Below are 268,041 nucleotides of genomic sequence, written 5' to 3' on the forward strand. Positions count from 1 at the left end.
TTTTCAGTGGTTTGGAATATATTTTGTGGGTTACCCTAATGTGAGTACGTACACACTTGCATAAGTACGCGTAATGCTCATAACTGTTCATATGGCGTAGCTGGCGATATCATTTACCAAAAGAGAAGTTTTTCGCCAAAATGCAAATGCTCGAAAAATAATAACAGCCGTTTTCAACATCCAAATTGTTGTGTGCTCTTCATATACCCAGACCCACATTAGGGTGGGTCAAACAAGTGAATATTTTTCGATTGGTACTACAGACCATTTGCACACTTGTAGGTTTATAGACCGTTCCCACAACAGTCTGCCGCTACAACAACAACAACAACCATTTGTTGAGCAGTATATTTTCTGCAAAACTATGACCTTTTGTTTGTTAATGATTTTCTTGTTCATTAAGTTATAAAATACGAGTATGTAAGAAAAAATTTTGACTTAAAATAATCAAATGTTAACCGTTAATATCTTTCAAACAATTAGGTTTAAGAAAAATTTCCCAAAAATCTATAAAATAGTTTTTTTTCAAATAATTAGAGGCGAGTTTTGAATTTTCCTACCTGATAACAAGCAAAAATAGAAAACTGTAAGGCGGAAGACCTTCCCGTTACAATTAAGAGTACATACTAGGAGAGATTTTCTTGCAGGTGTCTAAGAACTTATTTTTCAGAGCACCAAGCGAAAAAACAATTCGTTTTGAACCACCCTAATCCACTTGCAGAAATATAAATTTTTGTACCGGTTTGCTGGTTGGTTAGCCACACATGTCCTGCGCGCAAAATCGAATCAGTGACGTACAACGCCAAAGTTTTCGACCGCCCAACAAGGGATCGATGCACCCTGCGTTGTAGTGGGTTATTTTGGGATATCGGTAACGCGAGTTGGCGCGGTGTACGTTACTATGAGCTTGTAACTATGAACTATATTAGATTCTGGCAACAAAGCCTCATTTGGCGTGGTATCTGTAATTCATTTCACAGTAATTTGGATGCTACTGCTTTTGTGCTCCACCGAAACGGTTCTATCGTAAATTCGGTGCGTAATTGATACACTGCGCAGTATTCACAAGCCATACATATGTACACATGTGTATATACATATGTATGTACTTACATTTAATGTTAAACTTGCAACTGTATTTAGTATGATGCTGTTGACTTTGCTAAGTATAAAGGGCTTCTTAAGTTCGTCGCAAATAAGTGCGTGAGAGAAAATGGCGTTTCGGCAAAGTTTCGACTGATGATCACAAACTATAAAAATAATCCGCCCATCTGTGGTTGGCAATATTTTCTGACAGCTTATGATGACAACTTTTTCTTTGGTTTTGCTTACTTTTCACGACTTGGGTGCTTTCTTTATGGAGTTTTACCCGAATATGGGAAAACTTTTGCGTTAGTAATCATAAAAGTCGACTCATTAATTGTGCAACACTAAAAAGGTAGCATAGTTTCTCACCATTTACACACTTCGATATCTTACCGCCAAAGATTCAACACAAAAAGCATATTTCTTAGACACGGACTTTTGCAATACATATTTAAATTTTGCTTAAAGGTTGAGGGTTTTACTATTGCCACGCGCCTAATTAATTGTTTACATTGGCGCATTGTTGATTAGTTTCCCACACAAATTTCTGAAAACAATAACAATCGATAAAGAACCAAAGAGTGAAGGGTGAGTTGTAATAACATAGTGCTAAGAGAATTTTAAATATTCTCGCTTAAATTATTTCGACTGAATGCGTTCTTTCGTTGTAATTAAAATGTTGAGCAAGCAAGTTTTGCTCATAATGGATCTCACTCTAGACTGAATTTACGGAACTGAACTTAAAGAATCTTGGGCTATCATTATGTGTATCTGCAACACTCATACGATACGGTCAGTGGTGAGTAAGAAAAGGCAACATTTCTTTGCTGAATTCGTTTGCAAAATCGGCGAAAGCGTTGATAAGCAGGAACCCATTTAATTGGCAAAACTGGGAAACGAAACGACAAAACAATCACCCACAGCGCATCTGAGTCTCATGTGACCTTAAGGGCTTCCAATTTGAAGAACGCCTGATTTTATCTTGCAAATGACAATATGAAATATGCATGTGCATCTGCCAGTTACTGATTATAAACATTATAGTTATTAATTATTATATTACAATTGCCATTTTATACTCTCACAACAATGTTGCTAAGGAGAGTATTATAGTTTTGTTCACATAACGGTTGTTTGTAAGTCCTAAAACTAAAAGAGTCAGATATAGGGTTATATATACCAAAGTGATCAGGGTGGCGAGTAGAGTTGAAATCCGGATGTCTGTCTGTCCGTCCGTCTTGAGTAAAAATTAAGATAACATGATGAAACTTGATAAACGTATTTCTTGGCTCCATAAGAAGGTTAAGTTCGAAGATGGGCAAAATCGGCCTACTGCCACGCCCACAAAATGGCGGAAACCGAAAACCTATAAAGTGTCATAACTAAGCCATAAATAAAGATATTATTGAAATTTAGCACAAGGGATCGCATTAAGGAGGGGCATATTTGGACGTAATTTTTTTGGAAAAGTGGGCGTGGCCCCGCCCCCTACTAATTTTTTTGTACGTATCCCGGAAACTACTATAGCTATGTCAACCAAACTCTACAGAGTCGTTTCCTTCAGGCATTTCCATATACAGTTCAAAAATGGAAGAAATCGGATAATAACCACGGCCACCTCCCATACAAAGGTTATGTTGAAAATCACTAAAAGTGCGTTAACCGACAAACAAAAAACGTCAGAAACACTAAATTTTACGGAAGAAATTGCAAGGAAGCTGCACCCAGGCTTTTTTTAAAAATTGAAAATGGGGATGGCCTCGCACACTTATGGACCAAAACCATATCTCAGGAGCTACTAGACCGATTTCAATGAAATTCGGTATATAATGTTTTCATAACACACTGATGACATGTACGAAATATGGGTGAAATCGGTTCACAACCACGCCTTCTTCCAATATAACGCTATTTTGAATTCCATCTGATGCTTTCTCTGTATAATATATAGTACATTAGGAACCAATGATGATAGCGGAATAAAACTTTACACAAATAAGGTATTTGAAAAATATGTAAATGACGGATAATGAAATCTCGATTATCAAAATGTTCGGTGACACCCGAGCTTAGCCCTTCTTACTTGTTTAGCATACATTTCATTAAATTTTCATGAAAGTGCTAGAATTTCGCTTTTGCTTCCTGTAATTAACGACATAGTACATTTACAAATAAACATTTTGGAACTCTTAACTACACAAATACACACAAATAAATACTGAATTTCACCAAAACAGAAAAAATGTTCATACCCTTTACAGGTGCTTTTCTTTTAACACCCAAAAAGAGTACAAAGAGATCTGGTTTGTGATCGCTTAGTTTGTATGGAGGCTATATGCTATCGTGATCTGATCTGACCAATATGTTTGTATATTGTAGCATTTCCTTGGACAATAATCCATGCTAAATTTTATGTAGATAGTTTGTGAAAAATGTTTCTACACAAGAATTTGATTTGGATCTTTCAATTTGTATGACAGCATGCTATAGTTTGAGAATAAACTACGTATGCCAAATCTCAGATCGATATCTCAAAACTTGAGGAACTAGATCGCATATATACAAACAGATGGACAAGGACCAACTTCTGACCTTTTATATTTACACTTCACTTCTCTCTGATGTTAGAAACATCGTGACAAACATAATATAATCTATTTAGTATATGTTATATACTCACTGATTCAGAAATAATGAAAAATTAATTAGGTACGTACAATCAAGGGATGTGCGAGTATACAGATAATAATAGTTTAATATTTAAATACTACTTTAAATCAAGGAAAACACCTTAAGAGGTGTGCTAAAAAATAACGGGAATTTTAGTTTTTGAAAAAATATTTATTCTTAAAATGTATCCTTAAATGTTGTCGCTTTCAAAATAGTCTCCACTCGATATTCTGTACATTTATGTCAGGCTTTTTGAATTTCTGAGCATTATTGACCATGTCCTTTTGCTGTGCAATAACCAACGATTCTCAAACTTGAATGGATGCATTATTCCAACAGCTTCTGCAAACTATTTTATGATTTTGGATAATGCCGAGAAATTGTTAATTGGATGTAAGTGGATTTGTGGCGCAATTCTGCAAATCGGCTTACTACGTTTAAGGTTGTTAATTTCTATGAAAATTGGAGGTATATCATTTTTTCAGATAACTTTTGAACAGAGGTTACTGAGAAGATTGCCTGTATTAATTGGTGTACACACCTATGTATATTAACTCAATTCTATGTGACAGTTGGATGAACACGCATGCAAATGAATTTCGTTTTGACAACCTTCCACTGTTCTAGTAATTGCATTAATTGACATATTGACCTCTTGCTTTTGTGCAATTTGTAGACATTTGCCTAATTTTTAAGACTGAAAGCATAGTTGATTTTATACTTTCTACGTTTCAATTTCAATTTCGTATTCGACCAATTGGAAAAGGCAATAAGACAAATCAAATAAAAGACAAATGTTATGTGTGCTTGTTTTTCTTAGTTAACTGTCGTTTGTTGCAATAACCTGAATTTGAAATTGAATTGTTGATGTTAGTAGTGCCTTTGGCGATGCTTAAATAAAATTTAAGCAACAATTATTTGAAAGCCTTGCTTAATAAGGCCGCATAAAAAGACAGGAATACATGATGTAGGCGAAAAAATCATATTTTAAAAAGCGTGAAATGTTCATACTCAGAAAAATATATTTATTTTATTTAATTGTTCAACCAATATTTTATTATTGTTGCACTTTTTCTTTTCGGCACCGGAAGTCGTACTTTCTCAGAAGAAAATCAACGAAAACGGAAATTTTTTATGATATTTATATTCCATATATATGAACGCTTTGCTTTTACTGATATGTACATATATACATGTATGTATGTACATGTGGCAATTATATTATCATGCAAATAAAGTAACAGTCCTTTCGAATGAACTCAGCTTTGTGTTCATCATACGACCTGGCGTACACATTTTACGATCGGAAGTGAAATCTGTGCATGAATGCACGTAACCAGTCAATCTTTTACATTATGCCATTCAAATGTGCAGTTATTCAAAAGAAAAAAATCAATCCGATGTCAATAAGGAATTTAAACATATGTATATGTTTCGTGTAGTCATAGCACGATTTTCAGGCAACATAAATTGCAAGTAACCTTGAGTTCAACTCCTAAATTTCCATTCTTACATGCGTAAAGAGCTCGTTTCTTTCCTTTTTGCATGGAGTGAAACATTTGCGCTTATGTGCTTATGCACACACACACACACGAGTATGTAGGATTATTCAAAAGCATAAGCATTTTTCGGTCGGTACTTTTGCGTTTGCCATTGCAGCGATTTGTTTTATTTGCACACAAAATTGTTATTTTCATATTATGCTTAGTAAAACTTCGGTTGCTTTACTTGATTGGCTTAGGATACAAATACAAACGAACCCTACACTTTAGGGTGTTATTTGTGGTACAAAACTGTCTAAATTTAGATTAGTAGCAAAATAATAATATGTGCATATTGCAGCCCACTCTGGGCACTTCAAATAAAAAATAGGTAAACAAGTTTTTTTAGGTTTTGAGGTGAGTTTTTGTAACACTATTACTTATCGCCTAATCGAAATTGGAAGTGAATGATAAAATAAAATGTTTACCCTTTTTTTGAGTATCCAGAACAGGATATATTAAGGGGTTCTTTACAGGTAAAATTTTCAAATAGTCGACTTTTTATTTTATTTTTTTAATGCACTTATATTTTATTTAAGAATATACACAGATTTGAAAAAGCGTTTCAGAGTGCTCAGAAGTCCCTTCCAAACTTTAAACGCGTTTTTCTCAAAATAGTGTTTTCAAAGACGGTGACCGACATTACTAGAAAACGGCTAAGCCGAGTAGTCTCATACTTTAATAAGAGCTTCTTAAATATATTTTAAATAAATTAATATAAACTTTTAAGCAATAATATAAATGTATAAGTATAAGTATAAGTATAAGTATAAGTATAAGTATAAGTATAAGTATAAGTATATAAGTATAAGTATAAGTATAAGTATAAGTATAAGTATAAGTATAGTATAAGTATAAATATAAGCATAAGCATAAGTATAAGTATAAGTATAAGTATAAGTATAAGTATAAGTATAAGTATAAGTATAAGTATAAGTATAAGTATAACAATATAAGTCCGAAATTTTGGTCAAAAATTCGTTTTTTATAAACCGCCATTTATCAAAAAACTTTATTTTGCCTAATTCCTCCAATTATTTACTAGATTTAGTGGTATAGTGATCACCGTCTTTTTTAATAGAAGCTCCTTCCCAAATAAATATTTTTACTAATACTAAGTCATAAAATACCGTTTAAAAAGATTTTCCTCAAAAAAAATTGTGTAAAATTCGCTTTCTTGGGCTTCTTAACTGTATATAAACCTTTAAGTTTGCCATGAACTTTGGACACATCGGAGACTCTGTAAAATATATATGTATATAAATGATTAGTGCGACGAGCTAAGTCGATTTAGGCATATCCGTTCGTCTGTCCGTTCGTCTGCCCATCCGTCTGTATATGGTGTATACGAACTAGTCCCTCAGTTTCTATCGATCTGAAATTTTGCATTTTGCATAGGTTTTTTTTACAAGAAGTTGTTTATTTATAGGAACTGCCATTATCGGACTGTACGATGATTGACAATTCGTTGTCTGGAAAGTTTTTATTTGACCTGAAATCCGCACGAAATTTAACGTAGATTTTGTTCAAGACAAACAAATTGTTCAGATCTGGTCACTATAGCATATAGCAGCCATACAAAGTGATTGATCAAAATCAAGTTTTTGTATGGAAACCTTTTTTATTTCTGAAGCGTTTCAATGCAATCGAAGTTAACGTTTTCTCTTATTTTCTAATTAGCCACCCTAATGTTTGATAATATGTGTGTAATTATTATTCGCGTACATATAAGCTCGCGTATGGCACCCTTCAGCTCTATACGTACATTTTCCACAATCGTTTCGCTCATTTACTTTAACACACTCCATTTAGCCTTGTCTGCTTTCCTTTTGAAATGAATGCATACTTGCACGGTCTTTAATGCTTTTATATAATACATATGTACATGTATATGTACATACGGTGTATATGTACTGGTGTATTTATTTCACGTTTATACTTTTATTTTTCCTGTTGCATTTACAAATTTCAAAAACACGACACCTTTTCATATTCAAACGCTTTTGCTGTCAAAAGGAAACAAAATTAGAGTGAGTTAGTTTGTTTTAACTGTTTCTATTATTAATGTAAATTCTAATATGTACACATACGTAGGTTGCCTTTTATATTTCCAGATTTGGCAACCCTCCTGCAGCAATATGGCAACTCACAATTTTATCGTAAATTTTTGATGCCATACATACTCAGAAAATTTTGACAAACGAGTGCTATTTGAGTTGTTTACAGTAACTTAAAATATTCATCTCGGCCAAAAAATGGAAATAATCGCTTTTTTTTACAACTTTCGACGTGGATTATCTCAATAACAGTTGAAGCTTCATTAAGGACCAGTGTTTATCGATGGTATAGTGAATACAATCACTTATTGCTCCGAAAGTATTGATGTTGTGATCTATCGTGGGATTGAGACAACTATAGACATTAGTGCGAATGGGCATACATTCTATATTGGACGAGCATTTGATTGTAGAAAAAATGTTTCACGTGATCGTTGATCGCTCAAAAACGTCTCCTGTCGATTGGTCGAGGGAAATGTTATAAACAAAGAAACATGTCTATGACAACGTGACAGATGATGAATAATGGCTTTATACGAATTAGTCCAAAATAAAGAGCAGTTGACTGTATGGGTGTTTCAAAATGAGCGGAATCTAACAAAAACTGTTCGACTACGAAGCACTTCCAAGCAAATGGTAACTTGTTTTTTGGGAAAACTGAGCATGTCGCGACCATACCACCAGAACATCGCAGAACAGTGATGTGGTATAAAACCTGGTAAAAACCCATTTGTTTTTCAAGAAATCGAGAAAGCCAATCACCGATGTTGGATCACTCTTCATTACAACAATACGAGCTCTCACACATCGACTGATACAATTGCATTTTTGAGTACTTAAAACATCGATTTGATGATATTTCCATACGGAAAAAAGTAAACTGAGAGGCCAACGTTATTCGATAAATGAAGAGGCGGTAGATGCGGAGATGTGTCGTTCAGAGAGGCGATAATTGTTTCGAATGCATGCAAAAGTCTACAGATCACAAAGGAAGATATTTTGAAAAACAATAAAGCAATTTTCGATGATTAATATTTTTTTTGTACTCTAACTCCGACCAACCTACGTACATATGTATACTATATACATATGTATATAGTATAAAGATATTCATTCGATCGAAAAACAATATGAAAATGGCATGAATAAAGAATATCTCGTGTTTTTATTATTTCCTTTTGGTTTTGACTCATTTCACTCGTTTTAGTAATTTTAATCAGTTTAAGAGTATCAAGATAAAGAAAACAGTATATGTATGGATAATGTAGGGGCAAGGTGTGTGGGTAATTTTATTGTTATTGAATTCTTCTTGCGAAAACTCGTTGCACTTATTCAGTTCGCTAATGTAATGAATTATTTTTGTTTAAGTAGAGCATCCTTACTGTTGGTTCCTTTAAGCTTCACTCATTACACACACATACAGATATACATATACACATATACGGACAAATTGCTTCAGCCATTCGTCGTCATGGCGGCCATAAATTCATTTGATGTCTGTGTATTTTAAATATTTGCACACAAACATATGAAATAGGTATGTATGTATGTAAGTATTTAAAAAAAAATGCTTTCCTTCGTACACCAAACAATTTGCGGACTTCATTTACGAAGTACGAACACGAGTGAACGCACATTCATACCGATGGAAAGTAGGAATAAAATTCTCAATAAACTCATTTTATTCTGTTGTTCTCACTAATCAGATTACCTTCAAAATGACAAAACAAATTGCGAGACAAGTGCAAATAAAAAAACTTCATATTTACTTCTTCGACGTCTATTCACATTTCTTCAAGGACATTTCGCAGATATATCACATAGAAACTGCTAATGTGCGAGTAAAAAAATATGTTTTCCACTAGACCCCATTCTCACCACCCGCTCTGTGGTCCTGTCATAAAATTTGTCTTTAAAACTCATCTTTTTATACGCTGAATAGAGAATAACTAGGTTGCCACGATGTTTGTAGTACCCAAAAGTAAATATTATAATAACATACGTATATTTGTATAAATATATTAGCGTGACCAGCTGACCATCTCTATACAAACGAACTAGTCCCTAAGTTTTCGAGATATCGAACTGACATTTTGCTTACGCCCTTTACTTACCAAGAAGCTGCTGATTTGTCGAAACCACTGATATCGTATCACTATAGCATATAGCTGCCGTACAAACTGAACAATCGGAATCAAATGCTTATATGGGAAACGTTTTTATTTGAGAAGATATTTTGACGAAATTTTGCACTAGCTTTTATCTAAGACAATAATACAATCTTCGAAGAAATGGTTCAGATCAAATCACTATAACGTATAGCTGCCATACACACTGAACCATCAGAATCAAGTGCTTGTATGGGTATCTTCAAAAAATTTGGTATCGATTATTGTTCAAGGCAACGGTGGAATGTTGGAAGAAATTGTTCATATCGAGTCACTATGGTATAGTTCTTGTTATTGTAAAGGGTATTATAACTTCAGTGCAAGCGAAGTTAACATTTTTTCTTCTTTCCATTGAAATTACAACAATGACAGTCAAACCAATTTCTCATCTTATTTTGTCTGGCGTGTAATAGTTTCATACTTCTTTCTTTTCTTTTGGTTCTTCTCTGTGCTATTTCTCTAATAATTTTATTGCCCCTCAGCCATTGAAAGTGTTCATTGTCGTTCATTAAATTCTTTATGTCAGCAGTTTGCTCATTTTTGACAATGCACGCTTTAAAATTAAGGATTTCGCTCACGATTGACACTTAAAATTTAAATAGAGCTTACCGCTCTGCGAATTGAGCGCTGAATTTTATTTAGTTAGTTTGTGAGTGCCAATTTATGCTGTGCTACCACTTGGGACAAGTTCATATGCACACACTTACTTACATACATATATATTTAAATGCCTTACACCCGCGAAATGGTTCGGTCTTTTGTCGAAATGCATTACTTACATTGAACTTTTCCTCGCTTTGCTTCAGACATTTGCTTTGACAGAAAAGTTCGATGAATGAGCTCGTTCACATCGAAACGAAAGGAGATTTTCTGTGTGACTTTATACCGCATATATCGACCAATATGTGAGTTATCTTAATAAAATTGAGAGATCGTGTTTTCTTATACCGGTGCATATTTGTGCTTAGAATAAATAAAATCGGGTGAAAACTCGCCCCAGATCCCATATAATTAACAGTCCTTATGTAACTGAAGGTACTTCCCTTGCCTTAATCGGTTTCGGTTATACCCGAACTAAGCTCTTCCTTACTTGTTATTAATGAGTAACACTGAAAGCAAAACGTTCATGCTGACATATCCTTTGATTGCTGTGCTTTGTTGTAAAAGTAGAAATTGTCAAGCAAAGCGAAGAAAGTTGTATGTGAAACGGCCATAAGAGTTGATTTGGCTGTATTCAGTTATAGAATTTATAAATCGTTTTCTCCAGCACCAATCGCGTCCCTTCGTTTCTGTTCCCAATAAAAAGTATTAAAGAGTATTTTTGAAAATATTTTTATTTTTTAATTTTTTTTTTTGCTTGTGCTTCACTGATCTCTTTAGAATTTTATCTGCTGTTGTGGGCTTCTTTATCATTTACCGCCGCGCGAATATTGCTCTTGAACAGCTCCAAACGCTGATAAGAATCTGGTCATTGTTGCTTTAGGTCTATCCAGAGCTTTCGCATAATGCCCAAATAATCACCATGAAAAGCCATTGTGTAAATGTTTTTATGCTTTCGTTCTGAAAAACAGTCACTTTTGTTGGCTGCTCTCTTTATCATCTTCGATGCTCACAAGGCCTACTCGGAATTAAGAAAATCACTTACGAATTCTTCCCCAGCGCCCATGTAACAACCAGAAAGCCACAACAAATATATTTTCATTCAGGGTTGCATGTATTTCATCGAGCAAAAATTTTTTTCATATAATGAATGAATTATTTCAAAATTTATAACTCCAAAGATGCAGAACTTATTACAGGGCCAACTGAAGTAAAAGGAAAAATGTGTGTTTTAATTAAAACCATGAACTAGCTATTGGGCGAAGGATAAAAAGTGAAAATGTATAGTATTTACTATATATGTATGTATCTCCGAAGCTGAGTTTACTTATGTTAAACAAATAAATTTATATTGCGTTATTATATATTGTATATGTATACGTTAATTATTTGTGCATATTTATGCATATGAAAATCTCCTGATTGCTGAAAACTTTTTGATGCTTAACTTGTTAATCGATGATTGATTGATGCATTGCATACATACATACGTTGTCATTATGAAACGAATTCGGGCGAAATTCTCATTAGTATAAAAGTATAAAATTTACAGCATGTTTTCGACAAATTCTTAAAAATTAAAATGAAGGCATTTATAAATAATAATTCTGGCAGTGACGGGCCAATCATAAACCACAACTAGGGTATGCAGTGGTTCAAAAACTGGGATTAACGTAACTCCATTCGTGCCTATTTCACCAACCGAAGAACTCTCGAATTTCTATTTATTATCAATATCCTCAAAAACACTTACATATATTTAAATTCTAGGCAGCAAACACTTAAATTCATTCATATTTGTTGCTCATACTGATTGTGAGTTAAAAGATCTGGCCGTAATTTCCTCTTCAAGAGTCCATTAAACAAAAGTGTAAAAATCTTACTCCACGAAGGCAGACAAAGGAAAAACGTCTGTGGTCAGTCATTTATAATTTTATGCGCCACATTAGTGCTGTAAAAGTAGAAGTACTTAAGTGCACACATACCAAGCTATTACAGGCTTTAAGTACAAAGAGTAGGTACATATGTATGTATGTAACTATGTTTCCAAAGCGCTTTCCTTTATAGAAGAGGCGATAAAGCAGAACACATAAAATCCGTATAGAGAATTAAAATGCGTTGGCGAAAAAATGGAATAAACAAAGTCATCAGCAGCGATGAAAGAGAAAAGCCAAACTAATGACCATAATCAAGAATGAAATATACCCCATAATAAAGTATGTAGATAGGCTTATTATTCATTAATAAGGACATCTTAGCACTTCATACTCGAATGTCAACTTAATTGTAGCACAAAAATGCTCAGGAGTAACTGCATTGGCGCCAAAAAAAAGAGACACAAATTGCCATGCTTACACAATGTTTTTAGTTATATGAGTTTATGCATATCCTAACTAAATCTTTAGCAAATCTTACTGAATTCAGAACAAACAATATGTCCGTAAGACGTTAAACAGACTTGTAAAGGCATAACAAATTTAGTCATTGAACGACTTTGAGAACAGTGATGGCTAAGAAAATTAGTTTGGTAAACAGCTTTTCCGCAGAAAACAAAATGAAATCAGGAAAAACAACCTGTTAGGGTTTTGAGTAAGTCTCTGTTTTTCTAAGCTAAAATTGAGGAAAATTTACATACATAGTTCATGGTATATGGTTAATAACCACATATAAATCACGAATACTTAGGACTGGTATTATAGTAAACTAGTTTGGTCATCACTTTGATGTTTCAATGCGGAGTATTAGGGTTTACGTATTGGTAAACTTTTTACTTTTCTCCAATTTATGATCAAGTTTTATTTTATATGACTATCGCTGCCATGGAGTTCATTAATTTTCGTCTATTCTATCTATTTTCGACAGGCAAAGTCAAACCATCAGAAGAGGCAACAACAATTCACAAAGATCACAATAAAAGCGCTTGTTAGCTCATAATCAAGGAGAACCATATAAGTAGTTAAGAACATTTCCACGGAACAGCAGCAAAACAGAAACTAAGCAGCTAATACTAAGTGGGGAAGTTGCAAGCAGCAAAGGCGGTAAGAAGAGGGTGGCGCAAATATTTGCAAAGGCCACGGGGAGCACAACGCTTGGCAGCTCAGCATCGGTGAAAATAGCTTTCAACTACAGCAGCGCTGTCGACTTCTTAAAGGCACATTGTCAGCATAGTCTCGTCAATCACAACATAAGCACAAAGCCAACAACAACACAAACTATACATCTATTAACTACTGAGTGAGGCTAGAAACTAAACGCTCTTCTCATAGTTGTCAGCTGTCACCGTTGGCAAACAGAGGAGTCATAACCGTTAACTCGCCGGTCCGCTAACGCCTCTACTCTATAAATTCATTTGGCAGCATTGGCTTAGCCGCACACTACTCTGTTTCATTTCGTTTTTGGCCGTACGAAATATTGCACAAAAATGCCTGTGGGTGGGCGCACAGCCGGCAAATACGGATATTCCGACAGCAGTTACTACAGTGGTAAGTTCATAATTTTATTCAGGGCCAACAGCTCCATCCCACTTACATATGATACAGAGTCGTTTCTGTATAACACTGATGTATACATAAAGAAGAATGAATGTACATATGTATGTAGTTGGTGCTTTGACATATTTCCTTGTCACCGAGAGGCAGTGGGGTACCAGCGTATCGAAACAGGAGTGTGAACATTAAACTCTCAGCAGCATCAAACAAAAGCAGAAAGTACAAACAAAACAAGTAAGCAAGTAAGGAAGGGTAAAGGCTAAGTTTGGGAGTGACCGATCAATTCATATCTCTTGTAACTTGGAAGGATCAAAGCTGAGGAAATACCTTTCAGGTGTTCATTTATATTAAAAAAAAATTAGCACTGTAATATGGAAAGTAATTCTACGTACCAAATTTCTTTGAAATTGGTAAAGTAGGTCCGGAGATATGTGATTTCACATAAAGGTGGGCGACGGCACGTCTATTGTCCAGTTTTGACACTGGCTCTTACCAAGCCCTTTTATATCATCCTCAGTGTGAAATTTCATGTGTCTGGCTTATTTAGTTATTCCTTATCATTCGACTTCCCCTATTTTCACGTGTACGAGGGTTCATTCTCAAGTTTCATATCTCAATTTTTACTCAAGTTACAAATTGTACTTGTTCACAGACGGAAGGACGAGGGAACGAACACATAGTCAACCGAATCCTGATCATACATAAACATATATAACTACATATCTGTCTCCCTTAGTTTTAATTAACAGTTAAGTGAACCAAACTAATATACTCTGCAGCAAAATGTTGCAGTTGTATAAAAAATCAATGACTTCTGCGCAAAAGGGCTAAAATATGGTAGTAAACAAGCATGGAGAAATCTCAGCGCTTTGGGTTTAATACAAATGGCCAACATGCTCCCGCTGCTTATTCATACGCACATACGCCCACATGCTAGGAGAACAAAAGCGCATTGACAGTTGCTCAGTGACCGAATTCAATGAACCGAAAAAGTGCTAATGTTTCACGCTTTCGCCCAGCGCATTCACCATTTGACTTTTGTAGCATAAATTCACGCTCGTACCCACACTTACGATTCACTCTTATTATTCATTTACAATCATCAGTCTTTTCGTTTTCGTTTAACGCTCTCAATGACACGCGACAGATTATTTAATGCTCGCGTTGTTTGGCGAAGTGTGCGTGCAATAAAACCACTTCTGCTTGACCTTCATTACGGCTCCCCCCCCTAGCTATTTTCGACGAATTTCAAGCTTTGAACGCTCATTCATTTTTTGGTGCAAAGAGGACAATAAAAGATTTGACACCGGAATGGGGTCAATGCAAAACGTTTTTTCACTAGTAATGCCCCCACTTAATGGTATTTGAAATCATTATATTATGATATATAGAACTCGCAGATTAAAATAACATCTCAATGGATTTAAGAAATATATACAAATCATTAATTAACATTTCCTATTTTTTTCACGAGTTTTAACAACTTGATTTATTGAATATTTCCGATTTGCATATCGCAGTTTTTGGGATAAACGACGCAACTCCACTCTCTGTGTATTATAATTGAAATAAATTTGGAGCACAACTTTTCTGAAGGTCTGGAAAGTCGAACTCCACGTTCAATCCTCAATTTTCCGCCGAAAGTTAAAAACAAAAATTCCTTTTCTAGGTAGTCAGTGTATGTAAATCATACCCTGTGAGTTCCAAAACACTGTCCCCAATACTTTTTCGACAGATAGGAGTGTTCACTTTGATTTGCCGAGTAAAATGTAGTGTTTCAATTGTTTATTGATCTCAGTTGTGAATCAGAGGCTCCATGTTCTTTCGACAGTGACGAACCGACGCAGAAGCGTAAACCCTGCAGTGAAATGGTTTCACTATTCTTCTAGCTGTACGTACGCAGTAAGCAAATTGGACACCCATCTAGCTGACGACTTTCTCATGCCCAACAAATCCTGCATGAACCACGCAATCTTTTTGAGATGCTTACAGCCACAGATATTTCCTCGCGAACTTTCAATCGCTTTTCATGGCATGGTAGCTATTTTTGGGGACACCTGGGCGTGGCTAATCAAAAATCGACATGCAACCACGTTGAGATTCATTTAACCAATTTCTGATGATTGCCATTGAAGGAAAGAATCACCGTACACATATAGCAGCCATGCGGTCTTCGACTTCAATGAGAGATTTCCCTTTCTACTAGAATCGAATCGCCAAACTAAGTATATTGCTTCTAAACTTTTTTCTAAAATATGAGAACAAGCCGACTTTCGAATTTGATTAAACAAAACTGTGAATCAGTTGCGACTGAAATTTCGATATTATTACACGATAGTTACTTCGCCTTGGATATATTCCATATGTGAACTATACAAGAGAGGTATAACGTGACAGTTGCATCTGCTTGCAGGCATTTATAGTTAGCTTCAGATGTGCAGCACAAATACACGGAGGCGACTTGTACCAATTTATTTTTTTAATTTATTCTTAATGGCTCCCTTGTAAAGACTTTCATTACTCAGTAAATTTGAAAGACATAGTTCTATTGGCTGCGAGAACTTTTCTCTATTGTTTGCGCTCAATTTACAAGTGTCGCTGCATCTAAATGCACTTCATGGTAAATAGGAATGGTATATGCGTAAAAGTTCATATTTTATTTACCCATTTACTTATTTGAATTGTAATCTAAACGACAAAAGTTTAACACTTACATACCAAAATACATGCTGGCATTTCACCGATTACTACTGGTAAAAGAATGCAAGAACAAAGGTTAACGAAGTGACCGAAGTGGCTAAAATGGTCGAAGGTGTTGAAAGCAGATGAAGCGAAATACAAGCGCACTTAAACCCTGATATTGGGTACGTGCTAGTAATTTGCGATGTCGATTGCATGGCTTTGCAGAGTGGACTGAAGAGCGTCGAAACTGACAAGCTGAATGAATTTCAAGGGGAGTTTCGGTGACAGCCTCCAGCGCGCCATTCATTGATGAACGCCACCATGTGCTTTGCAAAAAATTCTTTTTCCCTAATTAATATATCTTGCAGGTGCATATGCATTATGAGTAAATAACGGGAATAAATATAAGTATATATGGAGTACATAATATATTTTAAAATTGAACCACTCATATTCATGGGACCTGAAACCTTATAGACAGACAAATTATTTCCAAAAAAACTGGACAAAAATATTAAGGACTATGATAACAAAGTATAAATAATATCATAGATATTTAGTACATGGTAGCGAATCCTTTGTTGTTCAAACAGCCTTCAAGCGCTTAGGCATGAAACTCACCAAGTTTTCGTATACTTCCAATTCAATAGAGTTCCATGCTTCTAATAACACATTCTTTAGCACATTCAGCGTGTTAAATTTGGTTGGTCGGCACTCTGTGCTGGCGTCCGTATAACTTTGAGGGAGTTATAGACCAACCAAGGTTTAGTAAGGCTCGAAGTGTTCTTGGGATCGTTGAGTTGATAGAAGACAAAGCTGTTTTCAATACCCAATTTTCCACAATTTGCTTCATATTTTCTTTTAAAACGTTAAGGCATCCAAACTTTTTCTGAATTTTATCTACAAAATACAATTACAACACTAGAGTACTGGACACTTAGCCCCAAACAATCACAGGGTTCTGTGAGATATTTCTACTGCGGTTTTGGTGTTTATCGGCTCGAATTTGTCTTTTTTAGGTTTGCGCCATACACATATCTTCCCGTCTTAACCATGTAAATTTAATTTAATAAAAACAAGAGAAAACGTTAATTTCGGCTGCACCGAAGCTAATATACCCTTCACAGGTTCGGAGATTATATTATTACCTTAAGCAGTAATATATGTCCAATTTCGTGAAGATACCACGTCAAATGCGAAAGTTTTCCACACAAGCCCTTGATTTTGATCGTTCGGTTTGTATGATAGCTATATGCTATAGTAAGTCGATCTGAACAATTTCTACCGATATTACATTATTTCTATGAGCAATAACTCATACCAAATTTCATGAAGATATATCGTTAAATGAGGAAGTTTCCCATGCAAGCATTTGATTCCGATCATTCAATTTGTATTGCAGCTATATGCTATAGTTAACCGATCTGAACAATTTCTTCGGAGTTTACACTGTTGTCTTGGAAAATACTATATACCAAATTTCGTGAATATATGTATCTTGTCAAATGTGAAAGTTTTCCCCACATGCATTTGATTCCGATCGTTCAGTTTGTATGACAGCTATATGTTATAGTGGTCCGATATCGGCCGTTCCGACAAATGAGCAGCTTCTTGAAGAGAAAATGAAGTTTGCATAATTTCAAAACGATATCTTAAAAACTGAGGGACTAGTTCGTATATATACAGACAGACAGACGGACGGACAGACAGACGGACATGGCTAAATCGACTCAGCTCGACATACTGATCATTTATATGTATATGTATATACTTTATAGGGTCTCCGACGATTCTTTCTGGGTGTTACAAACTTCGTGACAAACTTAATATACCCTGTTCAGGGTATAATAAATTTTAATAAAATCCAGTAAGAAAAAATAATTCTGCCATGTAATACTTGTATGTGAAGTATTACGTACAATGTTTAAGCAACAAAGGATGGTAAAGATCATTCTGGTTTCGTAAAGCAATTTTCAGTTCTTTTGAAGTTTTGAAGGACCTTGCTTAATGTCTTGTAATACACATCGCCCTTCTCGGTCATTTAACATCTTATTCTGCCTCCCTCTGCTTTTAACGACCAACCTTAACTCATCCACGTAACTTATAAATAATATCAAGAACTGTAAATTTGTTCATTCCGAAAAATTCAGCGATTTCTCTTACAGTTTTGCTTTCAAAATTGAGTTTTGTAATAAAGTGCCGAAGTTCTGAAGAGAATTGCATTGCGGTCGGAGCTTTTTTTGCAGTTTCTAGCTGCAAACTGACGATTTCTGTTCTTGATCTCAAATAAATGCAAGCACTTAATCACGAACGTTCTGTTTGTATGGCAGCTATATATAATATATAAAATTTCAGATCGATATCTCCAAAACTGAGGAGGCTAGTATGTTTGTATAGAAATGGACAGCCGAATATACAAACAGACATGACTAAATCGACTTAGCTAGTAGTCAGCCTAATCAATTAAATATATACTTATAGCGACTCTGATATTTCCTTTTGGATGTTACAAACATTGTGGCAAACTAAATATGCCCTGTACAGTAAAACATATACAAAACGTAATGCAAGAATCCCAACATTTGCAGCACATTCCGACAAAATAACGGTTGTTTACGTTCATATTGGCTTTTTTCCGATATTTGTTATATATGCTTTATATATAGTATATAGATATATTTCAATTTTATTGTCCGTGTGCATGACTTTTATACCCAAAGCGCTTACTGAAACTCCAATGCAAAGCGCTATGTTTGACAAGAGGTGGAAAATGCAATAAAGATTTTCGTGGAAAGCTATTTACAGGCAAATTTACACATGTCGATATACAAAAATATTAACAAAGGTTCGAGGGGTAGGCGCACATTATTTGCCATATTGATTATTATTTCTCCTTATATTACCATTTTTATAAATAAGGTTTTCGAGCTATTAAGTTTCGTATTTCATTAAATTCATGATGGGAGCGTTTGAGATTAAATTCAAGCATACTGTAGTGTCAGCAATTGGACCCGAAGTGGGTGTAAAAATTATCTGATACATATTAAATACTGTACGGAGAAAAGTATTTTAGATTAGTTAATGGAAAAAATATTTTTTGATTACAGAAAAGCTGCAGATAGTTCGGCTGAGCCAAATTTTTTTAAACAAAATGAAACAATCTAATTTTTTCTCATCGCAAATATCTAAAAACAATACTTGATGCTACCTGAAAATTGACGCAGGCGAAGCCGCGTAAGGCACATTGTGAAACATACTATTTAGTTTCTGCTACCAAAATTTTGATGTCAAACAGAGTTGACATGGATTGACAACCTAGATCTTAAACTTTGCTGCGCCTTACTTCATTTTTCTGAAAGTCAAAATTAGTGCGGCTATCATTGACGTACTGTAATCAATGCTTCTCGTTATCCGGATCCTAGACTCCAGATCAAATTTGAACCGAACTGTATAATAAATTTGCCTAAATTTTAACAATCTATTTTATGTTCGTGTGAAGTTTACAACGCCAAAGTTTTTTTCTGGTAAATTTTACCGTGGAAAAGCAGTTAGTAACCAGTTCATTAAAATTTTCTATTTCCAATGGAATAACAGAATTGTTTGAGTGTGTCTACTTTATCACGAACTCAAGTATTTGCGTGACATAAAACATCCTATGAAGATCATAAAGTCATCGAAAACTTGTCTCGTGGAGTCGTCCACAGGTGCGATAACATCGAAAAAATTAAAGAAACTGTGAGATAACAGAGGATCTCAAGATCTCTTATGTAGCAACTCAACCATATTGGTTAATATTTATATATTAATTATTTATTTCCATTCATAGCTTTTGAGGCAGGTGCCAGGTTATATTGACATTATATTTTTTCATATGTATGTATATGTATATAAGAGCGGGTAAAGCTCATCAAGATAGACATAGGGTTATACATATACAAATGAGCAGGTTGGAACAGGAGTTGAAATCCGGGTGACTCTCTGTCTGTCCGTCCGTCCGTGCAAATTGTAACTTGAGTAAAAATTGAGATATCTCGATGAAACTTGGGATGCGTGTTCTTTGCCAAAAAAAAAATATGAGTTCGTAAATGGGCGTATTCCTATCACTGCCACGTTTACAAAACCGCCATTTACCGAAAACCGAAAAAGTTCCATAAAAATCGCTGGCTTGAAACCGGTGTCCCCTAGCCAAAATTGTTCAGAATGATCCGTAGCACATTTCCCGTATACGCGATTTCTTCGTTTTTTTGGCTTTCTGTAAATCGACCCAACTCTATTGTATATACATAATTTAATTTAGGACCTCTATAGACGAGTTTATTTTATGGCTATAGCGGCGAACTTGAAAAAAACTTCCAATTGCTAATTATCCAGAGGTATTAATCTCTGAATATTTGGCATGAATCCTTTTTTCAAGGTGGTGGTATGATATTCGAAGAAATATTCCTAATCGAACTTGAAACTTAACTGAAAGATCAAAATTTCTGGTATGACTTCTTAATTTGTTAAGGGTATTCGAACTTCGTAGCAGCCAAAGTTAACATTTCTGCTTGTTTTATATTGACTTAAATTGGAAGAAATTGTAAAATAATTTCAACGCAATCTGAAAAAAGCATCATGATAGCAATCTTTCTCAAACGTTTCTAGAGCGGGACTAAGTGCGTATCTGCCAGATAATGACACATGGCGAGGAGAATGAGGGTATAGCGTTTCTTTAGTAAATGTAAATGCGTTCCTATCATAAACCGAATAAGAATAAAAACCGAACACACATAAGTGCTTTGAAGCTTGCATTAAATACTCAAATCAGATTATGCCATTTTCAATATTTTTCCACACTTACCTTCCTTTTACAGGCCATTCCTACAAAAGCATCAACGATGAAATTATTTGGGTGAGCATCGGCATGGGCGTCACTATAATTGTTCTAATCACCATAGCGCTGTGCTACATCGCTTACGAGAAATGCCACAAGAAACGTGAATACTACATTAATGCATAACGCGGTACCTTGGAGACGGTGAATTTTAATAGCAACTGGCAGCCAATTATGGAAGCGAACGGCATGCAGTGTCATGTGGCACGCAACACATGCAACGAAAGGCAATTTGCAAAGAAGATAGCCGAAAATTATGCACAACACAAAAGTGCGCGCGATATGGAGGTGCCGCCATAAATGCAGGAGATAAAAGTAGACCGTGCAGTGTAAAGCGAGTGTATCGAAAAAACAAAGTTAAGTTTGCACAAAATTGGCATAAGTAGAAGTGCCACCTACCGCCAACCACCAACCAACGACCGCAAACCGCTTGCTCCGTTGACTGCAATTGCACTTCGCACAACCACCTACACACACAAATACAACGTACACACACACATGCCACATGCACACATACGCATGTAGTAATAATTTGCGGTATATAGAGTTTGTATGATTCGCATTTCGTAATATCTACGCCAAAAAGCGCTAAATCCCCCACAAAATTACATTTTTCACACACACAGTTGCAAAGCGCAGGAAGCATTTGCGCTTGCAACCGGAAGCGCATAATGGCAATGGCTTAGCCATTTGCTTTACGCGGCTACTCTTATTCTGGTCATCATGAATGTATTTCCCCGCTCGTACAGGAACAGCAAGCCAATTCCCGTTGAGTTCGGGCAAAGCGTCCAAATATAGAGGACAACCATATAGCAGTCAACCATATAAAAATATTTACATTGTACTCTGTGCAACAATATTACTTAAGCGTATGTGTTTGCAATGGCAATTTAGAGAATTTATAAAAGAGGGTATGAGCTGCACAAGGTGAGCTTATAAGGAAATATAATACTCCCACATTTTAAAAAGCTTTAAATAAAATAAGGTAAGGCCTTTGAAAATTCGATTGAATTGAAATTACTTAAAATTAAATAAAAAAAAAACACGATGATATTTAAAAGACCTGAATACATTACTTTAAAGCTGAAATATTAGTAAACGAATTTTAATAGGAAATGTAGAAATCAACTTATACATACATATATATGACATTCTGTTTTAAACAAATAAAAAGTATTTACTGCATATAAATGTCAATGAAGTTCCAGCATGCAGGATTATATACTTAGTAATGTATTAAATTCAATATTAAATTTATGTTTCTAAAAACTATAACTATTAACTTGCTCTTAAGCCAACTATACGATTTTTTGGACTATGTGTGTGTATTTATCTTACGTGTAGTTATTTTATGAAAAATACTTTAAAACATTTTAAAAACATGAAGCGTATACTATACAATAATAATTATGAAAAAAAAACTTTAAAAATTATGTATAAGCATATTTTGACAGGACTTTTCCTAACTCATCTGCATAGTGTTATTAAGAAGTTTGTTTGCCTTCAACTATTTCACCTAACTACATAAGTATTTTACTAAAATATGTACAAGTATCAATTAACATAACGGTAAATGGGCTCACTTTCTTAGCTGTCCAAGCATTTAATAGACAGGAAACCAACTTCTTTCTAATTAATTATACAGTCAGAGTCAGTTAATGGTTACCAACAGATTTATTTAGAACAAGTGTGTTAAGGTTAAAACTTCGAAAGCATCTTATAACATTTTTTTCTTAATAATAGACACAAAATATGAAAAAATAGTTGAAATAATATGAAGCCTAACATTTAAAATTAAAAAAAATTAATCGCTCAAAAGATTTATGGTCTACTATAGACCACTACTAGACCAGTTTCAAAAATATGACTCAAGCGCTCAAATAATCCTTTATTATAATAACACTCCTCTACATTGATTCTGTTGCCTTAGATATAAGATCAATTTTGGATATAATGGTGCTTACAATTCATGAAACTATCAGAGATTTTATAAGATTTGCTCTCGTTTAGTTTTAAGTCCTACTTTACAATTTACATTACAAAAATTAAACAAAATAACAGAAATATTAATAATTTCATTTTTTTTTTAAATGACATTACATCGAAGTAAGCAGCGAGAAAAATGTCGAAAACATATGTTAAATTTTTATAAAACGCCTTTTATGAGCATTTCTTTCATAAATTTCCTGTTGACAAGCCAGCAGTAATCTGCCATCAATGGCGTTTCCCTCCTAGATCCTCGTGAAACCGCTTTCTCTGTTCCTCACTATAATTTCATTGATTAACTTGACACATATTTATTGTTCCTAGCGTCGGAAAGTTTGCCAGCATAGTTTTCAAAATTTTTTCATAATTTGGTGATTTATAGTAACCGAGGAAATTTTCGACTACTTGTCGAAACTTTATTTTCCGATACAGTCATAACCTTAATTAATTCTATATCTTTCATTAGGTGCAGTATTTGCTGATCATTAGATATTTCACATTTCAAATTTTCCTTACTAAGCTTCGGAATGTTTCTAAAAATGTACTTAAAACTTCACTGTTTTGAAAAATGGCGTGAACATTTCGAAATTGATTACGTATTAAATTTACTTAGCCCATTTTAAGAAAGTAACTTTTTCGTTAATATTTCATTTATCTGGACACTTGAAGACATCAAAATTGTGCTAAGTTCTTCTTTGTTGAGTTGTGTTATATTGTATATCCAAGAGCAATTATATGCCCATAATATCTAAACTCCAATTATGTATATTTCAATTTAACTTCGGTACTCTGTTTTGAATTTCTGCCCAGCCTATGCATTTCTTGGTGTTGTAACTTTACATCCAACGTTTGTAGCTCTCTAAACACCGAACTAAAAATATTTGGCTTTTAAAATGCCACCCTCGTACTGTGCGCAAAATTTTTATACACTATTTATGGTATATCAAACATGGAAATGTGTATAGAGAGACTAAGAAATTAATACTTTGTAAATTGTGTCAGCGAGTACCCATGAAAATTGGCTGATATTATAAGCATTACTAAAGTACCGTCATGGTGTAGAAGCCAAAAACGTTAAAACGAGAAAATAACAAATATTTAAAGTGATATTATAACCTATAACTACTATGTATTCGGAAATTTGAACTGTACTGTAGATACCTTATACACTAGCGCTGTTAAACTCACTTATAACCTTTTGATGTTTTTCCTGCAAAGGTTCCTCCTTAACACTGCTACTTTATACTTAGTCTCTACTTAAGTCTCAAGAAATGTGAACATAATTAGGCGTGGATATACAAGCATTACAATTTACTACTTGTATTTGTATGTTACAATGTGTGTTCGAGTAGCTGTAGCCATCGACTAGTATTTCATGTTACATACTGTAGATCTAGTATCATATTAATGACTGTCTTAGCTGCCTGCCACAAGCACTTAGAAACTGTAATATCTAGATGGACTATGAACTTCCTTGCATTAACACGCCAGATGAGTTAAACTAAAATCAAATATTCGCCAATAAAAACACTTCATTAGCACACACCAAAGTGGATCAAGAAAGCAAGGTTAGAAGAAGAAACTGTCTGAAGTGGAAAAAGTTAATTTAGTAAATGCAGACATATGTATGTACAAGTTTTAAATATAATATTATAAAGAGTCTACCAATAAGAACGACGTGATGTTGAAATTTTGTTGGCCAAAATGGGTTCATTTGGTTTTTTTTGTTATATTTCTTCTTTTGCTAAGTAGATAATGGTACACCATATATGATTTGAAAATAAAATGTCGACTCCACCTTGTTTACGCCAATTTTTCATGATCCGGTGCAGCACATCGGCTGGAACTCCGGCTATAGTGCGCTTTTCTTTTTCTTTGAGCTCTTCAAGTGTTAATGCTTGCTAAGTGTAAACCCTTGACTTAACATACATCCTGAGAAAATAATCTAGAGGCGTTAAATTGCATGATCTTGGTGGCCCTTTGACTGAGCCATTTCTCGAAGTTAACTAGTCGCCAAATTTTTCACACTATTTGCCCGTGAAACCTGAGGCGCCACAACGCCTTGTTGGAAATAGAGACCGTCCGCGTCGATTTCATCAAATTACTGGAAAAAATAACGCTCGCTATTGTTAGTGATGGCATTTCCTGTTTCATTTCGAAACACATAAGGTGCGATCATGATGTAGCATACCACAATCAACACTAAACAGTCCATTTTTAAGGATGCAATGGTGTTTCCTGAACCACACGCGGATTGGACTCATTTCAATGGCGATAATTTTGTTTGTTCACGAAACCTTTAAGCCAGAAATGTGCCCCAGAAATAGAAATGCATTTTTCGGAGCATAATAATCTTGAACAATTTCCAAGCGTTGGGAAATTCGTCGAAATGAAACATAACATCATGAAAATGCAAATCTTACTGAACAAACTGACAAAATTTGACAAAACCCCGTAAAAAAACATGGCCGTCAGTTGTTGTCGAAACCACGTCATACCCATTGGCAGACGCTGTATATATTAACATACATATATTTAATTTGAACGCATAAGAGCGCGGATGAAATAAACGATATATGTAATACTCGTATAGCGTAGCGTAGTAGAGTACAATCGTCACCGTTGTCCGTTGTCAGGCAGTCCTCTAAGGATGTTAGTAACATTAAACCAAGTCGGAAAGAAGAATGGAACTCAATATAGAAAATGACGTTGAAAGGCAAACGGAAACAATGTTGCTCTTAATGTAATCAGCTTAATATCTAACGGTGGAGCTGCGTGCGTGATTTGGTATATGTAGGCACATATGTTGGTATTAGTATTGTCAAGTACGTAATGAGCTGCGGAAATCAGTATTGACATCATTAGCTACCAACACCAGAAAATGCAAAGCTCACTTTACCCAAAAAAGCCTGTCATACGTTCATAGACGCCTCTTAGATTGACATTTACCAGAGCAAATTGTTTGTTGCCAAGTGCAACCGTTATTTTTTGCATTAAAGTATAGAATTACAACTTTTTATCTCATTTCACTTTTAAAGTGTTTTGTACTCTGTCATTCAGCTTAACTTACTTGTTAACTGGCAACGGCTTCTGGTATGATAATACTTATATATGGAATATCAGAGTTATTTTGAGTCGACTGCTTGATTCTTCTTGTGTTTTCAGTAATTTCTTGTGAAATCTTATTTTAAAAAAGTGTGAATGTCATTTATGCATTTTTGCGAATTAGGCGCAGATTTGAGGAAACTTTTTATCTTAGATAATGCTCACATTCCGAAATACATCGTCAATATTCAAGGAAAATTGTGCAATCGCATGTAAAAAGTACGGTCGGCTTCATCGAAGCTATAATACCTTAAACAGATGCATTTTATGTTTCATAAAGGGTATAAAAGGATCTTCATATTGTTTTTGATCGGTCAGTTTGTATGACAGCTATAGTATATGCCACAGGGGTGCAATCGGAAAAAAATGTTCGAATATTGTAATGTTGCCTATAACAAATATCCGTACAAAATTTTTTGAAGTGGATTTGCAAATAAAAAAGTTTTCCATATAAAGACTGGATTTGTTTGACAGCTATATGCTATAGTACTCCGATCTGAACAATTTATTCGAATATTATTGCGTTGCCTTTGCCAACAATCTATGCCAAGTTTCGTGATGATATCTTGTCAAACAATTTTTTTTTTCATGCAAGAATTTGATTTTGAGCCAACAGTTTGTATGGCAGCTGTATGATATAGTGGTCCGATATCGGAGGTTCCGATAAATCTGTAGCTTCTTGGGAAGAAAAGGGAGCGCAAAAAAAATTCAGATCGATATTTCAAAAACGGAGGCACTAGTTCGCATATATGTAAATCGACTAACAGAGGGATATAGCTCAATCAACGCAGCTCGTCATGCCGATCATTATTGTACAAAGTTTGTCCGGAAAGTAATAGGACTGAGTCGATTTAAAAAAATATTGAACTAACCGTTACAATCCCTTAAAAACTTTCAAAATAGGATCCTTCTGCGCCGATGCAGTGCTGCCAGCACGATTTCCAATCATTGAAGGTGGCACGAGGTGCATGCTGCTTGGATCCCCTCTGTCATCTCAAAATGCTTGCTTTTCATCGGGATCATACTCAAAGATCCATGATTCGTCACCTGTGATTACGTAATTCAAAAATTGGGGGTCATTTTCACACATTTTAAAATTTTCTTGGCACACTTCCACTCGCCGCAGTTTCTGGTCGTCAGTGAGCACTTTTGGGACCAACTTCGCTCACACCTTGTGCATGTTCTAGTACTCCGTCACAATGTCATGAACCGCAGATTTTGATAAATTTAACATCTGGGCAATTAAACGAATACTTAGTCGACGGTCTGAGTTCAAAACTTTGCGCAGACGAGTCACATTGTCAGTGTTTGTCGACGTCGCAGGTCTCCCAGCACGGTCTTCATCAGCGATCTCTTCTCGGTCCTCCAAAAAACAAGCAAAATGACATTGAGACATATGACAAGAAAAAAATGCACGCCATTGGCAGGGCGAGCCATGAGTATCTGCGCTTTCGATGTGCATCTCCGCAGCTCCATTTGGATACATATGGTACATACATATGTGCAAGCTCTTATATTCGATTTATAGCCAAAGAACAATATTTTGCGACAAAGTCAAGCGTTAAAGCACACATCCGCACACATACACACAAGCATATGTGAAGACAATATCGCTGAATCAACCATTATATTGAATGTAAAGTGTGCCACTGTGCGGCATCTCACATATGTATGTACAACTTTACTCTGGTCAATCACGCCGAGCATACTGATATGCCCCGATGATTGCACATATAAACAAACAGACAGTTGACCTGATGTGACTGCACATCCGTATTTTACAGCCCCATCCATGGGTTTGGACATGTGCACACAAATTTACACTCAAATATGGAAACAGTGGGTGGATGCATCAGCAAAAAAATAATAGTAAAATAGTGAAAATTGCAACATCTTATGAGCTTCGAAAAAGCGTCCACAGTAAACTTTCAACGTACGTAATGCTACTGGCGCACTAACACATGCACTCATGCGAGGTGTACACAGTTTAAGAGTTAATATACACTTATGAATTTCAAACATTTTGCATTTATATCAAATGTACATATTTATATTTGAGAACTTTGACCGAAAATTTGAAGTTGGCCTGCAAATTGTTTCGAAAATGCGAGCGTATTTGTAATTACTTTTAATCTTAGTGTAATCGCCTTCCAAAATTTTAAACGCGTTTTTCTCGAAACACTGCTTGCCGAATCGGTGAGCAAAATTTCTCCGAAACGACTGGATCCGATCAACTTGCAATTTGGGGTTTAACCAGAAAAATCTTCCTCGCCGTCAGACACCGCGTATTTCTGCGATATTCTTGGAGATCGGCTACGGTATTAAGGGTATCCAGAATTTTTATAAATAAATCCCCAATTATTAAAGTACATTAAGACGGTATTCTAGTCTAGAAATAAATAAGAAAAATTTGTATTTTTTATATCTTCAAAATTCAACTGTTCAAGATCTGCAAAGGATCAAAATTTCAAATTGTTATCGAATATATAGGAATTTTGAGGACCCATTATCCAAACTGATTCGACTGGGACGCGAAATTTTAAACGCGTTTTACTCAAAACTGTATTTTTCTTAGTCGTCATTTCATGGGAAAATGACTTTTCCGTAGAACCAGATATGGCGAAAATAATCTAGATTAATATTTTTTTTTGGTTTCAGACTGTTAAAATCGGTTCATCAGCTGCTACTTTTTGAAATTTATAGCTTTTTTAAAAAAAATATTTATTGCCTCTTTGTACGACAATTAAAAAATTACCTAAAATTCAACTAGGACTGCAATACCCCCTTAAATATTGTAACTGCACATTTTTTTTTATTTTTTAAATTAAATGTCTTTCCAAAAAAGTCACAAATAATCCGCGCTCTTTTTTCACCTGCAAATGTAAATAACTCCTTAATTTCCTCTAGTAGAGAGCAGTTTCCGTCTTTTCCTACACATTTTGTCTTTGGCTATTTGTCTAAACATTTTTAAGCACCATAACCAACTCTTCGCAGAAGTCCAAATATTTAGAGCTTTTTCGAAGTCAATTTGAGCCAACAAATTAACGGTTTAGGGAGTTTATTAAAAAATCACCGAAAATTTCTTAGACAACTTTAAGCCAGCGTTTACTTATTTACCAAACACATATGTATGTATGTATAATTATTAATAACTGTAATAATTATAACGAATTATATATACATATTAAACTTTGATGTATGTATGTTTCCGTAGCCACCAACACACACATACATACTCGTCTAATTGTAGGCATTTACAAATAAATATCATTGTAAAACAACAAACATAAATACATACAAGTGAAGCTAATAAAAGCGTATTAAAAATGGTAGTTTATATTGTATTATCTTATCGCGCACATACATACATACATATGTGTCGTATACACTTCCATTTGATTGATGAAGAAAACTTAACTAATGTATTACTTTATATACACGTATTATACATATATACTTATATATAAGTATAAGAATTTCGATAGCAGTAATACATAAAAGTCCATAAGCAAACAATCACACGCACACAAATAAAAATATATGTATATTTACTAAATGAAACATAAAAACTATGAAACTATAATATTTCTGTATATTTCCTAAAATATAATATATTGATATAATAAATGTGTTCGCATGAAATTTGTTTATTACAAAATAAAGCCCGTTTGATTTACATTTTATTAAAATTATTTAAGTAAAAAAATTTAAATGTATGCTTCGGCAATATGTTTGACTAGTTTGGCATCCCGTTTCCATGAGAGTCGGGTCTACGTAACCGAAACGGACTCGGGGTTTTTATCCGGTTAAGGACTGTCAACTCGGCAGAACTCTGCCGCTACAACAAAACCGGCAAAGAACTGTCAATTCGGTGGCATTCCTCGAAATTACTGCAGAAATATATCGCTACAACAACAACAACTGCTACTACTACTACTTCTGCATAAAAATCGTTACCAATACCAAATACCTTCCTTAACTCAACATAAGCCTATATAGAATTTTTTATATATAAATATTATTATATGAATTCTATTACAAATTATTTCTTAATTTAATTAACTAATGTAACTCTCAATATATATTTGTATGTTTTTTCTGACAAAGTGTATTCATTTATAACAAATAAAAAAAATCAGAAACACTTTTAACAGATTTAGAGAAGAAGAAAAGTATAAGTTTTCTGACTACCGAGTCTATGCCCTATAATAGTTCCATATACCTGTTCATAAATATCTACATATGTATGTATGTTATTAATCAATTATATACTCGAGTATGTATTTAGTACTAATCTCATTGAACATAATTACGTTTATTACTATATATAAAAAGAATTTTTTAAATATATACATATGTCAATAAAAATAAAAAATATGTTTATGGCAGAGTTAATATGTGTGTATGTATAGTTTTATTATTTCTCTAAATAAAACTAATTAACAAAACAAACCAAGTGTTATTCTTAACACCACTGCAGCGAAATCTAGAAACATCTGTTGCTCCTCCGCCTCCTCCCACCACATTACAAAAGTAGAACTTGAAGCAATTACAATAGCCCGACTAAACTAGTAGGTTCACCTTAACACTTATTTATTATTTTACGGAGTATTTTTTCTAAATTTCCATTTTTAAGAATGAAGAAGGAATTAGCTACATGATTTTTAGTATTTTCAATGTTTATTCAAGGGCTTATATTAAATCAAATAGTCATAAATGCCTACTACATAAATTTTTACAAATATGTCTGAGGTCTAACATTGGTTTTTACATTCAGCACTTTACTAAACAAGTAAATAAAGAGTTGAATTTTATAGGTGCTTATTTAGTTTAAATATAACTTTCCATTTATTGCATAAACGTAATAAAGATCCGGTATATTTATTAAAAATAAAGGTTGGTATTTTATATTTCTAGGATCTGTGTGGTAGCAGTTACTACTTCATGATAATTTTCTAATGTTTCCACTTCTATCGGCTCAATTTTCACTCCAACGCCTTTTCGCTCATGTGTCATTTTGTGATTCCGCAGTTTGTAAGCTTGTTGAAAGCCTTTACCACAAATATCACATCTGCATAAATAAACAATTAAAAACCTGTAGCAAAATATGTACAAATGTAAAACTTACACATGCGGCTTTTCTCCCGTGTGTATCATCTTGTGAAATTTCAAAGTGTTTGTGTATGTAAAGGATTTACCACAAACATCGCACACATATGGCCTTTCATTCGTATGAATTCTATTTATAAAATAAATATACATTATATTAATAATAATTAAGACTACTTAAGAACAATATACCGATGATGTTTATTGCGAGTGGAAAGGTCAGCAAAAGCTGCTGGACAATAACTGCATTTATATGGCCGATTTCCGGTGTGAGTATTCATATGCCGCGTTAATTGCTGTGTCTGTGCGAAGCAGTGTCCACAAATCCTGTAGTAATTTTGTGTTTTATAAATACAACCATAATATTTACTTGAAAATTTTACATATTTATTAATACTTACTCGCACTCATGCGGTTTGATACCCTTATGTAATTTTATATGTTCAGTAAGGCGTCCTTGCGATGGATAGATGTTTCCACAAATATCACAAATATATGATGTAGGTTTGACTTTTTTCGGTTTGGGTCCTCGCTTTGCCGGCGATGTCTTCTCTTTCTTAATTAAATCTCGATTTACTGTTTGTTTGGATGATACTACAGCACCTTTCTTCAAATTCTTTGGCGGTCGTCCTCTACCTCGCTTAGGTGCTGCTTCTTTCATTGGTACATAATCTTCATCCGAATACTGGAATTCATAATTAATATCTTCTAAGTACTCGGCACCGTCAGAAAGCGCTGAGCCTGACCGCTATAAGTATTAAAATCATTATAAATCCTCCACGATTAATTTAGTTTCTACTTACATCAATTGTGTCGAACTCTTCGAAAATCTCCGCATCTTCTTCAATTGGCTCATAAATATCTAGAACTTCAGTTTCCTCCGGATCCGATAGTTCCTGCTTAATGTCAGCAAGATCAGGCTCAACTTTCAAAGCTTCTACTTCCTCCACCTCAATGGGTAAATATTCCGTTACTTCTTCCTCAACCTGAGTATCTACTACAGCTGGTGCTATAAATCTACTAAGGTGTTTATGTGAACGCTGGCAGGTAACACGAAACTTATATGCCACACGCAAATATTTTATACATTTGCAACATATTTTATCCGGATAATGGTCAAAACGTTTAATCTGCATTGAAATATATTTAATTGTAGTATTATCACAAAAAAAAAACAATACGGCAGAGCTATTTAGTAGAAATCACTATGTGCGCGGCAAATACTTACTGGTACTCCGCCACACTCCAAAATCATTTGCGTCATGTCTTTTTCGTCATCCCTATCAAATATAGTCGTCATCACTTCTTCGGGTTGCTTTAAACAAACCCTGCACACAATCCATTTTTCGTTTAAACTAGATTTCATGTTTTGATATTTACTATTTTGATCCTTGGTTGTGCCAATGCACCCAATATATCTTTTGTTTTTAAGAAAATGTTACAATACGAGAACGCTGTGACGCGATGCCAGTCTGCTTGGTCTGCTTTTCCACACTTTGGCTCACGAAGGCTGCAGATGTCAATCTTCGAAACATTTCGGGTACAGTTGGCAGCGCATATACAGGGTTGATTGAGAAGGAAAAGGTATTACAAAAAATTTTACTAAAAAGCCTCAAACTACAGTACTCTATTATAAATGTTATAAAAATTTTATTTGTCGTAATTATTTTTTCGTTCTATTGCATAATACAGGAAATATGTGCCGTTTATACATTCATAATTTTATGTAGGTTGCTACAAAATGCAACTCTGAAACTATTTGCACTTATTCATATAAAAACTCGGTTAAATATGTATGTTTGTCATTTTTAACAATTCGTACAAAGAAATTGTAAAATTAAAAGTAACCAACAAAATTCAAATCGGAAAAACTGAATAATTTGTTGCAATACTAATTCCACTCACAAATATGCATATAAAGTAGTTCCAAATAGATAAAAAGAAAACACATTTGAAAAATAAACATGAATTTATTAATAACATTTCTTTTATCACCAACGATAGGCATAGAAAAAAAACTTAACAAATAATTTTGTTGTATATGTATGTATGTACATGATATTTCTTCCATTAAAAATGGGTGCGCTCATGGGTTCTCCTGTGATGTGATTGAGTAAATTTTTTTCCACAGTATTTACAGCTAAAAAAATTTAATAATTTCAGCGTATACAAAAAATTACTCTAGTGTGCTTACTTGTATGGTTTCTCTCCTGTATGAGACATAACATGAACCTTGAGTACGTTCGAATAAGAAAATGCTTTACCGCAGGTCTCGCAAATGTACGGCCGCTCCTGTGTGTGAATCCTATTTAAAGTATTATATAATATATTTAAAAATTATTTGTATATAAACGTCACTCAACATACCGTTGATGCTTAATACAAGTAGATGGATCCGCAAAACTAGCTTCACAAAACTTGCATTTGAAAGGTCGGTTACCAGTGTGCGAATTCATATGACGAGCCAATTGGGGAGTTTGAGAAAATCGCTTATGACAAATTCTAAAAAACAAATATAAATGTAAGTGCTTAAAATAAGCTAATACATGTATAGGAATGTTTTGTACTTACTCGCATTCATGCGGTTTTTCTTTGGTGTGTATCCTTAGGTGTAATGTTAATTTAGACTTTTCATTATAAACATTACCACAAAAACTACAAATAAAATTATTTGTCGTTTTCTTTGTGGAATTTCTTTCGTTTTCAGTTTTATTTCTCGGCGTAGTTTTCGTTGCATTAGTAATTTTTTTACGGCCTCGTATTACTGGAGTTTTTAAGGAAACAATTTTAGTACTCACTTGAAAATCACATTCAACTGCTTCACTAACTTTATGCTGATATTTTTTAAACTTTTGTGTCGACTCCTCACTTAAGAGATTTTCAATATGATCTTCGGAACTAAGAGTTTCTTCTTCCTTAAATTCTTCGTATTGTGCGTTGGTGTAATATACCAGTTCATCAGAATGTTCTGTATTCCCATCTTCTAAAAAATCCATTCCATCACCTTCAATTTCAACAAACTAAAAAGTAAGAATTGAATACATATATGTATATACATTTTATATAAGTTTATAGCAAAATATTTTACAAAACGCGGTTAAATTTGGCGAAAATATAGAAATGAATATCAATTTCTTAAAATATAAGTAAAAATAACGGTCGATTGGATGATCTTCCTTTAGGAAATTTGGCAACGCTTAATTTTCTATCAATCTCGATGGCAACGCCACGTTTAAATTTGTTTACATGGAATGCTCAGCATATACAAACCTCGGCCTCATTCGAGTCTAATATGTTATCATCAGCTACATCACAATCCTCCGAAAAGCCTTCTATAACTTCAAACACAAAGTTATTATCATCGCCTCCAGCTTGGCTTGGCTCATCAACTACTACCAAAGATTTTTCACATTTTGTTTTTTCAGACCGATGTTTGCTAGAACTATTTTTATTCAAAATCTCCATAAATTCATCGGCCTTATCTCCAGGCTCTTTTAGATTGCGTTCAGTAAATTGATGCAATTCCTGCCATTGTTTGACTGAGTGTTGGCAAAGCTTTCGAAACTTTTCTGCTGCTTTTAGCAATAAAAGGCATCTATTACATATTCGATCTGACCAATGTTTTAATTCATTCATCTAAAATAAAAGATAGTTATATGGGAGTGTTTCTAAACTACTGTCAATAATACACACTGCGATGGAACCATAGTCAGCTATTTGTTCAGCAAGATTAGACTCCCCGTCAAATATAGCACTCATTTCATTTTCCGATGTTTTCAAGCAGATCCGGCAAACGATCCATTTACTTACAGAACGTTCATTCATTGTTTTTACTATTCAAAGAGCTCACAAAATATTTTATTTAAAAGACTCGTTTTTAATAATATAGTTGGCAATGAAGTATGCTGTTTCTTCGTTGCCAAAGTCTGTTTGGCATACTATCACCAAACTGTTCTCAGTTCGAATGAGTTTTTGTAACAAAGTGTTGTATTTTTTGGTATGTTTTCGAAAAATCTAATTTTTTCATTACCACTTATATGGAAAATAAAATTGTCACCAAAATTACAAATCTGTTTGGTAACACTGTCACGCATTCTGACGTTCTCTGTTGTTGGTGTCTCAATGTTTACAATAATTTAATATTAGAAAGAACTTACAATATTTTTTATCACATTAATAGTATATATTAATTGCAATTTATTGAAAATAAGTTATGATGGATGTTAAGTTGGAAGTTGATACATTGTCAATGTGTCGTATATGCCTTCAAAATAGCGAAGAAGGTGAAGAAATGGCGTCTATTTTCGACCAAGATGCCGATTCAATTTGTCTGTACGAAAAAATTGAGAGTTGTGGTGGCATAAAGGCAAATTATAAATATATATGAAATATCTTACATTTTTCAAGATCTTTTTTTAACAGATTCTCACCGAACCGGAACTTCCAACCCGTATTTGCACAAAATGTAATGGCTTCCTTACAATAGCACATAAGTTTCGTATAATATGCAAAAACTCTGACGATTATTTGCGTGAATTTGTTTGCAAATCTTCTGATGATTGCGAAGATGAGGACAATAATTCAGAGTACACCATGGAGTACAGTCCAAAAACATCAGTTACACAAAATCTGCAGCAAACGAGTCAAAATAACGACGAGACGCAAGCTATTGATTATGAAGAAGTAGCAGTGTATTCAGAAATTTGGTTGCAGGATGGAGACAATGAAGACGATCTAATTGTTGAAGATCACGGAGATGGTTCCCAGCATTTCCAAAACCCTCAAAACCAGAATACAAACCCCAGCCCTTCAAGGAAAACATTAGGTATATCGTCGGACGGTGCGGCTGTTATACGTGTAAGAAATGACAGACAAGTAAATAAAGAAAAACAAATTCACATATGTGACATATGTGGTAATGTGTATCCGCGTAAGTATGCGCTAGAGGCGCATATGAGGCGACATCGTAATGAACGACCATATGAATGCGAGTAAGTAAGATTTACCAAACATAACAGTTGTATTTATCGCATAAATTTTTTTAAACGAAAAACATATCTTGATTGGTCGCAGAATCTGTTCGCAATCATTTCATCTAAATTTCCAACTAACGCGGCATATACGCAAACATACTGGTGTGCGGCCGTATGCGTGCCAGTATTGCAAAAGGACTTTTGCTGATCGATCCACAATGCTTAAGCATGAGAGGTACAGTTCCATTTGTTAATTATTTTATCGACAATAAACTTGTAACATATCTGAATAGGATTCATCGCAATGAGAGGCCTTATACATGCGACGTTTGTGGGAAAAGCTTTACCTATTCCAGTGTTCTAAAAGTACATACGCTAACACACACGGGAGAAAAACCTTTTACGTATGTAATTACTCATGACTAATATTTATATGTTAATTAGATACTAAGTATTTAAAGTTTTGTTTTTACTACAATGTATATTATTTACCAAATCTAGATGTGGCATTTGCGGTAAAAGATTTTCTCGTGCTCATCACCTGCGAGCGCATTTGGAAACGCTGTTGCATCAGAGTGATCCTCGTTCAAAAATACTGCTCAAGCAAATCAAGCGTGAAGAAGGTCTGGGAAACGTATGTGAAGATTTATTAAATGCGTAATAAAGACTTGTCATGACATTAACATTGGCTACAAAGTGTAGAGATTATATCCTGTGAAACATTTGATTTTTCGAAGTTAAACCATGGCAAAATGTAAATCTGTCCCATAAGAAGATGTGGGTATAACTTCTGTCTGTTTGTAAAACTAAATTTTTTTTAAATTGTACCATCCGATCATTTTTAAAGTAGCTAGTACGATTGGGTTATACCTGCGAATTTGTTTTTTTACAGTTAAGCTAAATATTAAAATAACAGTAAAAGTGATTATATGAATGTTGGCATAAAAGATCACACTTTTTTCACGTTTTGTGAAATATTTTTCTTAATCATAGTCAACTAGCAGCGAAAATAATTACATTTTTTACATTACACACAGAATATATAATTTTATTGTATCAAATATACAGAAATTCATTGGCGAAACTTTGTGATAGACTTTGTTGTTAAAAGTGCAAAACAGTAATAATTTTCCATTGCGTTATGCTTCTAGAATGTAGAAAAATCAAATGTAATAAACATCCCAATTAAGTTTATTTTTGTTTTAACTAAAAATTAAATAACAGAACATACGCGTTTATTGTCAATAACTTCTATGCAAACGCTTTAATTACATAATAATAAAAATTGATGAATTAAATTGATAGGTCATGGAAGCGTACTGTCTCACTCAGTTTTCTTTTTAATTTGAAACAAACTATCCTAGTGTTTTAATTTGTTATTATAAATTTGCTCCAACTTTTTATTACAATATTGATGTTCATCGCATTTTCTCATTTAATTTCATGTTTTCGTTTTAAAACTTCTTTTTTTATGTTTTCTGTTAAATATTATGTTTGATTTGCACAGCAAAGAAAAACACGGTTGTAAGTCGCAACGACTGTCGTTAGAAATCTACTTGCTCAACATACGCATTTTATCTTTGATTAAATTCCGGAGTTCCGCAACCATAAGCTCATGAGATTCCTTAAATATTGACGCGACATCACCTATGAGAGTTGCTTCTACTTCTGGCTTAAGCGACATATCCGCCATAAAAGAGTTTAGTTCTCGAGCCAAAGTCGGTGTTTTCCAATTAGCTGCAAAGAAAAGAAAGTAACATTTGTTGAAATAAACTTCATAATCCAAATTATCTATCTAAATTTATTTTTTAACCATATACACAATGTACGTACTTATGGCATTTTCGCAACTTTGAAATTGTTTTCTCAGGTGACGCATTAACTCAATCACTAATTGGCTGCGTTCCTTCTCATTTACGATATTCAAATCACTATTGCTTTCCTGAGCGGCCTTCTTTCGGGGTTTGGTCTTGGCAGGTTGTTGTAATTTTTCATATATAACCGATAATACAAAAGCGTATAACGACAATATCTAGAATAAAAATAACAAATTAGTTGAAGGCGCTTTTGTTTATTTTTCGACACACACTAACTTCTAAACACGCAGCCACCTTATTCTGCCATTCGCGTCTACGCCAAAGGCCATCCGCCACTGAGTCACTTTCCGTTATAACCTGTACACATAGTTGTACAATTTTAGACGCACTGTCGCTAACCACTTTACATTGAATTGGCAAATTACTCGCTCCGCTGTATAAATCCAGAACAAGCTGTGCGAGCGAACTGAAGAACTCCTCATATGGCACTTCAAGCAACAGATGCAGTCTAGTTGGTAACAAATTGACTAGAAAACGATTTGACAGTGGCTTATAGTTCATGAGACGCAGACGTTGAAATAATCCAGACCATGAATCGCGCAGCAATTCGATCGTGTCGGTTTCTCTTGCGCTTTCCATATCATTGGAGTTGCTGTTGCTATTTGCGTTAACGGTTTTTTGATTCGTTTTCTTGCTATTAATATTTTTATCGATGTTTTGTTTATCTTCCGTTACATTTGCTATGTCTAAATTTGGTTTTTGGTGGAAAATGTCGACAAACGAAGCTACTAAACGCAACTGAAGTTGGCGTATTTGCAACACTTCCACTTCTTGGTCAAACGATTCTTTGCGTTCCTCGTCAACATTAACCAAATGCACCGGGTCCCAGCGTATCAAGGCGCCTAAATCGCGATTGTCCGATAATTCATTCCATGAAATGCGATCCTCAGCAGGCTCAATGCTCATAGCTGTATATGCTGCTAGGTTTTGTCGCACATTACCATATAACATAACCAAATCACACAATTGCGCCTCTATAGAAGTACTGACATAGTGAATGCTGTTTGTAAGACGTTCTTTAAAATTCATGAACTCTTCAAGTTTAGAGAATGTACAAAACCGATATGTCAATGTAATGTACTCTAAGCGTTCCTTGTAGCTGTTGGTGAAAAATTTCAAAGTCGCATCAAAAACTGTGCGTGCCATAGAGAAACGACCACACAATGGCAATAAATTGCAATGAATGTAACTCATCGAGTCCAGCTGTATTTGCTTGATATCCAAGTAATCGTACATTTCTTGTGCGCCCAACATGCAACCGAACATATGATATATCTTCAGGCTAAGCAATTTTACATGAAAATTGCTGGTGCTATTACGAAGTACATATTGTAACAGACAGAGCGCTTCAAAAATTCGATCCGATCGTTGTTCTCTCAAGCTTACATCATACATTACATTTGCGGCCAGTAGCGCGTACGGATCAGATGGACCCATATCGGTGTGTAGTAAATTCTTACCAAAAGAGCTTAAACCGTGTTCATAGTGCAATTTTAGGGCAGTGTAAAATGCAAGTAAATGTTCCGTTTGCAAGTCTAAATGTGAGCCACAAATGCGTGAAATCTGCAAAGCACAGATGTGCTTTTGCATTTGTTCTTTCTAAAGTTTCACACGAAAAATGGGTTTAAAATATTATTATAGAAACATTTTGTTTATCGTCATATTACTTACATCCTGTGGTAGTGTAGTGGAGCTAATTCCGCTCTCCAATAAAAGCTTACTAGCTAACTGCTGACGACCTTCCATACTAATAGAGGGCAGGAAGAGCGCAATGTCGTGAGTACAACAAGGTTTGTCACCAAAAAGCCGAAAATATTCATTAATCAATACAGAAAAGTCACCAAGTAAAGCTTCTGCATCCATATTTTGTGCACGCATACGCTTATGTAGTTCCAAGCGCGCTAAATATGGTCCACGTACTTTGCGTTCACCGGATTCGATCATCTGTAGCATTAATAAAAGTAAGGAAATTTGAATATAACAAAAAATAGTTAATTAATGATATACTTAGATAACATACCTGACAAAGAAAATCATGGCATTCATCTAGGGTACTTAATTCACTTATGGCTGTTTCATCGTTAGTTTTCTCGGTCAGAGTGTTTTGGGAGACATCTTTCAGCAATTGAAAACAACTTATTAAGTAATCTTGATAATAGTCCCAACGATCTCGACTTTAAAATAATTTAATTAAATTATCTACATGAATCTTATTTCTATTTTATTGCAAATGTAGTTTAATATTTTTTCTATTACCATTTTTATTACAAAAGTTTCAAAATAAAATTACTCACTCATCTTTTAACAAGTCTTTTAGAAGGGTATTTGTCTCTTGCCACATTTTCAACTCTTTTAACAAATCGATTTTCATATAAACGGGGGCGCCAGGATACAGTTTTTCACATAGTTCACCGTTAAGAAATTCCAAAGCATCTTTATACTTTTTCTGTAGTTTTAAAATATGCAAATAAAGAAAAACTTCTTGTTCCGACTCGAGTTTGTTTTCATTGATCATTTTTTCTACCATGCGCTGCGCAAGCGCTAAATAAATTTTGGTCTTTTCCGGAAATTTACTTTCTGGTCCACGTATGCCCTAAAATTATAGTAAAATTGTAAACCACATGCCAAGCGAAAGTCAATTTGAATACCTGAAGAACAACACTCATTACAGCCCAAAAATAATACGCCGTCTTTGGTTGGGCTTTATATAATTGAAGCGCAACAGATTGCTGCGATTTAAAATCCTCCAAGCGCACATGAGATATAAAAAGATGGGCTAATAGTTCCTCATTACCGGGTGATTGTTTTACGGCGTTATTATACAAATATACAATCTTGTCCACTGTAAATTAAAAAATATTTACATATACCGTTGTTATGAATATGATTTATGACTAAAGATTATATATAGCTTATCTCCACCCTCTTAATAATTAAACGTTTTATAAATTAATATTTTTTCTCTAGCATCCGTGGTACTTATGATATGTAGTGCGGTATCACGGTAATAGTGCCTTTGTGAATTTTGTCGCATGCCCAATATGAATAATGTGCATTTGGTGGCAGACAAAAAACTAAAATTATATTTTAATGAGTGCAACCAAATTCCGGTGAATATGTAATTGCTTAGAACGCTACCAACAAAGTATGCGGCTAAATTGTTTTGAGAAACTTTCTAGGCATTGCGAATTGACTGACTGATCCTATAGTTTTATTTTAAATATGTATGTATTGTATAATTAAAAATATTTGGACATCAATTATCCTTTAAGAGTTAGCATTTCAAAAATTTTATACAAATTTTTCCTAAAAACTCTATTTTTTTATAACTCGATATTTTTCATCAATTTATTTAAATTTTATTTTTAAATTTTCTTAATTCATAGTTTTCATAAAACAATAATTAATAATTTTATTTTGTAACCAAAATTCAGATGTTATGCTCCTGCGGTGAATATACATAGTATAAAAATAAAGAATCCATACGTATGTATGTATATCAGAATCAAAAACCATCTACACATTCCATTTGGGTGCTTGACAATTTTTTTGCATACATTTAATGATAATGAATGCATGTGTGCATATACATTAGGGTATACTAAATAAGATAATTAGACGAATATCATTTTAATGGCACCTTACTATAAGTTCATAGCTCTAATGGATATACATATATTATAATAAAATAAGAGTCTAAATGTCGAATGCCCAGACAGCTACTACTCTCTTGTAAATTTTTATATATGAGAATAAAATATTTTCCTTCCAAAAAAATAAAACTTACAAAAAATATTGTTATTACATATTTTTTTTATATATTTTCAAGAGAACATTTACATATGTATATAGGATATACTCTTATAGAAAAATTTATTATTTTATATATACTTACGTTGTTCCAATTCTTTATAGCAAAATGATAACACCTGTAATGTTGGATCATCTACTGGTTTCTCATTGCTCACAGTTTTTAATACAATCTGACTCTCTTCATATCGCCCCAGTCGAAGTAATGCTAACGCTTTCAATGCTCGAGCACACCACATATTTGGATGTTTTTTTAGAAGTTTTTCCGTCTCTTGAAGAGCTTTTCGGTTATTTCCAACCTCCAAACTATCTAAAAGTTTCAATTAAAATGTTTGTTTCGGTTGAAAATTTTGATAAAATTTTTTCCATTTCATATGGAAAATTGCATACAATCATTCGTCCACATGCTATTGTTACTCACACGTGCAATAAATCGCTTACCATATATTGGGCGCAAACGTCTCTCAAAGACGGTAGCGTCATGCACTTGTTGCGACATCTCTCCTTTGTAATCACACTAGGCTTTATATAGCCGTTTTATTTTAAAATTACTTAAAATTCAACAACTTTTTAATTTATCAATCGTAGTTTAATCCTCAACTTCGAACACTTTTTACACAACCTCTGGTCAAAAGTTCTTACAAATGCATGTGACTGTGCTTTTTTGATTATTACGAAAGCCAATGTGGTAATAGTTTCACGGAAACTACCATAAATATTTTTTTAAAAGAAATTTTGTTTAATAATGGCTAAATTATTTTGAGCCTTTTTAATTGCTAATTTTCCCCCGAAAATATTCCAAATACATATGTCAATTTGCTGCTACAAAACATATTTTTCCATCAAATGACGCCTTTTTGTTATTATTATGTGTGTCTCGCGTATTACTTTTACGCGATAATCCTTTGAGAACAATTTTTGAGTTATTACTTAATTTTTATCTATGATATTGATAAAATTAAATCTTTTTAAACGAATCGCACCTAGCCGAAAGTAAAGGAGCATACGGCAAAAGTTGCATGTAAAGCATAAGCAAAAATAAATGTCACAAAAGAACGAACAACTAAAGGCATGCATAATTTATAAATACAGTGAAGGTTATACCATTGAAACTTTGGTGGTTTGGAAAAGCTACTCGGGAAAGGGAAAATCCGATTTTTTAATATTCATAGAAACATTTTTTCACCAATATCTGAAGCATCAGAAAATGTTGCTGCTGTAGTGGAATTTTGTTACTGAATAAATAATATCCACGTTATAAACAATTAATTGCGTTACACATTACTAAATTAAAGTCTTAAATTAAATTCCTAAATTTTTTGAATTATTGAAATTTTTTTCTATTATTTAATAAATTATATATAAAAGTACTGTCGTATATAAAATATATGGAGAATAATTACAATATTTTCATTATTACTTAATTTTTTCTTATTGAACAATGTAAGTCCTTTATTGTAAATGACGAGATAAATTGTCATTTAATTTTATTTTACTTCCATTCGTAAATATTTACGAAGCAGGTGTATAATAAAATATAAGCTTTGGGCTGCCACTCCGTTACAGAAAACCTAAATCAAACAAAAATATAATAGTTTATTAATATTATTTCGTAGACTAAAATTCGTTAGTAAAAAATTATATATTGAAGTTTGCAATAGTTGGTTTAAGCAACTTTATCGTTGGTTTTAATAAATAGAATTTAATTCTTTAGAAATCATTTATCTGGCAACGACAGCTAATTTTATCAATTTCATTTCTGGCACTATTAAATTTTACAAGTAACATTGAAAACAAAAGATGAATGATCCTAATAAAGCTATTAACGTGAATTTATCATCGCTTTTAAGTTTAAAAGCTGAGCTATTACGGAAACAGGCAGAAGTAAGCAAAGCAAAAACTGCCCAAGCTCAAACTCAACCGAGTGAATATACTGCTAAAAAATTGCAAACATTCATTAATAACAACGCTGCCACGGAAGATGCTCAAAGCAGTAAAAAATATAAAAAGTCTCGAACCAAAGAAGTGGAATCAGGTGAGGATGTTACTGTGTACGAGTACGAAGATACCGAGTTGGTGGAAAAGTCAAAACGCGTGCTGGAAGCAAAAAGCAAGTTCTACGAACGCATGACACGCACTGGAGGACAATTAAATTCAGATGATAACTGCTTAGTGTTATTTAATCGCAAGCACCAAGAAGAATGCAAGGACAATAACAATGCCAACAGGTATGATGAGCAATGTATAGAAAACGATGTTAAAAACAGCGATAGCGAAAGTGAGGATGAAGTAGCATCGGATGAAGAAGAGGATTGGGTCGAATATACTGATTGTTTAGGGCGTACTAGAAAATGTCTACGGGAAGATTTAGAAACCATAAAAAAAAGAGATGCTGAATTGGCAGCTACTATGCCGGAACGTTTGGACCAATCTAAAGCTAATTGGATGATAAATACGAAAGACACTGATACAGCAAAACTGGATGAAGATGCACCTTTCGGTCCCATGCCATGTGAGAGTTTATTCGGTGATGGGATTTCCTTAATGTCCAAACATGATGAACAAAGGGCTAACTGGGAGCGCAAAGAGCAAGAAAATCTCGACAAGATAGATGTGCACTACCAGGATGTTTTCTTTGATGAGGCTAGGCAACACGGTGTCGGTTATTATACCTTCTCCACCGATGAAGAAGAACGTAAAAAACAGCAAAAAGAATTGGAAGAAATAAGAAAAGGCACCATTGAAGAGCAGAACCGTCGTGAACAGCTTCGCGCTCAGCGGGAAAAAATCATTGCAGAGCGCGTTTTTGCAGCTAAAAATAGGCAACGAGCTCGTCTTGGGTTGCCTCCACTTGATAAAGTTGAAGAAAAGGAAGAAGATGCAAATACAAAGAAAGAGACTAAGGAGGAGCGTAGAGCTAGAAAAAAAGAAGAAAAAAATAGACGAAAACAAGAAAAATATGAAAAAGAAAGGGAGTTTGAACGTCAGAATCACCTTCGCCCGTGGGATAAGGAAAAATTATTCAAAGAAAGTAGCATTTTAGCTAAAGATGACAGCCAAAATGAGCCAGAACCAAAATGGTCCTATAAGGCAGAAAAATTGCCGATGTCTCAGGAGCAGTGGAATGAGAAGAAAAGATCTGAACGCATAACAGAATTTGCGCCCACTAACAATCCACAAATTCAGAAACAATACCAGCCAAAACGTAGAAATTTCACCAGCATGCCTCCACCAGAAGAGCTTATTTTAGTGAACAGCTCCAACAATGACAAATGTTCTACTCGTACAACTGAAAATTTCGCTAATTACCAGTCATCTAAAAGTGATAAGAGATTTCAGTGTCGCAGCTATTGTGCAGAGACCACAGAACCGGAACGGTTAGGAGTTAACATAGCACCACCTGCTGACTTAGATTATGCTTCGCCACCGCATACTAAAAAGCCGAAATCCAACAGTGAACTAGAGAAATCAATTGAAGCAGGTTTACGATTTCTGCGCAACAATTCTGATAAAGGAAATTTGACTACTAAATCCAGTTGGACAGCAAAGGCAGACTATTAAATAATTTAGACAACCAATTATTTCTAAAACATACAAATATGGCTAATACATTCTTTTTTAAGCAGATAAATTTATTTAATCGTATTTTTGTATATACCGTTTTCATTCACTTGCAGTTGTCGAACAAATAATTTTCTTTTAAATATAAATCTATTCAAGCGACAATATGCAATGTTGCTACAAGTTGTTATTGTCAGTATGAAGTTTTTGGTAATATTGTATATTACAAAATGTTTACCGAAAAAATAAAAGTAAAGCCATTCGTGCGAAATTACAGTGCAATTTTTCCATTACAAATAGGACATTACTCTTTATTTTTGTAATATTGAAAAGTACTTAAACTAAATCGAAATATAGCAATACTTTCACAGAAGTCGCTACGGTACATAGTGTGTGAATGTGTGCGGATTGCGTTCGAAATATTCTTTGGTTTTGGATTACAACTAATATTTTTTCATTTACCCACTTACATACATACATATGAATCTATAAAATATAACTACAGTCGCCTCGCTCAATCTAATCGTCTTACTGTATTAAATTACATTTATAAAATTCTCATGGGAATGAAAATTAATTAGCGCTTCACATATTTGGAACATTTATAGAGAACTGCATAAGTAAAATAAGCTTATATTATATACATACTATGTACGCTTCCTTTTTAACTTATATACCAACATAAATTTAATATATCATTTTATATATGGTTGCGCTATAATCAAAAATCGTTATAAGAAAGCTTATCTGCAGTTGTAACCTTTATATTAAGTTACACGTGCTGCCACCGTTAGCCTTCGTAATCTGGTAATTTAGATTATTAAAGCATGCCACTATCGACCATATCAATGACGATATCAGACATTTTTTCGCGACACAAATCGTTTGGAGGAAAATTCAAGATTGGTGCACCGGCATCTATGTCATCATGGTGCATATTTAAGTACATGTCTGGTGCATTTTCAGACGAACATGTTGACATGGGTATAATATCCATTGCAAGTCCAAGTGCAAAACGTCCATACTCTTTCAATTCAATGCGAAATCTACGAATAACTCATAAAAGGGCATTATTAAAGAAGTTGTTTAATACAAGAAATTGATAATACATACAGTTTTGCAAGTTTTTCCATGGTATCACATACTTCTGGTATGTTTGTGCATAATAATTTGAGCCAACCAAAAACTTCTGATGTATATAGTTTAATAAACCCGTTTAAATGTTCATCGCGCATTGCTTTGGTGGTACAACAAAATAATAAATTGGCTATATCCAGTGCAATAGAACTGTAGCGAATCAGTTGAAAATCTACCAGGCAAACCTAAAGAGAGCGTAATTGCTTAAATATTTGTACGAATACATTGGTAAAAAAACATCTCTCACATCTACGGCTCGTTTTTGTTCTGTATTATCCCCGGCGCATTCATAGCGATAGAGGAAATTGTTGACCCAACAGTCACCGTGACAAATAGCAGAAAGTGTCGACTCCGCACTGACTAAATGAACCATTTGGGAAAAGAACGTTGAAGACCCCGCAAATTTTTTCATTGCTTCCAAATATTTAGAATCATTCGGAAGGATATCAGAAACCTGTTGATAGAGATCGCCAGTAAACATAGATATATGTATGTACATTCGAATAAATAATTAGATTTTCTAATATTTACCATTTTAATGGCATCCTTTGTAAGCCTTTCATAGTAATTTTTGTACCAATTCGCATTTGAGGAACAAAACAGTCCTTCGGTAATATGTTCGCGCAATCGTTCGAAATGAGCAGGATTTTCAAATTTATAAGACAAACTGAGGGCATGAAATTGAGCCATCTCTTTTAGCACCAAGTGTGTCTCTTCTAAAGTTAAACCCTTTTGGCGATCCGGCATTTGGAAGTTGCGCACGCGCAAGTCCTCTGAAAAAGTTTGAAGTTAAGTCAAAAAGTTAATTGTTCATATTTTTTTTAAATTTGCTTATCCATACCCATTATGAGGAGATCATCACGCGCATAGTAACATTTAGGAGTGGCTCCAAAAACTTTGGATGTTTTGTCTTCTTGAAATCTCAACAGTTCTGGCATTATTTCCATATAAAATAACACCTCATTTCTGAAATTCAAGATGGTTATCAAATATATCTTACGTATGTACATATATATACATAGATTTGGAAAATTTCAATTAATATTTAATTTAAAGAAAAATTAAAGGTTATTTAATATCAAAAATAAATTAAGTGTTGATATTGTACATTTTACACCTAGTATAAATAAGCATAGAGACAATAATATAATGGTAGCGTCGGTGGTGTAATGGTTAGCATAGTTGCCTTCCAAGCAGTTGATCCGGGTTCGATTCCCGGCCGACGCACACTTTTTTTTATAATTTTTTTATATAAATTTAATACTTACCTAAAGAGCTTATCGCTTTTATAAGCTTCTCGACGTTGTGCATTCTCCGGTATTCTCTTACAAATTAAATTCTTTTCCCATTTTTGTTTTTTACCATCCGCTGAGCTTTCTCGTTGACCAGTTAGATGTGTACGATATATTGTCGCCGTATAATTGTCACCGCGCCCAGAAGCCTGCTCCTCCTACCGTTCAGAAGCAATTAAAAATAATTATCTAGAACAAGTGCAGCTTAATAAAGCAACACAGAAATATGTTGCATACACATGTCCATAAATACATATGTATGTATACATATATGTACATATGTATGTATATATGTACATATGTAAGTATGTAAATATTCTGACTGCACTGCTTTGAATGCTTCCACAATTTCAGCATCAACCGCAATACAACCGCACACAACAATGTCAAAAGCAATTGAAATCAAAGTATCCAATAGTGAAAGAACTACTTGCTTAAAAAAGATTTAATTTCTCTATCCACAATACTGACTAAGCCAATCAATCGAATGTTTGAAGTGTGTGAGGTTGCAGAGCGGTAACTGTTACCACCTTGTGATGTAACATTGAATTCATATGTGGAATCTTATTATACAAACTGTGCATACAAACACTTTTATTTACTTAGGTACATATGTACATATAAACATTGTACAGATTTATTACACACAAATTTAAATATGTGAATACGTTAATGAAATCGGTTATAATAAACTTGTGCCATACCTCAAATCCATCGATTTCTACTTCCGGCTCTAAACCGCGAAAGATTTCTCGATATGTTTCTAATGTTATTTTAGAACAAGATGCACTGTCTCCCGGAGTCTTATCAGTTACTCCCATAATCTTTAGAACTCTTTCCCGAGTAGGATCAAAGGCTATACAAAACTGGAAGAATATTAGAAGCAGAAGATTATAGAATGCTTTAGACTTCACATTACAATACTTATAGTTGATTTCGGTGTTTTGTACTGCGAATTTTTACCGATTTCGATTCTATATTATTGCAGTTAATTTTGTTCCCAATAATATTATAAAATTCACCTTTAACTAATAAGCAATGAAGACAGTTTGCGTACGAATACTTGCAGTTTTTCGATGCGTTACAATTACAATTCTCCACTTGACGTTCTCAATGCTTTCGCGAATTTCTCGCATCGATTTTCTCTGCTGAAATTTGACAACTGTAGGGGCCGCTTAGGAAGGGATGCTAAGCGGCTGTCAGTTTCAAGAATGAAATATGTATATACATTTCATTTATGTCTTTGGAAATGTCAATTTCCGGTATACTCACAATACTTATCCTTCGTTTTATCCAACGCTGCCATATCGTAGCAAATATTTGAAATTAATGTTGAACTTATGAAAAGGTTTTGCATATTTTTAGGCTTAATGAACGTACGAGTACACAATAATAGAAAATGTGTCTACATACATATGTATGTATGTATGTACATACATATATTTTATTATTTTAATAAAACACAATTATTTCTCATTTAATAAAGATTTATAAATTAGGGTTTCATAACATGAATCACTTGCTTTGAGGTACACATTTTTTCATTTCAATTAATCACTTTTGATTTTTTTTTATAATAATTTGTTCTATACTATACAAGTATGCATATATGTAAATTATTCTGAAATTATTATATATAATGTAATTATAAAAAAATATTAAAAATTACTACAGGAAAAAAGTGTGCGTCGGCCGGGAATCGAACCCGGATCAACTGCTTGGAAGGCAACTATGCTAACCATTACACCACCGACGCTCCTCAAATAATTCTGTCAAATGTTTCATTAAACAGCAACGTTCCTATCCACATGAAGAATTTTGTACCAAAACCTGAGTAATACCTCGTGAGAAAAATTACTGTATTACAAAAAGAAGAATAAAATTAAAAAAAAAATATTTTTAATTTAAAAATATGTAATTAGATTTTTTGTTGTAAGTAAATTTCGATGCAGAATTAGACACGCCAGAGTAAAGCTAGATTTTAAGGAATTGCGAAAAAATACAACTTCTCGTAGCGAGTGAAAAAGTAAAAGCCCTCGGTACAATTTTTTTTATTAAGTAAAATATTGTTTTTTAATTAAATGCATTTGTACAATACTATTACAAAGCATTTTAGAAAATGTTAACAGTGTGTGTTCATTGAACATTGAATGGAAATATTTAGAAAAAGTGTTTTAGGCAAGATAAAATATGACTCCTAAAATCTTTATACAATATAATTGTTGAGGCGCTTACGAATGATATATAAAGCTATTGAAGTGACGCATTATCGCAGCTGATATCATTAGAGCAAATCTTGTCTGCATTCATTAAATTAGCAGGAATCAAATTTAGTTGAGCCAGTTCAGCGCTAAAAGGAAGGGGACGTTGTGGCCATACGCGTCGCTGTAACAATCTCTGTCCTTCCAACAACTGTCTTTGCAAGCTGGCAATCATTGGATAAATATTTTGCTCAACAAATTCGACGACGGTGTACTAAGGAATGCGAGATGTGTATATAAAACATGTACATATTTTCATTTCAACTTTGTATACCTCATCAAACACATCAAACATAACCTCGTATGCTTCTCTAGCCATGGCACTTAACTCATTAATGTAGAGCGGAGTATTGTGAGTCACTTCGTATACACGTGAGGGCGAGGAGAAATTATGACGCACGTTATATTCGGACATCCAGGCACTACGGTCCTGTGTATGCAACAAATAATTCTGCAACTCCGATAACTTTTCAAATAGACGCAACGCAAATTTATAGACCATGCTGCCAGGATATGAACAGGCAGAGAATAGCTGACTATGGTGTGAGTTCGGGTGGAGCTCTATCCACGGATGTCCAGACCGCCTAAAATTTAAACGTAAACTTCATTGAAAAGAAGAACAAAAATTATTGTAGCATATGTTAATTTTACCCACCGACTATCCGGATGGAACGCACACTCCAGTACGCGCAATATATCGTTCTCCTTTGGATTTGTAACGAAATAACCTTTCGATACAGTAGACAGCGAGGTGATTAAGCTGGGTATACCAACTGGAAACAATTCGCATAACACTGCGAAGTGGTCGTAACGCTGCCATCCTGTTAATGCTAGACCGCGAATACCTTTAGAGAAACTGTACACAGCAGACATAAAACAGTTTTACATAAAAAATATTTTGCGTTTACCGTCCACTCTCTTTCGCAATGACCGCTAACCATCTCAGATTATTTTCTAAATGACGTTGCAGTGGCGGTATCATTAAACTCTCGCCAAATGCGCCTTTAAAAGCAGATGCCGTCCAAATAGTTGGAAACACTTTTGCGTACATGTCCCATAATTGAGGCTGAATGAATCTGTAAATATCATTGGCATATACCCAAACCATCGGCTCGACGTAGCTACCAATGTGAGCATGCTGCATTTCGCTTAGCATCATGTCGCGTAGCATATCATCCCAGATAACCACCTGGAGTTGAGGCCATCGAGTTCTTACGAAATTAGAAATAGTGGTGACATGGGTGAGAAAAATTTCGTGGCGGCTATGTTGTCGACAACGCATACACTCGCCCATACGCAACACTTCATCACAGCCAATATGGATATGTGTAAACGCGGTGGAGTGTGGTGATGCTTCACCAGCTGATGTACTGCTACTGTTCTTGACCGCATCGGCTATACTTAGATGAAACTCTATAATTTGAGTCAACATATTCTGTATAAATATGATAGAATCATCTTGACTTGGGCATAAAGACTGTGGGATTTCGCGTATTTCACGCAAGTTTTCGAACTCTTGCAGTTTCAAAGCGAACTCAATATGTCCAAATGTTTGTACCAGAGGCATAATAGATAAGCCATGCAGTACAACGCTTGTCAGAAAGTCCTTTAATTTAAAAAATAACAATCAAGGTACTGAACTTACCAACACATAAACAAATACGTTGAAGAATTGTAAATCACCTTCAATTCTTCCACCTTATAAGCATTTTTAGCTGGTAAAGCCTGTAAAATTCCAGTGTACGGAAACATATCTTCGTACTCAATTAGCAGCCCAGTAGCACCTAATGTTTTCAGCATCGGCAACAGTCGTTTTAAAAAACAAAGCTAAAACAACAAAAATGAGTAATGCACTTCTACGTTTTTATTTGGAGAAAGGTAAACCTTTGGCGGCGCACCCTTCAAATCTAGATGCACGAGGCGCTCATTAGGTGGGCGAGGTCCACTCGGTCCGATGCCCGCAATAGTTGGCACGCCCAATCGTAACAATTCATGCTCATATTGTGTCTGTCGCTCAGCTGATGTAAGCAGGCGTTCATAGTCCATGCTGTTCTGTATCTCCGCCATACCGGCGTTACGCACACGTTGCTGGTTCTCAAGTATTTTGAGACGTTCGTCTTCGAAGAGATAGTTGGCACCAAACACGGCAATTTTTTTGTGACGCGACCCCAATAAAAGTGGCTGATCTGTGGTCTCTAGCAGGCCAATTGAAGGCGGACTTTTAGTTGGTTTGACGAAGCGAACTATGCCGGAGTTTTTGCCGGTATGCGCTGCTGCTGGCACAGGTATGCCACCAGTTGGGCGGCGTGCTTGCAGCAACTTGTGATTGACACTAGACGAAGTGTTCTGCTGCTTTTGTTGATAGCGTAAAATACGATTGGCTTGCGAGATTAATTTTTGCAGAAAATACACGTGCTTTTGTGGATTATCAGTTTGTATAAGATGCTAAACAAAGTTAAATATTAACTGATGTTAATAACGATATCAGCAATCTAACATTAATTTCACCATCTATTTGAACATCTCTGCTGTTATAAATGAAAAATACCCAAGTCCAAAGGGCAAACAGCACTAGACTTGAAACGATTAGAATGCCACTGAGTTTACGACGCCAGAGCAAAATAAGGCAATTGGATTGCATCTAGAAATATAATATGTACAAATATATTATATATTTACTATATACAAGGTGCGTTCCAAAGTAAACAGGACTTAAAAAAAACAGAACAAATGGTTTTTACGGCAAAATCAATTTATTTTATTCAAAATGCTTCAATACAGCTTTTTGCAAGGTCCAAAATCATGTCGAACGAGTATTTTAGCTCGTTGGCCGGTATGGCAGCTAGTATGCCGGTGCAAGCCTTTTGAATGGCCTCTGAGCATAACTCTTTCCTTTCAGCGGCAAATGCATTTTTCCGAAAAGAAAGAAGTCGCACGGTTCCATATCAGGTGAATACGGGGGGTGGTTAATGGTTAAAATATGATTTTTGGTCAAACAATCGGTCACAAGCGTCGATCGATCTGAGCAATTTTTGGTCGGCAGTTAATTTGTGCGGAACAAACCGTGCACACACCTTTCGTAAGCCCCATGTTCGGTCAAAATGCGATAAATCGATGTTTTGGAGATGTTCAATACCATTTCCATGAATTTCAATGATGATTTCGGCTGATTTTTGATGAATTCACGCACAGTTTCGATGGAATTTCAGGTGATCACGGATTTTGATTGGCCCACATGTTGATCGTCATTTATGTCCTCACGACCACTTTGAAAACGTTGAAACCACTCGTGCACTCTGCTACGGAATAGGCAATCATCGCCATAAATCATTTGAAACGTTTCGGTAAAAGTTTTACCAATTTTAAAGCAAAATTTAATGTTGGCCCTTTGTTCGAAGCTCATTTTCGCACCAATAACACAAACATACGGACACTTAAAACGCAATAACTTCACTTCCAATCAATGAAATGTCATGAAATTCAAATCACTGGACAATCGATAAAGATAGCAGATTCTAACGCACCATCGACATATAGATGGCGCCACCAGGGGGCGCTAGATTTAAAAAGTCTTGTTTACTTTGGAACCCACCTTGTATTATCTAAATTACCTGTTGCATAACTTATTTCTAAATTCGTGCATTAGTTTAAATACATTTACTTTTGTTTTATTTAATATTTGCTCATTTCTATATTTTTTTATAGAAAATAGTATTGTATATATATACCTAACTACAAGTAATTAATTTGTTTACGTAATTGCTTCCTACTTGTACAAACTAAATAAATCCTCTGCCAGCTTAACGACCTTGACTACACCTAGCTCAATAATCATATTTATAAGTGTTTAACTTGGTTTATTTTCGCGCTTAATAACCTTATTACTGCTTTTTTATGCCTCTCTGTCCTCGGTACGGTTGTTTACCCCGCGGTGTAGTTTTAGGCTACCAAGAGTACCAAATGAGGTAATGGTGTTCGCTCTGTTTCCCCTCACAAGTGGTAGCTGCTGCCACAAGCAGTCGCAGGAAGCTGCGTTTTATAAAGCATGTTAAAAAGAACCTGCCCCAACACGGCATTGAGGCCAACAAGTAGCCTCAAGGGTCTGCACAGCTTGTGAGCACTGGAAACTATATACCTACATACTATATGCATGTATATACATACTTATTACATACGTATATATAGGTACTAATATATATGTAAAGAAAGAAAAATTCATGCAGCCGGTCGACAGAAAGCGCGGAGTTCTGGCATCCAGCAAAATAGCAAAATATAGAGGTGTAGGTGTAGAGTGTTGTTCGATAAGAACGAATCACACGTTCGTGCATGAAGCACACCTATTTATAAAAATGATTTATCTTCCTCAAAAACTGAAATTACATTGGTTTGTTGGTTTATAAACTTCAAGTAACTCAGTTCAAGCTGTTTCGGTGGCAAACCAGAAATATACATTTACATTTAAATATATTTCTTATAAATACTAACTATTTCAATTATACATATTTCGTGTGATGAACAGTTATTCCTTGCTACATGTAAGTTTATATTTTTTTAACGGCTGCACAATTTTACTACAGACTCAAGGTACTTAGTTTCATTTCCTTGAAGCTCTTGCCAATTTATACGAGTACTACTGTATATTCAGCGCGTCAGATGAAACCACTTGAGCTTAGTGTTTTGTTTAAATACAAGTATATCTGGCGGCGCTATGTAATGAATATACGCCTGTACATTAGGGTGGTGATTTACTAGAAATTTTACAATTCAGTAAAAAAATAATTTTCCCATAGCGGATAATATACAGCTTTATATATTGGAAGAGTTCACGGCATGTTTAAGATATCATCAATATTTACTGAATAGAGCATAATTCGCTACAGAGAAACATCTGAAATCGTAAATTTTATCGTATGTTTTAGTGATTACAGTCTGAAATGCCCTCTTTCACAGAAAATGCACACACATATGTATACCATTTGATCAAATTTGACTCGAATTTATATCAATAAGCTGTTTGTTTCCGACACGAAGAGTATGTAGAAAAAGTTAAAGAAATTGTACTTGACAAACATCGTGAAAATATAATTAAATACCTTGTTTGGCTACCCTAATTATACACAGGCATATGTAAGGGGTGCGTAAAAATGTACGCGTGTAGTAAAGTGTTGACAACCTAAAACAAAATCAAATCGACAGCTGACAGTTTAGGCTTAGTAAAAATGGAGCATTCCACGATAGAACAACGTGTCTTCATTACTGAATAATTTCTAGAAATTAATGAAAACTTGGCGGCCGCAGTTCGAAATGCATCCATAACGTCACTGTTTGGCGTGAATTTAATTTAACACCACTAGATTTCTTTGTAAGCAGTTCACGACTTCCGGTCTTAGACCAAGTATCCTCTGGGTGGCCTAAAAACATTCGTTTGAAGTCGAGCTAAAGTGAGGAGGCATCTCTCCTCAGGGCTATGCGCTAGGTTTGGAACCCGCCACGAAAACTACACCTCCAATGAATAAGGTCACACCAGCATCGGATAAGAGACGCCCTTTTCATGAGGATCACTGCAAACGTGTTAAGAATTACGATTTAAGGGCATGCACCTGGAATCTCCGGTCGCTTAATTGGGAAGTTACCGCTGCCCAGGACCAGGACCGCTGAAGGACCGCCGTCCAAGAAGTGCGATGGGCGGGACAAGGACTGACGTATTTACAGCGATGCCCATATAAAGTAGCGCAAATGCGGTGTGGGATTCGTGGTGGGAGAGAGACTCCGTCGCCGAGTCCGGGCATTTACCCCAGTGGATGAAAGTCTAGCCACAATCCGCATCAAAGCGAAGTTCCTGAACATATCGCTCATTTGCGCCCACGCCCCGCGTCGTCGTCCTTGGCGACTTTAACGTCAGGGTGGGCAAAGAAGGTATCTTCGGCACAATGGTCGATAAATTCCGCCTACATATGGGTTGGAGCTGATCGACGTGTCCCGAAATATGGTTATCCTATCTCCAGCATAAGAAAATTAATAACAACGAGCCGTTAGTTCTGCTTTCTTCAAGTTGGACAAAGAAGCGAAGAAATTATGCAGAATAGTCATGGAAAATACCGACAAACGAGTGAGTACATGTACGCAAAGTCGTTGGAGCCATTTGCCCGACACACATACATAAATAACCCTATACTTTATGATTTAATAAAACAAATTGCAATGAAAAGACTAAAAACTCTCTATTTAATACCAATCTTGCGTTTATTTTGGGACACCCTTTACATCTACATAAAGTCATGTGCATATGCTTGTGAAGTTTTTGAGTAAATGTTGAGATGATGACGAATAGCTTGGGTGGCTTTCACCATTGTTTACTTTGCCCCTGATGTGGAGCAGAGACAACGGCGGATGCTTGTTGTTGCAGCGCCTGTTACCAATGTAAAACCACAATGCCACATTCCTATATAAATACGATGGATGCCGTCATCACATGGTTAATAAAATGTGTGTATAGCACCATAATGCACTCGCAAGTATGTGTATGTGTACATGTACTGAGGTATGCTGCATCATGCACAACGCGGTGCGTGAAATGTGAACCGACACCATCGCATTCCGTACATCCATGTTTGAAAAGTTACGTTAGGCTGTAGATTCTTGTGTACTTTTTATCATTTTATGCGCTGGAAACGTGTATAATGAGTGGTAAATGCACTTCGTCTTTAGTCGCGTCGCACAAATTGTTGCAACAAAGAATAAAGACTTTTTTCATAAGTAAAAGGGGCGTATATTCTATGGCGAATAAATGAGAATACTTCTAAGCCAAAAGCTGGGCCTTTGAAAAAAATATAGAAGCAAAGTGAAGTGACAACATTGAAGTATTACTGAAGATAGTCAAATGACAGTATGAAAAGAATCAAACCTTCTAAAAGGAATTTCTGATACAGAACATTTTGCTGTCCAATAATAATTAAAGCTTACCCTAATGAAAATAAAAAGCAGAGAAGAAAGCACTACATATGTCCGAAGAATAAAATTCATTTATTTGACACTTGAAATGTTTGCAGCTTCATGGAATGTATACCATAACCATTTCGCCTCAGCATCTCAACGTTCAGTTGGATAATGAATAGGACATAAATACGCATGCAATTGAATCCTCGCAAATTTGTTGTAATGGAACGAGCACAAAGTAAAACGTGTATAACGCGAGCGAGCAAATGTCACTCTCCATTGAAACTGATTGCTTATGTCAAATCCATTTAGCCGAGCAAACAGATAATCCGCGTACAGGTTTGAAGCTGGTGCATCAACACGCTCCAATAAACAGCCACTACATTAACGAATGCAAAATTTAAGGCATTTAAACTGTGTTTATACTGGGAAAATTTGGTGGCTCTTTATCAGAAATATCTCTTTAGGTAGTGTATTCCATTGAGCAACTCAGTTCGAGAATTGTCTGATATTCCATTTTATTGCTTGACGAAGTAAATTTCTTGCACGCTTGCTTTAGGAATTGAACAGATTACTAATTTTGTTGCAGTAAACTGCCCAAATAAGAATACAAAGCTGGCTTTACAAACGTAATAATAATAAATATTATAACAATCCAAATCAGACCTGATTTGCTGTACTTATAGTATGTCTTAAGTTACCGCGCCTAATGGTGCCTTGTCGTCTGATTGAGTTGCCAACTCTGCAGCTGTCAAGTGAGTTTGGTGCAGATGTATATTAAATACAGTAGTCCATATCCTTCAGTATGCATCCTTAGAAATGGTTTGTAAGTCACTATTCGTTGCAAAGTAACACAATAAAAATGTAACATTGATTTGTAAGACATTCATTCATAGTATCCCTAGCTCAACACATCTTCGTTACGCTCAGACAGTTTTGCAATTGCACATACGAGTATTGGTACAACAATGCGTATAAGTAATCTTTGCCAACCAAGTAGTGTAGTGCTAACTTTTTTGCTGAAACGGAGCTATATTGTGGGAAGCCATGTCAAGACATTTATTTATATCGCATTCCTAACTTTTTATCCATAACCGAACATAACATAACATATAATAATAGAGACTTTTACATATAAGCACATGTAAAGGCATGAGTACCCAGGTATATAAAAAGAAGAATAAAATTAACTACTGCTGCACCGAAGCAAAAATAGTAAGACTGTTCATAATTTTAAAATTCATAATTTATTCTTCAAAATCCATATCGTCCCCCTCAAAGTAATCCCATTTGGCCACAATCCAATTGCTAAAGTCAATTTCCGGAATAGCCTTCAATGCGCGTGGCGATCACGCTAATGTCTTCAATTGACTCAAGACGGTTTCCCCGGAGCATTCGTTTGAGTTGACTGAATAGCCGGAAGTCACACGGAACTTCGGCTCACCTTTGCCACGATATTCGGTCGATTAATCGCATGTTTTGGTGTTGTAAGCATAGATCCAAGACTCATCGCCAGTAATAGTACGTTTCTTGACACCGTGGTAGTCGGGAAGCATTGTTTCACAGACGTTAACACGACGCTGTTTTTCAAAAAAATTTTGTGATTTTGGAACCAATCGAGCTTTCCGATATTCCAAAGATGCCAGTAAGGTCTCGGACTGTTATTCGTCGATTCTCAAGCAGCATTTTCTTTATTTTATTGAAGTGTTGGTCAGCTTTTGATGTTGATGGCCGTTCTGGTTCGTTGCCAACGCGATCTCGACCTTTGAATAATTTGTACCAATAAAAAACACTTGCTCGAGACAAACAATTATCACCGAAGCCTTTTTCCAACACTCTGAACGTTTCGGCAACAGAAATTTCATTAAAGTTTAATGAAACTTCTTTGTTGAATAATTTTACAGTAAACACGGATAATTATTTTGATGTGACATTTGGCATAGTACTGACAGTCATACCAACATATGTAGAAAAAAAAAATTTCCGCGGAAAATTTAAATTAAAGTCTTATTTTTCGCCCATAGTAGTATTTTATTAATAAAAATTGCAGCAATCACTGAAATTTCAAGGGAAATTCTGGCCGAGTAGTTATTAAAATATGCGAATTCAATTGTCTAATTTTTATACCGTTTGTAAGATAGGTCTCTGTATTAATAGTATACTCCTGTCACATGTTGCTACAAAGTTTAATAGTTTTGTTCACCTAAAGGTTATTTGTATTACCTCAAACTAATCGAGATAAATATAGGATTATATAAATAAATGATGGAGATGAAGAGGCAAGTTGAAATCCCGGTGACTGTCGGTCTGTCCGTCTGTTCAAGCGATAACTTGAGTAAGAATTGAGATATCCTAATGAAACTTGATACACGTGTTCCTTGGCAAACCATAAAAAGGAGTTCTTAGACGGGCGTGGCCTCGCCTTCTAAAAGGTTTAATGCACACAACTCCTAAACCACTAAAGATGCAATAACTAGATTTAGTCAAGACATATCCTTTAAGCACCCCTACTAACAATGTAAAAATGAATGAAATCGGATTATAATCTCGCTCACTCCTCATATAACCACTAAAAGCGTGATAAATCAATAAATTTTGCACCCGAGATAGTACGAGAGGGCTTTATAGGATGAGGAGTCAAAATAAGACGATAGGCATTTTGCCGCCCATATTTAGGTAAAATCCAACCGAATTTGCATTCTTTCGACATTCCTATTTTACAGTGCGAAAATGGACGAAATCGAACTACAACCACGCCTACTTCCCATATAACACAATTTTTAACAAAAAAGGTAAATCAAGTTATGCAGCTCATTTGCGTCCTATGCAGGCACTATGCAGACGAAATTATGTAGAATTTTAAAATAAGCCCAAAGGATAAGTATAATGGAGCATATGTGTAAAAGATTGTATTAATAGTTAGAAGCGTAAGGAGGGGAATCACTTAAAAATTTACGAATTGAATCAACCACTCTTGCCCGCCACAAAATTACGGAACTGTAGTACACAGAACATCCGTTCGGTCTACGCTTCGCTTACGCGCATGTTCGCCCACTTTCGTAAGCAACGCCATCACGCTTAAGTAGCAGCGTTTACTATTATATGGCTCAGGACCGAATGCGGAGAGTAGATGCTGTTTTCCATGACGTAGCATGTGTGGCATCAACCACCTTTACCTTTACTTTTGTCTCTCGCATTCGAAATTTCGGTCACTCGCAAATTTGCGACGTTGTTGTTATAATTACTTGCAATTATCGCTGAAAATATTTTAATATGAATTATGATTATAATTTCGTTGGAGCATTATCATTTTGGAGAATGCATCTAGCAATGTAAATCATAAATATAATATATTTACAGTTAAAAGTCAAATTTAACTCACGAATTTTTAGTATTATTTAATTGGTATAACATTATTAATAAAAGTTACTATGAATTATTTCATTTTAAAGAATTTTTTTGTTACTTTTAGAAGGTAGCGAGGGACAATTTTCCAGACCAAGAACTGAAAATTGAAGAGAAATATATTCTTACAGTTTTCTCGCCAATATTCTCCCCTTGTTGTCTTTTATTTATGACCTAGTTGTGGAAAGAAAAGCTTCTGCATTTGAAAAATGCTGCAAAATGCAGTGTTGACCTACAAAATCATGATTTATATGACTGTAAAGCGTTTACCCTCCTCCCAACAACAAACCGATTGCCAATTTGTGTGCCAGCTTGTTAAAGTGACAATTTATGATTTGCATATAATTTATATTTGCAACGATTGTCTTCTTTATTGGTGTTTGCTTACAATTTATTTGCTATTACAATTTGGATTTCATGATCCATCCATGGTTTATCCATCAGCTCATCGGTAGATTTTCTCTATTAGTTATTTTTTACTTAAATACATGTTTAGACTTTCCTCACATCTTGCAAAATCTTCAAGGAGCACACTTAGTATCAAATTAAAATAAAATATTTTTCTCATCCTTTGATAGGTTATACCTTTAAAATACCATACCTAATACGCCATTTTGTCAATTTTTGATTCTTTTCGACTTTAGGGCATTGTACGGACTAGATCTTTCAGTGAAATTTTGTTAGAAGTTTTATCCACGAAGCAGACCGGAATTACTACAGCGGTGGAGGATCGCCACAGATAATGTGTAAATGGAAAAACATTTAATTGTGTCTTCAAAAATTTTTCCGTGTATTATTAAAATGCACAAATATTATCAAAAATTTTTGAAATTTTTTTTATTTCCTAAAAATCGCTATCACACTAGAAAACTATGAATTTTCTAACAGGCTAACGGTATAAATTATATACATAAACGGGAAGTGTCGCTGTCATTGAAATATTTATAAATAGATATATCATACGCCCTGGTGCACAATAATATTGACTATACCACTGTCAATCACGTTTTTATATATTCCAGATAGTAATGTAACTTACATTATATTACCTAAATCATTTTATATATTACAATAACTATTGTCTTCATTCTACGAGAGGAGCTGGAGTTTTATTCAAATATTTTTTTTTTTTTTTTGCAATAACAAATTAACCAATTTTTTAGCAAAAAGTATTATAAAAACTAAAAAAAATTAAATTTTGAAAAACTTTATCGGACTTTACTAAGGAAAACTAATATATAACGAATGGATAATTGAATTTTTGATTTAGGATGATATATCACCAGGTTAAGAGAGGCACCGCAACTCTACTTTTTTCAAGATACATTCGAATAATTTCTGTCATTTCCGTACTTTTATACACCCAACAGGCCACAAATTTGTAACACCCAGAGGGAAACGAAATATCGCAGACCCTATTAAGTATACATATATGTACATATACAAAGTCGGTTTGCCCGTCTGTCCATCTGTGTATACGTGAACAAGTTCCTCAGTTTTTGAGATATCGATCTGAAATTTTGCACACGTCTTTTTCTCACCAAGATGCTGTTCATTTGTCGGAACCGCTTATATCAGATAACTATAATATATAGCTGACATACAAACGGACCGATCAAACTTAAGTCCTTGTATGGGACAACTTTTAATTTGACAAGGTATTTTTACGAAATCGGGCTTTTTTATAATTTCCGAACATATTATTCAGATCAGACCACTATAGCACATAAATTTACCGATCAAAATCAAGATTGTTTATGTTATAAAAAAGCACCCGTGAAGGGTAGTATAGTTTCTGTGCAAACCTTGTTAACGTTTTTTTTGTTTGATATTTCTTCATAAAAATTTTTAACTGTGCCATCACAAAAAATTCACCAAATAAGCATTAAATTAAAGAAATAAGTATATAAATTGGCTCCAACACACATCTAAGTAAATTTTTATATTATAAGTGCCACAAAAGCTTTGTTTACCGTTATTTATTGAAGTGCATCCGTTGACGTATTATTTGTCTTTCACTAAGAATTTTGCTTTAAATTATCACATTTTTAAGCGCCGATTATTATATTTCATTATTATTAAAACATAAATACGAGTGCAAACATACTTCTTCTGAAAACAAACATGTATGTATGAATTCACGCACAAAAACTGAACTCGGTCACAGGTTCTCACTTACCAACTTCGCTGTTAACTGATTGCTACTAATTTGCAGGTCCACTAACAGCATAACAACTACCATCACACATCCTTTTAAAAGCAAAAAAAAAGTAGTAGCTTTGAATAAACAGTGTTGCTTTTTACGTAAGACACAATACTAAACGGGTATTCTCACTGCATTAGGATATTTTGATAATTTAATAAAATTATATTTGAAAAGTCGTAATGTAAATACACAATATGAGAAATACATATGTAAATATATTTGGGGAATTAATTGGAAATTTAAATTTAAAACTAAAGATTAATTTTGATCTTTTATCTTTCATTGTACAATGTACGTTCCAAAGTGAACAGGACTTTAAAAAAAAACAGAACAAATGGTTTTTTTGGCAAAATCAAATTATTTTATTCAAAACAGTCTCCTTCTGCTTCAATACAGCTTTTTGAACGGTCCAAAAGCATGTCAAACGAGTGTTTTAGCTCGTATGCTTATTTAGCCAGTATGCCGGTGCAAGCCTTTTGAATGACTTCTACGTGGCAAATGTATTTTTTCGAAAAGGAAGAAGTCGCACGGTGCCATATCAGGTGAATACGGGGAGTGGTTAATGTTAAAATGTGATTTTTGGTCTAATAATCGGTCACAAGGGTCAATCGTTGAGACGGCGCATTATCGTGCAACAAACGCCAACTTTCATCTTCGCGGAACAAACCGTGCACACAACTTTCGTAACCCCAAATGTTCAGTCAAAATGCGATAAATCGATGTTTTGGAGATGTTCAATTCCATTTCCATGAATTTCAATGATGATTTCGGCTGATTTTTGATGAATTCACGCACAGTTTCGATGGAATTTCCGGTGATCACGGATTTTGATTGGCCCACATGTTGATCGTTATTTATGTCCTCACGACCACTTTGAAAACATTGAAACACTCGTGAACTCTGCTTGGCTTTTTGTTCGAAGCTCATTTTCGCACCGATAACACAAACATACTGACACTTAAAACGCAATAACTTCACCTCCAATCGATGAAATATCATGAAATTCTCACTGGACAATCGATAAAGATAGCAGATTCTAACGCACCAGTCGACACCAGGGGCGCTAGAATCAAAAAGTCCTGTTTACTTTGGAAAGCACCTTGCAGTAGTCGAAGTTCCCACGACAGTCGGGTCCGGAACAGGAACAGACACGGATTTTTGTCAGGCAAGGACTGTCAACTCGGCAGCGTTACTCGAAATTACTTCAATAATGTTTTCTGCTGCAACAACAACAAAGCTATTAGTAACTTTGAAATTATTAAACCTTTACTGACTAACTTCAAAATATTTGTTTTCTTTTTTAAATTTTATTTTGGATATTTTATTTTACAGGGTTTCAGCCTGAACTTTTTAGTGATTCGGATATTGTAAATATTTAACTTTCATAATCACCACATTCTATAGATATGTATTTACCCACAGTTTATAGATTTGCCTATGGAAATGAAAAAAACTTCATTTTCGTAGAAATAAATATTTTTTTATTTCTAATTTATTCGAAAGATAAAAAAAAAACTAATACAAACAATAAAGGATAGAAATAATAAGAAATAAATAAATAAAACGCCGAAATACAATACTAAATGTTGGTAACCGTCAGTTACAAAAATTTTTACAACAGAGTAAAATGCAAATGTTCTCATGAGATAAACTCCATAGCGTACGATATGTAGCGGTTACATATCTCTACATAGAAATATTTTTTTATGCAGGATTCCAATCTGTTCATTCCAGTTGATAAACCTAATATACCTAACCCAGTCAACTGTAAAAGTTGGGTAGATGATTTTGGGAATTCACTCTGAACTCTTGGTACGTTTTGCGGCAGATACTACGCGGCAGATACTACGCGGGTATGTTCAACCCACCATGCATAAGCACTTTTTCACCACGAGTTAAATGGTATACTCGAACAAAAAATATACATTTTTTTACATAGGCAGGCGGGTTAAATCGGGTGCATAGACGGCTTTAAAGTTGAACGTCAAGTCAGCTGATTTTAGAAACTGACTCAAACAGCGCTCCCGTATTGCTAATTTTTTTCCAAAAATATCACTATTTACCAAAATCTATTATATATACGTTTACAATCTAATTTTTCAGCTAATTAAAAGATGTGAACGTGAATCAAATAAATATAAAATAAGTGTACTATAATATGTAGCTACTGTTTGTTAATATTGAAAACATATAGAAACGAAAACAGTTTCGTTTGGAAGCCCTCAAATTAACTGCATGCAGAATAAACCTCGAGTGGAATATTTGCCGTTTATGTCTATAGGCTTTACCCTAGTAGGATATAAACGAGTAAAAATGAAGAATTTTACTATGTATTTACTCTGACAGAAAATTTCTATGAATGCTTTTGTATGAGCACGGTCAAATCGAAGCGAAACGAAGCAAGGTGAAGCACAATGTTGGTGAACTCTCACTTTTTACGCTTTGCCAAGCAACGGTTTGCTTTTTATTACAGATAAACACTAAAAACAAAGCGTTCATTTTGGCATACCTTCTGCTTTGTTGTTGAAAGTATGAATTGTCAAGCAAAGCGAGCAAAGTTGTATGTGAATGGTCCATTACGCTCTCAATTTTCCCTTCTATTTATAAAAAGGGCACATAATGAAAGAGCTAACAAATGGAAAGAAGTTTCTAATCCTTTTTTTACTTTTATTCGAAAGCTCCGAATTTATGTTGAAAACGTTTTCTAACAGTTGTGAGGAAACAAAGCACACATTTTAAAGAAGATTTGGTGCAATCTTAATAGTATTGAATAAATTTTTGATTTCTGACAAAATATTTGATACCGAACATTTATGGCATCCGTGAAATACTTGTAAACGCATTACTTTGGAGTTTTTTTTTTAAGACAAATCTTAAACTTCAAGCAGTGCACTGGTAATTATTCTGCCGGCTATTTATTTCGTAAATATTACTTGACAACCCTGCAACATGAGCTTTTAAATGAGGCGTCAGACACACTTTGATTTTATTGATTTTATGCGAAACTATTTCATGCACATTTTTATTATTGTGCAATGCATGCTTACAAGAAGAGTACCAAAATTAATTTCATTGATTAATATTAATTTTCATTAAAAATAAAACCACTCACCTAAAAAACACCTCACATGAAATTAACGATTAAAACAAACTATCGAAAATGCAGCACTTGTTATGAGAGAGCGTGAGAAAAACACTCTCAAGTAAAACGGAGAGAAGTTCGTAAAACCATAAACTCGGAAGAGGGAATTGAATATTTATTATTTGGACGAAGAAATGAAAGCGGCGGGAGCATCTGAAAAGCAAAGCGGAGTATCTTGCATAAAAAAATGGATGAAAAGGATGAAATTGTAATTCAAGTGTGAACTGTTCAGAATAATAAGAGTTAGAGAGAGATGACACCTATATACAAAGAGGGGAGTAATATGGTTCCTATTGAAATGTAAAGGAAAAGATGCCTGGTGCTAAGGTAAAAGTTTAGTGTCAAAGCAACTGAGTTGCCAAAAGTTTCTGAGTTAAAATTATAAATGGCGTAATTATCATAATGTTTACAACTCAAAAAACTTTTTTTGCACCAAAATTTTCGCAATTTTTATCCGTAATTGTACTAAAAGTAACATTAAACTGCTTTTATTAACAGATCTATCCACATTTTTTGACATACATAAATGTGTTTCCATTTATGATCATCTCTAAAGTCTGTCTTTAGCATTTTATTAACTTAAATTTAAAGCCCATCTTTGAATATAATATTTTAGCACAGGGTTTTAAGCTGTACCGTAAACGCTGTAATCAGTTTTTTGAAATTGGTTCTAAATTTTTTAAAAAGTAAATTGCACATTAATATTTTATGTTTGATATTTGGATAGTTATACAACGCGTTATAGGGGTATCAACATAATCATTAGGATTTATTTAATATTGGCAACTCTGAATATGTGTGTCGTATTGCAGTATATAATAGCCATTTAATAACGCGAGACACACTTGTAATGAGAAGTTGGAATTGAATTTATTAGTTTTTGACGGTGAAAAACGTAATATTTTGTATTAAATTATAATTAATAAAATTCGAATAGTAATACAACAATTTGAGCTTAAAATGGAAGTGAACGAAGATGCAATTGTGTCTGAAAATTACTTGTGAAAATCTACGGGAAAATTTTCAAGTAAAGCGAATAGAATTTTATGGAAATAGAGCAATAACGATAGAAGTAAAGAAGAAGAGGCGATTTAAGAAAGAAGCGGTGACAGAGACAGCAGCTAGAGTGAGAGAAAGGTGATTGCGAAAAATCGAAAAGAAGAAAAAACAGAAACAGTGAACACACAAACAACAAAAAGTCAGCAACAAAAATGACAATTCGGCAGAGACGTCGACAGTGTTGATTGCAAAGTCGGCGACGACGACAAAATGTTTGGTCGGCGTACGTGTGTGAATGAAGAACAGCGTAAAATATAAGAAACACCATTCATTTAAAAGCAGTGTTATAAAGTTTTGATTAAATATAATTCATTCAAAGAAAAACAAACTTCATAAAAAGATAAAATCGTAAAAGTGTATTGAATAAAATTTTTAATATTGGAAAATACATAAAATCTAAAGTAGTAATTAAAACAGAAAGAAGAAGCAACAAAGTGTATTAAGGAAAAGAAACAACAAATTACCGAAAGCTAGTGGATCCTCTCACACACAGTTTTATCACGTAAAAACGAACTTGGAGCGTAAAGCAAACGTGAAACATTAAAAATCTGGGTACAGCAGCCAGATTCGGTGTGTATATTTCCAGTGGTGTTGTGCAAAGCAAAGCAAATAGTAAGTGTATAACAAAACGTTTCTTGATAGGTGGACGTAACATCAACAATGTAACGTGATGGAATATCGCTTCCATTTATGCGTGTCTTAAGTCCTTTATTGTTTTGCTTTTCTCTTATGTGTTTATATATGCATTTAGCTGGAGATCCTATTAATTTATTACAACTTATGATTTGATCATCATAACCATTAAACAGCTGGAATGGAAGTTAGAGAATTCACAAATGCAGAAATAAATATGGCAAAAATAAATGTTTTTAACTCATTATTCTGTTGAGAATAGAGTAAATTGAAATTTTACTGTTACATTTGGGGTACGAACTTTCAAAATATAGCACATAATTATAATTCAAATTGTTTAATATTATCGAATCTTGATATTTTTATTTCGGACGATCCAGCACCAAGTTATGAGGAGCACCGAGAAACCTACTTTTTCCAAACGTTTTAAAGTAATTGCTGCCATTGGCGTATTTTTTAATATATCTCCATGAAAACAACACACAATTTTTCAAATGTCACTATTAGTGTGCAATTAGTTTTTAAAAATAGATTTTAACTGTTTCGAAAAATGTGCCATTTTACAAGAATTAACCCTACTCTCCTGCCAAAAATATTATCAATAAAAATTATATGATTTAACAGAAATGTTCTGAAAGTAATGGCTCATTGTGCAGAGAGAGAAGGTGGCAATGGGAATTTGTTGGCGGATTCTAGACTTGAAATGAGTAAATTATTATTGTTTGAATCAATTTCAAACAGAGTTCAGGCATATCTTGGTGAAAGCGGAGTTCCAAGCTTATTAAATTTAATGTTTATATACACATATTAATTATATGGTAAAATTTTAATCGAACGGATCTATAAATTTCTTCTCTTTTCAATTAATCATTAGTATTCTCGTTTGCAGGTTAATAAGTTCTTTATTTTGTTAATATTTCCGATTAGTAGACCGATTGTGGTATTTATGTCGGTTGGTATGAAAAAAAATTAAGCCAATTTTATTTACCACATTGCCACAAATCCGCGCCAAGAAGGTACATACGGACATCCGTATGTTTTAAAATTATTAAAAAACAATTTTTGAAACGCTCAATTTCATTCTTGAAATATTAGTTTATAAACAGTTTTGGTATCACAGTATGAAGCTGGTGTTGCTCCTTTAGGCAATCTAGTACAGCTAATTTAATGTTTTGTAAGCTTTATTTCTTTTTCTTGCATAAATGTACCTAAATATGTTCGAACACATTAAATATGCCTGAATTGCGATTGCAATTGTGGTAGTGCACCGAAGCGCATCTTTAGTAATAAAACGAAAATCGATTACTCTTCAAGTGCAAATCTGCTCATCAAGTCTCGGATTCGCGCATACGACAGAAGGTTGCAGCCTCAGCTTTATTATAGCGGCGTTAGCATCAACGTAAGCGCAAGTCCTCGGATTCTCGCCACCTTCTACTTGTCCTCATGGTTTTTGCGCCCGTTCGACATGGCAAAGTGTTTGTTGATCGCGATGAAGGTACAACGGGTAGCGTAAACGCACCTTGCGTTGTCCCATCCTCCGCCCCTTCACGTTCTCATGTCATGCGCTCTTTTATTGTAGTTTCTCATTCTGCTACAACAGTATGCGACGGCGGCATCGTCATCACAACCATCATCACTAACTTCGCCGTCATCGCATGCTGAACAGTTTGTCAATTCCTTCATTATACTGTTTTTACATTTCAATTTTTATTTTTATTTTTGACTTACTATCTCCTTTTTCTTTTTTGGCTATGTGTTTCAGGTTGTGTGCTGGTTTCTGTGTTATTTGTATTTTGAACGTATCAGCAGCAGAGGCAACAATACAAAAACAGCATAGGTACAATAGCGGCAACGGTAGCAGCGCAGTCACAGCAACATTTATAATAATTGTGCACGAGTGTATCAACGACTGCGACGACGACGACTGCTGTTTCAGAGATTCAAACATACGCGAGCACAATTATTAGCGCAACGACGTTTATTTAGTGAAGTGGTTGGAAAAGCAGAAGAAGCGGCAGAAGTAGCAACAAAAGCATACAAAATAAAGAAAAAACGGTAAAAAGAAGAAGCAAGCATGGCAAACATGAACTAAATTTTGCATAAGACGAGAAACGAGCATTTTGATTCTAAAAAGTTCACTTCGATATGTGTTTTTGCAAATAATAGTAAAATAAAAAAAAGAAGCTAATATAAAATATAGTTTGTGCGGAGCATAGAAAATAGTAAAAAAGGAATCAAATTAATACCAGTAATAGTAACATCAGCAACAGTATTGAATTTACTGACATGGTATTGTGGAAGAAGAAGCAGATGTGACTACAGAAAAGCAAAAACACGAATACAGGAGGACGAGCGAAACGCACAAATTACCCACGAAAGCAACTGATACAACAGAAAGTACATTAAATATGCTGAAAGTCAAAAAAGAAAAGAGAATGACTGCGTGAGCTTCGCAGTGGCGGCGAGCGCCTATTAAATTTGTACGGTGGCCTCAAAACTTAAAGAAATAGAAAAAAGTAAATGGAAACAGATTAAGAATATTATATGTAATAGTGAAAAAAGTGAGAAAAAAAATAATATATATATACTCTATATATATATATAATAATCTAAGAGACACTAAATTTGGAAATTAGAGAGTCGAATACCGGTAAGCAGTGTTTTAAATTTTAAACCACTGCGAGGGAAAAAACAAGGCTCTGATCGAATTCCGACAATATTTATAAGATTAGTTAAAGTAACTGATCCAAAAATACTAAACAAGAGTTGAAAGTAAGAAAAAACCGCGCAACACATCACAACAGAGAATGTATGGAAAGGCGAAGACATCGTCAGTGCCATCAGATGCACAGGCACGTGAAAAATTGGCACTATATGTTTATGAATACCTGTTACACGTTGGCGCCCAGAAAGCAGCTCAAACATTTTTATCTGAAATTCGGTGGGAGAAAAACATTACGTTAGGTGAGCCACCTGGGTTCCTACACACGTGGTGGTGTGTGTTTTGGGATCTCTATTGCGCCGCGCCAGAACGGCGAGATCAATGTGACCATTCATCAGAGGCTAAGGCCTTCCATGACTATGGTTTTGTTAGTTCCGGCTATGGAGTAAATGGAATTGGTCCCGGTGGACCGCATAGTGCTGGTGGTCCAGCTCCTAGTCCACTGGGTCAAATGCCACCAGGTAGTGAAGGTCCGATGGGGCCAGGTGGTCCAATGGGTCCTAATTTCTTTCCAAATTCTACAATGCGACCCTCACCACCCACTCATGCGTCGAGTCCACAACCGCCACCATCACAAATGATGCCGGGACAACCGCCATTTATGGGCGGTCCGCGATATCCTGGAGGACCACGTCCTGGTGTGCGCATGCAAGGCATGGGTAATGAATTTAACGGTCCTCCTGGTCAACCCATGATGCCGAATAGTATGGATCCAACGAGACCTGGAGGTATGGGCCCCATGAATCCGCGTATGAATCCTCCTCGTGGACCAGGTGGAATGGGTCCTATGGGGTACGGTGGGCCTGGAGGCATGCGAGGCCCTGCTCCAGGACCGGGTGGAATGCCACCTGGTATGGGTATGGGAGCGGGTGGACGACCGCCTCAGTGGCAACCAAACGCTACAGCACCAATGAACGCTTATTCATCATCTTCGCCAGGGAACTATGGCCCTGGACCTGGTTCGAATGGACCACCTGGTCCAGGAACGCCGATTATGCCATCACCCCAAGATAATACCCAAGCTGGTCCAGGCGGTCCTGGCGATAATATGTACTCGATAATGAAACCTGAATTTCCAATGGGTGGTGGACCCGATGGTGGTGGAGGAGGTCCGGGTGGTATGGGTCCTATGGGCGGGGGACCTAATTCAATGGGTCCTGTACTTAATGGTGGAGGTGGAGACGGTACTGGATTAGATGGCATGAAAAATTCGCCAGCAAATGGAGGTCCGGGAACGCCTCGTGAAGATTCTGGAAGTGGAATGGGAGATTACAATTTGGGCGGATTCGGTGGTCCGGGGGAAAATGATCAAAATGAATCAGCAGCTATACTAAAGATAAAGGAGAGTATGCATGAAGAGGCCAAAAGGTTTGAAAAAGACTCGGAACACCCGGACTATTTTATGCAATAACAACATAGTAGCAACACGGCCACGACGCACACGACAGCGGCAGTAGCTGCAGCGGCGGCAGCTTTAGGAGCAAATATATTGAGCGGTCAAGCTGCAGCCGTTTCTCAAAATCTTAGCACCAGTAACATTAGCAACACTAGTGGCAACAACAATCTCATCAACAATGCCAACAATAGTAGTCCCCCAGCATTAACGCCGCATTTCCATAAGGAACTTAATTTTTAAAGAAATAATTTTCGATTACCATTAACATCAGAAAGAGAAAGATCATACAAATTTATATATATATACAGTTATGAGTAAAACGCACTTTTTACTTATCAAAAACAGTTTATAAATAATCCAAATTCAGATCCAAGAAATGTAATTTATCCGGGATCTTTAATCGATGGGTCTGTCTTCTTCCGCAGACAACGCGCCAATAACGCGGAAAAATCTTAAATTAAGGGAGCTACCCAAATTGATCCTCGAGTAACTTTTACTTTGAAAAATTTGCATAAAGTATTAAGATTGTACAAAATAAAAGCGCAATTAAATATATCAATAGATACCGTGGACAGTTGATTTTACAAATCAAATAAAAGATAATTCATTTCGAATGTGGAATTTAAGGTGGTCAAGATATCGAAATTATACAAATATGCAACAAGAATCCTACATCCCTGTCTTTGATTCATTGCTAAGCATGAAGCAAATATAAAACAACATGAATAGAAAAAGATCAGTAAAGACATGTTTTTTTTTTGTAAAAAAATATACATACATTTACCAATAATTGTTAATCCTAAAATGATATGGTACTTATTAAAGCGAACTTAAACTGTATAATATTTAACATAAACGACTACATATTACTAAATGCTAAACGCAGATATGTTAAAATATAAAAACTTATAGCTATTAAAAGATTGCACCTATGAGGAAATACTTTAATGGAAAAATCGTGCATATGTAATAGTATTTAGAGTAAACGCGGTAAATGCAGCATTACAGTTGTAGATGCTGCATAAGCTGCTCACCCATAAATATACGTGTATAATATACTAAAATATGGAATATGTAAAATATATATAAATAAAAGGTGTATAACAATTATTTGTCAGAAGCAGCACTCGAATTTTATAAAGTCTCTGTTTTTTGGTTGCATTAAGTATATAACAAGTGATCAAACGTCGAAAGAGGAGAGAAGCGTGGACACCACCTAACAAATATCGAAATTTCACAAATTGAATGCAATGCTGCGTAAAACGAATAAGTTCTCCTGTAATAGTAATACAATTATTTTTTTTTTCGTTCAATAAAATAATTAAGCTTTTATAAATCAAAACTAGTGCTCAGCACATATTCAAATTAATTGGGCACAACTGTACACCCAAAGTAAATTTTTATTTTAATTTTTTTTTGGGTAGTAATTGATACAATTTTAAATGATTTTTATATGAACATATGGGCATATTTTAATAAGTGTGGCAGGAATAATTATATGGTTTAAATGTGAACTTATGTTCTATATTTATTTATTTTTGCTTTCATTGAAAGTTTTTATTTAGCTTAACTTTCGCTTTCATCTAAAATTTTTAATTAGCTTAACTAGAAAAATTGCAGTCAAAGTTTTTATGTAGAAAAAGTAAATTTGCTGGTTAATTGGTAGATTTTTAAAATAAAAATAGTCTCGCCTTTTACTTTAAATGAAATATGCGTTTTTTGCGGAGAAACGAAATATACGAAGTTCCATTCTTTTTTTATATGTCTTTATATATTAAGTTTGATAAATTCAATATTCCAGATTCTGAAGAGTTTCAATAACTTTAAATATTTAAATTTCAATCAATTTTAAAGTAGTGCATTCATGACAAAACATCACGTGCTTTTCATAAATTTGTTTTTAGAATCATAGATACATATGACTTTACCCTAATTGATACATTATTCAAAGTAATTCATAATTTGAAACAAATTACTGTTGAAGGTGTCACAAAAGATCTTACAAGTGCTATCAATAGTGGTGGTGTGCCAGCGAAAAATATGCAATTAGACAAAAATCTTTCTTTAGTTCGCATATAAAAATATGTAAAATATATGTTTAAATCTATTCAAATGCTATATTATATATGCGTAAATGCAGATTTAGTATTGAATGAGTGATTTTATGCGGCTGAGGGGAAAATAGAATCATCCCATATACACGTACATATGTAGACATAAATATACAAATATTTCTATAACTATGCTTATATAGCGATAAATATACATATAAGCTGCATGTGTATATATACCAATATATAACGCATTATTGTACAAAAATTCAAATTATATACACAGCATATGTAATTAAATAAAATATTTACTTATATATAAAAAAATAATTATTATTTCAAAAGATAGCACATTACAACTTAAAAGTCTTTATAGTTATCATTAGAAGAAGGGAAAGCAAAGAATAAATAAAATATATAAAAAAAAATATAAAAAGCGAAAAACACTTAAAAACAAAAAATGGTTGAATAAATTAGTTAATAAGTACAATGTAAGTAATGAAATATGAATATCTATTATGTAGGCATGTATTGTACAATATTTATACATGGATTATTGATCATTGTTCTTACATGTATGTATGTAGTATTTTCATCACGTTTCTTTTTTTTTTTTACTTCTGTGTCCTTAGAGCGGTTTAGTCTTAATTTTAATGTTTTTCATATCCCAAAAATTAGGGTTAGTCCTATTTGATGTATTAATTTTATTTTATGAATCAAAACAGATAAATCAAAACACATGCATTACAATGGTATTAAAAAGAGTGTTTCGTTAATTGCATCACTTTTGAAATACATATACACATTTTGTATTTATAAAGGTAAAGTTGATTGAAATTTTATTAGTATCTGAAATTAATTTGTAGTTGCATATTTCAACAAATATTTAATCGAAAACCACTAAAATCGTTTTCGACAAATGCAAAATAATGAAAATATTAATTTCTAAATTTTATATTATAAGCTTAAGATAAAAAATAAAATACCTATATAATCATATATGAAATAAAAATTTGCATATGACAAAATTGTGTGAAAGAAGGAATGTACAATGAATGCACACTTTTATGCGATTAATGTCATTGTAATTGACGATGATGAATGTGATCATCGTGGTAATATTTCGTGATGAGTATATGAATTTTGATGCAGTTTGTATGAAACGATAAATAAAACCGCAGTTGCAAATATTAAAAAAAAACAACAATTAACAATAAATTATGAGTAAAAACGAATTATTGAAATGTGGTGGTGAATTATGCAAATATGTTTAAAATAAGTATTTTAGTGTTAATTATATACAATTTGCAAATGGCATAATAACATAACATATGAAAAACTATAAAAACGTGAAAATGATGAATAAAGTTTTAAAACAAAAGTATTTGTAAAAAGTAAAAAGAAGCATAATTTTGTTTTATTACCTATGAGCTGTTGTAGCACTGCAACACTACTTTGATTTTATGATAACACAATTTAATTTTGAACACAACGTGTGCAAAAATTAAAGTTTTATTTACAAATTTCGTCGTAATATACAAATATAAGAAATAAAATATGTTTTATAGAACATTCTACTTTTTACTACTTTCGATAAATACTTAATGTACCCCGAAACGTTCAAAAGTACTTTGAATACTTGTGCTTCGTTGGCGGACGTTTCTATGTGGCATTAATAGGGCGTGCCGGCTGCCGCTCGGTACACAAAATATGCTTCCACTGCGTTGAATTTTATTGGTAAAAATATTGTTATTATTCGCCGGCAGTTCAATTAGATCGGGCAAACTATCGTTGTGTCGCGTCACTATGAACGTATCCTCCAGGCAGATAGTGTTGGCACGATTTGTACTCTTAAAAAAAACGCAGTATAAACATAAAATCACATAGTTATACTTTTACACACAAGTATGTATTTATAAATACGTATCTAACAACTTTTTTTACTCACCCAACGCTCCAAATCACAAAAACTTATTTCGTCGCCACTAGTGGAGGGCAATGATAAGTCAAACCGACCATAAGTTGGCAAAGTGGCATCTGTTATGTCGGTTGTTGGAGTACCAGTTGCATTTTCGTGTAAACATTCATTGTTATTGGCTACACACGATTTAGACATGGACTTAGGAACACGTAAATACAATCCCCGATTAGTGGAAAATAGAACAGGTGTTGTAGATTTTGTTTCCTTTATTTGTTGATTTTGATTACTGCTGTTGTCGGTGTTAGTTTGAGCGCATCCAGATTTTTCAATATTTTTAGTTCGAAAAGCACTTATGAAGTTTTCATTTTTTGCAAGTTTTCGAGTAGAGGGTGGTGTTTGTGAAGATTCATCACTGTCGGATACTGCTGATGTACAAGGGTTTCTCCAATTCCAAGGTGCCATCCAATAAAATTATTTGTATTTATTTTATATAATATTATTTCTTCCTTGCATACTTTTTATTTTATATTGATTTATCTACTTGTCTTTTGGCGTTCAGTGTGTGGTAAAAGTATAAAATATTGCCAAAAATTTGTTAGTTAGCAGCGTGAGTGATTTTGCTAATGGTTATTCACTGTGCGAAGACCGAAATGTTTGTTATGCGAAAATGAAGTTAAGAAAAATATGTATGTGTGCATATACGCTTAACAGCGCTTACCCCTTGAACTTTGTTGATATTCTGATGTATAACTGCTAACATATAAGCTATCCTGAGTACTTTCGGAAACTCCTATAGCAGTATTATTACAAAAAAAAGCATATTTGTGTGGGTGTAGTGAATTATTTGTTTGCCTTGGTAACGTACAATGTTTGTCCATATTAGCAAAATTTTTTTATAATGGAAAATATTGTACATATTTTCTTTCCAATTATTCTACTGTTAATCTTAATAAAAATATGATTTTCATAAATATTCAATGGAATTTATTTTATTTTACGTTCAAACTTTAACTAGTCCCTTTTTACAATACTCTACAAACTGTTTTAGACTGAATTACTAGTAAGAGCTGCCATTAAAAACTCCATTTTATTGAGGAAACTTTTGCCTTCGATTTTATCAAAGCGGACCTAAGTAAATGGTTAAAAAATATCACTTATATACAATCTACAATATGTAAAATGAATAACTTACTTCTTTAAAATGTCCACCCAAATTTTCCCAGAATTTTTCTGGTACCAGAGGATTGGGTATAAAATCTGGACGTGGACTACGAGCAATATAAACTTTAACATCGATTTGCGGGTCGCAACGTATTTGAACCGCAATCATGCGATCTCCATTTGGTGACGCCAACAAACATGAGCTGGCATTGCCTAGTGGTTCAACCTTACCAATTCCGAGATTGTTACTGTTCGATAATACCGTCCAAGCCATACATCGAGCCAAATTCAGGAGACACGATATTTGATGTGAATTGATCTGACACAAGATGAGATCGCGCAACTCTTGCGGTTCATATGAAAGATGCATTACACGGCCATCACGGCAAATGCATTTGAGAGATCGCTCTTTGACGTGTATTACTAACGACGTCCGATTTATTGTGTCGTATCTGTGAAAAATTTTATTGTATATATACGTTTTTATCAAAATTAGGCAAATTATTATTTACCCATGTGTTACAATATTAATTTTCACACACGACATTATAGGACTGTTCATCGCATTCCAATGCGACACGATCTGAGGGTCCTTCACATCTCTAGCCAAAGTGTCCAAAACGTATTGTGTGCGCTTCCGCATAAATATATGCTGAGCTTGGGCAATTATTTGTTCTAGTATTGTCTGCGATTTTGTCATCTCTAGTAAACTTTCACGGTCTGCCGCTTTCGGGCCAGCAAGCATACGCTTCTTACTGGGCCCCAATGGTCCGCTGGTAGGGTGAGGAAAGGGATGATGTGAATTCTTGTGATGCACTTCACGTAAAAGTTGATGTAATGAGTGTTCAAGTACATGATCATGATCGTTAATAGGTCCAGGTTGACTCGAATCGAAAGTTGTAGAATGACAAAGGGAAATAATAAGCTGAATGCCCGGCAATAAAGTTGCACGGATTTGATTACCAATAACAACATGTGGTATTGGAGCCTGTAATTGAATTGCTTCTCGAGCAAGTTGACTGAAAAGTTCCTTACAAAAAAGTACATTCTGTGCGAATTCCAAGGTCTTCTGCCAAACACCGGCCTAATAATTATTTTTTTTAACGAAGCATGCAAATAACGAAATTTTTTCAAAAGTAAACAAAATTGTGATTCGAAATCTTACCTGTTGTGTTATATTGGGTCCATGACCCATTAAATTAACATTGGCCGTGCATAAATCTTCCTGGTCTTTCTGAGTTATAACTTTTATATATGCTACTCCTTGTAACTCTGCTGGTACGATCACGCGCAATGAGGATGTAGTTTTCGGCGATTGGGTTGGTAAGCCATTATTTCCACTACCAGCGGTACCTGATGCCGCTTCCTCGTCAGCTAAATCTTCCGCCTTAGTCACTTCAAATGTACCACTCATTCCATATTTCGATCCAGCTGTGCGATAACTTAAGTCACCAATAATCGCATTTGAAACTTTTTTTAGTCGCCAATTCTGTCGTAATCGTAATAATTCGATATGAAAGTCTGTCACATTACGGTTACGTTGTTCGCTGTGCGAGTTCCTCAGTCTTTCTGCACCACTCAAAAGAACCTGTGCTGCTTGACCCAAAGCTTTTTTTCGACTATAAACTTGCACTATAGGTTTTATCTCATCAGGATCTTCTGGTACTGGGTCCAAAACTAAATAACGTTTATCCTTAGCTATTGAAATTACGTCAGAAAGTACGCAAATTTCTGTTAAAGCATCATTGAGCTTATTGCGTACCGAGTCCCATGGCCACAGACTTGGTTGAAACTGAGATGAATCTTTAACGTCATCTTCAACGGATTTATCCTCCTTCTTTAGGTCATCTAAAGATGTTTTACTAAAATCTATTCGAGCAGCACAGCGGGTTAGTGTTTCGGATAAAGTTGGAGGTCTATTGAAAAAAATAATAGTTATTACATTTTGTTAAGATTTTTGAACGCACTCACGGTTGGTAGATTTCCGTGCCATCGTATGTTATTTCCTGAATTTGATTTTCACATGTTGTTTCCACAGAAACGTTTACGCCGTTTGTTATATTCATTGCAAATATAACTTTTCTATCCACAAAATACAAAAAATAGCGTCCTGATATAAATACCAAAGAACTTTTCTTCTTTAATATTAGACAGTTCACAATCGCTGTCGTCAGAGAAGTTACCATGTAATGAAGAGCTTAAAATTAATCGTAAATTTTAACTGAAGACTATATAATCGATTGGTGCAGTTAAAACAATAGTTTATAAGATTATTTCAAAACTTACCTTTTTTTAATTTTTTGTTTTTCAAAATATGAGTGAAAATTAAAAAAATTTATCAATGTGATATACAGAATTGCAAGTAATTTGCTTTTCAAGACTATCGATAATTTTTGAAAATTACATTACTGATATTGCTATTGACTGTTCTACAACACTGTTCTGTACTGCATGTACAGAACGTATATCTTATAATTTGCGTTCTCTGCTGCATGGTTATGCTAGTTCAAGTTTGCATTATTATTTGCTCAGTGTACTAGCTGTCAATTATTTTGTTGATATAGAGGAGTTATATGATTTTATAAAAGTAATTTGTTTTTTTCTGTAAACAATTAACAAAATGGCTACGAAACGTAGATATATTGAGGATGAGCTTTCGCGATTTGAGGCGGAAATATCTAAACAAACTTCTCAGCCTGCAAGAAATTTATTCGTTCCTTCCCAAGTAAGGCCCATAATTGCAGCAAACACGTACAACCAGGTTCAGCAAAAGTTGCAACAGCACCCGCAAGCGACAACAATATCTTCGACGGTGCAAGTTACTCCACGTGTAACTGTAGCCCCGCCAGTGATTCCACCACCAACATTTATGTCCACTTTTGTACCTACTCAAGTGAATAATACTGGTGGGCAATTGAAAGCTGTAGCACCGTCACCTACTGCTATTACAGCGACGCCTGTTGTGGTTAGTAGTGCTCCAAAATTATACCAAAGTAGACAATCGGTGAATGTTCCTGCTACACCGCATATCGACATAAATGCCATACAATTTGATGTTACTCAAAAATTAAAAAAGCTAAAAGCTGAGAAATCTGGTCCAAATCCTATTGCAGAGGAAGCAATTAAAGCTGCAAGAGCCTCATCAGCTTTGCAATCATTTCAAACAACAGAGAGGAAAAAGAAGGATCGTAAGACTATACGAGTAGCGGGCGGAACAGTCTGGGAGGACTCCTCATTAGCAGATTGGCCTGATGATGATTTTCGCATATTTTGTGGTGATTTGGGTAATGATGTAAATGACGAAGTTTTAACTCGAACATTTAATAAGTATCCGTCTTTTCAACGAGCACGTGTTATCCGTGATAAACGAACTGGAAAAAGCAAGGGTTTCGGCTTTGTAAGTTTTCGAGAGCCAGCAGATTTTATACGTGCGATGAAAGAAATGGATGGTCGTTATGTCGGAAGTAGACCAATAAAACTACGTAAAAGTACATGGAAGCAACGCAGTTTGGACATAGTCAAAAAGAAGGAACGTGAAAAACAGCAGCTGTTACAATCCTTCAATTCATAATTTTTTCAAGTATAATGATACGCTTATGTGAATAAATTATGTTTATTTAAATTTTAAATACAAAACGCGTTCATTTGAAAACTTTGACACAAAAATGTCAATCAAATAATAGTAAACTTCCTGGAATTACCGCAGTGTAAAAGGATATTTAGATTAAGAATCATTAATCTAAAAGCAGCTTAAAACTTGAAAGACATTTTGCTTTTGTTTTTAACAACAGAAAAAGTTTGACCAAACATCCACTAATAAATATGTGTGACTTAAATTTTGTATAACAATAATTAAAATTATTTAAGTTAAAACATTGAATATAATTAAAACATTTGCTAAATTAAAATACACATTTTCGGAATATCTAGCACATATTTCCTATTGAAATAAATAAATATTTACATATACGTATTTTCATACATTTACGAGATTTATATTGTTAATTGTTCTATTCGTAACTAAAATTGCTACTGTTAGATTCAAATAAGTGGGCGGCGTTCATCATCGGCACGATCGTTCACTTCGCTGATATTTTCATTTGAAGATAAATACTCAGGTGTCTTTGATTGTGGATTCAACTGATTATAATTATGTGTTAGTCTTTCACATGTTCGTAAATAGGGGCGATGACAATGAATTGAGTATACCGAAGGATAATATTGTCTATAAACTGTATAAGTACAAAATAATCCAATTAAACTACCGGCAACAACATCCTCCCAATGGTGATGATAATCGCAAGTTCTACTAACTGCTATCAAAGCTGCTAAAATCAACGGCAAAATTGAAACGCATAAACGCCAGGATTGACCGCGACCACGAGCACTCATTGCATGTAATTTGGCGGCTACATAAATAGCGATGAAGCCTAAACCAACAAAAGAAACTGTAATAATAAAAAAGATACGTTAGAGAAATGTGTACATGCGCTTAGAAAGGATTTGCAGGTTAACACTGACATGAAGCATGACCGCTGGGGAAACTCTTACGACCCTCACTTATTTCGCGTAAGTCACCTGTGCAATTATAATAGTCCAGCGAACCATTTGAATCGGTGACGTTGTTGATTACTACAATGCCATTAGGAAAGCAGCGGTAAAAGAAATCAGGTCTATGACGCCCGACTGTTATTTTCAACAGACTTGTTGCAAAACCGTTTAATCCAAGCGCTAAAGTCCAAACCCAGCTTGCTGCGCGAAAATCACGCCGATCTCCCGTCAGCCACAAATGGAACATGGTTACAAATAATGGACCAAATATCACAGATAATATTAGTGTCTGAGCTGAAACTATATCTGGGGTGCGAGGATTTTTGTACAACCACATCTCTTCAGGATGAACTCTTCGTTTGAATGGCTTTGTTGTTTCCAGCGTTCTTAAAGAGAAATATTTAGCTAATAGATTGTTTGTGTTTTGGGAAAAAACTTCTAAATCAATAAGTGGTACTAAAAAATCATATTTTGATTATTTTTCATGAGAATAGTACTTACATAAAAATAAATACTAGCATAACACGTATTCCGATATCGATAGCGTCACTTAAGCGTTTTTTTCCCTTGCCCCCATCAAAACAACAACAGCCCACCCCATCATCATCGTCATTGTTAGAGAATCGCGGACATTTTCCTCTATTATAGAGCTGAGCATTGGCGTTATTAGTATTATCCAAATTCTTATAGTCCATGATTTTATTTAAAGTAGCTCGCTTAGTTGATTTTTCGCTTCTGTGCAATTCATCTGCAGAACTTTCACTGAAACGGCGATTCATAGTGATACCAACATTCAGATTTGAGTTCATTAATACTTCGGCTATTTTACTTGTCGTTTCTGCTGACGTAATTGTGGTTGGTGTTTTTATCGGAGGCGTTGGAGTAAGCTGATAAGATGTTTTATGGGCAGAAGGGAACTGAAACAGGTGGTTAATAATAAAGTTAAAAAAATGAAGAAAATTTAACCTTACATGTATTATTAGTAGAGAGATAAAAAATATTTGAGCAGCATGATTTGTGCTGTGATATGCCAATATTAATATTCGAAATTATTACGAATTAATACGTATGTACATATTTGTATTTGACAATTGTTCTTATTGATCTTTGGCGTAAGGTGAAAGTGAAAGATCAATGGTTATTGTTACATCTACTACTATTACAATTGCTCTCATTGATCTTTGGCATAAGGTGAAAGTGAAAGATCAATTGTTATTTTTACATGTACTATCATTATAATTTAAAGTTAAAATTTAGTAAATCAATTTTATGTGAAATATATATAAAGGGTACCACATACCATCAGATAAAATTCGTTTTCCTTGCGACCATTTCGTTGTTGATAATGTCTTTCCTTGTATTCAATAGTATCTGTCTTAAGATGAAAATGTTTAGACTGATTTGCCAGCGTTTGAGTACGTTTGCGCAACTCGGTTTCTGAAGAGGAACTCGAACGTAAGTCAGGACTTTTTATTTCGCTATCCATTTTCAAACACTTTTGACTGTCAAATAAAATCATTTATGAATATATAGACCCCACTTAATATTCAGTTAAGTCACTCAGTTTATAATATCTAATCTTTACTGACACAAACTGCTCCATCACCATTACTTTTACTTTACAGCCAGCTCTCTAAATTTGACGAGCACTATTGCTATTATTTATGACGAATACTTAAATAATTATAGTATCAGTATAATTAAATAATACTACTACTATACTTCAGTAATAATTTTATATCTCCTATTCAAGTTATCAAATCATACATCAAATGTACGTATTTAGCATCGATTCCTACCTTCTCCTATAACTTTAAAATTTCCATTGTACCAACAAACAAACTGTAAATAACGGGCGTAATATCTCTTTTTACTTTTAATATTCTTTTCTATATAAACATTGTCCACTCAAAAAGTTCTAATGTCAACAAATTGGGCTTCAACTGCTTAACGTAAGTATTTAATAAATATATACCATTGTACATAATTGTTATCAACACATGGGCAGGAATAAAATAACCAGGTCACAATAGAGTGTTATTTATCGGTAAATGGTAGAAAAATCGATAGCAACTTGCAGTCATATGATTTTCTGATAAATAGGAATATTTTCATTAGAAATAAAAGTCTGATTGCTAAGTTTTTCGAATCAACAAATTAAATTCGTCTTAATAAATAATTAACTAAAAAATGTCTTCGAAGAAAGAAGAAATTGGAAATTTACTTGACCTGCTATACTTGGAAATGTTGGATTTGGTAGAGCAATACGCAACGAGCAGAGTGAATATTGAAAGATTAATGAACAGTGGACAGTTGATGTTAGCCAAAACACGGTACCTTCAAGGATCCCAAACTATTAGTTCGGCACAAATTCCGACCGAAAATAGTAATACATTTAATGCACTTTGTGTATCGGAGGAGCAAAAAAATGACACAAAAATATCAAGTGTGGAGTACATTCTGATGTAAGTTTCCAATACCAAGTACCCTGAATGTGGCATATTAAGTTTGCCACGAAGTTTGTTACACTTAGAAGGGTGTCTATTCGATATCTCAGAGAAACTTATAGATTAATTTGCGTATACAAGGACATACAGACGTTGCGAAATTACCATCACGCTGATCGTGAATATATATATATTTGAGATATGGATCGAAAGTTTTGAAAACGTCCCCCCAAAAAGCTGCTCATTTGTCGAACCCGCCGATATCGGAACACTATGGCATATAGCTGTCATACAAACTGAATGATCAAAATCAAGTTCATGTATAATTTGCGTTGAATTATTGTCCACACCAACAGTACAATCTTCGAACAAATTATGCAGATCGGCCTAATAAACTATCATAACCATTACAGTCGTGTCTATGTAACCAGAGTACACCCGGACTTTTACCCGAACAATAACAACAACTGAACAAAATTAAGTTCTTATATGGAAACTACGATATTTTAGTTTTAAATCTCAATATAGCTTGGTTGCAACCGAAGTTAACATATTTTCTAATTTTTTTTTCAAAATATTTTACCTGAAAAATAATATTAGATTCAATAATTATATTTTATTTTAACTTACAGGAGACGTATCGTCGATAAGGATAAAGAATACGTCGATCCAATGCATTGGTTCACTTTACTACCACCCAGTAGTTTGCGAACCGCATCTGATCACTTCAAAAAATGTTTAGAATTAGTAATGGAAAGCGCGAATGTGCAACGAGAACTTCTTGCAGTAATGGAACATATTGATAGACTTAAACAGCATTGCAAAGCAATATGAATTTTAATTCCCCTAACAACTTACTTATAATAACATAAAATGATAAGCTAATCAAATATATTCCTTTAAATTAGAGTGTATGTTGTTATGTTTTTTGTATAGATTTGGTTATAAATTTCTTACTAGCGATAACGTGATTTCTAAACTTCGTCTTTAACCTCAAACATAATCCTTAAGTTATCACCAATACCAGCCTCAATTACGTCACCAGCTTTTACAGGCAACGCACCGTCTGGTGTGCCGGTGAGAATAAGATCGTTTGGTTCAAGCGTCATATACTTTGAAGAGTAAGCTATAAGATCGTCTACTTTAAAAATTAGATCTTCAGTATTGCCTTGCTGACGTAGCTGTCCATTCACTTTTAACCATAGTGAAACCTTATGAGGATTTTTGATGTCGTTCGCAGATATAAATCCTGAAACAGGAGTTGAAGTGTCAAAACCTTTACCTAAGCTCCATGGATGACCATTTTGTCGTGCTAATCCTAAATTACATTGCGCAGTCATATCAAGTGCTAGGCAATAACCACTTATGTAGTTGAACGCTTCTTCTTTTTTGACATTTTTACATTGTTTTCCAATTATGACGCCTAACTCAACCTCATGTGCGACTTTTGTAAACACTTTGGGAATCTGAAAGGAATATTTATTATATACAAAATATACACCACTAGAAATATATTGGACATACAACAATTGGATTGCCTTCGGTTATGTAGGATGTTGTTGGTTTAAGGAATAAAAGTGGTTCTGCTGGCACCGCAACGTTTCGGGAGCGTACAATATCCCTGAAAAGAATTCAATTAGTATTATCTACATACATATGTATGTAGTATAAATATATTTCACGCACATATAATTAAGTGCTGCACCAAGAATTTTTCTACCTTTCCTAACAAAGTCATAATTTTCGGATGCGCTTGAAGATAATGCCATTTTTTGATATGCTATACCAGCGATAACACGAAATGAACTAACTAAATTCATCTTTCAATGATCTAATTAATATATGTTGCGTCAATTCAATGTTGAATTCAATTAATATACTTAAGTTTTGTGCGCACAAAACTTTGTGTTGGGAGCAGCAAGCAGCGCAAATGTTATGAGACAATCTCTGGAACTAAGCGAGAGCCAACATTCGCTCTTTTGCTTGATAATAATAGTCACTTGTGACCTAAGTTAAGAGTTGAGGAAGACAATGTACATACATTGATATTTATAAATAATCACTTATTTAATCTCTTGATAATGATTTTGAGAAAGTAACAGTACTAACAGCTGTTTTCGTTTATTAGCAGTGATAACAAACATCTGTTTGTATTATGCTCTCTACGTGATAAGTGGCGAAACGGACTTTAAACGTTCTTTTACCATGACGTATACCACATTGGTTTTTACGTGCTCCCTATGACAGTCAGATGAGAACTGTGATAAACCTAAATCATTAGCATATAGTTGTATATGAGAATACAATAAAACGGATTTACACTTCCAACTATATTTGCGGCAAAATAACATCCTTATCAACAACTAGTCTTCATATATTGTGTCACCAAAATGTTTAGCTTTGCTAAAATATTGTGCTTAAGGTCCAATATTGTATTTCAGATGACGAAATACGTTCATGTGATTTGTTGCAGTATGAAGAAGAAGAACTGTTAGTAAAATGTCAATAAAAGTTATAAGAATCTGGCAATTGTAGTGAAAAACAACTGGAAATACGCAATTTATTCATTGTGGATATATTTAGTATTACAAAAATCGAAAAACTTTAATTTAAATAGATTGAGGATGAAATATTAGTGCGTTAAAACGAATAGAGCAAATTGAATTTCATTTGATATGTTTACGTAGTAAGACCTTTCAGCGTTTTGGTTGTTATACATAAGCATCCAAATATGTGTAAAGATTTTGGTACTGGAAATTTTTGAGGGCATTGTCGAGCTGCTGGATGGATGATTGAGGGTTTAATGAGGTGTGGAAGTTCTTTAATTCTGCTGAAATTTTAGTTTTAAAGTTGAAATTTATGTGTTGAATATATTTGTTGGTCGCTTGTTGGATTTCTGTTTTTTTTTTTACTTATTGGAATAGTAGCAGCGCAACTGTCAGTAGTAAAGAAATTTAACACCAAAACAAGACCAACTGTCAATGTGACAATGGAGTGTATGGACGGAATAAGAGCAGCGGTGAAAATAACAATATAACGCACCAGAATGCACAGAACGCATCTCGCAGAAGAGGTAGCGTCGAACTTTATAAAATAAATGACTTGGCAAAGTTTCTAGTATTTGGAGTAGGGCGGGCAACAGTAAAGGCGAAACCAAATTGCATAGTCATACTCCAATTAGACATAATAAATTTATAGGAATAGCCAGTAATTTTTTCAGCTATTGCTTTAACAAATGTGTTTTAAAAGATGTAAATAATTACATAAAATTAAGTTTAATTAGTGATATAAAGTGTTTGCAGTTTCGTTTTCATGTCTCCTTCCAAAATATAGCAAAAGAGAAATCGAGAGGCCTAAATTATGCATATGTAATAAAAAACTTCAGTGCTCACACATCAAGTTAAAATTAACGTGTACACAGTGCTTTATATTGTTTGTTGTTTTATTTGTATGCAGCAAATTACAAAAATTCGAAAGGCTGAGAAATGAGAAAGTTAAATCAAATTAAAATTCAAAGAATTATAATAAACAAAATAAAACGTTTGCAACATTATTAAAAAAATTAAGATAGTCTGTATATATGATTGGTTGTTTACTGAATGCTAAAAATGCAAATTGGAACAAAGAGTAAAGAGTGTAACTTTGAAAATAAAAAGATAATTCGCACATTACAAGTTGATCAATAAAACAATTAACACAACTGAGTACCAAAAATAATAACAATAACTTACTAAATAGTGATTAAAAATACTCAAGTCTTTTAAATTGCCATATAAAATATATACATACATAATTTTAATATTACGAATTGTGAAAATTAATAAAACTTGAAACAAAGACCGTAATGCTAATGGTTCTTGACCAATAAATTTGAAGATTTTTAATAACAATATCATTTAAGTTAAGATGGACACATCTTTGACACAGCAGCGAAATCGTTTAAAACCAGCACCAACTACAACGACCACATCCGCAGCCAATGCTTCGCCATTGAGTAGTAGTATCAGTGGTGGAACCAGCGCGATTTTAACCAATCATAACAATATCAGCAATAATGCCGGAATTGTAAATGCAAATAGAAGTGTTGGTAGTGCTAGTGTTGCAATTATGGCAAGTTCTGGTGCGGTAATACCAATTAATACATTAACACAGTTATCAACTCAATCTTCATCATTGGAACGGATAACCACAACATCATCATTAGCGAATCTATTAGATGGATTTACTTCACGTGTATCGGGCGATCGTACTCAGAACACTGTTAGCACCCCTAGTAGTATAAGTTCTCTGGGTAACACCGCAAATGCCTTCTACTCTTCTTTAGGACTTGCTTTCAACTCCCTGACATCGCCAATTTCTACGGTTGCTGCTGCAGCTCAAGCGACTACTGCTGAAGCTGCAGCTGTTGTTGTAGCTGCTGCATCAGCCCTTTCAAATCATCTTAGCTCACCAACAAGCGGAACGCCTCCTAACATGGAGGGCTTATATGATGATGATGATTGTGAGGATGACGACGAAGATGATGACCGTCATGTACCGGCGCCAACACCTAAAAAGACATGGTCAGAGATTAAATCCATTGTTAATGATATGCGCAAACAGTTAGTCAATTTATCCAGCATGATGCCATCTAATATACAGTTCCGTACCTTATCTGACGGTCGGGTGCGATGCTACTTTCTGAGTACACCACCTAACGCCTGGGAGCCAACACTCCTTTATGCAGATATTAATATGAATGCAGCAGAAGAAACTATTTTGCAAAGTAGTCCACCCCTAACTGATATAAATGATAGTATTGATAGCGTTAAAGCTTGTAACAACATTGCATCAGTTACAGATGGTGGATCAGATAACGTATCTGATTCCCTTGGGAATGTTGTAACAAATCGCTTGCCGTCACCAACTTCTTCACACGCTTCGTCTCCCATATTGAATTCTTCTTTCCTCAGATATAGTTCAAACAAAAGGTTTGCCAAAGCTTCATATGTACATATATACATATATTTCTTTATATGATTGATACCATATTTTTTAATATATTTATATTAGACTTCAATGGAAGGTAGTATTACAACAGCCAATGTCAAGTGTCGCTGCTACGGCTGCTAGCGGAGGAGTTAATCTATGGTCAAGAGAATTTCAGCTACTGCAGGAACGGAAACGACTCTCAACGTGGGGCATTACTTCGTACGAGTTACACAAACCAAGCGGAAAAATAGTTTTTCCTTGCTTTAGTGATCTATATCAATGCCTCGATACTGGATATAATGTAAGTACAAATACCACTTTTAAAATAAATCTGAAATTGAATGTAAAAGTCTTCTGTGTAAAATAATTATTTTATGAAATGTAATAATTTTTTTTCTTTCTTTGGATAATATTATTTCTCTATAGTATTTAATTAGGCAGATTCCAGCGTATCATCCTATAAATGTTAAAATAAGGCCAATTTTTATTATTACAATGACAGCAATTACTCTAAGCGTCTCGGGGAAAAAATTAAATTGCGGTACAGCTTATAATTTGGAATTTAAATTTTTGACTTTTTGGGAACACTGAAGGAAAAAACTCGATATTTACGAAAAAATCTATTAATTTGTTATTGAAAAGTAATAATATTTAGGAATAAGTCTACAGCGTTGCCGCGTAAATTATGTGTAGAAATAGTATTCAAAATTTCAAAACGACCTGTGCGGTAATTTTGAAGTTATGAATGACATCAGACTTAGAAAACCTGAGATTCGAAATCTGATGTAAAATTTGATAAGACAGGTTCAATTAAGTATAGGTTGTAAATATTTACATTTAATTATTATTTTTGCAATTAAAGGTTAACTTTGATTTTAGTTTGAATTAATGCTTTCAATTTAAATCAATAAAATTGCAATTAAGTGTTCAGAAATGTGATTTGTTCATAAAATTTAATTTTATGATTATTTTTATATTATGATAATTCATTTTTCAAATGAGTAAGAATGAGAATGGAAGATAATAGTTACTTCTAAGTGAGAAGATAAGAAGTTAGTTCAAAGTGTTTGAATTTTTTAGAACGGAATAGTAAAACTTAATAGTAAAAAATATGTGTGCTTTTCATAACAAATGCCTGAAAATGATGCTTTATTTTTTCCATTTTTCTAAGGAGAATGAATGGGTAAAATGTAAAAGGGATTAGTTTTATTACTGACTTTTAATTTTGATCACACTGCTTCATAATGCAATTTGTTTTTTCTTTTTTTTTTGTTATTATTATTATATTTGTGAGGGGGCAATTAAAATTAGCAATTATTATTATCTTAATTTTAATTGTTATTGGTCAATGGCCTTTAGCTTGATGTGATAAGACGACACATATTTTTCGTTCGGTTGTGGTGTAAATCCTATAGAGCTCTAATTTTGCCGGTTTTTTGTATGCATGTATAACAAAAATATGTACATACATACATGTATATAAGAGAGTAAAACATGGTTTCACATTAAATAAATCTAATCTCTGAATAAAAACAAAAAAAATGTTAAGTTTTGTTGCACCGAAGCTAAAATACCATTCACACATAAATAATTCGTACTTGATCTTAATCGATCAGTTTGTATGGCAGCTAAAGACATACCTACATATGTATATACTTAGTGGTTCGATATCAGCAGAAAGAAAATGCGAAATTTTTCAAATTGTTGAAAATGTACAATATGACGCTGAAAAAAATTCTAAATTGGACTTACATACTACATATGTATGTATATTTTATAATTTCTGACTATAAAAGTAAACTAAATATGTACATACAAGGATTAGATTGAGGATTAGAATAATTCTATCAAATGGATTTCTATATATGTATTTTTTTTACAGACCAGCCCGCTTTTCCCTACACAATTGCGAACATGTCCCCAGTGGGCAGCGTTAGATCCACAAATCTGCCCACAAAATTCGGATTTAATAGCATACATTAGCGGTAGCGACATATGGGTGACACATACGGTTAGTGGACATGAAGAGCGCTTGACATTTGTGCACGATGGACGCCGTTCTATTGCAGATGATCCTCTTAGCGCTGGTGTGCCGTCATATATAATGCTTGAGGAGTTTAGCCGCTTCCAGGGTTATTGGTGGCAACCACACTCGAATGGTAATAAAGTAATCCAATAATAAAAAACTCATTTTTGTGTATATGCTTTATATGTTTGTGAACACGTCGTATTTTCAAGATGGTGTATATCGCATTGTTTACGAGGAAGTGGATGAATCGGACGTATGCTTGTATACGTTTCCATCATCGCAAGCAACGCCTGGAGAAATAGAAGAATATCGTTTTCCACGGGCCGGCACAGCCAATGCAAAATCCAAATTAAAATTAGTGCAATTCGTGCTCAATGAGTCGCTGCAAATTAGTGACGTTTGTATAAAGGATTTACCGTATTCACTTTCTGTGGTGTTTCCTTGGCTGGAATATATAGTGCGCATTGGGTGGACGCCCGATTCAAATTAGTGAGTATCATTTTAATCGTTGCACAATATGCATAATCAGGGTTGCGAATTTTTCACTTCAAAATTTATGTTAATTCAAATATTTTTTAATTAATTTTTTACAACCCTTTGTTTAATGAAATTTGACCCGAGAATTAGGAAATAACATAAGTATGTAAACTTATATCATAGTTGGTTGGGCTCCCTCCTTGATGGCTTGGTTTATTATTACTTGTTAAATCAGCTCTCCGGTGCACATATGGTACATATAATAAAATTTTGTCTTTATAGCGTTTGGATGCAGGGATTGAACCGTAAACAACAACGTTTGGATTTGGTACTTATACCGTTGGATAATTTTTGCGAAACCTATACCAGCACGGCGTCGTCGCCCTCAGGTTCAGCAGACCACAGCTGGAAGAGTCCATATTGTAGAGCTGTGTCACCTCTACAGGTATAATCCCTGATATATGATAATCCATAGAATACTTGAGGGAACTTTAATGTTCGATTACTTATTCTTTGTAGGTTATTTACTCTCAAACATCAGATACATGGGTGAATGTGCACGATTTGCTTTATTTTCTGGAAATAACCGATACAACGGTGACTTTTTTGTGGGCCTCTGAGGAGACTGGTTTTAGACATTTATATCTTGTCACATCTAGTCTGAATACATGCCCACTGAATGGGTATAAAGATGCGCATAGCAATACGAACAATTTTGAAATGAATAGTCGAACAAATTCAACGTCTTCTACCACATCAGCCAACATGGATATTCATACGGATTTCAGCGATAGTGTGACGTTGCATGCAAGAATTATTAATAAAGTAATTATAGCGGATTATTTAATGGGGAAAATGTTTACGTATTCCATTTTTAGGTAGCCCTTACCTCCGGCGAATGGGAGGTTTTGCATCGAAACATTTGGGTGGACAAAGCGCAACAGTTGGTATATTTCATTGGATTACGTGATACTCCACTGGAAAAACACTTGTATGTGGTGAGTTTGCAACGTCCCGAACACATACGTTTGCTAACCGAACCGGGCTATTCATATCAGGTGGAATTTGATGAGGTAATAATGATATTCATCATACAATATCAAGTTAATAATTCATACATTCTTATTATTGGTATTTTGTAGTCATGTCAATTGATGTTGCAAGTCTATTGCAACATACAGCGCTTGCCTTCCTGCAAAGTGATGCGTGTTGCACAAACCTGCCAAAATGGTGGAGTTAACGGCATACAATTATCACTGATGGGCTATCTTCATGAGGGTGGCAAACCTGAACCACAATATTGTCCGCAAATGTTCCGCCCGCAATTACCGTCGGGTGAAATCGTGTATGCAATGGTATTTAAACCACATAATTTCCACTTGGGCATTAAATATCCAACAGTGCTCAATGTATATGGCGGTCCTGAGGTGCAAACTGTCAATAACACATTCAAAGTTGGTATCTTAAATTCTAGTTTTGGTTGTTTTAATGAGTCATATTCGCCATTTTAGGGTAAACATCAATTGCGTATGCATATGTTGGCGGCGCAAGGGTATTGTGTCATTTGCATCGACTCGCGTGGGTCACGACATCGTGGACTTAAATTTGAAACTCACATACGTTGTCGCATGGGCCAAGTGGAGCTGAACGATCAAGTGGCTGCATTACGAATATTGGCAGATCAGTTAGGCTACATTGATATGAATCGTGTAGCTATACACGGCTGGTCCTATGGTGCGTAATTAATATTAAAAAACGTTGTAATTTTATAATATAATATTATAAAAAAAATTTTATAGGTGGTTATCTTAGCTTAATGGGTCTAGTGCAGTATCCAGAAGTCTTCAAGGTTGCAATTGCTGGAGCGCCAGTTACAAATTGGGAATATTATGACACGGGCTATACGGAACGCTATATGGATTTGCCGCAGAATAATAAACGCGGCTATTCAGGGGGCTCAGTGCTTAATTACGTAGACGCTTTCCCCGAAGAGTAAGTTCTAATGAATGAAGATGCAAATTATTCTTAAAAATCCATTTACACAATCATATATTACCTTCATTGTGCAGAGAAAATCGTCTTCTTCTCATACACGGCCTCATCGATGAGAATGTTCACTTCTATCATACCTCACAGCTCATATCAGCCTTGAATCGTGCAAACAAACCATACGATCTACACATATTCCCTGAAGAGAGACACTCATTGCGCAACTTGGAATCCAACAAAAATTATGAGACGAAACTATTGGCATTCCTGCAAAACTTATGAAATTGCCAACACCATGCTACCTAGCAATTAGCTATGCATATAATAATAACGACAACGATGACGATAGCAATGCTACTTATAATTTTTGTGTTGCAAGAGTTGCCACTGGCTTGTAGCGATAATCTCGATAAAAAAAAAAACGAAATACGAATCCACATCCGTAAACACCATGTGGAGGTATAATCGCTACAATATAGTAAAAAACAGCGCTAAAAAGGCAATATCGGATGATTGGCAGCAAATGATAGTAATGCATGTTTGTTGCCATCCTCCACTTTTGGAAATCGTTAAGCGCATGCAGTGTATTTTATTTCAACTGACCTCTAGCAAACTATTTAGATTTTAAATTTTATTTTTTACTATCTTTTATCACTAAATAACTAGATTTGTACAGCCAGAAATTAATAGTAGCTTCTATAGCATCAGCGACACTAAATTAAAATCGGCAGAAAATGCATTCGCGCAGTATATAATCGCTTGGCGTTTCGAGAAGCGTGCAACGTAAATGTCATGTGTGCAGAAATGAATATTAGTAATAATTAAATTAATGAACAATATATATATATATATACTTAAGCTAAATTATAAAAAGGCAAATATAAGCGTTTACTTAAAATAATTGTAGTCAGCTGCAAGAATTTGAATAATCTTATCACAATAGCAAAATGAGTGATGTAAAAATTAATAGAACCCATGGCTGCCAATAAAAAGTGCTGCGAACTATAGATTTGTAAACTCTTCATATACCTTCAAATGTTTCATACGTGCTCAAATCACGTTGGCATAAGTTGGTCAAATATAATTATTATTATTATTTATTTTTGTCTTTGGTTTACGTAAAGCATAAAGTCATCTATTGCTAATATTTATTGCTTACATATTGTGTATTAATTTTTATTTTTGTGATTTTATGTGTTGCAGTAGATCGTATAAAACCTAAAAACAATTCTTGTACCTTTAGTGCAGCTAGGTCTACTGAAACGCGTTCAATTGCATTGAAATAAACGTGAAATTTCGAAATTAGGCGTCACGCCTTAAACTGAGTAACTCATAGCAGTATATACCGTTTTGTACCGTTAAATGTAAGATTAAGAAGGTCTAATCAGTTCATTTTGTGCTCATAAATAAGAATAAGTAAAAAGCAATTTCAAAAACTGTGTTGTTTGCGTTGAAATGATTTTTAAATTGATGACAATTTCCAACGCAGAACTTGCCTGTTTATAGCCCGCAATGATTAATGTTAAAGTCCTAAACGTGTCGTTGTCCTCAATATTTAAATGTAATGTATGTAAATATAAAATGTTGCAATATTAAATATAAATTAAATACCAATTAACTTTATTTACTAATTCATAAATTCATTATTAATTATGTTCACTGTTATATTACGAAATTTTTGAAAAATAGTCGCTAGTTTATAATAAACGCAAAATAATGTATTTATTAAAAGAGACGAAACGTTGAATAATTAAATTAAAATAATAATAATAACAATAATAAAGAAGTGTATATTTAAAATTTCGTGATTATTACAACAATTGTATTGCTTATGCATATAAATAAACTTCTACAAAGGCTATTTCGTGTATTGAATGCCTAAAGTTGGTGAAAAAGTATGTTTTTATTTAACGTATTCGCATGGCTGACTAATTGTTGGTGAATATTAGAGCCGGTCGATTTGTTTCTCTTTATGAAAAAATTTCGTTAAGAGACTATGGGTCTGAAGCCGGTTTTGCACCAGCGATGTTTAAGGCGATAGTAGGTCGCCAACACTTGACTAGTTTACTTACGTAATATAGGTTTTACTAGCGGAGTTTTAACGAACGCTTTTTGTAAGAATGCCAGCAGAAAGAAGAGAGCTTTTCCAGGGCAGTCCTTCAACTACCGCGCAAATCATTATTGAGAGTGCCAAATATTGGGTTGTCGAAAAAGTCTTTTCGTATTTCTAATCAAACTTCAACTTATTTTTTTATATTTATAGTATACTTATAAATAAATAAACAAATATGTATCATTTTGGTGGACCACTTTTTGGCATTTTACCGCTAGAGACATTATTCCATCAGTGTAAAACTTTTATCAGTGAAAATCGAAATTTAGAAATTTTTAGAACGGAAGCGAGCGAACCATTGTTGTGCTACACGAACTGAAATTTTATTGGTGGCTTGCATGGCATTCCACCCTTTTTTGTACATAAATTTTAAAATAGAGCGAATTTCTTCATTATTTATACCCATTTTCGAACAGCTGTAACTTTTTTCAACTTCCCCGAACTCCAGTTTTTTTGTTAAATGAAACTTTAAATCTCAACTTTTTAAGATATAGTATTGTTGGTATGACACAATGTGATTGGTAGTACTGGAAATATACGGCTGCAACAACATCTAGGGACAAATTACGAAATGACTTTTTCGATTAACAATATTGTTGCACATATTATAAAGTGTATAAAGAAATAGTACTCGAATATTGGTAATTATACTTTTCTTTATTTTTTTTTCATTTATATATAATTTATTGATAATTACAATTTAGTAGTGTACATTAATTTTCCTTACTTAAAGTTACTTCAGAAGACGGTATATTCCAAGCGGGGGTATTGTATGCACATTTGTAATTATGTTTGTTATTCATTTTATTTGATTAGTAATTATGTAAATATAAAAAATCGAATGCTAATTTGTTTTACTTATCAAAAATTATACTAACTTTTGGATTTCTTTAGCACATACTTTGTAGCATTTCCCTTCAAGCAACCTATTAATAAACATACATATATATATGTATAGGTACATATACATACGTATGCATATAATTAGTTATTTCTGCAGATAATATCTATGCATACATACATTATTTATAATTAACCTACTTGGCTAATTCTTATAAAAAATTAAGCTTTAACAATTTGCGTGATATTTGGTTGCTTAAAATAATAAATTTAAAAAAATATATATTCCCAAAGCAGTACATAATGAAGACGTTCGTATGTAATGAAACTTTAACAAATGCCTGAGCACTTTTTGAAAAAATTAGTTTTTTAGCGTTGCATACATATGTATGTATGTGCGTATTTATTTTTGTAATTTGTAATTTTTCTTACAAAGCATACTATGCTATATGTATGCTGTGCCGGGCTGTTTGCTGATTTTTGTCTATTATAATGGTTGAAGGTTGTATTTGGATTAATTTTCCACTTTGCTTTTACTATATTATATGTAGTCATCACTTTCTGTTTTCTAAGCTGGAATAATTAATTTTTTCATTATACAATAAAAACAAAGGAACTATGTATATATTTCAGTCTTTTAGGTGCTTCTTTTCAAACGTCTATTGTTTTATTGTTTATGCTTTAGATTTTTGCATTTTTTTACTGTTACAGTTACTGTTGCTTTAGCTATTTACTATTTTTTGTAAAAATTACAATCCATTACTTTATTTAAATTAAGCTATTCATCTTAGCATTCCAATTTTAAACTATAGATATTTTATTTAACACTTTTAATGTGTGTGTGTGTAGGTGCCTATTCATTATACTTAATTATAAATTATTATATACATATACATATGTACATACATGTAAATGTGTTGCAGATTACACTTCATTCAGTTTTGTCCTTTGTAAATTGGCGATAAATGAACACTTGGAATTTGCAACAGCTGGTGTGCACGGCTCAAAGCATGAAAAAACACTTTTTTACAGAACTGCTTAAAATATTAGCGAGTTCAGCTAGGATAAATAATTGACAAATAAAAAAAAATCGAAAAGTAAAACAATGGTCTTGAAAACTTGTTGGCGTATAGATGTATGCTTTGGACTAATAAACAAAGCTTTATATTAGAGTATTTAAAGTATTATATTTATTGCTTATATTTTATTCATGTACATCTGTATATATAGTACATACTTGTATGACAAAACTAAGCTTCACTAAACGTACTTTTCATGGCTATAGTCAGCATTATGGGTTAATTGTGGGCCGTAGTTTATTGAGAGTTTAAAATCAGTTTGTAGGTAAAGTTAATTTTACAGGAACACAACAATAAAAACGTGATTACAACTGCAGTCAAATAGTTTTATAACAGCACCCTTGTATATATTTTTATACATCGTCTACATACAAACACTTTTTAGAGCAATTGCAACTTAATATTGGAAACTACAGCCTTTGCGTCGCCCATCTTAAAAAACCAATACTTTTAACAGCAGCTCCACTGTGACTAGATTATTTACGCTGCATGCGAGCTCAAATATTTAGACCAACCGCGAAGTGCCAACTTTATTATGAAATTCAATTACTATGACTTTTTCATGATTCCTCCTTTTTACTCCCGCATACTTTGATATCTTTGTCAGATATTAGCAATTCGTATAGTTTATTTGTATGTATGTATATTATACAGTGTTGGACATACATATATACATACATGTACATTATAGCATATATTAAGAAATATTGTACGAATTATTGCAGTACCATTGGTTATATATATGTATGTATGTTTTGCATTTCTACGTTTTTCTCTGTTGTTGTTCTTCATACAAATGTTTTATGAAATGCGCAGAAAGGTGCTTTATGAGTTTTCATTAAACTGAATGTGTTATTTGACGAATATATCCTTCCAAATATATATAAAGCATAAGTTGCATGTTTTTTATTGTAGCGTAAATTGTTTTAAAAATTGTTTGTTTCGAAATATCAATTATGAATAATAATTTAAAATTCTTTTCGAAATCTCAATTATATATAATATCATTTAAACTAATACAAACCAAGTGTAAAATGTGAGAAATTCTGCACGTCATTAACTATCAGTACTGCACAATCATTATTCGTTTTGCATTATATATGCATGTATTTTCTAGGTTCTAAGTAGTATTTATTAGGCGAAAAACGAGTTCGTTTCCTATATGCAGATTCTGTAAAAACTGTAAAAAGGGCTGTGGAACAATGTATTAAAGCGAATGCGAAACTTTTGTTTAAATAAAATATATATTTTTATTATGTTTACTTTCAAAAGTTGCACATAGATAAATTCAAAAATTTTGCACAAACGCCAATTCGTTTGCTGTAAATTTAATGGCGACTTGTTGCGACTTGTTGCGACTCTTAATTTCTTAGCTTCATCAATCTTATTTAGTTATTGAGTGTTTATTTTGAAACAAAATGAAATTTAATTATTATTTTTTTTTCCGTTAATGTTTTTCAATTTTACGGTCAACTGTACAAACTATTGTTCATAATTTATTATAACGTCTTCTTTTGCTTATGTACATACATATTTTTCGATTAACACTTTTGTTATGCTTACAATATAAACCTATTACTATTAATTATGCTATTATATTGAAATCGTTAAGTATTTACGATTTGCCAAGAGACATTATTTCAATATAAATCCCTCAGTTACTTCACTTATTTTATTTCGTGTCGCGCTTACATTTAATTTGTACTTTATGTGTTTATTTTATTTATAATATTATAAATAAATTTTTTATAATATATGTATATCGTGGGTGTGTGAATCCTGTATCGTTATTCGTGCATAAATCAGTGTGTAAAATCAAAAATTTCTATAGAAGCATGAAATTATCTTTAATTTGGAAAACATTTTTCACAAGTTATGCCATTGTACATTTTTAGCCACGTTTCTCCAATGTATTGCCAGTTCAATATACATTTGGTATATGTATGTATGTGGTTAATTCTCTTATGTTATATTTAGATATATTTTAACCAAATTTTTCAATGCATTCAAAAATAGTATTTTATGTTGTTTAACATTTGTATATATGTAGTAATGAAATTGCATACATCTTGTCTACTTGCCTTAAATAAATATTCATAAACAAGTGTAACTTTTATATGTAAATAATTGTTTAGTATGAGTAGAAAAAAACTTGTGTGCTAAATGTTTCCTGGCTGAACACATACATTTATAATTATCTGAATTAGAATATGTTTTTTAAATAATTTCTTTGTAATTATTTACTAAAACTGCGAATGTGTGTATATTAAAATTTCCAACTCTTCGTGTAGTTAATCATTTACATTAGTACTTTTCCTAGCATGATTTATTAAATTTTCTAATAATTTAAATTTTTTGTATTATTTCGCCATACTTATGTATGTATTTTAATTTGGTTGAATTTATTTTTTTTTCTTTTTGATTTTTGTGTTTTGAATTTTTTTTAAGCCGAAAGCATCATAAGTACATTACATTAATTTCTATTACACATAGACTACAGTGTGAAACGTTATATGCATAATAATTTATAAAAAATTAAATTTTGACTAAATATAATTTTTATAAAATAATTAAATTTGTTTTAATCAAATGGTTGCTAAATGAAACTTGCATGCAATTCTTTGTTGTTGTTATTGTTGTAATTGTTGTAACAACATGATATTATTTGTTTTTGTTGTTGTTGTAACAATATTCTTTATTACTGTTGTTATTGTTGCTGCTGCAGAAACAACATGATATTTGTTATTGTTGTTGTTATAACAACATACTTCTTTGTTCTTGTTGTTGTTGTAACAACATGCAATTCTTTGTCAAGTCACTCGCTTCTAATTTGCAATGCATTTGTATGTAATGTGATGTCTGCAATCAAACTCAATATTTTGGCGAGTCTAACAAAATTAGGAATCTTTAGTGAAACAAAACTCGTTATGTGCGCATACAACAAAAGATTGCGGATTTATCATTTTCGAAAATACAAAAACTGTAAAAAATATCTTATATGCCGAAAACTTTAAGAAATGTCTTATTTGCAGGAAATGCCATTTCATCGTATTATTTTGGTTTCAAAATTGCCATAAACAAGTCATTAAAGACATCACATTATAGTCATTACACCACTGACGAGATAATGTTTAGGGCGCAATATTATTTAAATTAGCGCGCTTTGTATTCTCTATTCAACCTTGAGTGCTTTTATTTTACATACTACTTTAATATAATTAATTTATAGTGAATGCATTGTAGCGTTGGAAAACTCTTTAGTTGTTAACACATTGCTTATCTTTCTTTAACATTGTTATAACCAATCATTCACGCACTTTTTACTAAAGCTCGCTACTTTCTGTCAAAATAAATGCATATATGCAGACGCTAGCTACTTATAAGCTTCTTTTAATTGTTGTTTCGTCAATAATTTAAATAATTTTCTTCTCTACACATTCGTTTCAGCGAGCACATATACATTTTGTTATCATTTAATATTTTAATTACAATTTTCTGTGTTAAATGAAGCACCTCTTTCTCATGCATCCAATTCACGCAAGCCTGCGAATGTCTCAACGATTTTGGTTTGTTATTTCATCATTATACTAAATGATGCTTGGCATATCGTATATAAATATATATGGATATATCTGCATATATATATGCACACATACATACATATAGAATAGTTTTTTTTTTAAATTTATTTTACTTTTTTGTCTTAAAAATATTAGTAGGAAAAAACGAAAATTTGCACTCAGCATGTGTCATCTACTTTGTATGTACATCTATCAAACAAATTACATATATGTGTATACTTATTGCCACCGCGTAGAATTTATAATATTTTGAAATTTTGTTTTGGAGCCAATATATTCGCCACTTGTCCTACATAATGAACTTTCTTAAGATTCGTCGTTTTGTTTTATTTTGGCAGTGTGTGCTTCCTTGTCTTTTTCGTTCTATGCTATTCCTTCGATTCCTGTTACTACGTCTCACGCCCGATGAAACCATTTGGTGGCGGTTGTTGTGGCTGCTGTGATTGCTGCCGTAACCACTTCTCTTTGAGTGAGTAAGTGGTAGAAGGTTTAGACTGCGTAGCTGGCGAAGATGTAGTCGCTGTTGTTGATGCAGGTGTTAAGCTTACATAGCTACTGCCACCTTCAGCGGGGGTTGTGTAGCAGCTGGTAGGAGTTGTTCCGGGTGAGTTTCCGATTTTTTGTGTAGTCTTTTCGTCCAATTTGTTTTGACTTTCGCTGCGGCTTCGTTTTCCACGCGACTTGCGATGTTGTTGCGCTTTATCGCTACCACGTCGATGACCACCGAGCAGTTCCATTCTTATATGTTCGGTCGGCTCATCATCTTCATCATCATTATCTTCATCGTCATCATCATGAGCCACCACTTTGGGGTCGTCGTCAAGCGATGATGTTGATGATATATGAGTGCTTGGTTCATATGGCGTAGGTCCCATCATTGTATAAGCGGCATCGTCACTTCTTTGCGCAAATGCAATTGGACTTGTAGTGGCTGTTTGCGACAGTTTTGAAGGCGGTTGGGAGAGTGCTGATGGTTGATTCATTACAACGTAATTGGGATTATCAGTGGTACGCAGTGTAGAATCTGACCCCGCGGCACCCATCAGAGTATAGGGGGCGTTATCAATAGATTTTGCAAACGGTCGAGGTGTGAACGAAGCAATGTTACTAGATGGCGTACCGACGGGCTTGCCAGGTGTTAATGTGGCGTTTAATGATTCGTCAAGGCGTTTGTAATTCCTGTTACCACTTGTTGGGAAATCACTCGCGTCACCTGCGCCGGAAAGACACGATGTGTTTGCAGTTTCATCTAACAAACGGTAGTTAGGATTGCTGCTCGCATTTAGTACATCGGAGGAAGGAGTGAAAAAACGAGGTGTTACATAGCTGCTAGCACTACCACTGCCACCACTCTCAATTGTACCCAAATTCTGACCGCTTACACTCTTTTCGCGACCAACGCTTCCCCCCGCTGCTATATTAGAAGTGCTGCTCGAAGACGTGGTGGTGTTCGGATTAGAACTCGTACTTCTATGGCTAGCATTACTACCCGTACGCTTGTGATTAAAAATGCGTCGATTAATGTTTTTAAAGCGCATTTTGTCGGCCACGGCTTTCAGACCCGAATAGCGTCCCGTTGTCGTATTGGTTGATGAGGCATTTGACGAAGCGGCCGATGCCGTAGATGGATGCAGCGATGAAGCAATAGGTGTACCCGTCATTTCATCGGGCATTGAACTAGACATTGGCATTATGGTGGGCATGCGATGTCGCGGCTTATTTCGTGGCAATAGTTGTTGTCCGCCGCTTCCGATTCTGGAGCTATGACCAGTCGTTGGTAAACCATCAAAATCGTCCTCGTCTACAGCTGCGTCATACGGTCCATGTTCACGGTAATTCGGACTTGGATCGTACATCTCATAACCGCGCTCATCAGTTTCCATCCTAGCACCGCTCAAGGCACTTTGTCGTTCATTCTTACCATTAAATTCTGTACGAGGATCATAGTCTGGTAGTACGTAATTGGCTGCCGCCTCTTCAGTTGGAAACTGACTGTAGCGCGTTTGTCGTAGTTGTGCACCCGGTTGATGTAGCTGATGAGAATGTGAGTGAGAACCACCGCTAACAATACCTGCCGATGTCGATGGCACCGAACTAAGCAGAGTTTGATTGTTGTGCGACATTTGCGAGAAATTGTAGCTATTTTTGGACTGGCCGTCAGGCGTGCTGCTGATAATGTTGGCTGAGCCAAGGCTGTGGCTGTGTTTCGAATTAAATTAAATATGGAGTTTGTTGTAAAGAATTAAAATTTATTGTGTAATTTCAAAGACAGTGTGATTGTACAAAAAATGTATGAGTTGAAGTATGTAGCTCACATTACATATAAGATTATTAAGGTGTCCGCTGTTTCTCAAATTGATTCGTGTTTTTGCACGTATACTGTAGTTTTAGTTCGTGCCTTAAAAATTAGGATCCGTCGTATACAAGCTCTACATTTTCAATTCAAACCGTGCCTAAATCATATTTCTTCATCAAAGTATGTAACATCGCATATTTTGGTATTTTGCTTCAAAAAAGTAAATTTAAGAAATTATATGCTAATTAAAAAATTAAAAATTTCCCGCTCCACAAAAAAGGTCTTAAAGATTTTTTTTCATAAAAACATGCCTTTAAAAGCTAAACGAAGTTAAAGTTATACTCTAAATGACTCAGGCAAGTGATTCCATATATAGTACTTTCTGTGTTGCCCATACCACATACGTATAACTTTTAAAGGAGTCTTTTTATGAACCATTTAACATTTTTGGTAGAGCGGAAAATTTGATATTAGAAAATCACATTTTCAAAGTTATTGATGAATTTGCTTTGCAGACAAAATTACAACAAATCAAAAAACCATTTAAAGTACTGTATATGGGGAAAGTAAAACGACGCGGATTAAATTTAAAATAAAAAGTTTTTTTCGATTGGATCCTTATTTTTACTACAGAAACTGAAACTGAGAAAATTCAAGGGCCGTTTGCAAAAGGAAAATCAACTTTCGTAATAACGGACACCCTAATGATTATATACATACTATGTATGCTTAATAGAAATCAGTGATAAGCAATATGTGTCCATATGAGTGTGTTGATATATGAGGAATGCATTTAGTTAGATTACGAACACGATTGACTGCCAATTCATATATGTTTTCCATTAATGAAAAATAGACAAATAATGTACATGTATGTAAAGTACATTGTTGTAATAAATAAACTCATATCATATTGTTTCATATCCTACGAGCTTATTTATAAAACTTTTTTTTTGATATATTTTTTAATGTTCTTGTTGTAATTTTTGGGCTATGACCGAACAATTTCCAATTGGTTAAGACTGTAAGTTTTAATTTTGTTAGAAGTTTAATATAATTCTTTAATTTTTTTCTTTATACAAAACAAAATATTTTTACTTTCACCAATATATCGAAATGGGGCATTATTATAATATATATCTATAACTATGGAATGCTTTCGCTTAGTTTTTGCTCCAGTCTTTAAATCGATTTGTTACAAAGTAAAGATTTGAATTTCGCTCATGTCTTTGGATCTCTGATATTTACGCATTAGAAATTTGTTCTGATAGCCTAAAAATTACCTAAGTTATTGAATGTTGCTTGGCTTGCTCTCACCTATATGGAGAGTGAGGATGGTCATCGTCGATGGCCATTGGACTTTCGCCTTCATGCTCTACAGAGGAAGTGTTAGCCAAATTGAGTTTATATTCATTGAATTCGTCGGTACGTAACGGAGTGGTAGCGTCATCGATTTCATTCTCCTCACTGAATATATCGCCAGAGGGATGCATACTCTCTGAAAATTGTAAATGTTCAAAAAATGTTAGAATTTCTATATATATGGGATATATATGTTTGTATGTGTGTAATGTAATTAAGTAGCGTAAGTAATTTTAGTTTATATAACTGGTATAAAGTGCACATACCGGTTCGTTCTTTTTCACGCTCCTGCGTACCCTCATTTGAGAAGTAGTAGGATACTTCACGAAAGCGCGAAAGATAACCCTCGGAATCGGTGTGCACATGTTCCAATAGTACGCGTATAATTTTAAAGAACGATGGTCGTTTTGAGGGGCGATGTTCCCAGCATTGCTGCATAATTTCATAAATTTTGTCTGGACAATTATCTGGGCGCTCCATAACTCCGCCCTCGATGACGAAACGCAATACTTGATCATTAGAATAACCCTGAAATATATAAGTGTTAGGCATTTCAAAACAGTTGTTTATATATACTTACGGGATATGGCTGTGAAGCGAGTGTTACAATCTCCCAAAGTACTACACCATAACTGAAGACATCACTGGCAGTGGAATAGATGCCATCACGTAAACTTTCTGGCGGCATCCAACGTACTGGTAACAAACCTGTTAGAAGTTGTTTTAATTTATCAATTTTCTTTATTCTTCTTCTATTGTTTTCTTTCTATGCTAAAAGTTCTTGCAAACATACCCTTATCGCCTTTTCGATAGTAATCTGTTTCATAAACGTCGCGAGTCATGCCGAAATCACCAATTTTCACTGTTAAATCAGCACCCACCATACAATTACGAGCTGCTAAATCGCGATGTACAAACTTTTTGGCTGATAGATAAGCCATACCATCTGCAATTTCTATGGCCATCTGTAGGAAACAAAGGTCAAATTTGTTTGCTTTGAAAAAAAATTAAAGAACTCACCTGGAAAACACGACTCAGGGGTGGTGGTTGCACGCCAGTTTCACGGTACCTGAAGGGCATTTCATCGCTTTGTACGCTATCAGGACGGTGTGCACGTAAGTATGATTTTAAGTCACCGAACTTCATCAACTCCATTACGACTAATGCAGGTTGGCCGACTGAGCAAACGCCGAGTAGCCGCACTACGTGATATGTATCGAATTGCTTCATAACACTGGCTTCGCTCAAGAAATTAATCCGTTCGCGATCGGTGGCATTTTCATTGACCGTCTTAATGGCACATGGTGTATCCTCGGTACCGTTTAAGCCTTTAAGTATACCTTCGTATACCATACCAAAAGAGCCTTGACCAAGTGGACTTAATTGTATAACGCGTTCTCGTTCTACCTCCCAGCCGTCCTGCACATATTGCAGGCTTATATAGTAAGGATTGACGGTGGGAATGATTTTGATGTCGTTTGGAGGCGCGTATTTTCGCCGAACATACCAATATACACCACCCATCAGAAAGATAATACCAATGACTCCAACACAAATGCCGGCAATCAAAGCTCCAGACCATTTTTCAGGCTACGATTTATTGTAAGAAGTTCAAGAGTTTTGAAATACAGTTATCGACGAAAGTTGTGCATTTTTACTTACCGGAATGTCAATATAGACGATTTCTGAATAAACACCATCGCCTGCCAATGAATTTGCGCGCACTCTAATACTGTAATTTCCGGTCGGTAATGGCATCGTGTAGCCATTTGTCAAATTGCGATAATTTACTTCAGTGATGCAACGTTTCTCCTCCACAGCATCCTGTTCGGATTTCTTGTAGGAAATCGTGTAAGACACCACATCGCCATTTGGATTCGCTGGTGGATCCCAATTTATGCGCACTTCACTTCGCGTTGTATTTGTTTGTACTAAAGCAACGCGCAAATTTTCGACCTTGTCCACACCCTCTGTAAGCAAAATAGTTACGTGTTATGGAAATAAATAATTCCATTATATAAATTTGGTTGTAAATATGTATATACGTACCCATTTTTTTAGTACGCACAAACCTCATGCGTATATCACTACATTCCTTCTCGGTGGCGCCCTCTTCGGGCTCACGACACGCTTCGACACCGATCGTATAGAAAGAGAAATGCTTAAGGTTTGTGAATTCATATTTAACAGTGTTGACGGACACATTTTGTACGAAGGTCTCATAAAATTGACCAGTTGCATCCATACGGTTGTCGCTATTGCCCGATGCATTTCTATTACCAAGTGTGGTTCGCTCAATTGGCGCCACCGTGGTTATAATGGTCGCATCCTCTTTGCTACCATCTTCAGATGTTGTCTTAAGTATAATATTTTCGAAATTATCGGGCGTAGCACGCATGTGGCGTACAAGAAAACTATCCTCGGGATCGCCCTCACTGCGTCGGCGTCGTCGTTTAGCATCCATTTCAGTGAGAGATATTTTGTTTTGTTCAACATTTTTCGGTTTAGGCTTTTTGGTATCGTTTGTGTGTCTGTAAAATTTAAAAATATGAATTAGCAGAGCGTTAGTTTGGGATTTTTCGTCTAAAAGTTACTTACTTTACATAAATGAAATTCTGCAGTGTATTCTCGAAATCAATGCCAGCCACAATTGTTGCCTCACTAGTATCTATATCGCTGTGATTTGGCGATTTCTCACCATCACATTTGCAATTGGCAGCGTTTGGCGGTTCCGTCACCCCACCAGGGCTATTCCGTGTAGGATCCTTTGTATCATCGTCTTTGTCTATTTGTGCAGCTATTTAATAAAGCATATTAAATTCGTATTATATATTATATAACACCAGTATATTGTTTAAAAGGCATATAAAATGTAAATATGTATAATTAACTTACGATCTTTGCAGTAGTTACGTGAATCCAAGACTTGACTACGTTTATCAAGAGTAGCATGTACGCGATAGACCGTTAGATTGCCTTGAGGATTCGCGGGTGGTGTCCATGTAATAGCCTGAGGAGAATTCGTTACAGTATTATTTAGTTGTTGGATTTACTTAATATGTGTTTTACGACACATGTGGTTCTACTCAATGTTTACGATATTACTTACGATTTTAGAGCTTGATATTGCGTAGGCGTTTAGGCTTTGTACGAATTTGGGTTGCGCAGATTTGGTTTTAAAATGATGTATATTACTTTGTGCGTTACGCTTCTCCGAAGATATGGTCCAAGTTTTAACATAATACGCGTACTGCGTGTATGGTTGCAGATTTACGAAGATATATTGGTTATCCTTGGTGGGATCACTTACAATCCAGCTATAATTACATATAATACAAAAAAAAAACAACCATCAATATCTGCATGCCTAATGTACTTTGTAAACAACGTCTACAAGATGATGTCATAATAGCAATTCATTGCAAATTGGAGAATAACAACAGCAAACAGTAATTTCTAATTATTTCTTTGTATACAGGCGCTTTCTTAGTCTTACCCGTCGTCACAGATGCGCTGTGAATATTTGGTGGCATTTTTGTACTTATCCTCCATTAGAAAATACTGATAACCAATGAAGGTGCGATTATCATCAAATACCAGTGGATTCTCGATTTCCGCAACCGCCACACGACTCGACACCTTTGACACAGTAACATTCAACAATTCTGTGTTACCTAAAAATCAGATAAGCAGCTACTTAGTATAAGTAAGTATAGTTTTATTTTCGACAGATTAAAGTAGCTATCATTTAGTTTGTTATATAAGCACTCACATGACCCCTTATGTCCGTTGGAATCTGTGGCCACTTCATTTTTATCGAACGTTGCGTTTTCTCTCATCATCGGCAGCAATTTCTCAATCTCATTGTAACATAGCTTTGGATTGAAATGGAAGAAGACGCGTCCCCTCTCAATATGTACGGTACGATTATCGCCCCAAACTGATTCGAGATCATTATTCTCAAGCGCATAAATTGCAAATCTACATAAGATCACAATGAATGAATTCATATACAAAATATTTTTAAAGTTTGCCTGTGTACTTACTTGTTTTCACTGAGCTCAGTGCCATTAATACGCTTTAGGTGTTTGAAAAACGACAATGATGTCAACCCGTATGTACCTTGTACCTTTAGAAATGTGCTAATTTCTTGAATGGATGACAGACCGGATTCCAACTCTTCCATTAAGTGTTCTGGTAAGGAATTTATAACATTAATATGGTTTAAATGCAGGGATTTACGTGGGCGACTTACTTCCGCCACGCTTAATGCTTATGGTGAGGCCATTTTTAACAATATGCGTGCAACCAGTAAAGTCCTTCGCGCGTTCCACACTATCGATGTGCGCCCCATCACACTTGTTCACGCAGTTGTCGCCACATGCCTGGCACGTCGAGCCGATTTTGTTATATCCATTTGGGCAGCGAGTTGAGCACTTTCCGTCATAAGGCACAATAATCTGTGGTTTATTGTTTTCGAATTTCGTACCGATTCCAATACATTCCTCGGCTGTGAGGCAGCGACGATCCAAGTACTAAAGAATTTGGTGGCATGAAAGATGTCAGCATTAGCATTATTTAACTTATATTTCAACTGAGTAATTTGAACTTACGCTAAAGTAATTAGGGGGACATTTCTCGATGCAGGTGTTGTTGTAGATGGAGAAATCGCGGCAGCTGATACATTCGTCTAAGTTGTTGGGCGAACATCCGCCAAGGCAGTTCTCATTGCAGCAAGTGTTCTCGTCCACGCAATTATTTTTACAGCGATCCGGGCAGACTGTAAGGTAAAATGTAAAGTGTTTTTCATTTATACTGACTACAAATAAATGACTTACTCTTTTGGCACTTCTTATTGCTCCAACAACGTCTTTGTCCATCGAATTCCTTGCAGGCCAATTCTGTATCGACGCCATCTTCTCTGCCAGGCTTTGTGTCTCCCGGACATTTGGGACATTCAATCAGTTTGCTATTGTTCTGTCGCAGCAAATTAAACATTTAACAAACATTTTCGAAAAACCACCTCTATCATTAAATTCAAACTAACCTCGATTGTTATTTCTGCGTCACGGTTTACAATGCGCTTCCAAGCAATTGTCTTCACATAACAAAGTACGATATTGTTCTCAAGTCGGACACCACCACGTGATATGGTTGTTAGTTTGGAGAGGCCCAAGTCCTCCAGATGCGGATTGTAGTAGACAATGAGAGCATAACCTTCAAATAGTGTTGTACCACGTATGATGCTTAAATTCGGGAAGATTTGTGACAGCGATCGTAGATAGTGAACCCGATAAATGATGATGAATTCCGTGACTTCAGTTAGCAAAGGAAAGGTTTGTGTGAACTCCTGCGGATTGTGCTGATTCATGAGTGTTATGAGTAGGAAACCTTCTATGACCGTGCAATTGCGCAACTGATTCAATTCGCTGGGAGAGTTACGTATATCTAAGGAGCGGCATACTGTAAATATTAATGAAGATAAATGTTAATATTTTTTTGTTTAAATAAAATTTTGCAGCATACCTTAAACCTAAGAACCTAATATATTACATCGAAAAGGAAGCAGAGTATAGACTAGTGGTAGTATTAGTAGATTCATGAGTTTAATCCATTGAAATCAAACTCAGTTTCACTGCAGCCATGTTATCATACTCGAGCTTATTAATAAATTCGGACTAAATTGGCAATGTAACTGAAAAAAGGAGATCCATGAAGAATTAATAAAGAATTAAACACACTCCGCGGCCTCTCTGTCGATCCATCAGTGTATCATTGCGTACTATAGATGCTTACAGCGTAGTCTTGCAATAGTGTACAAGAGATGCTCCAAGCTCCAGTCATTTGGAATGTAAGGAAACGAAAAGACAGATGAGTTAGCACACTCGGGGACAGCTGGGAACAAAATTTTCCAAAGCTGCCTCAGACTATTCAGCTCCTTCAAGGTTTAAAGCAATGGATCCTAGAGGAACACCTGAGATCTGGGAAAATTAGCAACACAGTGCACACCGCAAAGTTACTTTGGGGTAGTGTTGATGGTGGACACAACAAAAAGCTTCTACTTCTAGGTAGAAGGGAACTAGGGAAGGCAATATTGAAGGGGTCATCACAGTCATTATCTTTATAAAATTGGAAAAATAGTTTCGGCGAAATGCAGAGTATGCGCTGAGGATGATGAAATATGTTAAGGTTTACCAGCAGGGAGAACAATGGGCCTAATGATGGCTTAAGTGCTGTCGCATGCGCGCTTCCCTTTTCCAGCCACTAACCAACCAAAGAACGCAAGTTTCGTGAGAGCTGCTAAAATTTCAATTTTGCTCAGCCAAATGAGCATGCTCTCTTTACTTCTTAAATTTATTTCTAAAATATTTATGCACCACACGTGCTAAGCCCCTGATTAAATATGAGGTTCTCGAGGCGGCCGCCAAAAGTGCGTTTATTTAAAGCAACTTCGTACGTATGACATTTGCATACGTTATGAATTTGTGGGAAAGGTGCTCATCGCAGTCTAGCCAGTTACCCACTCCAAACAATTAACCGGTATTTGCGTTGTAATAGCTTTGGCTGTATGTATAGTGTATGCGGAGCTCTGAGACTCTACTTGCACATCACGTTTGTGTTTGCATGTTTGACAATTGAAAACACTTGTCGTAAGTTTGTAACTTTTGCGAAGTATGCATTTTTTACAACGAATCTTATATTTTTATAAAAAAAACAGAAAGCTCAAAATTTCTCAATGGAGATTTTTCAACTGGGAAAGAAGGTTCAAAGTAAGTATAGAAGAGATGTCTGGCGCAACACTCTAAACATCTATACGACGGATGGCTTGAAAATGGATGATTGAGTTGGTGCTGGAATATACTGTAAGCATAAGGCAACCCTTTAAGTTGCAGGAACACTGCAGTAATTTTCAAGCTGAGGTCTTTGCTATTGCGAAAGCTGCGCAGTCAACATCTACGTGAACAGCCAAGCAGCAATCAAGGCAGTAACCTCGTATCACATATCGGCCAGAAGTGCCTTGGGAAGCAGGGTGGCAGTGGAAAGTGTTGCCAGAAGCAAGCAACTTCATTTCTACAAATACCATAGAGGGCAATGAAATAGTGGCCGACATCACCAAAAATGATGTACGGCTAACATCCGAAAACGTGATCAACATTGGGAAACCCATGCATTGTCTATACGACGAACTTGACAAAAGCATGACAAAGAAAATCAAAACCCGTTGAAACGAGCTACAAGGGTGGAAAACTGTAAAAGTCATGTGCAAATTGGTAGATAAGAAATATACAAAATTCCTATTGGCACTCGATAGAAGAGATTGTAGGAATATGATGGTAATACTAACTGGTTACAGTTTGGAGGCGACACACGTCCGCAGGTTGGGGCTGACCGAACGAGAAGACTACAGGAAATACCTGGAGCAGGGCACCAGGTAAACAATAGATCATCTCTTTTGCACTTCTCCCGCATTGGCAAGTCTACGCTGTAAGCATGTGAGGTCCCCACGGTATGATACACTGGAGGAGGTATCGATAGTGAGGCCGCAGAAATTCGCGTCAAACCACGGGCATACTAAAAGATGACAACTCCTCTTGGACTTAGCGCTTGAACTCCTTCTAGTATTGTAAATTACCAAACTGGTTTATGCTTGGCTTATTAGCCTACCATGTTAACCTAACCTATAAAAAAAAACAATCTATCGTATAGCATACTAAACTGGTTTATGCTTGGCTTATTGGCCTATCATGTTAACCTAACCTATAAAAAAAAACAATCTATCGTATAGCCACCATCGGCCTACCTTTTTCCAGTACTAATAAGCTACTTGCTAACAAATGTAAATGCAGCGAACGTTCCATAAAAACCAAATAAAAATCATTGAATCGGAAATTTCGATTTCCATAATTGATAAACAGACACGCATTAAAATTCACACTTGCATACATACTTATGTATAAGTGATTGACAAAAGTACTACTTTTTCATTGTAATTTTAACGAATGAATGAATTAATACGTTGAAGAATTTGAGGAATTTCGATAATTGACGGCGATTTTGGCCACACGGCGCTTACCAATTAATAGTTGGGAATTCTCAGTAATAAAGGAAGTGACGTGAATACGTGAGTGGCATAAAAAAAATTAAACAGTCATAATTCATTTTAAAGGTGTAGCAATCATAGTTGCGGTCATCGTCAACACTTTTTTTTTTATAAATTTTTACACGAGTTTAATTTAATTGGCAAACATACTGGATTGCCGTTTTATTTGACTATTTCTCAGCGTCCTTACATCAATGTGCACACATTCACCGCTGATAGCTGCATTTACTGTCATCAATAGCTATCGCTGCAGCAGAAATGCCACCGGCTCCGACCAGCAGATGTGTGATTCAATCAAATCAAGTGTAAGTAATCAAAATGCAAGCAGGTGACGAGTTCTCATGAGTTCGCTGGCCAGCTAATGCGTTTGCTCTGTTGCTTTTATATTTTCGAAATGTTGCAACAACAATTGAAATGCCGTTTTGTACGCCAATTGCAGTGCTGTCGACTCGTCTGGCAAACTGTAGCTTTTCGAAAAGTTATGGCTTTTGGCTAGTTGATTGGTTCTGCTACTGTGCAGAAGCACTTTTTTGCGGTGCACACAGCGAAAGCCGCAGGATTTTGCAAATTTCATCGCTTATGAGCATGTTTATGCTCGCAGTTAATTATTGAAAGCAGAGGGTGTGCTCTTCCGAAGCACTTTTCGAGTGTCCACTGCAGTTGCTGTCGCGTTTATTGTCACAAATTACGCGAAGTGTGCAAAAAATTTAACCTGTTAAAGATAGCGTTTCTTCCAATCATCGAAACATCGAATCGAGTTTGAAAGGTTTTTGGGATAGGTCTTAACTCTTTCAGTAATTTTCATCTACATTGTAAAATGACGGCCTTTTAAGGCTCTTTACCATATATATTTGGAAAATCAAAAAGTCACACCGAGCGATGTCTTGTGAATATATTGCTTTTGGTCCAGAATTCACGAACAAGCAACGAAGTGTTAGCTTTTAACAAATGAAAATTATCATACAAACACAATTAGCTCTGAAAAAAATATTTGAGATTGATAAAAGAAGTTCGAGCTGAAGCAAGAAACTTTTCTACTTTCCTTTAGATTAATTTTTCTGTTATAGGGTTACATGGTTTTCCTCGGGTAAAAAATAGGCTTTTTTTAACAATTTTTTCTCATATAAAAAATTAAATATTTTATTAGAATTTTTTATTGTTACAAACATACACTATTAACAAAGAAATTTTGAAGTTTTTGGGAAAAAAAATTTAACTTGGCCATTGCGACGCCATTTCCGGTGCCCCTTGGAAAAACGATGCGACCGCATCACAACTCCTTACAGGATCATCTAAAGTGAAAACATATGTGCTTTAGTTAACCTTAACATTAACTTAGTACTTGGACGAAGGAAAAAAACTGAAAATTGGAGTTTTGGCAGACATGTTTACAAATTTCACAACTTTTTTTTCAAATAGTTGTAATCGAAAAAAATCCTTCGTCCAACTCTTTAAGAATTGTATCTCAAAAACCTGTGTAAAATTTCATGTTTAGTTCTCGAGAAATCTTGTCAACCGACTTCGAAAACACAGTTTACAGTAAAACGCGTTTAAAGGCGGCGCACTTAGCCCTAGCTGACCTCGAGCGCACAGGTTATCAAGGCTGTATCTTTGAAATTTTTACTCGGATCAACTTGAAAATTTAAGCCAATATTCTAGTGGTGTTGTAGAACTTAATAAGATAATAAAAAAAATAGATTTTTTAAAGCCCGTAAATCCATTTAACCCCTTAAGAAAGTCTCTCCAAGTATGTGCTCTTAATTTGAACGGGGAGGCCTTTCGTTCGTCATACAGTTTTCGTAGCGAACTTAATATAAGTACTATGTTCAGGCTATAAAACATGTATTCTAGATATCATTGTAACCGTTGAGTAACGCTTTACATCACTCTATGGAAGTGTTCATATTTGCATCTAAATTCCATTCGATTACTTTTACTTTTTGTGCTTTGAGAAACGTTCTTTTTAATCATACAAAGAGGCCAAATGGCGAGATAAAAAATAAATAAATAAATCATTAGAAGTGAGTTTTACATATAGAGGCCTTCTGCCTATATATTTCTAACAATAATACACCGTGGCGGATGAGTGATGTCATGAACAGTAATCAGTACAAAGTAACAAAGCATATGTGGACTTATGAAACTTAAGCCGTACTAAGTATTAGTTGCTTTTACCACTAATTATGAAAACAGTTGAGTTTAAGATATCTAAGATAAACGATATAGGTAAATAAGTGCGTAGCATGGTTTTCATTTAGACTCGGCATTCATCATAGAAATATGTACTATGTAATGATCAATTTGCTTTCATGGCCAACATTTTCAAATTATTAATGATTTTTGTTTCTGAAATACATGCAATGTATGCGTATGTCCGCTAAGCTCTGCATGGTTTTCTGGTGTTAGCTATTTTGTTTTTAATTTTCGTCATTGCCCCGATGTCGACGATCGCGTTTGTTTATTTTTTACTGCCGCTTTTGCTATTTTTATGCGGATTTGTGTTGATTTATAAATAGAAATATCTCGTAATAGAAACGAGAGCAACAACAAACACAATTGTATATTAACAACACCATAAAAAAGTAAATTTAAAAACAAAAGTTTATTTACGCACACGCAGCTTGTGCCTACACACACACACACACACACACACACACAAATTCGCACGTATGGCGCAAGGAAAATCGTTATTAAATAGTTGAATTTGCGCACTTAGAAAGTGTGTACTATGTAGACATATGTAAGTATGCCGATAAAGTGTACTACACATGTCGATGAATATTGGATATTTTCGAAGAAAAAAATTGAACAACTTTGTTTTGGAAAAAATAACAAAAAAAAGTAGGTGTGAGAAACATGTGTGAGCGCGTAAGCGGAATACCAACTCTAGAAGAGCTTGAAACCATAAAGTTTTGAAAATGTTACAAAAGAGTAAATGATTTTTTTCTTTGAGATAATGCCGCTAACAGATATTTCTTGGACATTTCTGAACAAATTTGAACAAGATTGACCTAAAAAAATATCCCTTTTTTCACAAATTTAAAAAAAACATCATTATTATTGCTTTCAAAATAGACGACTTCTAAGCCAATACAAGCATGCCAATGCTTAATTCAATTTCACTTCTTAACTACCTCGCCTAGAATGGCCTTTAATGCCATTAGAGCCTTCAGCGAATTTGTTTCGGCTCTTCTTTGGAGCGTTGGACAGTTTCGACGTCATTACCCCACTTCTCGTCATCAGTAATGTTGTGTTCTCAGCTACGTTGTCAAGCATCTCTTTTGCGATCTCTACACGACGTTGTTTTCCCAAAAGCTTCAGGTCTTTTGGTACAATTCTAGCAATGACACGCTTCAAACTCAAAACAATAACCAAAATATGCTGAGTCGAACTATAAGATATGCTTAGATCTTCTGCTATCTTCTCTCTTGTGCCAACACAACAATTTTCAAGTACTGTTTTTTTAACTTTTTCGATGTCATAATCATCATAAACAGAGATTAGCGCATCTTTAGAATAGAACACCAATATTCAGAAATATTTGTGTTATAAGTACATATGGTCACCTAAAATGTAAAATAAATTAACATCACTTTTCATAAGTTACCAATCATATTGAAATAAATTTGAGTTTTTGTTATAAAACGGTTACATATTGGTTATATATTGGTTATATATTAGTTGTATCTGACAGCGGAAGCTGAAAATTTTATGCTACATATTTCTTTTAATAATACGTTGTTTTGCATTTTAGGTGACGATATGTATTTATGTATGTGTGTATGTATGTATGAATGCATATTCGTCATTAAAGGCGGAGAGTATTTGCTGACAAATTACCTGTTGAGTGGTGTAGTACTTGCATTCAAACGTTGACAATTATTTATTTTGATTTTCTGTTTACATTTGTAAGCATCTAAAACGCTATCGATTACTATGAAAAAATCTTGAAATATTTATAAAAATCTAGTACAATATTTTCTTAAATGATTATCTCAAGAGTCACGAGCTATTTCATAATGATTGACGCACAGGTCCTTGAAGTCACATTTATATTCATTTATTTATTCTCTGATATAGATTTGTAAATGTATTTATGAAATTTATGACATCCCTCCTCGACTCATCGGTTGAAGGGAAAACAAATATTTACAATTATTTTTGAATGAATAATAATAAATGGCTCACAAAGCAGAAGTCAATGTTCGAGTGAGTAATCGTGAAACAATTGCAAATATATACGAATACATACATACACATGTATGTACGTAGTACATACATACGAGCATGTGCTTATAAGGTATAAAGTGTTTAGTTCATTCATCAATTGCATGCCTCTTGTAGTAATCTTACTCATATAAATATATTTACGATAAGTGTTTATTTATAACTATTCGATGGAAATCACAAATATTTCTTCACTGGCGCCATTAGCTAAGTTAGGTGTTTAATATAAACAGAAAAAGTAATTTTTTAATTAAAAAGTCCAAATTCTCATCACCTAGTAGATGCGTACTTCCACTTGTCTTGCGGTGTAATGCGGTTAACTTCGCGCACTATCTTTATGACGGGACTTGATTTTTTTAAACTTTGCGACTAGTCGACCACTTGTAAATACAAACATTTAATGGAGTTATGACGCCAACGGCATAATGGCATACTTATATACATATAAATTAGGGTGAGTCAGAAAAAATAACATCGCTACAAAAATTACTCACAGTATGAGCGCTTTATTGTAACAGAAAAGTCCTCCGTCTTTTTGCTATCTATTCCTTTCTTAAAATCAAAAAATTCACATCTCATACCAACTACGAGTACTTGAAAATACATGTTTCATATACTATAAGAACTATAAGAAAAACTTTACCAAAGAACTTTTTCAAAAAAGATTAACGGTTAAAGTTTGATTAATTTAAGAAATTTTTTTATTCTTATGAACCTATAATTCACAGAAAAAATCATTAGAAATCGGAAATATCATTGTTTTGTAGGAATTTTGCTGCTCTACAAGACGAAGGGTTTTCTCGTTACAATCAAGAGCTCATATGTACGTGGAGAGACTTTCTTAATGTTGTCGAAGAACATATTTTTAAGAGTACAGAGTGAAAAATAAAATTTCTATTTTTTTGGCCCACCTTAATATACATATATATGTACATGCATATGACTGAATACCCTCTAGTCGTTTGGAATTATACTTATCAGTTTAAAAATAAACATTGTTGTTTGAAATCCAACTAGAGAGGAAAACCTCTGCTATCTTTCGCATTAGTTCTAAAGTAGTTTATAACTAATTGATTTGAAGCATGAATACTAGCAATCGCAGTATGGAACACTTTTCCCGTTTACAACTTGAAGGTTTTGGCAAATTGTCGACATACGCTTTTGCGGTGAACTCTTTGGAAGAGGATACTGAGAGGAGATCACGGTCTGCAAATTATAAGCTTTCCAGAGTACGATCAACTCGCTGCTTTTTCCTTTTCCTCGCCGATTGCTAAATTACGAGTTGCCTTAACAAAAACTTCCATAACTAAAGGCATGAAATATATTCAGAGCTATGTACATATGTATATACAATGTTTGCACATATTTATATAGAGAGTGCGCAATGAAAAAATCTCTGTATGGAGAGCAAAGCAGACTAAAACGAGAGAGTATTTGCAATGACAATGCAAACGCGAATATACGTGGAATGTTTATTCGCTGCAATATGATGCACCAGTCGCAATGTTTTATTGTTTCCGGTTGAATGTCTCAACGACTGAGCTCAGCAATATTACTTGGCGAATGTTTTTTGTAAATACAAATACTATACTCGTATTGTACTCACAATTATTGTATTAAATGACAATTATAATAATAACAACATGGTGTTGTAAAAAATGCCGCTTGGCGCCACACCATGAAAGTCACATAAACAACAACAAAATTACCATAGTCATCACAACAAAGCTTAAGCAATAAGTGATTATTTTCAGTAACTAGATATACTAGATGGAGTCATGTGTATAAGTTCACGCAAGTGAAGAAAGTTCTCTGATCGCCATTCACTTGGGAGTGGCCAGAAACGATTCTTTTACATATGGCTCAAGCAGCTCACGACTTCCGGTCTTTGACCAAGTATCCTCTGGATAGCCTAAGAACATCCGTTTGAAGGCGAGCTAAAGTAAGAAGGAGAAACTTCCCCTACATAGGGTTGTGCGCTGGGTTTGGGACCGGCCACGTAAAAAAACACCCCCAATAAAAATTAGCAATCAGCCTCGGAGGAGAGACCCCCCTTTTGATAAGAGAAATGTGGGACGGCATTTCAAACTCCTTACGTACACCTGCAACCGAAACCATTTGTTTTCGGAAAGTGCAAAAGAACAGCTGGTACGACGAGGAGTGCTGTGTCGCAGCGGATAGGAAACAGGCTGCCAACCTCGCAACGTTACGATCGACCACAACACGTGAGGGAGGGATAGATACCGAGAGTTGAAGAGAGAAGCGAGAGGCATTTGCAGAAAGAAAAAGAAAGAGGCCGAAATGCGTGAGTACGAAGAGATTGATATGCTGGCCGACAGGGGTAATGCTCGAAAATTCAAATCAAGAATCGACCAGATATTCACCATGCGCCAAATATTGGATAAGACCCGTGAAAGGAGAATCGACACACACCACCTCTTCGTCGATTTCAAAACTGCTTTCGACAGCACGAAAAGGAGCTGCCTTTATGCCGCGATGTCTGAATTTGGTATCCCCGCAAAACTAATACGGCTGTGTAAACTGACGTTGAGCAACACCAAAAGCTTCGTCAGGATCGGGAAGGACCTCTCCGAGCCGTTCGATACCAAACGAGGTTTCTGACAAGGCGACTCCCTATCGTGCGACTTCTTCAACCTGCTGCTGGAGAAAAAAATTCGAGCTGCAGAATTTAATCGAGCAGGTACAATATTTTATAAGAGTGTACAGCTGCTGGCGTATGCCGTTGATATTGATATCATCGGCCTCAATACCTGCGCTGTTAGTTCTGCTTTCTTCAGACAGGACAAGGAAGCAAAGCAAATGGGTCTGGCAATGAACGAGGGCAAGACGAAATATCTCCTGTCATCAAACAAACAGTCGTCGCACTCGCGACTTGGCTCTCACGTCACTGTTGACAGTCATAACTTTGAAGTCGTAGATAATTTCGTCTATCTTGAAACCAGCGTAAACACCACCAACAATGTCAGCCTGGAAATCCAACGCAGGATAACTCTTGCTTCTCGAGGAGAGTTTTCGAGAGAAAAGTTCTGCGAAAGATTTATGGTCCTTTGCGCGTTGGCCACGGCGAATATCGCATTCGATGGAACGATGAGCTGTATGAGAACAAACAGTCAACAAGACGACATTGACATACATAGTTCAGCGAATTAAAAGACAGCGGCTACGCTGGCTAGGTCATGTTGTCCGAATGGACGAAAACACTCCAGCTCTGAAAGTATTCGACGCAGTACCCGCCGGGGGAAGCAGAGGAAGACCTCCACTCCGTTGGAAGGACCAAGTGGAGCAGGATCTGGCTTCGCTTGGAATATCCAATTGGCGCCACGTGGGGAAAAGAAGAAACGACTGGCGCGCTGTTGTTAACTCGGCTATAATCGCGTAAGCGGTGTCTACGCCAGTAAAGAAGAAGAAGATATACTTATATATTTATGTATGTAAATTTTCTCTCACAATTGACTTTTTTGCATGCCTCTATCGCACTTTACTACGCTCCAATATTGCCGGGGAGTTTTTACGAACGCTCTGTATAGTAACTCGACAGACTCCATGTAAAGGTAAGGAATTTCGGACTGCTACTGACGAGCGAAATAAAGCGTGTTTTTATGCGGATAGTTCCAATAAATTTCAGCCGTTAAACCCAATTTTTGAGCACTTATTGCAGCGTATGTATGTCAGCAATCACACGCCGCATATTCTCTTCCCTGCACTTTCTTCGGATATTATTTTCTGAAATATTTCAATAAAAAGAAGTCATTTGGTCCCAAGTCAGAACTATGCGGTGGAAGACTTATCAAATCGAAGTTTTGAGTGCTCAAAAATGCAGTTGTTTCAGTCTATGTGTGAGAGCTCGCATTGTTGTGGTGAAGAGTGACCTGTCTTCGGCAGTTGTTTTTCTTGAGTTCTTAAAAGACAACTGACAAGCAAATGGTTGTTTACCCCCTTAGAATTTACTGTGCTGTATTCTTCTAGTGGTATGGTTGCGATATGTCCAGATTTTCTGAAAAATAGAGAACTGCGAACAACTTTTGTTGGATTTGGGTTACCTGGAAACACCTATCTAGTCGACCCCTGTTCTGTTTTTAACATTTCTCTCAACTAATCAACACAAGCCTTTTTTGGAGCTATTGCGAATTGTATGGGATCCAACGTGAACAAATTTTTCTTACAGCAAAATGTTCATATAATAGTTGTGATTGTGGACGACCTTCCAAAAGGTCAGATTGCCAGATTACACCATTAGGGTAGTCAAATCCCGAAATATAAACGACAATCTACGTTATGCGCTCACCAAAAATTTCCTTCAATAAATTGATTGCTTCGTTCTTGATTATATCAAAAATCTATCATATCAGCAGCCTTCAATTCAGACACGAAAAAGTCACTAGGTTTGGATCTTCGAAAAAACAAAATGGAAAACAAAAATGGTCGCGCGACTCGAACCATTATTTTGATAATAGATTTGCACGATTAACAACTGTTGTTCCGATGTAAGCCTGCTTATTATGAAAAGGCAAACCAAACTTAAATCAAATAACAACTGTCAAAAAGACCAACTGCAAAAAAGCAATGCTTCATTGAAAACCACAAATCCAAAAACACACGATACATAAAGTATATCGATCCCAATTGCCATATTTGAGCTGTTGCGGGCTATTGGATGACAATGCGGAATTCAGTCTTGTTCCGTATTTCGGATGGGGAATTTGCACTTTCTTCGGATATTATTTTCTGGAATATTTCAAATTTCCTTTGATTTCGTATCCCTCTCATAATTTTTTGTATTAGTGACATGCACATACGCAATAATTTCATTCACTGATGTTAACCTGATGTCCATATTTGTATGTATCATACTCATATAAATGTATATAGTCTGTATGTATCTTTGTAAATGCTTTCACACTTGTGCTTTTGTTGTATTCGCATGAATAAAATTGTCTCTTTGCAGCAGCAGTGGAGCAGTGGTGCAGGGGATCTGTGCTGCTTTTGTTTAAAATATGCAAAATGCATTGCAATAACAACAAAGACGAAATCAATTGCTTACAACTTACTTACACTTAACAATCAATTGTCTCTCCGTACTTACACATGTATTTACGTATATGCATAGACATACACACACACATTCATTTGTTGCTGCGATGGAGCATCAGAATAAGTGTGACACAGGGAAGTGGAATACTTAAGAACGTACATTTAGTACTTTGATTAAATTGTTTGTTTGCTTGACATTATTTCCCACAATTGACTGTTTGTGTGTGATTTGTATCTATGAAAACGGTCATGTGAGTGCAAATATCCGCAGAGAATAACTAGCAGACTAACTGACGGGCTATACGAATATGTACGAATAATATTTATTGAATATAATTTGATTTCATATATTTATTTTAGTAATACAAGGTGGGTTCCAAAGTAAACAAGATTTTTTAAATCTAGCGCAACCTGGTGTCGCTATCTATATGTCGACTGATGTCTTAGAATCTACTATCTAATTGTCCAGTGAGAATTTCATGACATTTCATTGATTGGAAGTGAAGTTATTGCATTTTAAGTGTCAGTACGTTTGTGTTATCGGTGCCAAAATGAGCATCGAACAAAGAGCCAACATTCAATTTTGTGTTAAAATTGGTAAAACTTTTACCGAAACGTTTCAATTGATGAAACAAATTTATGGCGATGAGTGCCTATCCCGTAGCAGAGTGCACAAGTGGTTTCAACGTTTTCAAAGTGGTCGTGAGGACATAAATGACGATCAACATGTGGGCAAATCAAAATCCGTGATCACCGGAAATTCCATCGAAACTGTGCGTGAATTCATCAAAAATCAGCCGGAGTCATCATTGAAATTCATGGAAATGGAATTGAACATCTCCAAAACATCGATTTATCGCATTTTGACCAAACATTTGGGCTTACGAAAGGTGTGTGCACGGTTTGTTCGGCACAAAATGACTGACGACCAAAACTTGCTCAGATCGATCGACGCTTGTGACCAATTGTTAGACCAAAAATCACATTTTAACCATTAACCACTCCCCGCATTCACCTGATATGGCACCGTGCGACTTCTTCTTTTTCGAAAAAATACATTTGCCCAAGAAAGGAAAGCGTTCTGCAGACTTAGAGGCCATTCAAAAGGCTTGCACCGGCATACTGGCGGCCATACCGGAAAACGAGCTAAAACACTCGTTTGACATGCTTTTGGACCGTGCAAAAAGCTGTATTGAAGCAGAAGGAGACTATTTTTTTTAAAGTCCTGTTTACTTTGGAACGCACCTTGTAACTACTTAAGCTCCCGGTTAATACTACAGACCTATTTTCTGTAAGCATTTGAAATCATCCGTCGACTTAAAATCTAAACTGGCCTCGATAAAGTAACTGGTTCTGAAAGATCCTAGTGAAAAATTTCGTGAGCAAATTTGTCAAAATGATAAAATTTTGTTAAAATTTTTTGTCAAATAAAAAAGTGTTTCCTACAAGAACTTTATTTTGATCGGTCCGTTTGTATGAAAGCTATGAATATGCTACGTAGGTTACCTTTTAGAAGTATGTTGGGTTCCAAAAAAAAAACAAATTTTAATCATCGAAAATTGCTATATTGTTTTTCAAAATATTCTCCATTAAGATCTATACACTTTAGCATCGGCTCTTCAGATTTCGAAAAGCGTTGACCTCTTAATGTATTTCTTACGAAGTGGAAGAAAAAGAAGTCATTTGGCCAAGTCAGGACCATAAGGTGGATGTTTGATGTTTTGAGTGTAGTTTTTTCTGTCGATGAGATTTCACGTATCGCACATTGTTGTGATGAAGAGTGATACGTCGTGGCGGTTGGTGTTCCGGATTTCAATTGATTTTGAACGACCTTCACCAAATTCGTTTGGCAGTGATCTAGTACCTCGATTGAATTCACCACACCATCGATAAACGTTCGTCTGTGATGGAGATTTGTCGCCAAAAGTTGAATTAAGTTCATTGATGCACTGTTGCTGAGTTAATCAAGGTCGAAAGTTGTAAAAAATCTGTTCGAAAATAAATTTCATTTTTTTTTTGTTGAGATGAATATTTTAAGTTACTGTACTGTTACAACACAAATAGGGTTCATATGTCAAAACATTCTGAGTATACATAACATAGTAGTGTGTTGCCAGATTGGAACACTACAATTACCAAATCCCGCATTATAAAAGGCTAGCAACGTATATTGACTCAATTTGAATAACTTCTTTAGAGATTGCACCGTTGCCTTGGATAATAACCCATGCCTATTTTTGTGAAGATATTTTGTCAAATAAAAAATGTTTTCCATACAAGAACTTAATTTTGTTCTATCGGTTTGTATTAAAACTATATACTATGGTAGTCCGATCTGAACAATATATTCAGAGATTGTAGCATTGCCATGGGCAGTAATCTATATTAAATTTTGAGAAGATATTTTGCCAAATAAAAAAGTGTTCCAGTTTCGACAAATGTGCTTCTTGGGGAGAAAAGGACGTGTGCAAAATTTTAGATAGGTATAAGAAACACTGAGTGACTGGTTCTCGTATATACAGATATATAGATGGGCAGATGAACATGGCAAAATCGACTTAGTTCGTCATGTAGCTTGCCGCCGACGTTTCCTTCTGGGTGCAAACTTAATAGACGCTGTTCAGGGTTGGTGCTCTTTTCATCCGTGACCTATCCTCGAACGGAGCTTTTATTGGGCGTATATAAATTAGTTAATTACATCTAGGGGAGACAAGTTGCAGTAGTTTGGACAGGTCGATTTTTTTTTCTGCAATGTATGAAAACTACAATATTCCTAAGTATTCTTACTTCAAGTTTTACCAGCATACATATATACATATATGTATATACGCAATTAAAAATTAACTTCCTAGACGTCGCCAAGAAACCCTCGATTGATCTTTTCCTATATAGTGCCTTAAAATCGCATAGAAAATGTTTAATTATCTGTTTTTTAATAAAACTATGAAACCTTTGGAGTTTACCGATCGCCTTATTTTAGAATAATGCCCATCATTATTCAGATTATTTATTTGTTATTTTGTGATTAGTTTTTGGCTATAAGGTAAGCAAATACATAAAAGCTGTCATAAAAGAACATACTCAAATGACCCAATATGACCCACTTGAGTCATTTGTTTCCATAAAAAAATGTATACACAGATATATGTATGTATGTACGTCTTTTACATATAAATCTATCGTTTCATTCTTTGAAAATAAATGTTCTAAATACTTCATCAAATTTAGAACAACAACAAGTGCTAAGAATAGATCTTATAAATATAAATTATGCGAGTATGTGAAGAATCATTTAGCGAATCGTTTCTAAGTTAAATCCGCTTCACTTTGTCGGCGCAAAATAGATTTCTGCAAACAAATTTATAGCTGCAATAATAGAAAAGAATTTTAGATGTCATAAAAAATATTTTATTACTTTTTCAACAACACGTTTTCGTGGGTTGAAAATGCGGTAAATTCTCATGTCAACTGTCAAGATTTGTGTAGATTAAATGTTGGACATATAGTACTAAAGAAGAGCCGCATTAAAATCTGCAACGCTATGATATAAAAGCGCTTGTTATTCTCCTTGCTGCTTTAAATTGAGTATTCGACAAACTTAAATTATACCTGCTACAAATGCATCGAAACATTAACTGTCAAAATACGAAGGAGCAATGGCAAACATACATAGATACATACATACCATACATATGTGTTACGTGGAGAAATAAATAAGACAAGTCAAAAACGCTTTTTCTTATGATAATGAAGTTGGCGTTGGTGATAAGTCTTAAATTAGGTTTTAAGGTTTTAAAAACCAGAAATGATTATTATATCGGGCCTACAAAAGCCCGATAGGGACAGCAAACGACGCTATATTTTTTTCGCTCTTTTGACATTTCTTTTCAGTCAGGTTTGTCGTTTCATCATGGAAAAATATACATACAATCCAACAACTAGTCGAAATTATTAAAATTTACTATCAAAATTCGGAGTCAGTGGCCTCAACTTCGTCTCCAATTTAAGGTCGTTATAATCGTCCTGTAAGATGAACAATTGAGCGTCTAGTGGAAAAATTTAAATCCAAAATGTTACCGTGCCAGTGAGACTAAGATGTGCCCGTAATGTCGAGAATATTGGTGCCGCTAGCGCATGAATTGAGGAAGATCAAAATCAGTCTCCCACAAGTCGTTCTCAAACGTTGGGCATCGCTGTTACGTCGTGTGTGATCAAATTGACACAAGAACTGAAGCCGCTTGACCATCAGAATCGTCGTATGTTCGTGAATTAGGCTGAGAACAACAATTTGAAAATGATCCGGATTTTCACCGAAAAAATCATCTTTAGCTATGAGGCTCATTTCTGGCTGAATAATAATTGTTAATAATCAAAATATGCGTTTTTGGTCAGGCAGCAACCCACAAGTACTCCATTTCTCTCTAAACTTCTTGTCAGCTGCATTTGTTCACACTTGAAAAATGTTGCAGTTGTTTTTATTTTGCTGTCAAGCGTATTTGTCACATTGACATCATAATTCTTAAATAAGCAGTTGTGAAAAAAATGTTCGCAATTTTTTTATGATTCTTTATGATTTTTGAAACTGTTATTTTTGAGTTTGCAGAAATTGGCAAACTTGTGTGGAAATTCAGTTTGACATTGACAGATGTTTCTAAATTCACACACATCGGTATCATGACTTATTTTTAAAAATGCCACGATTTGCGAAAATACTGTCAAAGCATTGTTGTTGGCATTTATGTATTTTAGTGTCATAGGTGAGTGTATGTGCATGTTTTTTGCAAAATTACAAATATTTCTTCAACGAAATGTTTATTGAGCAACAATTATGTGGTCAACGACTTGCCGCCGGTGAGTGACGATATCACTTTCAGTACTACATATTTTGAGATATTATACATTTCATTGTTTATTTTTTATTTTTTTATTATTTTTTTCTCATATATTTCTAGTTTATGTGACATTGACAAGTGGTTTGCTGCCGCCTTAACTGCACTAATAACGGATTTGTTTTGCGCCGCTGCTTTAGTATTGCATTCATGTGTGTATGCTTCAAGTTTTTTGTTGTATGGAATTAATTGATTTGCCCACTTTTGGTAAACGAACAATAAATTTGTATAATTCATAAGAAAACCGTGTTTTTTAAGTATTTTTTATTTTGCCAATTGAAATATTGAGCAGTAAATTGTGTTAATTTTGGCAAATAGTACATAGGAGTAATCAATACACGATTTTGAATATTTTTCTCAGTTGGCTTGGTGAACACTTATTGATGAGAAGAAAAGTGATATTTCTAAAAACTTTAGTCCATTGATATTTGTTGCGATTATCTAGAAAGACCCGTTCCGTCAAAACAGCACCTTTAATAGTTTTTTCCTTGAATTAAATATTTGCATAGGAATATTGTTGTAGGATTTTATATTTACTCTCTTACTACTATTTTAGTCTTTAATACAGATAACTATTGAAGGACCATAATGAAAACGACAATAATGTGAATCATAAAAATCGAAAGAAAATACTACGCATGCATTCATATATACCATATATGTATGTAGTACATATATATATGAACATAAGGCATATGAAGGCAGAGAAGTAGTCGTTCCCTGAGTAATGCATCGCAATTGACCCAATTCACAATGGATTCCAGCCGGCCGCAGAAGGCTAAGACAAGTATAGTATAGGACCTGCCACAGCAACGAGTTGATTAAGCAACGCCACATGTCGTCCAGTCTAATCGAGTACACAGCAGGTGATTCAATAATTATTAATCGGAACGTGACAAGTAAGCAGAGCACTACTTAATAATGCCATAGTGTGATAAAAGTAGCTGTTAATGCCTAATTAAGCAGAACAGGGAGCTCTTCCCAGCACTCAAATATGGAATTTATTTACATTTTTAAAAAATATTCTATCTTTGCTGGTGCATTTAGCTTTTATTTTTAAAACTACTCTCACTCGAAAAAGAAAAACTCTTGAAAATAACACAACTTATGTACCGATCTGAAAAATTGTTCGAAGTTGTACCGATAATCCATGCAAAATTTCATGAAGATATCTTGTCAAATAAAATAGTTTTCCATACAAGGACTTGAATCCGATCGCTAAGTTTTTATGGCTTGGATCATTGAGTCGCCAAACCGAACTCTCTGCTCATATACAGGTAAAGGAGTTGTGGGTAGGAAAAGGCCGTTGGAGGAGGGGGGCAATGAGCTTCTTAACGGAGGGGTCAAAGCTTGAGGAAAAGGTAGGTGCAAGGATTTACTGTCAAGAGCTCTCTATCAACTTTAGCTTCAGACTTCCTGACTATTGAACCAATTGAATTATTGAACCAAGGTTGCAACTCTTAAGGTAGCAGTACATTTACTGCTCCGGAGTGCAGCCTCATTCAGATAAGTGACCATCCACTCAGATAACAGAGGGGCGATCCTAGCCTTGCACTCATTAACAGTGCGTTCAGGGTTGGTCAAGGTGTGCCTAATCTCATCGAGTTTCTTTGTGATAAGACCATCCGTACATGTGCTGCCTTTTGACCCAAGATGGATTGCAAGAGATCTAGTGATCTATTTGCCCTGAGTAAAGCTAGCTATTTCTTAGTTGAGAGGCTTTTAACAGGTCGTTGTCCTATTGGAATTTTGTCTATGCTTTAAAGCTGGCAAGAAGATGAGGTGGAAACATAGCATGCTTTCAGGCATCCCACCGAACTGGCGGGAACGGAAATTAAACGCCTACTAAGCGTTTCGCTAATTTATATGATCAAACATAAGAGTTTTTCTTTTCTATATGTCTCTAGATCAGCAATCTATCTAACCTAATCTAGCCTAACCCTATCTATAAGTTATAGTAGTAGATATCGGTGGTACAAATGATCAGATTCTTGGTCTGAAAAGCACATATGCAAAGCTTCAGTAGATTTCTCAAAAACTGAGGGACTAGATAGTTCGCGCATTTATTGACTGATGGATGGGCAGACGGGCAGGATTAAACAGACTCATCTGTTTAAGCCGATCATATTTTATATGTTCTCCGACGTTTCCTTCTGTGTGTTAGAAATTTCGTGGTATAAAAATATACTTCTACTCCTGAATGTCTTTTATGTTGGATTTCCGAGAGGAATTTTTATTTGAAAACTAATATAATTCCCCTAATAGGCGCGGAAAAAATGGGAAGACATTTACATAGTTATGTGTATGTAGACATTAACTACTTATGAAAATACACGCATATATTTTGCCTATTACATATGCGAATCAAATATGGCGTACTATTTATAGTAGACCTTAACACTTCACATGGCTGTAATGCAAACTAGTCCGACGGTGCTCTTATTATCTGCTCTAGGGAGGCAAATGGCTGAAGTCTATGCGACGCCTCGTGAGAAGCGACAAAACAAAACTACAAATACAAACCCAGCAAACAGTTTGCCATAACGGCTGTAATGTTCGAAATCTTGACGGATACCAGCAATAGAAGCGGTTTGGAAGAAGACGAGGTGAAAAATTGCAACACATCATTTTTTGTTTTTTGTCTTGGAAGCTCATCCTTTAGCTATGCCACTACTTGGTGTAAGTGGAAATTAAACGCCTTATCAAATTTGTATTGGCCTCAAGTCGCTTTGTCGTGTGAGGGTGTCTGCAGAGTGGACGCTAAAAGCCGAGCCGTGCGAATTTTTCGATTCATAAAACAGCATTTACATTATTTACTCAGCATTATCAGATCGGATTTATGAGTTCTACATATCTAGATATAGTAGTTCAAGTGCGATCAGTATCTTGAGGATCAACCGTCAAATCTAACCTAACCTTACAAACACAATCACAAATTTAGAGAATTTTTGAACATTACATTAGAATTGAGTTGGTGCAATCGGCCTCTATTGTTTCTTCAGTCATTCTATACTATATAGGTTAGTGCGAACGACTAGTTTCCTAATAATTTTTTTATTTTTATATACGATATCAAAATTTTTTGCTTGCTGGGCAGAAACAAAATCTATTATAAAACAAAAATGCTGATATAACAACAAACAATCACAACTGTTACAATCAAGTGTTTGTTAGTATGTGTGTGCTGAGTATATTGAAGAAGTAGTGGTACTGCTTCTTATCAAGTGATACGCATTCAGTCTTGGACAACAATAAAAAAAATTCTTTCTAACAACAACATGGCAGTGAATAGTTGATAAGAACGACAAATAGCGCGAGTAAATACGTTAGCTGACCACCGATCGCATACTGGCAAACTCGAATCTGTGAATGCATATATACAAACGCATATATGTATGCACACAAATAGCAGTTTAGTTAACGCCGGCAATTGACCAATCAGCGTGGTCCGCCGAGGGCTCCACCGCAACATATTAATATATTGCATACATATGTACGTACATACATATATAAATATGAATTTGAAATTTATACAAAGGAAAGTTCTACCAACCAGTTACCTTTCAACAACGTAAATTTAAATAATGTGCTGATGAAAAAAATTATATTTGTAGAATCTTGAAGTCGATATTCTTAGTTTGATATGCGATTGCGCAAATGGAGTTTGAATTTTGACTACAGATACGAAACCACCGTGGTGTGACCTTATGTTTTGAACTTTATGGTTAACCTATTTTATGCTGAAGCAAATATTTTGTCGCCTGCGTAAGTGAAGAATCGCACAAGAAGAAGATCTTCTCTATGATTATTGCAGAAGTTTCCTATTACCCCAATTCATGCGGTTTTATTTAAGAAATTTTGTTTTAGTGAAACCATCTAGTGTGAAATATAAAAATTCTAAGTTTTTATATACTGAGAGGTTATAACTTTAAACATAACATACTAATATTTTGAATGAAAATCTCTTAAGTAATTTATGAGTTAAGTTCAGTCAGCTCTCTTACTTTATTTTCTCGAAATCGTATTTTGGGAATTTGCTGAAGTGATTACTCGAAGACATTCGATCATTTTGAGGTTTTCTGCATGGTATATACGTCGATTTCCAGGGGAACGTTTCCCCGAAAATTGTGTGACGAGAACGGTTAAGCATCCTGAAAGCCAAATGGTAGGGGCATGCTTTTCTTTTTATATTCGGGGTTCTTTACTTTTTATTGATGGGAAGATGAACGCTCAGAAGTATAGAGAAGTTGTTTCTCATTTTATCGTACCGGTCGTAGAAGAACAATATGGGCATATTTCTGAGACCATCTCCCAGGACGACTCAGCACAGTGTCATCGGACTAAATCGGTAAGTTTTTTATGCTATTTATTCAACGATATTGGAGGAATATCATTTGTCTACATTTTCCTTTTTTTGCAAGTTCAGAAAATTTTTGCAGACCTTGGCATATGGCATGGTCGAAAATTCTCCCGTTTTGAAAGCGATTGAGAATCTTTGAAAAAGAAAGTAGTTCAAAGACAGAACTGAAAAAAATACTTAATAAGGTGTGGGAGCAGGAATTTTCAACCGAATGCCTTGAAAACCTCGTTGTTTCAAATCCTACTTGGATCCAAGCAGTTATAGCCGCCAAGGTGATTGAACAGCATATCAAAACATTTAATTAAATATTTATTAATTTATCATATAAAAAAAAATCAGAATACTAAAAGAAAATCTTTATTTAAATATAAGAGAAAAATTATTTTCAGAGTTTTATTATTACAAATAGTATAAAAATTAAAATTATTTCCTCACAAACTATTCATTAATTGAGTATTACATCCTAATCTGTAGTTATTTTAGTTTTTCGTTCTCGTGAAGGCCGTTGGTATAAAGCATTTATAAAACCGTATTTTACTGAAACTGAAACTATTTTTACAACTTTGGTTAGGCCTATATCGGAAGATGGCTTTGTGGTATGGAACCACTAACTAGTGTTCGGGGTCTAGTTAGAGTTTGTTCAAAAACAGTTTTTATTTTTCGTCTTAGGGCCTTTCCGATGGGATTCCAGGTTGACTCTACCTACACATAATAGTCGTTTAAAACTCATATATCTACCTACACTTAGTAGTCGTAGCAAAATGCTTGGCATTATATTGTTAGCAAAAATCCTGAATGGAACAGCTTACAGCTTTTTTATCCTATCTGCAGTTAAATTTAATAACACCGTTCGTCTTTTAAAGCAGTTTAGATCCATACTGTTAAAATCTTGCAGATCAAATTTGGGACTAAACGAACCTTTCCATCGGATATGTCATGATTATAATTCTCATGCCTACACATTTGATCTGACTTTTCAAAATTGAAAGAGCTATATTGCTTTCTCTTATAAAAAAAATCTTAACAATTCATTTTGCGTAATGTTAAATCTGAGCTTTTGAAATTTTTGTTTCTATATCTGAGCAGTTTTAGACCTCGACGCTCAACAAAACCTTCTTGCCTTGCTTGATTCCGCCAATTTCGGATGTATACGAATTTAGGGTCGTTTGGGTGTGGGGAGGGTAATCATTGGATTGTTATTATTATGACTGCAGCAGTAGAGGACAGTTTTTTAGCGTAGACCGTAGTCGCGTGTAACTCAAAAAATACATTTAACAAATGAACTAGGGAGGTTCGGAGACAACAGCAAGTTTTAAATCGCCACCTGCTGAGTTGCAGGTCCATAATTTCGGCCTCTTTTTACGAACAGCTTCGCGCAATCGACGCATAAAGCATTAATAGTATTCTTTGTTGACAGTTTAGGCGGTCGAAAGTTATTCGGATTGCACCACATCTAGATAATAGAAGAAAACTGTCAACATAACCTTGATTTTTGACCTGCTTTGACGTGATTTTTTCGACTTTTGGCCCGATGTATATATTTAAATGTAGAAGTGGGTGGGTTTTTTTTTTGATACTTACCAGTCTCGTTGCGGCCCAAAGCCACCGGTGATGTGCGGATAGCGTTGCGGCTAGGCGCCGACGCCGACGCCGCTGACGATGTCGCAATCGCGTGTGATGTCTGTGCATTTATCGATGGCAGAAATAGTGATAGGAACGACAGAATAAGTAGTAACTTATACAAAATTGTTAGATTTGGCATTTTGAAGTAACGCAAATGTTGTAATTGCAATTGTAGTGATGATGAGGGGGCGATATTGCTCGCTTTGTGGTGACTGTGCTGCTGTTGCAAAACATTTTGTCGATGTGATGTTGGTGGTGTTGTTGGCGATGGTAATATTAAATTATAGTGATGTACATGTTGTTGTTGTTGTAATATCTGTGATTTTTGTTGTACTGTACGGTAGCTAATGTGATGTTGCGGTTGCGAGCATATATCGTTACTTAAATATCTATTATTACAGCTAGTCTTGTTGGCGTTAGCATTGGCGTATTGTTGTTGTTGCTCGGTTCGTGATGTATTAAATATATTTGCATAACTATTGTTACTATTGACTATATCCATTATATTATTATTTGTATTATCATTATTATTATTATTATTGTAGTAGGAATTACAGCGAATTTGTTGCATCAGTCTTGAGAGTGGAGGACGTTGTTGTTGTTGTTGTTTTTGTTGCGGCTGCTCTTGCCACGCGAGCATTTGCAGTTGTGCTTTATCATTTGCATGTCTTTTATTGGATTTCGTATTCGTATTACAATTTCTACTGTGTCTACTGCTAATATTACTATTTGTCGTATATTCTTTGTTGTTGTTGCTGCTATTGCTATTACTATTGTTTTTGTTTTTGTAAAGAAAACTATGGATTTTTTCGTGCACAGGATGCAAAAGTTGTACCTGAATGCACAATAATAAAATCTGAAAAGTGCGCAGAGCTTTATCGATGAGCGCAGGCGCAGGCGAATTTATACTTGTGGTTGTTGCTGTTGCAGCAACCGGGTTTTTTTGATGTTGCTCGTTGCAATTTGTACAGGTGGTATGAACTAATGATGATGAAGATGATGGTGGTGAAAAAGTGAACGCTGCAGTTGTTGTTGTCAACTCTAAATCAGTTGTGCTTGTTGTTGTATTTAGCATTGACGCTGCATGTAATGGTGTTGAACGTGGTGGCGTCGTTTTCGTTGTTACTGCCAATAAATCAGCTACCCCGAAAGGTGTACCCAAAGCAGTTGCTGGTGCAGGTGACACATCGTTGATGTGCAAGAAATTGTTGCTGCTTCCTTGTCGCTTTTGCCGTCGACAGTTGCAGCACACAAACGTCAACGCCACTGTGGCCTCCTTAGTAGGTTGCGCCGATTGCTGCTGCACTGTTTGCTGTGCCAGTGATTTTGACGTATTGCCATCACCGTTAACTAGCTTTGTTGTTTGTGCTGTTGCAGGCGGCAGTTGCACTGAGCGAGGTCTGCAACAGTCTACGCGTTTGCCATCGCATGCACAAGTATTGTCCTGCACAAAGAGCAACTGATGATCGTTGTAATCGGGTTTAGCTGCGTGTGTTGTTGCACTGGTTGTTATTGTTGTTGTTGATGATGTTGATGAGTTAATCGTTGTGTATCTGCTGTGTGAACTTTTATGCTGCGTCACTTGTCGCACACTGCTGCCATTAAAATTGGCTATTGTTGCAGGTGAGTAATTGCTACAACAACGCGCGCAACACTCCTCCACTCGTTGACGGCAGATGATACAAATGCTGCAACAGTGGGTCTCGCTTTCGCGCATTACCAACGTCATGTTGTCATCAGCAGCTCGCCACTCCTGCACTCCCCCTCCCGTATCGGTGGAGTTTTGTGTACGCTGCGCCGCTGCTGCCGCCGCCGACCAACGCCGGCCGCGTTCTGCACGCAGCGCATTGTTGTCAAGCCGTTGCCTCGGCATATCCACGCGACCGCGACTCTGATTGTGATCGTGTGCGGCGCTCAAGATCAATCGCTCACAATTAACATCCATTCTTGCTAATTACTTTTGGACTAACTTTTGACATTGACTTAGATTTCCCCTTTTTGGCGCATTAAATTCTAGGGGAATTCCGTTTAGTAGTATTTTTACTTTGCTTAATTCAGTGATTTAATGTTGCCTGGGTTCTGTGTGTTCTAAAATAGTCTGTATTCTCGTTAAATAACAAATTTTGAGGTTGGTTTTCACTTTTTGCCATACATCAAGTTCCATTCAATGGCATCATCGTATTCGTCACTTCGTTTTTCCGTATGGATTTCGGCATTTTTTGCACAAACACCGAGGTCAACTATAAAAAAAGAAAGAATTTTAAAGAAAACATTAGTTAGGCGAAACAAAATCTCAAAATCAAAAAAAAATACTATGTATATAATAAATATATAGCTGACAGTCACGATTTTCTTCGAAATTTTGTGTTTCCAATTGCATCTCGACTACGAAATCGTTAAAAATATGGCAGTAATGTTTTGGGACAACAAGTATTTGAGTAGCACAAAGCATGCAGTGAAGGTCGTGTGGTCGACTATCTATCTCTGAAGTCGGCTAACCAGATGCATAGAGGCTTTACTGCGTAGAATGAGATTCCTCTTGGTACTACAAGGGGCTGCCCACTGGGTGGAGTTCTATCCCCCTCTGCTATTGAGCCAAGTAGTAGATGAGTTCCTTGAGTTGCTCACTAGCAATGGGATTCGATGCCAGGGGTACGACGATGACATTGTCATAATGGCGCGAGGTAAGTTGTGACCTGTGACATAGTTCATAGGGCTTAAGTTGTTCCTTTTACAAAGCGAAGATCTAATCCGGGCTTCAGGCCCCTAACACTCGGTGGCAGGGAGTTGGAGGTGTCTAAAGGGTCAAATTCCTTGGCTTCACATTAGACTTAACCTTACAGTGGAGTAGGCATGTGAATTTAATACTGTCCAAAGCCACTAAGGCACTCATGATATGCAGACGCCTAGCCGGCAGATCCTGGTGCTGTAAGCCAGGTATCATAAGATGACTGTATATCAATTGCCCTCGCAACTATCGCAACCATCGTATCGCCATATTAGCGACAGTCAATCGGTACTAAAAGCATTATCACCGTATGAGGCTAAAACGCATTTAGTGGAGAAGTATATAGGAAAGCTGAACCGCCTATCAGTGTGCAACCGGGTGCACCTAATCTAGGTGTCGGGGTATAAAGGGATAGCAATGAGTTGGCCGACGAATTACCCTCTTTGCGGCAACTTCCAGGATGACGAGGCCAGAACCATGCATTGCAGGAGGTCAGACACCATAAGGGAGCAGCTCCTATGCCAAGCTACTTCTGGGAGGATACAACCTTTCAAAGTTTAAGGAAATGATCAACACCGAGACAAATTCCGCCTCCTTTTCGCATGGGCATAGTCTCTTGCCCAAGCTGTCAGTTCTGCGACATGGAACAGGAAACTTCAGAACACCTGATTGAATCTCAACATCTCTTATGGGTCGACTCAACACAGTGTATATACCGAACTCATAGCAAGACAGACGTCTATAAGCGGTTGCAAACGAGATCCTTGACAAGGTAGCTGAGAATTCTACATGCAACAACGCATAATTACTCGTGACGAGACGTGGGTTTATGAATATGATGTCGAAATTGTGCAATAATTTAGTGAATGGCGTTCCGAAATGAACCGAAACCGAAAAAAAAAATCGCCAGATGTTATACACCAACTGTTTTTCCAGTCTCCGAAACATTTTTCATAAGCAATTTTGTTTTATCTCTTTGATCGACTGAAAACAGGTTCTCCATGGTGCAACAATTTCAGGTTGGGAACAGGAAAAAATCACACGAGGCCAAATTTGGTGAATACGGTGGTTCATTGATGGTATTCATTGCGGTTTTGGCTTTAAATTCGGTCATATTCGTACTCTTTTTGAAAAGAGTTCAGCTTTATCGGCTTGTCAGCGCGTATATTGAAAAATACTCTCTTGGTTATAGAGAGCATAAGTAATTGTAATCATCGGTGATTGTATTCCCAATTTTACTACATGTCTTACATATAGGGTCTTACAATATATCGGTGGAAGCCTTAATCAATGATATGACATTGTGACTTTTATGTAGAACTATTTGAGGAACTATCGGGGGCCGCAGGAATCAGTGCTTACAGTGCAAAGTAGTAGCAAAGATACGATGAAGGAGAAAGAGATACAAAGATTTATGCGTAAAAGTCTAGAGCGACTTATTAAAAAGATTATGTGAACAATATTAATATCAATAAAAAAACTAAGTACGGCGTTAACAAATAGTGTAAACACTAACAACAACTAACCGTAGTGGATTGCAAATAAAAAAATATTTATACCGCAACTAATTTTCATAGAGGGAGATTGATACCACGAATGAGTACGGATTCTAGGCTGTGCTCCGCTCAATGCACAAAGTAGAATTTCTAATTGCAATGCTGTTTTTTCCCGAGGAAATGCACACAACCCCTTAAATTTAAACGCAATTCTTTCAAAGCATAGCTTTGCTAAAATCTGAAAATATTTCCTTGCATTTTATCTTTGCGAATTGCAATTAAATAAAATTTTCGGTTGCACCCGTAATAAGCGCGTCCTTACTGCTTTGTTTGTGTGCTAGTTATATACACATTTCTCGTCGTTCTCCATGTCTGTGCTTCGGGTTTCATTCATGCTTTGCCAACAGCGGAGTTGTAATAGTGCACAGTACGTATGTAAATATATGTATATGTATGTATGTTGGTATGTTGGTATGTTGGCGAATAAAAATGAAGTGGAAAATAAGTTACAGCGAAAAACAACCTACAAAACGTCACCAATGACGCGATCGGCTGTGTGTTTGTGCCAGGCTTTTTAGGTAACTAACAGGGTAACAGGACAAGCTGTAGATATCTTAAAATCGTTTTTGAACTTGGACTTCAAAAATTATCGAAGCAATAAAAAATAGATAGATTCAAAAGGAATGCGGATTGTGTACCAGCGATACATATGTTACGAAGACAAAGTTTGCCAACCGACTACGAGCGGCACGATCCCTTAGTTTTTCCTGGTCGTTCTCTAGCTTACAAAAACCGGTTCGGGCGACAAAAAGGGTCGTGTTTTGAACATAGCCTTTTATGTGCATATACTTAGTTTATACATAGAGAAGTATAGCTCACTCTCAATTACGTTGACATAAATGCTGCCACATATGGAGCACGACTGTTGCTATTACTATTTGTCCATCCGTCGTTTCTACCGCATCGCATATGCTCAATAACAACAATGTCATCAGTCACTCGTAATATCGCGTCAACTGTCAATACACACTGTGATACAGATTTTATTTACATATGTACATGTATTATAATTACATCAAATTAACTGCAACAATGGCGCCTATGACGTTTCTTGAGGCCGAAGTAACGAAAAACGTAAACAACAATCATTTATGCGTTATATATAGTACATAAGGGTACCAGCAGAGTGGACGCTTAAAGCCGAGCCGAGCTTATATGCTCGTCCACTCTGCGGAAAAGTCGCAAATGGTTGAAATAGTATTCCACGGATCACGCTGAACAACTTCGGCGAATTTCATTCCGATATCTCAAAAACTGTCGAAGAAGTTTTGTATAAGCCGTAAAAGCTAAAATTTGCCTTAAAAATCGCCAGCTCGAAACCGATTTTAGACCCATAGTCTCTTAGGCAAAGTTGTACAGAATGATCCGCAGAACATTTACCCGCACACGCGACTTCATAGATAAAAATCAACCTGCTCTAATGTTCATAAATACAAACGACAATGTGTAAACAAGAAAAAAGAGCTAGAGATTGTCATTTCCGATTGAGTGTTTCTGTTTGAGTGCTCGGGAGTTCACGTTCGCGCACGGACTGAGGCTGGCTGCACATGCCGTTATATTGGTTTAGCTATTGAGAGGTGCAGACATCGAAAACAACATAATACCAAAGGCTAATCAGAGTGCCAAGAAAGTAAATCCACTTGTAATATGTTTCGTCAAGTGCTGTTCCTTAGGTATTTTGTATGTGTTTTCCGCTTTGCAAAAATTTGCATTCAGTAATGTTATCAGGCCAATAACAACTGAGCCTCGAATGCCGACAACAACAGAAAATCAAAGTAAAAAGACTGAAAACAATGGCAACAATTATCTGCGACATTTCGAGACAGTGTCTGCTCTGAAGCTATTGTTCTATTGTTTGCTCTAGTCGTTATTATGCGACCGACACTGTGCTGACACAGTTTCGCTGTGCTGCCCCCCGAAATCCATTCCAGCGTTTCGATGGCGCCGACTTGCTTCCAGGGCTATGGCTTGTTGTGTATTGGCATGTTAGTGCCGCGTCTGTGTGAATCTCTCTCCATCGCATCACATTGTACTACATACACAGTCGGTTTTTTATCCGTCAAATCTTTATGGTTGCAGTTGTTGCTTACTACCCACAAATATACAAACTGTATGTTTTTGTTGCGATTACAGGGTTGATTTCAGCTGAGTGCAGAAGCTTGCGGTGCTGTTGACGCCTTGCGACATCCGACACCTTCGCGCAATGCGAGTATGTAGCAATAGCAGCAACAACAAAAACTTGAGATGACATGCTTTAACGCCTCTGGCAACAACCATATGTAATTGCATTGGTGAATAAAATCGATATATTGTGGTCAGCTGTGGAGCATGCGGCGTCACTACGGCACACCACCATCACCTGTGGTTTTGTTGGTGTATATTATATGCGTAAGTTAACTGATTTTTGTGTAAAATAATTCTTTTAAGGGCAATAAATATCTCCTCGCCCGCCCCAACTGGTTCGTACGTATGCCTCCTGATGCAATTCGAACGCTTTCTGCGCAAGAGATCTACAAATAGTACACTTTTGTGCATACGAGTACATTGCTGCCTGTGTAAGTACATATTCGTCAATTGCGTAGCTTCATCACTGGCAGCAGCAGCAAAGAAATCGTACGCAGACAAAGTGGCCTACTCTTCTGCAGGTGAGTGGTGGTCTTCAATCTTAATCTTGATCGATCTACAACTAGGTATTCTCGGTGATTTTGACGCTGACTTCGACATTAATCGGTTCTAAATTTAATGAAGATATCATTTGAACAAGTTTTCCATATAAGAACCTGATTTTAATAATTTTGTACGGCAACTATCTCTTATATTAGTCCGATATCGGCAGCTTCTTGGTGAAAAAAGAGGTATCCAAAATTTCATATCGCTAGCTGAAACACTAGGGATGTAGTTCGCGTGTTTACAGATATACGCTCGTGGCTAAATCGACTGATCCCAAATATACTACATATGTACATATACTTTTCTAGCATCTCTGACGTTTCCTTCTAGTGTTACTAACTTTGTGCCAAACTTAATATACCCTGTTCAGGATATAAAATACTGTGTTAGAAAATATTGACATTTCGCAGGACTTTACTGGTTCGCAGGTGAGTTCACAACTATGCCGTTTCACTGCTGGGTACATGGACACCTATGCATTTGTTGCGAGTGTAACGTGACGCGTCGATTTCAATGACCTAAATTCAGCTGCTTTGCCCCAGACATGGCAAAATTACATTACAGATGACATACATATGCACTTACATTGTATCTGCCATCACAGCCGATAGCAGCAACAGCACACTTTACATACATACACTTAAACAAATTTTTAACATATATTCACACACATGGCTGTGTAGACAATCGAAAATTGATAATTATCAAAAATCATTGTCCTCTCTGCGAAGTCCTTTCAATATCTGACCAAAATATATTTCACCGTCTTAATTAATAAGATCGGTAATTAACTAAATCTCGGATAATGTCGTATACAATAAATACGTGTTCTTAACCCTGAACGTGCTTTGTTAGTCAATTCGCCTAACAATCATCGTGTTTTGCAAACAGATGCAAAATTACGATGCCCGTCCAGGGATCATCGCTTAGGCTGATATATGTAACTAAGGTACACCTCCTTTATAATCGCCAAATTACCTAAAAAAATACGAATACGTCCTTTTCATCCCACCTTGTCTACAAACTGTGCAACAAAAGTTTTCGTGTGTGAACCAGCGCTTATGGTTTGTTGTAAACTGGTGGTCATTGACATGCCACATTGAGTTCCAGATATACATAAGTACATACTTACAACAGCGGTATAGCTGGCGCCAACCACTCTCTGTTGACGTTGGATGAAAAATGAGAGAAGCACACTGCTAATTGTGGTGGCGGCTGAAAAGAACATACAATTACGAAACGAATAATAAGACACACATTCACAATTATGCAAGTATCTATGTATATACATACTATGTACATAAGTATGTATGTTCATCTTGCCGGGTTATACCTAGAGAAAGAAAAAATTGCGATTCTTGAATCTACAACTATGACAAAGTACTTTTATTAACATTTCTCTTTTAATTAGGCGAATTAAATTCTATCAAATTTATGGATTTAGTGAGCACACACCACTTCGTAGTCTCTAAATATCAGGCATGGGATCGTGAAAACGTCTAAAGACGTCATGTGAAGGTTGTTGTTGTTGTTGTTGTAGCTGGAGAATTCTGAGCTAACAGTACGGGTTCGTTCCGGTTACGTAGACCTGACTATCGATGGAACGGTCGTCTTTGATACTTGGCGCCGATATTGGAAGATCTTTTCTGGATTTACGCAGAACAAGTTTGGTGCAAAAATAAGTTTGAGAAATGAAGTGGTTTGCTGATACGCACATTTTCTTTACTTGCAATGACTGTGCGAGAATGCAGGAGTGTTGCTTTGGATTTTGATAAGCTCTTGGACTGAAAGTGTTAAGACCCATAAATCTTCATTTAATCATCATTCTTAGACATTCTTGTAAAATAAACAAATATCAGCTTTAGTCTCTTTTGAATTAATACCGAAGCATTCAATGCGCAACGGTGTAAATAATAGCAAAACGAAATACATATGTACATATGTACATACATATATAAAAACAACCAGACAATGTAAGCACTTTACTGCTTTTGAAGAAATACGTAAACAGTACATTTAAATGAAAACTACGCAAAAAACGACTGCGCATGCGCGGGCAATTCTACTACGTAATACTACAAGGCAGTAATGGGACACTTTTCGAGGCAGGCAGAAGTAATTGGCAAAATCCATAGAACATGAATGGAAGGAAAGAGAAGTACAACATTTTCGCATCACCGCTTCTCCACACCTCTATTACGACTACATATTCAAACGGTACAATGCGTAGATTTATACGAGTATACATATAGCCATGGTGCAGATGGGCTCCTTTTGTCTAGGACACTCTTATATAAAGAATTGGCGTATTTTGTAAAATATAAGAGAAGCGCATGATTATCTATTGGCTGGTAGATATTAAATTGAAGTACAGTTAAGCAAGTATATAAGTATGTTTTTATGTACATACTTATGTATGTAAGTGTAACCTGTCTTGTTTTACTTTTGAAGGACTAATGGATGGAGACATGTATGTACACACTTATGTGTATGCATAAATTTGTTTTTTGCATCGAAAGCCTGTACCCCAAGTGTGTGTCAGTGTGCAACTTTAATTCGAACTAAACCTCCTACCGTCACTTACCGATCCCTCCGATACCACCATCAAGTATTACGTCTAGATGACGTTGGAGCAATGCTCATACATACATATGTTTATAATAGTCTGAATGCATCCAGTTACAAGCCCTGTGCAATGTTTGTCGCCAAATCCTTCCCTTATAATTTAGTTGTTATACTCTCGCAACAATGTTGCTAACGAGAGTATTATAGCTTTGTTCACATAACGGTTGTTTGTAAGTCCTAAAACTAAAAGAGTCAGATATAGGGTTATATATACCAAAGAGATCAGGGTGACGAGTAGAGTTGAAATCCGGATGTCTGTCTGTCCGTTCGTCCGTCTGTCCGTCCGTCCGTCTGTGCAAGCTGTAACTTGAGTAAAAATTGAGATATCATGATGAAACTTGGTATTCCTTGGCTCCATAAGAAGGTTAAGTTCGAAGATGGGCAAAATCGGCCCACTGCCACGCCCACAAAATGGCGGAAACCGAAAACATATAAAGTGTCATAACTAAGCCATAAATAAAGATATTAAAGTGAAATTTGGCGCAAAGGATCGCATTAGGGAGGGGCATATTTGGACGCAATTGTTTTGGAAAAGTGGGCGTGGCCCCGCCCCCTACTAAGTTTTTTCTACATATCTCGGAAACTACTATAGCTATGTCAACCAAAGTGTACAGAGTCGTTTTCTTTAGGTATTTCCATATACAGTTCAAAAATGGAAGAAATCGGATAATAACCACGCCCACCTCCCATACAAAGGTTATGTTCAAAATCACTAAAAGTGCGTTAACCGACTAACAAAAAACATCAGAAACACTAAATTTTACGGAAGAAGTGGCAGAAGGAAGCTGCATCCAGGCTTTTTTAAAAATTGAAAATGGGCGTGGCCGCGCCCACTTATGGACCAAAAAAACCATATCTCAGGAGCTACTAGACCGATTTCAATGAAATTCGGTATATAATATTTTCTTAACACCCTGATGACATGTACGAAATATGGGTGAAATCGGTTCACAACCACGCCTTCTTCCAATATAACGCTATTTTGAATTCCATCTGATGCCTTCTCTGTATAATACGAGTATAAACATTAGGAACCAATGATGATAGCGGAATAAAACTTTAAAATATGTGAATGACGTATTATGAAATCTCGATTATCACTTTACCATGCGAGAGTATAAAATGTTCGGCGACACCCGAACTTAGCCCTTCCTTACTTGTTTTAGTATGCGTTTATTTGGTCCGCGTTCTAGTGGTCCACTTAGTTTTGAAGTTCTGTCGTTATTGTTGTTGAGTTTGATTTCGGCGGATATTTCGCACAACGCATTCCACTTTTCTATTGATTCAACCATTTGGTCTACTACGTTTTCAGGGGTTGGGTCCATACCGAACACATTCTTGAGGTATTGCCTCTAGCTTGTATTGAGTACAATGGAACAACGTATGATCTACGTTCGCAGTTGTCTCATCTCCCCAATTATCGCATATAACATTATTTTCATGTCCTGTAAGAATATATCGGAATTGTGGAAGTACAATTTATGAATTTTGTGACTGAATTTAAAGCCAACAAGTAAGGAAGGGCTAAGTTCGCTACTCTCGCATGATAAAGTGGTAATCGAGATTTCATTATCCGTCATTTACATATTTTTCAAATGCCGTATTTTTGTAAAGTTTTATTCCGCTATCATCATTGGTTCCTAATGTACATATGTATATACTCGTATTATACAGAAAAGGCATCAGATGGAATTCAAAATAGCGTTATATTGGAAGAAGGCGTGGTTGCGAATCGATTTCACCCATATTTTGTACATGTCATCAGGATGTTAAGAAAATATTACATACCGAATTTCATTGAAATCGGTGGAGTAGCTCCTGAGATATGGGTTTTGGTCCATAAGTGGGCGAGGCCACGCCCATTTTCAATTTTTAAAAAAGCCTGGATGCAGCTTCCTTCTGCCACTTCTTCCGTAAAATTTAGTGTTTCTGATGCTTTTTGTTAGTCGGTTAAAGCACTTTTAGTGATTTTGAACATAACCTTTGTATGGGAGGTGGGCGTGGTTATTATCCGATTTCTTCCATTTTTGAACTGTATATGGAAATGCCTGAAGGAAACGACTCTGCAGAATTTGGTTGACATAGCTATAGTAGTTTCCGAGATATGTAGAAAAAACTTAGTAGGGGGCGGGGCCACGCCCACTTTTCCAAAAAAATTACATCAAAATATGCCCCTCCTTAATGCGATCCTTTGTGCCAAATTTCACTTTAATATATTTATTTATGTCTTAGTTATGACACTTTATAGGTTTTCGGTTTCCGCCATTTTGTGGGCGTGGCAGTGGGCCTATTTTGCCCAATTTCGAACTTGACCTTCTTATGGAGCCAAAAAATACGTGTACCAAGTTTCATTATGATATCTCAATTTTTACTCAGGTTACAGCTTGCACGGTCGGACGGACGGACGGACAGACAGACATTCGGATTTCAACTCTACTCGTCACCCTGATCTCTTTGGTATATATAACCCTATATCTGACTCTTTTAGTTTTAGGACTTACAAACAACCGTTATGTGAACAAACCTATAATACTCTCCTTAGCAACTTTGTTGCGAGAGTATAAAAATGCAATGAGTACCATCAATCAACCACGGTATTCATCAGATTTGGCTCCGTGTGATTTTTTTGTTTTCCAAACAGAAGTTGCCGCTAAGTGGTACCCGCTCTCAGTCGATCGCAGAGATAAAATAAAACTCGCCGAAGGAGATGAAAACCATCCCAAAAAGTGCTTATGAAATGTGTTTCGAGGACAAAATAAATATTGATGAATAATTTTGCGTGTTATTTACAATATCAGGGTACTTTTTTGTCACAATGTATGTATGTGTAGCATACTGTCTGCGGCTTTTCACATCCGCATCCGCTTAAAAATGTAATGTACTGACATACATACATTATATACATATGTGCATACACACATACCGAAAGAACGCTTAACAGTATGGATACTTGAATATGTTAATGAGTTAAGGGAGTTTGTATTTATTTGGGTTAGAGCAGTGTAACCTTGAATTGGTTGTTAACCATCACATGCTAATGCTGTTGTCGAAATACTGTGGCGATCAGTTATTATACGGTTATTAGTGTTTTTTATCTGTGGTAAAATGAGTTAAATGCAAATATGTACATACATACATACATAAGTATGTATGTATATCGAACGACTGTTTTAGCTCGTTGGCCGGTATGGCCGCCAGTATGCCGGTGCAAGCCTTTTGAATAGCCTCCACGTCTGCATAACGCTTTCCTTTCATGGGCAAATACATTTTTCCGAAAAGGAAGAAGTCGCACGGTGCCATATCAGGTGAATGCGGGGAGTGGTTAATGGTTAAAATGTGATTTTTGGTCAAACAATCGGTCACAAGCTGACACTTAAAACGCAATAACTTCACTTCCAATCAATGTCATAAAATTCTCACTAGATAATCGATGAAGATAGCAGATTCTAACGCACCAGTCGACATACTTATAGGTGGCGCCACCAGGGCGCGCTAGATTCGAAAAGTACCTGTTTACTTTGGAACGCACCTTGTATTGCGGACAAGAGTCAGGTTCGTTCATAACATGCTTGAAATTGTGGGATCATTTAAGAGATAGCTTTAGGTTTTGTTAGTTGCGTCGTTAGATGGGGGCTGCGCTACTGCACTAACCCAAGTTTATATCCTTCAGATGAGACCCATTTTCGGCTTAATGACTTCGTGAATAAACAAAATTGTTTGTTGATCAAGGAAAGCAATTGCATTCGCAAAAATTGGCTGTTTTTTTGTGATTTGGCGGCATCATTCATCGGGCCTTATTTCTTTCCAAATGAGACACTCTATGTGAACACCTTAGGTGTAAAGTTTGGCGACTCGTTAATTGTTCAATAAATGGCCCAGTCAAATAGCCGCCAAGATCATGGGACTTTATGTACATACTTATGTCTCTACATTATTTTCTTTGATGTGATGATATACATACTACATATATACTTATGTTAATCAAAGGTTAAAGCCAACCGACCAGCAACGCTCGAGGATCAACGTGTTATAGCCGAAACGCTCTTCCATCGGGGTAAATGGGTGAAGATATGCAAACGGAGCCGTCGGCCATTTGGACGACATTTTGCCCAAATCATAAATGGCATAAAAAAACAGAATCCACTTTGACAAATTTAAATGTTTTATTTCATTTTAACATCACGTCGCTCTTAGCGGTTAACCCGTCTCTTCACATGCATTACTTCCGATGATGATTCTCCATAGAACAAGTTAAGAGGTTGTTCCTACTAGACTATGGGTGTTTTATTGCTACGGATGCTTGGAAAAACCAAAACCCTTTTGTGGGCACTTACATTTTTTGAATGCAATAAGTATGTACAATACATACATGCATATGTACATCCTATATGTGACTGGGCTTTGTTGTCTTTTTACTTTACAAATGCGCAAATTGTGCGTTAAAGGTGTTAAGCAAAGTATTTATGTAAGCCACTGTGCATACATATGTATATATGTATATATATATGTTCATATATATGTATGTATATATACATATATGTATATATGAATGTTTATGTAATTCTTTGTACCAGGAAGTTCGCACTTAACTTCAGCGCCACTGTGGCGTCATCACCTTGCAACTTACAACAAAATCAAAAACAAAAAATAAGCAAGTACATACTTATGTATTTAAATATGTTTTCTCGAATGTTGTACTGAGAACATAAAAGAGAGCAGCAACCGACAACATCAAAGTATGCGCATACTATTTTGCTCGCTACCCTTAAACGCCAACCACCCAAGGGAGTTGCGAAAATGTGAAGCGATATCTCACCAGCGGCAGTGCTGTTGAAGAGCTCAATACCAAAATAAAAGAGAAATCTGAAATGAATGTTGGCGGCGATATAATTCTGAGATATATTTATGTATGTAGAGTGTTTGCATGCTTCTGTCCAAAGAGCTGTCGCGGCAATCAAATCATACTCCTTCATACATAAAGATTGTTTTCGTTAGAGTATGTTCACACGTTGGACATTTTTTGACGACTTCACCTGTTCAGATCTCAAGTGAACAAATACTTAAGTATATAAACAAGGTCGCTTCGCCTCTTCTTGTCGTTCTCTCGTTTATAAAGCAGATAATGTAGATTATAGAGAAATTTCAATTGCGGACTAGCGTGTGAACTGTCAAAATCTAATAAAATACGATGAGTGGATTTCACCATGGCTAGCTCGGAAGGTGAAATTTTTACACTCCCGCGTGGGCATTGAATGAAAAATATGCTCGCGAATATACATTTCTATTACAGACTTACATATTTTGTATAAATTGACATATTTTGTATACATACATCTGTATAAAGTTCCAGCTTGAACAACAAAATAGTCCGCGTGTGAATACGTTCTTCGATAATTTGCGCACCTTAAAAGAATTTCAAAATTAAAAGGAGATATTACGAACAAGAACACAACGCGCAACTTGATGCGATTCGTCTTTTCTCGGCGCCCGCTCGCCAACAAATTCGAGTTGTGGGCAACAAAAGTTTCCTTGTATGAACCAGCTAAAAGTGTAAACATCAAAAGGCAGCAATTCAAGAGAGCACACGAGAGGAAAGAGCGAGCTGTTGTGGCTGATAGGCAACCGAACCACCTTTTGCTTAATTCACCTGTCGCGTCCCCCTGGAACTCGTAATACGTATTTACGTTATTGACATGCCGAACATTCTTTAAGATGGAGATATACATACGCAATATATGTACGTACATGCTTACATATGTACATATATTTCATTAAATTTGTTAAAATTTCGGTTGCTCGTTTAAACGCTTCCACCAAAGCCAACTTTAAGTAAACATCATATACTACGCACATTTTTGCATGTGTTTCTACATAAATATGTATGTAAATCACTTACATACATACATACTTATATACGCTGGAGTGGGTTGTCGCCGGTCCACAGGTTTGATATGCTTTTGGGTGGGATGCCGAGCACTTTGCAGGGTATGCTTGCCTGTGTGTTTGAATCGGCTGACATAATAACGCTTGAGCATATGTAAATAAATGTATGTATATTTATGTATATACATATGTATGTACATATAAATATGTATATCACCAACGGTCGCAACTGGAGAATGCTGGCGATAAAAGTATTGAGCGAAAAGACATTTTGCGCATTTAAAAAATTAAATCAGCTAGAAAGCAAAGAAAGAGCATTCAAATACATGCTGTACGTACATACATACATACATATGTGTGTATGTACATATGTATGTATGTATATGTATGTATGTGGAGTGAAGTATATGTACAAACATACATAAGTATGTATTTTGTTTCAGCAGCTATTGATGATGTGATCCCAATGAGGCCGCTTGCACACAAGAGCTCGCAGCAGCAGCATTCTCTGCAATAGGTGCCACACATTCTTAGAAAAGCTTTTTTGCACTGTTGTTTTCTGCTGAAGAATTTCATTTGCAAATGTTTACATATGTATATGCAAGTGTGATTAACATTTACTATATACATACATAAATACATATACAGTAACAAGCATATTTGTAAAACTAGTTAGTTACTAGCTTTTAGAAAGGTGATTTGTGGCAGCAAGACATACCAACACACACATACACCTCATATACACAAAAACAAATGGATAATACAAATATGTATATTTATACATACTATATATTTTCAGCGATATATACCATACATACTTATGTACATACATAAGTACCTGGGGTCTGTATAAAAGTACAAGCATACATATATGTACATACATAAGTATGTTTTTTTCGTCAGCAGCGTATGTGTACAGCTGCTCAGCTGTGAGCGTAAAGCGATTTTCAGTGTATAACGTATACGCACCGCCTCTCTAAACACATATGCAAACACATGCACATATGTACATATTTACATATGTACATGTATGTAGCATAGAAAAGTAAATGCGCAAATAAAAACGTTGTTGTTGTTGTGGCAGTTGTTTTTCTCCAATTTATGCGCATAGTTGTCGTTCTTGCTATTGTTGTTGTTGCACAGTATTTATATTATTCATATTATTAGTTTTTTGTTTTATTTTATTATTCTTCTTCTGTATTGGCTGAAGTCGCTGCGCTGGACTACAACTGCGCAGCAAATATAATCAGCGAGAATCGTTAAGAATACTCGTACATAGTATGAAGCTATGAAGCATAGGCGCTGGCATACTAGCGAACAGACAAACGAACGTTTGGGCAGAAATCGGCAACATCATTCAGCAAACTGGTGATGGGTGGCGCCACCGTTGTAAGGAGCAGAGGGATGGTGTAAAATAGACATTTATAGTATATAGCGCATGTAAATATGTACATACATATGTATGTATGTGTGTAGATATTAGAACAATCGAAAAAATTAATGCTAATTCATTAATTGTGTAATGTTGTTGTTTTCCCTTCTCTACAAACCTACAAGATGCAAAAAAAGTGAGCGAGACATAAGCGAAGGGGTGAGTTTTCTATGCCAAAGGTCTATTTAATTTCGCTTTTTTGCGATACAGTAAATGGAAATGAATATAATACTACAACATAAGAATCGGAAAAACATTGAGCCTAAGCAAGTTAACGCCTTTGCTACTCTCATAGTAATCTTACAAGGGTTTCAAAGTCCGGTGGAAGCAGAGGACTCGAAATGAAAGAGAGAGAGAGCTTATTGCAAGAACTGAAACCGCTCGACTTTCCCAAGCGACATCGCTTCGTTCTTTGGGCTCTTGAAAAGTTCCAAGAAGATCCGACGTTTTCGAGCCAAATTTTGTTCAGCGATGAGGCCTCTTTCTGGCTCAATGTGTAAGTTTGAACACCCAACTCTTTTTTTACACGGTAGATATGTACGTTCCTCAGAAATCCGTGTAAAAAAAACCGTGTAAAAAAAGAGGCGTTTCCTATAGAAAAACAGGGATACGTTCCATGTCATCTGAAACCCGTGTAAGATTAAATAAAGAACAATATTTACTTCCAAAAACCGTGTAAAAAATGTTGAAAACTATAAAAATTCAGATATGCATACAAATTGTATGTTCATACGGCAATTTATTGAGCATTAAAACTTAAAATACATAATTCATACAGGTGAAAAATTGGTATATTAAGCAAAAAACAAAAGAAATCTGTTAATCCAGAACTAAGAACAGAAAAAATAAGGAAAAAATATTTACACTGTACATTCGTCGCTACTTGAAAACAAGCGCAATATTGTTTGTGACGAACTGTACCAAAGTCGGTATCATCGCTGGAGATATCCATTTCAGCAATGTAAATATCATGCGAACAAAATGTGTAGGTAAGGGTTATCGAATAAAGGGATTTCCCAGTTACTACCATGTATGTTCATTTCAGCAATGGTGCTAAGTGTGGTAAAAATAAATATAATTACAAGACAGTGATATAAAAACCGGAGTAGATTAAAAATTAAAAAAAAAAATTTCTCAACCGTGTAACTTCAAATCCGTGTAAAAAGAAACCGTGTAAAAAAAGAGTTGGGTGTATATGTATAAATAAGCACAATTGCTGCATTTGGTACGAAGAGGAACATGAAGAGAAGAGCAGTGATTTTATTCCGAAAAAAACAGCCGTTTAGAGTGGTTTGAGGGCCGGTGGAATATTCAATCAATATTTCTTCAAAAATGATGCCGGTGAGAACGTAACCGTCAACCGGCGACCGTTATCGCGACATGATAACCGACTATTTGATGCCTGAAATTAAAGCACGTGAACTTGACGACATTTGGTTTCAACGAGACGGCGCTATTTCGCACATATCGCATAAAACAATGGATTTATTGAAAGAACACTTCCGTGAGTAGCTAATTTCCCATTTTGGGCCGGTCAATTGACCATTAAGATCGTGTGATATCACACTGTTCGACTTTTTTTTCTGTGGGGATATGTAAAGTCTTAAGTCTATGCGGATCCCGCTTCGATTCAGATCTCGGAGCAAAACATCACGCGTGTCTTTCGTCAGTTGCCAGTCGCAATGTTTGAACGAGTCAACGAAAATTGGACTCTGCGGATGTACCATTTGAAACATTTTCTTTCGTGTGTTACAAACTTCGGGCCAAACTTATTATCCCCTGTTCAGGGTATAAAAAAACCAATATAATAATAAAACATTGCCAAAAGTCGAACGTACGTATGCATACACATGTATGTATTCTATGTGCATGTTTAAATGCACTTGGGACATTCTACAATAATTAATATTTGCAGTTTCGTCAACAATTACTTCCACAATGCATTGGTGCTGGAAACTGTATACACAGAGTTATACATGTACTTACATTTATAAACATATAACATATACATATGTACAACATATAATGATTTTCGGCATTTGTTGCTTTGTTTTGGTTTTAGGCGCCCTTCATACATACATACATATGCACAACTGGCATGTAATATATATACTTCCAACCGAATGCTCGTATCGTATTTCGTGTGTGTTGGAGCTGGTCGCACTGTCTCTTAACTGGTGGTGGTGTTGTTGTTGTTGATATGATAATGAAGTGTGAACGGTGAACAAAATTGTGGCTTTTGGAAGCTTTATTTAATGCTTAATTGCTGAGTTTCTTTATTTGCTGTAAAACATATCGTGACCTAAATAGTTTGGGCTCGTTTTAGAGAGAAATTCAAAGTGACTTTTTTCTTAGTAAATACTATAAATATAGGTTACACTACACGAAATATGCGAGGTATTTGCTTACAACTGAGTGCGCGAGTGTCAAAGGTGACTCGTACGGGCCGAAATGATGAGGCAGCATATTGTTAAAACACTGTCCCGCTGCAAGCACTATAAACCGCCGCGCAATTTGCTTTAAGAAGAACAAAAACATAGGAAACTGAAATGCGAGCCTCTGTTACGGTTTCCAATTCAATTGCATTTTGCTTGAAGTTTTGAAACAAAAAATTCGTTATCACCGTAATCAAACATGAAAACACGTTAACTTCGGCTTCGGAAGCTATAATGCCTTTCACAGTTGTGTCTAAATTTTAATCGGCCAGTTTGCATGAAAGTTATATGATTGTACCGTTATTTTAGACAATAATTTGTGGCAAATTTCGTGAAGACAACGAGTCAAATAAAAAAGTTTTCTATATAAGGGCATGTATTTAATAGTTTAGTTGGTATGCCAGCTGTATGCTATAGTGATATGATCTGAAACATTTCTTCGGAGATTGTAAAATTACCTCAGGTAATGATCTATGCCGAATTTCTTGAAAATATCTCGTCGAATTAAAAAGATTTCCATACAAGCACTTGATTCCGGTTCCGACAAATGAGCAGCTTTTTAAAGAGCAAACGACGTGTGCACAATTTCAGCTCAACAGACAGGGCTAAATCGACTCAGCTCATGATGCTGATGATTTTGGTATCGGTGAGGGAATTTTCTGCTAAATGGCTGGATGATTTGGATCTTCCAGCGGAATCTTCCAACATGATAAAGATCCAAAGCATAAGGATAAAATTTTTGAGGGTTGACTGCTTTATTATGGTCACAGACAATTAATCTAAAGAGCTAAAATTCAATAATACCTAGAATTAAGTAAAATTTTTGTAATAAAATATGTTATTTTTGTTCTGTTTGTAGACTTTTGTCAACGTGATTTTTTTGTTTTTTTTTTCATATCATATTTGCTTTGATATATGACGAATACTAAGAGCCCCGTTAAGATCGGGAAGGAGATTTCCGAGCCATTCTATATCAAACAACATCGGCCTCAACAACTGCGCCGTTAGTTCTGCTTTCTTCAGACTGGAAAAGGAAGCGAAGCAAATGGGTCTGGTAGTGATTTAGGGGAAGACCTGTCATCAAACAAACAGTAGTCGCACTCGTCACTTGACTCCCACGTCAGTGTTGACGGTCATAACTTTGAAGTCATAGGATCTAGGAACTAATATTAACACCAGCAGCCTCGAAATCCAACCCAGAATAACTCTGTATAGTCCTCTCTACACGACGAACAAAGAGCAAACTTTATAAATCACTCATTATTCCCGTCCTGCTATATGGTGTAGAGGAATGGATGATGACAATATCTAATAAGTTGACGTTACAAGTTTTCGAGAGAAAGGCTCTGCGGAAGATTTAAGATACTTTGCGCAATGGCAACGGCGAATATCGCATTCGATGGACCAATAAGCTGTACGAATTATACGACGACGTTGACATAGTTCAGCGAATTAAGAGACAGTGACTACGCTGGCTAGGTCATGTCGTCCGATTAAATTAAAACGTTTCAGCTTTGAGAATATCCGCGGGGTGAAGCAGAGGAAGAGGAAGACCTCCACTCCGATGGAAAGACCAGGTGGAGAAGGACCTGACTACAGTTGGAATCTCCAATTGGCTCAGAGCAGCGAAGAGGAAGAGCGCCCAGTGCGCTGTTATAAACTTGGCTATAACCGCGTAAGCTTTGTCCACGCCAATAAGAAAGAAGAAGAAAATGTGAAAATTATATTTTCGGCAGAAGATTTTATAAACAAAAAAAACATATTTGTTTTATTTTTAAAAATTTGTAATTGAACAAAATAATCCTTCAAGAGCTTGTAAGTTACTATATCTCGAAGAGCTTTGTAAAATTTCAATGAGTTCGCGAGAAATCTTGACAACCGACTTTGAAAACACAATTTCAGGAAAAACGCGTTTACAGTTTTAGGTACCTATTAAGCTGACCTTGAGCACGCAACTTTTCGAAGCTATATCTAAAAAAACTATTATTCAGATCAACTTGAGTATTTAGGACAACATTGTAGAGATGTTATAGAATTAGATAAGACAACAAAAAAAAATTGTTTGAAGCCGTGAAGCTCATGCAACCACTTAAGAGAGCGCCATATTGATAAAGAGAACTATTTGAATCTGTAAGCAGGTCTAAAATATAACCACAACTACTATAAAAAATAATAACTTAATTAGTAATTATATAATTTACATAGTTATGCAAGTTAATAAATAAATAAAAAAATAAGCAAAGTACATGCCTATTCTGCGAATTCGATAAAGCACTTAGAATTCAATAATAATAATAATTCGCGGAAATGCCACAGTCATTGCTTAATCCAGAAATTTCAAAACAAGTAAACACATTTGTTGACGAATCAAAAGTCCAAACGTACATATGTATGTATCTAGTATATACGTACTTATACATACAACCAAGCATAGGAATATACATACATACATACAGAAATGTATATGCATATGTTTACATATGTATGTATATGTAAAGAAATGTTTGTGAACTACTGAACAGCGCCAATAGCACAACGCAGCAATGAGTCATTGATCACAAAGTTGTAAGCGCCGGATACGGATGTGGAAAAACATTACTGCATTACATACTTATGTATGTACATATATAGAAGTTGTATTGCGAAGTTGCGTCATTACCTTTCTTTTTGCACTGGTGAAATCCGCCTTGAAGTTATTGCTTCGAGTATATTTTTCTACATGTAGCTTTGTTAGCCCACTTAAATTACGCAATCTTTTCCGAGAATTTCGCGTCTTTGTCGTTGAGTAGCAAACAAATTTATGGCGATTTACACTGAAACGAATTCACAAATATACATATGTACATATTTATGTATATGCGTGTATACAAACTTACGCTTCATTAATAGAAAATAAAAAAAATCACAGTTATTTGTATTTATGTACATATTTGCATTACTTGCAAGATCTACACAAACATACAGACAACCACACTATGTGCTTCTGTGACATGTGAGTCTGGAATACATGAATTCACATACACGTGCAAAGTGACGGGCGACGAATGAAAATAATTTTCGCCTGATATTAAGCACTTTGTTGATGCAATAATTTTCACGCGCGTAAATTTTCCACGGACATACGCGCACACTCACGCACACACATATAGTATAATCTACAAACGGCGCATACACAAATTGAAACGCTGTGGCACAGATAGAGATGCTGCTGCTCATTATCATATGATTGATATGCTATTAGCATATGCAGATCGAACTGCCCATCTGACGCTGGAGGCTAAGCGCCCGGCGGCTGCGAGCACAGATGCTTGGTTCGAGCGGTCGCACGTTAGCGCGACCACAACTTCCGGTCGCGGAGCGCTGCCCGCTGCATAGTGAATAGCCTTGATCGCATCAACAGATTGAAAAATTTAAAAAAAAATAACAAATTCGTAAAGTACTTTTAGAGAGAACACTAAGCGATGATTTGTGGATTTTTAAATAGATTTTAGATTTGCTACAGCTAGCAATGCTTTGCGCAGCTGCGCTTGTGGTGTAATTACAAGCTGGTATTTCACTAATTCTCTTACATTCTTCACACACACGCATACACACTCGCGCATACGCACACAAGTATGGCGCTGCGTTAAACGCCGTAAATACCAAAATACCGCCAAAACGCGTTTTATGAGTTACAGCTACACAGCCCGTCTGTGTGTGTGTGTATATTAAGGCGGCTTGCTGTTGTTGTCTATTTACGACGTGTGACTCTTCGTTGCGGTTTGTTTGTTTTTAATCGTATTATGATAATTTATTTTGTCTTTCACTTAGTTTCACTGTTGCTTGTTTTATTTTTTATTTTTTATTTCAAATTGGCTCTCTTCAATAATATAGAAATACGAAGAATTGTAAAGCACGCATAACCGAACCGACGTTGAAATACGTATGCGATTCCCGAACTCTAAAATGCGGCTATGCGAAGAATTTTTCGTTTGCGTTATAACAATATTATGCGCAGGTTGCTTTTGAATTACACGAAGCACTCGTAAACGCCAGAATCGTTTAGAAAAATCGCACTAAACAAAAGGAAGACGAAGCTTTTGCGAAAACGGTGGGTTTACCCAAAAACGACTGCACAAGCACAAGCGCTGCTATAAACAAAACATGCGGCTTTCCGACCACCGATCGCATGCTCCGATCAACGACTGAGCAAATGTTGTGCCGAAACAATGCGTAGTGGCGCAGCCGACCGACCTACCGTACATACATACATACATACATGTCTACATATATTCGAACATACTTGGTGCTTGAGCAGCGAGCGAGCGAATGATCAGCGCGGATATGAATATAATGAAAGAATACAATGTAGTAGTTGCCCGAATCAAAATGCGAGCGCGCGGGGTAGTAACGCGTATGCAAACGCTACTTCATATCATAGGAAACTATTAAAACACACCATCGCCGCCAGCGACATTCAAGTCGTCATCAAAACAACAGCGGCGCTCGTAATGGTATCCAACAACATGTATTTTTATGTAGTTGCATATGTGAGTGAACGGCCGAGCGCCACACGTAAGAGAGCGTCGTGAGCGTGCGAAGCGTGAGCGCATGAATGAACAACCAACCGACTGAACAGACAGGCGATTCGAAATCGCGCCGCATCGACGCGCGCTGTTCGTGACGCGTTGGAGAGCGCACGCGGTCAGATGCGCGCACGAATCGCAACGTTGTGACGTTTTTTAAATCATGAATGAAAAACATTTCCAGCTATCAGCGGTTTGAAACAACCACAATAATATTAATACATATGTATGCATATACTAAGGCAAAGGCACATATTATGAAAAAAGTAAATAAAGCAATAAAAATAAGTGAAAAGGTTAGCGCAGCTACACACACTCCGCCAACTATGTAGCCATATAAGCATATAAACAAATCTTGATATGAGCCTAAGCATGGGCATAACCAAGTAATAGACGGTAGTACTGTGATTGTATGCTGTGTTGATGATCAGCGCTGCTGGCGCCTCAACAGCAGAGAGCGATAGGCGCGCTGATTGGAAGTGCTAAGAGTATGATAAACACTTTCGTTGGCAGAGAGCGCTGAGAGTGATCAGTAGGTAGCAGATTTCGATGTTGAGCACGCATGTGTGCTGTTTAGTCCTTTTTCGAAGTTCATTATCCTTTGGTTCTTGTGTTACGAATGTCTTATCTTTTCACCTTTTTTTTGTAGTTGCTAATCTGAAATATTCAATAGAACTTGTATGTACCTGGTTTTTACGTGTAACCAGTCGCTATATCATGTAGATTAATGTGTGTGGCTAAGTGGTGCGTACTCGTATACTTTCTAGATAATGTGTTGAGTTGATATTTTTGTTTTCACTTTTAGACAAGGTTGCATTTCCAGGCATTATTGCTTTCTATACACATACAAATGTAAGTAGTTATAACATATGTAAGTAGTTATAACATATGTATGTATACATAGGTATATGCTTTTATCGCTTTTATCTTGTTGTTATTCTTAGGCAGAAGGGTTCAAAATACTATACTTACTTGTTTTGAACTGGTACAATCAATTGATTGAAAACCTAAGAAAGTCTGTAATACCCATCACAGGAGCATTTCTTATAAAAAATATAGGTATGTACGTATTCTAAAAGCGTAATAGAACAATAATAATAATTCTTTCCGAATTTCGAGAACATATCTTGTAAAATAAAAACAACTTTTTTTTGATCAATCAGTTTGTATGACAACTGTGCCGACAAATGAGCACCAGCTTCTTGGGAAGAAAGAGACTCAAAAAATTTCTGATCGATATCTCAAAAACTGAGAAACTAGATGGCGCATATACAGATGGACCTTTTTAGGGTAGAAAAACCAATTATTGAAAATAGAAAGCTGATCTACGACATCAACGAAGGCACCAAGAACTACCCTATTCCAAGTGGAGTACCACAAGGTTCAGTGGTAGGACATCTTTTATGGAATCTCCTGTATGATGACCTCCAAAATAAATGTAATGAATGCATAAATGGCTGAGCACTAAACAGAATTATTGCTCATAAGCACCAGGAAAATTGAGGAACAAATAACTCTCGCTATAGGAGAGTGTGCGATTACTTCACACCCACACTTGAAGAATTTAAGGGTAAGGACTCCAAACTGAAATTCAAGGAGCACTTGGCATATACATCAAATAAAGCTAAGAAGATTTACAGTGCCTTATCAAGAATGATGACAAATGGAGGCTGTGTGCGCTCCAGCCATCGACTGTTAATCGCAAAAGCGATGCGCTCAGTAATGCTGCTCCAGTATGGATATTGGCACTAGACATAAAAGCGTATACAAGACCAATAAATGCGATACATAGACTCACAGAAATGAGAGTAACAAGTGCTTTACGAGCTACTTATATCTAGCGAAGCAGATGAAGTACTTGCTAGTATGCCGCCAATAGACATGCAGGGAGACGAATTCACGAGATTATTTGAGCTATCAGCGCCAATTACAGAAATCAAAAAAAGAGAGGAAAGAGAGAGCCTAATTATATGGTGGACCCAGAGACTTATACCTGAGATCCATGTGTAGATAACTAGACAACATGGGGACCTGAATTTCCACCTGACCCAAATATTAAGCGGGCATGGTTGCGTCAAAGGCTACCTATAAACATTTCAAAAAGACGTCAGCCCGTATTGTTTTATGTTCGGAGTCCATAGAAGACTTTGAACACGTGTTTTTGCATAGTCCTCGGTTTTTAAACATAAGGGAAAAGTTAGAAACTGCACTAGGTGGTAGTTTAACGGTGGAAAATTTGACTGCATTTATGTGTCAGTCCTCTGACAACTGGCAAGCTGTTCGTGAAGCGGCAACTTCCATCATGACTAAAATAAAACAGTTACAGCAGAACAGACATCAGTCCGTCCGTGCTATAGAGGAGATATAAAATGACTTGTTACTGCTACGAAATAATATCTTATCTGGTGGTTCCGTGGAAGAGTCTTGAGTTGGGAGTAGGTTGGGTTTAGCGGATTAAAGTTCCGCACTCCGGATTTCGATGCTCCTCTCCCCTAATAAAAAAAGGGTATAAAATTCATCTAAAACACAGAATCAAAATCAAGTCACTCGGTAGGAATATATGTTTGTTCATACATATCTACATAACTAAACTATATCTTCGGAGATTGCGCCATTGATTCTTGGTGAGAAAAGGACATATGCAAAATTTCAGATCAAAAGCTGATGGCCGAGTTCGCATATAGTACATATACCAAACAGACGGACGGACGACCGACAGACGGACAGACAGACATGTCATACTGTTCTATGAAAAATTGTGTGAAAATATCTTTTGAAATGAAACAGTTTTTCATCTAAGCGCTTGATTCCGAACTTTCAGTTTGTATGGCAACTAAATGCCATGGTGGTACGATATCGGCCGTTCCGACGAATAAGCAACTTCTAAGGGAGAAAGACACATGTGTAAAATTTCTGAACGGTATCTCAAAAGCGGAGGTACTAGTTCGCATATACATATACCGACGGACAGACGGACATTGCTAAATATACTCAGCTCGTGACGCTGATCGTTCATACATATGTACATACGAGTATACATACATATATACTTTTTATACTGACGTCTTCTTTTGAGTGTTACAAACATCGTGATAAATAATAAATAGCACATACAGACATTTCAATTATATGTATGTCTACGTCTGCATGTATGCACGTAGACAAGCGTCTACATATGTATGTGTGGCTATTTCGAGGCGAATGCCAATTGCCGCTGTTGATGCACAGACTGTAGTTGTCGTCACTTTTGGTGTTTGTGATGGGCCGATGATTCCATTGCCGTTATTATTGTTTACGATGACGGTACAACAACTACTATGGTTACACACATACATATACATCCATGCATACACTTGCAGTTTGATTTGAGTGTGAGTGCGCGCCGACGATTAAGTTGTTTACGATTTTTACGCTGCAATGGAGTGCGCGACTTGGGTGGGGAAAGACCGGCACGTTGTTGATGATGCAGTCCGGGCTGCGTTATTGCAAATATTGTTGTTGTGTTTGTTGTTGGTGCGGTGCCACTCATTGGCGGCACGCTCGCACCTCTGCATATTTTCATTGTTTGATCGGCGGGGGAGGTTTATTTGCATTTGCTCGTGCAGTTCATTTGTTGGATGACGACTACGATTTCATACTATACTGATATTTTGGCGCGAGAATGACGTCCAGAGGCTAAGTTTGCATCGATGACGCTAATTGTTTTCCAGCAACAATCGAAAAATAGCAGTGAATACAATTCGTTTGCTTACTCTGTGCAAAAGAACACACAATACGCTATAGCTTTTGGATTTTCGTTTGTTAAAAGCTCACACTTTGTTGCTTGTGCGCGGCTAAAACAAGACTATAACGATGCCCCAGTCTCCATATACGCCAGACCTGGCGCTTGGTGTGTCTTTTGCCTAATTCCAAGTAATCTTAAAGGGCCGTCGTTTTAAAAAAACATGCTGAAAGAGCAAAAGGCTTTGCCAAAATTCGGGTTTGAAAAGTGTTTCGACAATTGAAAGAAGCGCCGGCATAAGTGTATAATATCGAATGGAGACTATTTTAAAGGCGACAACATTAATGTAGACAAATGCATAAATAATCAAAAAGCGAAAACTCCAGTAAATGTTTGAACACACCTCGTACAACGTCCGGTGTGTTTAACGTGGGCGCCTACTGACGACAGCCTTACCCCACGGCGCTCAAAAGCACAGCGGATCAAATCAAATGCGTACATCAGCGCCTGAAAAATGCCAGGTATTTTTAGTACCAAATGGCAGCGTGAAATGGACACAACAACCATCTTGGTAGGGTTCGATGCCCATCTAAAATCTCTGCCGTACTTTGGTTCCGGCAATCGCTTGCAATGCAACTCCACATTCAACTAGCAAAGTGTCAGTTCTTCCCGCATTTGGGTTTTAACCACAACCACCACGATACTCCCCGAAAAGCCAGCCCGCATGAGCAGGTTAGAGCGAACTCCAGGGGCTCCTGCTCCCCGTGATACCAGAATTAGGTCTCCGGTCAGACCTCTTAGCCGAAAATACTACCAGTTGAGCTTCCAAACAGCTCTGGACTGGTGGCCAGAGGTTGGAGCCCATACAGACATCACATATACACACCACTCATACATGCCCCGTGAACCGAAAACCCAGACTCAGACAAAATCTTAAGTCTGGGTTATCCTCAAAAAACCCAACGTCCCGAATGTACTTATAAGTCGTCACTTTATTGCCACCTACACCTAACCTTATCGTCTAGAAGCCTGCTGCTCCATAGATATCCCTCGCTTTCCTCATCATCATCGGAAATCCAGTCATTCCGCAGCAATGATATACTCAAGCCTCTTCTTAATCTGAACGCTGTATGACAATCAGGTCAAGAGTAGGTGCACCCCCTCTGCATAGCATCCATTGAGAGTGAGTCGTAGTATAGAAAAATACGCGAAAAGGTAGTTCGATATGAGGAGAGCAAACATACTGAAAATTTAAATTAAAAAAATTTTCTTTGTTCGGAAAATTACAAGCTCCTTGTGATGGAACAGTGAGTTAATGTAAATGACGGCATATTGAGTTCTTAAAGTGGCGACTACAAAACCACCCACATTTCGCAATAGATAGTTTCCTTCACAAGTGACGACTCATAAGAGAAGAAACTTAAACTAAAATACAGAAAATCACAATTTAAATCGCAAAACTAACGCATTATAGAATATGTACTCTTTTATTAAGAATGGTTTTCAAGTGCCTCGCACGCTTACAAATACTTCTCCCGCTGTTAAGTGCTTTAAATCAATCAAGCGCTGCAAGCGCTAATATTTTACCGGTTTAGATAACGAAACGCCGTTCAAATTCCAAGGAATTTCTTAGCCGCCAATCGATCGAGTGCATCGGCGCTGCAGCATTGTTTTGTCAATTGCTGTCACGTCATAGTAGGCCTGCTGACAAATCGCAAACACAATAGGATTATGACACCTACATGCATACTTGTATGTGTGTGTGTACGTGTACACGCGTAAGAAAGGCATGTTGAGGAATGAAAATTGTTGGCGAATGACTTCACGTAATAAAAATTGTCAACATACACGTAATGGGCTTAAAATGCTTGTAGTAATCTGCGCACACAGACAACGGTACATGCATACGCATACACACCCTGTAGGAAATCTGTTGTTGAAAAAGTGGGACAACAGTGCCGCCTCAAAATGCATTGAAAGTAAAAAGCACGCGCTTGCGACAAGAAATCTTTCCATTCGCGAGAGTTACTGCTATTAGGGGGTCATTCTAAGTGTTGGGCCCAAAAATCGATTTTTGTTCATAAATTACTTTCTTGCCAAGTCGAAAATATGGTAGACATTTTGTTTTTTTAATATGAAGTCTTTAAAAGATACAGCAGTTAGAAGAAGCTCAAAAAAGAAGCCTGTCCGACTTTCATGACAAATTTAAACAAGACGCCGGAGCTCAAACGTTTACCTGTCAAACACACATCTCTTGGCTTTAATTAATAGATATTACCGAAGCAAATTCCCGCAGGATGTCCTTGTAAGTAAGTATGTGTGCGTGTTAATAGAGTAATCAACTATTATTCTCTGATTGTACAATTTTTTTTATTGTTTTTCAACTTTTACTCAAATGCATGAGGAATGCTATAAAAATGCCTAAGATTTTTTCCGTATTAAGTAAACTTGTCCAATTGTAACATAAAGACGGCTACGAAGATATGGAGCACTAAAAACGAATGTATGCTATCGTCGGCGATCACGAGTTTTCATATTGTACATATGGTATGTACATAGTACGACTGTTCAATTCTATAGATGACCTAATTTATATTATTTCCTAGTTTAAAGCGGATAGATTTGTAGGTTCACAAATATGGCACCTGATAACGGATAAGACGGCTTTGACGAAAAACTGAATGATCAAGAAAAATTTGCCTGGAAATGTTTTGTGAACGTTGTCCAAAATCAGAAAATTACTAAGGCTTAGTAAATGAACTTATAACATCATATAAAGTTTAGGAGTATAATATGTACATACTTAAAAATACATATGCTGGACTCTCATCTGGATTACTTTCCGGCAAGTTTGGCTGCTGCGGACATTTACTTAATGGAAAAGCGCTAACAGGGGATAAGGAGCTTAGGAATGCTTGCAAATTATTGTTGGAGACTTAAAAAGATCTTCCGGAAGCCAAATATTTACGAAAATCATAATTATTGATTCTGTATAAAACACTAGTTTCTCCAAATGTACTTGATGTTTGAACGAGGGTAATACGAAATATCTCCTTTCATCAAACAAACAGTCGTCGCACTTGCGACTTGGCTTCCACCTCAATGTTGACAGTTATAACTTCGAAGTCGTAGATAATTTCGTCTATCTTGCAACCAGCAACAACAATGGCAGCCTCGGAATTCAATGCAGAATAACCTTGCCAACAGGTGATACTTCGAACCGAGTAGTCAATCGAGAAGTAAAGTCCTCTCTCGACGAGCATAGACTAAACTCTATAAGTCACTCATTATTCCTGATCTGCTATATGATGCAGAGGCATGGACGATTACTACATCTGATGAGTCGGCGTTAGGAATTTTGGAGAGAAAGGTTCTGCGGAAGATAAATGGTCCTTTGCGCATTGACCACGGCCAATATTGCAGTCGATGGAACGATAAGTTGTATAAGATATACCCATGACGACATTGACTTAGTTCAGCGAATTAAAAGACAGCGGCTACGCTGTCTAGGTCATGTTGTCCGAATGGACGAAAACACTCCAGTTCTGAAAGTAATCGACGCAGTATCCGCCGGGGGAAGCAGAAGAAGAAGACCTCCACTCCGTTGGAAAGACCAGGTGGAGAAGGACCAGGTGGAGAAGGACCAGGCTTCGCTTGGAATCTCCAATTGGAATTGGAATTGCGAAAAGAAGAAACGACTGGCGCGTAAAGAAGGAAATATAGGATTTCGGTAACTCAAAAATCATGTTTCTTCAAACGGCATGACTACCGTTATACATTAGATGGAATACACGTTATTTTGGTGTGTTGCATATTTGAATGTATAGTTTTTTGATGCAACAGTAGGTTCTTAAAATACAGTCTTACCAAGCATGGAGTTTTTGTAGCAATTTTTACCTGCAATGAAAAAAAAAAACATTAAACTTAAATATATGACTTTCAATGATATTAAAAAACTTGTTAAACGATTTTTGAAAATTTTAAGTTAAGTGTAGAGCTATAATTATGTACAGACATAACGCAAGTAAAAGTATACCAGCTGTGCTTGGTTGAATACTCGTGTACGTAAGTGTGTTTATACAATCTATTGAAGAGAAAAAGCCCACGAAGCGCCAATAGCAAAGCCTGCAAAGTAAAAGCTGAAGCCGCGCTAAAGAATGGAGGCCAATATTGACGAATGAACGTGAAGTTGACCCAATGCATTCCAGCACGTTTTTGGGGGCAAAAATGTTTGACAGCACAAACCGACAAACAAATATTTGCGCCCATTAATTCACAGAATATTTGTTATTCGACGCATATGCATGCATACATACATACGCGTATGTATGTTTATAAGTTTCGGGTAATATAGCGAGTATTCCATCTATGCATGAAAAAGTGCTGTACGAGTTCGGTTGCAACCGGTTTTACAATACAGTTAAAAGATTCGGAAATATTTTCAAGTGTGGACAAAATTTTATTTTCTGCATTTCATTGAAATAACTGACATATTGTCCGATATACACGAAAATCTTTCTATCATATAAATTGGGGATTATTGAACATTTCTTATTCAAGGACACATTAAGAAAATTATATTATTTTATCTGAATTTCAATAAAACTTCTCTCAGTTGTTCCAATATTTTCTCTGAAATGGCAGCCATAAGGTGCACATATTCGCTATATAGGAAATTGATTTATTACAATGAGATAAAATACCTTTGCAGAGTTATATTCCGATACACAAAGGAATTTTCGAAAGAGCTCACAGACGGATCAAGGCGGGATGGAATGTCTTAAAGACATGCTAGAGCGACAACATCATGCGTTAGATCATCGAATAATACATTTTACTCACATGGTCTCGAAAGGACTTCAGCGCCGTTGTGGGTCTAATGGCAGATCACAACCTACTGGCATCACAAAAAAGCCGGATGGTTATAAGTAACGTATAACTACGTAATACAATACTTGTGTACAGAAATTGCAGAGAATTAGGGATTAGAGAGACGCTTGAACAGCTCCTATGCTTGTGTCCAGAACTCCTTATATAGAAGTCGTCTTAGACGTCTAGGAACTTCGCAGTTCAAGGGACTAGATAAAGTTTCAAATTTATTTATATATTTCGCGAAAAAAGTTTACGTCATTTAAGAGAAGAATACTGCAGATCAAATGAAACTGAACCTCCATCTGCCATCACTAAAGACAATGAACGGCGTGACAGCCGGCCAGTATAACCTAACTTATTCCGTTATCTTCATTAGCACTCGATTTATGTATATATAGTAAAGTGAATGAATCAAATCAGACCAAGAAAGGTTCAAACAACCAGCCGGAATTCAACTCTTGTCTTCTCGTCTTATCATCCTCATCAATCGTATATGTATATTACTCTACATCTATCTCGATAACTTTTATGCAATGGATTAAATAATTATGAGGTTCACAAATCCACTTCGCCTTGTGGCAACATGTTGCAAAAGGTATAAATGAATAGAATGTACGAGAAATTCTTGGAGTATTTCATTTCCGCTGCCTGTCAGTAACCCATGTTGCAAAAGCATTTGTATGTAGCTTCAAGGCAAATATATTGTCGAAACATCGCTGGCATAACATACTTGATTCAAAATAAGTTTTATGAATTGTAGTATTGCCTTGGAAAAAAATTTCAAAAAAAAATCTTGTCAGATGAAAGAGTTTTCCATACAAGAACTTGATTCTGGCCGATCGATTTGTATGACAGCTATATTCTATGTATAATTATCCAATATCGGTTCTAACAAATGAATAACTTCTTCGGAAGAAAATTACATGTGAAAAATTTCAGATCGATATCGCTAAAAATGATGGAGATTGATGGACCACCAGTTCACGTACACATATACAGGAAGAAACAAATGATTTAATCGCCTCAGCTTGTCAAGCTGATCACTTTAAAGCACTTCGAATGCTTTCTTCTGGGTTTTACCAATTTCGTGATAAATTTAAGGGGTTACATCAGATCGAGAAAACTGAAGGAAATGTCTAGAGCAGGGCACCAGAGCGCATCTCTTGCCTCGCATTGGCAAGACTACGCTGTAAGCATCTGTTGTCGCCACGATATGATATATGGGAGGAGGTATCGTTACTGAGGCCATAGAGTCTGTTCTCAAAATATGACTACTCCCATTGGACTAAGCAACTGAGTTCCATCTAGTATCGCAAAGAACCAAAACTGATCTATGCGTGGGTTATTGGCCTAACAGATTAACCTAATTTCACCTAAGGGATTACATGGGTTGCTTCGAGCAGGAAAGGACCGATTTTCAATATTTTTTTTTTCATATAACCCATGTTACCCCTTAATAAACCTTGTTCGGGGTATTAAAATAAGTTATTTACTTGCTATTTCACGCAGTGCGTAGCTCTTTAGGGCATAAGACGACTTCACATAAAGGCATCGCATTAAACTAGACACAGTAAAAGTGAAGTTATTGTTTGTGGAAGATAAAAAGAGTGGTTGGCACCATTTTTACACACGCACCTTTACCGTCGTCGCGCCACATATTTTGTGCCTCCATGAATTTCATATTTACTCACTTGACTATTTACTCTGCTTTATTTGTTGAACGAAATTTTTGTGAATGAATGCACATTTTCTAGCGATGCCCACCGACACACACGCACACACACAAACACTTGTACATGCTGATAAAGGTGCAAGCGTATTTAATGCGTTGCTCTCATTAATACGTCGCGTACTTGTTGTACAGAGCTTTGCTGCCCTGCATAGTGGATCCATGAATGGATGAGTGCGGCGGCACAAGCGGCCGAAATTTTGAAAGGAAATTTATTACTATTGACTTATTGATTAAAACACACACACACATGCACAGCACGTACTTAAGTTAAACGCATCGCAAATATAGTACGCAGTATCTGTGTGTGTGTGCATGTGTGTATGTACTTAAATATATAGACTGATGTACTGATAAGGCGTAAAGTGTAATAAATAATATTAAAGGAAAAGCGTATAAGTAACATTAAAATATAAATAACCGAAATTATAAATAATCAGATATGAATAATATGAAATCGCTTAGCGGTTGGCATTAAATGTGCATTTGCACAGACGCAGTGTTGGTTGTTGTTGTTGTTGCATACGCAACCGAAATTCCATCAATGGCGTATTTGTGTAATAATATAATTTTTAATGTTTGTTCCGGTGCGATTTGATAGTAAATATTGACGCAAGCGCCTCAGCGAGGGCAGCAAACACACTCGTTGGTGTTATAAAAACACAATACCAATAATCAGTGATATAGTAAGCGCCGAACATGAAGATATATGTACATATGTGTATGTTGTATATGTATGTAAGTATGCGCACTAAATACATAATGCATTCATAAATAACTACATAAGTATGTACGTTGTTATGTACATATTTATCAAATGAGGAGTATAGTGAGGGTCTAATTTACTAGAGCACAGGTGCGCTGCTCCTACCGATGTACAAATCGTCACCTAAGATGCGAAATAACGTAACACCACTTTTCATAAGTTTACAGGCGAAGGAAAAACGATGTAATAGAAACGTTAGTACGATATGCACATGTGTATGTACATACATATATCGGTTTAACGTTCATTGTAGTAAAGTCTAGGCGATATTACATTTAGTCGGGAATGCGCAAGACGGCGAAGATTTGATTAGAATGCATACACCCATTAAGGTGGTTGTTGATAATCGAGAATTTTTAAATTTTTTAACAGCATCTCAACATCTTCGAATATTCTCATGAAATTTGTAAAACACTTATCATTTTGGTAAACAAATTCGAGTTTCGAATTGGATTTGCACGAATGTGCTTATCAGGAATAGAAACTGTTCGTACATAACAGGTCCCCCGGCTTATCATGGTGAAACACATTTTTTTTTTGGCGAAGTTCCTTTTCTTATTCATAGTTCATGCACTGATTACAGCGACCCTCCAACTTTTCGATAACATTTTTGCAGTACGATTTGTTCTTTGCTTCAAAATAGACCTCGGTTTCGCCGATCACCTATTCGTTTGATGAAAATATCTTTCCAGCGAGCATTCTTTTTAGATTTGAGTAAAAATAATAGTCGCTGAGGGCCAGATCTGAAGGATACGGTGGATACTGAAGCAATTCGAAGCCAAAGTCATGTAATTGCCATTGTTTTCACTGACTTTTGACACGGTGCATTGATTGCTGAAGCAGCACTTTCTGGTTCTTCAAATGTGGGCGTTTTTCGGCGATTTCGTCTTCAAACGTTTCACTAACACTATGTAGGTCTTTCCTTTTTCAATATAGTCAATAAAAATTATTCCATTCGCCTTCCAAACTACAGAGGATACAACCTTGCCAGCCGACTATTACGTTTCACCACGCTTTGGAGCGGGTTCAATATGTGCAGTCCACTCGGATGTCTGTCGATTGGAATTGGGAGTAAAATGATGGAGCCAGGTTTCATCCATTGTCACATATCGATGCAAAAACTCGAGTTATTACGCTTGAACATCTCCAAATACCGCTCCGAGTCATCAATGATAGTCGTTGCTTTTGGTCAAAAGTGAGTTCGCGGCACGCGACTTCGCACAGAGCTTTCTCATAATGAAATATTAGTGAATGATATGATCTATATGTTCAGTTAATATCTTTAGATTGCCTGCTATGTCGAAGAACTTCACTTTACGGTCATTATTATGTCGACTTTTTTGCTGTTTTTGTCGTTAACAACCCCATTAGGCGTCCACACTACTGCCTTCATCGTTCTCATCGCTAATGTCGCCTATTTAAAACTTAGCAAACCACTTTTCAACGGTTCATTTCTCTGATTCAAATAATGTTGATCAATCCAAACTTTGGCTTCCACTGTAATTTTTACCTTCAAAAACAATATTTGATCTACACGCGAAATTCCTTTTAATAAATTTTTTTTCACAAAAACAAAGGTAGCTTTGCTCAAAATGATATACTTCACAAACCTATGATCAATCAGACAGCTGTCAAATTTATATACGCGCCTTTTGAAGGTCAGGACTAGCTAAAAATGAGATGGATTTAATTCCTTCCAAGTATTTGTCAAGCAGCGAACTTTTCCAGAGAGGATTATGTTTTTCCGAGCTTGTTTGATCCTTTCCATAATTCTTGCAGTAATTGGTTTGGTGCTTCTTTTCACCTTTTCCATATGCATCCATAGGTATTCGATACGAATAAGGGCGGGAACAACTTTTACCAATCCACTTAATTAATATTTTTGCTCTGAAACCACTACTTAGATCCTTTCGAGGTATATCTTGGCTCACTATCTTGTTGGTAGATCGATCACATTGGCATATCATCTTCAAGGTAAGTTAGAACAAGGTCTTTCATATTGTTAATAACATAAGAAATGGTGTCCATAATTTCTGAGATCTATACTAGAGACCCAACACCAAGAAAAATATACCCTTAAATTCAGCTGGAAACCTCAAGTGAACCGTGGCACAATGAAATGGCAAAATTTGATACAACTCTTTGAATAAACATGGCCGCCACGAGCTCAAAATTGCGTCGTTCCTATTGATAGACGCTATACATATTTTGTTGTAGCCCAGAGTGCAAAGGAACTCCGATAGCTGCTAGTGAGGGAGGTTAAACTAGCTCTACTTTACATTAAATTAAATAACAAATTACGAGATTTCTGTGCTGCTCAGTACTCACGATCTGCAGGCAACATATTTCGGTTTAAAGACGAGCAAATATTCAGCTAAACAAACTTTGGCTAATACAATTCAATTAGTGAACGGTATTAGTTTGTGCTTGACATTGGGTCTTTCCTAAGGAGGGGTGACCTAATCGGAAGTGTTGTTATTAAATTTTTTTTGAATATCAAATGACTAAAGAGCTTAACAATAACTTCAAATAAAATACTTCTATATACTTGAGTCCGAGATTACGAGTATCAGAGACTTCAGAGCAAAATGAGTATTACATGGAGATTTCAATAACTGTAGAAGTGGACAAAGCACGATATATATACATACATACATACATATATCAACATTTACATATTTTTTTTTAATATCGTTAGGAGAAGGAAGGAGGAAGGTACACTTATCCATATTAACCACATTGATTGGGAGATTTATGCATATTTTAATACTATTAATTGGAATACATACATACATACATATGTACATAAGAAAATAAAATCTCCATGGCAACTTCAACACAAAAGTCAATTAGGTGAATTGCGCATGGATTAGCGAATGTGTGCAAAATAGCGCTGAAAGCTTAGGATAGTGTAATGCCGGAGAGAGGCGTCAGAGTATGCAGTTATCATTAAATTTATAAATATATGTATGTATGATGTATGCGTGTATATGTACATTTCTATGTATAAATGCATGTAAGTATTGTGAAATTTTGATTTAATATTTGCCAATGTTGTTGTGGTGCCTAGCTTGTACTTATGTGTTCTCCGGTTGTGCCAGGGTGGCGCCTCATTTTCTGCTCCAACACTTTACAAACATTTTCATGGATTTTTCCACTGCAGTCACCAAAGTTATTCGAAGAGAGGCCAGCTGCATCGCTTACACATCCTCCAATGCAGGACTTTGTCCTTTATACAGACGACAGCTCTTACAAGAGGTCACTGCGTCTGTTGCTTGTGCGCCGCTGCTCTCTCCTGTAAGCATTTACTCTTTATTTGCGAGTTTCGAACTCTGCTGTGCTCTTTTGCATTGTTGTGTTGTGTTGTTGATATTTCCGCTAATTTCATATCTTTCTGTTTGCCGTTGTTTGCTGTATTATTTCACTTTGTTATTGTTTTAGGTCGGTTTTACTCGTTTGTTTACAGCCCCTTCGCTTGGCGTTTAACATTTGCCGTTTGCTGTTCGCTGTTTGCCGCTGGCTCGGCTCCAAATGATGCGGTGTGGCGCTTGGTTGCATTCGCGTCGATTCGACAAGGTCAATGACACTGCTGGGGCGGCTTGGAGCGGACGCGCTGTTCATTGGTGGAGGCGACCGAGACAGAATGCAGTACTTGCTGTCTTTTTGTTATTTTATTTTTTGCTTTTTGTTTTGCCTTTTTGCTAATGTCGCCGTTGCTGTTATTGTAGAGTCGTACGAGTGGTTGTTGGCGCGCTTACTTTTGTGCTAACCGTAATTGCATTTTCGTTTGCTTTGTGTATTTTTCGTATGAGCATAACTTTGTTTGTAAGCATTTATTTTAATTTCAATTCTTTTTTTTTTGTTCTTTGGTTTGTTGGTCGATTGTTTTCCATTCTACCTATTTTCGCTACTTTTGAAGCTTTAGCGAGGAATTTGCCAGAATATTCTATTTTTACACTTCTGCAGCCACCGATTTCGACTTTAGAAACGGTACATTTAGTTATACGATTATTTTTGAAGAGAGATGCTCACAAACCGAAAGGACTTCGAGATGTACAAAATTAAGCTGAGACTTTCTTGAAAACTATATTTGATTGTTGTTTGATTTGCAATACTTCCATTCTATATTGTATGGGAGATATGTGATCTAGTTGTCCGATCTGACCGATTGCGTGAAATGATCAATTAATATCAAAACGCACCTGTGTATCAAATTTCATTTGGATGTCTTAAAATCTGACGAAAAATTGTTTATGATCCCTAAAAAAGTTCGCCCTAAAAATCGCTGACTGAAGCCGGTTTTAGATTCATAGTCTCTTAGGTAAAGTTGTTCAGAATGACCACATTTCCCATATATGTATAATATATATGCTCTCTGTGAATAAACCTATACTAATATACACGCTCTATTTATTGCTTCTTCCTGGTAGTAGCTGTTAATGTTAGACGTGTTTTGTATGAGTTTGGCGATCTTCGTTTTTAGAAGCTTATACAACGTTGCTTGTTCGTATTTACAATACTGAACCGATGTCTAGCCTCCATATTCAACAGATATACCCGATACCAGATGTAGGTCGGTGTTTTTTTTTCAAAATTGAAAGGAATTTCAAAGGAAAAAGAGAAAGTTTTAAAAGATGAATGCAAATGGAATTTGAGCAGTGTTTCGACGATTGGAAGAAGCGCTGGAATAAGTTAATAATATAAAAAAGGGACTATTTTAAAGACGTCAACATTAATGTAGATAAATGAACAGATATTCAAAAAACAAAAATTCCTGTTAGTTTTGAAAACATAATTTTTTTATTCTCGACCCTCAACAATCTGAGGAAATCTCACAGCCCTCTGACACTTGTTATCCAGCATTCTGATCAGAATTTTCCTCGAATGCTCTTATTTTAGATATTGAAAGTTTATATATACTTCTTTTAAGAAAGACCTTTTCAATGACTGGCACTAAATGTCGTAACTTATCTCAAGTTGCTTATTACTCGTAAAGGAAAGGAAATAACAAGATGATTCAATCCTATTATATTGACGAGGGTTATACACATACATACATACATGAATCATTACGTGCCATATTCTGTGAGCCATGCATATCCCTTAGTTCGCTTTGAGTAACTCCAATTGAGGCAAATCGAAATATAAAAGAGCTAATAAATAGCTTCATAACATTCATTGTATAGCGTGGTATAGAGAGAAAGGCGTCAGCAGTAAGTAGGGGAAACCACGTGACCCAGTCATTTTGCTAAACATGCAAATATGTATGTACATACTTAAATATATACATATGTATGTATATATCTACTTATTATAATTATTGAGTAAGAACTTTCAAAACAAAATTTGATTGGAAAGTAAGAAGGTAGATCATAGAAGGTTGTAGCACCAGAGCTCCTAAGTTTGTTGCATTCACGGATTTGCTGTGTATATTTTGGGATTCTTACTTACATTGCATGAATGAATTATTCTTGTTTACCATACCATCACCTTGGAGCCATTCGCCTACGCCAATATACCTTGTAGGTATATTGTCATGATCTTTTTCTAAGTTAATATCGTAAGCGAAAATTATTCGGACAAGCGGTCTATATGCGGGGAATTGGAATTGTTCACAAAAGGCACCATAACCTCGCGATTATTTCCTCGACTGCGAGCCAGAAATGTGGAAAAATGTTTTGAGGGTACTTAGAAAGAAAATTTTAGGAGTTAGGAGTGCATGTTGCGCGCCCCAGGCTGAAAGTAAAATTGCTCGGCTTATCAGAGTACAGCCCAAATATGTGAAGAATATTCCTACAGTGAAACATGGAGGCGACAGCGTTTTAGTTTGGAGTGCTTGACTTCATCTAGAGTTGGATGTTTGCCTTTTATTGCGGGTGCTATGGACTGCAATGTTCATAAATACATATATGTTGGAATACAAAAATGGTCAAGCGTAATAAAGTCGACTTTGATTTGTGATAATGGATGAAACATGGCTCCACCATTTCACTTCGAAGTTCAATTGACAGTCATCCGAGTGGACTGCACATGTTGAACCCGCTCCAAAGCGTGGAAAAACACAACAGTCGGTTGGAAATGTTACTATTGAGGCCTCTGTATTTTGTGATGCGCTTGGGGTAACTTTTATTAAATACTTTGAAAAAGTAAGTAATATCACCAACGACTATTAAATAGCATTAGTGGATCGTTTGAAGGATGAATACGCCGAAAAGGGCCACATTTAAAGAAAAAGAAAGTGCACCGTGTCATAAGTCAGTGAAAACGTTAGCAAAAATCCTTGAATTGGGCTTCTAATTGCTTCCGCATTCATCGTGTTCTACAGATCTGGCCCCAGCGACTATCACCTATTCTAAGATCTCAATAGAATGTTCGTTGGGAAGAAACTTTCGTCGAATGAAGAGGTAATCGCCGAAACTAAGGCCTATTTTGAAGCAAAGAACCATTAACCAATCTATAATTTTTGAAGGGAACTATGTTGAATAAAATTTAGATTTCGGATTTTACCAAAAAAATGTGTTATACTAGGGTAGGCAGGTAACTTTTCAAATGAACTGTTATTTATAAAATAGGATTAAAACCACAATTTCATAATCAAATAAAATTTCATTCAAATTCAATTAATTTTAAATTAAGGTTTTAACTAAAAAAAAAATTAAAATAGAATACACTAAAATAGAAACTGACACTGACATAAAAAGTGGAAAATTCTCTGTTTAATAAAAACTCTCGTTTATTTTTTAAATCGACAATGTGAAGCTTGAAGTAAATTTCATGCAACTTAAGGGTGTCACTGCGGCAATAGCTTAGAGCGCAATCAGCGAATTTCGCAAAACCGCAGCCCGAATCAGCTGATGCGATTATCTTATGAGAGCGCAATGTAAATGATCAGCCAACACCGCTTCTACCGCCCGCTTTACCGTAGGATACCGTAGATTTCCACGGTATTTGGATTTTTCCCATAGAAACGTGTCAGCTGATTGCTCTCTCACAACGCAGAGTTGCCAGTCTCGATATACTGTAGTAATTATAAAAATTGTTTTCAATAAGTTTGACATTTTCTTAAACTAACTCAAAATCAGAGACGAATGCTATTATTTATAAATATGTATAGTATACTATATTTAATACTTTGTTTTCAGTTTTGATATTTTATATTATGAAAAATTGTAATTGAAAACTTAGATGTGTACAAAACTATATATGCGTATTGAGCAATGGCAACATTGTTCAAATGAAAACAAAACAAGATGGCTGATTTCTACGGGCTCAACTTTTGATACATTTTGCTCACTACGGTCGGCAACTGAGGAAGGGAGGAGCGGAATTCGCTGATCCAGCTATTAGTCCTTTTGATCGTTTTGAATAAGCGCAGAAGTTGCAACCATGATATATGTATGTATGTATGTATATGAATATATGTTAAAAACGCTAATTGCTTCATATTAATAAATAAAATATAGAGATATGAAAGCATGAACATGTAGTATGTGGTACTTATATTTAGAGAATATGCAAATTGGAAGCCTAAACTCTTTGTTGCATTAAATTGCCTCCAACTGGAATCAAGTTTTATAATGTTTATGCATTTTTATTAATTTCATACACCTTCAATAATACTTGACCACCCACCTACCGAAGAAAAGGAGTCAATCACAGTACTATGTCTTCAACACTTGTTTTCATATCTTTATGGCGCCTGTTCACACTTCGTAAATCCTATGTCAGAGTTGAAATGCAATTAAGACACCAATTAATATATCCATGAGCGTGTAAATAATATGTTTGTATTTTATAACAACTCGTTAAAATTTTATTGCTGCAAACAGAAAAACGGAGGCTGTTTACTGTTTTTCAAGCGACCACGACGAACCACGAACAAATTTTATTGGCAGGCATAAAAGTATTATAACTAAAGCGAAAACAAGCTATTGGCATTAAATGCTCATAAAAATTCAATATGTATTCTTAGATTGGTGTGTAAATGCAACAAAAATCAAAGTGCAACCACCGAAGGCCATTCGCCCATGCTGCCATCTGGTGATCTGGTGGCTTTTAAACCTTTGAGGGCGTGGATTTTGCAATGGCATAAAATCACACTTGATACCAGTAGACCGACAGACTGTGGAGCAAGTCAAGAGGACAGATGGCGAAGCAGCAGAAACAAACCCTTACGCCGTATTGATGGCGGTGCCCGAGTGACGGTATGCAATGCTACAAATGTGATTCCATATTAAGCGCCTAAGTGCCTATTAAAGTATATATGTGTATGTGCACACACACGCAAACATATGTATGTATATTATAAAGGCACATGTGCCGGCGCTTAGGTGCAGAACTGTTTCGTTTTGCTTCGCAGTGTTTGCCGATGTTTGGCGCTGCATGAAGGCATGATTGGCGTGGTAAAGTGTTGATGTGGCGTGGTGGCACTGTGTCACGCCGCCACTGTTTAACGCCACTTTATTGCATTTTAATAGCTGCACATTATTTTCAACAACCTGCAACAAGCAATAAATCCGTCAACGAGCCTTGCCGAACGAACGAACGCTACAAGGCGCTATAACCAGCGATCGAAGCTCACAACAGTCGGCGTTGCTAATGGAGGAAACCACAAACAGCTAATGGTAGTAAAGTAACCAAAGGGTATTCCATACATAACACGTACATACATATGTACATCTTATATGATTTTGAATGGTTGTTTAGTCCATTGGGCAGTATATTGGAGAACATCTTTTTTGTAACAAACGTTTTGAAGGGCATTATGTTTGAAGTTAAACTGTAGTCGCTTTACCAATTTTTCTTAAAAAAGGTGGTAGAATTATTTTAAGATAAGTTGTTACACATAACAGTTCAATTAATGGGTTACATGGGGTTACGGGTTTCAAAACATCGATGTTTTTATTCTCCACCTCTAGCATATTGTCTAAATTTTCAAGTTGATCTGAGTAATAGTTTCGAAGATACAGCCTTGAGAAATTCTGCGCTCGTGGTTAGCTGGGCTAAGAGAAACATGGCTCCATCATTTCACTCCCAAGTCCAATCGACAGTCATTCGAGTGGACTGCACACGATGAACCCGCTCCAAAGCGTGGAAAAACACAACAGTCGTTTGGAAAGGTTATGGCGTCTGTATTTTGGAATGAGAATGGAAGAATTTTTATTAACTACGTTGGAAAAGGAAGAACCATCACCAGCGACTATTATATGGCGTTAGTGGAACGTTTGAAGGACAAAATCGCCGAAAAACGGCCACATTTGAAGAAAGGGAAATTGCTGTTACACTAAGGCAATGCACCGTGTTGCAAGTCAGTGAAAACGTTGGAAAAAATGCATGAATTGTGTTTCGAAATGCTTTTCCATCCACCGTATTCCGCTGATTCGGTCCCCTACGACTATTTCCATTTCAAATATCAAAATAATGTTTGCTGGGATGAAATTGTCTTCGAATGATTCTTCTTAATTTTTGTTTGCCATCTTTATGCCTGAAAATTGCCGCATAACTGCCAAAGGTATAAGTGACAAAAAACTTAATTTCGCCTGCACCGAGGCTATAATACCCTTGACATGTGCATTTCATGGACATATGTACATATGTATATAGTGTGCCTAATTTTGTCAAGGTATCTTAGAAAAAGTAAAAGTTTTCCACACAATGAATTTATTTTGAACGATCTGTTGGGAGATTGTACCGTTGACTTCAGCAACAGTGTACGCAAAATGTCCTGAATCGATCATTTGCAAAATCCCCGCTGATCATTTGTATATGTATGTGTATAATTTCTAGGGTCTTCTAAGTTAAAAACTCCGTGACAAACGTAATAGACCCTTTCAAGCTATCAAGATCGACTATAAGCCGCATTTCTTTAAAAAAAATTCTTTAAAAATTACTAATTGATTTTAAAATACCAATTGCCGTTTGTTTACGGCGAAGATGTTCGCCTGTTATGGTGCTCCCACAAAACACGAAAGACCGTCGAGGCGGGGAGGCTGAGATTGGTAAGTTTTATAAAGTGAATACATTCATACCTACATAAGTGAGAAGTGGGAACGATATTCCACACATGCACACCAGCTTTTTCGCTTTGTATTATCTCATTGTACTGAATAAGGTCATAAAATTCTGTGAGAACAGCAGTTTTAAATGTAAATATTATTATATATACAATAACAGAAAGCGTCAAATTAAGCAGAAACGAGATCTGAGAATGAGAGGCAAAAATATAACAATAAACAAGCCAACAAACACACATATTATTCTAAACGAAAACAAAAAGGTTGAACATCTATTTCAAGGTGAATTTTACGCAAGTGTGTGGTGAAGTTTCGTACTATTTGGTTTTGGGGTAATCAACACATTTATGCTTCCCTTTGCTGATGTCGCTCTTTTTATGCCGTTTGCTTGTGATTTCAATAATGTGTTGTTTAGTTATTTATTGTGGTTATATACATATTTGCTTTTACTTAAAGTTATCAGCGGTCACGAAATGCTGCTAAAAGCTGATTAAAACATAGAAAATAGAGAAAAAGCATAATCACTTAGATATGTAAATAGTTGGTAATCGAAAAAAATACATATATATTTTTCAATGAAATGCGTTAAAAATTTCTGTTTAAACAATGCCACACACAATGATAGATATCCAGATTTGGCAACGCAATCAAATGTTACGCTGCTGTGTACGAAGTTAGTTTCGGAACTGTGATAGCACAACAATCATACAACTCGAAATCACAGTAAAATTTTCAATTAACATGAATGTACATAAGGTTTGTAATAGTAAGAAGCCCGAAAGGGCTTGTTCTGGAAAGGTTCGGTTCGGTTCGAGTTTTAGTCAAAATTACGTTGCTTTTGTTGTTGCGGCAAAATTCTGCCATGTGGACATTCGCGGGATAAAATCCCGGGTCCGTTCCGGTTTCGTAAACACGACTGTGTTTGTATAAACTTCATACCCAAAACTATTGGTAGTCGAAAAAAAGTTTTCGTATTTTGTCAATAGATGTCGTTGCGGTCGTATATCTCCAGTGCTACCGACAACCACATTGTGCCACACCATATAGTGTTGGAAAGGTGAGATTTTAAGCTTAATTTTAAATATTAAATTAGGGGAAGTTGAAAAAAAAAGTTACAGTTGTTCAAAAATGAGTGAAAATAATGAAAAAATCAGCTATATTTTGAATTTTTTGTATAAAAAAGGGGAGAATGCCACGCAAGTCATCAATGAAATTTGTGAAGTTCACGGAAACGATGCAGTATCAGTTCGTGTAGCACAACAATGGTTTGCTCGCTTCTGTTCTGGAAATTTCGAAACTTTGATTTACACTGATGAAAGCTTCACACTGATGGAATAATGTCTCTAGCGGAAAAATGGCAAAAAATGGTCCATCAAAATATAACATATTTGTTTATTTATTTATTATTCCAAATAAAAGAAAATAAGTTGAATTTTGATTAGAAATACAAAAAGACTTTTTCGACTACCAATTTAACCAAAATGATTGAGTCAACCCATATGAGTTGTATGTTGCCGTAGCAACGATTTTCTAGCACTGTTCCTAAAATTTTTCTATGTTATGGTCATTAACAGAGAAGCAAGTTCTTGAAGTCTGCCGACCTGTATCTATTGCTTTGAATGACATTCAAATACTTTTACTTGTGATAAAGTGGACTAATCAGCAACATTTTCAATGATTTACTAGCGAGATTCCATTGGAAACATAAGAGACTAAAATGTTCGGTTATACACAAACTTAGCTTGTTACTTGTTTACAATCATTTTGCTTATTTTTTTGCTGTGGTACACCATATATACAGAGAATAAATAACCCTACAAGAACACAGTGACTGTAATCAAAATTAGCTTTTGGAATAACATTGACAGTCACCTGACTGTTCATTTGACTGTCAGTGCTGACAGCGCTAAAGAGTTCAGCTATTTCATTCCTACATATGCAATTCAATAGTAAGGATTATAAGTTGTAGGTGTTTCTTTTCGGAGAAAACAGTGACGGTCAGCTGACCAGCAAACTGCCCGTCATACTGACAAAGAAAATGTACATGTATTAGTGAAGTCATCAGTAGTTTCTTGTAGGGTAATGCGGGCATATCGCATGCGTAAGTGTGCGAATATTGTTAGAAGTCTCTCTCCAGTCAAGGGCCAAATTAACGTCAGCAGCACGCCGCGTCATCATGAAACTAATGAAGAAATTATGCGTAAAATTGACAGTTTGGACTACTCAGCAATAAATAAATAATTTGAGTGGCTGTGCGTAAGTATTTGGTTGGGTATAGCTAAGTATGTGTGAGTACAAGAGATACCTTTTGCCGAATGCGGGCAGAATATACAAAAAGTGAGAAATGTATGGACAACAAATTGTTATTCCTCGAAACTGTAACATAGAAAGGAGGGCTATGCCGTCAAGGTTATTGAACTAAGAATCCGAAACACAAATTAATTTCAAGGTCTTAGTAGAGTGAAGCGAAGCATGGGAATTACCAATGAGTACGAATAAAGTATGTACATACTTATGTACATCAATATGTATGCCTCGAAAAATAACAACACAGTATTGAGAAATTACGCATGAATATAAGTAAGTAGCAATTCTCATGAAATCAAGTGGTCGAATTTGATTAATATTAAAATGAATTTAATATCTGCAGACCTAATGCTCGTTACGTTAATGGAAATAATTGTTATAGAGACTATCTTATCACCGTTTTTTATGAAATATTCACATTTACCGTGCGATTCTGTATTGTGATACAGTATCAAGTCTATAAATTTGAGATTTTAAGTTAGACATAATTTTTGAGACTTGAGATGATTTTGCTATTCTGTAAGTGTCAGTGACAAAATCTATTACATTTCATTATTCAGAGATGTTTTTACACTTGAATGAAAATAAATATGTCGATAACAAATATTAAGTTTTCTATAACATGGTCAAAAAACATAATTATCAATAAAAATAAAAATATATGTTGACTTTGTTTCATAATATTTACGAAATTTATGTAAAATTGATTTATTTTTAACCTTTTTGTGTTTGAGTTGCTTACAAAATATAAAAAAAAACAACAATCGATTAATATCTATGATGATCTCTATTCAGTATATTCAAAATGGCAGGCAAAAGTTCTTTTTAATTTTGTGACCTGCTAGCTATCAGGTCTCAAATTTGAGGCAATATTTTGAGACTAACGCTAGAGACTGTTTAGTGAATAGTAACTAGTCACAAATTGAGACTTTACCTCAAAATGTCTCAAATAGAGACTAGAGACTGGTTACAGAATCCCGCTATTAAACTGTTTCCGATCGGTTGGCTGTTGATGGCATTCGTTTCGTTACTCGTCTTATCGTGTGATCTTGTCTTTTGTAAAACAGATCGTTTAGAAATGTCAAATTTCCATTCATCTAAAATACAAATGACTTGCAAACTTGCGCTTTTGATACTTGTAAGTTATCAAATGATTGCAACACGCAACGTCATATACTGCTGTGGGCAAAAAATAGTCAGACTTATTAATTTAAATATCGCGCGAATTCCCATTCGTCGAAGTGTTTTCTTTTTCCCAGGTTGGTATGACTGTTAGTGACATCTGTGCCAAATGCCACATCAAAATAATCATAATATGGTCTTTCTGAGGAACATAAAGAGAATTCGGCGGTTCTTACGATGAGTGAAATTATTCAACAAAGAAGTTCCATTCAATTTTATGTGTGGCTTTAAATTTCTGATGCCGGAACGTTCAGAATGTTGGAAAAGAGCTTCGGTGATAAGTGCAAGTGTTTCTGACTCGTATAAATTATTTAAAGAGGGTCGAGAACGCGTTGACGACGAACCACGTCCCGGACGGCTATCAACATCAACTGATGATCAACGTGTCAATAAAATAAAGGAATTGGTGCTTGAGAATCGGCGATTGACAGTCAGAGATCTTACTGGACTCGTTGAAATATCGAATGGATCAGTGGAAACCATTTTGAAAGTTCATTCGGGCCTAGAAAAGTGAAAGCACAATTGGTTCCAAAATCACCCGACGTCTGTGAAACAATGTTTTCCGACTACTAGAATGTCACGAAACGTATTATTACTGGCGATGAGTCTTGGATCTATGCTTACGAGCTGGTAACGGACGATCAGTCGTAAAAACAGATCAAAAGTCAAGGTCATGTTGACAGTTTTATTATGGAAGTGTGGCGCACTACGAATTTCTTATGACCGGTGAAACTGTCAAGAAGGAATACTATTTATGGGTCATTTGTGTGAACCTATTCGTAGAAAGAGATTGGAATTATGGGACGACAACTCTTGGTTTGTGCACCATGAAAATGCACAGACGCATACGGCACAGATTCTTCGAGAGTTTTTCGCCAAATTTTCAACCCATATCAAAACCACGGTATTAGCCAGCAAACTCAACCGCTCCGGGGAAGCCGTTTTGAGTCAATTGAAGACATTAAACGGGAATCATTGCTTCAAGGATTGGAAAAAACTTGGCCTCCAATACTTTGACGACATAGATTTCCTAGAAAAAATTAAGAATTTTAAAATTATGAACGAAGTCCTACTATTTTTCGCTCATGGTAGTGCGCACTAACATAGTAAGGCTAAACGAAGTGTTTCTCTCATTTCATTCATGACGTCACGCACCTATGTATTTGCCTGTCAGCCATATGTCAAAAATCCTCCACACGCTAATTTGTTGTCGTAATCTGTGTTTCTAACATTTTTGTTGTACACTTCGCATTTCCTCTAAATAACAACATCCACACATGTACATATATGTACATATTTATGTAAGAGTATTGTGTTGTGTAGGTGACCGCTTAATAAGCAGCAAATAAATATAGTCGATGATCGCAGAGTTTTGTTGTTTATTCGCAAATTGTTGTTAATTTTCATGTCAACACTATTCACTGATGCCTAATCGCTGTTTATTTGTATAAATAGTTGCTGTTGTGATTGTCGTTGGTATTATTTATGATTGCTGTTGGTGCTGAGGCTGCATGTGCTGTTAGTTTTGGGCTGCTGAATCATCAACTCCCACAAATTCCACGGCGATGAATACATTTGAGATGGAATAGAAAAAAAATAGATCGGAATGGCCATCATGAGCTCTTATGAACACTCAAAGTGTGTTCAGAAAATAACGGGCATTTTGAAATTTAAAATGTGCCGGATTTGGAGAGTCCAATTGTCAACTTTTTTATGCATAAAAACGATTGTGGCCAATTTTGAAGGCCTCAATATTGATGTACATATGTATGTATGTAGATGGATGAATAAATATTTTGTTCAAATAACGAAAACTCCCGTTATATTTTGAGCGCACCTCATATTGACATGTCTTCAGCAAGTTTTCCAATAAATATGGATAGTATGGATAGTATGGATAAGACCTCCTACATAGTATATTGCACAATCTGCCAGACTAGCAGTAGCTAAGTTTTTGAAGTGTAACTACTGACTATTGAACTGTAAGTGTAACTGTAACTATTGAACTCTACATCAAATATGAACTTTTTTCTCATAGTCAGGAGGATAGCGCTATGTGGAGAAGTTCACGCAAGTGAGGAAAGTTCTCTCAGCGCCATTCACTTAAGAGTGGCCAGAAATGATTCTTTTACATATGGCTCAAGCAGCTCACGCCTTCCGGCCTTAAACTCCAGGGCTGTGTGCTGGATTTAGGAGGCGTCACGTAAAAATTATGACTAATGAAAAGAACAAAACGTCCTCAGTTGAGAGAGCTCCCTTCTAATGATGACCCCTGCAAACGTGTTAGGGATTTTTATTTAAGCGCATGTACCTGGAAGGTCCGGTCCCTTAATATATGGAACCAGTATCAATTTTAGCAATAATCTAAGCCTGGAGATCAAAGACAGAATAACAAGTGCTACTTTGGATAGAATTGAGAGGGGTCTCAGAAAGAAGCAGATCGAACATAAGTCTCTTATTATTCCCGTCCTATTTACGGCGCAGAAACATTAATAATGACGAACTGAGTTAAGAGCAAGCGAGAGAACTGTTTTCGCAAGGTCTTTGCAAGCGAACTTTATTATCTCTACGGTGACATATGTATGTAGATATAGTTAAGCACATTAAAGTCCAACGAATGCACTGGTTGTGCCACGTCGTTCGCATGGAAAATGATGCCTAAGTGAAAAGCTCATTCGATATTCGATTCCATGCCCATGGCTGGGCAACGGAAGCAAGGGCGATTCCAATGAAAGGACCAAGTGGATAGCGACCTGTCTGCACTTTAGATGTGCAATTGGCGTGACATTGAAAAGGATGCCCCTATCCTGGAGAAATTTTATGTTTGCGGCCCAAGTTTGCAGGAAAAAGAAGAAGGTAAGAGATAGAAAAACTAGTAGGACCTCCAAAGTGAACCGCTCAAGCAATAAAACTACTGCACGGTCATTTAGAGCCTACTTACTAAAATGACAAAAATCTATGTCAAATTTGTAATCAGTACACAACCTCAAATACCCCACAGACCTCTTAGCACATCAGTCGCAAATTTTTCCTTCACAATTGTTGAGTAGTGTAATTAGTAATTAATGAAGAATATACAAAGCAAACGAGGTGTGCTCGACCGTCTAGGCTCTTATTACGAGCCAAGCGTAAAATTTAGGAAGGTATTCAGCCAAACTCTCGGGTTTCGGCTATTAAAATTGAAAACTCCAGTATTTTTGCCGGAAGGGTTTATTTTCTTCTTTCAGTCAAAGAAATCACCGGCTGAAGCACAACGGAAACTCCAAAAAGTTTACCGAGGTGCCGCCTCTAGTTAAAACACTTGCCGTGATTGGTTTCGCCGCTGCAAAGACGGCGATTTCGAAATTAACGAGCGTCCGCGTGAAGGAAGGCCATAAATCAACGAATACCATGAATTAGAGCCGTAGCTGGATAAGGAACCAAGCCAAATTGCTTCTGCTTTGGTAGCCACCCGCCAAGCCATTTCAAAGCGACTATATACATATGTACATATGTATGTGGAAATGATTCAGAAATAAAAAATTTGGATTCCTTATGACTTCAACATCAAGATAAGCACGAAAAAGTGATTCTCTTGCGTGCCAACTCTTTAAAACCCGCCTGGGAACGCTTAAATGGGAAATCCTACCTCACCATCCATATTGCGCAGATATTGCCTCGTTAGATTATTATACATATGTATGTACGTTCGATGGCACATGGTCTGGTTCAGAAGCAGTACCACTTACAAGGCGACACCGTCAAATAGCTTGATTCTTGGATAGCATCACAAGGTGAACAGTTTTACCGTAATGGTATTCGAGCTTTTCCAGGGAGTTGGGAAGTTGCGACTAGCGATGGGCAGTTCTTTGAATAATTCCTTTGTAATAATTTTCTTGCAATAAAATTGAATTTTTATTGAAAACAAAAACGGCAAGAACTTAGTTGTTCACTTAATATATTAATTAATCTATTATATATATGTATGTACATACGTGTTTGCATAAAAATAATTGGTACATTTTTATTGTATGAATCATATCTTTCATTATTTTAAGCGGAATTTTTTGCAGCCGCTCGGCTAGTAGCGAGCAACGTCAAAAAGCCACCGACAGCTGCAAATAACACCGGGAATTCGCAATATGCAACGCAATGAGCTGCATGTGACAGTCGCGACAACGCCAAAAGTGTTTACCATCAAATACCAAATACACAAATAGCGCGACAGCCATCTGCTGCCCAGACAGTCGAGCGACACCTACTATCTGCTGCACAAACAACAACAGCAGCCGTATCAAGTTAAAATTAAAATCATACCAAGTACTTACATGAAGCTATGTATGTGACTGTGTGTGAGCGCCGGTTGTTTATTTACATTGTCAGCATGTGATTTGTTGTTGCTGTTTACAATTTTTCACAAAATTTTCCTTGCAATTTCAATTGTTGCCGTCATTTGTTGGTTGCAGTTGCAAATTGTTCGCATATCACTTGTCACAGCTAAGCATGTGTGTATAAGTGTGCAGCACGACTGCCATGGTGTTGTGTGTAATGTATGCGCATGCTGTACATATTGTTGTTTTTGTTGTGGATGACGTTGTTATTTTTGCACAGCGAAAACATATAGGCTATAGTGGGTTTCAGTGTTAGAACCCGGTGAGAAAAAGTACGCGTTAAACTGGAATGTATTGTCTTCGTTTGATTTGTGGCGGCTAACCACTCAGAATTGAATGAATTACATTTCAGCTATTGTAATATGGAAGTGTGCTCCATTCAGGGGTTACATGGGTTTATGAGTTTCAAAAACCGATTTTATAGTTTCGGAGATACAGCCTTGAGAACTTGTGCGCTTGAGGCTAGGTAGGCTAAGTGTGCCGTCTTTAAACGCTTTTTTCTCGAAACTGTGCAGACGGTTGACAAGATTTCTCGAGAACTACTAAACCGATGTTCACCTGAGAGAGACAATTCTATAGACTTCGACAAAAAATTTTTTTTAATTACAACAATTTGAAAAAAATGTATATTTTTGTTTTGTAAAAATGTCTGCCAAAAATCCAATTTTCAGTTTTTTTTTCTTCGTCCATGTTCTAAGGTAAGATTTTACCTAAAACACGTATTTTTTCACTTTAGATGATACTGTAAAGAGTTATCCTACCAACGCTGCGCACCTTTTTTACGAAGGGTCAGCGGAAATGCCGTTGCAATGGCCGAGCTTAAATATTTCTTTTCAAAAATTTCAGAATTTCTTTGTTAAAAGTGTATGTTTGTAACAATAAAAAAATTGAATAAAGTATTTCATTTTTTATATGAGAAAAAATCCGTGAAAAATGGCATTTTTTTACCCGAGGAAGAACTTAAGATTTTTTGATTGAAAGTTTTGGTTTTTTCCGTTATTAAGTCAATATAAAGAGAAAACAAGATATTTTGAAAAACAAATACGGTGTAGTTGGGATATAAGAAGCTAAATTTGCAATACATTTCTTGAAATAAAAGAATTTTTTTGTACAAAAAAAAATAATAAAGCCAAAATTTGGGTGATGTGCATTTTTCACGTGAATTTTGAGGTTATGTGAAAAAGTCTTTATACAAAAGTTGCAGAGCTTTTCATTATCTACAACTTTGGCATATAACTTTTCTCTTTAGGACTCATTGTTTTACCGGAAAACTAGAAAACCGGGTTTTAACACTTAAAAATTTAACCACGCCCACCGTTTTTTCTAACCGATCTCAGATCGCCTGTAAATAATATTTCAATTAATTTTTTATTTTTTTTCTTTCGTTAAAATCGGTTTGAACCTACTATGATTTTGCTTGCTTTCAAAACTTATCTATCCTGGTTTACAAACTATAAATGTTTATAGGAAATTTAGGGCATGGATATTGTTCGAAACTGAATGGTTATCAAAATGCTTTATTGTATGTTCCATTAAAGCAAGAAGCGCCGCACCTTTGCGCAAATGTCAGAGAAGTCTCAGATTGTAGCACAAGCGCTGCCAGTTTGTTTGAACAACTGGTATAGTGTGTACGATTCGCTATTCTTCAACTCGTGGTGAATATCGAAGACGCCTTTTTGTAGAAAAAAAATCAACAGATAAGAACTGTTAAAATTGTATTACGCTTTGTATGGCAAATCTGCATATACATACATACATATATAATCAATCGATTTTCCTATAAGGCAAATTTTAATTTTAATTTATTTTGGTGGCAACGCAGTGGGATTTCTTCTCTTCGTTTGTGCGCATCAGTTTTCGCTTTGCTGCTATTTATATATGCATATGTACATATGTATACATTCTGCATGTTCTAAAATATCTAAGCACGAGAATTCTATTTAAAGCATCCAACACATTGGGGTCGTCAAGCAACACAATAACAAACAAGTAGGGAAAGACTAAGTTCGGGTGCAAACGAATATTTTATATTTTGCAACTTGCAGGAATCAAAGCCAGGGAAATACTATAAGGTGTAAAACGCCTAACAGAAGATGGTTGGATTTAGGATTTTTTTTATCATAAGGCAGCATACTTTAAAGGAGTTATTAGTGTAAAGTTTTATTCCGTTATATTCATTACTAATTGATTTCTTTACTGGAAAAATAAATAATCAAATGGAATTTAAAATTGTGCATGGAAAGTAGGCGTGGTTGTAGTCTGAATTCGCCCATTTTCTCGTCTCTTCTCGTTATCCGGATCATTTAATATACATATGTATAATAATAAGATTTATATATATAGTATATACAAGTATAACTCTTTATCTATCTAGTTTTTGTGATACGTACAACCGTTAGGTGAACACAACTATTATACCACGTGGCAACATGTCGCAAGAGTATAAAGAGCATAAGCTAAGCAAAATGAGAACATCAGCAATGATTTTTCATGGGGCCACCCTGACCAGACGGTTATAAGTCGGTTTTGGCGTCTGCGGCTGAGGATGAAATGTAAATGGAAGATATGCTCCTTAAATCACGGTAGCGCCTAATGTATAGTTACATATGTATATAGAATTTAATATCAGTTGTATATAGTAAAACGCTGAAATGGATTTCAATGTTGTGTTAGTTGCGGGAAATAAAAAATAAAAATTGAGATATCGCAATAACACTTGGTACAAATGTTCCTTGGTTAAAAAGTAAGGACTGATATCATGATTTTTTCAATATATTTTTTTTCATATACAAAATGAAAGACTTACTTCAAACTTTTTATTTTTCTTAAGAGACATATTTTGAAAAATATTTATGAATTTAAAGGAAAATATGCCAAACTCGGCTCTTACAACATCATTTTCGGCAATCACTCGGAAAAAGGTGCCGTCATGTTGACAGCGGAGTTTCTTACTGTATCTGGAACTACATACATAAGTATTTATCGATGGAAAACAAAAAAAGAGAAAATTGTATTTTCGGCCGACAAAAATTAAAAAGAAAAATGCAATTTACAACTATATAATATTACAATATTGAGCAAAAAAAACAATATTTTATTAAATAATAAAAAATAATCTGACTTTCAAGTAAGTTATGTCTCAAAGATCTGTGTAAAATTTCATTATGATCGGTTGTGATGTGAAATATTTCCCGAGATAAACAGACCATTTCGAGACAATTTGCAAAACACTAGAGATAAATAAACTAAGCTACGAGGATTGACAATAGCGTAGACATTTTTAATACTTAGAAATATATTAGGATCTTAGTGTTCTTTTTTAAATAGGCAGATTATGTTTGGCATTATCCGCTTTTGCTTACGACATTCACATGATTCATTCGGCATACAGCGCCTATGGAGGGCGAGACTGAAACACGGGCACTTTGTACCAACAGTTGCCATGACATTAAGCGTCACACAATTGCCGTCGCTCACACTGCGTCATTTGGTCATTCAGAGGTGTCAAAATACTATAAATATCAGATGTTTGGGGTTTAGTGATACGATCACGTCAAATCGGCAGTCAGCTTTCGTCATATGCTGAGAGCGACATCTCCTTGACTGGTAAAATATATTTTTAAATTTACTTCAGTATAATAACTGTAATATATCTTATTTAGCACAGGACGTCGGGATACATACCTGAAAATAGAAAAAAAATATTGATTAATACTTTTAAGTTTCATATATATGTATACATATTTATTTTAAGCAGTTAATGAGAGAAAGTAAGCCAGGCTATGACTATGAGCCAAAATAGTAATAAGACTTTGTTAAAGATTTTAATTTTTTTAATTTATTCTTCAAAATATATGCCGCCCTCCTCAAAGTAATCCCCCTTGGCGCCAATACATTTTTTCCAATCCTCGAAACAGTTGTTAAAGTCAATTTCCGGAATAGCCTTCAATGTGCGCAGCGATTCACGTTTAATGTCTTCAATTTACCGAAAACAGTTTCCCTGTAGCGTTCGTTTGAGTTTGTTGAATAGCCAGAAGTCACACGGAGTTATCGGTTCATATTTTAGGCCTCATTTTACAAATAGCTTCGCGTAAACAACGAATAAAGCATAAATAGTATTCCGTGTTGACAGTTTGGCCGGCCAGAAGGAGTACGGAGTGCTCCACATCTCGATAATCGAAGAACACTGTCAACATAACCTCGATTTTCGACCTGCTTTGATGTGGTTTTTTGATATTCGGCTGGCTGATCGTCTGTTTCTGGGTCGTAAGGATAGAACCAACACTCATCCCCAGTAATAATCCGTTTTATTGACATCCTGTTAGTCAGAAAGCATTGTTTCACAGATGTTAACGAGACGCTGTTTTTCGAAAAATTTTATTTATTTTGGAATCAATTTTGCTTTCACTTTTCTTAGACCCAAATGTTCTTTCAAAATGGTTTTCACTAATCCTTCCGGTATACCAACGATGCCAGTAAGAGCTCTGACTGTTAAACTTCACCTATTTTTATTGACGTGCTGATCATCAGTTAAAGTTGATTTCGGCTCTGGGCGTGATTCATCGTCAACACGTTCGATCCCTTTGAATAATTTGTATCAATCAAAACACTTGCTCCCGACAAACAATTATCACTGAAGGCCTTTTCCAACATTCTGAACGTTTCGACAGCATTTAAATCCGCACACAAAATTTAACGGAACTTCTTTGTTGAAAATTTTCACTCATCGTTAACTTTGCCGAATGTACTTGATGTTCCTCAGAAAGAAAATATTATGATTATTTTGATGTGACATTTGGCCCAGATGTCATTGATAGTCATAGCAAAATAGAAAAAAAAGTATTTCGATGAATGGGTGTTTGTGCGAAATTTAAATTTAAAGGTCTTATTATTTTTTGCTCACAGTAGTACAGTAAAGGCCTTGTCTGCTATTTTTATTTGTTTGTAATGACTATACTAATGTCATAAATGTACGAATCAGAATAAAAATATAAAATTTTGACGAACATTTTTTCTTCATAACTCTCAAAAGAAATCACTGAAAATGTGTTGGTATTAACTGTGCTAGTTACGTCATCCTACAGTTATATATCCATAATTCCGATTCGTAAAACTTGAAAGTTCGACACGTTTATTGCTTTCCCTTGAGCCTGTTTGCTTCAAAAGCAGCTTACGGCCTGAAACGTCTTCTCATTTTACGGACTGTGACGTGGACAATTTGCTTATCACAAAATAAATAAGTATTGGAGAATTAATTTCAATTAATGTAGATGTTTATAGCTTTAACGTTTCAAAAATATCAATATTTACGCCACTATGCTAATTCATTGTGTTCACGAAATTTTATGGCTTCATTAAATGCATTAGAAAAACGAGAAATGCACAGCTACTTATACTAACCAACTTGAAGTGCTGAGGAAAGAAACCAAAACGTAAAAAAATTGGTAATAGGTCTCATCCGAGCTCATGTTTAACAAATATTTAAAATATGCTTTCAATTGAGTTACTCTCTCTCGCTCGTTATCACTCTCAATAATGCTTCAATGCCACTAATTTGCTGAACAGTTAGTCTAGTTTGTATAATTTTTCCAATCCAATCACATTAGTGTAATTATACCAAATCAAATCAGCTTTTCAAAAGTCGCAAAACGATACACGATCGAATTCAACTTCCCGAATGCACATACACACCCACACACATATAGTACATGCGATAGAGTTGCTGCAAATCAGAAGCTTTGCCATTAGATACGTAAAAAATGGACCTCAACCATACTGTACATGCTTTTCATGCCCCAACCAAATGGCTAGCCAACAATGCCATTCATATAGAAAGCAAGCCAACAACACAAGCATAAAATACACAACACCGCCGTTGCCGAATCACCTGTCGACCCACTTTCAAATGAGTACGTTAGCATGTCACTTCCATTAAATTTACGAGCTTACGTCGACAGTTTTCATTCGCTTCACAACGCTTTTGCATTCTTCCGTAGCCAAGCGACTTTGAGCCACCGCCGTCGGTTAAAGGAGGTAAATAAAGCGCTTGGTATGAACCTTGCAATCGCTACGTCCTTGCCCTAGGAAAGGGAACGGTTTGTGGGTGCTCGGCAGCGCAGTGTTTGCGAAAAGTCAAAACTTCATGCAAAATAATATTTTTCCTTATATTTAACACGAGCTGTGGATTCTACAAAAAATATGTATTTTTTATGCCGGAAAGCATCCTAACCTTTTATACGGATGGCTTGTAAATTGAAGTTGGTGCGGGAATATACTGCCCAGAGTTAGGCATAAGGCAACCTTTTATGTTGTCGAACCACCACAGTATATTTCAATCTAAAGTCTTTGCTATTGGGAAAGCCGCGGAGCTAACCTGCAGGCAACATCTAAGTAGACAGCCAAGCAGCAATCAAGGTGGGAAGCAGAGGGCAGTGGATAGTGTTGCCAGAAGCAAGCAACTGCACCAGGCATCAAACCCCGATAGAACGAGCGACCTGGGCGCAAAAGTCATGTGCAAAACGGTAGATCGGAAGTACACAAAATTACCATTGACATTCGATAGAATAGACTCTAAGAACTTGATGCGAATTTACGCTCGCAAGGTGGGCGTGACAGATCAAGCAGACAGCAGGAAATGTTTAGAGCAGAGCACCAGGGAAACAATTTAGCATCTCTTCTGCACGTATGATACACTGGAGGAAGTCTCGATAGTGAGTTAATATTTGAGAGGTGGAATATTGAATGATTCTCAAATACGGAAATGAAAGCTGCAGATTTTATCGAGGTTATGACTGTTCCGGAAATTAAAGCTTGGAAAAGTTTTGTGTTGATAGTCGAAAATCTAATCGGTAGCCAAAATTTAGACTAACTTCACAATCAAATGAATGAATTTTCGAATAATCTACGAAATTATAGTAAGGCACAGAGTGAACGGTTTCATCAGGATCTGAAAGTGAGGGAAAAAAGGTGTCAAAATCGATGGGATCACCACATGCGGGCAGATTTCTGCTAGTCCTTAAGAAGAAATTGTCAAATGGAAAATTATAAAAGATATGTCAATAAAATACGTTTTCTTAAAATACAACGTATGTAGCGTAAAATGATAAGGAATAGAAAAATATACAAAAGCAAATCTTACAAAATCATTACAAATCATTCATAGTTTCATGAAAACGAGTGCTGGAATTTTCCACGTATTTCGCTTCACTGGAGCCACTGTCATCTGAGGAGTTGTTGAAGTAGTCAGTGCAATTATGTTAATTAGGTGTTGAACGTCAACTAGCCCACATAAACGCGCATACGCATGCACATTTCTACATACAAAAATAACTTGGCTTACCGAACAGACTGCCTTTGATGCCGATTTCGCTGCCGCTTATACACCATTCCCCCCGTTTGTGTGGGGTGCGTTGTAGTTCTACTGCGTTTCTAAATACGTAATCAGATTGTGAGTAACCCTTTACTATTCTGCCAACATTTCGCCGGCCCGCGGGTAATTTTTGCATTGAATCGCTATAATTTGCCGACGCTGTCTAGTGCATTTCCGATTTTCATACCATAATATTAGAGTCGAGCTTGCATATAACATATACGAGTAGTATGTATGCGTAAGTTTGTGCGCGCCATTTAGCTGTTTATTCAGGAACCCTTTTCTTAAAGTAGACTTGCCCAATAAAGTTGCATTTTAATTTACCCTCGACCCAGACGCATAGATCTATTTAGGCCGGCAGTCAAAGGTAATTGGCTATTTGCATCCACAAGACACCAATTACATACATAGAAATGTGAGACGGTGTTAAGGTGTAAAAAAAAGTAAAGAAATTTTGATTGATTTTAGACTTAGAAGAGTGCCATTGCTGTCTCCGTGGAAGGGGTTTTGTAATAGTGCGCTAACATTAGGATGAAAAAAATAACCTTTTTTCACTGTGTACTGTGATGAAGAAGTTAATTTTTCGATTAAGTTAAGCGTTTGCGAGGGATTCATTGTCAAAAATCAACAAAAGAAAAATAATTGTACAAAGAAATGATAAAATATGAGACAATTTTTTTAGAAGAGTAATTTTCCTATAAAGCTATGAAATGAGATAATGTAGTTGGAAGCGAGTTATGAATTTTTCTATCCGATAAAAATCAAATAAGAGCTCATACTTGGACAGATTTTCGCAGATGTGTCTAAAAAGATACTTTTCAGAGAACCAAAAGAAAAAAATATTCGTTCTTTTACTCATCGTTTACGTTCAATGGAGTCTTTATGTTGTGTAGGGCTGTAGAAAAGACCACACTTGCAAAGAAACTCGACTGCGTTCAACGGGCGGCGCTTATCAGCATGTATGGTGCATTAAGGTTCACTCCAATTATGGCACGTAATGCCGTTTTAAACATAGACATTGCCGGAAGGTGTATGGCCCCTGAAGTGGCTATTAGGCCCAGAGAATCGGGGTTCTTACAAGAATTCGTATCTCAACACTCGGATATCTTCACACACTTTGACTGCATAGCGGATCATCTAGATCATAAATTCGCTAAACCGAACACTGGCGGCTCCGTCTCTGCCCATATACCTACGAGGGAGCTACGGGTGAGAAGAAGTCGTTGAAGGAAAGGGGTGGCATCTTTACGGATGGGTCGAAGCTTGGGGGAAGGTTGGTGGAGGGTTTTACTGCTGGGAGCTCTCTATCAACTCCAGTTTCAGACTTCTTGACAATTGCAGTGTCTTCCAAGCCGAAATTTCAGCCAACAAGGTAGCAGTAGATCTGCTGCTCCAGAGTGCGGCTTCTTTTAGAGAAGTGACCATTCACTCAGATAGCGAAGTGGCGATTCTAGTCTTGAACTCATTTGTAGTGCGTTCAGAGTTGGACGAGGAGTACCTAACCTCGTCATCAACAGCATCGAGTGACTTTGTGATAAGACTGGTATGGGTGCCGGGACATAGCGGAATCGCAGAAAATTGTAAAGCTGATGAGCTAGCAAGGCAAGCCACCTTATATCTGCTGTCGGTAGAATGGGAGCGGGTCAGTGCTCCCGTTTTCTATTGTGTTCTACAACTGGATAGCTGAGCTTCGCGGAAGCTTGGCCACCATCGGTATTTGCGCACTCGCAAAAGCCTTTTTGGCTCAGGATTGATCGCAGGAGATATATTAATCTCTTTGTCCTCAGTAAGGTTAGCACGTCCCTAGTTGTGGGGCTTTTAATAGGCCATTGTCCTATTGACATCCTCGCTGTAAGATTGGGAATCTTACCAGACGCCGTTGCAGAAGCTGAGGTAGCGGGAGTTGAAATTAAGCGCCTTTGCAAATTTGTATTGGCAAAAGTCAGTCGTTATTTTGTAGGCCACAAGGAACCAAAGTCTGCCAGGCCAGCCGCGAAGTCACTTAACAATTTTGCTTATTTCAGGTTTATAATTCGATATTATCGGCGTGAATTCATATGTGTGGTTGTGTGAGGTAAAGCCAAAAGTCACATCCGCATACAAAAACACTCCGAACGTAGTTTGGCTGCCCGAAAAGATACGACTACTCCATGAATGCTTGAATAATGTACTCCACGTGGGTGAGAAATTACTCCAAAATTAGCCACATTTGGGATATTCTGTGGTAAGAGTACATGAATAATATCGGAGTACTCTATAGAGGTTCTGTGGGAAATTATTTTTGTTGTTGAAAAGAAACAAAAAAAAACATATATAATATGTAATTTTCATAAGAGTTTCCATTTTCCCACAACACGTCTGTCGATTTTACATCGCACCGAGATGACGATCTTTGAGACACGAGCGTTGATCGCGAAGTAGTGAGCTGGCTGGTGTAAAAGCTTTACTTGGTTCCGTACTGCATTAAAGCGGAACATTTTATGCACTACTTTAATATCCTTCAAATGGAACATATGTTCTGATAATTTTTGCAGCGAATACAACCCTGCTTCTCTGTTGTCTGTGTATTTCTAATTAAAAAGGAGCCGTCAAAACAGCAATAAATTCGTCTTTGAATGTAATAACTCACCGAAAACGGAAATTAAAGAAAATGTAGAGTGTCATATAATGTGAGGGTACGAGCTCGAAAAATCAATGTTTTGTTAGCAACTCATTTTTTCACTGAGAAAATCAATTAAGGAGACAAAAAAAAAGCATGAGCTCGAACTTTGCCTGACTTTGCAAAACCGCGTAAGGGCTAGAGCAAAACAAAGGCGCCAAGTCTGATTGTAAGGAAAATGGGCCGTGAAATATTACACCTTACAGCAAAACAAGGCAGTGCGCCTACATACATATGTACATAGTACAATCAATGCAGGCAAGTCGACCAACACGGTTCGCTGAAATGAGGCGCGTCAACATAAAATTTGTCTGCGCGGCGCACAGAGCTTTTATGCGCACACGAGCGTCACACACCCACACAACCAGAGGCGTTCACAGAACATACGTGATATTGTTGCAATAAGCCAACTGGCATTAACAGAAAAAAAAATTTAAAAAAATCACGAAAAAGGCCGCACACGTGCCAAAAACAACAGTAACAACAGCTAGCACCGGTGTTGATAATAAATGCTCGCCTTTTAAAAATAGCTGCAGTAAAACAATTTTTAGAAAATTTGAATGCCCATAAATGCACGGAAACCGCAAAACATGTAATGACCGCAATAAAAACTACGTCTCAGCTGAAATGTCTGGCGTTACTTCTCAGTGGACGTAACGCCGCCGCCGCTTGTCGGTAGGCCTTCACATACATACACATGTATGTAGGTATGTACATACATATGTATGTAATGGTATGCTTGTACTTATATATGCGCATAATTTGCAGTGATTTGGGTAGGTGTACCGACGGATATACAAATTTAGTGCAGGGTTAATGAAAATTGTGGAGGAAGAGTTTTCGGCAAAATTTTACTTATTTTTTCTTTTGTTTTGAAATCGGCTACTCAAGTAAGTGGTAAATGGAATTCAAATCTTCAGTAAATTATTTATTTGGATATAAGTCCGCTATTTCGCAAGTTTTTTTTTGCAAATACCCCGTGTGGTTTAATTTTCTTCCTTAAAAAAGGCTATAACTTATATAATATCATTTAAATTTGAACCATGTCTAAATCATTTTACTCTTCCCAAGTTTTTAAATTGGGGGTTTTCGACCTTTTAAATTATTTTATTTTTTTAATTTTTTTAAATTATTTCAATTAATTTTTTTACTCCGATTAGGGTATTTTAAGTTTGTCACGAAGTTTCTTACACTCAGAAGGATACATATAAAATATATGTATAAGCATGACGAGTTTAGTTGATTTAGCCGTGACCGTCCATCGGTATGCATATGTATGTATATGCGTGCTAGTTCCTCAGTTTTTGAGATATCAATCTGAAATTTTACACACGTTCTTTTCGCCCGAAGAAGCTGCTCAGTTGTCGGAATCGTCGATATCGAACCACTATAACATATAGCGGCCATACAAACAGAACGATCGGAAGCAAGTGTTTGTATGGAAAAATTTTTCATTATACGAGATATCCTCACGAAATTTGGCACAGTTTATTACGCAAGGCACTGCTATAATCTCCGAATATATCATTCAGATCGGACCACTATAGCATATAGCTGCCATATAAACTTCAATTTGTTTTTATACTCTCGCAACAAAGTTGCTAAGGAGAGTATTATAGTTTTGTTCACATAACGGTTGTTTGTAAGTCCTAAAACTAAAAGAGTCAGATATAGGGTTATATATACCAAAGTGATCAGGGTGACGAGTAGAGTTGAAATCCGGATGTCTCTCTGTCCGTCCGTCCGTCCGTGCAAGCTGTAACTTGAGTAAAAATTGAGATATCATGATGAAACTTGGTACACGTATTTCTTGGCTCCATAAGAAGGTTAAGTACGCAGATAAGCAAAATCGGCCCACTGCCACGCCCACAAAATAGCGGAAACCGAAAACCTATAAAGTGTCATAACTAAGCCATAAATAAAGATATTAAAGTGAGATTTGACACAAAGTGTCGTATTAGGGAGGGGCATATTTGGACGTAATGTTTTTGGAAAAGCGGGCGTGGCCCCGTCCCTTACTAGGTTTTTTGTACATATCTCGGAAACTACCATAGCTATGTCAACCAAACTCTATGGAGTCGTTTCATTCAGGCATTTCCATATACGATTCAAAAATGGAAGAAATCAGATAATAACCACGCCCACCTCCCATACAAAGGTTATGTTGAAAATCACTAAAAGTGCGTTAACCGACAAACAAAAAACGTCAGAAACACTAAATTTTACCGGTGAAATGGCAGGAGGAAGCTGCATCCAAACTTTTTTTAAAAATCGAAAATGGGCGTGGCGTCGCCCACTTATGGACCAAAAACCATATCTCGGGAACTACTAGACCGATTTCAATGAAATTCGGTATATAATATTTTCTTAACACCCTGATGACATGTACGAAATATGGGTGAAATCGGTTTACAACCACGCCTTCTTCCAATATAACGCTATTTTGAATTCCATCTGATGCCCCTTCTCTGTATAATATATGTATATATTAGGAACCAATGATGATAGCGGAATAAAACTTTACACAAATACGGTATTTGAAAAATATGTAAATGACGTATAATGAAATCTCGATTATCACTTTACCATGCGAGAGTATAAAATGTTCGGTGACACCCGAACTTAGCCCTTCCTTACTTGTTAATTAATGATATATTCTTCATAGAACGGAAAATTTGATATTGGAATGCTATTTTTTGTAAGTTTTAGATTTACTTGCTTAAAGTAAAATATCAATTTAGGCTCGTTCTGAATTGAAAATGAAGAACTTGTTTATATTGGACCCTTTGTTTAGAACAAAATATGAATAGCACCCTAATGTATCTACATGTACATACATATATGTATACCATGGTCCACAGAGCGAACATTTGATCACAATGGTATTTTCAGAAGGTGACAGGTATCCAGAGAGCATTTACATAGAAATAAAAATTTTTATATAATTCGTAGATGTATGAGGAACTTTTTTTTTTTTGTAGAGAAAAGTGCTATAAGAGGTTTGGATGACCATTTGTTCGCAAATTAATCTTAACTGAAACGTATATTTATGAATCTAAAAGGTCAATTGAGAAGTTCTCGACCTATCATAGTAAAACCTATTTTTTTTGTAAAATTCAATTTTTTATTCAACATAATTCCATTTAAGAGTGATACACAGATTATACCGATTTTTGTAGTACGATGTGTCCTATTTCGAGCTGCAGAACTAAATAGGGAAGGTACTATCTTCTTTAAGATTTAACAACTGCTGGCGTGCGCCGATAGCACCTCAACAACCGCGCCGTTAGTTCTGCTTTCTCCAGAATAGATAAGGCAGCACAGCAAATGGGTCTGGTGGTGAACGAGGGCAAGACGAAATATCTGTCATCAAACAAACAGTCGCGAGTACGAGGCGACTAGGCTCCCACGTCACTGTTAACAGTCATAACTTCGAAGTCGTAGATAATTCCGTCTATCTTGGTATCAGTATTAACAGCAACAACAATATCAGCCTTGAAATCCAAACCCAGAATAACTCTTGCCAACAGGTGCTACTTCGGCCTGAGTAGGCAATTGAGAAGTAAAGTCCTCTCTCGACGAACAAAAATCAAATTCTGTAAGTCACTCATTATTTCCGTTCTGCTATATGGTGCAGAAGCATGGATGATGACAACATCTGATGAGTTGACGTTACGAGTTTTCGAGAGAAAGGTTCTGCGAAAGATTTATGGTCCTTGGCCACGGCGAATACCACATTCGACGAAACGATGAGGTCATGTCGTCTTAATGGGTGAAGACACTCCAGCTCTCAAAGTTTTGTATGCAGTACTCGCCGGGGGAAGCAGATGCAGAGGAAGATCTCCACTCCGTTGGAAAGACCAGGTGGAGAAGGACTTGGCTTCGTTTGGAATCTTCAATCTGTTGTTAGCTCGGCTTTAACGGCGTAAGCGGTGTCTACGCCATTAAAGAAGAAGAAGAAGATGTGTCCTTTGTTTTAAAATAGAAGATAATTTCGTCCCAGCAAGCATTATTTTGTTGTCTGAGAAAAGAAAATCTGGATAATACGGTAGATGCAGAAGCAATTCTAAGTCCAATTCATGGATTTCTGCCATAGCTTTCACTAACTTGTGACTGGATGCATTGTCTTCGTGAAACAGCTAACTAAAATTTTTATGTTTCTAATTCTGTAGTGCTATCTATGTGTCCGGAGATTTTTGCATTGACTTGTCATGTACATTCTTATACTATGTATATGTATTTCCATTTTTTCTGGGCCATCTCTTCATGGCAGTCTATTTACTACTACTATTAGATAGAGCCTTGAGTCGCTTCGGATTCTGTGGGTACATTTAGCTTATTCTCATTTTACGAACTTGTAACTGCGTTGTATTTTGTCGGTATATTCCGGTACATTGCATTTTGTGGTGTTGCCTGCAACAATGGGTCAAGCCGAAAGGATATTTCGCTTGACTGCTCCTTTTCATTACGGTTTCTGGCTGTAGATGCAATCGAGCATATTGCCGTGCTCTAGTTGGTGTTGTGTTCATAAGCAAATACCTGCAAACATAATAACAAAGCAAATCTTGCCAAGCAAATACTTAACGCAATAACCAATGTAAGTTAACATGTTGAGGTATGGTTATACATTCCAAAAGATATTCACAAATGCCAATAGTTCACATTGGTATTTCATATTGAAAGATTATTACTTAAACTGATTGATTTGAAGCATTCATATGAAGGAATCATAGAGTGATTTGTGATGCCCATTTAAGTGTGATTTTATTGTTTGAGACCCACACACCCACAAGACGAAAACACTGCCGATAATATCACTATTTTTAAATCATTATATGCTACCATCCATTCAAATTTATAGTAGTTGTAAACAAACTATTAATAAATGTGTGGAGAGCGCCACCTTTGGTGTTGAAAAATATACGCCTACGAACTTCGAACACACAGCGACCGCCGGTTACGGCACGATAGCGTCAGCATGAGATAATGAGGCATGTGAATAAATTAAACTCGTGACATACCAATGGACATCCAACAAATCCGAATATTTGCGATTGTCCAAAATAGATACATACATAAATACGCAAATAAATATATTGCAGAATATTGATATAAAGGGTGATCCAATTAGATTTACTTTTTTAATAGGATTTTTTTTTTACAGACCATGCGTGAGTCGTGTTAAGCTGTCGTGTTATTTTTGTTCAGTATCGTTTGGCTTTTCATCTTGGAAAGTCTTACGTGTCTCAACTTATCGTCAAGATAATCGGCCTATAGAGCATATTATTCGCATCACCATCACCCAACTTTAGACCCAACATGAATTATTGGATAATATTCGACCGAATAGACCACGTCCGTACTAGACTGGCAGTGAAGAAAATATAGCAGCCGTAGCTGAGAGTATACACGAAGACCGTGAAGAGTCGATTAGGCGCCGTTAGCAGTAGCTCGGACTGACGTATGGAACGATTTGGAATTGAAAACGTACAAAATTCAGCTGTAACTAAGCCCGACTTTTACAAGCGATATAGCTTCGCTTTATTGGCTCGCGAAAAGTTACACGAGAATCCGACGTTTTCGTGTAAAATTTTGTTCAGTGATGAAGCCCATTTCTGGCTCAATGAGTATGTAAACAAGTAAATTTGCCGCATTTGGGACGAAATGCAAGCTGAAGAGATTCAAGAGCTGCCATTTCATCAAGAAAAAATAACGGTTTGATGCGATTTGTCAGTCGGTGGAATCATAGGTCCATATTTCTTCTAAAATGATGCCGGTGAGTACGCAACCGTCAATGACGACCGTTAACGCGCCATGATAACCGACTATTTGATGTTTGAAATTGAAGCGCGTGAGATTTGGTTTCACCAAGACGGCGCCACTTCCCATCAATCAGTGGATTTATTAAGAGAACATTTCGCTGACCAGATAATTTCCCGTGTTGGGCCGGTCAATTGACCATTAAGATCGTGTGACTTTTGACTTTTGTTAGACTTTTTCCTGTGGGGATATGTAAAGTCTTAAGTCTAGACGGACAATTTCGAATCAGGTCTTGGAGCCAAACATCCGTCACGGCATTCGCAAGTTACCATTTTGACAGGGTTATCGAGAGATGGACTCAATATATAGATCATCTGAGTCGTAGCTGTGGCCAACATTTGAAAGAGATAAACTTCAAAAAATATATGCCAAAGAATATGATAACAAATATTCCAACTCATGGATCAAATCGAAACAAAATGGAAGTCGCTTATCATCCCATTAACTATCAGTTTATACTAGTTTGGGCTCAAAACTTGCTGTAGGTGAACATATTAAGTTCGATGTTGACATAATATCCACTAACATAGTTTGGTGCATAGAAATACAACGGTTTGTGTTTGGTACAGATTCCTAAAATTTTTTGTCTGCTTGTGGAGAGCTTGTCATCAAATACTATACATATATACATATGTTGTTTTGTTTTAGATATGAAATCTATTGTAGTTGCTTTTGTTGTAGTCACAAATGTCAACACGAATTGTAATATTTTGAGATTTTCATCAATTAATTAGTGAATGAATGCTACTTATTTTTTTTGTTGCTGTGTTAGTGTGTGTGGGCGCACTAAATGCCAAGCAGGCCATGCCGTATACGCAACTTTTTCAATGTGTTTTCTAACTGCTCGACAACGGAAAGCAAGAGTAACGCTCTAACGCCTTTTTTGACTTACTTCAAACGCCGCTTAACATCTATAGATATGTGTGTGTGTGTGTGTTTGTGTTTTTGCTTTGCTCATTCATACACTTAATTGCTGGAAGTTTGTTTGGCTTGCGCAGTGCGTAGGCGGAAGTAGTAATCATATTTATAAATGCTTTGACGTTAACCACCATATGCTGTTGCGGCTGATTAGTACGCTCATTGAACTAGTTGGCATATTTTGTTAAACGCCCTGCGCTGTCGTTTTGTTTACACCGGAAGTGGAATACTTGCGCGACCGGCGAGCTTCATATTTGGTATCATTTTTGTTTTTGTACACACAGTACTAACACTCGTGAAGCGCAGGCAAATTTGCTGGCGTTATTTTTTTATTAGTGTTCCATGTTGTTGTTAGCCGGCGCTGGTTGAAGACTTTTACGTCTGTCTTTCCATGATATTTCGCTGCATTGCCATTTTTAGCGGCTCTTTGCGTTATGTCTAAGTGCTTGCCCACACATGCCGCAACACTGGGTTTTTTGCACGTCTGAATTTCTGCCATAATTGCAGTTTGTCTACACATCTATTAGCTCATTTCGAGACACACAAGCGCGCACACTCATTTGAATTTGTAGTCAAAGTTGACGCTCTTAAGTCTGTAGTCAGCTCATGCATTCAGTACGTCCACATACGCCTGCCTAAATACTTATGTGTATTTGTTACATAGTGATTCACTGAATCAGAATTTGTTTGTTTCATTCATTAATTTCGCCATTCATGTGACTGCTCAAATATGGTGCTGCGTTTTAAACTCGTCTCCGTTCTTAGAGCTCGCATTATGCCATTCATTTATTTATGGTGAGTTTCGTCTTATTGACTTCAAATTGGTGTGAGCACAAGCGATTAATCGCCAGCTTCATTGTGTGCAGTTAATTTGTCGGCATGTGATTTATTTTATAGCTGTAAACATTTCTCACGCCGTTGTAATATGTGCTTAGCTATATACTATATCTAAATATGTAACTCCTTAGTGAAATTGTTGTTTGTTCGAGTTCACTCTTCCAATTCAGGGTTGTTTGTACGGGTATTGCACCAAATGAGTTTGGATTTTTATGCGAATTTTTCGCATATCAAAATTAAACTCGAAAGTTTTGAACTTAGTTTTGGTGTCAATGCTCATACTATACATACATACATTATTATTCTGCGCAAGGTTCTTGCGCTGCTTGAAAGTGTTTATAAATTGGTGCGTGTATTTTTTCAACTCATTTACACAATGTACCCAACAGTTCTCCACTTGATTTTCGACACAATCCACAACGCGAAATATGAATATTTTTACTTTGATATTCGATTCGGCTTATCGGGCATACTTTCGTCCGACCATATTCTACAAAGAAGCTGCTGCTTGCTCTTTGTCAATTCGTCACCGCCATGTTTGAATAGCCCGGTCGGCAATCCATTGGCTCCCGCCGCTTTGTTGTTCTTCAGACAGTTAATTGTTATTCGAACTTCTGCATGGTCGTGCAATGGAACGTCTGCTCCTTCGTCATCGATTGGGGAATTTGGTTTGCCTTCTCGTGATGTTATGCTTTCACTGCCACTCAGCAGGCTGGAGGAGTGTTCCCTCCATAATTTTAGTATGTCCATTATATCATTATAGTTATTAAATTTATCCCATTCTGTCGAATTTATAGCTCATATGTACTATAATCTACCTTTCCTACTTATTCTTGGTGTTTTCTCACAAAACTATCTGAAACGCCGTGATATTACGTTTTTATTGGGCTATTTAGTGGACTTGTATGGTATTTTCACACAGAAGAGACACTCTGACCATTCAAATGCTTTACGCTTACTATTAGAGTACTTCTCATTGCACAAGTCTCTGGCATGTTTTTGTTGCTTCTATTTTGTTTTCACTTTTTAAATAAGTTAGAAACACAAAACCAACCACGCACACATATATAATTGGATTTTTGATAGCAGCTCAGCTCGTTGGTAACGCATTAGAGGCGCTAAGGAATTTCAATGGAATTTAGAAAATTATCACATTTCCATTGAACGAAATATTTTCAGGTGTTATTTAGCTATTTAATGCCGTTGGCGGTAACTGTAACGCACGTGACAGTGAAAGCGCTAAACTATACTAACACACACAGGTTTTTCATGTACAACTGCATATGCATGTGTATGTATGTATGTATATGTAGATGTATATACCTATAGATGCCTAAGCGATAAACAAAAGCCCCTAGATGACAGGTGAACCACACAAATGCTGTCGAGTTATTTCGAGCAATTGTTTTGCACAAACACACGCACATACCAAACTTCTGACGTGTTTTCCTACTTATCACTGATATGAGGGTAATGCGATTGTGTTGAGCTTGAAACATGAACACGCCGGCAGCGATAAAAGCACACCTCACTGACATATGGTACACCAAATATAATAAAGAGAAGAAAGAAGTTTTCTTATCATGCGGAGTGCAAACTACAAATGTGATTATTTGTGGTACTGACTCCAATTATGCTACAAACGAATTTGAAATATGTTGCAAAGCATTAGATATGTATTTTAAAGATACCAACAAATTAAGTGTTAGCTACGCTCCAATTCACTGACAAAACTTTTGATAAAAGTTCCGAAGAGCCGGAGAAAATATAGCTACCAAGTATCTTTTCATCACCAAGCTTTGTTTTGTTAGCAATGATGTCGATGAATTATGGGTGACGTGCTGAGATCGAGATAATTATCCACATGCGATACAGAATTATTGCCCCATTACGCTTCAGTAGATCAAATTTGACCCGCACTAACAAACAAACACAACATTTTCACATAATTTTATACAAGTCTTTATTATCGCTTTCGAAAATATATTCGTTTTTTATACACTTTTTATAGGCTCGGCTTGGATGGTCGTCTTCGGATTTTATGTTTCAGTTCATTATTGGAGCGGTACTAGCTAGATTGTTCAAGATTTTCCCCAAGCAATTCATAAACCTACGTTTTATCTGTTATTTGATGATCAATTTGAATATCAGCTACGTTACCAGGTATCTCTTTTGTGACCTCTATTTGTTGTCGGCGGAAAAGATTCACATTTCCACATACTAGTCTATCATTGACATTATTTGTACCACAGTAAAAATCTTAAGCGAAACCTTTCGCAACGTAACGAACATAGGAAAAGATTGTGCCAAACTAAAAAAACAATGTTCCCGATTCGGTTTGTTCATGCATGCAGAAAGCGCACCAGTCCGAATCCAATTTTTATACTCTCGCAACAAAGTTGCTAAGGAGAGTATTATAGTTTTGTTCACATATCGGTTGTTTGTAAGTCCTAAAACTAAAAGAGTCAGATATAGGGTTATACATATATATATACCAAAGTGATCAGGGTGACGAGTAGAGTTGAAATCCGGATGTCTGTCTGTCCGTCCGTCCGTCCGTGCAAGCTGTAACTTGAGTAAAAATTGAGATATCATGATGAAACTTGGTACACGTATTTCTTGGCTCCATAAGAAGGTTAAGTTCGAAGATGGGCAAAATCGGCCCACTGCCACGCCCACAAAATTGCGAAAACCGAAAACCTATAAAGTGTCATAACTAAGCCATCAATAAAGATATTAAAGAGAAATTTGGCACAAAGGATCGCATTAGGGAGGGACATATTTGGACGTAATTTTTTTGGAAAAGTGGGCTTGGCCCCCTACTAAGTTTTTTGTACGTATCTCGGAAACTACTATAGCTATGTCAACCAAACTCTACAGAGTCGTTTCCTTTAAGCATTTCCATATACAGTTCAAAAATGGAAGAAATCGGATAATAACCACGCCCACCTCCCACACAAAGGTTATGTTGAAAATCACTAAAAGTGCGTTAACCGACTAACAAAAATCGTCAGAAACACTAAATTTTACGGAAGAAATGGCACAAGGAAGCTGACCCAGGCTTTTTTTAAAAATTGAAAATGGGCGTGGCGTCGCCTACTTATGGACCAAAAGCCATATTTCAGGAACTACTAATCTAATTAATTTTACAGCAAAATAAAAAAATATGTAAATGACGGATAATGAAATTTCGATTATCACTTTATCATGCGAGAGTATAAATGTTCGGGGACACCCGAACTTAGCCCTTCTTTACTTGGTTTAGATGTACTATAAGTATATTGAGTTTGGTAAATTGCCCTAATTACAACACACATACATACGACGTCTCCGAATTCGTCCATTCCATTCTCTTCGCCAAAATTCTTTTTTCTAGGTTGGTATGGCTGTCAGTGTCCAGTATACGCTTGTCTTTCTGCATTATTCAGTAAAGAGGCTCCATTAAATTTTGTGTGCGGAATCAAATTTCTGGTGCCAAAACGTTCAGAATGTTGGAAAAGGCTTTCAATGACAATTGTTTGTCAGGAGCAAGTGGTTTTGATTGGTACAAATTATTCGAAGAGGATCGAGGACGAGTTGCCGACGAACCACATTCAGGTCGGCCATCAACATCAACTGATGATCAACACGTCAAAGAAATTTGTGCTTGAAAATCGACGATTAAGAGGCAGAGATTGTTTTTATATTGGAGAGATCAGTGAGAACCATTTTGAAAGATCATTTGGGCTTAAGAAAAATTAAAACACGATTCGTTCCAAAATCACTAAATTTTTTCGTAAAAGAGCGTCGCGCTAACGTCTGTGAAACAATGTTTTCCGACTACCAGGTTGTCACGAAACGTGTTATTACTGGCGATGAGTCTTTGATCTATGCTTACTACCTGGAAACAGACGATCAATCGGCCATATCGTGGCAAAGGTGAGCCGAAGTCGAAAAAAACTCGTCAAAGCAGGTCAAAAATCAAGGTTATGTTGACAGTTTTCCTCGATTATCACACGGAGCTTCTTCCGACCTGCGTCGTTTGCGCGAAGCTATTCGTAAAAAGAGACCGTAATTATGAATGAGATTATCGGTTGGCCATTGCAGTCAAATTGTTAGTAATATCCTACCTATCATGTGCACTTAACTTTCTCTCACAAAAACATAGAAATTTTGTTCATTAAGATGCTTCCTGAATTCGCTAACTTTTATTAATACTATGTGTTTCTAGTTTCGATTTTATACTTAGTACTTCCACACACTACATAAGCATGTACGTTCATACTTGTATATATGTGAGTACCATAGAAATATGTAGCTTCCATCCCATAATTATTCAATTCGATTTGTTTGCAATTATGTTGCCGTCTGGTGTTGGTGTGTTTTGGTTTGCTATGTTCGCTTTGACATTAAATTTATTGTCGTTCTATATGCATTTATTCACACATTCATTGAGCAATTTTATGTTCGAAATTCGACTTTTTAATGCGTTTCGGACCATTTCTTTGTTATTGATGATAATCTGTTTCTGTTCTCGCCAAGTTGAACAGCATTCCTTTGATGAACAACACCACGAACCCGGTATTTTGTTTGGCATACTCAGAAAGAAAACTTGTAAGCCATATGAAGTATATACATACATAAACAGTGATCAACGTGTCGAGCTAAGTCGATTCAACTGCCTCCGCCTGTTCCTGCCTGTTTGAATACACGCGATCCAGTCCCTCAGTTTTTGAGATATCGATTTGAAATTGTATGAAAAACATGTTTATATTAGAAGTTATCTTCACAAAATTTTGCATGATTTATTGCCCAAAACAGTGCTACAACACATATTGTTCAGATGGGACCACTGCCAGCTGCCGTATAATTGAATGATCAAAATCAAGTTCTTGAATTGAAAGCCGTTTTAGTTGGCAAGTTGACTTCACAAAATTTGGCATCCTAACATATTGTTCCAAATCCTTAGCAATCGTTCAGATCGTACTACAATAGCATATGGCTGCCGTAAAAAGTAACCTTTAGAAATTTAGTTCTTGTATGGAATTTTTTATACCCTGAACAGTGTATATTAATTTTGTCACGAAGTTTGTAACACCCAGTAGGAAGCGTCGGAGACCCTATAAAGTATATACATATATAAATAATCAGTATGTTGAGCTGAGTCGATTTAGCCATGTCCGTCTGTCCGTCCGTCCGTTTGTATGTCTGTATATATACGAACTAGTCCCTCAGTTTTTAAGATATCGTTTTGAAATTTTGTAAACGTCATTTTCTCTTCAAGAAGCTGCACATTTCTCGAAACTGGCGATATCGAGTCACTATAATATATAGCTGTCATACAAACTGAACGATCGTAATCAAATGCATGTGTGGAAAACTTTCACATTTGACAAGATATATTCACGAAATTTGGTATATAGTATTTTCCAAGACAACAATGTAAACTCCGAAGAAATTGTTCAGACCGGTTAACTGTAGCATATAGCTGCCATACAAACTGAACGAACGGAATCAAGGGCTTGTATGGAAAACTTTCGCATTTGACGTGGTATCTTCACGAAATTTGCCATGGCTTACTGCTTAAAAAAATAACATAATCTCCGAAAAAATTGTTCAGATCGGATTACTATAGCATATAGTTTCCATACAAACTGGACACATAGGTACTAAACGAAATGCACCTGTGAAGGGTATTATAGCTTCGCTGCAGTCGAAGTGGGCGTTCGTTCGTTTCGATTTTTCATTATTTATGTTAAATCAAATTTAATTAGCAATGGCTGGTGCATTAGTACACACATTTTGTTTGTTATCAAAAACAGTGTTCATACACATACATACACATACTTGTATGCATGCAAAAACACATTTAATTGTCATTGGTGAATTTTTTTACGAAGTAATCAGAAAAAAGTCGGAAAGCTATGCTAAAAATTAGGAATTATACTAATAAAGTGCCAAATTTCAACAAGTAAATGACAATTGACTGATTACCTCAGAGGTCAAATCCCCACAAGTCCCGTTTTTATTTCCTCATTTACACGTTAAATAATCATAAGTCATCTTTCGTCATATTTGTCATATTTCGACTATCTGTACATATATATACATATCTACATATTGATGGTATACGTAAGGAAGCGCTAAGTTCGAGTGCAACCGAACATTTTATACTCTTGCAACTTGCAGGAACCAAAGCCAGGGAAATTTCTTAAGGTACGTCAACCAGGCGATAGGAATCCAAGCAATTTTCTATGAATATATACTATATACATATAACTCTTTTACTGACAGCCACATAAGGTTTGTTAAAAAAATGAAAATCATTATATGTTGGGGTAGTATCGACTCAATTTTATCTATTAAATATTGTTATGTCATATACTACCAAAATGTTCTCTGGGTTTCATTAAGATACCTCACATACCATCTTCAGTCATACGGAGTAAATTCACACGAATGTTCGAAAATTTTTATATTGGTTATATGGGGGCTAGGCCAATTTTTTTAGGCACAAAGGCACACTGTCATCAGATATTCTGCAATTTTCATTGGGAGAACTTAACTATTGGCCGATATATCCAGTATTAAGTCATTCGGAAGTTTTAAAATCTATATGGAGGCTAAGTGAAGTATTGACCCGATTCAACTATCTTTTTATACACAGAGTTACAATTGTCAGAAAAGGGTTCTCCCTAAATTTCTATTGTACATCCCATACCTTGACCGATATTTTCGATCAAAAGTCAAATATAGGTACTGGGGGTCCATATTCGATACGTAGGGGCATAAACAGTTTTGGTTGGATTTGGGCAATTTTTGGTCATAAGGTGGCATATATTTAAGGAAATCATAGTGAAAAATTGAATCCTCTTATATTAATTACTGATTGATTTGTTTACTGGAGGGTGAAAGAATCAAATGGAATTTAAAAATGTGCTCTATGGGAAATAAGGATGGTTGCAGTTCGATTTCGCCCATTTTGCACTGTGATATACATATATGAGAGGAAAAATAGCTTGCTAGCGTTTAATATCCTCATGACATCTTTTCTAATTTTTCTAAATAAATAGAACCGATATGCCATATGTCATGCTATTTCCCTTCCTCTTCTGCTGTTGTAAAACCAAAATGCTGAATTTCGTTCTCCGCTGTCGTTTAGAAATTTAAATGAGCTCTTCATTTTTGCCAAATTCTATTTTCAATAATCCTTTTAGAATGTAAATAAATTTAAAAGCTACCATTGAAAGCGTATACGTATGACGCAACGAGCGGATAGCAACAACTGGATCGGTATCGCTACCGTCCGTCTATCATTGCAGATACACAAGCAGTTGTAGTCCAGCGACTGTGACTGTTATTAAGCATATTTACATGCACTCAGCATAATAAATCTACATACATATGTATGTATGTTCTTTGCGCATTGCTAATTTAAACAAACACGTGGCACGCTGTGATCCAGAATTGGAATGCGGCTTCAGCTGATGAGAACCTAACACATAAAAGAACAAGAAAAAAGCTTAAATTCGATTCTATCGTAGTGGTTTACATACATAAACTAGATTTTGATTGGTCAGTATGCATGGCGGCTATGGGCTATAGTGGTCCGATAGATAAAGTTTGTGCGAGGATTATACCGTTGTCTTGGAGAAGTATTCATGCCAAATTTTGTGATGATATGTTGTGAAATAAAAAGTTTTCCATACAAGGAGTTAAACTATGTATGCTACAGTGGAACGATATCGGCGGTTCCGACAAATGAGCAGCGTCTTAGGAAAACGCACAGGTGCAAAATTTCAGATCGAAGCTAAGACAAACAGCCAGCCACTCAGCCATGGCTAAATCAGTTCAGCTCGTCATGCTGATCATTTATGTAAGTAAGTGTATATTTTATAGGGTCTCCAACGTTTGCTTCTGGGTATTACAAACTTTGTGACAAACTGCGTTTAGGGTATAAAAACAGATGAACTACAATAAAGTCAACAAAAATCACTGACGGACATTGTTTCAAGAAGCGAAAGCACGTCAAACAACACATTTTGTGATTTTCGTAGCAAATAAGATTAAAATAGACATAATGGAACATAGGTTTTATTGATAGTCAGACTCCAGTCAGTATTCTCTTGGCAATACAAAACTTTTTCTATATAAATACATATCTAATGCTTTTATGTTTTGAAGTATTAAATTTGTCGTAGATTCGGAATATAATTTCGGCCTTCTTCGATATAATTATCAAATATGATAGAATGAGGATGAAGCCATTTGTAGAAGTTCGCGCAAGTGAGGAATGTTCTCTGAGTGCTATTCACTTGAGAGTGGCTAAAAATGAGTCTTTTACACATGGCTCAAGCAGCTCACGACTTCCGGCCTTTGACCAAGTATTCTCTGGGTAGTCAAAGAACATCCGTTTGAAGGCGAGCTAAAGTGAGAAGGCGAACCGCCGTGTAAAAAAAGCTCTAATGAAAACTAATCAACAGCCTCGGGTAAGAGAGCCTCCTTTTAATGACGACCATGGCAAACGCATTAAGAATTACGATTTGAGGGAATAATTGTTAATGTGCCGCTGCCCAGCTGGTTGATTTCCTCTAACATCACCGACGTCCAAGGAATGCCATATTACTCTTAATCATTCCGGCGACGGAGTACCTATCTCTGTAGTCTCATTATTTTACGTCAGCGTGATTTCACTTGCATGTCTTTGCGATAATTTGCTGAGAAAATATCGGCAATGCCATGCCACAAATATGCTCACTCATTGAGTACGTGAAATCGTTGTCAGTGGCCAGTGACAAAATCGATATTCAAGATATCACAATACGAACTTATGCACGAAGTACTTGTACAATACATAATTTCATGCGGTAGTGGCGCATAAATATTAAAGAGTCCATAGGAAAGACCGATAATAATAACCATAAAAATCGAGATTTTTTAAACTGATTGCATCGGTGTTTCCGCTGTGGCGCTGACTTTATTGACACCAAAGTGGCAGGATATAAATGCAATAAACGGCCATACATATGTTGCACTCTGCAGTCAGTAAATTTGGTGGCTGTTATTGCCAATGTAACTTACCAACGCGTAGCCAGACAAAAACCTAGTATGCAGTGCGCTACAATTTCAAATATCGATATGTGCGTGTGTGTATATAATTTTACAGCCATTTAGGCGCCAATATGGTCGCCAACAACGGAGATCTAGTATGAGTCTGCTAAGCAAGCCGGCGTATTCTACATAGTCTATATCTATATAGTTAAGGTAATTTATATAACATATTGTTGGAAGCGGCAACGTGAAAAGGCATGACGACATTATTTTTATGATGTTGTGGTTGGTTATGGTAATTGCCACACGTCGAAAGTCTGTGTGTGTCGAAGCTGTGCATGGCTATCGTTTCCTTAGCTTAACTAGCATATGCTAAAACTACCACTCTACTGAGCAATATGACAAAGGGGGGAATCTGTCCAACATAAACTTACTCCTAACAGCTAGACGGACGAAAGAGCAGAAAAAAGCGGTGCTAATCTCAGGACTATCAGCTTTAACGAGTCACCAAACTTTACACAAAATGTGTCTGTGTTAAGTTCGGAAATATAAGCGGCGAATTTTCTTGTTGGAAATATAGATCATCCGCGTTTTTAGGTTTTGGGAATGCAATTGCGTTTCCTGAACTACGCGGGAATTTCACTCTGACCAATAGTGAGAATTCTGTTTGTTGATGAGATCATTAGGCCAGAATTGGGCATAATCTGAAAATATGACTTTTCGATGAAAATCGTCGTTGACTTCCATCATTTCCAGTGCCAATCGACAAAGTTACTCAGCTTCAAATGATCTGTCTGCTTAAGTTTTTGTGCCAACACGATCTCACTTATATATGGATGCAGAGATTAATCTAACCGCAAAATCCGCCATGCCGTCATAGGCCATCAACAATGGTCTGAACCTTAGCGACATTTTCGTCACTACGGGATTTTCTGTGACGTGTTTTCTGTGACTATCGTACAGATTATAATCATTTTTAAATTCTACAGTTATACGGTGAATAGCTTGCTTAGAAGGAGCATTAGACGACGGTGTTTTGCGCGAAGAACTTCAACAGTAGCCACTGGAGAATTTGCAAAAAAATCTTAGACAATTTCCAAGCGTTGTACCAAAGTAAAACGTCTCATGAGAAATGGCTAACCTAGCCGAATACACGGACAAAATTTGACACAAATCCGTAAGAACAAACGATTCCACGAGCTGTCAAAATCATTGCTCATATTGGTGGACGCTCTATCTATGAAAATATGTCATCAACTAGTAATACTGGTTGTTGTAAATCTTGAAGTCCTGCATAGGCGACTGTAAATATCAATTAAATATGTCTACATGCTTACAAGCATACAAAGACTTGTGCTATAACCGCTTTCTATCGCTCTTGTGCCTTCCTTAAGTAGGTTGAGTTGTATTTATCTCTTTAAGATTTGTATTTGTCGTTTTCCATATTGGATCGCTTGTACTTTGGACGCCATCAGGCCGGTTCGTGCTCTATTCTCGCTGGAATTTCACGATCCCCTCAACACTTTATACACTGTAACTATGTGACTTCAAACCAATTCAGCGCTTGATGGCATTCATACATACAATTTTACTGGTCTCGGAGGCGCACAGCTTTAAAAATAATTCCACATCATTTTTGTTAATCTCATGCAATTTCTTGTCGTTTGCCTTACCCTAGGCAAGCGTGCTTTTCGCATTCCCACAATCTGTGAGCATTCGTAGTTCGAGTTTGTGTAGAGTTTACTCTTCGCGAGCGCTCACATATACATACATATGTACATACATACATACCAGTGCACCACACCCAAAGCAAGCGGCGTGGACCAGCATAGCATTTCGAGGTGTCGCAGCAGCGAAAATAGCACAGCAGTAGCAACAACAATGGCCACAGCAATGCAGAAATGCAACCGAAATTATTCGCAACCATATCGATGCAGTTGCCAGCTTCCCTCACTGTGTATTCGCTTAGTACTGTGGGAAATTCTATGGACATTTTTGGCAGAATGGCAGCGCCATGAGTATATTGCATGATTTACATATTGTCCGTGCGCTCTGTGGAGTTGGTCACGGACAGTGCTGGACGAGCGAAGAGATATGCACGGTACTGTTGAAATTTGCATTGGACATAAACGCCACTCAGCAACGAAATCGGTTAATATCAACGAAGACTAATGGAAGTATCAGCGGACGTATTGTGTGAGAATGAGGTTCTCTGTTGCATACACGTGTTTTGGAGTGATTACCAAACACGAAGCAAATACCCCGGATTCTCTAATGTATTCCCGGACTCTCTAATATACTCCCGAATGTATTCGGGGTTTGCTGGGTGAAGGCTAAGGAATTGTAGTTCACAATTCTGTCTCTTTCAAAGCACTTTAATAAAATATGATTCGATTTTGGATTAAATTTCGGAGCACAACGATGAGTCGACGTTACGAGTTTTCGAGAGAAAAATTCTGCGAAAGATTTATGGTCCTTTGCGCATTGGCCACGGCGAATATCGCATTCGATGGAACGATGAGCTGTACGAGATATACGACGACATTGACATAGTTCAGCGAATTAAGAGACAGCGGCTACGCTGGCTAGGTCATGTTGTCCGGATGGATGAAAACACTCCAGCTCTGAAAGTATTCGATGCAGTACCCGCCGGGGGAAGCAGAGGAAGAGGTAGACCTGGCTTCGCTTGGAATATCCAATTGGCGCCACGTAGCGAAAAGAAGAAACGACTGGCGCGCTGTTGTTAACTCGGCTATAATCGCGTAAGCGGTCACTACGCCAATTAAGAAGAAGAAGAAGAACTTGGGATCGAACAATGTAAATAAATGCTACTGAGTAGGCAATTGAGAAGTAAAGTCCTCTCTCGACGAACAAGAACAAGGCTCTATAAGTACACATTATTCCCCGCTGCTATATTGTGCAGAGGCATGGACGATGACAGCATCTGTTGAGTCGACGTTACGAGTTTTCGAGAGAAAAGTTCTGCGAAAGATTTATGGTTCTTTGCGCGTTGGCCAAGGCATATATTGCATTCGATGGAATGATGAGCTGTTTGAGATATACGACGACATTGACATAGTTCAGCGATTTAAAAGACAGCGGCTACGTTGGCTAGGTCATGTCGTCTGAATGGATGAAAACACTCCAGCTCTGAAAGTATTCGACGCAGTAATCGCCGGGGAAAGCAGAGGAACAGAAAGACCTCAACTCCGTTGGAAGGACCAGGTGGAGAAGGACCAGGCTTCGCTTGGAATGTCCAATTGGTGTCACCTAGCGAAAAGAAGAAACGACGGGCTGTTGTTAACTCGGCTATAACCACGTAAGCGGTATTTATGCCAGTAAAGAAGAAGATGAAGTACTACCATAGATTTATAAAATAAGAGAAATATCTATACCGCGAGTTCTTTATCAATCCAATTACAAAAGTTCCCTGGGTTTCCACCAGCGCACTTAATATTGAAAAGAACGTGAGACAAAAAATGTTTTGTTTCTCATTCGTCTGTGCAATTGAGTCTTGTTGAGTGGAGCAAATCCATAAATCGCACGAGGCGGCTCATGGAAATCATCTCTTCCATATGTTCCACCTTGTTGACTAAGCATTAACGGAAGTAGAAAAAAAAAAGGAAAGCAACAATTGTCGATATTGCTCACTTGGCACTGCGTTCACGCCGCGGCGATACACATACCATATAAGTATGTATGTACTTGGAGTCTACTCTTCTAATGTAAGTGCACTACAACGGTGTGCTAAGAGCACGCGGCTGCGCATGCGCCAGACAGCTTATCGCTTTTTTGGCTTTGTTAGCCGCAACCGTACGACAACAGTCATATTCGTAAAAGCTGTTTATCATCTTTGTGGCTTGTTTACTACACCATTTTTTGGTTGATATGGTTGTTTATAGTATGATGCTTACTTCACGGTTGCAATTTTATTTAAATATAGTTTAGGGTTATTGTTCGCTCTCACACTCAGGCAAAGTTGCTGCCTATAATTGTATTGCTGTTAGTGGACTGTTGGTTGGTTGGCGGCTAAATCAAATAGTTGAGGTTGCGGTCGTTATTGTTATTATTGTTTTATGTTACTTATGCGTTTATTGATATTATTGTTGTGGATTTTGAAGTTGAAGTCGTCCTATTTCGTATTGCTTGATTGCTGAATGCTCTTCGGCAAATGCTTTTCGTAGTACCCGTGCGCCCGAAGTGCCCGAAGTACACGTAAACTTAATCCAATTTCCTTTGGGTTAATGTATTTTATTTCGAGTTGGCTAGAGACTCGATAGCTTCGTCAGAAAACGGATCTAGGAATATAGATTAGGCGAGTTATCTTAAGAAGATCTGCTAAAGAATTCAGTTAAGACCTTATAATTTAAATTTTATTTTCAAATCTTTGGATGGCGATATGATAAAGTTAACGAAGATATATACATATATATATGAAATTAGTGTCATTCCTTGGTAAATATATCTGAAATGCCAATCTTTACTATAAATTGTTGAGTCATATTGATGCGATTTGAAATTTAGAGTTTGCGTACAGCAGTATTAGTACGAGTTAGAGTGATCGAACCAGACTTTATGGCTACAACTTTATTCCGCTCATACTTCCACCTGTCACAGCACCCCACGTGGCTTTGTCTTGGATGAAACTAGTTAAAATGTAAATTAAACAAACTGAAGAATGCCGACAATAGAAGAATTATAAAAGATAAAATAATAATCGGCAGATTAAACAATTTTTAGACGCATTCTCGTACCATTGTCGACATACTTATATGTATCTATCTATGTGTGCATATAAAAGGTGATCCATTTCGAGATTCCCTACTTTTTTAGATTATTTCTTTCAAATGTTAGCTATGTCTCAGTTGGTATATCCGGTGAGTTCAATTTTCGATGACTAATTCGAACATTTCGACTGGTAACTGGCCAATGACTCGCCGGATGTTTTGCTCCAATACCTGAATCGAAGTTAGATTGTCCGCATAGACTTTAAACTTTACATTTCCCCACGGTAAAAAGTCTAACGGTGTGATATCATAAGATCTTGGTGGCCAATCGACCGGCCAAAATGTGAAATTATCAGCTCACCGAAGTGTTCTCTCAATAAATCTATTGATTGATGCGATGTGAGAGAAGTGGCGCTGGCTTGTTAAAACCAAATGAAACCATTGTGCTAGAACAAAATTTGGCTTGAAAACGTCGCATCTTCTTGGAACTTTTCAAGAGCCCCTAGAGCGAAGCGAAGTCGCTTAGGATAATCAAGCGGCTTCAGTTCTTGCTCGACATAAAATGCGCTAAGTCGTTCCATACGTCAGGCTTAGTTGCTGCGAACGGCGGCTAATCGACTCTTCACTGTCTTCGTGTACACTCTCAGCTACGGCTGCTATATTTTCTTTACTGCATGCTGGACGTGGTTTAATCGGTCGAATATTAACCAATAATTAATGTTGGGTCCCAAGTTGGATGATGGATGATGTTGTGAATAGTACGCTCAGAAGCCCGCGAATCACATTCTTAACAGAACGTGAATTTTCGTAATAAAATTTAACGGTTTGTAAACGTTGTTCAGACGTATGTAAGTCTTTTCATGATGAAAGGCTAAACAATACTGAACAAAAATAACATGACAGCTTGACACGACTCACGCGTGATCTGTCAAAAAAAAAAAGGCTATTGAAAAAAGTATCTCTACTTGGATCACCCGTTCTAAGCTAGTGCAACAACTAATTGAATGAAATCAGCAAAAGTCAACCGATGGTTCGAAGTGCTCGAGCGAAACCGTCTCAGCTAGTCAATAAAGAACTTCGAAGGGGCTAAACTAGTATTTCGTTCGTTTGTTTAGTCGGTAAGATTCAGTGATTGTTATGACTGCTGTTGTTGTATTACTTGTTTGTGATCAATGCTGTTGCGGTTGCTGTTCGATTTGGTAGCAGTGTTAGTGACCCAGCCGCATTCCAAGCCACAGCAGCGGTAGCGACGACAAAACATTATTTGTGAATTTCACAAAGCTCCCCAAATACATGACGCACACTCACTCTCTCACAGCTGAGAGACGGCGCGATCCGTTGGAGTATTAAGCATTGTGAACGAAATATGAGCATTTTCAATGCTATGTGCTGTACGAGCATGCCTCTTCACCTTTGCTCATTCATTAGCAGCAACGACAAAATGCGGTTGTCGTGGATTATTATTATTAAAATTCCGAGAATATTCTGCGATCACGAAATGGTGGTATGAGAAGCAGAAAAAAGGGCCGCTAACTATGATTAAAAAAAAAATTGAGTGGATTGTAAAATTATGTACTCATACATATGTAAGTATTTATGTACGGACAATGGTTGGAGATTATCAGTGGTGTTAAGGTAAAACTAAAAATATCATCCATAGTAGTAACGTATTTCGATCTGTGAAAATGAAGGTAGCTTTCGATTTGTGCGCGCACATGTATTTCTCTTCTCTTGTATTTATATTTTGTTTAAAAAGCTGCTAAGCGCCTCGCTGAATGATCAACTCATAAAATCAACTTTACGGCTTCATGCTAAAGGCACTTACTTAAATGGTATTTTTCAAATTTCTGAATAAACAGAAACTCACCTATGCATAAGTACATATCATAGCAGTTAATTTATAGTTACAAGGCTTGCCGTACTTCACAAAATTAGTAATAGCATAAATATTTTCAACTACTTTTGTATTAAGTTTACATTGCTGGACTTAAGGGTTGAGGCCACTGACTTCGAATTTCGGTAGTAAATTTTAATAATTTCGACTCGTTGTTGGATCGTATATCTTTCCATGATGAAATGTCAAAACTTACTGAAGAGAAATGTTGAAAGAGTGGGAAAACATGGCGTCATTTACTGTCTCTATCGGTCTACTATTGAAAACCCCTATAAAAACTACTTTATGATCTATGATTATGTTAGGACATTTGTGTGGCAGCTATATGCTATAGTGGTCCAATCTGAGCTTTCTTCGAATATTGTAGTTATGGCTTTGGCAAGAATCCGTGTCAAATTTCGAGAAGATAACATTTCAAACAAAAACATTTTTCAGATACGGACTTTAGTTTAATCGGTCAGTTTGTATGACAACTGTATGCCATAGTTGTCCGCTATAAGTATTTCCGTCAAATGAGCAGATTCTTGCTGATCGATATCACGAAAACTGAGGGACTAGTTCTCATATATATTATATAGACGGATGAACAGAGACGCGGACATTGCTAAATCGACTCCGGTCGTCACGCTGATCACTTATTTATATTTTTTCAATGGTCTTTGATGTTTCTTCTAGTATGTTAGCAACATCCTTAATATACTCTGTTCAAGGTATAAAAAGTTGAAAAAGAACCCAACACCTAAGGTCTATCCTTAAAAACATGTTTTATTAAATCGAAATTAATAAAAGATATCGATAATTTGTACAGTTAGAAACAAACTTGCGGCCAGCTTACACACAGTGGCAAAATTCGAAAATTCGGTGTAGTCTTCGCTCTAAATATTGGAGCACAACAGCAAAAGAATCAGCTTTTGGCTGTAAAATGTCTACGAAAATCGCGTGCTATTTTTAGACTGCCTATTCCTGGAACTCCATCCGGTTAGCCAACTCTCATGCTTGCACATACATACGAATACAAATGTACATATGTACATATGTGTGTCCGGTTGTGCACGCTGTGTGCTCGTAAATTCATGCTAAATAATAGAATATGTGAAGGAAGCAATATGAAAATTGCGGCAACCAAAGCAAATACCTAGCTGCTTATGTAAATCTTCATTAGCTGAATTGGTTACATTTATATGCTGTTGATCTGCGCCTCGACAAAACCTACACAACAATAATATGCAGCGCAGAGAGTGTGAGTGAATGAGCTAGCGCGAGAAGCTGAGGCAAATAATGATTGCAGTCAATGCTTTTATAGCTGCGGTTGAGTTGTCTTACGGCTTTTACCGGTCATAACTTACAGTCGTTTGTATGTCTGCCAGAAAAATACTTACGAGAACGGCGTGCAACGCTTTTGTGGATTTTGTTGTGTCCACAATCATGTAAAGCCGCTTGCATGCGATTTCTTTCCACTGAGTAAGCACTTAAAAGTTGCTGTGCATTAGGCGCCGGCGTGAAAGGGTGGAGATGCGTGTGGTTGCCATCAAAACAAAAATTATTTTAAAACTCAAAAACGTGCAAAATGTGGCTGGTGGAAAGTGTGACGAACGGCGAGCAGGTAGAGCAGCCTAAATGGATTCGCGGAGCAGCAAGCAGATGTTGGATACACTGGTTCACTGGTGGCGAATATGTGACATTGTGGCATTTAAGACAGCGCAGATTTACAGTGCAGATTGTGAATTAGCCGACACTTGGTATTGTGTTGAAGTTCTGTTGTATCTCCATGAGAGTACTAGGCATAAGTAACCATGGATAATTCTAATATACCGCTCCAAATGTTATGGAAATATGAAAACTCTCTTTTTGATAATCTTCAACATGGTGATGGATCACTCGTTCCAGTGACCTTACGAACAGCTCGGCTAATATATTAGGAACAAGTCGCTTCCGCTATTGCTCTATGGAGCTATGGAGACGGAAGATCACGGCTAATCTAAGTAATCTGCAGATGAATATATTAGCAACAACATATGAAATTATTTCACAAATAAAGTGGCTTAGTATAAATAACCAGAACATGCAATAAACAAGTAAATTTTGCACATAATTAACCAGGTACATACATATGTACAAGTAGGAGACCAATGCTAAAGCCACGAAACAAACACAAAGAGTTTCTTGTTCTTATGTGAATGGTTTTAATGAAGTAAACTTAGTCTGTCTGAAGTAAACTTAGACTGTAATTCATAGTCTGCTTGTCACGGTGGAGAGAGAGCGAAAGAGAGGGCTCGAGCTCAGCACTTAAAAGTTACTGCGAAACGGGAGCCGCGTGTGTGCGCTGCCGCTTACGAATTTCATCGTTTAAGTTTATGTAAGTTTTATTGCCAATTACCGCGATCATTAAAGTGTACCCGCCTATACTAATGGCACTACAATCTAGCAAAATGAGAGACATACACTCGTACCACTTGCTTCGCACTTTTACTGCAAGCGTTCGTGGAGAGCGAACGATATTTGCGCTAAACGTGTTTTCAACATTTTACGCAATACTATGCTTCCACTTATGGATACCTCACACTTGTTGCAATATAAAAGTGATCGCCGGCAGTTAGAGGTTGAGACGGTCTGATTGCTGACAACGACGGCGACATGCTCGTTAGTGAGGGCAGGTAACGCAGATCGGTCTACCGAACTGCCAACAGGTCGACACCCCGCCCAAATGACCAACAGCCCATTTCTAAAAGCTTGGAATGTTTGGTATGCATTTAATTGCTGCAACGGCCCGACTTTCCCATTTCACAAACGCAACGACCGAGCGCACAACGGAAACGCCAGACATACCATAACATTGGAAATGGCCAATAAAATGTAGAACTGCAACAACTGCGTTTGGTTGTCTAGCAGCACTTAGCTCGTCTATCAAGCCGAGTTCATGGCTACTTAACGAAAACCGTTAGTCCGTGCAATAAGCAGTTGTATTACTTGTTTGTGTTCATATTACTTACATTACGTGTGCTATTTATGTGGTTTTAATGTAATTTATTAATAAATGTGGTGTCTGCTGTTTGCTTTGCTTCTACTCTCTGTGAGCGCCTTTGTGGTATGCCACTTTAGTTGCAAAATATGCAGTTATTGCCAACATTTCTTACTTTCGCTTCTGATACCTGAAAGTACTCATTGGAATTTTCACAAACAAATGAGGCAATGAGACATGTCCCAGCCGGGTAAGCGGCGACCGGATCGAATAATTCGCTAGAGCTTTGGCCAGATGGCTTGGATGGCTTTTAGTGTTTTGATTACCCACATTCCCTGGTGTATTATTTGCGTTGACTGGCTTACCTGTAAAAGAAGATAATATGTTAATACAAACGTAAATTATTAAAGAATTCAAATATTTAAAGAAATATATACTAAAAAATTATTTTTTTTCTTTTATAATCTTAACTATATTAGAAAATAGCTGGAACCTTGGCCAGCGCTGGGACACAATCGGTACAAGCGCTGTCGCAAGAGCTTTTTGGCCCAAGATCGATCGCAAGAGATCTTGTGATCTCTTTGCCCTCAAAAAGGCTAGCCTCTCCACGGCCATTGCCCTATTGGTGTCCAGGCAGTAAGGCTGGGAATCCTACCAGACGCCATTTGCAGAAGCTGTACGGAAGAAGATGTGGTGGAAACAACTTCATACTTTCTTCTTGTCTGCCCCGCGTTTGGGTGGTCAAGACTTAAACACTTAGGTTCGCATACCTTCAGACATTCCACCGAGCTGGCGGGAATGAGGGAAGCGTTTTGCTAACTTATAGTTCGAACACATGAGTTCTTCTCATGTACAACATACAGTAGTCAATGTGCGATCTTTGATTAGCCATCTAACTTAACCTATATGAGGCTATAAGGTCAAATCCAAACATTACCTGTACTGGTTGTGGGTATGAGAATCGACCATTCAACTAAATACAGTTGAACTTCCATAACTCGAAATTCTAGAACTCGAAGTTCTCCATGAGTCGAACTCTTGAATTGGCAATAGAAGTCAAATTTTCTCTCAAAACTCGAAGTTTTTTGTGGATTATGTGATCCGACCTGAACAATTTCTTCAAGGATTTTACAGTTGGTAAGCAACAATTCATGCCAAATTTCCTGATGATATCTTGTCAAATGAAAATTTTTTCAGTTTGAATGGCAGCTATTTGTGTGATGGTGATTCGATAGCGGCGGCTTTAACAAATTAACGGCTTTCTAGGGCGAAAAAAGGACATCGAAAAATTGCAGTTCGATATCACAAAAGCTGAGAGACTAGTTTGCGTATCTACAGACAAACGGACAGACAGTCAGGCATGCTGATCATTTAATTATATATTTTATATCGTCTCCGATGTTTTGTGGAGTTGGAAAACCTGTTCAGGGTATGCTTCTAGTATTACGCAATAGATAACATAACTTATGGTAATGATTTTCTTTGCATAGGAAAGAAATAAATTGTCTAGCAACTATGTATGTATGTTAAATTTTCCGAATCGTAAATAGATCTAAATTCTTTATACGTTTCATGGTACATTATCTACGGTACAACAGCTTACACCACATGTGCGAGATATGCATACAATATGATTTTTGAGAATTCATTCATTTCTTTTACCAACACCGGCGATATTTTTATAATGGAGGGAAAAACTAAGAACCTAACCCCCCGTTTGCTGGAAGCGTTGATGTTCCAAGATAGATTTTCTCAAAAACTATGAGTGCACTTAAGCGCTAAAACACTTATGTTGTATGGATGGACACATACCCAGTAACGAAAATATGACTTAACTATAATTAATGAAGAGCTAATGATTTGAATAGCATATTTTAAAATAATTTCTTTCTCAATGTAAAAATGTTCAAATAAAATAGTATATAGTTCTTTTAAATATCCAAGTTATTCCGATTTTTTTCTTTCCACTCTTGTTGTAGAAACATAATTTGTCCAATGCTGTAATGTTTTCGTGCTTATTTGTTCCGCCAGGGCGTCTGGCTGGTACATACTTGCACATATACATACTGTGTGTGGCGCGATCTGTAACACATTTGGGGTGATCGACTTCACGCGTGTGGTGCTCATTAATAGTTCCGGCACGCATCCGGAACCATTTCAAAATTTCTTTCAACTAATTTTAGTGGGCCCCCCGTAGTGAGTGCGGGCACGAGTGAATGATGGACGGGTGTGTGGCGTTAGTTAAAAATAGCGATGACAACATGTCTGCATCTTATTGCAGCAGCAACAGTTGCTGCTGTCATTTCGGATCCTCGACGTACGCACAGAGCCACTATAGCATCATAAATATATATTTGTAAGTACATATATAGGCTTGTGCATTTCCCCCCCATTCTTAGAGTAGGCATTGTCGTTTCAATTGCGCATTCCAACGAATTCTGTTAGATTTTCATTAGAGGTGTAAAAGGGCGCCTGGTAATCAGTGGGTATGTGGCATGTGTTTTGTTATGTGGTATGGTATTATTATTTAATTTTTTATTTCGCCCTGCTCTTAAGCAAATGTGTAGGTGTTGGAAATGCTTTGTTGTTATTTTTGAAAATGCTTTTTATTTACTCCCGAAGAATGTGGAAATGTTAACTTCAAATACCATCAGCGTTCGAAACATCGTGGGTCGGCCTTAGGCCGCCTGTTGCTGCTTCATCAAAAATTGGCGTTGGGGTTTATCAGACATTTTCAACGGAGCGCACTATATTACACAACTAAGAAGATATTTTTAAATACGAGTATTACCCGGGGTTTACTGGCGTTATCGAGAATTTTTAGTTCGTAATACGACATGCGAAGTTTTCACAACAGAGCTAGCTATTTTTAGGTTATAGCAAAACATTTGGGTAAACAAACTTTGCTAGCACTAGATATAATCAGCTTAACACTTGTAGCATAACGACTTCTGATCTACATACTATAAACTAGAAGATGAAATTTTGAAAATAGTTTCACAGAAAAAATTAGTAGTTTAACACGCCTACCCAATTATAGGAAAAGACATTTTAAAGAGGGAGAAATAGCAGCGCCATTTTATAATTATCGACTGCTTCGTGCCACGCACGAGACGCCGCGCTGATGAAACGAAAACAGCTGCCAAGGAGGATAATGTGACGAAAGTTTACGTTTATCAGCTTGAAGCTACGCGAGACAGCCAATGGTAGGCATTTTAAAACAAAGGCGTGTGTCATACACTGAATAAAGCATTGATCATAAGAAGGTTACCGACGATAAGGTGCCGTTTATTCTTTCGGATCTGACGTAGTTTCTACTTGGTCTAGTAACCATTGCCGAAACATTCAACTCTTGCTACAAACCAGAGACCAAGTGAGCGCCCAAAAAGGGCACTTCATCCCACGAAACTGCTTCGAAAACGGTGAAAACTTTCATCAGTCAGGCATTTTGTATGTATTGAAACGACATGTCATAATTTTCACTTATTTACACTTACAGCAAGGTGCGCATAATTCGTTGGACCCCTCCATATCATAGTTTCTCATTTTATGTCGTTAAAACATACAAGTATTTCGTATATAAAATTGTCTACAAATTAATTAAGACCCATTTAAAAGCAGTAAAATGGGAAGCCAACTAAAATGCAACGAGTAGAGTAATAAAAGTGCCAGATGTCAAATGTGGAGACGAAGAAAGAATGCAGTCACATGCAATAAACAATGGAAGCAGACATTGAAGCGAGGGGAGACTAACGAATTTATACAAAGATGTGATAAACTGCCATAAAAAAATTAAATTTGTAGCGCATATAAGCGAGACAAACTTCATATTAGTATGAGTTTTATGTACGTACAGGACCAAACTTTGTAAATTTTTTAGGTTAGGTTAGGTAGGGTTACGTTATACTGGCTGGCAGTCACGCCATATATAGACTTACTGGTCCTTTTCGATATCAAATGGATTTTCAGTTTAATACCAAAGACGACTTGATATCTCATTGATATATTGATTAATTGATATCTCATTTTGATTTGTGATCGAGTCCCTTGAACTGCGAAGTCCTAGATATAGACGAGTCCTACTCAAGGGTTGGTATGATAAGTTTAGACGCGGTGAAATGTCACGGTATGCGGTCGCAGTGGACGCCCAAAAAAGGTTGTTACCGAGGAAAACATCAAGAAATTTAACGAATATTTGGGTATGAGAAAACTCTGTGAAAAGGGGATGCCGCGAGCACTTACTTTTGACCAGAAAAAACGTTAAGGTCATGATTCGGAGGTGTTCAAGGCAATAAACTCGATTTTTCTTGCCGATTTGTGGCAATGGATGAAACATGGCGCGAACATTTCACTCCGTGTTCCGATGACTGTCATCCGAGTGAATTGCATACGATGTACCCGCTCCATAGAGTAGAAAAACGCAACAGTCGGCTGGCAATGTTATGGCGTCTGTATTTTTGGATACGCATGGAATCATTTTTATTGACTACCTTGAAAAAGAAAAGGCCATCAACAGCGACTATTACATATCGTTATTGGACCGCAGAAAAACGGCCGCATTTGAAGAAAAATAAATAATAAATAATCCAAAACAATGCACCGTGTCGCATGTCAGTGAAAACAATAGCAAACGTCCATGAATTGGGCCTCGAATTGCTACGGCGTCCACTGCATACTCCAGATCTGGCCCTCAGCGAATAGCCTCTGAGCAGAAGTTTTCGTTGCAGGATTGTGACCTTAAAAGCAAACTAGGTTGAATATAAAAGAACGACTTTTGTCGAAAAAACTGTGTATTACTATGGCAGGCCGGTGACTTTTCAATTGACCTGCTATTTAGGAATCTTCAATTCACAGATGCTTGATGGTAATTCTATTGTACTTGCATGTCATTGGGCTCGTTGAAGCTTATGCAAGCCACTCGTAACACAGCTTTCCAAGTCACGATAGTTAATTTATAAAGTCATAAAGATGGAGTGCTTTAAAGTTGACTGCGTTCCACGAATTAGTGTTTGATTTAGGAAGTTTTTTCTAAAATAAAAGACTAAAGCAGTTCGTATTGCCAATCAACCGGCGCAGTATTTTAATTCTCTCCATTATTACAGTTAATTAAATAAACACGAGAGTGCTTTGAAATACCATACAATTTTGCTTTCCGGCAGAACCCTTTTTATTGCATACGCTTGGAAGTAATGACCTCATAAAACGTGACATTTCGTTACAAAGTGTGGAACATTATGTACAATATATTATATTTATGTATGAGAGGAGAGCAAATTTTTTTATATACTCCGATGGATGAATGGGTTATAAGACACAAAAAGTCTAGAGCTTGGTTTCTCTCAGGCTTGTTCTACGATGAAAATCTCTAAATGATAAAGACAGGAATTAATGTATATAAAAGGGCTTGTGAAAAAAAAACATAACTTTCAATAAAATTGCGCATATTTCTGTGTCTCTGACAGTTTGGTTTCGTAATCGTGCATGCTCGCTGTGGTTGAGAATTAGTTGTGGAGATCAATAAGAAAAAACGAAAAGAAAAAGTTTCGGTTATCGATTTGGCAATTACTCAGAGTTTATATACTACGTAAAACATCAATAATATTTAAGCATATTTTGCTTAAGCGCTCATAAAACGATTGGTATTTGCTTGCTTCCAGCTAAGTTCGCACAGCATTTCGAAGTGGCCTTTGGGGTCGCCACACTGTCTGTAAGGAATTTTAATGATCACAACACAATTAATAGCCAAAGTAAATTATATACGCGGCTTATTTTAGTGGCCTACAAAACCAGTTAATTTGTTCAATGCTACGTTGCGGTAGGCAAACCGGAGGAAATGCCGTAGGCTTTAGGAAAACAAAGCCCATCTGTGCTCATGCTCGTACGCATGGCCTACCATTTCGCAGTAGTGTGAAAATATTCGTTAAGTGGATGGAAAATTTTAAAATAAAAATTGTGCAATCATTAATGAGCCTAACTAATGGGTATTATTTCTTTTGCTGAACTTTGTTTTTGTTTGTATTATTTGTTTTAAGTATTGCCTATGCCATGCACTTGGTAACACGGTATACATTGCGGCATATGACTGCATTTTTAACACTTAATAAATTGGTTAAAATTCGAAACGATTGAATTGTTGTATATTTCGAAAGTTAGTGCCTGGGGTTAGGTGAAGCGTGTTATGGTTCACTTCACATCGTTTCTGTGCTAAGGTCCACTAAGTGCACGCATCGGAAGATATTTTCAGGTCTTTACCATTTTTTATTAAATTTAAGGGGTTATAAACAGTTAGAATTTTCAAAAAAAATTTTAGGAATACACACAGAAATTTCATATTGTACCGGATTTTCGAAATTACACGCAAATTTGAAAAGACGTTTCAGAGTGCTTGGAAGTACAAGGCAACATTAAGGGGTTACACTTGGGTTTACGGGTTTCCAAAAATCGATTTTTATTAAATTTTACAACAACACCTTTAGAATATTGTCCTAAATTTTCAAGTTGATCCGAGTAATAGTTTCGGAGTTACAGCCTTGAGAACTTGTGCGCTCGAGGCTAATTGGGCTTAGTGCGCCGTCCTTATACGCGTTTTTCTCGAAACTGTGTTTATGAAGTAGGTTGGTAAGATTTCTCTAGAACTATTCAAACGATCTTCATTTTACACAGGTAAAGACGTGAGAGATACAATTCTTAAAGACTTGGACGAATAAGTTTTTTTCGACAACAACTATTTAACAAAAAAAAAAATGTTGCGAAATTCTCACTGAAATTTTAATTTTTTTGTAAAATTGTCTGCCAAAAATCTATTTTTAAGGTTTTAAGTTAAGGTTTTAGCTAAAACACGTACACACACATTTTTCACTTTAGATGATCCTGTAAGGAGTTAACTTGCCAACGCGTGCGTATCTTTTTTTCGAGGGGTCATCGGAAATGGCGTCGCAATGGCCGAGTTTAAAATATTTTTTTTCAAAATGTATACGCAAATTTGTGGAACAATAAATTTAAAAGTTTTCTCAGAAAAAAAATCTGGAAAATTCGCTTTTTTTCGGTCTTCTAACTGTATACTCGTACAACCCTTTAAGGAAAGTCCAAGTTTGCTATATTGGCTATTAAAGTATAGGCCCGCCCATTCTACACGATGTTTGAAATAAAGTACCAAAGTCTTTCAGTTTTTGCGATATCTCGTCAAAATTTTTGTACATATCCAAGAAGCAGTTTCTTTGTCGGATTGCATCACTATAACATATTGCTGAACAATCAAAAGGAAGCCCTTGTATGGAAAACTTTTTCATTTGATGCGTATACTTGACGAAAGATTATTGTCTGAAACAAAGCTACAAATTTTGAACAAATTGTTCAGATCGGACCATTATATCGTATACGTAGCTACTACACAACAGGAAACCTTTATATTTTTAAAGGTTATTGTAAGCATTTTAATTAAATATTTCTAGCGTAGTCTGAAACGCAAGCAGACATTTTTTAAACATTAGATCATTTGCCAAACAAGTAGGCAGAAACATATACATACAGACATTTATTTAGTTTGTACTAACAAGCAAAACCAGAGCGACTAAAAGCGAGTAGCTTTGTTTATTATACTTTAGAAGCAGGTGTTTGCTCAGAACTCGCTTGTAACTTTAGGCTGTGGAATGTCAAATGCAGAAAGCGGAATGTTATTCACTATAACCGCATATTTCTAAAGCGTTTCGACGAACTAGCGATTATAAGCAAAATGCCTTCAAAGCATCTAAATTAGTTGAAAAGAAAGTTGCAAATATACATAATTATTTTTTATTGCTTTTATGTTTATGAGGAAAAATAAACGTTTTGGCTTAGTTTTATGGCTTTGATTATCAGTCTTAATAATTAATTTGTTTAATTTTCGTAAATTTTATTGCACCAAGAACTCTTTGAAGCCAGGTATTCATTTTCTCATTTTCATGTTTATGCCTTGACTACGTAATGATGCTTTTTCCTACTTTCTTTAAGCCCTCATACACGCTAAGTGCAGAAATCCATTAGCCACCGTTTTAAAAAATAGAATTATAATAGTACTCGTATACAACCACGTGCATTGTTTCTAAGAAATCAGAAATTGTATAACATTTCAAAATTTATATATACATATAATTTCCAGTATTAATTTGTGTAGCAGAAGAAGAATTTGTGCAGCTTTTGCGACCCTTGACTGATGCACGCGCTGGTCCTGAAGAAGACACCTGTCCGCCTGTTCGTTGTTTTCTTTACGAGTTTCTGAGAAGCGATCTTTTGTTGCAGTGGCGTGCTTGCAATGATCGTCAGGTGGCCAATTGCTGCAACAACTCCATTACGATTTCGTTGATGACTGCTAAATTATATGTATGTATGTATATGCACCTAACTACGACTTGTTTGCAACTCAACATTCATACATATATATGTATATAAGGCTAATAATTTATTATTATGCTCTTACCATATTAAGATCAAGAGAGAAGCAAATATGTTCTTTAGAGAGTAACAGAAATTGAAAAGTCACCGGCCTCATAGATGACGCTACTAGAACTAAATCCATTTGATTTTTAGTTAGCCCTAATATATAAATTTAAAGCTTTCGAATCATAAATTTGTGGTTTATGTTATTTTGTGAAAAAACTGAATCAAAAGGATTTTCGCGTGCTGATAAAATACTGCTTCTTGAAGGGAAAAAATACAGTTGAAGCAAAAACGTGGCTTGATGACGAGTTTTCGGACACTGCTTTATAAAGATCAATCATTAAAGACTGGTGTGCTAAGTTTATTCATGGTGAAATGAGGACCGAAAACGGTGAACGCAGTGGACGCCCAAAGGAGGTTGTCATCCACGAAAATATTTAAAAAGTTGACAAAATAATTTTGGATGACCCTAAAGGTGAAGTTTTTCGAGATAGCAGGCACTCTAAGGACATAAACTGAACGTGTACTTCATATCATTCAAGCATATTTGGGTATGAGAAAACTCTGTGCGATGTGGGTGCAGCGCGAGCTCACTTTCGACCAAAACCAACGACGAGTGAATGGTTCAAGCGTAATTTCTTGTTCTTATATGTCACAATAGATGAAACATGGCTTCACCGTTTCACTCCGAAGTCCAATCGACAGTAATCTGTGTGGACTCCACACGTTGAACACGCTCCAAGATCCAGATCTGACCCTCAGCGACCAACTCAGATCTCAAAAGAATGCTCGCTGGGATGAAATTTTCGTCAAATGAAGAGGTGATCGCCGAAACTGTACTTCAAAAGAGGATACCGATATTTTGCTAAGGACCAAAGTAACAATCGAAAGAGTTAAACAAGTAACGAAGTTAAATACTCTCAAAAGGATCAAAGCCCAAGGAAATACTTCCAGGTTTGGCAAGAATCGTAATTCAACTAGGGGACGTATTGCTCTTTCTCAATTTGATTAAGATTTTTTCATATTGACTGATAGATGCGGTATAAAGTCAACGGGAAGTTCGAAAATACTTAAGTTGGGTATATGAAAGAAGTATTGACTCAACTTTACACATTTTTAAACCAATATAATTCTAATCTATCTCGATATTTTTGGGTGATACAGTCTGGCAACAACACACGCCCTCAGGCGAAAGAAACAATCCATGACCGAGCGTCTAACTGAAATTAATGCGCATAGTTGAAATCACATTTCATTATTGGCTTTCACGTCGGTGTCTGATCGCAACTACTCGTATAATTGTAGCATTGAGACCCCTCTACGAAATGCTCTCTAGCTTCTAAACATTCTTAGTATGTTTTCATCTGTCTGCGTTAATGCAAAATTTATTATTTACACCTAACACATTCGTTATGTTTTAGCGTGTTGCCAATTATACTTGCATTATAATTGTATTTTAATTTAATTTAATTTTTGCACTCTGCTTCTTGGCTGCAACAACGGCAATTAGCAACGCCTCTAATAATATCTGTTTGGTTAAAATAGAGCTTATTTGTAATTTAGATTAGTTTACGTGTTTGCTTGTGTATGCGTGTGTGTGTATAGACCTAGATATAACCACTTGTTCTTACATATGTGGCTTTTAGAAGCACTTTCCTTCCTGCTTGGACTCGGACGACTTGTGCAGCATTAGCTGTCTTCTTCAAATTATACCAGCTACCCAACCGGACTGGCAATACTTGCGATGCTACCTTAACAAAACGAAGTTATAGCCTTGAATGACATACAATATTCACATATTCTCTTCTATCACATGCGTCAGAAGACTTGGTAGCGTAGGATTGCAGCGCAAATATTGTCAGTTTGTTCGATTCGCTGGAGAGTAACGCTTGGCGAATCGAAGATAGCTAGTATGTTGGCGATTCGGTGTGGCTTTGTATTTAGAAATAAATTTTTATTTTTTTTAAATAATTTTAATAACAGAAAAATAAATAAGATTCATTGTTAATATACCTTTTTAGACAGTACTATTAGTTCATGCTGCGGATGTGTTGACTCATGTTTGGTTGTGTCTTTTAGTTTTGTGGTTGTCGTTGAACAATTTTCTATTAGGAACAATTTTTTATAACGCTTTTAACACACAATTCGAAGCTATTCGATTTTTCCTTATATTAATTACAGGCAGAACTTTATCAAACCACTGAATTATGTGTTTAAATTTCACTTCGCAATATTCATATCCACCTTTTGAGTATTTTTGTATATTTTAATTAATTTCCATATAACGAGCTTCAAATTATAAAATATTTTGCCACTTCTCATGTAAAAACTTGTATATCATTTTTTAATACTATGCACAAACGAAGCACTACACAAGGATATTGGTCTGAAAAGAAGAAAGAAAATAGAATGTTAAATATTTATTATCATTTATACATCGTATTTATAAATATTATATCATGCGAAATAATTGTTAATTCACTCAGAGACAGCTAAGTTCCGGTGTAGACAAAGAGTACATTTGCTCATGCACTCTCTTAGCTCATTGCAAAAACTTCGTATAGGGTCGAAATATTTATTTCAATCTCTACCAGAAATTACCGTATTCATCATATTTGCGCTGGGGAGAGTAAGCGCAATATTTACGTTTTCTCTAATAAAACTGTTTGCTGTCTTTACTTTTGGATTCTTTGGTAGTCTTCAACCTAAAAACTAATATTTTTAAATTAGCAGACAAAATTTTCGGTAGTTTAACTGTGATTATAAAGGTTATATAACCGGCTAAAATCTCGTAAGCGGTGTATTCGCCAATAAAGAAGAAGAAGCATACGATTATAAAGGCTTAAACTCTTTGCAAATACTCGTATATAAAATATTTTAAATTCAAACACTTTCCTTTTTTGTTAAATGATACTGTGGAAAAGTATGAGCTCAGAAAACTCATCTTGAACCTTTAAAACTTTGCTAAACATTTATAAGTGCCGGTTCATACGTGGAATCTTTTATTGCCGTTACTTGTAGCTTGTAGAAGCGATGGGGTAAGGCGCAGTTGCCCGTGTTCGGATCACACTTGTGTTCTTATTCGTAACAGTAACAGGTCAATTGAAAAGGCCTGACACATAGATGACGCTACAATAATTAAATCCATATAATTTTTAGTAAGCTCTAACCTTCAAAATACCCTGTCGGATTATTAGTTTGTGATTTATATTCTTTTGAGTCAAGAAACTCTGGTTATTGAGAAAAAATTAATTAAAAGGAGTTTCGCGTCTTGAAAAACTATATCTTCTAGGAGGGATAAAATATAGTTGAAGCAAAATTTTGACTTCATGACTAGTTTTCGAACACTGCTCCAGGAAAATCAGTCATCAAGGAATGGTATGTTAAGTTTAGACGTAGTGAAATGAGCTCCGAAGACGCTGAACGCAACAGCCAAAAGAGATTGTTACTGACGAAAATATTTAAAAAGCTGGCAAAATAATTTTGAATGACAGTAAAATAAAGTACTTCGAAATAGCAGGCACTATAAAGATATCAATTCAACGTGTACATGATATCATTCACGAATACTTGGGTATGAGAAATCCCTGTGCAAAGTGAATCCCACGCAAGCTCACTTTTGACCAAAAACAAGATGAGTTCATGATTCCGAGCTGTGTTGGGAGATGTTCAAGCGTAATTAACTCGATTTTTTGTGTCGATAAGTGGCAATAGATGAAACTTGGCTCCACCGTTTCACTCCGAAGTCCAATCGACAGGCAGTCGAGTGGGTCACACACGATGAAAACGCTCCAAAGCGTGGAAAAACGCAACAGTCGGCTGGCAAAATTGTCATGTCAGTATTTTGGGACGCGCATGGAATCGTTTTTATTGACTGCCCTGAAAAAAGGAAGGACTATCAATAACGGACCGTTTGAAGGATGAAATTGCCAGTATTTGAAGAAAAAGAACTTGTTGTTTTACCAAGACAATACACTATGTCGCAAGTCAGTGAAAGCGATGGCAAAATCTTTGAATTGGGCTCCGGCGACTATGTTCTAAGAAGAAATTTTCGCCGAATGAAGAGGTGATCGCCGAAACGGAGGGCTATTTTGAAGCAAAGGAAAAATCATAGGCCAAAAGTGGTATTGAAAAGTTGGAGGATCGCTATAATCACCCTTGAAGGGAACTATGTTGAAAAAAAAAGAATTTTGCCAAAAAAATTAATTTCACTAAGGTATGCACGAGACTTTTCAATTGAACTGTTAGTTCGTCATACCATTTCATTTCGAAATTCTTTCCATTGTTGCAATAACGCTCGGTGAAATTTATCATATATTTTTGTATTAATTTATAAGTATAAAAATATGCATATGTGAGAGAAATATTTCAGTAAATCGTGAATGCAGCGTACAAATATTTGAGAGATGCAGTTGTGCGACTCAAATTGATCGTGTGAAGCGTATTGGCAACACCAAAACAGAAATTGCCGATACAATTCGCACAACAGCAGGTTCTACGTACCGGATTTTATCCTGCTAAGGGCTGTTATATCGGTGAACTAACCCCGTTAAGGTAAGTCTTAAGTTTAAAAAATTGTCAAAAATGAGAAACAAAAGCTTTCGTGTATGAAAAGGCGCTTAGTGGTTGAAGCCAATAATTGGATTGGTGTAATAAAGGTAGGTGTGAAGAGTTTATTAGCCTATCAAAATCTTGTCTACAGAACCGGAACGAACCACGTTTTATAAACGGCTCTGAACGTTTAACGCGTTAGTATTAATCCAAAATTATTTGGTATAAAGTAAAGTGTCAGTGCTTTCCTAATAAAAACGCAATGTAACTTCAGTAATTTTCACATAATTGTACTAACAGTACCTTCCGATTCTTTATTACAAATAGTTTGGTGTTGCAATTTTTATCTCCAAGTGGACAGTTTTTTTTACTGTTATATAGCCGTTATGACATTACAACAATTTGACATATGCATAACAAGCGGTCAAATAGCTTCACTTTTTGCACAACTTTTTTATTTTTTTTTTGTAATTTTCCGATGCTACACAATTTTGCTCGGTTTCAACTTTATTATATGTATTTATTTGCGTATGTGTGAATATGTCGGCTTGTATGTGTGCGTATTTCGCCACTTGTCGCTTTTAATGCCTCGAATCGAACTACATACATAAATATGTACATACATATGTATATATGTATGTACATACATATATTGCCTTTGTCGTGTTTTGCTTTGTAAAATTTTTAGTATTTTTCTTATTTTATCTCCAAGACATCGTTTCCGTCGTCGTCTTGGCGTTTTTTTCGGACTTCGTGCGGTATTTTCGGTGTTTTATTGTTGTTTGTCACACGCGCTTCAATTGTGTCGACGGCGAACCGTTGAAAAAAAAGCAATAAACAAGTGACGTCACATGAACGAAGTCGTCAGAAGTGATGTCGAAGGAACGAGCAACCGTTTAAAATAATTTCTTTCGTTTTAGGCACTTATGCTTTTTAGTATCGAAAGCACAACGAATTGAGCACAAGAAATGAAAAAACATAAATATTAATTACGCTAATTAACGCTTACAGATTTATGTATATTTGCATATATGTACATACATACATATATATAATTTTTTTCTTTTGCTTTAATTTTATTTGTTGTTTTGATTTTTCACTGTGCGATTGCCATTGCTTTGATAAATAATTTTGAACATCGAATTTGCGCAGATCAAAATCAAGAGGTACAAGCCGCAGATAAAATATGTGCGAGTACGTATGTACGAGTATGTATGCACGTCAATATGTATATATTCGCATGAAACGAAAGCGCAGGCGCATTATAGACACTCATAAAATTATTCGCTTTGATCAACACACAGACGCGACGAAAGTGAAGTAACGACTAAATTCATATACTTAAAGCTAAAAGCTGCGAGGGCCCCCCTCGCTGGCGTTGGCGTTGGTGCTGGCACTGGGGCTGGCGCTCACTCGCAATGCTGGCAAATATCTCCGCAATCAGCAATACAGCAAATTGAGAGTTGAAATAAAAATCGCAAAGCGCCAAACAAACACATATGTAGAAAGTGCGGCTAGTATCGGGCTCGTAGGCACATGTACCTACATACATACAAACAAGAAGGAACCACCACATATAATTGAAATTGTATTAATGTGTTTATACATGTGTATGTACATATGTATGTGTGGACGTTAATATCACATGCTCATGCAGCGCCGATCGAGAGAGATTGCCCGCTCATGCCAGGTGCCTACTTATACCAATATTTTATGTAACTCATAAGAGCAGACAATTTCACACCGTGTACTCGGCAGCAGCAAAGAAATATCGCCTTGCAAAAGCAACATTAATGAGATAGACAAAGCGAGAACAATCATCACCAACAACGGAGTTGTCAGTTTTGCTATTTTACAGCTTGTTTTGACTTGAAGAAGCTTTAATATGAAAGCAAGTGCATCGATTGTGTCTGCGACGTTCACCCTGATCTAAAACTATAAAAAAAAACAAAAATGTTTGGATAAATTCTAGACGGTTACCGCAAATTGTAAACAGTCCGGCTAAGGTGTCAGCAGTAATTACATACTTACATATTTACATTTATACATAATTACGTACGGTATTTATATACTATAAATGCATTATTGTACATCCCTACATATACTGTAATGTGGGCAAAAAGACTTTTTAATTTATTATTCCGACGAACAGGATGGTGTGAAATTTATTATTACTGGCGATGATATCTTGGATAAATGTACATAAGTATGTATGTTGACGACCCGGAAACAGTCGATCAATCGGCCGTATACGTCAAAGCGGATTAAACATCACAGTTATGTTGACAGTGTTCTTCGATTATCGAGGTGCGGGACACTCCGAACGCCTTCTGACCGGCCAAACTGTCAACATGGAATACTATTTGAGTGTTATGCGTCGTTTGCGCGAAGCTATTCGTTAAAAGAGGCCAGACTTATGGGACGACTTCTGGTTATTCAGTAAACTGAAATGACGGCTGGACAAAATAAAAAAAATTGCTTCCCGATTCCATTGTTTCAGCTCCCCCTAAAGGTTTTTAATTTGATTCAAGTCGGGGTACTAACTTGGTCAATTAAGAGACCCAGACCGTTGTCCTGGAACCGATCTCTTACCAACTTCAAAAATCAGATATTTAGGAACGTTAAGCTGCTGATGTCCATATAATTGGCATAATTTCCTTAGCCTATGGCAGCATCGTGTTCTCCAAAATATCTTTATGTTGGAATCTGTTTATGGTGTGCGTAATATGATGTGTCGACCATACACCATGCCATTAAAAGCAGCACCAGACCATTATGTTGCCGCAACCATGTTCAACGGACTTTTTTGTTAACCGTGAATGCAACTTTTTGACTTTCGGACGACGAAAATTGCGTCTGGCAACAGAACGAACAAATTAATATTTCTTTCATCCCTCCACAAGGTATTGCGCCACTATTTTCCGTCACATGGGACACATCAATTTCAATGGTTTTTCGCGAATTGTAGTTTTATTCTAAAAGCTAGTTTTCTTGCTACGAACGACGAGGAGTGTGCCGTACGCCCAAGCACGTCAAAAAAAAACCGAAAACATTAATGAAGTGAAGAAAATAGCATTGGCATATCATCGAATCATCTCTAGAGAACATATCGATTGGCTCGTGCCATTTGATTTTAACCAATGATTACGGTATGAGTCTGCTCGCCGCAAAAATTTCGACCAAAAACTGTGTCATTCCTAAGGAGATGTTAAACTCAGTCCGCCACGACCTATATTTGCTCTGCAGGGTCATATCTGGTGACAAATCATGGATTTATGATGTGGAAAACAAAGCTCAAAGGAAGCTCCCGCATTAGTCAAGACTGAAAAAACGCGCCAAATGAGGTCGAATCTGAAGGTTTTGCTAAAATTTTTCTTTACCGATGCGTCGTGCATCATGAGTTCTTGCCAAAGGGTCGTACGGTCACCTGCAGGTTACTTGTTCCGTTAAGGATAGGTCAGACTACCAGATCACAACTATGTTTCTAAGGTAATGAGCTGGATTGCGTTGCGCTGCAATTATGTCTTATGTTGCCTTATATGATCTTTAATCTTTCATTAGATTGCAATGCTGCAGATCTATTGAACTATTCGCCTTCAACAAGCTTCAACTAGCCGCAATTTTAAGAGTTGTTACTGGACATTGTCCAATACGAATGTATGCATGGTTTGTCTTTTCATAATTGTAAGAGTTCTTATTAGACAATAAGACTGCTAGCCATAGGACTAAAAATCTCTCTCCTCAAGACTCGGGTTAAAACAACTCGGCAGTCATAGAGGAGTTTTAGTTACCAGAACAAACCGACGTTTTGAGCTGTCCAAGTAAGATCCTTGTTAAGAACCCAAACTAAACTGTCCCAATTATAACTCGCTGGGTCCGTTGTCGTCTTGTTTTCTAACGCTAGATCTATGGACTTGCGAGGGCTTAGCAAACAAGTAAACAATTAGATCTTGTGTGACTCGAAAATGCTTTCCTAGAACGCTGGATATCCAATAAACTACTTGCTATCAGCCTTCTTACTACCCACCCTTCTTAGAACACTGGATATCCAATGAACTTGCTATCCGCAAGGTTCATCCCGTCGCAATTGTAAGAGCTTTAACTGTGCATTTTCCAAAAGGAATATATGGAAATGAAGCACTCAAAGATCGATCCTTAGCGCGTTTGTTCTAACGATAAACCTTTTAACTTAACGTAACCTAGGTTGACCTAAAGCCAACACCAATTTTCAGAGCGTTAGGAAAACTAAGTGCCCACACCCACTGCAGGTGGTTACGTCAATAGCATGCACATGCAACTGAAGAAATAATCAAATAATATACAATAAATTATTTTAAGAATAGAAACTCGGAATAACAACGAACTAGTATGTATGTACATACATATGTATGTCGCCGAAGTAGGCGATGATATGCGCCCGGAAAAGTCAACAACTTGCTAATCACACGCTTCATGGCTATATTCACGCTTTTGGAGGTCTGAATATTTATTACTCACTACTCAGCCAAACAGTCACACATACACACATATGAATACGAATGCATGAAAGCATGTCCAAGTGAAGCGATGTGGGGCACGGTGTAGACGGCGCTTAGCTTGTTTGCAAAGTGCACGCCTATTACTGTACATATATGTACCGTTGTACATATCTACATATAAATAAGTTACATAAGTATCTTCTAATATCCATGTCACCGCAGTCACCGGCGCATTATTACAACATGTAATACAAAAACAAAAGTAACAAAAAGAATTTTGCAAAATCCATAATTTCTCCACACATGTACATACGGTTATAGTGAAATATCCCTGCAGTTAAATCAACTAGTTCGAACGTAATACATAGGAATAAGACATTCCGGCCAAACTAGTCAGCAGACGACCTTTTCAGCCTTTACTTGTAATACTGTTATTTGCCAGGAGATGACAATTGTCAGAATTAGAAGCCTCACTAGTCTTACACTAGTTCAAAGATAGAATAAGTGCCGTTTCCTCAATCTCTGGTTAGCTGTCAAGTGTTGGTGAAGTTCTGGTTAAAAAAGAGGTGAAGTTGTTTTCTCAATATCTGGTTAGCAACCATCTGTCAGTGAATTTCTGGTTAATTTAACCTCAACTAAAGCAGAACGGCACTGACAGATGTCTGCTAACTAGACATTAAAAAACGGCCCTAAATATTATAGATTATGGGGCTAAACCGTGGCAAAATAAAATACCCGTTAGAAAATCATTTTATAATTTGTATGTTTTTTTTTTATCTAATAAGAATTCAGTCAGGTATTTCTATGGGCATAATTCCTAACTAGTTTGAACTTGCGATCTTTCGCGCCATAACTATTTACCGTATTTTATGAACTTTTCACAGCGTGGTAATCTTACGGTATATGTAATATAGTAATGGTAAAGTGCCATACAGGGTTTGTCCGGAAAGTAATAGGACTGAATCGATTTAAAAAAATTTATCGAACCAATCGTTACAATTCTTTAAAAACTTTCACAATAGGCTCCTTCTGAGTCGATGTCAACTGCTACTACTACTACTACTTGCGCGATTTCCAAGCATTGCAGGCATCATGGAAGACATTCTCTGGAATAGCCTTGAGAGCCGACATGCATGCTGCTTGGATCCCCTCTGTCGTCTGAAAATGCTTGCATTTTCATCGGCCTTTTCAGATATGAAAACAAAAAAAGTCCAGAGGGGTCACATCTGGGCTTACGAATCGGCTGTGATGTCTTATCGGACCCAATTGACCATTCCACGGTTTGTCCAGGAAGAACAAATTCATGGCGGGCGATGCCTTTGATATCTAAGAAAAGACAATGAGCATCGTTTTCACTTTGGATTTGCTCATTCTTCCCTTTTTTGGACGAGGAGAGGCTGGCTTGCAGCACTCACAGAAACATGTCGCGCGAAAATGTTTGTCCTGACTTTCCAGGTGTTCGGAGACAACTGACCAGCCGTTCGTTCGTTAGCTAGAAATGCCCTCTACCGAATTCAGTCAGTGCGCGCATGCTCCGAGTTACAGTCGCGGCGGAAGAAAATCATCCTACTACTTTCCGCACAAACCCTGTATTGGCGCTCTTGGGGCGTCAGTAACAAGATTGCCTTTGGTGGATTTTTGACGCCAACTTAATGCGGCTTGGCATCATTGGCGCCACTCAGCGTGCTTTTGCTGTTTATTTGGCTACTGTCACTGCCAACTACCACTGTTCGACGCTGTCCGCCTGTCTGTCCGTTTACTAGAGTCGCTTGAGCTGTTGTTACTATTACGGTTTCGTTTCGAATTGCAATTTGTTAAATGTACATATTTACCATATGTGTGAAATATAACAACACACATACATATGCATATGGGCATTTGGATTCATATGTATTTTATATGTATGTCATATGTGACGCAAGAAAGTCCACTAGTTCCAATGTTGGTTCGACAGTTGCGGTATCAAAAGTTTGGTTATCTCTACACTCAACTAAAGAAGATATTATACATATACCCCATCAACGTTTTGAAGTGTGGCAGCTCAGAAGTGGAGCTCATAGCTGTGCAGTCGGCGGTACCATTTGGTCATCGCGTAGTTATGACTGATTCATATAAAATTTCTGCTTCGTCTTGCTTCAGGCTTTTGCTATGGCTGATGAGTTCGATGTACATATGTATGTATGTATGTATGTATGTATGTATGCCATCTTCATAAACCCATGTTCAATGTAATGACGAAAGTACTTGTATGTGTCCTCAGTTTCGTGTTAAGCATCTATTTTGCGATCTCTTCTCGACGTCGCTTTTGCGTAAAATTCAGGTCTAGCATTGACATCCTTCATACCAAAAACATTAAATGCAATGTGTTGTGACGATCCATAAGAAATGTTGAGATACTCTGCTATCTCTGTATTACTAACACAACCGTTTTCAAATATGGTTACCTTAACTTTTTAGGAGTTAAAGTCATTAACAAAGATGGATGGGAATGAGGCAAGTTTTCGATGACTTCACGACTTTCACTGAATACTTGACAAAACTACCTACTAATTGATAACTGGATATCGAGAGAACATTCTTTATCGAAAAAAGGCAAAAAAAAAAGTTCCTGCATGAAGCCCAAAAAGGAGGATCTGTTTCAGTCGTAAAAGTTTAGGCAATACTGGTTTGTAAAGAAAACTCGGGAAAATTTGTTTATGTATATTTTCTATTTTTCTTCTTCTCTTTTCTTTGGTACCACAACGATGGGTCGGTCTTGGTCGAGAAAACTAAACTATTTGAGTAGCTTTAGTGGGGCATAACTATGTACATACCATATGTACATATGTAAGTATATCCAACCGGTATTTTAACTTTGTAAAGAAATCTATAATAACAAGAAGCCCCAGTTTTAACATTAAATAAATAAATAAAGCGTTTTGAGAGAGATTGTGAAAGAAATTTACCAGAGAACGTCTGGGAGCGCGTTTTTCAGCCATGACATTATAAAAAATTTTAAAAAAGAATATGTACAAATACATACTATGTATTTATTACGGTATACGTATACTCATATGTATGTATAGTATACATATGTACTTAGGTTTATGTTATTGTTTGTATATACAGCCCAACCTACAGCCGACACTGACCTACCCCAGAAAATGCAACGCTCATACATACTTATATGTACTTACGTAGACAAGTTGTACGAATATTTTGGTGTGGCTGACTGTCTAAATTGTGGTTTACGAGGTCCTTATATATACATATACATATATATGTATATATGTATGTATTAATGTATGTACTTATGAGTGCACGAGTGTATGGCTTGCACCTACTGTACTCGCATCTTCGTGTGAGTGCGCGGTTTGTTGTGAAGATTGCAAAAAGGATGCTAACTACGGAGAGTAATAGGATGGTACACACGCATTCACATATATATGTATGTATGTATGTATACTTATAAATATATTCGTAAATGCGTTTTAGATTACCAAAAATAGATTAAAGTCTGAAGGTTATGTCAAAGCAATAGTAATATTAAAATTCGATTTGAGAACAAACATTCGATTATTTACAGATTGAGGTCTCTTCTCTTTTTCAACTCCTTTTCTCATTTCAACGGTTATTTTTGCAATTTCTCTGGTTGTTTTTTTTTTATACGGTTTTCCATATTCTGTGAAAATTTTAATTTTTGTCAAAATCCAATTCTATTTTCGTTTGGTTTTCCTATTGCTTTATGGTTTAAGTTTCTTTCTCTAAATTTTTTTGTTCTGAGTCGATATTGATCGCTACTATACATTCATTATACATGTAGTCTCCGACGATTCCTGTATAAGCGTATTAAGATATACATATACATACATATGTATGTACATACTTATGTACATACATACATACATATGTACGTATGTACATACACTAGATATTGAAGGAATTTCATCAAATCGCCTATATCTCTGAAACAGCGCTCTTTTGTGAGATGTTCGTTCAGACCGAAATTTCATTTTTTATAACTTTTTCTTAGAAAGTTCTTCGATAAGACCAACTGTTCTCTACATTTTTCAAAAATGTGTGAAAACTCGGAAAGGAAGTACTTAACTGGTAACCCCAGGATTTCCGCGGGCAAAAAAAGCCTTTTTTCTAAAATTTTTTTCCATATAAAAAACGAAATATATTTTTAGAATTTTTAATTGTTACAAACATACACTTTTAACAAGGAAATTCTGAAATTTTTGGGAAAAAAATATTTAAACTCGGCCATTGCGACGCCATTTCCGGTGACCCTCGGAAAAAAGATGCACCCGTTTGATCATCTAAAGTGAACAAAGCATAGAAAAAAAATCGGCATTTTGGCAGACACTTTTACAAAAAATTTCAGTAATTTTTTTTTTTCAAATAGTTGTAATCGAAAAAATCCTTCGTCCAAGTCTTTAATAATTGTATCTCAAAGACCCATGTAAAATTTCATGAAGATTCGCAAAGAAATAAAAACGTTAAGACCCTAATGTAAATACAACAGTGTTGTCCAATGTACTGCAAACTAATGTTTGTACGCCCGGTGTTAGGCTTCAAATGAAGGCCGAAAAGGCTAAACTCGAAAAACACTCATACATACATACATAAATATGTACATATATACCCGAACTAATATACATAAATACAATGTATTCCTAAACATATATACATAAGTATGTACATACATATTTCCATATGCAGACAGAAGAGCGACTGGCTTGACATTTTCAAATCTAGAACAGTTAACCGAACTCCAACGAAGTAATGAGAAATGCCCAAATTAAAAATGCATCAAAACTAAACATACACAAAAGAAAGCACATAAAATGTGTGGAAACACGGAGAAAGAATGCGGACAGACAGCCAGCAAATGAATGCCGCAACGAAGATGGAATGCACACCATGCCGATACCCGCTTACAAACCAACACACACACGCGCAAACATTGCCATAAACAAGTTTTGAATGCAGACGACGTTGGCAGTGTTGTTTCCCCGAAAAACACCGAAAACCTACAATACCAACCAACCAAAGGGCCGAACTGCGCAACGCGAAGCGAAGCCTACAGCGCGCGGCACACAACAAAAAAAAAACACTCCAAGCATTTCCATAGCGTAGAGAGCGAAACATGAACGGAAACAACCCTCAAGATGACGTTGACCCCAAAAGGCGGACAAAAACATAAACACAGTGAAAAAAGCGTTTTTCAACAACTGCGGAAAAAAATCGAGCAAATCGAACTGATGGCGAGACTGATGTGCCTGATAAATGAGAGCAAAGAGCAGTAAGGTGAGGTTTTGACTCTTACAAAATAATGTGAACCGATACACAACGGAGTAAATATTACGAAAAAAATCAGAAAATGCATGAAGATGAATGAAGGAGGATGGCGGCAATGGCACAACCGGCAGCGGAATTTTTTCGTACTCACACATACACACATACATACGATATATGTGTATTTATGTATGAATGTACAGAATACAACTGCGTACTAATTAATTGGGCTGTGAAGTGAATAATCAATATGTTCGTAGCATGAAAATGAAATGGTAAATAAATGCAAGCGGAAAGGGATAAATAAAGTACCAATGACAACATAAAAACAGTAAAACTCCCATAAATTAAAGAAGAGCGCGATGATGAACTAAAGAGCTAAAAATTAAGAGAAGAGCAGACAAATGCCTGTTAAAAACATACATATGTATGTACGTATGCCTCACTTATGAGCAATTGCGGGGGCAAAGTACAGCAACAGTAAATTCGAGAACCGCACCAGTTAGCGGTGGTGTCTGTCTAGCGCAAAAGTCGCTTTAGTAGCTACGAAATTGTATACCTAACCTAAAATATGGGCGAGAACCTAGGTCGCGATTTTTATACATACTTACATACGTATGTTAATTAGTATTATTTATATACTCTTCAGCCGTTTCTTAGCAAAACACATTCTCTACATTCGTTCGGTTGAAATGCTTTAGTTTTTAATAGCTTCAAATGCAGCCGCTACAGCGAACGGGAAAGGCATAAAAACATACATAAGTATGTGTATACTTATGTATATTTATGTGTGTATAGAGAGGATCGTCGATAAAAAAAAACCAAAAACAATATAAAACAAAACAACCAACTGCAAAATGCTGATAAACAAATAGCCGCACAAAAGAAAATACAATTAAGAAGCTACTAAGCGAGCGGCGGCGGCGGGCCGTTTAACGTAAAAATGCGAAATGCGAACCAGCTTCATAAAGCGGAAATGATAAAATAAGAAAAACAAATGACGATGTGAGACAAAATACCGGAAAATAATAACAAGTCGAGCATTGTACGAGCCTACACCACACCACCTTTTCGAATTTCGAATTGTCGCACACTAACACACGTGTATGCCGACAATCCGCTCGCGCTCTTTCTCGCTCTCTCTCTCTCTCTCTCTCTTCAATTGAGTTGAGTTGAGCAGCAGCAGCCGAAAAGTAAACGAGTGCTATACACTCCCGCTGACCCACTACCAATACAATGACAAGCAAAGCACGATGACAACGTGTGTCTGTCTTATATGCGCTTGTTTTGGCATCATTCTGCGTCGGTTATTCGAATTCATCGAAACCGGCTTTCTTGCACCTCGTAAATCAAGATTTCGGTCTGGCACCGTACAACAAACACCACACAATATCGCTTACTGCTTTGTTGTATCTTTTATATTTATAGCTGCATATGTGTGTATACTACATGCATATGTGCATGTATATTTGTTGCATGAATGCATGTTTTGTGGAATGTGCGCCAAGGCATAACAGCAAGAGGCAACATAAACAACACCGACGGCCAAACGAATACGAAGCGTTGCAATTGAATGGAAATTCCCGTGGTGTGTACTCGTCGAGTGGCGGCAAAAATTTCAGCAGAGTGATCAAAACAAAATGGTAATGGCCTGCAATGCCGCATTGTCTAAGAATTTGGGAGAGGTTGTAGCCTTTTTTATAATATTTGTTGGCGTACATGGTGTGGTTGAAGTATGCAAGTTAAATCCGGAATATGTATTTTAATTTAGAGTACATATTTTTGGACATACATACATATCTATATGTATTTATATACAAGGTGCATTCCAAAGTAAACAGGACTTTTTGAATCTAAGTATGTAGTTCTCCCTGGTGGCGCCATTTATATGTCGATAGATGGTGCGTTAGAATCTGCTATCTTTATCCATTGTCCAGTGAGAACTTCATGACATTTCATTGATTGGAAGTGAAGTTATGTGTTTTAAGTGTGAGTATGTTTGTGTTATCGGTGCGAAAACGGGCTTCGAACAAAGAGCCAACATTAAATTTTGTTTTAAAATTGGTGAAACTTTTACCGAAACGTTTCAATTGATGAAATAAGTTTATGGCGATGATTGCCTCTTCCGTAGCAGAGTGCACGAGTGGTTTCAACGTTTTCAAAGTGGTCGTCAGGACACAATTGACGATCAACATGCGGGCCAATCAAAATCCGTGATCACCGGAAATTCCATCGAAACTGTGCGTGAATTCATCAAAAATCAGCCGAAATCAACATTGATATTCATGGAAATGGAATTGAACATCTCCAAAACATCGATTTATCGCATTTTGACAGAACATTTGGGGCATACAAATTGACTGACGACCAAAAATTGCTCAGAATCCATCATACGAAGGACATCTTGTGACCGATTATTTGACTAAAAATCACATTTTAACCATTAACTACTCTCCGTATTCACCTGATATGGCACCGAGCGACTTCTTGCTTTTCGGAAAAATACATTTGCCCATGAAAGGAAAGCGTTATGCAGACGTAGAGGCCATTCAAAAGGCTTGCACCGGCATACTGCAAAAAAAATTTGTTCTGTTTGTTTTAAGTCCTGTTTACTTTGGAACGCACCTTGTATGTGCATACTAGAGCGGTTCGATTCATAGGACGCCAAAAAAACGGAAAAAATTTGGCTGAGAATTTATGGGTCAACAGCCATTTTCGAGCCAGCGATTTTTAAAACGAAGTTACTTAGAAATTTTAAAAATTTGTTCCGCAGTTTTTGAGACATCCGCATGAAATTTAATACTTAGTTGCATTCTGATATTCTATTGATCGTTTGGCAGAATCAGCCAGATCGAGCAACCACAGTTAGTAACAAAAGTGGGTACACAGTTATGCAACATTTAGCAAATACATTTAAATTTTCTTGAAGGCAACTATAAATCAACGTAAATTAACTTTTTTTTGTTTTGATTTGGTTTCAACAAGACAACGATTCAAAACGTACAGCGATGATAGTGAAAGAATGGTTCTTTATAATGCTCTAAATCAGCTTAAGACTTCCCCACAATCTCCCGATATGAACCCAATAGAACATTTATTATTCAGATTTTTTAATTGCCGCCTTAAAAATAGCTGGTTCGAAACCAGTGGTAGACTCTCTTAATCAAAGCTTTTCCGAATGATCTGTAGAACATTTCCCGGATAAGTTGCTTTTTAGAAAAAAATCGACCCGATCTAATATTACATATGTACATATGTACATGCCGGCTGTCTTGAAATATTTGATTTTACATGCATTTGTGGAAAAATTGGTTTTTAAGGTTATGCGATCTTAGCGTAAATTTACAAAACTACATCAATTATATACATACATGCACATATACATATATGTATATTCATATGTACATAAGTATATGTAAAATAAGTTATTTATCGCTCTACAAACTTGAATTCGTAAAACATAAAAACATTCTACTGAACTTGGTCATACCGTTTCCAAAGTGATAGTTTGCGGTATTTATACCCAGAAAAGTATATTCTTTGGACAGTTTACCACGAAGTGCGTAATACTCGGAAGAAAACGTCGGATCGGACCGCCGATATCGGAAAACTATAGAATATTGACAAGGGCGGATCCACGAGAGGTGAACATCGAACACATGACATAAACATGAATCTACCTTTGTATTTCTATATTCAGATTTGGGAGGTTGAGATAAGAGACTTAATCGAGTAAATTGGACGTATGCGATTAGATATCTTCTGTAAACTTGCAATTTTGTGGTATTATGGAATGCCTAACGTTTCGACTTATTTGTACGTCTTTTAAATAAAAAGTTTAATTTCATCGATTTGGCAACCCTGCAACAAATTGTGAAGAGAGGACACTTATTTATGTAGCGACTGCACAGTAGAGCCTGGATAACTTGCGTTACTAATTTATACAAATATCGCGACAATGGGAGCAAATCGAGTTGTGTTTAGTGCGCAAGAATTCAAAATGTACAGGAATATGTATGTAGATATATACACTCAAACACATATACATACACATGTACGTATATGTAGTAGTATGTCTGGTGTACGTATGTGTATGTGAAACGACGCGCATATTAACAGCGCAAATCGAGAGCCAGCAAGAATAAACACAAACAGTAGAAGCTATAAAGGCAACAACATCGTCTTTGCTATACAAAAGCCAATACAGATCCATGCGCACACAAACATTCATATGTATGTATGTGTGCACACAAAAACATATGCATGTACGTATGCACACACACAATCGTGTGTGTGTGTGTTCGTGTATTTTTAATCATTTTATTGCTTGTGCGCCGTCACTGCCATTCAACGCCATTCAACGCAAAATGGTGGCGCTGACTCTTGGGACCGTCATATTAAATTTTTGTAATTTTGTTGTTATTGTTGCCAACAAGCTTGCTTGATTGCGCACTATTGTTGTGTTCGAGGAACCAATGAAAAATGGGAATTGTAATAGACTTGTACAATTGTTTATTTACACATTCGTCGGACACTATGAATGCATGCGGCCACAGTCGTATTAATGGGTAAAAAAAAAAATTGAATTCCAATGAAACCTTTCATACGCAGTTAAAAATACTTATTATGTGATTTTATTTACAATTTACTTTTAATTGAAAAACAAGTAAATTTTTATTCTATTTTTATTAAATAATTTTTGTTTTGACGTCAGAAATTTTTCTTTTAAATTTTCATAATTTTTAATAAGCATGACGCCAGAAATTCACTCAACCTACTCTAACTCTACTTTTAATGAAGGTAAATCAACTTTCCGTTGAAAAGATAAACTTGGAAATTGAAGAAGGAAATTTTCGGGTCCATCACTCAATAATTTTACGCCGCAATTGGTTCCAATCCATATTTTCAATTATTTTTTATTTTTTAATTAATTGTAAATTGCACTAACGGACCAGTGCCGAAGCCTTTTAAAATGGTAGTAGTGAAAAAATAATCATAATTAGATGAAACCCATTCGAAAAGCAAGAAAAATTAACGAAAATCAATGAAAAAAGTTATAGCGGGTATTTCAGTAGAGACGCTACTACAGTAGACCGATAGAGACAGCAAACGACGCCATATTTTCTCCCGCTCTTTTGACATTTCTCTTAAGTAAGGTTTGCCATTTCATCATGGAAAGACATACATATGTACGATCCAACAACGGGTTGAAATTATTAAAATTTACTACCAAAATCCGGAGTCGGTGGACTCAACTTTAAGAACGCTACGTCCAATTTATGGTCGTCTTAATCGTCCTGTCAGATCGACATCTGAGCGTCTAGAGGAAAAATGTTAATCCATAGATACAATACAAAATGTTCCCATGCATCTCTGTGACGTCGTTGTGGCGAATTTTGCAAATAGATCGTCGTATGTTCGTGAATTGGACTGAGCAACAACTTGAAAATTATCCGGATTTTCATCGAAAATCAGCTTCAGTGATGAGGCTCATTTCTGGCTGAATGGCTTCATCAATAAGCAAAATATGCGCTATCAGGCAGAAATCCACACGTACTCCTTCAGTCACCATTGAATCACGAAAAATTTACGGTTTGGTGCGGTTTATGGGCCGGCGGCGTCTTTGGGCCCTACGTCTTCCGTGATGATCAAGACCGGCACTTTACCGTGAATGGGAATTGCCATTGCTTAGTGAGAACCGAATATTTTTGGCTCGAACTGGATGATATGGATTTGGACAATGTGTGGTTCCAACAGGAAGGCGCCGCAAGCAACACCTCGAATGTCACAATCGATTTATTGAAAACCAGGTTTAGTGAACGTGTTGACATAAGTACATACAATAGGGGGATTCTCTTGCTCTTGCAAGATTGCAGATTGCAAAAATACTATACCGAAATATACAAGAACACGAGAGCACCCATTGCAGAATCTAGTGATATTTGAACGGTTGATTCGGTCAATTTATTGTAAATGACTATTGCGCATGGCTATTGTGAATTGGCGCACCTTCTGCATTCATTCTTAACAGAAAAACTGTAACAAATCTTTACAATTTAAACAGAAATTATAAAATCTATTTAAAATTTACCTTCCTCAACAATTTAAGGTCAAAATACATATTTAAGTAAAATTACAGCTAGCGCAGGGTTGCAATTATTTTTTTACATGTCATTGCACGAGAATAAACATGGGTTTTGGTCTGACATATTTCACAGCCATTGCAAATAATTTTCTGCGTGTGTTTGTTGTTGTGCCGGCGCACCAAGAGGAAATATCTGCAATTCGTGCACCGTGTTTTTGGGTTTTGAGTTTTGCAAGAGCAAGAGAATACCCCTAATATTTTAATAGTTGGATCTGATTATCTATTCTTATTTTGCATGCTGTGTGACTCTCTTACTTTCTTCTGCGCATCTCAACTGTACTCTTGCCAAAATACAAATGTTCTTGCTCTTTACGACTTTCACTAAACATTCCTAAGTCATCCCTCCAACAGTTGCTCTCTATTTGTCTACTCGTAAATTGACGGCTGTTTCACCAAAAATAGCATTACTTGTACGCGTATTCTCACTTCAACTGCAATCCTTTGGCCCGACCAAATCCGAAGCGCCATCCCATTTGCGACATCATACTACGATTTCTGTTTTCACTCGTTTCAGGTTGCGTTGTCAAAGTTAGAAAAGGTGTGCGGCGAGCGGCAAAAATGTGTAAAATTTGTAAAATATGGAAAATATATGAATGAATGAAGCTGAGACGCCTCGTAAAACAGTTGTAAATGCCACAGTTTTTGTTGTGTCTGGGCTGTCATTTACCACTCGGAATGAGCATTTATGCGCACACTATACCATATACATACGTAGTTATATACCGTGTTCAGCTTCTTTTAAGTATTGTACAACACCGGCACACTGCAGTAAACCAACGGCTCAGCTTTTCCACGCCCTTACACTTGTTGACACGGGTTTTTGTTCAAGGAAGTGAAGGGTAGTGCTATTCCAGCCATTCTACTGTTGTTGTTCACACCGCTCGGGCGTTCGCCTCGGTTGGTTCATTCAACTATCAGACGGAAGCTCAATCTCAGCAACCCCAATAAACTTGCATGCTGGCGAAACGGATCAACGCTGACAGTTAGGGTTCGTATATACGTTTAGCAAAAACAATCCTCAATGACAGTGTAGAAACGTCGGCGTATAACGCCTTAATGTCTTTCAACAGAGAATGCAGAAGTAGAAGAGAACTAGTGGTAAGACCGTGTAACTACTTCTTGTTATATATTGTTTTGATCTGTTAGTCATCCAAATTTTAAACATATCCACACCATAAGGAAGCTGTTCCCTAAACAACTATCCATTGTTCAGGTGAGGCATACAGGGGTTTTCCATTCCTCTAAAGACTCTGCAAAACTAAAGTTACCCTCCAAACAAATTTATTCTGTTTTCCAGTAACCCTAGTTGTTTTCGAACTGACGACAATACCAGAGTCAGTCTGTTTGAAATATGAATGCTGTTTTCGATTTAAAGCGATTTCCACGCTTCAGTACGACTTTATGCAAAGTTTCTATACCCTGAACTCTCACATGTCGGAACCGTCGAGATGGAATGACAGGGTTTTAATAGAGCCGGGTTAAATATGAACGATAGGCGCGGCACCGCTCTCTTTTGGGTGAAAACACCTGATCGACCTCAACCAAATTCGGGCATTTCTATGTCAGTGAGGATAATCGGACTGCTGCCTTATGTACTTGAAGGTACTCCCTCGCTTGAATCCTTGAAAGTGGCAAGAGTATAAAATGTTCGGCTATACCCGAACTTAATTCCCCCTTACTTGTTATTTATACCCTTGTTTTGAAATTAAACAAGGAGCATAGATCATAACAGAGAATCAACAAATTGCTCATTAAACAATTACATTTTATTGCGACGAAAACACTCGAGCGATGTACGAGTACAAGCCTAGACAGTAGCTACCACAAAAGACAGCTCGCGATAGGCTGTTTATAAGCGCTCATCCCTCAAATTTACGGATGTATACATATGTATGTATCTAAAAATGAACACTAGGTAAGTTGGACATCCAAATATCTTGAGGTTAACGCACCAAAACAAGGCAAATGCTTCGCAGTGAGAGTTCTGCTACACAGCGGCAAGTTGGGAGAAAAAAGTTGCCCATATTTCGAGTTTCAGTGTGACCCACGTTACGCACTTTCCCAGATAAATGCCTATTTGTGTTTGGGGTGCCGTTAAACAGGGTTGTTTCAACTATGGGTAATGAACACGTGGCATCTGGCAAGCCGCTGGCAGCGCAAGCGGGTGAACAGGCTGCGAAATTCAGGTCACCAGACAGCAGCGCCGCCTTACATACACATTTACACACAAGCAGACGCACATTGCGTGCGGTGGCTGGTAGACCGGAGCTTGACGCCCAGCAGAATTATGGCAAAACCGGCAATGAGAGGATAATCTACTTCAAAAGGGAGATGCAGACATCTGAATGCGTGTGCCCATACAGAGATGTTGGGATACGCACGTACGCTTGACGTTAGACGGTCGTCAAATGGGGCCAGTCGTTAGCGGGCACGCACATTGCTTGTTAACTTCGGCTGTTGGCAGTAAGGACTTTAGATTTTTTCTGCTTTCGACAATGCACCGCAGCTTGCTTTTGCAGCATTCGATACAAAGTAAAGTTACTGAACTACAATACTTATACATATAACAACAAGAGCGTTATTCAGGCTGCGCATCTGTCTGACGTGTCGCAACATTTGCTTCTTTGTAGACGCACAACCGCACGCCGTTTATTCTTCCCTCCCCGGCCCACCGATTGTCCGGCACTTGCGCATGCAAAACATATACATCGTTTTTTTTGTTGTTTAGGGGTTGTTGGCCTTTATTTTATAGTTAGGAGTAAGCGGACAGTGCGTAATATGCTTTTAGGCGTTAGCCCATACCTCATTACTGCCCTTAGGTGCTAGCAGTGCTTGGGTAGCCACTTTAGAGACAAGCGAGGATATTTTTACAACTTTCTGCTAGGAGTTGCTGTGTTTTGAAGAATAATTCTTTAAAATACAATATTATGTCAGCAAGTGTGTACCTTTAAATTCCATTTCGCTTAAGAGCCCTGTTTACTAGCCGTAGCGCTATGTATGCATGCGTCCTTGCTGAATGTTTGATAAGGCTGTAGAAATGGAACGTCTCATGAACAATAAAAATCTAGCTTCGCTTGGTATGAACTAGTGAATTTCACTAGAAGAATTTACGCACAAAAATTTAACCACAAGGTTAGGTTTGTTCATAGAGTTGATCCGAAATCGATAGATCTCACTTGGATAGATATTCGCGCTTCGTGTTACCCATAAACTCATAAAAGTTTATTACCATAGATCGGCGAAACGTTTTGAGCTTCTTCTTCTTTCTTGGACTCCGTGGACTCCGATTATGCGGTCACAGCCGAGTTTACAACAGCGCGTCAGTCGTCCTTTCTTTTCACTGTTTGGCGCCAACTGGAGATTTGAAGTGTGGTTAGGTCTTTCTCCACATGGTCTTCCTCTTCTTCTGCTTCACAAGTTTTAAGCTAACCACAAATATACTATCGCATTTGATATCAATTGCAGCAACTTTGCCAGATGCGTCAAAGGTCAGCCTAAATCCATCAAAAGCCGGATAAGAGAGGAGGATGTGACAAGATACCCATTTCGTTTTCCTCCACGCAGCTTTGCCAAAGAGTGTCCGATAGAATATTGAGCAAGTGGTTCGGAGGATCTCCAACGGTTCATTCTGGGCAGAAGGATCTTATATTCGCACAAGTTCTCGTTCGAAGTTTCAACGCTAGAACGCAAGATGTCAACGGAAAACCGACCCGCATCCAATCGGATGAAATTGTGGAAAAGGTGCTCTGCCAAGCAAGCTCATCGGCTTTGCAGTTTCCAATGATTTCGCTGTGACCAGGCATACATACAAGTTTAATATGGAAAACCTTGAAGCTGTTGGTATTGAGGTCATATACTCCTTGATTTGTTTTGAGCGCACAGTCAGCAACCTCAAAGCCAGTATAGCCACTCGGCTATCGGATTGAGTGTATACCTTTCGGAAGGAAGCTGCCCTTCGAAACAGTACATCTTTTGCTACCTTGATGGCAGCCAGCTCTGCTTAAAAGATGCCACAGTGGTCTGGTAGTCTGAAACTAGTGTTCATGTAGAGCGCTTGATAGAAGTCTACACCACTTACTCTCCTTCGTAACGTCGAAACATCCGTGAAAAAAGTTCACTGTACCCTTACACCAACGGTTTCGTTTGCGCCAAAATTTTAGTTTTGGCTATAGAACGGTTATATATTGGTTATCAAACACTCATATTGAAGCAAAATTTGAGTTTTGGCTACAAAATGGTTATATATTGGTTATTATCTGACAGCGATTTTTTTTTTTGTTTAATGATACAATGTTTTGGATTTTAGGTGATGATATGTGTGTCTGTATGTAACTAGTGTCGCGCGACTCGGTTCGAAATACACACAAATAGTAATTTTGAAATAACCACTAAAACCAAAGTGCATTGACTCGGCAATAAAAAGTGAAAAAAGCAATAAAAGCAAAAACCTCCTCAAATCGTTTGAGTATATTTTCCACGATTTCATTTATCGCTGTTTATTGATTGTCAAACAATTTTCCCCCTCATGCACATACTTATGTCTAAGGAGGGAACGTGGCTGTAATATACACACGCACACTAACAAATGTGTTTTTACTTGACGTCAGACTGACTATGAATGAAATTTATATTTACGTATGGTTTGTTGGCTATTTGGGAGCGTGTGAAAGCAGTGACATGAAATTCATCACAATTCCACGGATAAGCCGTTCAGCACGCTGTTCACACCGCTGGCACATAGCGAGCGAGCGTGGTCTAGTCAATCAAGATCAAGTGTGAACGCACAAGCCTTTATTTTCGTTGCGGTTTGAGTGACCTTATTGCGGTATACAACAACAACATACAGACATGTACATACATATACATAGGAAAGTATGTATGTATGTGCATTTTAGTTGCTGGTTTTACTTCTCGCTGTTGTCTGATGTATCCTCCGATTTGTGTTTTGTTGTTTTATGGCGTTGTGGCCACGGGTCAATGGATCAAATAAAGTCAAACGATTGCGTAGGCTTGGAAAAGCGCACTTACTCTCAGCTGTACCATGCTATTATAGATATTATTATTGTGGCAGGAGAAAAGGAAATCGAAAATTAGAAATCAAAAATTCACCAATCCACTCGCTTGGTCTTTCTTAATTTGTAATTATGATGTGTGAGACTACGAGTACTTTAGATGGCTTTCTGCAAGAAATTACTGATTCCTTTATGAGTTATTTTATTAAAGTCTATCGGCTTTAGATAATTTTTTAAACAACACGTCCGGGATGGGATAGATACCGAGAGCTGAAGGAAGCAAGCGAGACGCATTTGCAGACAAAAAAAGAGAGAGGCCGAAATCCGTGAGTACGAAGAGCTTGACAAGCTGGTTGACAGGGTGATGCTCGAAAATTCTTCGAAAAGATTCGGCGACTAACAGAATGTTTCAAGACCGGAGTATACTTTTGAAGAACCCCCAGAGGTGATCTTGTGACTGATCCCCAGAGCATACTAAAATTATGGGGGGAACACTTCTACAGCAGATGGGTGGATAGAGCAGACGTAAAGTCTGAAGGAAGCATGGACAATGATTAAGTGCGCTCTGTTCAATCCACAAATCGGGAGACCCCACAATCTGCGCCAACTACCGTATAGGTCTCCTCAACTGCGCAAATGAGGTTCTATCGAGCGTATTGTATGAAAAATTAAAGATTTCCTTTTGTCCTTACAAACTTTAATATAACTTCTTCAGGTTACAATTATTCCTTATGGATATTATATTGATATAAACTCGCGGCTTTTTCGTGTTATACGCTCTTGTTTTCGCTCTCTTTTGCAAGTATTATGAATTATAAAACGCTGCTCTAGTTAGATTACTACTTGCTCTAGTAAAAACTAGTAAACGGAACATTTTTTTTTATTATTGAACCTCTTATTTGCATTTGCTGCTCTTAAGGCAGATAACCTCAATAAGAATCTCATAACTACACGATAGCTAGACTATTGATCAATTAATAAGAGGAATTGTTTTAAGTGTTGTGATAGTATTGTTTCTCAGCTAACCGCTGCATTATTGTTGTTCAGGCTCTTGAAGTCACCAGGTGCGTTCCAGGAAATATATACAGCATGCGGTCTATGAGAGTCTGCTAATGATGTATGTATATTCAGTTATTTATACATACATATGTACATACATATGTATATGTCTAGCAGGTATGCGATATTGTTTAGCATTTCAATGCAAGATACCGCAAGGAACCTTGTTCAAAGAGGCCCTGCAGTGAATCATCAAACTGGTTGGGAAAAATATTGTTTCACAACTAGAACATACTTCGAGATTGCAATAGTTGATAAATGCAAAACAGAAACATAAAGAAAAACAATTAAGGGACTCAATGGAAATCCCTTTGTTGTTTGTGAGATTTGTTGGTTAGGTTATTCTGAGAAAACTAGATAGTTGTAAAATTTTCTCTAGAAATTTCCTACTTAAGAATTTTGTCGCTATTGTCGCTGTTTGGAAACAAAATGGGACGATCAAAAACCGTCTACTATAATAAAGGATATTTAATGGTCTCACTAAAATTCATATACTTATATATGTATGTTTAGACACATATGTATGTATACTTTTGCTTCTCACTCTCTTTCTGTGCACTTTTCTTTGAAGTTACACCCGTCTTGGGCAATTTACAAGGAAATTATCACTGTATGAAGTCACTTGTCGGCAGACTACAAATTTCACGCTCATTATCAACTGTTTACTGCCAATTAGGCATAAAACCGGGAAAAGGCGATAAAGAAGCCCCTTAAGAACTAACGCGGGGTTCGTTATGATGGCGCACATGTGAGCGCACCCAATACCGTTCCATATCTGTTCATGCGGGCATCATAAACAGCAGCGGACGAGCTCTGTTTTGGGCTTTGGTATTTGCTTCATCATTCCACGTTTTCAATGTTCATAAAATTATCGTGAAAAAATGTTCATTCTAAATACGTATGCACTTATGAAGGTACGCAGTTGTATGCAAATGCTTTTAATTTCAAAAAGTGTCATTCTGTTGCTCGTAACTATTTTTACGACTATTTAAGTACGCGCATGCACGGCATTTGTGAAATAAGAGTGAAAAGCCTTGATGTAATTTCAAAAATAAAGAAAACAAAAAAAGAAAACGGAATTTGAAAAAATGATATGAAGTGATATAGCCGCTCGTTGGAGCTCATCGATAGTCAGGATTTAAGATAAGGCCTTCATTATGGGTAACAAATCAACGAAGCGTGTTGTTTGCTAAGACTAGTAAATATGTTAATTTTGTAAAATGATATAATCTTCAAAGCCTATAAATATTTTGTACCACCCGATAGTGTAGATTTTAAACAGAAGATTCCTAAAAAGAACTTGATTTTCAATTGTCATTTTGTATGGCAGCTGTGGTTTATAGTGATATGATTTGAACAATTTCTCTGGGGACTACAAAGTTTTCTTGGAAAATAGTTCATGCCAAATTTCGTGAAGATAACTACTCAAATGAAAAAGTTTTTCATACAAATCCTTGACTCCGATCGCTCAGTTTGTATGGCAGCTATGAGTTATAGTAATTCGATCTGAACAATTTCTTTGGAAATTATACCGTTATATCGGAAAATAGTTCATGTCAAATTTCGTGAAGATAACTCCTCAAATAAAAAATTTTTCCATACAAACACTTGATTTCATCGCTCAGTTTGTATGGTAGCTATATGTTATTGTGGTCTGATATCAGCAGAACCGACTAGTGAGATGTTTTTTGAGAAGAAAAGGACGCGTGCAAAATTTCAGATCGATATCTCTAAAAATAAGGGACTAGTTTGGGTCCATACAGGCAGACAGACGGACTTGACTAAGCATCGGGTACATCAGTTCAGGGTATAATAAAACGCACCACAAGAGCAACACAACAACAGTAATTATAAGTATTACAGTAATACTTATCGTAGATAAGTAGATAAATGGCAATAGAACTCTGAGACTAGCACACAACTCCACCACAGTTAAGATGCAGCAATGTCGTCGACAAATTTCAAAAAGAATCGAAATTTTCTTGTACAAGTGCGATAAATGAGGGTAAATTTCATAAGGGTTCGCGGAGTGAGAGGCTAAGGGGCTAAGGGTAAGTGCACATAAGTGCTGTTATAGTCCGCTAATAGATAGGCCTGCCTATCATTATCTAACACCGCAAAGTCATTGTGCTTTTATGGTGCTGCGTCCAAAAATTATTACATTTGAGATTTCGGTGAGTAATTTTTGTACTTCGCACCAAATTTCGTGTACGGAATCATTGCGAATATTGGCAACGGCTTACGATGATTAGCTTTATGAAAAATACATGTCTTAGTGTACAAAAGCCTTCCAAAACGGTCGAGAGATCGTTGAAGACGTGCCTTGTTCTGGACGACCTTCGGCATCTTCAATGAAAATATTCAAAAAGTGAAAATAATCAAAAAGTGACGGATATGGTGCTTGAAATGTATTAGGCAGGTCTTATAGAGTTGGCAAGAGAGCTCAACATCTCTCGCGAATCCATTTGAATAATTTTGGTGCATATTTTGGGTACGAAACGTGTTCTTGCTCGACTCATCCCGCTAAAGCTGAACTTTTTTTAAAGAAGGTGCCGTAAACAGGTCTCTTGGGACATACTTGATCGCTCCAGTTCCTACATTCATGGAGAGCATTATAACTGCTAAGAGACATGGATTTATGTGTTTGACATGCAAACAAGTCAACAATCATAGGAACGCCGAAACCAAAAAACCACGCCAAATCGCTCAAGTCGCTCGTGATGCTCATTGTTTTTCCCGATATTTGTGGTTTGCTGCATCCAAAATTTGTTCCGAAGGACTATATGGTCAATAAGGAGTTATATTTGACCGTATTGAGGCGTTTGCGTGAGAACATCTATCGAAAAAGGCCGGAATTGTGGAAGAACAACTCATGGATTTTACACGATAATAATGCACTATCGCATCTAGCCACAATTGTGACTGAATTTAAAACCAAAAACGTAATGAATACCATCGATCAACCACCGTATTCACCAGATTTGTCTCCGAGTAATTTTTTCTTGTTCGCCAAACTGAAATTGCCACTCCGTGGAGCCCATTTTCTGTCGATAGAAGAGATGAAAGAAAATTCGCTGAAGGAACTGAAGGCCACCCCAAAAAGTGCTTATGAAAAGTGTTTTGAGGACCGGAAAAATCGTTTTTGAAGCTGACGAAATAAATAGTGATGAATTAAATATTTTCCGTTTTATTTACAATTTCCGAATACTTTACTATGTATACATACATCGGTACATATATATATTATACTTATGTACATAATTTAGTTGAGTAGCTTTTACTTTATAATTGCTTGTTTTTTGTTTTCATGTTTAGGTTTAGTTTTATTTTTATTCTTTTTTTATTTATTGCCTAAACTATTCTTTTAGATTCGTTTGTAGTTTGCTTGGCTTTTATGCATGGTTGTTGGCAATAAAAGTTTTACGATATTTTTACGATGTTTTTTGTTTTTCCTTAGTGGTTGCTACATATTTACTACACACACAAACGTAGACACGCATAAAGGCATATTAAAACTGGCAACAACTGCTGCCTTCCGTAACTCGTATTTAACTGGGTGATTTCATGAGTGAATTCAAATGTAGTTGACATTATTCAAATGGCGCTACCGTTATTTGCATTACTTAGAGACACTACATACATACATATATGCGAGCCAAAGTAGATCAGTAGTAAAATATAACCACTGAAAAACTAACAAAAAAAACTCTACTTTGTGCAATATTACGCTAAACAGAAACAACACAATCGTAGAGAACTGCGAAACCCCAAGAGTAAAGCGGCAAGCTTCCCAGCCGTATAATCATAGTATTTGTATATATAATCATGAGATTTCGAAAGAATAAAGGCGATATTGTACAAATTTTTTGTAATTTTTTTGGTAAGAGTGCAATTCCTTCGAACGCAATTAGAGGTGGATGCGCCATTTTGATACACTTTTCGAAAGACCTCGGGATTGTGATAGAGCGGGACACTCAGAGAGTAAGTGTAGAACTGTTTTCTTAGATATACAGGATTTGTCCGGCAAGTAATAGGACTGATTTTCTTCCGTCGCAAATGTACCTGGACTGGGTTTGGTAGATGGCGTTCCTAGCTAACGAACGAGCGGCAGGTCAGATGTCTCCGAGCACCTGGAGATTCAGGACAAACATTTTCGCGCGACGTGTTTCTGTGAGTGGTGCAAGCCGAAAATCCAGCGTTCGTTAGAGCAGAGGTACGCGATTAAATTCTGTGTGAAACTCGGTAAATCTGCGACGATAGAGACGTTTGATATGATGAAGCAGGCTTATCCAGATGTTGCTTTAGCAAGAAGTGGTGTATTTCGGTGGCTCCAGGCCTTTTTGGAGGGCTGGGAAGAGGTCGCTGATGAAGACCGTGCTGGGAGACCTGCGACTTCGACAAACACCGACAATGTGACTCGTGTGCGTAAAGTTTTGAACTCAGACCGTCGACTAAGTATTCGTTTAATTGCACAGATGTTAAATTTATCAAAATCTGTGATTCATGACATTATGACCGAGCACTTGAACATGAGCAAGGTGTGCGTGAAGTTGGTCCCAAAAGTGTCCACTTTCTTGTGAACAGCTCCCTAATCAAGGCTGGTATCCCAACACTTCCGCAGCCGCAGGGGATTCAAGCAGCATGCACCTCGGCTCTCAAGGCTATTCCGGAGAATGCCGTCCGTGACGCCTTCAATGCTGAGAAATCGTACTGGCTGAGCTGCATCGACGCAGATGGAGCCCATTTTGAAAATTTTTAAAGAATTGTAACGATAGTACTTCCGCTTGAAAGATGCTAGCAGAGTTTCTTAGACGGTTGGAGAGAGAGAGAGATATCGAGATCACCGGAGCATAGCTTCGTTAGAACTGCGCAGTCTATTTTGGACTCGTTAGCATATATTGAAATATGTAGTGTTTTTCTCATTTCCACAAAGGATAAGCGTGACGAGCTGAACCGATTTAGTCATGTCGGCTGTCATTATATAGTCACTAAGGTTTTGAGATATCGATCAACGATCTTGCACACGTCCTTTTCTCTTCAAGAAGCTGTTCATATGATCGAACCGCCAATATCGGTTCACTATAGTATGTAGCTGCCATACAAACTGACCGACTAAAATCAAGTACTTGTTTTATAGTTAATCACGCATAGGATTAAATTATAAATTTGGAACAATTGTAGATGGAATGAAGTCAAACGCGGTTGGCGAGTTGAACTGTAATTTTTTCTTTAAGATTGTTCTTCGCTCAGGGAAGTATTGATACGATTCAACCCATTTTTGATGCTTAGAGATACTATTATGAGGTAAATATTGTTGCTGAATTTCATTTGCAGTAAAAGATCAACTAAATTTACTGGAGTCCAAATATTCGGTACCTAGGGGCTTGAATAGTTTTTGGTCAGAAGGTGGCATACACTAAAGGCATTATTTGTGAAAAATTTTATAATTTATATGACTGAGTTGTTGCTTGATTTGTACACTGGAAAGGAAAGAATCAGCTGGAATTTAAAATTGTGTTATATGGGAAGTAGGCGCGGTTGCAGTCCGATTTTGCACTGTTACATGCGAATGTGAGAAGAATGCCACATACCAAATTTGGTTGAAATCGATTGATCCAGTCCGGAGATATGTGATTCTACCTAAAAGTAGGCTGTGCCACGCCCAACGTTCAATTTTAACATCGGCTTCCATAAAGCCTACATAGACAATCTCGGGAGTAAACTGCAATGTCTCTGTTGTATTAAGTTATTGATTTATCGCGCTTTTAGTGGTCTTTAACAGTTAACGTTATATGGGGAGTGGGCGGAGTTATCATCCAATTTCATATTGTTGGTAGGGCTGCTTAAGTGCTTTGTCCTGAGTGAATTTGGTTTTTGTAATTTAAACCACTTAAGGAGGTATTTGAGTTAAGCCTATTAAAGGGCGGGACTACGCCCACTTTTCAAAGACGGATAGTCACCCGAATTTGAACTCATTTCTGCATCCTGATCATTTCTACATATATAACTCACTTGATTAAATTTAGGTGATACAAACAACCGTTAGATGACTAAACTCTTATACTTTCTAGCAACATGTTGCAAGAGTATAAAGCTCAGTCAAAGTGTGCGTAATAAAAAAGAGTCGTGAGTAATAAGCTTCACTAGCGTTTTAACATGTTCAAGGCACTAATTAATTGTTGGCGCTTTGCGAGGTTTCCGTGTTCTCTATCCAAACCCTAACCATGTTTTTTTAACACAATTAAGGATTGCCAGATTTTTGCGTATCAAACGCTGACTATAATAAAAGTGGGCTCACATACATACGTACATATGTCTCTGCGTACTAGAAATGTCCAATATATGAACAACAGTTTTTCACTCTTCTGCTTATCACTACCTCATTTTCAAACATTTATATTTTTCTTTACATAACTCTTATTTATTGTCGCCTTGAAGCGCGCAGCAATACTCAGTGAATTACCATCTTTCAGCAAAAGCGAGACAATGCAGTTATTATAGATGCTCCAACAACATGCATGTACATATGACGTCGAGCTGAAGTAAAGTTCACGTGCCGCAGTTCAGTGAACGCTTAATTTCATTCGATTTCGGTAGATATGTTATTTGTAACAGCGGCAGGCGCAAGGAGCATCAACATCAACAAACGTCAACTACAAGCTTGTCGTAAAACTAATCATAAACTGCAGCAGACTTGCTCATACCTGCAGACTTCGTGCGGTTGTGCGTCGAGAGTAGACCGAGCTAAGTCGGCATGACGCAGGTGACAGCAATGCGCGTGGGTTGCAAGATGTGAGGTCGGCAATGGATTCTTTCTGTGTGTGTGGGTGTGCACGGTTGCATTAAAGTGCAAAATCGAAGCATGAATTTGGTAAGCTGTAGCCAAGCAGGTAACAGTTGTTGGCATGAAATACCGTTGCAAACGTCCATGTATGCACACATGCACAATATGTGTCGAATATTGGTTTTGCGGTTTTGCTAATGGTTTACAACAACAAGGAATTCTCAATGAAAGTCGTGTTAAGCAGATGCAATTTTGTATTACATATATACATAAGTATGTATGAGTTTTATAGGTACATGTGCGTGTGACAAAAATAGCAACAACCGCAACAAATACTACCGCCATAAGGCGAGTACAATAAAGCGCATTGACTTCACTCTGGTCGTTTGCCGTAAATTTTACGCATGCGCACACTCACACTATGGAGTAATCACACATATGTACATGCATATGTAATATACATTGGAATGTTGTTACCAATCACTGAAATTTACGTCTGTGTTGATACGAAAAGCAGAAAAAATTGACGCTTGACTATTATGGACAAAAGATAGTAGTAAATTTTGACATTTCTACAATTTTGATAAGTTGTTGCGCTTGCAGGGCATACGGATCAGAAATTTCAAATTTGATAAGTTCGGATGGACTAAACATTTCATACTCTCCCAACTTGCAATGCTCGAAAGTGCGCCCAAATTCTTTCCGAATTTCAGAAATATTTCTGACAGGTTGACCGATATTCTCGTTAAAAAGTTCACAATAGGAACTGGCCTCCACTTATTCGGTAGCACCTTAAGCATCTATTCGTCCAAGTGTTATCCCTAAATAATCAATGGTCTTTCGTATACTGATAGCATGGTAAATGAAGTCTATCAGATGGTAACCAAGGGCACCTCATTTGGCTGCCAGGTCACAATGGTATGCCAGGAATAAATTGGCTGATGAGCTTGCCCGTTCCGCAGCATCCACCACAATGGTAGGACCGGAAGCTTTCATTACGGTTGGTTCACACATCATGGACCTAGCTTCCTGTGGGAATTGCAGTATATTGGAATTTATTAATTTGTTGAGTTGGACGATGTGACTTAGAAGAGGGCACAATAGACAATAGGTCGCGTTGTAATCCTCTTTTACTTATCTAATCTAATCTAACGGTAAACGAATCAGTTGGATTTTAAAATGGAGTTATTTGGAAAACGTGGTTATAATCCGATGTTGTCGATAATTACAATGCGAAATAGGATTATCAGGTTAATCTGATGTACCGCAAATGGTTGAAATTGGTCGAGTGTCCGCAGATATGTAATTATACATAAAGGTGAGCGGTGCCATGTTAATCGTCAAAATTTGATGCTGGCTGCCATAAAACCCTTCAATATGCGGGAAGTATTGATTTTTTTTGCGTGAAAAATCTTCGAAGACGGTAAATTATAAGCGTTGCTCCATGGGAATCTCTGTCAAATGAAAGAAGAGCATGCTTCAGCTGTGGGAGTCAACTGCCAAGCCATTACTAATGGGACAGGAAATTAATGAGAAACAAGCAATTTGGGTTCCTTATGACCTTCATACCAAAAGAGGCATGAAAAAGTGATTCACGTTGCCAAACCTACCCAGAAACGCTTAAATGGGTAGATCTAACCCTCCGCCATATTGTCGAGATATTGCCTCTTTCGTTTATTATATGTTCCATTGGATGACAAATGGTCTGGCCCAGTAGCAGTTCCACTTATAAGACAACATCGAAAAATGCCTTGATTCTTGGATAACATCATAAGAGGAACAGTTTTATCGTACCTAATGTTAATCGAGCTTTACCAGAAAGTTAGGAAGAAGCTGTCACTAGAGAGGGGCTTTGAATAATTCAGTTGTAATATTTATATATTTGTATTGGAATATTTTCCTTAGAAAAAATTGCATTTTCATTTAAAAAAAAGCAGCGAGAAGTTAATTGCGCCCCTAATAAGTCGGAGTGGGAATTCAACTTGTACAGACTACTCTCCATTTGTCGGATAACTTCAAAGTGTTATCAGAAACAACAAAAGCCAAGCATCTAGCCGGATATATCAGCATGTACTATACATGTAAGCGCATAATCTGTGCAGACTTTTAGAATTGATATCATCATCAATGTAGAAATTATAGTCTTTTAATCGTTCGGAGAAATTTGAGTAAGACGAGAAGCCCTGCAACATCGCCAGCTGTGTCAATGAGTCGCGCCAATATTTCGTGAACAAAACATCGCCAGCTAAGAGTATGAAAGAGCGCAGTTAGATCTGTAAACACATATGTACATATAAACTTTTGTGTGTGTTTTCGAGAATTTCATGCTCGCGATTAGCAATCTTTGCGTGTTTTGGCACACTCACGTGCTCTGTCTGCCTCTCTTCCTATAGCTGCTTGATTGCTTTCGTCCGACTGGGCGGGATTATATGTGCATCAATAATAGCTTATAGGTATGTACATATCTACATGCATAGTTTATTTGCTTTTGTCGGGTTTGCTTATGTTTACGCTCTATAACAAATACGATATTCTAAATAATTATAGATAATAAGTTGCCGTTACACATATGCAAGTGATATTATTTCGGCTTGATGTAGGGGTAGTGGCTTCACCACGCAGAAATTGATTGATTATATGATCTATTTATGCCATATTAGAGTAATTACAAGATGCTGTTCCTTTAAGTGGGTATGGAACTACTCGAATCTTTATAAATACTCAATGTTCGACGATGACAATCGTTATAATATATACTTAGTTTAGTTAATGTTGGAGTGTTCCTGATCCCTTTTACCTTCAAATAATCTTTATTTTTCTACCCTGACCAGCTTATATTACGATTGTACGAAGTTTGTAATAGCCAAGTGGAAACGTCAGAGCCTCTACAAACATGTACATAAATCAACAGCGTGATGTGCAGAGTCAATTTAGTCCGATAATCGATCTGAATTTTTGCACACGTCTTCTTTTTACCAAAAAGCTGCGTATTTGTCGAAATCTTCGATCTCGGTAAATTATAGCTTATAGCTGCATTACAAACTGATCGATCCAAACCAAAACCATATTGGAAAACTTATTTATTTGACAAGATAACTTTAAGATATTTGCACTGATTATTGTCTGATGAAGAGTTACACTCTCTGAATAAATTGTTCAAACCGGACCAGTATAGCCTATAGCTGCCATACAAACTGAGTTCAAATCCAATTCTTGCATAGACAACTTATTTATATGTGAATGGTATAATATTGGGTAGTCGAAAAGTCTTTTCGTATTTTGTCAATATACTTATGTATGTACATATGTCGTTGCAGCCGTATATTTCCAGTGCTACCAATCACATTTGCCATATAGTGTTGGAAAGGTGAGATTTTAAGCTTCATTTAACCCAAAAATTAAATTCGGGGAAGTTGAAAAAAGTTACAGCTGTTCAAAAATTAGTAAAAATAATGAAGAAATTCGCTATATTTTTAAATTTTTATGTTGAAAAGGGAAAAATACCCCGCAGGCCACCAAAGAAATTTATGAAGTTTACGGAGACGATGCTGTATCAGTTCATGTGGCACAACAATGGTTCGCTCGCTTCCGTTCTGGAAATTTCGAAGTGAAAGATACACCTCGCTCTGGTCGACCTATCGTTGAAAAAGTCGATGAAATTATGAGAAATATTAACCATTACCGTCACATAAGCAGTCATGACATCGCTAAAGAACGTAACATTCATCATCAAACAACTTTGAACTATTTAAAAATGGCTGGCTACAAAAAGATGTTTGGGTACTACAGGAATTGTCTGTGAAAAATTTAATGGACCGAATAAACATCTGAGATTATTTGCTGAAACGAAATGAAATCGAACCATTTCTGGAGCGAATGGTAACAGGAGACGGAAAGTGGATCAAATGCGACGAAAAAGATCATGGTCCAAGCGTGGTGAAGCTCAACAAATGGCCGCAAAGCCAGGATTGATGCCTCGAAAGCTTATGCTGAGCGATTGGTGGGATTGGAAAGGAATCATCCACTATGAGCTGCTCCAGCCTGATCGAATGATTGATTCTACATTTTACTGTCAAAAACTGATGAGATTGAAGCAAGCAAGCGAAAAAACGGCCAGAACTGATGAACCTAAAGGGTTTCGTCTTCCATCAGGACAACGCTAGACCACACAAATCTTTGATGACTCGGCAAAAACTGGGAGAGCTTGGCTGAGAAGTTTGTATGCATTTGTTTCGGTCAATGCAGAACTCCCCTAATGGAGTAAAGTTGGCTTCAAGAGAAGCTTGTTAAAATTACTTGTCGCAGTTTCTCGCCGAGAAACCAGAACATTTTTACATAATGTCTCTAGCAAAATG

At 36.4% G+C, this 268,041-nt stretch overlaps 17 protein-coding genes, 1 long non-coding RNA gene and 2 other non-coding genes across 30 annotated transcripts; 8 read left to right on the forward strand and 12 right to left on the reverse strand.

The window, feature by feature from the left end:
- The first annotated feature begins 13,413 nt into the window (after positions 1 to 13,413).
- Positions 13,414 to 22,140, forward strand: LOC120782889. Its single transcript, XM_040115437.1, has 2 exons — positions 13,414 to 13,604; positions 21,146 to 22,140. The coding sequence occupies exons 1-2, from the start codon at positions 13,544 to 13,546 to the stop codon at positions 21,289 to 21,291; spliced, it is 207 nt and encodes a 68-aa protein (XP_039971371.1). The 5' UTR covers positions 13,414 to 13,543; the 3' UTR covers positions 21,292 to 22,140.
- An 8,770-nt stretch (positions 22,141 to 30,910) lies between these two features.
- LOC120766277 (zinc finger protein 3-like) lies at positions 30,911 to 32,863 on the reverse strand. The gene is made up of 6 exons (XM_040091678.1): positions 32,594 to 32,863; positions 32,169 to 32,495; positions 31,767 to 32,113; positions 31,558 to 31,692; positions 31,385 to 31,495; positions 30,911 to 31,327 (listed from the first exon to the last, which is right to left on the reverse strand). Exons 1-6 carry the CDS (start codon positions 32,729 to 32,731, stop codon positions 31,162 to 31,164), a joined length of 1,224 nt encoding a protein of 407 aa, XP_039947612.1. The 5' UTR covers positions 32,732 to 32,863; the 3' UTR covers positions 30,911 to 31,161.
- A 452-nt stretch (positions 32,864 to 33,315) lies between these two features.
- LOC120766751 (zinc finger protein 286A-like) lies at positions 33,316 to 35,288 on the reverse strand. Its single transcript, XM_040092423.1, has 6 exons — positions 35,059 to 35,288; positions 34,636 to 35,001; positions 33,937 to 34,385; positions 33,733 to 33,867; positions 33,560 to 33,670; positions 33,316 to 33,505 (listed from the first exon to the last, which is right to left on the reverse strand). The coding sequence occupies exons 1-6, from the start codon at positions 35,188 to 35,190 to the stop codon at positions 33,436 to 33,438; spliced, it is 1,263 nt and encodes a 420-aa protein (XP_039948357.1). The 5' UTR covers positions 35,191 to 35,288; the 3' UTR covers positions 33,316 to 33,435.
- A 198-nt stretch (positions 35,289 to 35,486) lies between these two features.
- LOC120770729 (transcription factor Ouib) lies at positions 35,487 to 37,528 on the forward strand. Its single transcript, XM_040098318.1, has 5 exons — positions 35,487 to 35,731; positions 35,788 to 36,356; positions 36,439 to 36,573; positions 36,632 to 36,742; positions 36,840 to 37,528. Exons 1-5 carry the CDS (start codon positions 35,579 to 35,581, stop codon positions 36,997 to 36,999), a joined length of 1,128 nt encoding a protein of 375 aa, XP_039954252.1. The 5' UTR covers positions 35,487 to 35,578; the 3' UTR covers positions 37,000 to 37,528.
- A 44-nt stretch (positions 37,529 to 37,572) lies between these two features.
- On the reverse strand, positions 37,573 to 43,018 carry LOC120770724 (phagocyte signaling-impaired protein). The gene is made up of 9 exons (XM_040098307.1): positions 42,467 to 43,018; positions 42,111 to 42,335; positions 40,864 to 41,057; positions 40,510 to 40,808; positions 40,236 to 40,389; positions 39,887 to 40,159; positions 38,432 to 39,814; positions 38,172 to 38,370; positions 37,573 to 38,075 (listed from the first exon to the last, which is right to left on the reverse strand). Exons 1-9 carry the CDS (start codon positions 42,522 to 42,524, stop codon positions 37,891 to 37,893), a joined length of 2,970 nt encoding a protein of 989 aa, XP_039954241.1. The 5' UTR covers positions 42,525 to 43,018; the 3' UTR covers positions 37,573 to 37,890.
- A 773-nt stretch (positions 43,019 to 43,791) lies between these two features.
- On the forward strand, positions 43,792 to 45,862 carry LOC120775895 (coiled-coil domain-containing protein 174). Its single transcript, XM_040106289.1, has one exon. The coding sequence runs from the start codon at positions 43,826 to 43,828 to the stop codon at positions 45,584 to 45,586; it is 1,761 nt and encodes a 586-aa protein (XP_039962223.1). The 5' UTR covers positions 43,792 to 43,825; the 3' UTR covers positions 45,587 to 45,862.
- LOC120775905 lies at positions 45,858 to 49,180 on the reverse strand. Of its 5 annotated transcripts, none has more exons than XM_040106300.1 (8): positions 49,038 to 49,180; positions 48,720 to 48,881; positions 47,992 to 48,173; positions 47,565 to 47,689; positions 47,255 to 47,496; positions 46,971 to 47,177; positions 46,700 to 46,908; positions 45,858 to 46,632 (listed from the first exon to the last, which is right to left on the reverse strand). In XM_040106300.1, exons 2-8 carry the CDS (start codon positions 48,834 to 48,836, stop codon positions 46,407 to 46,409), a joined length of 1,308 nt encoding a protein of 435 aa, XP_039962234.1. In that variant the 5' UTR covers positions 48,837 to 48,881; positions 49,038 to 49,180; the 3' UTR covers positions 45,858 to 46,406. The 5 variants fall into 5 exon arrangements, with proteins under 5 accessions (XP_039962234.1, XP_039962259.1, XP_039962242.1 ...); XM_040106325.1 differs by having other exon boundaries at positions 48,979 to 49,180; XM_040106308.1 differs by having other exon boundaries at positions 48,940 to 49,180.
- On the forward strand, positions 47,879 to 47,950 carry Trnag-ucc. The gene has a single exon. It is a non-coding gene; the product is annotated as a tRNA-Gly (tRNA).
- Positions 49,181 to 49,699: 519 nt separating the features above from the next.
- Positions 49,700 to 49,771, reverse strand: Trnag-ucc. Its single transcript has one exon. It is a non-coding gene; the product is annotated as a tRNA-Gly (tRNA).
- A 387-nt stretch (positions 49,772 to 50,158) lies between these two features.
- Positions 50,159 to 66,071, reverse strand: LOC120782066 (hexosaminidase D). Of its 2 annotated transcripts, none has more exons than XM_040114225.1 (8): positions 65,936 to 66,071; positions 52,774 to 52,917; positions 52,161 to 52,721; positions 51,960 to 52,103; positions 51,185 to 51,882; positions 50,932 to 51,132; positions 50,551 to 50,860; positions 50,159 to 50,490 (listed from the first exon to the last, which is right to left on the reverse strand). In XM_040114225.1, the coding sequence occupies exons 2-8, from the start codon at positions 52,915 to 52,917 to the stop codon at positions 50,266 to 50,268; spliced, it is 2,283 nt and encodes a 760-aa protein (XP_039970159.1). In that variant the 5' UTR covers positions 65,936 to 66,071; the 3' UTR covers positions 50,159 to 50,265. The 2 variants fall into 2 exon arrangements, with proteins under 2 accessions (XP_039970159.1, XP_039970155.1); XM_040114221.1 differs by lacking the exon at positions 65,936 to 66,071 and adding an exon at positions 62,591 to 62,807.
- Positions 66,072 to 66,801: 730 nt separating this feature from the next.
- LOC120766606 (single-stranded DNA-binding protein 3) lies at positions 66,802 to 72,907 on the forward strand. 2 transcript variants are annotated; one of them, XM_040092212.1, is made up of 2 exons: positions 66,802 to 67,636; positions 69,420 to 72,907. In XM_040092212.1, exon 2 carries the CDS (start codon positions 70,465 to 70,467, stop codon positions 71,788 to 71,790), a length of 1,326 nt encoding a protein of 441 aa, XP_039948146.1. In that variant the 5' UTR covers positions 66,802 to 67,636; positions 69,420 to 70,464; the 3' UTR covers positions 71,791 to 72,907. The 2 variants fall into 2 exon arrangements, with proteins under 2 accessions (XP_039948146.1, XP_039948147.1); XM_040092213.1 differs by lacking the exon at positions 66,802 to 67,636 and adding an exon at positions 69,134 to 69,152.
- A 2,170-nt stretch (positions 72,908 to 75,077) lies between these two features.
- On the reverse strand, positions 75,078 to 76,656 carry LOC120766608. The gene is made up of 2 exons (XM_040092215.1): positions 75,775 to 76,656; positions 75,078 to 75,676 (listed from the first exon to the last, which is right to left on the reverse strand). The coding sequence occupies exons 1-2, from the start codon at positions 76,207 to 76,209 to the stop codon at positions 75,428 to 75,430; spliced, it is 684 nt and encodes a 227-aa protein (XP_039948149.1). The 5' UTR covers positions 76,210 to 76,656; the 3' UTR covers positions 75,078 to 75,427.
- Positions 76,657 to 76,708: 52 nt separating this feature from the next.
- Positions 76,709 to 79,063, reverse strand: LOC120766607 (mediator of RNA polymerase II transcription subunit 17). Its single transcript, XM_040092214.1, has 5 exons — positions 78,880 to 79,063; positions 78,074 to 78,824; positions 77,421 to 77,992; positions 76,940 to 77,360; positions 76,709 to 76,875 (listed from the first exon to the last, which is right to left on the reverse strand). Exons 1-5 carry the CDS (start codon positions 78,972 to 78,974, stop codon positions 76,792 to 76,794), a joined length of 1,923 nt encoding a protein of 640 aa, XP_039948148.1. The 5' UTR covers positions 78,975 to 79,063; the 3' UTR covers positions 76,709 to 76,791.
- A 365-nt stretch (positions 79,064 to 79,428) lies between these two features.
- On the forward strand, positions 79,429 to 80,511 carry LOC120770247 (RNA-binding protein 42). The gene has a single exon (XM_040097548.1). The coding sequence runs from the start codon at positions 79,529 to 79,531 to the stop codon at positions 80,477 to 80,479; it is 951 nt and encodes a 316-aa protein (XP_039953482.1). The 5' UTR covers positions 79,429 to 79,528; the 3' UTR covers positions 80,480 to 80,511.
- On the reverse strand, positions 80,498 to 83,422 carry LOC120770235 (phospholipid phosphatase 5). 2 transcript variants are annotated; one of them, XM_040097537.1, is made up of 6 exons: positions 83,259 to 83,422; positions 82,760 to 82,961; positions 81,961 to 82,376; positions 81,430 to 81,845; positions 81,174 to 81,356; positions 80,978 to 81,070 (listed from the first exon to the last, which is right to left on the reverse strand). In XM_040097537.1, exons 2-6 carry the CDS (start codon positions 82,943 to 82,945, stop codon positions 81,066 to 81,068), a joined length of 1,206 nt encoding a protein of 401 aa, XP_039953471.1. In that variant the 5' UTR covers positions 82,946 to 82,961; positions 83,259 to 83,422; the 3' UTR covers positions 80,978 to 81,065. The 2 variants fall into 2 exon arrangements, with proteins under 2 accessions (XP_039953461.1, XP_039953471.1); XM_040097527.1 differs by having other exon boundaries at positions 80,498 to 81,356.
- A 109-nt stretch (positions 83,423 to 83,531) lies between these two features.
- LOC120770262 lies at positions 83,532 to 84,815 on the forward strand. Its single transcript, XM_040097575.1, has 2 exons — positions 83,532 to 83,924; positions 84,539 to 84,815. Exons 1-2 carry the CDS (start codon positions 83,650 to 83,652, stop codon positions 84,738 to 84,740), a joined length of 477 nt encoding a protein of 158 aa, XP_039953509.1. The 5' UTR covers positions 83,532 to 83,649; the 3' UTR covers positions 84,741 to 84,815.
- On the reverse strand, positions 84,781 to 86,025 carry LOC120770254 (acylpyruvase FAHD1, mitochondrial). Its single transcript, XM_040097562.1, has 3 exons — positions 85,593 to 86,025; positions 85,431 to 85,527; positions 84,781 to 85,372 (listed from the first exon to the last, which is right to left on the reverse strand). The coding sequence occupies exons 1-3, from the start codon at positions 85,724 to 85,726 to the stop codon at positions 84,881 to 84,883; spliced, it is 723 nt and encodes a 240-aa protein (XP_039953496.1). The 5' UTR covers positions 85,727 to 86,025; the 3' UTR covers positions 84,781 to 84,880.
- Positions 86,026 to 86,451: 426 nt separating this feature from the next.
- On the forward strand, positions 86,452 to 94,808 carry LOC120769391 (dipeptidyl peptidase 9). 3 transcript variants are annotated; one of them, XM_040096380.1, is made up of 12 exons: positions 86,452 to 86,541; positions 87,240 to 88,876; positions 88,959 to 89,178; positions 90,760 to 91,036; positions 91,116 to 91,395; positions 91,666 to 91,828; positions 91,903 to 92,208; positions 92,262 to 92,456; positions 92,526 to 92,837; positions 92,895 to 93,117; positions 93,183 to 93,375; positions 93,453 to 94,808. In XM_040096380.1, the coding sequence occupies exons 2-12, from the start codon at positions 87,813 to 87,815 to the stop codon at positions 93,652 to 93,654; spliced, it is 3,435 nt and encodes a 1,144-aa protein (XP_039952314.1). In that variant the 5' UTR covers positions 86,452 to 86,541; positions 87,240 to 87,812; the 3' UTR covers positions 93,655 to 94,808. The 3 variants fall into 3 exon arrangements, with proteins under 3 accessions (XP_039952314.1, XP_039952305.1, XP_039952296.1); XM_040096371.1 differs by lacking the exon at positions 86,452 to 86,541 and adding an exon at positions 86,741 to 87,157 and having other exon boundaries at positions 87,209 to 88,876; XM_040096362.1 differs by lacking the exon at positions 86,452 to 86,541 and adding an exon at positions 86,831 to 87,157.
- Positions 94,809 to 101,088: 6,280 nt separating this feature from the next.
- On the reverse strand, positions 101,089 to 235,573 carry LOC120782635 (insulin-like receptor). 2 transcript variants are annotated; one of them, XM_040115003.1, is made up of 21 exons: positions 235,232 to 235,573; positions 232,391 to 232,763; positions 132,854 to 135,135; positions 109,691 to 110,106; positions 109,482 to 109,620; positions 109,257 to 109,423; positions 108,899 to 109,178; positions 108,690 to 108,837; positions 108,416 to 108,624; positions 108,140 to 108,317; positions 107,753 to 107,960; positions 107,539 to 107,653; positions 107,242 to 107,440; positions 106,693 to 107,174; positions 106,306 to 106,613; positions 105,664 to 106,233; positions 105,437 to 105,608; positions 105,224 to 105,351; positions 104,910 to 105,171; positions 104,599 to 104,779; positions 101,089 to 103,184 (listed from the first exon to the last, which is right to left on the reverse strand). In XM_040115003.1, exons 3-21 carry the CDS (start codon positions 134,838 to 134,840, stop codon positions 101,375 to 101,377), a joined length of 7,959 nt encoding a protein of 2,652 aa, XP_039970937.1. In that variant the 5' UTR covers positions 134,841 to 135,135; positions 232,391 to 232,763; positions 235,232 to 235,573; the 3' UTR covers positions 101,089 to 101,374. The 2 variants fall into 2 exon arrangements, with proteins under 2 accessions (XP_039970937.1, XP_039970938.1); XM_040115004.1 differs by lacking the exons at positions 232,391 to 232,763; positions 235,232 to 235,573 and adding an exon at positions 154,884 to 155,032.
- Positions 235,574 to 235,627: 54 nt separating this feature from the next.
- LOC120782636 lies at positions 235,628 to 236,243 on the reverse strand. The gene is made up of 2 exons (XR_005706270.1): positions 236,149 to 236,243; positions 235,628 to 235,857 (listed from the first exon to the last, which is right to left on the reverse strand). It is a non-coding gene; the product is annotated as an uncharacterized LOC120782636 (long non-coding RNA).
- Between the last annotated feature and the right edge of the window lie 31,798 nt (positions 236,244 to 268,041).

The sequence above is a fragment of the Bactrocera tryoni genome, chromosome 1, assembly GCF_016617805.1.
Source record: "Bactrocera tryoni isolate S06 chromosome 1, CSIRO_BtryS06_freeze2, whole genome shotgun sequence".
Taxonomy (NCBI): Eukaryota; Metazoa; Arthropoda; class Insecta; order Diptera; family Tephritidae; genus Bactrocera; species Bactrocera tryoni.

Coding starts and splice junctions, on each gene's coding strand:
- LOC120782889 (XM_040115437.1), top strand. CDS start 13,544: ATGCCTGTGGGTGGGCGCACAGCCGGCAAATACGGATATTCCGACAGC. Junction 13,605..21,145: donor CGACAGCAGTTACTACAGTG/GTAAGTTCATAA, acceptor TTCCTTTTACAG/GCCATTCCTACAAAAGCATC.
- LOC120766277 (XM_040091678.1), bottom strand. CDS start 32,731: ATGAAATCTAGTTTAAACGAAAAATGGATTGTGTGCAGGGTTTGTTTA. Junction 32,114..32,168: donor AAGAGTTCGACACAATTGAT/GTAAGTAGAAAC, acceptor TAATACTTATAG/CGGTCAGGCTCAGCGCTTTC. Junction 31,693..31,766: donor ATCAAACCGCATGAGTGCGA/GTAAGTATTAAT, acceptor AAATTACTACAG/GATTTGTGGACACTGCTTCG.
- LOC120766751 (XM_040092423.1), bottom strand. CDS start 35,190: ATGAATGAACGTTCTGTAAGTAAATGGATCGTTTGCCGGATCTGCTTG. Junction 33,868..33,936: donor GAAAAACCGCATGAATGCGA/GTAAGTACAAAA, acceptor TTTGTTTTTTAG/AATTTGTCATAAGCGATTTT. Junction 33,506..33,559: donor ACAGGAGAGAAACCATACAA/GTAAGCACACTA, acceptor AAATTTTTTTAG/CTGTAAATACTGTGGAAAAA.
- LOC120770729 (XM_040098318.1), top strand. CDS start 35,579: ATGATGGATGTTAAGTTGGAAGTTGATACATTGTCAATGTGTCGTATA. Junction 35,732..35,787: donor AGAGTTGTGGTGGCATAAAG/GCAAATTATAAA, acceptor TTTTTTTAACAG/ATTCTCACCGAACCGGAACT. Junction 36,743..36,839: donor ACGGGAGAAAAACCTTTTAC/GTATGTAATTAC, acceptor TACCAAATCTAG/ATGTGGCATTTGCGGTAAAA.
- LOC120770724 (XM_040098307.1), bottom strand. CDS start 42,524: ATGTCGCAACAAGTGCATGACGCTACCGTCTTTGAGAGACGTTTGCGC. Junction 40,390..40,509: donor AAAGACTTGTTAAAAGATGA/GTGAGTAATTTT, acceptor ATTATTTTAAAG/TCGAGATCGTTGGGACTATT. Junction 39,815..39,886: donor CCACTACACTACCACAGGAT/GTAAGTAATATG, acceptor GTGAAACTTTAG/AAAGAACAAATGCAAAAGCA.
- LOC120775895 (XM_040106289.1), top strand. CDS start 43,826: ATGAATGATCCTAATAAAGCTATTAACGTGAATTTATCATCGCTTTTA.
- LOC120775905 (XM_040106300.1), bottom strand. CDS start 48,836: ATGGGAGTAACTGATAAGACTCCGGGAGACAGTGCATCTTGTTCTAAA. Junction 48,174..48,719: donor TAGAAATCGATGGATTTGAG/GTATGGCACAAG, acceptor TCTGAACGGTAG/GAGGAGCAGGCTTCTGGGCG. Junction 47,497..47,564: donor TGATGATCTCCTCATAATGG/GTATGGATAAGC, acceptor AAACTTTTTCAG/AGGACTTGCGCGTGCGCAAC.
- LOC120782066 (XM_040114225.1), bottom strand. CDS start 52,917: ATGCAATCCAATTGCCTTATTTTGCTCTGGCGTCGTAAACTCAGTGGC. Junction 51,883..51,959: donor ATAAGGTGGAAGAATTGAAG/GTGATTTACAAT, acceptor TTTAAATTAAAG/GACTTTCTGACAAGCGTTGT. Junction 50,491..50,550: donor TGTTTGATGTGTTTGATGAG/GTATACAAAGTT, acceptor CGCATTCCTTAG/TACACCGTCGTCGAATTTGT.
- LOC120766606 (XM_040092212.1), top strand. CDS start 70,465: ATGTATGGAAAGGCGAAGACATCGTCAGTGCCATCAGATGCACAGGCA.
- LOC120766608 (XM_040092215.1), bottom strand. CDS start 76,209: ATGGCACCTTGGAATTGGAGAAACCCTTGTACATCAGCAGTATCCGAC. Junction 75,677..75,774: donor TTTGTGATTTGGAGCGTTGG/GTGAGTAAAAAA, acceptor GTTTTTTTTAAG/AGTACAAATCGTGCCAACAC.
- LOC120766607 (XM_040092214.1), bottom strand. CDS start 78,974: ATGAATATAACAAACGGCGTAAACGTTTCTGTGGAAACAACATGTGAA. Junction 77,993..78,073: donor GACCCAATATAACACAACAG/GTAAGATTTCGA, acceptor AATAATTATTAG/GCCGGTGTTTGGCAGAAGAC. Junction 77,361..77,420: donor ATTAATATTGTAACACATGG/GTAAATAATAAT, acceptor AATTTTTCACAG/ATACGACACAATAAATCGGA.
- LOC120770247 (XM_040097548.1), top strand. CDS start 79,529: ATGGCTACGAAACGTAGATATATTGAGGATGAGCTTTCGCGATTTGAG.
- LOC120770235 (XM_040097527.1), bottom strand. CDS start 82,945: ATGGATAGCGAAATAAAAAGTCCTGACTTACGTTCGAGTTCCTCTTCA. Junction 82,377..82,759: donor AAAACGAATTTTATCTGATG/GTATGTGGTACC, acceptor CACCTGTTTCAG/TTCCCTTCTGCCCATAAAAC. Junction 81,846..81,960: donor ATGCTAGTATTTATTTTTAT/GTAAGTACTATT, acceptor TTTCTCTTTAAG/AACGCTGGAAACAACAAAGC.
- LOC120770262 (XM_040097575.1), top strand. CDS start 83,650: ATGTCTTCGAAGAAAGAAGAAATTGGAAATTTACTTGACCTGCTATAC. Junction 83,925..84,538: donor AGTGTGGAGTACATTCTGAT/GTAAGTTTCCAA, acceptor TTTAACTTACAG/GAGACGTATCGTCGATAAGG.
- LOC120770254 (XM_040097562.1), bottom strand. CDS start 85,726: ATGAATTTAGTTAGTTCATTTCGTGTTATCGCTGGTATAGCATATCAA. Junction 85,528..85,592: donor GGTGCAGCACTTAATTATAT/GTGCGTGAAATA, acceptor AATTCTTTTCAG/GGATATTGTACGCTCCCGAA. Junction 85,373..85,430: donor CCGAAGGCAATCCAATTGTT/GTATGTCCAATA, acceptor TATTCCTTTCAG/ATTCCCAAAGTGTTTACAAA.
- LOC120769391 (XM_040096380.1), top strand. CDS start 87,813: ATGGACACATCTTTGACACAGCAGCGAAATCGTTTAAAACCAGCACCA. Junction 91,037..91,115: donor GTGGCAACCACACTCGAATG/GTAATAAAGTAA, acceptor CGTATTTTCAAG/ATGGTGTATATCGCATTGTT. Junction 92,838..92,894: donor CTGTCAATAACACATTCAAA/GTTGGTATCTTA, acceptor TCGCCATTTTAG/GGTAAACATCAATTGCGTAT.
- LOC120782635 (XM_040115003.1), bottom strand. CDS start 134,840: ATGGATGTTAATTGTGAGCGATTGATCTTGAGCGCCGCACACGATCAC. Junction 107,441..107,538: donor ACGTAACTACTGCAAAGATC/GTAAGTTAATTA, acceptor TTTATTAAATAG/CTGCACAAATAGACAAAGAC. Junction 105,352..105,436: donor CTATCGAAAAGGCGATAAGG/GTATGTTTGCAA, acceptor AACTTCTAACAG/GTTTGTTACCAGTACGTTGG.